General features: G+C 42.7%; 5 protein-coding genes across 14 annotated transcripts; all 5 read right to left on the bottom strand.

Annotated features, from left to right (window-relative positions):
* Window positions 1–11,713: 11,713 nt before the first annotated feature.
* On the bottom strand, window positions 11,714–23,799 carry TAGLN3 (transgelin 3). Of its 2 annotated transcripts, none has more exons than XM_074816823.1 (5): window positions 23,473–23,799; window positions 22,833–23,062; window positions 21,813–21,987; window positions 16,385–16,487; window positions 11,714–12,269 (listed from the first exon to the last, which is right to left on the bottom strand). In XM_074816823.1, the coding sequence occupies exons 2-5, from the start codon at window positions 23,010–23,012 to the stop codon at window positions 12,128–12,130; spliced, it is 600 nt and encodes a 199-aa protein (XP_074672924.1). In that variant the 5' UTR covers window positions 23,013–23,062; window positions 23,473–23,799; the 3' UTR covers window positions 11,714–12,127. The 2 variants fall into 2 exon arrangements, with proteins under 2 accessions (XP_074672924.1, XP_074672925.1); XM_074816824.1 differs by having other exon boundaries at window positions 22,833–23,014; window positions 23,473–23,798.
* An 8,019-nt stretch (window positions 23,800–31,818) lies between these two features.
* ABHD10 (abhydrolase domain containing 10, depalmitoylase) lies at window positions 31,819–41,288 on the bottom strand. The gene is made up of 5 exons (XM_074812043.1): window positions 41,145–41,288; window positions 37,266–37,449; window positions 36,348–36,459; window positions 35,281–35,418; window positions 31,819–34,206 (listed from the first exon to the last, which is right to left on the bottom strand). The coding sequence occupies exons 1-5, from the start codon at window positions 41,254–41,256 to the stop codon at window positions 33,865–33,867; spliced, it is 888 nt and encodes a 295-aa protein (XP_074668144.1). The 5' UTR covers window positions 41,257–41,288; the 3' UTR covers window positions 31,819–33,864.
* Window positions 41,289–43,214: 1,926 nt separating this feature from the next.
* On the bottom strand, window positions 43,215–168,080 carry PHLDB2 (pleckstrin homology like domain family B member 2). Of its 7 annotated transcripts, none has more exons than XM_074811974.1 (20): window positions 168,003–168,080; window positions 103,107–103,216; window positions 98,396–99,744; window positions 89,274–89,657; window positions 86,809–86,952; window positions 85,801–85,938; window positions 75,511–75,639; window positions 71,030–71,185; window positions 70,162–70,272; window positions 69,336–69,425; window positions 65,779–65,916; window positions 64,758–64,931; window positions 63,920–64,060; window positions 63,235–63,334; window positions 55,751–55,958; window positions 52,490–52,580; window positions 51,740–51,886; window positions 49,023–49,242; window positions 45,846–45,931; window positions 43,215–45,135 (listed from the first exon to the last, which is right to left on the bottom strand). In XM_074811974.1, exons 2-20 carry the CDS (start codon window positions 103,153–103,155, stop codon window positions 44,995–44,997), a joined length of 3,996 nt encoding a protein of 1,331 aa, XP_074668075.1. In that variant the 5' UTR covers window positions 103,156–103,216; window positions 168,003–168,080; the 3' UTR covers window positions 43,215–44,994. The 7 variants fall into 7 exon arrangements, with proteins under 7 accessions (XP_074668075.1, XP_074668084.1, XP_074668113.1 ...); XM_074811983.1 differs by lacking the exon at window positions 168,003–168,080 and adding an exon at window positions 167,657–167,675; XM_074812012.1 differs by lacking the exon at window positions 64,758–64,931.
* A 1,339-nt stretch (window positions 168,081–169,419) lies between these two features.
* On the bottom strand, window positions 169,420–192,425 carry PLCXD2 (phosphatidylinositol specific phospholipase C X domain containing 2). The gene is made up of 4 exons (XM_074811958.1): window positions 192,177–192,425; window positions 178,877–179,337; window positions 177,811–178,052; window positions 169,420–175,091 (listed from the first exon to the last, which is right to left on the bottom strand). The coding sequence occupies exons 1-4, from the start codon at window positions 192,322–192,324 to the stop codon at window positions 174,929–174,931; spliced, it is 1,014 nt and encodes a 337-aa protein (XP_074668059.1). The 5' UTR covers window positions 192,325–192,425; the 3' UTR covers window positions 169,420–174,928.
* Window positions 192,426–201,716: 9,291 nt separating this feature from the next.
* CD96 (CD96 molecule) lies at window positions 201,717–233,175 on the bottom strand. 3 transcript variants are annotated; one of them, XM_074811925.1, is made up of 14 exons: window positions 232,537–233,175; window positions 229,165–229,590; window positions 225,502–225,611; window positions 223,785–224,007; window positions 218,785–218,840; window positions 216,436–216,526; window positions 215,889–216,065; window positions 214,621–214,674; window positions 211,767–211,841; window positions 208,955–209,032; window positions 207,018–207,098; window positions 206,295–206,384; window positions 204,065–204,188; window positions 201,717–203,004 (listed from the first exon to the last, which is right to left on the bottom strand). In XM_074811925.1, exons 1-14 carry the CDS (start codon window positions 232,721–232,723, stop codon window positions 202,896–202,898), a joined length of 1,881 nt encoding a protein of 626 aa, XP_074668026.1. In that variant the 5' UTR covers window positions 232,724–233,175; the 3' UTR covers window positions 201,717–202,895. The 3 variants fall into 3 exon arrangements, with proteins under 3 accessions (XP_074668026.1, XP_074668036.1, XP_074668045.1); XM_074811935.1 differs by having other exon boundaries at window positions 208,955–209,029; XM_074811944.1 differs by lacking the exon at window positions 215,889–216,065.
* Window positions 233,176–234,007: the final 832 nt, after the last annotated feature.

The raw sequence follows: 234,007 nt of genomic DNA, 5'->3' as shown, positions 1-234,007 counted from the left end.
ATATTGCTTGTATTTGTTTTTCTTTAATCAAAACTCAGGTAAAGCACATGTCTTAACATGTCTGTGAAAACTAAAGAAGGGTTTAAGTGCTGATTATGATAACATTTGAGAAGGTATTCGTAAAGATTTTCATCAGAGCTGACAGAGATTAACACGGTATGATTACATCTTTTTCCCTTTGAACAATTTCTTCAAATTACAGCCAAGATTACTTCCAACGGAGGAAGAAAAGATTTTGGCTGTCCTTCCCAATAACCCAGCTGAATCTGTAATTTGAATTTGTAATTCAGCTTCGTTTTGAACCTAGAGAAGGTTAAATACTTGTACCTTCGATAAGAATAGATTAATAATAACGGGTTTGGTATTAATAGTCTGCAAAGATCTCCATACACACAGGCAAGTCATTAACATTTTGGATACATCTCTTCCATCACAGGAGACAGAACCAGCACACAATAGCTGTTCCTTTAATTTTCTGGAAGCTGGAATTGTGAGCAAGTTGAAATGAGGCTTTTACTAAAGTATGGAAGTGGGTGGCAATTGACTACTAAATACTAAATTATTGATAATTGTCTACTAACATATGTTTCAGTATCAACTTCGAACCTCTTTCTCCTCCTCCACTGAGTGAATACCATGCTGCTTGTTTTCAAGATCTTTGTCATCTGGAGACGCATCTTCAAATCACGGCACTCATATTTATTTTTCTTCTCCTTGGACTCTTACTTAATTTCTGATTCCTGACAATGCTTGACTATGCACTACAGGCCTCTGACATAACAAAACAGTTTTCAGCAGACAAAATCATCTTGGAAATTACAGGCAATTGAGCTGTCTTCAAAGATCCAGACACGGCACGTAACTGCCATTGACAGAGCTTATCATCTGGAACGAAGCAGCTGACCGCCTTGCACAGCAGCTTCCCCGAGCACTAATAGAGCTATTTTGCCTTGCCTATGCAGACTGAGAACATCTTAGTTATTTGTATCTCCATCAATTTAAATTAAAATAAAAAGGCTAAATGGGCACATTTTTTGGGTACAGCATCCATTTATCAGTCTGCGGCATTTTAAGGACAGACAAGCCCTGCTATTCCATCAGTTAATGGTCTTGCACCATTTGCCTCTTACTGGGGCCACTAGCTAATTTTACTCTCAATTTCTCTCTTGCTTATATGAAACTGGACAGCTATGTGTGGCAGGGAGCAAGACAAGTAGTACTGACAGTGTACATGAATCATACTACTAGATTAAATATGACTTGTTAGGAGAATCACAGTGCTAGGAAACCTGCTGCATTTTAAATAAATAATATATAAAAAAGATAGTTTCTACAATCATGAGGTTGACCCAGTTGAGTTAGCACTGATGATAACACCCTCTATGGAGTCATGACAGCGCTACTCTGTGGACAAACACTTTATCTGGGATTTTAAAACTATTTTTCCACAAGTAAACCCTACCCCATACTCTTTCAAGCAGGTTCAACTCTCCCAGAGTCAGAGCCAATCACCTCACAAAAGAGAAAATGAAGCTAATCAAAACTGTTGGGGAAATCAGTCTGATCAGCAATTTGCCAAGCTGGGGAAGCCACCTGAGATTTGTTTAAGGATCAGTACCTGAGGATCAGGAGGATATCGCAGCAAACAGAAGCTGATAACATGTGTACAAGTATGTGCCTAGTAATGGTAGCTGGTCACATAGTCTACGCTTGCCTACTGTAGCGAAATTTGAGCATCCTTTGTTGTCTGGAAAGCATGGGCTAAGATCCCCACACTATATCATTTGTGTACAGTAATGTCAGAACCTGCCAAGACTCTGTGCTTCCTCCATGTAACAGCAGAGCTGAATGTCTGTGTGCCTCGACCTTCAGACACAGGGAGCTCCCGACACCCACTTCCATGTTGGCCAGTCATCCTCCTACCTTTCGCCTATCCAGACTTCCAGTGGATTTATTTTAACAAGCGAGATGGATTCCTCATGGTGTTTCGTTAAGTCAAAAGGAGGGGAGAGCTAATTTAGGATCATCTGAGATGCTGGCAGAGCCACCCTCCTAAGAGCTTTTACTGCCATGGCCATATAACAATACAGTCAAGACAAAAAATACCTATAGCTCTACGTGGGCAGCCTGGACCACTCCTCACATAGCTTAGGATCTTGTGCAGACTCATGGTGTCTGGGCTCTCACTCTTGAAAGAGACATGCAGGGCTGTCAATATTTCTCCTCCAGAACCATTATCAGGAGACAGCTCTAAGGGCCCTGCTACCCTTACACGCTTACACCAAACCTTTCACATTGCTGGGATCCTGTTCAAGAGACCAGACTTCTGAACTTGTCTCAGCCTGATCCTTTCTCAAACTTTCTCTAGTAACGTTTATTAAGAACAGATTTATACTCCCGTTTCTCTGTTTCTCTTGGAGGGGGGGGTGGGGGCAGGGAGAAGAAAACTGTGTGTACAACATGATTCCTATGGTTTAAATTGCTTATAGAAATTGTATTTTTCAATGAGTCTTCATAATACAGTGAATTTTTAGTGCGGCCCTCCTGAGGATTTTAAAGGACTCCCAGGCACCATGATAAGTCTCAGAAGTGCTTTGCATTTGTAATGAATCCCGAGGGAGGAAACATGATTCATTCTGTAAAACGCCAAGCAAGCGGCAATAGCCACAGCCTTTATCTCAAAGGACAAAGTGTAGTTACAAACACCCAGCTCGTAAGAAATGTTCTATAAAGAGCTATTTTTTGAGTTAATTTTCCTCACTCCAAGGAGCAAAACAGTTTAAAAAAAAAAAAAAAAAATCCTGTTCTTTTGAAGTTCCTGGTTTCCTTTTGATGGATAGATGCTCATCCATCTCAGACTAAAAAGACTTCAGAGGCAAAACTGTCTTTTGTTTCTTCAGATCCTGCCGGACATGAGAACAGCTCATCCTAGTGCAGCAGCTTTGCCTGTGCAGAAGTGAGGTTCTGAAGAAAGCACGTGCGTTTTGCTGTGCATTCAGTCTTATTTTTAGACAGCCAAATAAACAAGTAAATGCCAGTTCTCTTTAAGCAACGTACATTACCGGTCTCCTCTATGAGCAACTTCCCACTAATGTGAATCAAGATCCACCTTCCCTCGTTCCCAGCCAAGATGACAGGACTTTCACCTGCACTTGCTATATATAGGTTTAAATTGGAAATATTAACTGAGAATATACAAAGGTTGACCAAAGGGACAACTAAAATTGGAGACCCTTGGTGACCTGAGATGACAGAAGGAGCGGTATTGATGGCATTAAGTCTGGTTTATGTTTCTATTTGTAGAGGTCATTCATATCCTTCTCCTCCCAAATGAGGGGGATCCTGCTTTTTCTAACAGAGCAGCTGGTTCCCCTCTTAGGAGGAGCTCCTCCACTCTAGTCTTTCTTTTCCTGAGAACATCTTTTATTCTTTCCATCTTTCCCCATATTTCATGAGTTATTTCAAGCCTGCTCACTTGAGAGACAACTTTAAATCCATCTATTTATTTACTTCTAATTCATTTACTTTCTAATTTGCATTTTTTTTCCTAAAGACCCGCCACATGTATAAAACAGGCAAGTCAGTAGCAGGTAGGAAATATTTGCTTTTAGTTTTTCTTTTCTATCAGACTGTATTCCCCCGCCTCCTTTTCAGATTTAAACAAGGAGTCCAGGAATCAAAAAAATACCTTTGTTTTCTCTGCCCATTATGGGGCGTTGCGTGCCTCATCCTCCACTGACGCCAGTCACGACCACTGCAGTTCAGTTCCTTGCAGACTTTGCTGACCGTGCGGTGCTCTGTTGGGGGCTCACATCTCACCACCATGACATTGCAAGTGAACAAAGAAATCCAGCTCTTTTTATCCTCCATTTTCTGATTCTGATACTCTAAAAATATCAAGGCAAGGTTTTGGAGTTTAAGGCACACTAACTCAGCTGGCCTTAATCACACGTGTTATACCTACAGTACAGATTAAACTAACAATATCATTTTAAGAAGATTGTCCTAAACACAAAGCTAAATCGCTCCTTTTATTTCAAAATAACTATGAAAAATGTAACATTTTCTGAAATTCATTGTCTTCAAAACTAAAGGTTCATTCTAGATGAATGCTAAGGTTTGTGACTCATGCCATTATAACTAGTACACAGACTCTTAAAGAAATGTTCAGAACTGAAACTTCCTTCCTCCATACCCTCCGCTTTTGTAAGAGACAGCATTTATACTTAGTTGAAGGGCATGAGCATAGTTGCTCCTTCAGTTAAGTGCTCCCTGGGCCCATTTATCTCCAGCTAATAATCCAATTTGCCTGGAAGTACTTGACTCCAGTGGGAGTACAATTCACAGAGCAACTGCAGAAGGTAGTTCTTAAGGGACTCATCACGTTACACAGAGACAGACATTTTAAATACAGAACATATTCTGCCAAAGTGAGGTTCGCTCATGCAGCCTGCTTTGGTGGCATGGCAGTACTATGGCTTGCTTTTATTTCACAACTCCCACTTAAAAAGCAAGTAGCACAAAAACTATTTAATCATTCATGGATTCATTTTACAGAATAGAGAGACTGCTGAATCTGGCTGTAAACAATAATTTTGCTTTTGATCCTCATCATACACCACATATATAAAAGAGAAAGATGGAGAAGTAATAGGGAAAAAAGAAAACTAACCAATTACTACAAATGCACTACTCTTTTTTTTTTCTACTTACTTTGACTCAACTGGTTACAGGTGGTTTACATCCAGAAAACATAGAAACCTACCACAGCCATCACCTTCACATAATACTTCCCTTTGTATTCTCTCTTGAAAGGTTACAATAATAGCCTGACTTATTAACGCACAACAGAAAAAAATCATCTCTGTTCCAGTCATTGTATTTAGAACCTCATAAACCAGCTCTATTATGGTAATGCTTCTGGGGCAAGGATTCACATAATTAAATGTTTCACAGCAGGAAAAGAAAGTAACTCTTGTTTTTTAAGCAGGGCTAAGTAATCTCTTACAAAACACATGCTATGATTTCAGTGGGTCTCTTTTTGAGCCCCAAGCAGAAATGCTTTTTAATTACAGTTCTAAAGAGTAGGTCTCCAATACAAACGGTAGAGGATGAAACTGAATGCACAGGAGTATGAAAAATAATTCCCAGGACTTAGGAACTGCAGGCCCTTACGTTCCCTAAAACTCACTCCATTGACCTTCATGGTGGCAGTCAGCACATCTTAGCTGTGAGCCTCCCCCAAGGGAGCCAGCTGTCCTCTGACCCCAGCAGCTCCTCCAAGGACCATGTGCACTTGGGAGAAAGATTCCTTCGTACAGCCACACTCCTACACAGTTCACTTTCAGCTGTGGCCACACTGCCCCTGGTTAATAACAGCTCCATCAACAAAACACACTTAATAACAAACGGTCAGGAAGGATTGATAGCTGCTTTGCTACATTCCCAGCAGGTCCTGCCAATGCTGAGATGTTTTAGGGACACTGCCTCAGAGCAAAAGCTCCCACACCAGGAAAGCAAAGTGCACTTCAGCTTATGCACATGAGCCCGAGTTTTGTTTACCTCACTTTATCTTTCCTCAGGCAAGGTCTGAACCTTTCACTGAAGTTCCTTCGTGCAATCTAGCAGCCAAAGTCACCTGGCTACAGCTCAAACTGTTGCTTATCAGTAGCAAAACCTTCTCCAGGTGCTGCTTGTGGGGGGACCTAGCTGTAGCCCATCTTTATAGAATCACAGAATCATTTAGGTTGGAAAAGACCCTTAAGATCATCACATCCAACTGTTCACCATATTCCAAAATACTCTTCTGAGGTAGGGGGAAATCCAAGAAATACTGCTTTGATTTAACACCACTGCTGCAAACTGTGGCACAGTGCTTGATTCATTGGAGCTGTCGTGGCAGATCAGGGGAAAAGGTCTCTTTGGAGGATGTCAGGAGATGATGATCGCTCCTGGCACATGCACAGACTCCTTTGATATCCCACTCGCACCTTCCAAACTGCTACCAGAAATGCAAGGATTTTTCCTCCTTGGATTAAAAGCTTTTTCTATTCACTTGGAAAACCAACGTTGCCATGGTAGCCAAGCACTTTAAAGCCAGACCTGCATTTATGTGACTGTTTTTCTACGAGATGGGGAAGTGGTTTTGTCCCCCTTTTACCAAGATCCAAACCCCCAAAGACCGGGTCAGGTGCTCAGCAGCTCTGGGAGTGTTAAGGCACATCCCTGGAGGGAGGCCCTGCAGCATCTCTAAGAACCTTGTCAAAACAACATCTCGTGGTTTGCGTGTTGGAAGGAGCTGGAAACAGCAGAACTACCCTTCTATCTACATTATGTGTGGGAGCTAATACAAAGAAATTTAGAATGAAGTGTTGACTCATAATGACACTAATGTAAAACCTGCTCCTGGAAACAATCCCTGCTCATTTTTGTCCTTATCTTTTTCTGTGCATTAACAAGAAATGAGCAAAACGGAGCATTTAGCTGATCTTTTGTGCAAACACAAAAGCTTTCATCCACCTCGCATCTTCACTGACAAGATGACAATGCATACACTTTCTTAAAATCCAGTTTGGAAATACCCAGCAATCGTCAGTCCGTCTCAGACACGTTGTGCTGCTTCAAGCCCCCGCAAGCCACGTGCCTGGGGGTGCCTGCTCCTTCCCTCTAGCGCTGTCTCTCCCCTCACCCGGCCAGCCTGGCCCTGCAGGGCCTCAGACCAGAGCAGAGCAGAGACTGCTCCTATATTTCTGGACATTACTTCTTCTGAACCTAGACATAAGCATTAAACCTGCCACGCAGTCTGCAGAGCACCGACTCTCTAGAGCATGGGATTTACTCCTGCACAGTAACAGAGTAACATCTCTACTGAAGTGAGCCATTTAACAGAAATTTCATTAGGGAGAAAGGTCACCTCTCTAATTTCCTCTATAAATCCAATAGGACTACAGACAAATTTATTTCTGCATCTGAGAAATGGCATTATAACTTTACTTGAATGTCATAGCATCATGTACTGTGCTGTCACATGAACACTGCAAGATGAGAGCAGGAAAATTTCCTTCCACCCAAGGCTGTGCTTTTCCCTCTATAGTAATAGTTAATATCTTTTTGTTATCCCCCCGTCTTCCATTTTACCTCATGGCTTTCTATTGCTTGAGCTTAGTCACAGAACTGTTGTGGGTTTATTTTGAAGATTCAGGTGGGAAGAACAACCTCAGCAGAGTTTACAGAGGTAAATCCGTTTGTTAGAGTGGGGACAGGTGGCTGCCTGTGCGTGTTTTCTTAGCCGTCGCTTGTGCCGTCTTCATGCCCATGTCACTTGCCTTTTCTACAGGACACCAAGTCCCCAGAGAGGGAAAACCCATGTTTCCAGTCAAGAGCATACTGTGCACAAAACATGTACTGACAAAATTGTCTGTTCCTGTCTATTTGGGGTTCGCCTTAAATTTAGGGTGCTACAGATTTTTTGCTTTAGTAGCTTATGCATACATTACAAAATCAGCTTTTATGTTTACATTTATAGAAGACAAAATAGCTGGAGGGGGGGGTCTGTGTACACACGCACATCTGCAGCCTTGGTGGCTCCTCACCCACTCCCTGGTTCAGGAACTACCATGGCAGTCACAGAAGGGACATTAGAGTCAATGGCTGAATCTCTTTCATCTAAATGTGCTCGCTTCTCTTCTCAAGATATTTAAAGTTTATTTCTAGTTAGGAGACATTACCATATCATCGATGCTATTAATGCCCAAGCTGTTCAAGCCATCACCATTGAGTATGAGCCCTGCTTTCAACAAGAGAAACAGCAAAGCCAAACAATACAGCCAGAGCTAAACAGAATCGATTACAGATATAGAAATGAAACTCTGATGTCCTCAGTCCTCACCCTTCCTCCCTGGTAGCTCTGGTTTGGCCTAGGCAGTTAGTGAAACAGGTCAGCTTGGTCATAGTGTGCAGTGGCTGGAGTGCAAAGAGCCTGGGCTGGCAGGAGGAAGGGAAGGGTCGGCTGCCAGCAGCACCTTCTCCTCACACCTCTGCTGAGCGCAGAGGATGCTGCTCCGCAAAGGCGTGTTGTGAAGTGATGCTACGGACAGATTTACTGAAGAGAGAAGCCTTCTCACGCCATTCACCCTCATTAGTTTTTATTTAAAGAATGTCATGTTATGTTAGCCTAATAGTCCTCTAGCTCCGGCTTAATTGAACTGGCTGAACTTAATATTGACTTTCTGTTCATTGTATTTTCTTTCTGCTCTCCTCATAAATGGGAATAAACTTGAATTACATGCTCATGTATGTGATTCTTCCTCACTCACACACCTATACAGCATCCTTTCAGGCCATTAGATGCCACCTTAATCTTGAAAAGAAGTTACTATGCAATTGTCCACAATGAGGTCATGGTCAAAAAACCTTCAAGAAGGCAAATAAATGTCATTTACATTTCTACAGGTATGGCAAACTGAAGCACAATGGCAGCAATGTTTAAGGTGTTTCTGGTCCAGCCTGCTCTGATGGGGCTTTCTCTGGTACAACTGTTGGGGTGGGGAGGATATTTAAAGCACTTTCTCACAAGAATATGTTGTTTTGGTTTTAAGCTGTGACAGTTGACCGAGTTACAGCCAGGCTTCAAGAAGGGTTATAGGCAGCATGTAAGCAGGTCTTACCTTAGCTCATGCTTGATGTCAAACTGTGTGAGATGTTGTTCATCACCTGTGGAGGGAACCCTCCCTTAAGCTTTAGAGAGCCCAGTAGCTAGGAGGGGAAACACATGCACACTCCCTCCCAAGTGCTCACTTACACCATACCCTTTGGTACCTGTTCAAAGCTCCCCTAGGTCTCCATTCTAATGTATATCAAGGCTTTTAGTAGTAACAATGCAGAAGGTTGTCATAGAAATTAATTAGGCTTCTGAATTAGGCTTCACTGCATAAGTGGTTTTGATGCAGTAGAAGCAAATTTACAATGGTTTATCATTAATGTAAGAAAAGCAAAAATGTTTCCTGCTAACTTGGTTACTAAAGTAGCCTTGTACTATATTAATTTATTTCTTAGTTTAAGATGTTTGTAAACTTAGTAGAAAGGATGTTTTAACAGGAGAACATTAGTGGGCCAGAGTGTGTTAATATTTAATTAATAATAACATTAATACTTCTATATCCATCATATGGGAATATGGGAGGATAATGCACAGAACAAAGTATACTTTGCAGCATCTACTGCCAGATATTAACAACTAGATTAGTTTGATGGTTTAAAGTAATGAAAGTATGTGGTGTGAGCTTGGGGAGGGGTTACCAAAAATAAGATCCTAAGGAATCAGTCTTTTTTGCTGTTCTTCCCACACTAACCAGGTCCTGTGTCTGGAGCCACAGGGTATAGATTTTCTTTCCTGGAGCACTTAGCTGTTGTTGCTTATATGATTTGTTAAAATTACCATGGGGGTTTTTTGCTATACAAGCACACAATGTTTTCTAGAACTTCAACGAGGCTGTTAGAATGCCAAACCTAATGAAAGCATATTTAATTAAGGAATGTAGCTTTGATGAAAGAACATTTAATTGGGGCATGGTCTTTCTTCTGCTGGGGTGTACCCTACTGCAACAGTCGCAGATGCTGATGGAGAAGGAAGGGCAGGGACCACAGAAAGAAGCTGGGTTCAAGTGCTCTCAGTAACCTCTTTTGCCCCTGTCAGAGGCAGAGCGCTGGGTTAGATGGACCACTGCTCTGAGCGGTAGGTCTGTCTGCTCTTCTGAGTCAGCTGTGCTAATGGCAGGGACCTGAATTTGCCCAGGTCCCCTCTGCTGGCTGTAATGTCAGGGAGAAAATTTGACAGAGAAGGAGGGCAGGTGAGGCTACAGCGTGGCACCTGGGCTACAGATAATCAGCAGCATACCCTGGGAATGCATCTGGCACACGGCACTTATAAATGGTGTTTCCGGACACACAGAATGGCAATTCTGCAACCAAATGGAGAGGGGAGACCCAGGTCACCAAGCTCAGGTCCAGCTCCTGCAGGCTGTGTCCCCCCATGCATGTGGTCAGGGGCAGAGGGGTCAGGCTGTCACCTCTCAGACCTCTTACATGCAAGGCAGCTCCTCCAGCTCCCTTCATCCAGCTCTTTTGCCTGTGTGGCTGTGACTTTCTAGTTTGTACTAGGGGAAGATGGCTGCTGCTCACATTCACAAAGGTGAAATTTCTGGTGCCAGTCATTTGTCTTGCCATCAGCCCAGATTTTCTAAATCAGCTTATTTGGTTTCAGTAAGAAAAACTACTATTCCCTTCACATTACACCTAATGTAATATCTAAGGGGAAGTTATGTGTTATACTTTGCACTGAGCTAATGCCCCACCACAGCTGAAAGGTGAGCTCCTACCCCAGATGCACCATCTGGAGTGGTCATCAGATCCTCTGCTGAGCTAAGACACCTAAATAACAGAAAAATAGCCCTAAACAGATAGTAAACACAAAAAAAGTGCTTGACAAGAGCACAGTGGAGGAGCCAAGATGCCCTGACAGGTATAAGAGGAGGTACAAGTGGGGGCAGGACCTTTTCAGTGGCAGCTGCTATAGATCCCCTCAGCCCCAACCATGTAATGTGACCTTTACATCACTTCTCATGTGCTTGACTGAAGTGGGGAGGTGTGATTCCCATCCTTCTCCTGACAGGGAGGATAGAGCTTCATCTGAACTGGGGAAATCAACTCTTCAGTTTACTCAGTGGTAGAAACTTTTGAAGCCACATCAATCTGTGTGTCACTGGCTCCAGGGCTGCTTAGCGGACAACTAGCTGCCACCACGTGTCACTAGGTTCAAACTCAGACAAAAGTCACCCCTACCTATGTATGAGGCACTCAGACAGCTGTCAGAACACATTACCCTCCATTTGTTACCTGCCCAGATAATGCGTTTTCAGGCCTTCTTGGAAGTCTGTCGTGAATTTAAAAAAAAAAAATCTCATAGAGTTCAATTGTCACGTTTCCTCTCCCACTTGCCTGTGGGGAAGAAGTGATTGGGCTTTGCAAATGAAGCCAGCAGAGATTGTTAACAAAGAAAACCCTGCAGAGGAAATAGTGTGCATCCCCCAAGTGTATGTGCCACACAGCCTGTGCCAACTAGCAAGTCAACCTGCTCTGGTAAACTTCTGTGGCCGAATGACTGTGTCAGCAAGTTCCTCTATTGACCCTCCAACAAACAGTCCCAAAATTAACTACCAGCTGCAGTTACAGCCCATCCCAAATAAATGTAACAGAGTATTTGAATTTGAACTGTGGGCATTTTTCAGGTCAAAAGCAGTCTGGCACTCTTCTTCAATTTCTTCCTTTGTGTTTAAAACTCACCTTGTTTTACATTTTGTTTGAATTCCCAGAGTTTGGAGCCTCACCTGCCCCTGGGTGTACTGAGTCTGGCTGGGGTGGAGTTAACTTTCTTCCCAGCAGCCTGTAGGGTGCTGTGCTTTGGATTGGAGAATAAAGCAGTTGATAACACACCAGTGTGGTGGCTATTGCTAAACAGTGCCTACATGGTGTCAAGGTCTTCTCCCTTTCACAACTGAACATGTAACATAGACTGTAAACAAGGAGTAACTCAGAGAGGGCTCTGGGTTAGAGATGAGATAGATCAACCATTCAAAACATTCAGCTCCTCAGCACTGTACCATGTGGTCATTGCTTTTAATTGCCTTTACCTCCTTTAAATAATGAGTCTAAGAGGTGTCTTTAATTCGTCTTTATTCTTAGGTCAAACAATATCATCACTGAATTGAAGAGGTTACTGGTTGAAATACAAGTGCGGTGTGAGACAAATATGGAAGATAACACTTTGCAAATAAATTAATACAGAATAATTGTCTTTGCATAGTTCAGAAGTGAAAAGTAGGAGGCAGCAGTGCGCACGTGCTGTGAACTGACACACACCACCACGAAAACCCAAGTTCCTAGATGAACTCTTGCAGCTGCAAATAAAACAAACCAAACCAAAAATACCCCAAACCTTAGAGAGCGCTAACTATTAAAAAACAGGCAGAAAGGGAACTAATGAGCTTTTTTTTTTCTTTTTCCTTTTTTTTTTTTTTTTTTTTTAAACAGACCATGCTGCAGAAGGAGTGTTTTCTCTTCAGAGATGCTTTTAGATAATCTGCCTTGGCATCCCATAGCCTGTCATACCCGACTGTGATGCTCCTTTGTTGCTGCCCATCTGAAGGCCTATTACGTTCTGTCCCTGACGAAGCTGCTCTTCTGAAAATCCTCGTCGATTCTGCTGTGCTTTCCTGTCCAAATACAAACAAAAAAGCAACATACACACATACCATTATTCCACATATTCTCAGAGGATCATTGAAAGCAATCTGAAGTTGGCTCCTGCTAACAGACGTGTCCCCTGTAATGCAATATTTCATTTGCACCATCCCATGGGCTGGACAATACTGGCTGGGCTCATTGCTTTCCTGAAGTTAGAAGTAATGCTCCGGTCAAATCTACAACACTTCAGACTTTCACTGTAACTTATTCCAGAACCCCAAGGGACTTCCCCAACAGCTATGACAGGTAAAATATTTATGTGGTGCTGGATATAACACATGTTAAGCCCTATAGCTCTTAACAGCTGTAGTCCATGGGATCTGATCAATGAGACACTTACCTGTGCTGTAATACAAGTTGATATTAGAGCAACAGAACAAATTGGTATAGTTTAACTCAGAGGAGTAAATAAGAGCTGAAAGTACCCAGACAAACAATGGGACAGAGACGTGACTTGCTCATTTCGTGGAGTCGATGATGGCTGTCTGCAGGACAGAACAATTGCTCTGTTGCCATTTCCAGATCTCTCTCCTCTAAGCAATAGACTCTGCTCTTTGCACCTGTGTCTTAACTGTATGACAGTCCTTTATCTCCTGTCAAAACATACTGACCACTTTTGTTTGGTGTCCCGGTCTCAAAAGCCGTTTGGATCAATGAACCTTTGTTGGAGTTTAAAAGGAGCCTCTTTTCCCTGAAAATAGCACTGAGGGCCAAAGTTGCAGTTAAGAAGAAGCACGGAAGTTTGTTCTCTGCTGCCTTGAGAGAAACTGTTCATCTTGGATCACTCTTTCATTTATACAAGGTGGGGAAAACAAGTCATCTACAAGGGAGAAGGATCAGTCTGTTGGTACCAAATGAGCCGTATGAATCAGCAGAGCAGACTGAGGGAGGCTTTCAATCAACCAGACTCTACTCCCACTGAGGTACAATCTTTCTCTCTGCTGTGTCTGTTTGTCCTGGGATCAGGTTACCCTGCAATAGGGCATCGTGTTACAGCTCCCCTTTTCTCCCCACCCCACCACTAGATGAGAATGCTAGATTAGGTGCCTGCTGTGATTGAAAACCATCAACATGATCCTCTCTGTGAGGGTCTGATCCTGTACTGTGCTGAGCACCCTGGCTTGAGTCCAACAAAGCTCTTAAACTCTTTGCTGGGCTCAGGGTGTTCAGGACATTGCAGGAGAAGAAACCATGTCAGCATGAAAGCCCAGCAAAGCAGAAAGGTGAGAAAGATCCACAGGAAACCAGTACTGACCTGTCATTTTTCAGAACGGGTCTCCAGTGTTACTGTAGAGACTAGTAAGAGGTCTTATAGACGCCCATCACAGGCTCTCAGATCCCCCAGCTCTTGCCAGAAAGCATGCCGTTTTGGAGGGAGGCAAAACGCCTCAGAAAGCAACCCCCTCTTACTGCTGCTTAATTTCTTTTCCAGAATACTTACACGGGCATCGAACTACTGCCAGGAATCAGAGGATGTTTTTAGAACTACTCCTATTACCTAATTGAATCTCAGGTTCACTGTGTCTGCCTTTATTTTAATTAAAATCCCAGGAACACATTCTATTATTTTTTTTTCCTCTTTCTTCCTACAATTTTCAGCTGTGTTGTGGAGTATATCCACAGAAAGTTGAAAAGTAAAGTCTGAACAGGAAAAAAAATGAGAACTGCAAAGAAGAAGTGAGAAGGGATACTAAAGGGAAGCCTGGATATGCCAATAAAAGTTGATTACATTTACAGTTTGGATCATATAGTGTTATTTTTACCATCATAAGCACCACATTTAGTATATGATGGTCTTACAGATAACAACATATACTCGCGTTTTGCTTTTAGGTTGGTGGAAATGGCCTTAACTTAGACTGTAGAAAAAAAGGTGAGAGCAAGTCTCACACTACATCAATCTCTGTTTGGCCTGACTGCCATCACCTGGCATCACCCTTACCACAAACTGAGCCCACCAGATCTGTTATTTTTTTATTCCAACTTTGCCCCAGTGCTTGTGGTTGCCAAACAAACAGCCATGGATCCATGAACCTTGCTAGGGCATGCAAGGAAGGAGGAATTGGGTGGTGGGACTGGGTATGAGAGGTACTGGCAACAGAAAGTTAAACGTCTTAGCTCAAGTGTGGGGGTATCTTAATCACTGTAGATCCCTGCATGAATTCTCTTACTCTTATCTTCTCTCAATTTAAGTGAAGGCGATTAAGAGTCAGCCTGAAAGCCCTGACTTATGACTAACACTGGGTGGCAGTGAGAGGGCTTCAGCTGACTGAAGGGGTGGGAAAGCTACTCAGAAAACAGCTCCTCACCTGCAATATGTTATTTCCTTATAGAAATAACACCCGTTTTCCTTAAGGCAGTGGCTATAAAATGGTATTTCAGGGGCTGCAATAGCTATGGATTGGCTATCCAAGCAGTATGGGCAGGACAGACAGCTAGGGAAGAAGAGAGGTGATCACATCTTCATTTATGCCAATGAAATCTGTTCCCACCCACAATTAAGAGTCCAGATGAAAATTAATTTTTCCATGCAGGACTTTGTTTTAGTTACATAAAACAAATAAGACTGTCTGGGTCACAGTGATTTCATGTCTGGTTTATATTAAAACATGTAACTGGATTTGAACCCAATTTTAAATCCAATTATATTCCATAAATACAAATCTATTTGTGCACTGTATTAAGTTAAAGTAATTTCCTATAAAGAATGCATAGTAGTTTGCAGTTACTTAAAATTCAAGTCTCCCTTAGACCTCAGTTAAACCAGCTGAAGGTTTAAGACAAAGAAAGTGAAGTCTGCTTTACTTTTGCTGAGCCTCACCTAGATATCAGAAAATTCAAGGAAACCAAAGACAAGCAGCCAAGTCTCTTTTTGCTAACATGCCTCAGACATTTCAGCGTAAGAGATACTTTTGGATGGCAGAATCTCATGTCAATAATATGCCTGAGGGGCAGGAGGGCTAACTGTGGGAGGATTTCCTTTTCTTCCTGTCACTGCTTCTCAACCTCCCTAGCCAAAACAAATGGAGTTTTTAGAGCAAATAAACAGCTTTGCTAAACCAGAGAATTCTTCACAGATAAGTGGTACTCCCCAAGAAAAAAGATTACTAGGAAATGAAATCATTTTTGGTTTGATGAAAAATGGAAAGAGGCTCAGTAAAGGGGTCACTATCTGGGGGTTTGCATACATCCATGACAGCCTTGCCTTCACTAGACTGTCTGTTATCTGATGTGAGGCAAAAGTACGCTTTTCCTGCCAGCTACTCTTAGGACACAAATATCTGCATGGCTGCTGCCATTTTTGTTCTGTTTTCTTCACAAATGTTATAGAGGATTAGCTGAAGCTGCTAAATAGATGAATGTCATCAAAACTCGTGGCTGAGTTTCCTAAGTATCATTGCTCTCCTTCTAGGGAATAAGAGTCAGGGATAACATCAGTGGACAAGAGAATTGTGTCTCTTCCTCAGTGATCAGAGTGGGCCCCTCACACAGCAGGATGGATATGCTACGAAGGTGCCTGGAGCAGGAGGCTGCACTCCTCCCTGTGTGCACTACCAAAAGCCAGCCATCCAGTGGGGTCCCCACGCACATGCACACACGTCCACACCAACACAGCCTCTATCAGCCTCGTCAAAAGGGGCGCCTCAAGGAGGAAACCAGAGTTGGAGCCACGGGCAATGCTCTCTTGGTCCTGGTACCAGTAGTGCTGTCCCAGCTCCGGGACAGGAGGGACATGTAAGGTGGCGTGGCGGGGCTACATGAGAAAAGGCTGCACTACACAGCTCCCACAGGGCTCCTTCCCAGCAGCCCTGGTGTAACTTTAGGCCAACAAGATGTGGTAAGATGTGGGCCTAGCAGTGATGCTGATAAAGTTGGGAACCAGTGAAAGGTAGAAAATGTTGCTGCCTGGTTGGGTCTTTGCTTCCCTTCTCTAGACTCCAGAGAGAAAATCTCTCCATTACAAGGAAACTTTGGAAAGATTCTTCCCTTCGTTTCCCAATAAATTTTCTTAAAACCTAGAGGCAGATGATATTACCAGCTTCCCAGGGAAGACAGCTCTGAGCAGCTATGCTTTGGACTTTACCTGTGAAACCAGGATGGATCTCCTTTGTAGCAGCCGTCATCCTTGGTGACTGCCAAACTGCCCAGAGCCATTAAGGTTCTCTGCACTGCTGCCATATCCTTCCCTAGAAAGCCAGAGAACGAAATTAATATAAAAAATGCTTGCACCACAAATAGCTTGGGACACTCATAAACAGTCTTATCCGATGTATTAACTAACTCACTCAGCTCTGCTGAAAAAGTGCATTATAAATCCTATTTTACCATTGCTGAAATGGAGGTACTGACATGCAAGAGCTTATTAAAAGCCACCAAAGGGACAGTGTTAAAGTGAAACTTAACAATTCAGACATTTCCAGGTTTCCAGGCCTCTGGCTATTTTAATGTCTTCCCCCATTCTATTTTAAGTCCTTCTAGACAATCCTTTTGGCAAAATTTTCTCCTAAGAAGAGACCACTTCAGTGTACAAAGAATGGTAATATACTCAGTAAAACATGGCTGAAGGAGAACAGTGTGTTAAATAACAGTGCTGTGTCTCAGTTTCTTCACCTGCAAACTGGTAAGACTGATCCCACCACTTAACTCCTGGCAGTTCCAGACTGCCCTGTGTTAACAGAGATCACAGCAGACCTGGAGAGCTCCTGTGCAGCTAACTCCTATCAGTCCTTCCCAATTTAACCACCAAATCACCTTCCAAATCCTCCCTACTGGCTTCCTTTCTCAGGCTGCCAATAATCATAGAATCATATAATGGTTTGGGTTGGAAGGGACCTTAAAGACCATCTAGTTCCAACCCCCCTGCCATGGGCAGGGACACCTTCCACTAGACCAGGTTGCTCAAAGCCCCGTCCAACCTGGCCTTGAACACTGCCAGGGAGGGGGCAGCCACAGCTTCTCTGGGCAACCTGTGCCAGTGCCTCCTGCCAGCCAGTCCACTATTCTTCAGCTTTCTCTCTATGTAACCTCACTTGAATCCTCATTTCAAAAAGTCAGGGCTCATCTCATCTTTAGTCAAGTGAAAGTTACATATCTGGTCATCACCAGTTCTTTAGGTTCACTGCACAAACAACAAGAGAAAAGCTTCTCAGGGGATAATTTAGCCCATCTGTATTGGGAAAGGTGAAATTGCCTATCACTTTCTTAGAGGCACACCTTCCACCTAGCTGAAAATGCACCATGTTTCCAAGAGGGCACCTTCCATCTTTGAAATATAAGGTTCATTTTCAATAGAGGTTTGCATTTATAAGTTGTATCCCCTCCTCTTGTCTCTCTTTCCAAAATGAGGATAATTACTAAATTTTATCTTTTGGTCCACATCTTTTGCTGATTCCACCACTGAATTTTAAAAAACAAACAAACAAACAAATCAAAAACAAGAGAGACGTGGAAATTTTTTTAAAAAATTAAGATTGCTCCTTTTTTCTTGGTTCTTCCCCTGGACTTTGTCACTTGGTGTAAAAGGGCAGGGAGTCAGACAGATTCTAACTCATTACCCAACCCAGACATGTTAACTTTTGAAAAACTTTCTAGCAAAAATGAGTTGCAGCACATATTTCCAATTGTGTGAGGTGGTAAGTTGTTGGAAATCTGCCTTTTGCCTCCCCCTTCTTCTGAAGTCCTTCCGTGTTTCTATGATTCTCCTCTCTCTCTTTCTGTTCCAGTTCTTCCTCTTTCCTAGGATAATTTATCTAGTTATCAGATCTGATTTTGACTGTAAGTTATTCACTTTTATATATATGGGATAATAACTAATTAATAAAAACATGAGATACTAGAGACATGCTGATTATAACAGATTTCAGAAATACCTCCAGTGGACCAATATTAATGAAAATCACTGTGGACCAGCTGGAGTGCAGAGGGAAGTGAGCATTGCACATTCTGTGTTTACGCTATGCATCACCCTAATTACAGGCAGATGCAGTTCAGGGCTTTGGTTCACACAAACCGAAATACGTTAACACACTGTCTGAGGTGAGGAAGAGACCCTAAAGCTGAAAACATCCAGCAGCTTCCAACTGTGGCTGTCGTACAGCCTATTAAAGTTTATAGCAATCCTATCTGCAGGGGACCACTTGCTCAGAAAATCAATTGTCAGCCATCCAGAATCCTCGTTTTAACTGTATTTGTTAACACAAACTGCATCAGACAGGGTCCTTGCTTAAGAGGGCAGCTGCAGAGCTGACATCCCACACGTGCACGCACACAGGCGCACATGGAAGGGCGCGAGGCAGAGGCACTCAGAGCTCCCCGGAGCAGCAGATGTACCATATGCTGTAACAGATGCCACGTACAATGTCCTTGGGTTGCCTCCCATATAACAAGGAGCAGGGTGACTGACTGGGATGAAGCGGGATGTGAAGAAGGATTTAAAAGTGAATGAGCTGAATAATGGCGCCAAGCGCAGAGAAACGAAAAAGAAACAAAAGGCGGGTAGCAAAATATGATGATTGGCCTCGCGAAGCCATCTGGCAGCCCCCCCACGCTCTGCACTCAGCTCTGCTTTATTTGTCAGTGGTGAGTGGGAGACGCTGCAGGGGAAAAACAGACTGAGTGGGAGCCGAGTGCCACGTGACAAAACAAAGCCACGGCCACGGCAGTGCTTTGCAGAGCCTCCTTGCTGCATATGAGCGGTGCTGGGCGTGAGGGAAGACCCCGAATCCGTGTGGTCTTGTGACATTTGCCCTCTTCCAGCAAAGGATACAAGGGGCTCGGTCATGACCATAAGAAGGGCTGTAAAAAATTTTAAATTTCCACTGAGAAAGTCACCTAGCACTGCAGCCATCTGACAGAAGGGATAATGCACATTCTCTGAAGCCAGGCTTGACCCTGGCGTTGCAGAAAATTGCGGTCAGTGCCTTCCCTCAGCTCCTGTACTTGCTCACTCAGAGCCACGTGGGCTGCCTGCCCGGCCCCCAGCCTCAGCATCCCTGAATCATGCTGCAGGGACCCACGCCGACAGCACTTCTTCTGCATCTTCAGTGTCCTCTGCAGCGTGCCCTGAATAGCACAGCTTCGTAGAGGATCTTGGCACTGCCTGTACAAGGAGCAAGGGGCCTCTAGTCACTTCTTATGGTAAGCCTTTCTCTGGGGAAAACCTGGCTGGAAGGCTGCCTTCTCCAGGTCCAGAAAGGGGAAGGTTCAAACCCAAAGATGGAGCACTGCTCTGCATAGTATTCCTCAAATCTGCATAGTATTCCTCAAATGCTGTTTTGTAAAGGCTGAACAAGTACCCAGAGGTACAACCACCTCTTGCCGGTCTGGAAATATACTGGGGAGGCATCTGTAAAAACCAGTGAAGATAATATCTTGGGCATGGATTAGGAAAGGCTGCTCAGTAAGTTCAAGTAAGAAAGGACCAAAAGAGTGGCGATACTTCTCCTGGACCAAGAAGTTGCAGAGATGAAGAAAAAATGCACCAGATGGACTGAGTTTGAAACAGCCAACAGTAGACTGCATCCTAAAACATTTCCATTAATCATTACTAAGAATTTCAAAGCAAAAGCTCTTGGAAAACAATTAGTGCCAGAGAAAAGCTGTTTTTCAGTCACACGTACTTTTCTTTCCCTATAAACATGCATAGACATCTCCTCTCTTTCTAAAGAGGTTATGGCCTGAAGTGTAGGAGTGCTGTAACTATGAAATAGTGAAAAAGAGACTGTTCTTCCTCTCCAGCTAATGCATCCAGGTTCAGACAACTCAGCCCTGAAGCAGCACAGATGCTAGAGGTCAGAGTTATGGTTAGACACAAAAAGCTTGCAGTGACTCACTGCTGGAGAGACATACTGTTTCATCTCAGCACTGAAATGAGCAGCAGGAGGGATGAAAAGGGAGTGGGAAAGTGAGGAGACAGATTAGTTGTGGGAAGTCCTAAAATAACACTGGAGAAAAGTCTTGTATGTCTCCCTCCTAGGTTGCGAGTTGTGTTTTGACTTCCTGTCCTCTGGAAGTTACTAGCTTTTTTCCTTACATCTGTTGAGAAAAGGTGATGAGTGAAAGGAAGAGAAATGAGGAGATCGCCACCATCATTAGGAGCTTTTTGTCTTCAAAGCAAGTCCTTTTCATCATTAAGGATCAATGTACCGTACTTTCATTTGCATGGTATGAAGCCATTATGAGATGCAAAAGACTGCAAAGAACAGCATCTGAAATGACCTATTATCATCCCTTACAAGATAGATGGAGTTTCTCTTTCAACAGCCTGCTAGGCTGAGGGAGGGGGGGAGGGTGTTACTCCAGGGAAGTGAAAATCCCTTCATTTAAGACATTCAAAGGTAGCTTGGATGAACACTGAAGACTGAACTGGAAGAAACAGTCCTGCCCTTGTGCCCAGTGTTAGGATTTCTCAAGCAAATCTGGCACCCTGAGAACATTACAGACCCCAGTCCCTCCAGCTGTCAGTATATCCTTCCCTTCTATCCCATCCACAAAGAGCTCCCTAGTTTTTCATTCCTCGAGCTGTCCTTCAGAGGAGTCATCCCATCCACATGTCCTGACAGTCTATGAATACAGACTCCACTGTTTTTTGCTCCATGTGTGTTCCTACACAAACTATTCTGACCAGCTTTCTCAACGGATTTTTCTCTTTCCACTGTTTCATTCTCATGGCAGATTTTTGACCCTTTCACACTTGCCTGTCACTACCCTACAGCTGTCCTTGCTCTGAGCCCTCACACAAAGAGTTTTGCACCACCTTGTCCAGAGGGATGCAGGACATACAGTGTATTTGCCTACAGCACCAGGAAGGGATGCATCACTGCAGAAGTGGGCAAAACCAGCCGTACGAACGCACAAATGACTCAGCTCTCCAGGAACTACATCACGCAGTTTCCATTTTGAGCATGGGATGGAGATAGCCTTCACCTGGGTTACTGCAAAACCACAGGGGCACTCTGAATTTTTTTGCTGTTGCCATAGTGACCTCTCTTAAAAGACTGTATCCTTAGAGAGAGATGCTCAGCTAACATGGTGTTAGCAATGAGTTTTGCTTCTTGCTAGTCATAAATGAGCCCTCATAAGCTTCACAGAGGCATATATGCTCCTGGGAATGCATTTTATAGCACTAATTTAAGCTTTGCTTATAATTTGAAAACTGCAATAAAATCTCGTCACCAGAAAATAAGGGATTTCCATATTTGCTATTAGAAGCTATTTACTTGGAAATAATTAGCATAAAGAACATTTGTTTTATTATGTCTGTGGATTTCTATCAGAATGATGGGCTTTTGGATAACGCATGAGCTTGGAAAGGCTCCGTTATGCCCTCAGGGTAATATAAATCCCTCAGAGGAGATAATGCAGCACCGGAAGAACATGGTAATGAGGTAAGGCAAACAGAAACAAAAGATAATTACATTAGAGAATATGCCTTAGACAAAATGCACAATTACAACACATCAAAGCAAAGTAAAATGAAGACTGCAAGCTGACTTCTAGCTTATTATTTTTACCTTCCCATAAATCCACTGTCTGGAAAATATCTGTTGTTCTTACTCCGTAGATTTCAGCAGCTTTTAAGAACTGAGAAATTTGTTCCATCTGCTTGAAAGCCATTTTTGATTCAGAGATCTTTGCAATGGGCTCGTTTCCCTTCGGATGTAAACTGTTTATTAACTTGCATAACAGCTGAGAGATAAATACAGAAACAAAATTAGAAAGCAGTCACCAAACTAGAAGGCAATTTCTGCACATGCTGCAAAATGCTTTTGACCTGGCCAGTTTCTGTCAGGGACATAATTTCTTCAGTTAAAAGCAAAGTGAATTGATAGTAATCAAAGTATATTAGAAATGCATTAAAGCTTTCATCAACTGATGGCAATAGCCTCACCATATAAATCCTAATCCACTAGAAACAACAAAGCAATCACTGGTAAAGATTATATAACAACTGACAGAGAAGAAACCACATGCCCGAGCCAAAAAAATAAGCAATGTCAATTGAAATATTGTTACAGTCACTTTGGCAGAGATTCAATGATTAGCGTATTCTTACAGCCCACTGCAAACAGCAGCATCTGCCTGTTTTCAATAAACCAATGGAATACAATGTTTTAGCTACAGAATTATTCCCAAGAAGAAAACAGTTATGACATAATCCAGTCCTTCAGATTTTCGATATCTCTTCACCTCTCCCTGTCAACACTGATTATTTCTTAAAGAGAAAAGTATACATCTGATTTTAAAACAGATCTCGTTTAACTGTATGAGAAAAGGTGCTGAAGGAATGAGTCACACTCATATATAGAATGCATGACTCATAAGAATCATAAGTACTGTACTAATCCCAGTACACTAGTAGAATAATTATCTTCTAAGATTAAGACTCCTGATCAAAAGGAAATAAATCAGAAACAAAGATACATATTTCTGCACTGGCCATAAGCTCTGGCCAATTTAGCTAGACAAAGACAAAAAATAAGGGCACTGGGCATATAAACACATGCAAGTACACAATTAGAGAAAACACTTACGGTTCCATCCATCAACCAGGTCTGAAAATGTTGCCTTCCAGGAGGAGGGTGCTCTATCTGTTCTCCACACTGTACAATAATCCAGTTCACCAGCCTAGACTCTAATTCCGGGTCATATTTCTGTTCAATCTTTTCCTGAACTTCTCGGCTTAAGCCATAGCTTGGTCCTCTGTTAGCCATCTCTGGAACCAAAGCAGAACTTCCTTAGTGGGTAGAGTCCTGATCTGCAGCTTTGAAGTACGCACCGGAAAATTAAAGAATAAAAGAGTGAGCAGCCTGCACTATACGTTAGACAGTTGAACAGATGTTCATCAACACTGAAAGTAACTGTATGGCACCGGTTATAGCTGTTCTGCAGAACAGGGGAGGGATCAACAAGGGAATATCCTCTTCCAAAAGCACAAATCAGCTACAACATTTGTATTTAAAAAGAAGGAAAAAACAGCAGTGTCGTCCCCCCGTCCCCCGTCCCCCCCCCGTCCCCCCCCCCCGCCCAAGCACAAAACCAGAAGAAGAGCAAGATTTAAAACAGAGTAGGTTTTAAAGAGAGGCTTCTGCTATGTTTAGAGAGAATACAATAGAGTTCTCAGATCAGTGTTAAAGCTGCCTACAAATCGAAAAGCACTTTAAAATTGCCTACCTAATACTTGCTAATAGGAAGAAGGTTGTACATGGGAGCTCAAGCAACCCGATTAAAGATGCAGTCAGGCTCTTCCTCAGCAGAGATGCAGGGATGGATATCCAGAGATCAGCAAACCGAAAAGCGTTGGGGAATTTAAGAGACGAAGGCTGCCACAATGCCCTGCTGCTGCTGCAGCATCGTGGTTTGAAGAACAGTGTATTGATTTGATTTTCCTCACATATGAGGAGGGTCAAAGCAGGGGCGTTGCTAAGAGCCATTAAAGAGGCCTGCCTACTCAGTCACAGCCTGGGGATCCTGTTTATCTCGCCCATCTGCAGTCTGTTTTCATGCATGTTTCCTCAGCCTTGCGCTGTTCACCCCACAGGCTCAGTTTTACTCCACCTAGTCTGCATCGATCCAAACTGCACCAAGCATCCCAGTGCCAGATAGTTAGAAATACAAATACAGGGACTTCACCAGACTTCACTCCGTTAAACGAAGGTAACGGAAATTACTACGTCTTGTTTATTTTTAATCACAAAGCAGAAGCAAAACCTTTTTCTCCATTCTGCGTCGCGATGCTAACAGGCTTATGGTGTGAAAAATAATTTCTCCTCCTCCTCGTTCAAGTGCTGATAAAAAGTTTCAACAAGGGCACAATAGGATGAAAAGTCAAGGAAGAGAAGGCAGGTAGTAGAATATTATTATCATCCTATATTTAGGGTATACTAGGCTATCAAATAGGGTAAGAGTGTCCCAAGAAAACAACTTGGACCACCGAAAACAAGGGGAAATCACTGAAAACTAGCAAACCTACTATAAAGCACAAGGATCGTATTTTTTGCTGATATGAGTCAGCATACCTCCAATGACAGCAGGGGAGCTATGCCCATGTACGGTGGTTTAAATGTTGATTATACCACTGCAGTGGTGGGAGGGGAGAGAGTTGAGACAGACTTTTCTTCTGGTCTCATTTGCACAGATCTATCCTTTATTAAATAAAATCATTTTGCTCCTCTCTGAGTTGCACCAGAGTTTGTCAAATATCTTTCACCCATGCTGTATTATCTACCCTGCTATGAAATAGTTCCCTTTGGCAAATGATTCATGCCCAGCTTGATATGAAAGGAAGTTGATAAACCTGAGGTGGATATACAGTCAGCTTTGCCAACAAAAGTCCTCCTGCTGCATTTAAAAAGAAAAAAAGGGGGAAAGGAATATAGCTCCTTATATATCTATCTCATAATGGCTTCTTCATCCATTACTTTCTCATTTTAAGACCATCAATTCTCAGATTTATACTGCTTCAGATGTTGCTGGGCTTGAGCAGACTCACGAGATGAAAAATTTAATAGATGACCCAATTCACTGTTGTCCTCCACGGGCATTTCATTTAGTGCTTTCTCTTCTCTGCACTGGTAGTTTTAGAACTCTATGAAATATGTGATTACATAACTCAGAGCATGCTACGTGACAGGGCCACCACTTGAGCACTTTCCATCCCAGCAAGCATGCTGGTGAAGGCACAGCAAATGCACAGGAATCAAGACTGCAAACCAAGCCTGGAGATCAGAGGAGGAGTAAAGTGCAGCTGCAACAGTAAAAGGCAGTACATTAATGTCGTGTCCCTTCCATTCAAGCAACTGTTAAGGGCCAGGCCTTACTCTCTTTGGCTAGTCCCACAAAGAACAAGAAGCTTTATTTTGCACTTTCAGATCTTTTTGCATTGTTCTGTTTAGAAGGGAGCTACCCAGGTTCCTTGGCTGTTTATGGTCACAGCAGGGCGTCCAGTGCTCACTAGCAATGAGATTTCATGAAAGCCACCTACCTTTGCATCAGCCTCTCCCCCCATTTCCTACCTTGGGGGCAGGGTTAGGTAATTTAACTCTCCTAAACTGCAGAGCAGAGGTCTCCCCCTTCACAGATGTTGGCTATGCAACCTGTTCTCTAGGGACCATTGCATACTGTGAAAGCTGAAAAGCAAGCTTGACCATCAATATCAATTTTTAATAAGGCTTTAAAAACCAGAAAAGATGCAGAGGATTGGAAAAAAGCCAGCTCCCTACCAATATTTCCAAAGCATGAGTAATCAAATCATAAGCCTGCTACTGTGCCATCCAGCCTGGGAAAACAATGGGATGAATTTCTTTTAGAAAGTGATAGTGTTGATGCAATTTATTAAAAGTGCTGTAATACATTAGAGTTGGCTACTGCACAACACATTGATTAGAGAACTAAACTGATTCCGAAGCAACATGACACATTAAAGAGATTAAAGCTGGCTAACTAGTAGGTCCTATAATATGACTGTAATTGAAAAATCATTAATGATCGTGTATATTTTCATTCAGTTTGTACAAGGCTGTGTTCCCAGGCCTGAACTATTTAATATGCTAAAAAGCTCATACTCCTAGGAAGATCCCAGCTCATGCATGCCGTGATGAGCAAACTACAAAGATAAAGAAGATTCCTTGAAAGCAGGCAAAAATATCTCTCATTGCAGTCAAAGTCTAGCCACGAATGAAGTAAATTCAAATAGTCACTCCAGTAACCAGAGGACTGAAAATTAGAGCCTTTACAGTAATCACCTCGGAAGGATTATCCGTTTAGCTCACCAAAAACAGAAGTTAAGAAATGGCAAGCACATGTGGCTACAAAACAAAGAACTGAAGGAACTCGAGTTCCTTCTAATGAACGGAGCCATATTAAAGCCTGACAGCTACAAATGTGATGTAGAAGGGGCAGGTTTTCAGCAGCAAAGGTATTACCACCAGAACACTTCACCTACTGCTTCTGATGGATTTTGTCCTCTTATTTTTCTTGGGAATGCAAGATTGGAACTAATGACTAAAAACACAAATCTCTTCAGTAAGTAGAGATGAAGCTAGAAGACATGAAGTAGGATTTAATGCCTGTAAGTGCCGTGGCTCATCTTATGCTTTCAAATAATGACAATATTACCTTATAAACTTAAAAACTTTGTGAATCTATAAACAAATGCTGCCAACAACAACAAAACTGACATTAATTAGCTCACTAACCCACGTTTAGATCCAGGGTAGCTTGATAGCTTTCAATGTCTTCCAACTGGAACACAGAGGGAGAAATAAAACTTATCCTGCTACAGAGCAACCCTTAACCTTTGTTAGATTCTGTCTGGCAACTCACTCCTTGGAGTCTGGTATTTCAGCCATCCCAAAGCACTGTCTTTCAAAGTACGCTGGGTCAGTTCCCATCAGACAAAGATAGCCAGCAATTAGAATAACTGGGAAGTCCAAGCTCTACTGCCCAGGTCTGCCACTGTGCAATAATAGACCTTTCATAACTGAGTTTAAAAAAAAAAATAAATTTCAGGACATTTTCCAAATCTGTAAAATGCTTTAGAGCACTGCCTTCACAAGGAAACTTCTGAGGCCCTGCATATAAAGCCTATGTCGTGATGTCACATTTTCTAGAGCTGCAGAGAGGATGCTAAGGTTCCATACAAGCCCAGTGCAAGTACAGGGCCTTTTTCAGGGAGCTGCAAGGCCAGCTAAGTGCTCTGCAGACCCTTGGTTTTATTCATGGACTTGCTTTGTCATAAGATACGTGAAGATGTTCTACACAAGAGAACTAGCCAGACAAGGGGAAAAAAGAGGCTATAGGAATATTGCCATCTTTTTAACTGTGCAAACTGGGTGGCAGGTATCAGAGCAGGGAACAACATTAATTTGAAAAATTCTAACTTCCCCTTTAATATGAAATCTAAAATCTAGAGAGCCTCAAAGACAAAAAGTGCTAACTGAAGCATGTATCTTGTCTTTCACTTGCAAAAGGGTTTCTTTGCCAGCTCTGAAGAGGTTAAGCCCCAACCAAGTGCATAGTTTGAACACCTCAAACTTGAGATTAAATGCAAATTAAGTCAGGAATGAAGGACCTTATTATTTGTGGGACAGAACAGAATGCAATGTCACTCCAGTCTGCAAAACAAGGCAGCTCCTAAGGCTGCCACAATCATAAGTGTTTCTGGGATTCATAAGTCATTGACCACCTTGCAGGCAGCTTGCCAGCAGAAACAGTTACCACTTACCACTGGAAAACAACTCCTGTGGGTATAATTGCCAGCATTCCTGATATTCAAGGTGACCTTGGAGGTAAATTGTGCATTTTAAGTCTCAGGATCTTTTAAGTCTTGTGCTGGATTGACAGACTCCTTGAAAGAAAACCAACACATCTCATCATACCGATTTTTTATCTGTCCCCAACATAAACAATACCTTCTGAGAACTACCTTGGTTTGAAAATTACGCATTGCAATACACATTTAGCAGAACAGAAAAGAAGTAACATCTTTATTTCACTGAAACATAGGTCAAAACTGACAGCAAGATTTATAAACAAACAAACAAAACAGATTAAATCTCCTAACTAAATAAATGCTCTTTTTACGATTAGGGATTTAGCTTTGCTGTCAGAGACTTTTTCAAGAGTTGCTGTCCTAAGGACTAGCATATTCTGGCACACTTTCTGCCAGCAAACCACATTCAATACAGAAGCAGAGCAAAGGATTCTCGTAAGGCTCACCAGACCTGTTCCCAGGCAGCCCATGTCCTTCAGGAATTGCTTTTCGAGGACCAAAGTCTGGGCAGGCCATTGACATCACTCCAACCCTTAAGTGTGCTACTGTTCAGCATAGCTTTGGTGCAGATACGAGCACCTGCTTCCACCCCGACTGGCAGCAGTGACCTTCTCGTGTTGCCACGTGGGAGGCAAACGGACAACATGGTGCAGGTCAAAAGGCCCCCAAAGAACATAACCTTTCACGTGCCAGCCTAAAAACATTTTAAATTTGTATTTTAGTCTCAGAACCAGGTGACTGGAAGTCTTAGCAGCTGTCATTTGCTTTTCATGCTGAGTATAAACGCAGAGCTAGCTGAAGCTCCTTGCCAACCACAAAACAAGACACTGTAGCAGGCTGAGAACGTGTCTATTCCTCATCCCCGAGCAGATCACAAGCTACAATTACTGTGTCATATGGAGGATGGCCATTTCTCTTTAATGGAATAGAAGCATTGGACCATATAACATACATATGCAGGACTTGAAAGAGAAATACAAGGTCAAGCCTGCAACTAGACTGCCATAGGTCCTATAATTTAGATTTATGCAGACCATGGCCAGGGATGTAACTAATACTCTTCTGTTCTAGGCAAATATATATTGAAGTGAGATGAGGTCCTACAGTCACAAAGTAAATCTGAGCTACATAAACTGATCTATGAGCAGTAAATCTGTGACAAAAGTAAATCTTTTGTCCATCTCTGTCTCTTCTTCCCAACCGTTACAGTAATCTCTTGCCCTAGTAAACACCTGCCAGGAGAAAAGCAACATGCACAGTGGCATTAAAACCACACACATAGCAAGCTGCCTGCTATTAAACAGAAGAGCCAAGTTCCCTCTGCCTTTCCTGTCCCTGCTGGGTTTGAGAACAAGGGCAGAAGGGCAAGAGCACGCAGTGATTGTTGGCATTTCTGTACGTATTCTTTACACAGTTGTTGAATTTTCACCAAGCTTTAGTAAAATTCTGCATTCTCACACAGCTGACCGAATTTGTACATCAGTCCAAAGCATAGACCACTGATCTTAAGAGACAGATGAAACACATAATCCTCTTCTATTTCCAGGGAAGCCTTTAACATAATGTTTTTAGCCTTATTTTTAAAACAAAAAATAATCTGAAAGGGTAAGGTAGGCCTCCCTATAACAGCACAACTTAAAAATCAAACTAGTTCAAATCTCATTTTTCCCCAGGACACAATTTCCTCCCATTTCCTCCGCCCCAGAGGAGAGGATAGGGACCAAGGAGAAATGACAAGCACAGACCCAATGTAGCGACTCTGACTAGCATGGGTTCAAAAAAATGTTGTAACTCTGTACTGCAGTATGACTAGAGCATTGGAAACATTTGAGCAGCTGCAGACACATAGCTGGATGAAAGTTTCTCTCTAAGCACGTTTTAATTTGCTATGAAAAGTATGGTACCCCATAAATCTCTTAGCCCCACTGAATAACAGCATGTCCAAGAGAGCACATAATCAAAATTAACATACAAATGAAACAGCAGGAGGCAGTTCTTCTAAGGCCTATCCAGCTAGGGGTTTTTTTTGTGAACACTGCTTTGTTTGTGTTTAGTGTTGATGGAAGAGAAAATAAATCAGCTAAACTGAAATTACATGAAACACTTAAAGAGCATGTAACGCCAAAAAAACAAAAAGCTGAAGTGTGTAATACAGAGGCAAGGAACAGAAGAGACAGAACAAGTAGAATACTTGTTAAGATAAAAATACATGTATATAAAACTGTATTAGTACAGCTCAATATACAAAGAATAAGGGCACTTGGTTATTAGGAAACAAGTTGAATAAGCTTTAGAGACACTTTCACCACATACTGGTCTATTGCAAAATTTACTCCCAAACACAGGAAAACACGTCTCACCATTGTCTCCCTTTTTAGAAAGCAGAATTGTTGGTTTCAAAGTTAAGTCTCAAGTAGTTTGATTTTGCAATAGATCTGAAACTAAAATGTTGGTAAGGACTAGGGACAGTTGAGGTCAGCTGGTAATGCTTTTGTTTCTTTTTAAGGAAAACTGTTACCTGCTTCTTCAGCACTATAGGCTAACCGAGCTCCCTGCCTAGCTATAGCAGCTTTTTGGTATTTACTCATGGAACTTGAATGACTGTAACTAACTCCTCAGCCAGAGTTAATGTTATGTTTAACCATTACATATAAGATAAATACCTCAAGGTGCTTATTCAACTAGGGTTGTTTGATCAAAATCAACAACACAAGCAGCTGAGTTGCTCGGTTACTGTCCAGAGCATCCTCGTATTGCGACAGTGGCATCAGCCCAACATGTCCGTACCGCACTGGGTGACAGATGAGCCCAGAAGTCATTTTCAGAGCTGTCAAAAGTGTAAGATACTGAGAACGCTAACAACTTAAGCTAAGAGTGCTACTGAAAATAATTAAGTGTAGATTAAGGTATTCAAAGAAAACCAACCTCCCCAGGCAGCACGAGATAAGAGTTGGTAAATCTGAAAGCAGAAGACACTGACCATTTTGTATGAATCAAGCTTATTGTTGAGGAAACGTATGTTACATATTCACAAAACATACTTTCTATTTGGCAGGAAATTAGAAATCTGTATAAAAAGAAAAAAACAAACCCAGAACATAGGAATTCATTACAAAGGATTTTGAAAATTTGCACCATGCAGAGCTTTCCAAATAATACCTTAGTTTAATACTGTATCTCTAGAGAGGAAGGAAATACTTGTTTTTAAACATGACTGATACTGGAAATAATTCACTATGTAGACATCTACTGGCAAAGATGAAAGAGATGCCACTGGCATTAACTCAGGGGACAAAACGTAGTACCAAATAAAATTGGAATGACACCATAATATGTGAATATTACATTATGCAAGATTGTCAAAACCTCCTGGTAGGTCAAGAGCTAGTCACAGGTAGGATGTAAATCTCCCTGGTTATCATCTATCCCTTCTTTCAGGCATATGAACATGCCAAATTGACAGTAACCAAAACGCTGGTAATTTCCAGCATGAACACAAGGAAAATATCTGTGTGCATAAGGTCTACCTGAAAGCCACCTCTTCGTATTTAAGGAATATAAACTGAATTTAGAAAATGGTAAATGAACAGAAAGAAGGGCACTACCATTCTCTGAATCTCAACATACTACCTAGAATACTGTCTCTGTGAAGGGAGTCTCATCTCTGCCTTTGCATTTGTGCTGTATGTAGCAAATTTTGGGTGTACCTATAATGTAAATGCTACCACTAATCACCATTTAGCAAGCGGAGAAGGAAAACAGAGAGAACTAGAAAACAACTGGCATGCAAAAAAAACCCCTCCCTAGGATTAAGTTTCAGTAATGCTGTGGTTTGAGAACTGATGCTGCAGCTTTGTATCCTCAACAATTATGTCAAGCCTGTTATGCTGCCTTCTCCCACCTAATGTTATTACAGCAGAATAATGGGGAAAAAAAACTCTACAAAAAACCCACCACCAAACAAGAAAAAAAAAACCACCCTGAAAACTACTCACACAGCTGCTCCCCTCAACGTTTGTTTTCAACTATCTTGCTCTAAGGCATAGTAACAAAAAGACCTTACCCATAAAATATCAATTATTTAATAAAGGCTAAGGTGAAGCTTTGAAAGAATACAATGCAATTCTTTCAAGAGAAATATGCAGCTACAGTTTATACAGAAATAATGACTCTTCCCTGTCTGAAGTATTAAGAGTTAAATTGAATGTTTATAGGTATAACTCCCAATTAAAAAAAAAGCTCAAAAATTTTCAGCTACTGAAATAACTTTAATATGTGTGAACAAAAAGTACATCTATCACAATTGAGAACTTTGGGCCTTAATAAAAATTACTTTGGAATGACTGCAGTCCACTTTTTTCAACTTTTTCTTCCATTAACAGACAACGCAATCTAGATGTGACAAAATTGGATTAAAAAAAAGTCATAATAAGCTAAGAGCAGAAAGTGTTGAAGTAACTTAATTTTGATTTGACTATGTCTTTAAAACTCACATAAATCTGTTTTTCAGGTTTTAGCAGATGCAAGTCACACGAATACACGTAAAGACAACAACTGTTTAACAATACATAAACCTGAACACAGGCCAACCTTCAGGAATGGAATGGCCAAGCAATTTGGCTGAATTATCTGAACTAATTGCTCTCAAAAGTAAAAAACACATTCAAAAGGTCTTAAAGCTTAAGGAAGTAGTAAACTGCATATTCTTACAGACAGAAAAAAAAGTCTACTCCAGAAACAGAAATACTTGGAAACAAGAATTCATGGAATGTTGCAATTCCTCAAACAAGTATCCTGAGCTAGGTTAATTGAATTAGGGAACTGGTACACTAGAATTAGAAGGTTTGCATCTAAACGAGAGGCATCTTTTTTACTCTCTTACCAGAATTCAAATTTTTTACATCAGTTTCTTGTTTTTTGAAGCACTGAAGCCTAAATAAGAAGGTACTTCACAGGAACTCATCTGAAATTTAGGGGTTTTTGGTTTATTGTTGGTGTTGGTTGTTTTAGTTGTTTGGGGTTTTTTTCTAAATTAAAAACCATTACCTCAACAAAGCTCTCTACAACATACTTCTACTTACAATGTACTACTACTGACAATACTAACACTGAAAACAGCAAACCCTCTAGAAATTCCTTTCCCCCAGGAGCTTTAGTCTTTTAAGGTAGCAACAGTGATGCCATTTACTACTTAAAATACTAAAGCCAGAAACAACCATATACTTTTGACTGATGCTTTATATTAAGGCCAGCCTGAACTAATTCCAGCCTTTCACCTAAGTAAGTTCCTCTCGAGTTATGAATGGTACCAAATTTCTGGACAAAAATCAGGTAATAGTCACATTTGCAATTAAATCCATTTACTATTAAATTCTAAGGATTTACGTTACAAGAATTATCCAACTATCACGTTTCAGTTACGGGTTTTCAGGCTTGCAATTGTGCACCTCAAATTCCTAACTCTGGGAGACACTATTTCTAATAACCTACAGTTCTCAAGTTGTAAAAAAGAGGCAGTGATGCCCTATGGTCCTGCACCCCCCACTTTAAAGAGGTCATTATAAAATAGTCCCTGTTTCAGTCCAGTTTCAGTTTACACCAAGATTATATATTGCTCCCTTAATAGTAGACCCACAAATTAACTATTACAAAAAGAGAGCCTGGAAAAGAGGACATAAACCCCACTGATCCTCCACTTGCACTTTAAGGCCCTGTGTTCTTAGAAGTTAACTTCTTCCTTATGTAGTACCCCAAGCACACCATCAGGGTGTGCCTTCCACTTTTTAACAGTACTTAAGGACAATACGATAATTTATCTGAAATCTGTTTATTGTGCTTCCTGTTATTCACTATTTCTAATAACAATAACTTTAGTAAACACTTAAGTTGTATTTTGCCTTGCACAGATGGTTCCAGACATAAGATACAAGAATACAATACCAAAAAGGTGTCAAAGACATGGGAAACTGAAGTTTTACCATACAGGCCAACAGCAACAAAAACGAATCAACATTTTGGTACAAAAGCGTAGGAAGCTTGCGAAAAAAGGTTTAAGTGGTGAAGGAGAGGTTCTGAACACAACAGCAGCACTCCTTCACGTTTTGGACTGTCTGTGCAAATGCAGCATTAATAGAATACCTGTTTTTACAAAACAGAGGTAAGGAAACAGCAGGTAAAGCTCAGTTCCTACTGTGATAGTCACAGGCCTGGCATCATCTTGTTAAGGACAGGGTTTCTGCTACTCATGGAAAAGAGTCAGGTGTAGAGTCCATGCACATACGCTACTCTGCAGTTCATGCTAGTGTTGCCAGCTTGTCAATTAAATCATCAACGGTATTCACAAGAAGTTTTGTATCCTCCTTCTCACTCATCCGATGTTGGCCAATTTTGCGGAGGATAACATCCACATCTTTGCTCAAAACACGATCAGCAACTTGCATAGAGATCTGCCAAGGGACGACATCATCCTTCATGCCATGAATGAGTCGTATGGGACATGTTATAGGAATAGGACTATTTAGCACACAGTGATTTTCTGCTTCTCTGATAAAGTCGTATGTCAAGGAGTAATACCCTTCCTCATTATGCTTTGTTGGAAATTTCCATTCACCTTTTTCTTCTATTTCTTTTTGTGCCTATAAAAAAGAGAGCAAAGAATAGACAAGACAGATGTTACGAGTTCTTTAGTGTCTCAACTTATTTCTGTTCTAAATGCAACAAAACTTCCCCAGGCATAAAATTTCATTTTGTTCATTTTTATTAGCAGAGAAGGTATATTCCTGCTCGCCTTCCAGCATCTGCGAAGGCAAACCCCCTACCATGTCACAAAAGCTACTCTGCACGCCTCTCCTGAAAATTAATCTAGTTAGGATTCGCCAATGAAATTAAGTTTCTCAGCCAGAATCTATCAGAAATAAAAAGATGTATAGCCACATGAACAGTAAGTCTCTTTGGCTTCAATCAGTTCACTGAACCTTAAACAAAGAAAATCCTAGGAAAAATGAATTTTCCAGTGATCAGTCTTTTCAAGTCTTTGCCACAATAGCTGCGTCTAAATACTGTATTTCCAGAATCTCACCTTAGTTTTAAGAAGTAATAATGACACTACGACGTGCCTTAGAAAAGAAAAAAACCCACCACGGAAATATTTTAATTATTCTAAAGTATGAGTTATTTAATGCTATATTTATTTGTCACATTATAACACCTGATTTACTTTCCTGAAGACTGGACATCATCATCAAGGAAGCAACTCAGAGACTTCCCACTATCTAAATCTTAATAGTCTTTACAAACACATGATCTGAAGAATTCCCTTTCTGTGTGTCAGACTCATCTCATCCCATGTCATCTCAATTACTTTAGCAGATACTTCTCCATCCTTGAAAGCACAAGGATCCAATTTGAATGCAAATATAAGATATTCAACACTGAAATCTAATGGACTGCTGAACAGCAGGGATCTAACTTCACATCCTATATGCCACAGTAATAATAAAAACACATTCTAGGTGGTGCTCACACTAGCTTCATACTAAAAGCACAGTATTTTGCAGACTTTCAGATTAATGTGAATTTTCAGCTTACCTCCACCACAAACACAGAAAACTTACTGGAAGACTTTCAGGAAAAGTACAGTTTTAACAACAGAATTTCTTAAATGCTTGATAGATTTTTAGATTGCACAAAAGCCAGCCATCAAAATTTACCTCAACGGGAAGCTTCTTAAAACTTGTCACAAGATGGTCTGCTGCTACAGCTACTCCAACTAGAGCAGCTACTTTATCTGGGCGTGCTATTGCAGCGTGAAGCATCAGCCATCCACCCAAGCTGGAGCCCACCAGAATCTGAAAAAGAGAGAAAAGAAGATATTATTTTACAGGAAACAACTAATAATTTTTTTCTTCTTTCACAAAGTATCAGTTTTCATTTTGTTTAACTACTTAAACCTTGGGCATAATCCTGCTGTCCTTACCCAGGCAGAACTGCTGTCACCTCCAGTGGAAATTTTGCCTGAGTAAGCACCACAGGATCTGGTATTTTATTATTCTTTTTGTTTGGCATGGCTGGTTATTGCTGTCTGAGACTGAAACACTGTAAACAAAATGAGAGTGGAAACAATTCAGTATCACACGCGTACTTTATGTTTCCTTCTTAAAATAAATGCACATGGTAAAGGTTCAGCACAGTGAAAGAGGTCAACAAAAGCAATTCATAATTCAAAACTGTTTTAAACACAATACTAGGTATTTCCAGGTTGCAGGAGATTTCAAGTTTCTCACAGTCATTTCTAAAGTAACTGAAGAAGTCAAATGCTGTTTCTGATGATTTTTTTTTAAAGCTATTTTATCATACAGAGTATCTTAATTTGTAAAATTCTTGCAAATTCTTTAATTAATGCATCAGCATGGGTCAGTGACACACTTTTTCATGCAGAGGGCTGCACCACACTGGACAGGTCCCTGTCCCCTATCAGGTGGAACCTCCACCATGAGGCTTCCTCAGACTACCGGGGATGACAGCCCCGCTCTGAGCAGGAGGCTGTAATAAACAACCTCCACAAGGTCCTGCCAACCCACGTTTCCATGACTTTGTCATCTACCTGCTTGCAAAAGAGGTCTTACAAATATGACCTCCCAAATGACTGAGCTTGAAAAAGGGCAGGTGTCAGATGTTAAATAGAAGCTACTATTGACCAGAGCTACTATGGCATATTTCTGATCAATGTTCTACCTTGAGGACAAAAAGCATTCTATATTTAAAAATAAAATACAACCTGTGGTCCATCTGTAAGCTCATCCAGTATAGACAGAACATCTTTCCTCCACTTCCCAATCGTACACTCCTCAAATTTACCATCTGAACTTCCACATCCTGTATAATCAAATCTGAAAAAATAACCATCAGATTGAAAGTCACAGTACTGTCTATAGCAACATAGAAGCTAACTAAACAGTACCGTTTAAACAAATAAAGCAGGGGACAAGATAATGCATTGAATATTTTCTTACTTGGTCCTGTGTATGATCACTAACAACCAGAAATCGCATGAAATGAGGTTTAGACAAAACACATGCAATTAAGTGATACAGGGTTCTCTTATCATTTGATGTAACAATATCCAAATTTACCAGAATACTTCCCAGAAAAAGGATTTCTGAGACAAGAAACCCAAAATACTTCAGTTTAGAAGGTATTTTAAAACGTACAAGCTCTTTTTCAAACGCTATCCCCAAACACGAAGACTTGTGAAACTCAGCATTCACCCTAGTCTATCAAAGGAGAGTACCACCAAGCATGTGCATGTTCTTCTAAAATCAGAGAAGACATTGGGAAACTTAAGATTTCGCAGTTAGAAGCATGCTTAGAGTGGTAACTTAAAAAATTAGAACTCCAGGTCCTTTATTTTTCATTTCTGTGCCTATAGCCTTAATGTAACACATAGCACTGGCTAGAACACAGGAATTTATCAGAGAATTTTCTGAATTACTTTCAGAACACCTTCTCCTGATTTACCTCAGTCTCGCTACAGACAGAAATCCTACCTTTGAAATGGACGACAGACACTTCTTAGCTTGTGTACAGCACAGCATGCATTCCAATCCAAATGCCAAAGTCTACATTTTTTTGAAAACCCCTTCCCCCAACGCATGATACTAGTTTCATTTTCACAAGAACAATACTCTGAATGTACCTGATGAAAGCATGACCTAGAGAGTTGCAGAAATCTTCAAGGGCAGTTGCTTTCTGACCATTCATATTTGAATTCAAGCCTGGAAGGAAAATAACCCCTGGATTCCTGCCTTTTAGTTTATGATAAGCAAGATTTGGTCGATCTGGTCGAGTAAGGAAGCTGACCGATGATTTCAGTCTGCAAACTAATAAAAAGAGTTATTTTGTACAATCATCATGGTAATCTTGGCAGAAATACTAACATTTTTATAAAACTAGGATTCAGGAAATATGGGCATATGATGTGAAAATAAGGTACTTCAGCTCAAGAGAAAAGGAAAAAAGTATCTGCTATATTCTTTCATGACTAACTAGTATTGATCAACCTGAAAGGGAAAACTGATTGTGATTCATTCTCAAATCATTAAATGCCAACCATGTAAGTTCACTCACCATTAGCAAAGTGGCTGACTGAAGCTAAATGCTAAGATTTCCTATACTTCATTTGTCCTCATGTTTTATACCGTCTTGAATATATTTACTCATTTCACGTGAACTGGTAAGATTTTTCACCTGCTTAGTTTAACTTTTAATTTTTCCTTCTTGTTTCTTCCAGCCTGAATTTCAAATATAATTTGGGGACTAAAGTACTCTGTGCAATCATAAGCATACAAACACACGAGGCAACAAATTTTTGATGACAATGAAAACTGAAGGACAAAAGTACATCTGCATCAAAACCCCAGATCCACAAAGATGGAGATGGGGTGAAGGAGACGTACAGTGGGGAAGTTCAAAAGTGGGAATTGGGAAAGAATCTTGTGACTAACTTTTTCAACATGATGAACATAAGCCAACATTAGTATTGTTTAAAACCAAATTAAATAAATAACATCTAGCCTTTTTTCATCATATCAGCAGCTATTTCTGCTTAAGATTATTGCCAGGAACACTGAAAAAAAAGGCTTATTTTACCACTATGCCATCTTAACATCAGCCTTTTTCTCAGATATGAAGCACAGAAGGTAAAAAACAAAATAAAGCTACACGTTCTGTAAATACAGACCAATACATGAAACACATCCCCTAAGAAGAAACAGCGTTGACCACGGCAGAGCTATGATTTTCTTACGCATCTCCAAAAGAGGCACAGATACCCCATTACACGGGTTGGTGTATTCCTGCTGGAGAGGTTATGTTATTCCAGTACTCAGATTGTTCTGTTTATCCAGACTTAAATAGCACTTTGCAAACCTAAATATTTTGCAAATATTTAAAAAATGAAAGATCATTTAGCACAACTTCTGTCAAACTGATCTGCAACATTACACATGAGAAAAAAGTTTTCCTATCAGCATAAAGTTATCTTGTTTTCAGTTCAAGACAACAAACCAGACACATTTGGAAAGCGAACACTAGGTTGGACTCTGTTACTCACATTAACAGCCATCAAAAAAATTGGCTTCAAACAAGGAAAAAAGATTAACAAAGGAAATGCTAACTAATGAATAACTACGATGAATCTCACAGCTGCTACAGTATTTAATCTAAGTTTAGCAGTCAATTGTACCTCTGCTGTGGGTGAGAGCAAGTGACTCATGGAGAGGTGTTATGGAGACTCAATCCACTCTATTATCCCACTGAGCAAGATAATTTGTTAAACTGAAAGCTTGGTCAAGACTTCTAAGACTTTGATACTCTTATTTCTTAGATTAGAAGAAGACCGGTCCTTCAACACTGTGAATCAATAGTGGGGTAAAAAAACTATGCAACCCCAAATACATCAGGGCTTCCTAGTGGTAAATAACTGGATAAATACTGCAAAAACAGGCCATGACAGTATCACACCACTTCACTGTTCTGCAGCTTTGAGTTTGGTTTTTTCACACTATCAGAGAGATTACAGTCAAGGGGTTTAGGGGGGTTTGTTTGTTTGTTTTTAAACTTGCATGTGCATGAGTAAATGTGGCTGCATAACAGATGCAGGAGGCAGCCAGTATTCAGCTCTTTCCTACAATCTAACAGAAATTATACCCTTTGAACTATTGATTAAAACCATTACATCTTTCCTGAAACAATAGGACAGTTCTTCATCCTACTGATGCATCAATTATTATAAAGTGGAATAAATGCCAACAGTAAAGGTGTATTTATTCAGATGCATCCACGCTATGGCTTTTGGTCTCTGTGTGTTTCTATCAGTAAGCCAGTCACTTCTTCACCTATCAGTAACAAAGGAAATATTCCTAATTCTTTTTCTATCAAGTTTATCACTTCTTGGTGTATTTTTCTTCTTGATGACCTTCTCTGAAGTCACTGGTTTTCCATCCTGCAGCACTCTAGAGGTGCCCTCTAACTATTTTGACACTGGGCAGGCTTTAAACTGCAGCTACAAGACACAGCCGCTGCCTAAACTAGTCCACAAACTAATATTCCACATTTAACGAGTTACTGCAGGTGCACCGGCAGCAATCCTAACCTTAATAATACAAAACCCTAAAGCAACCACCCCAGCCAATCCAAAAACACAGCTCACTGGAGTCGTGCTCTCAGACTTCCCTTTAGACAGACAAAACCAACAATAACTGAACAGCTACCCCGTAATTTCTCCTCCTGTTTTCAGCGACAGACCTTGGTAAGAGCAGGGAAGCACTTCTGAAGGGTGCAAGGTGGTACTAGTATTTATAAAAGCAAGCTACTGACAGCAGGAGCTACCTACAGGAAGACCACAGGCCCCTTGCCTGTTGCTACGGAACTCTCTGCATATCAGAACCCCTGTGCAATTTTAGTTGTGTGATGACCAACAGAAACTGTGACTGAGCCCAGCGCTAGCTGTCAAAGCCAAAGAAATCCTCCCAACAACCTTGGGAATGCTCCAGCACTGTGACCTACGCACTGCCAGCAGCAGCAGAGGATTAACACAGCTCTGGTAGATAACGAACTCAACACTGTCCACACCTCTGTTTCCTGCAGTCGTTTGTGCTACAGGAGTAAGAAGGCCACCAGTTCCACCAGCAGGACCTGTTGCTCAGCCCAGTCTCAGAGCACCTAACGGCACACTCAGTAACCAGCTATTCTGAGCACGCTATCACTCTAAACACACAGAAAGAAAGAAAAAACATCAACAAAACCCCACTGTATCCATGTCCTTATGGAGATACAAAACGTGCAACTTACTGGCAAATAAGTTTTACTCTCTTCCTCACCAAGTAACCTCAGATGAGGTTCACTACCTCATCAAGAGACCAGTTATCTGTCAAATTTAAGGCAGTGAATAAACTCAAGTCAGACAAGCACTGAGTCTGGAACAGCAAGATGGGGCACTACGTGTTTGGGCAGAGGATCATCTCACTCAAACGTGGATGCCAGCCAAAGCTTTTCAAGCGCCCGGTGGAGCCTCACGCGTAGGCGCTTCACACCCCAGGAAGCGAAATGGCCGCTCCCTCGTCTTCCCAGCTCCTCGGCAAACGCCAGCAGCAGCTTACAGCGGCCTAAACACGCGTGGGAAAGCGGCTGCTCTGCAGACACGCTCGAGGTTGGGCTGTACCTGCCCTCCCCTCCGCACAGACACAGACCCACCCCCCGCAGGCCCGGCACGGGAGGAAAAGCCTGACAGAAAGCGCGTCCCTGGCAGAGGAGCGGCGGTAACATCCTCACCCCGGGTGGGCGTCCCAGCCCTTCCCGGTGAGTCAGGGCCGAAGGGGCGGGGAGGGTGTCACCTCCTGCTGCCCGCCCCGCGCTCTGCTGAGAGCGAACACCCCCCGGCCGTTACACCCGCCGCGGACACGTATCCTCTCCCCTCCGACGGACGGACACCCCCTTCTCCCCCGGGCTCCCCGCTCGGCGGCGGGAGCAGCGGCGCCGGAGTGCCACCAGAAGTGCCCCGGGGCCCGTCCCTTACCCGGGAGCCCCAGGGCCGCCCTCAGCGGCGACAGCAACACCCCCGTGGCCGAAGCGCGACGGCACCCGCCGCCGCCCCGCACCAGCCCCCACAGGGCGCCCGCCGCCGCCATGGCCCCGCCGCGCGCCGTACACCCCCGGCGGGGCGGGCGCCTCCCCGCGCACGCGCCGAGGCGGGGCGAGGGCCACGCGCATGCGCCGCACGACCGCCCGCCTGCCCGGGCGGGGCGGGGCGGGGCTGGGCCCACGCGGGCGCCAGCGGGCGGCCGGGGAGGGCGGTGGGTGAAGCTGAGGCGGTGGGGTTATTTGTGAGGTAGAAAACAAAGGTTTGTCAATAAAGACAGTTAATGAGCACCCCTCGGCGCGTTCTGGAAAGGGAACTGCGTGAAGGCCTCCTTGAAGGCCTCTCTGTACCAGACAAGGCCGGCAAGACCCGGTCTGGAAAGTCCCATACTTGAGGTTGCCTGTATATATATGGGTATGAAATGTCACGGGTATACATGTTGTAACATACACGTATCAAATGCAATGCACATAGTTGCCTGGCCCTTAGAGCCGGCCAGAAAGGACATTTAAAAACCCATGGCCCCTCCCCTGATCACCTCTCTGTTACCAGAACAACAGGCCTTGTTCAGAGTTGTTTACATTTTATGTGCTTGCTATCTGTGAGAAAGAATGTATTGTTTACCGGGAAACTGTAGGCCGCACAACTGTTTATCATCGCACATTGTAGGCCACACAAATGTTCCTCATCGCACCCAAGGACACATACTAAATATTATTGTCCATACAAATGTTTCTCAGCAAATACAAGGGCAGATTGGACGCATCAGCTAGGTCAGTCTGTTCTTCAAACCATTAACAATAATTAGTAAGAAACTTCTAATCAGGAGCTACTGTCCTTGAAAAAGAGAAACATCCTGCAACATGGAAGCTTGTTAAAACTGTTTAACATACACCAGTTAATTAAGAGAGTGCTTCAGAAACACCTGCCTGAAAAAAGACCCTCACCCTTTGAGCCTGCACAGAAAATTAGAAACCCACTGTAACTTTAAACTGGAGCAAGCATGTTACTAACCAATGAGGGATAGAGACAATAAGTAATTAACCAGTAATCATTATAGTAGATAAGTAATCATGTAGTTTGGAGTGTATAAATACTTTGAAGTTCTTTTGTGTGGAGTGCTTGAATTGTGGATGCTTTCCACCTAGCACCCTGCACAGAATAAGCCATATCACCTCTCTAAACTAATCTTGGAGAGTATTTCAGGCAACATCTTCAGCGGCATCAGGGCTCAGCCTTTTCCTAGCCTGCAGGGCATTTGAACCAACCCATCCCTCCATTCCCATCTCTACTCAGCCTCATTTGTGTGGGCATGGCAGCCAACACAAGGTCTTTAAGCGCTGCACCGTTTTACATACAGGCCATGGCAGCCATCCAGAAAGGACGAAAACAAGGCTAGGGAAAGGCAGTGCCTGCAAAGGTAAGGCTGTTTTCCCAGGCAAGTGCTAGGCCAGCCTGTCAGCAGCTGTCGGTCAAGGGACACAGCGGCTGAGGTTTTTGAGACACAGCCTATGTGGGTTTGCAAGTGCCCGAGATCCTTCAGGGTAAGTGGGTACTTGACTCCCACAGGGGTAAATATGGAGGGCTTACAGACTGATCATAAAAGATAGTGCCTACCACCATGCTTTGCTTGCCTTGTCTTGATGTCCACCACTACAAAACCCACCACACTTTGTGGTGATGATAGCAAACTTAGTCAAAAAAAAAAAAATCATAAAACCACATGGGCTTATACAACGAGCTAATGCTTCCTGCAATTAAAGTCATGCCTAAGTCAAATATAAAATAAGAAAGTTATTATGTACATGCAATAAATAGACTACACTCCTAATTTTACTGCCATCTGAAAGATTATTTTCCATAGCTCTTCTATGGTTAAACACATGGAATAGTTAGATCAAGCATTACTAAGAAATAAAAAATTACTTGTACAACTGTATATGACTATTTAAAAGGTAACTAGAAATGTCTCAAGATAAAGCAGCAAATGAATATTTAAAACAAGTGTATTTTTAAAAATGTTTATTGAAATGCCTTCATTGCATCATGCAGGATACAAAAATCATTATTAGAAAACCTTTATAACCATACTTAGGAGTAAAATCAAGATACAACATCAGGGAAAAATAATAATTATATAAACCAAAGCAATTTATTTCTGATAGTGTTTTAAATCATTAGATTACAAGCTGTGATCTGCGCAGATGATAACAATTATCTTGCAATAACAGTCCCTTCTTTCATGATTCAAGATGAAACTGATGTTTGTCATGCTAGAGCAACCATATCACCTGTGTATACCACAAAAAATTCAACCCCTTCATTACAGATACAGGGTTTAAAAAGTATAACAAAAATATTCTGCCAGCATACTTCTATTCATTCCATCAAAAGCCATTAACTTTTCATCAAGAAAAAAAAAGGCTAATGTGCTTTCTTCTATTACACAAACCACATAGCACATAAGTTTTGATTACTGAAATAGAACCTCTTTAAAGTCATATTATAAGAGACTTTCTTGAAGTTCAATTAAATAATTTATGTTTTTGCAATATTACTCCAGGACTTGGAAGTGATTTTAAAATGGGAGACCCCTGCACCCTCAGTTTTTCTGTTGTTTTAGGTATCCCAGTCTCTGCTGCTTGAAATTTTCAGGGTTTTTTATTCATACACTGCTTAGCGGAAACTCTTAGAACTTGCCTCTCTTTTTATTCTATTTAACAGCATTATTCTGTGCAGATATGTATTTTGAAAAAACTCTCCAGGGCTGAAAATCTGACTTCAAAGAATTTAGATAGGTAGAGGTTTTGGTGCTTGGCTTCAAGGGGACCAAGGTTTGAGAGGTTTCAGTAGACCATTCACTTGGCACAGAGTAAGGTTAGAACCACGCTGGGACCTTACTACATAAAAGAAAATTGTTGTAGGCTCTATACAATCAGCTCATTTTATTCAATAGAGAAGATTAAAAACACCCTCCTTATGAGGAAGTTACTACATGTGTTTCTGTTTCATATCCTTGTGGAAAAATGCATCTTTATAAAGCTATTCTTCTGGATTTTTGTTAAGCTCCATAGATGCAGACTTTAAACATGCAGTTTCTGAACACACAGAATATCCTAACAATTCAATTACATTAAAAGTCATGAAGAGTTTTGGCCCTGTCCCCCCTTAGAGAAAGTTAGGTACAGCTAACAATATGAAAACATTATGAGAAGGGAATCGTGTAACTCTTTGGCTCTGTTGTAATATTTAACTACTAAGGCAAGAACTGTGTGTACCTTAGGGTTGCTTTTTTGTTTATATTTTTATAAAATACTTGACTAAAAGTTTTAAAAAGTCACCTAATCATCTATAAATGTCAAGTGCTGCATATTAAAATATATGCTTGTTACGCCTTTTTGTTCCATTACTAGAATTTTTGCATACTGATGAGAACACACACATTTGTAAACTGTTTAGTATGACTTGATGACGACATTCTCCATATAAGAGAATTTGTAGAAAATTATCATTGAATCAAGATGCTGTAATTAAAATTGCCTGATTATCCATTTTGGAGCACTACAGTTCTCTCAACAGCTTTAGCTCTTTCATTCCTATAAAGATCAACTAAAACAAGTAACCACCCCCCCTTTTCAATGCATTTGTAAGTGCCTCTCATTCTGAGGTTTCGGGTGCACATCATAAGGAGGACATTTCAGAGTATTCACTGGCTTTTCAAGGTTTTACTACATATGGCTAACTTCATATGTTACGTTATTGCAGTATGCCCTATTGCCCCCTCCTGTTACAACATGAAGTGGGTGTAGCCTTCTGCGCCTGTAACAATAACATCCATCCATATCCTCATGGCTTCTGGAGAAGGAGCAACCATATAGTATATCCGGTCGTGTGTCTTAACACTGAAAGTGAGCAACGGGTTGGGACTCTAAAATAAAACAGAAAGAAGGACATCAAAAGAATGAAATCAAAGCCATTTATTGGTACCAGAAGTGAAATTACTTACAGGGAGATTTATGATAGGGTCAAGGAGAAAGATGAAATGCAAAATGCTGTACCGCTGCATCCTACATTGCAGCACTGGAAGCAGAGATGTGTTTAAAGTGTTTGTATCCACCATAAACACTTATATACAACATGTTTCCACTAGACTATTACTCAGTAGTACAGGGCTCCAAACTGTTGTTTCATGCCCAAATAACTAACTCCCCCACTTTGTCCAGTGATTGCAACCACCTCCATGTGCCAAGGATATATTTGGCTTGTTCACAGCTCATTTAAATTACAGATGAGAGGCAGGGGATGCCATGAGCTGCCAGCACCAGTTAAGTCCCTCTCCATAACAGACACCATTAAGCCATCTCTTGATTTGCCAAAGCCAGGACTAAGGAATTCCTCGCAGCAAATCCCAACTGGCAAGTAGACACTTTTATCTCTGCTTTCATCAGTATAAAAAAAAAAACCCAACAGTGCTAATCACTGATCTGGCTTCATCTTCCTTTTCCTCCACTCCATTGTTTTTTTTTTGTTGTTTCTTTTTTCTGAATAACGTCAGCTCTCCCTTCGACTTTACAGCAGCCACCGTACTTTGGGTACTGCAGTATGATACTCAGTTAAGACAACAGTAACAAAGTTTACCTTATATGCGTTCTTTAGATGATCATAATAGACTTCTTCAATAGCTTGAAAATATATTACACCTTTTAATTTAGTTTCATGTTTGTCTAAAATGAAAAAAAGAGAATTGAGAACTGAAATGAACAGTACTTCAAGAAGCAAAAGCTTAATTTGCATCTGCATATATGTTCAGCTGATAAGTAACTGGACCAACACTTCTGCTCGTGAAATCCCACAGAAATCTGCAACCTTTCTTACCAGTTAGTTGGTTTTATGGAGAGATGCATTTCCTAGTTTAATATGTTTTATTTTCCACCTGATTTCCAAGGAAATAAAGCTTTTGCAGTTTCCTCATCTATTTGCAAGTTACTGAAGTGTCTAGACCTTATGGCCAGTATTAGCCAACAGAAGGGCAGATGTCTCCGAGATACATCCAATCTTCCAATTCCACAAAAGCCAGCCAAACTTCACATAGCTTGCAGGCTAAGACCTACAGCTTGCCTTCAAAGGAAAACTGTTATGATAAGCAAATTTGAAATACAGCAAAAGCTTTACATTAGAACATCATTTATGCTTGTACTTACTTAAAAAATGCTTCTTCCCATTTATAATAATCTCCCTCAGTCTCAAGCTAATATTTATTATTTAAATGGGAGGTAGCAGATTGTAGGCAAGTTTCTATGAGCTCTGACACATGCAAAAGTTTACAGGAGATTAAAAGTTCCTGTGCACCAGCTGCATCATCGTAATTGTTTGCACTCTCCTACTCTTGACACCCAAAGTAAAAGCCAAATTAGTTAGAGGCAGTTTGCCCCTGTTGTGAAAGGGAACTCCCCATTTGCTTCAGAGCGCCTGAGGTGAGAACACCTGAATGGATAGTTACTCCAGGGAGGCTGCTAACAAGGAGTAGGTTGTTATCCAGAGGTACTGTGCTTCTGGTACCAATACCCCACTGCAGCAAAGCTGAAATACAGGGTGGGCATCTTCTCACTTAAGTTTTGATATCGACAACAGAGACACAGCTGACAATCTCCCTTTAAAGGCAATGGAAAGAAGCAGACACTTGCAGGGGGTCAATTCTAAACTACTTTAGACATCTTACAATATTGCCTTCTGTCACAGCATTAGCTAGTGAATCATGACAGCAAGGATACAGATGGTGAACTTAACATCCTAACAGTCACAACTATAACGTTTCACAAGAAAAAGGAACAGGGCAGATAAGCATCTACAGTACTCTCCATTTTCCTGCAATGGAAGAGAAATTGTTAAATAATCTCAGAGGGTGACACTGAAGGGCAAACTTCCTTCCACTCCCAGTACTTTTATATTAGGGGAACATAATGCCTTCTGACCCCAAGTTAGTATCACCTTAACACTGAACAGTCATCCAGAACTTCTTTATCAGTCCCTTGAGAGATTCTGCTGTCATTTTGAACACTCACGAAACTCAGCTTACATCCTGTTGGTAGCTGCAGGCAGTTTCAAAAGCTTCATATGATGGCAAAAAGAAATCCCAAAGACCAAACGATTTAGCATTGGGAATCTTCCTGCCAGCCCCCAGGCGATCCGTAGAAGTACTGAGGTGTAAGATTATGACGTTATAGCGCAGTATACTGCCTATGCAGTACAAGCAAACAGTGATCCACTCCCCTTCCAAGCCCCACCCGGGGTCTTGGTTACAAGAGCAGTTCAGGTACCCACAAGCTCCCATCACAACAGTCTTTGTAGCGTTCCCTGTATGCTTCAGGTCAGAAAGTGCAGATGCTTCAGTCGCTGCACTAAATTGTCACTTTACCCTAAAGTCTTTGTTCAATACACTTGCAGAACTGAAACAATATACAAGTATATTCACTTAGCGTTCAGTTACTCTGAATTTAGAGCGTCGATATTTATTTTGGAAGTCTACTACATATTTAAAGATCTAGATGGATCATACAAGCAGCTGCACTATTGTGCAGCTGGTACAGAATTCTCATGAAACGATGTTTGTTGGCTGGAGTCCTTGAGACATTATGAAAAATTTCTTTGGTAATTGAAATTGCATTATGGCAACTGTACTGCACTCAAAACTGAAACTGTTAACCATTAACATAGCTACTAAAAAAAATTTTAAAAATCAGTACCAGATGGGAACACTACTGTATGTTACAGGCCTTGCTAACCAATAAACCAGATGTTAAGAACAAAATAAAAAAAAATTTGTCACGTTCTTCATAGTATTACTGCAAACAAGTAAGAAATATTCAGTGGGTATGTAATTAATGAATATAATGAATTCAAAAGTGTGTTTTGAAGAAGATGGACCGAGCAATGCATAACTCTACCATCAATTTTAAGTTCCTTATGAGTTGCTGGAAAGCAGTAATGTCATAAGAGGAAATGGAACTGTTCGGGTGGGTTTTTGTACTTGATGTTTTCTTCTGCTTCTTAGCAATGACCATCTTATATATGCCCCTGTCTGGCCTGTCCTAACAATAAATATTCAGAACACAAAGTCATTTTTCTGGCTTCCTCTGAAATTCCCAGTCAAACCCTGTGTAGATTTGCATAGCAATCAGAGACATATATGTTCTTGAATTCAAAATTTCTGCGTTTACCCCAATATAACAAATTAACGTAATGCTTATAATGGCTCCAGATATTGTATAACACCACTTAAGTGTACAGAAACCTCTTTAGAGTGTTGCATGTCATTCATTTGAAATTCCTTAGACTCTCAAAATATGGTAAACTCAAAGAGTCTACTCCTGTATATTTAATTTCCTGAAAGACTTTACAGCACATCAAGCAATGATACTGCAGAAGCATTCTATTTAATTTTCATGGTAAGTGTAATAAATTATATTCTTGTATGAAGGGTACAAGAAATCATTCTGTCATTGGGGAAAGTATATAATATTTAAAAATAAATTATGTGGAGCAGTTATTCTGTGTACTAGGAACTGATGATCTTACATTTTTTCCTCTTGCCCATCCACATCTCTCACTTTGTCTGTTATGCTCATTTTTGCCTTACCTGGCATTAGGATTGAACACTACAGGGAAGGGACTGCACAAGTGCTAAGTTACATGTAAAACACCTGACAAAATGGAAACGTAAGTTTTGTTCAGGACTCCCTACATGTTCATAACTCAGCTGAGGTTGATAGGAAAATAGAGGGACAGATGTGCCCCAGTACTGATCCTGCAACTTACCTGCATAATAAGTAAAAGTTCTCTTGTTTCTGTCAAAAACAAACCATCGTTTTTTCCATGTTTTAATTTTTCCTCCCATTTTAATCAGAAAGCCTCGGCAGGTCTTCTCTGTGAGGGAGACATGGTAACAGGTCTCTATGTTGTGACCAGCTGTTTCGATGTGACTTCGTAGGTCAAAGTCTTCCTTTCTAATGGGCAGATAGCGAGTCAAGGGACGGGCCTACAGTAAAGAAAAGAAAATTGTATTATTTTTAACAAAAGTCTTACCTTCTTCACTCTTTCTGCTGCAAGGATGTTACTGCAAACTGTCCATAGATTCTAAGAATGAACGTAAGAGAAATAAAGAGCTTTTGCTGAAGCCCTAATTTTCTTTAAAAGAAAAATCCTTAAAACTTGTAACTTTACAGTGTTGGATAACTTTATAAAAGCCAGATCAGAGCATAGGAGTTTCTTGAAATGTTCAGTTGATAAGCTGGCAAAACAGGGGCCAGAGCACAGAAAGGTTGTTTTAAAATTAAAACATTAATTAAATGTAAAGGTGTGTTGCTGCTTTACATGAAGTGTAAGAACTCAATCTGCATGATGTTAAGCTAACCCTTTATTTCTCTGGGCTAGATACTCACTACACATATCTCACTCATTAATATTTTATTGCTACAGGCATTTTCATGCCAAGTATAATATAAATAATAATATGCTATTACAGGAAAAATTAATAATGAGCGTGAGCTGTAATCACCAGTTAGTTTCACAGAGATTGCTGTGAACAAAATAGAATTATTTTCTTCTGAACAAATTAAATGTGGTATCTAGTTGACAGTCGGCTATAGGGCACAGAGAGCTGAAGTGCACCCCTCTGCGAGAGACGGCAAAGCAGCACAGGAAACAGTGCCTCATTCTTGACTGCACTTCAAGACTCTGCATCAAGTCTGGATAGTATCAGTGGGAAGAACAAGGAGGAGGAGGTAGTGATTTGGGACCTTGCCAGATGCAGGAATATGCTGGTTTTCTGTGCCTGAAGGATCTATGCACACGCCACCCCCCCATTTTAAACACAGAAGGCAAGTCTCCCAAGGCTCCTGTTGCAGTCAAGGCAGATAGAAGCTACATCACAGAGCGATTCAGAACAGAAGCTGAATTTAGATGCTTTGAATGACCCGTCAAAGGAGCATCTCCCTCTCTTTCTCCCCCCTGACTCCAGAGAAGTCACTGACTTGGAGAATCTAATCTGCCCCTGCTCCACACCTAAAGTTAGCCTGTTAAATCCGAGTGTGAGTCACAAATCAGAGGGACCTTCCCTCAGCCCATTCTCAAGAGCCTCTTGGTGCAATGGGAGCTGTGTTGCCCACAAGAACTCTTAGTGCCCTTCTAAAATTATGCAGTCCTGTATGATACAAGCTGGCACCAGCTTTGGCAAGTGCAAAGGTGGAATTCCTTCCCCTAGTTTACGTTTCTAAGTGTCAGGAAGCGCTGAAAAAAACCCCCTAAAAATTGGGTCTCACTCTACAATGGAAAGAAAAAAGTTAACAAAAACATCATAGTTATTTTTGACAGATGTGCTTTGTCTTCCTGCCAATTCAGTCTTCAGCCTCTCTGCCAAGTCTGCCAATAAGCAGTAACTGATAGGGCATTCTATTACAACACATACATGCTACAATCTAGGACAAAGACATGAGCATTGCATCGCTGCTTACGCCATACTTGAGTTGTCATTAAAATTTCTTAGAAAAAAAAAAGGCATTCAAATAAAGTACACATAAAATTTAACATCTGGTAACTAAATTTTATATATAAAAGAAAGAACGGATATATTTAACCAGAAACAACTTAAAGTTCCTCTGCGTTGTCCTATTGTTCTGATTTAGTGTTATCAATTAGAAAGGCAAGTTACATAGGAGTGTTCATTAAAAAATATAATAGTAACTCACGAAACACAGGTAGCACAGATGAAAGCAGAAAGATATTCAAATATGGTACAGAATCTTCTGCGCTCAGATACATATATTAAGATGGAGACATTGTCTTGCTACACTATACTAATGATAAAATGACTGCCTAGTCTATTTGTTGTACCATGTACATCTTATTAACTGAGATGGACTAAATAAATAGGTAAGATCTCTAAGCCTAAACAAAGCTCAAGATACCTCTAAATCCTAAGAAGAAGCAAGAAGATGTTGGAGGTAACACTGTTTTAATCAAACAATGTTTCTCATGTTGTATAGTCCCAGTAACATTAGAAAAAAAATACTACTTCCTCTCTACAGTAGATGTGGAGCTGAAAAGCTTATTCACCTGGGGTTTTCAGTCAAATATTTGGAAGTGACAATTCACATTCCAAGCTATTTTATGTATAAAAAAAAAGAAAAAAAATACCAATGGTTTATAAAATTAACAAACAAATTTCTGTTGTTCAGGCTAAAAAATTCTGCTCTGCCCATACTCAGCAACAAACCTTACAGAATTAATTACTTTAGATTTAAGTCACTGAATAGGTATCTATGCTATTATTTAACTTTAAATGAATACTTGGACATCTAAGGCTCCAAGAGCCCAAACATACTTTTAGTAGCACAGCTGCACCTCAGCAATACGAAATCCATATTCAACTGAAAGCAGTTCTGCTTATCACTGGCAGAAATACACTTAGTCTCTTCTGTACACCGAGGGGAAGTCTGGCACTTAGAAACTTGTCATGTCAATGTCTATCATCTCACCTGTGCTCTTTGTTTCTCACGTATTTTGACTTCCTTTTCAATTAATTTTTGCCTCTGACTAGTTTCTTCTTCCAATCGTTTCTCCAGTTGCTCTCTGCGGCGCTTCTCTTCTTCCAGAGCTCGTTTTTTAGCTTCCATCTCCCGTTCCTAAATACCACAGCATATGCAGAACTTCAATTACACAGAATCATCTATGTTGGAAAAGACCTTGAAGATCATCTAGTCCAACCATTAACCTAACATTGACAGTTCTCAACTACACCATAGCCCTAAGCACTATGTCAACCCGACTCTTAAACACTTCCAGGGATGGGGACTCTACCCCATGAAACTATATACATGAAACTATAGTTGGTAATGTAATTTCTAAGCTAGGACTAAATTCCTTTTTGCCTCTTAAGTAGGCAGAAATATATATGCAGCAAAGTGGACCAAGAGTTGGAATCAGAATTGCAAATATTACCACTCTAGAAATGAAGGTTCTTCTTAAGCAGCTCTCCCAGCAGGCGTAGGAGCAATGCTGACCTAGCTTCTGATAAGATTTTTGCCATCATCTCACCCACTGAGATAGCAGCTATTGCATATGAGCTCAAAGATGTAGTATGAGGGTGAAACGAGATCAAACTGAAGGGGGAGAGGTAATTTTTTTAAGTGTCTATTAGGTGTAAACTATTTAGGGTCCAGTGTTGTATTTAGGAGGATATTATCTAACATGCCCACTCTTAGTTTTACTCATAAAATTATGCTTACCCTGGTCTCAAGCAGCCTAGTCTTTTCAGCATGCGCTTGTTTCAGAAGTCTCTCCATCTCTTCTATTCTTGCAACATTTGAAGTGCTAGCACTGCATCAAAAAAAAAAAATCAGTTATTTAAAAGAATACTTGGTATTTAAAGACATATTTTACATTTCAACATTAGTTTTGAATCTGTTCTGATCCAATTCAGTGCAGTAGGCACTAACAAAAAGTAATGTATAAAGTATATGGTATGCTCTTCACATATACATTCCCCATGCAGAGTTGTAAAAAATGCAGACTTGAGTGCCTAAAAATGCATCTTGTCAGTCCCCTGTGGTCTGTCATCTTCTCCCAGATAACAGAATATGGATGGAGGTGGTTACCACGTCCTAACAGAACACACTACTGATCCTCAGAGCTGGCATTAGTAGCCATCTGAATATACCAGTCTCTGTTTTGTGTCTCACTGAGCTCATCAACAAAAAATGCTCATTAAAAAGAAGATTAAGAGGTATGCATAAAGGCCATTCAGTGACAGAGTGGTGTCAGGAACAATCTACTAGTTAAAGTAACTGGCAAGCCAAAGAAACAAGGGTCATCACAACGAGTACTAGATCCTGGCCCAGCACAACACAACTATCACCTTTGTCTGTCCTTTTTTCTTTTGTTTCTTTTTTCCAATGCAATTTCTTTGTTTCATCTCAATTTAACAGCCATTTCAACTGTGGCATTTCCGTGGCGTGCTCTCTATTTTGTTTTTCATCTTATGCTGTTCAAGAAAAACAGCTGATGTTAAATATTACTGTATTACCATTAATAATGCCATTAGACTAAAGCACAATGCGAGAAAGTAGAATGGATTCAAACGTTTAGGGCAGAGAGCAACTTGACTCCAGATTGTACTGACAACACTATTTGACCACTCAGGTGGACGTGGGTGTCAGATGCAGATTTGCTCATGCTACTTAATAGCATGAAGACTAACTGTGAAGGGACACAGGTAGAATGGAGTTAGTCCAAATGTGTGTCCTGGGCAAGGAAAAGAAAAAAAGTAAGAACGGCATCCTTTGCTTTCTGAGCATGCCTCTGATGCTTATGTCTGTAGACCAGGATTTTTGCCAGACAGTCTTCAGAAGATATTTCTCTGTCTGATACTGGGAATATGTTTCATGAGAAGATACAATACAATACAAAAATACCATACCTCATTTAACCCAAGCTTGCAGAAAAGGTATAATCCATCTGAAATTTATCTGAACTTTATTGAGCTTATTGGCTCTGACAAAAAAAATGAGACCACTGACTTAGATGCCCAAGCCTACTTTGGCCAAAGTATGTTTAGTCGATGAGCAGGAGAATCTGCGCCAAATAACTTCAGTAAAAGCAATGAGGCCATAAATTAAAAGTCATTTCAGCAACCTGGAAGACAGTCAATTGCAGTGGGTTTTCCCACATTAAACTGGTTAACACTTCAGCTTAGTTAAATTCCTTCATCCTTGATTTGCTTATCCTGCTCATAGAAATTAATGCACAGCAGAAGATCACAATCTCTGAAACCTTTGGCCATGAAAAATAAGTTGCTAACAAACCTTGAAACAACTACTGTTTGGCGAGTTGATGAATGACTAAAGCGGTTCTATTTCTTCTGTACTTTGAGCACAGACAGATTTTATTCTTTTCCAGCAAAAAGAGTCTCACCTTATACAAGGTAAAATATAATCTATATATTTTAAATATGTCAGAAAAAAGCATCATAAATTGTTTTCCTTTAAAGTCTGATATGGATAGGAAAGATTCTTAAACACCATGTAAACCAATCTGAATTAATTTTGCTTAAGGGAAGTTTTGTCAAGGAAAATGAACTGCCTATCTTCCAAATTTTATCAACAAAATCAGCACACACTCTTTTCTTCCTTCACCAAAGTTTGCCTTGTGAGAAACTGAAAGATCTGCTGTAATGGGTCCTTTTCTGTCTTTTGGATTGGTTTGGTTGTTGGGCATTTTTGTTTGTTTTGTTGTTTTTTTTTCCTTTCATCATTGGCTGGAAGCTGCAGAAGAACCAGAGGGAGGCAGAAGGGCACACAGCACCAGTGAAATTCAACAGCCATTGGGGCTCCCCATCCTGGGCTGGAGATTTCACTTGAGATGACCCCGAGGTAGCTCAGACACACACCATCTTCCTCCGAAATGGTCAGAGCAGCAAATCAAAGAGAGACAGATTTCATACCACTGCTCTGTTAGATCATTGCAGAGATAGAGTTAATTCCCAGCCTGTCTCCAGGTATCAGAAACTTGCTGATTGTATATCTATCTAAAACAGAAATCCTCAAAACCTGAGTCCCAATATTTTTACTTAAAAAGAACAGCCAGCAGAATGAGTAGCACTGGTATTTTCTGAAACCCTTAACATTGCAGTGATAAAGGCTACAAGAGGAAATCAGTGGGCTGACACCCTGTTACAGGAAACAGATGCTGAATAAAACAACACGCTAGCCAGAAAAGCTGTCCTTGTGTTCATAAGGGATTCTTAATCCCGTGACAACATTGTACTTAATTATCAGCCTCCATTTACGCTTGCGAAACTGCTGGGGCAGGACTGTGAGAAGAAATGAAAGCACTATCATTAAAACCATACTGTCAGAAGAAAATTGTTTGCATGCAATTTTGAGACTCAGCTGGACTGTTCTTTTAACACAGATCATTGATGTTCGTTTTATCCAAGGAGTTGTGTGTGAGCTGACAGCCTCTGAGGATGTGAAAAGCAGCTGAGGGCTCTAAGCCATTCAGTGTCATCTCTTCGTTTTTACTGACCCAGAAAAGGGAGAGGAAGGGGCAAAAAAGACCACTGGAGAAGCCCCAAGTGTTTCAGCATAAGGCTGTAGAAAGTTAACATGCTGGACTTGCAGAACAAGTGTACTTCATCGCCAGCAGATGTCTGTGAGAAATTTCCTATCACAGGAAATTCCTTCCCTGTAGCAACCAGGGAAGGAAGCTCAGCTATTCCCACTCTGAAAAAAGCATCGACAACTTCATACTTTCAGTCCAGTACAGACACTGAATTCTCTGTGGCCTTCGACATTATCACTTAGCCTCTCCATATTTTTATTTTCCATCTTTAAATAAAGCAGTGAGATGATAGCTAAACCTGATTATGAAGGCCTCACATATACTAAACATTATGCCTGTCTAATGATCTTATATTTTCTTAACCAGTTAGCATCATTCACATTACCCTAGCATCAACATGTACATATTCTCTTTTTTTTGTTATTTACCTGGAAATGTTATCTGGCGAGCATGCCGATATGCTTGTCTCCATACTGTCAGAACTGTCTAAGCTTAATGAGTCAAAGGCATGGTCCTTGTAACTGCGATCTGGGTAATGGAAACTATTCAAATACACATTCGATTCAGATGCTGTTCTGCTGTAGAATTCAGGAGACTTCTGCCTTTGGTTTTCACAGATACGCTGATGGTTATACCCTACAGAGTACAGAGAAAACATTTATTTTACACAGAAATTTTGTGACCCGAACATAACGTGTTAGCAGCACAAGCATTCTGAACATCACCTTGGTTTTTAATGCATTGTAACCAAGGCACTACAGTATTATGGTTAATTTCATAAGTTAATCATCACGGAAATAAAACCTTTAAATACCTGTTTTATCTACAATGGACACAAATATATGCAGATTAGTATGGCTGACATTTTAATACATATTCTTGTATGTGTAATATGAAAATTGAACTTGAATGAATGAAATTTTCATTTTAAAATTAGGCCTACTCTGGAAACTAACGCAGCTAAATTCAGGGATCGAGAAGAATTGCCACTGATTACATTAAAAAAAAAAAAAAGTCCTGATATTCAGTGGTCTTGAGTACTTGTTTGGTTGATTTTACTGAATGTGGATTATTTTTTGTCTGTTTGGGGAATTTTGCCTCCTGGTAACAGCAAGATAGGCTTTTAGTTTCAGCTGAAATAACATAGGCTACTTGTCACATCATCATAGTGACTAGTGTAGAGGTACTTTCCTGGAGTTTTGAAACTGCAGTTCACCTGTGTGACTGAAGCAGATCCCTATAGCTCAATGACTGTAAAGAAAAATAAGGTTTATTCAACATTTAAGTTCTTTGCACTGTTATTTTTCCACAAAATCATCCTTTCTGAAAAGTCATCCTTCTTGAACACAAGGAACTTTCTTTGGCTACGTCTCCTTTAAAAAATATCTCTTCAGAATTATTTTTATCTCATGTCTCCATTGCTCTTTGTAAATAATGCAGCAGTATTTACACAGACTTACAGAGAGGTTGTTGAGCTTGGCTGATGAAGAGCATTGTATAACGACAGTTGTCGTTTTAACTGCTGAAGTTATTTTACAGTGCCCTTTTACAGTTGTTTAATCTATGTGATTACAAATACAACTGCACTGCTCATCTTCTCCTTCAATCAATGCAAGAAGTGAGACTTTCTCACAGTTCTGATACTCTCTGCACATTCCTGATCCAAAATCTGAGCTGGTGGCAGAGTTGGAGATTAGGAAGGACTGTTAGACTACATGAAAACCTCTCAGTCATACAGGAAGGCAGCCACTGACATTCCACATATTTAAGATAATCAGATGCAGGGAAAATGCAGACAAAGGTACAAATGCAGCTAAGCCCAGAAAAAATTTTTACTAGACACCATTAAGACACTCATGTTCAGAAAATATGCTTAGAGTGGGAATATTCTCCTGCCTTATTCTTATTCTCTGCCTGCACATACAAGGTTATTGTCTGGTGTTTTCTGCTGTGCTGGAGTAGGGAGAGCCAACAGCTCTACCTTGGAAAGGCTATAATATTCTCCAAAACATATCTGAAAAGCGTGACTGAAGCTGAATAATTAAAGCATATTATTACAGAAATCATGCCCTACAAGCATTTCCAAGGCAGATAGTTTCCTCCTTCCTCCTCACTTCCCTCTGTACCATACAAAGGTTTCTCGCAGACAATTAAAGCTGGTTTCTAAGGAACGAATAGGACTCACCATTTGGAAGAACACAAAATTTCAATAAAAGTTCAATTGCACTGATTAGTAAAAGACACAAAGGGGACACAAATACACCTCGGCAGTCGTAGATAACAGCATCACACAACACAGGTGTTACTGATTTACGTGTGCAGTTTGGGTTTTTTCCCCATTATGCCAAAAGCTGCTGTTACTGTAGGTAAGCAATTACCTTTCATACTTGAACCTTTGGAATGACTAATTGCTCCTGTGAAATGGTTATCAATTATTCATTATGGGAAGAGAGAAAAAAATAAATTACTGAAAGAACTTTATTCAAATGCATGTTCTTCTGTTGAGCATTTTGCAAAACCTTGCCTACTCAGAAATCTTAATTCCGTATCTTATATTTCACTGAAAAATAAACCCATCTAAAAGGCATAGAGTAACATAGAAGTTCTACAGTCTCCTAAAGGAAAGTCAATTTTTAAGTAAAACAATTATCAATTATATTTATGCAGTCATGCAAACCTAAGCAAACACTGCAAAAAGTATACAGTCGTTAGGTCGCAAAATGAGACACATCCGCAGAAACACAGCGTAACGCGATGTTCTCATTTTCTCCTCATGCTGTAAGCAACACGCAGTTCAAAGCTCAGGATCAGCTGCGTACCGACACCAAGAAGCCTCACAACCAACCTGCCTCCGTTGCAGCCCCACTTACACATCGCACAGGCACAATCTGTTGCTTAAGGAATTTTTAACTGCTCAGGTGCGAATTCACAGAACATGCACTTAAAAATATTAGACTTCTCGGAAGGTCCAGTGCTTCACTGAAAGTTTCCCAGAAGCCAAGACTTGTATCAGCCAAGTCTAAGCTGATACAAGAGCTAAAATGTTTCTTGTTGCATTGGCCCATATTCCGTGTAGTGAAACTGTACACTTAACACTTAACAGCCATACTATTGAGCAAAATACTGCAAATATCCATAACGCCATATCATTAAAAAAAATATTCCAAAGGAGTTATTGCAGAATCACAAAAAACAGATATACCACCACAAAATTATGGTGAGGTCAGAACTATAGGTGAAAGCTGTTACTGAAAGTGGCACTGTCAAGTATGTTTAAAAAAACCCCAGTATTTCCTAAAAAAGTTCATAGTATTTTTTTTTTTTTTTAAATTGACATTAACCTGTCAAGATACATTTTTTTGTATGGAAACATGCCAAAGTACGAAGCCCAAGTCTGTCTACCTTGTCATTGTCACCCACAGATCTGCAAAGATTTCTAAATTTTCTGCTCTACTTGTGTGGCTATCAGCAAAGGAGCAAAAAATTAGGCTTGCACAAAGCTGTAGCACTGCAGATATTAGCATTAATCAGAAGTTTTGTTGTGACAGGTTAGTTGACAGGAGGAGAAAAAAAAGCATTTTTGAAGTGCTATCATTATTTTAAAATTATTTAAAAGTTTTCCAAGGTTTAGGGAACTACTTGACAGTGCTGATGCAATCGGTACTTTTGCCAAAACATGCCAATGATAGATATAGCCAGGTAAAGGGATGCTTTCATACCTTTTCTGGCTTTTCCTGAGTTCAGTAAGAAAAAGAGTAAAAAAAGAAAAAAGCAAACTGTTTTGAAAAACCTTATAATTTGTTTGTACACATATACATTGCCCTCAGGATACTGTTTTTCTGTAGAGCTTAGAAAGAATACAACTCGCTGTTACCTAACTTCGCTGTCCCAACAGTGCTGTGTCTGGTCTTACACCTTAACTCCCAGCTAACCATTCCCTGTTCCCTTCTGGAGCCCATCCTGCCATCAGCAGGGCTGCACTGGCCAACCCTCCCTCCTCGCTCCTGCCTGTCCTTGCACTGGTTTCTGGCACCCAGCACCCCATGGGAGCCTCCTGGGGCCAAGTTTTGACCTGGTCAGAGTGAGGTCTCTGGACTGCACTAAATAGCAGCTTCTTCATTCTTTTTTTGCACATGGTTTGCTTACAAAGGCATGTACACGGGAGGTGAATTTATAAACACAGTCCTTCAAAAATACCTTGTGAATGGCTACTAAGAAATAGCTTTTTCCACTAATGATTTTTATCAAAGATCCTTTCCCTTAAACATGTTATAAGTTGCTCTTAGACTATGATTACTGACAGTACGGTAACAACTGTTTCTCTCAAAAACAATTCTTGAACTCATGTGATTGACTAAACACCGTTTTGGTAATCCTGGAATAAAGACTCATACTTAAAAGAATCTGTGAAAATATTTTGTACTGGATCCAGTCTAAATTTTATTCATAGACATTACTTGTTCCTGCACAAAGAAAATGAGGTTGAAATCCATGTTCAAACTCAAGTGGCTGTTCTTAATTTCCTGACTTCCTTTCTAACTTTGAATTTTTCATCTCAGACTTTGACACTTACCTTCTTGGACTGAAATAAGAAAAACTGGATAAAACATATTAGAGAAAACTCATTGTAGACCATTACTAGTCTAGTGCTAATTCTCAGATAATGTCTTTAAACTAGCTGAGCTGCCACCTTCTCCAGGCACCGCTGAATATACTTGTTTTCAGATCTATATGAACATGCCAAAACATCTAGTCTAAAAGTCTGCTCAACGCTTTTAAGCCCTAAGGAACGCAGTAAGCTACTAATCCCACTTCAGGAGTGCATCCTCCTCTTTGTATAGCGGTTTGTGGGACACTGCATGACAGCCAGTGCTCCTGAGTGGATGAAGGGGCATCTACCGCCTGAGATGCTGGTTCTCCACTGAGCTGAGCACACCCAGCTCCAGTGCACTTGGCGTAGCTGTATGCTCAAGGTATGAGTAACCCGAGACCCCCACGTCGTTTGCAATACATCACCTCGAACACAGAAAACTGACAGAGTGAAAAATCTGTCAAGTGGGAAAAGAAATGCAAGGAAAGCAAGCAGGGCTCCGTACACGTGACAAGTCAAGAACACTTTTTATCTATTCATCGCTTATTTTAGGTGAACAACTAATTTTTGGAGCAGGAACAGAAGTGAGCGCTTATTTATCAGTATAAGCAGTATCTATACATTTGCAGAGTAACACTGATTTGGTAGAAAATCTTACTCCTCAAAAATATTCCGAAGAGGCAAACCTGATCTACGTCAAGAATGTTTCTGTAAGAAATACAGTGTATTTATTACATCATAAACATTTAGCAGAGTGATGGAATAAAAGAATGTTGCAAAGGATGTCCACTGACATGACATTTGGCTTGGTTTTCAATGATGTATTTAAGGATGTCTGCTGAAATTCATCTTGCTTACAAAGACTCAAGTCCTGCCATGTAAGATTTCAGAATTTAAACTGACAATAGTATTCCATTTCAGTTGTACTCTGTGGTATGTTTAAATACTACACCATGTTAAAAACATTTCCCAAATCTCACTGTCCCACAGAAATGCACTTTCTTTATTCATGACTTTGAAGAGAACCTTGTTTTTCTCCCGCACACTGAGCATGGGAATGAGGTGCTAGGGGAAATCAGAAATCACACCAAGTTGAACTTAGTCCCTTCCCCGCTCGTACCATGAGCCATTAAGGCTATGCCTGTAAGGCTGAATGAAAGGTCTCTGAAGACTGTTTTGTCTGGCCCTTCTGTATAGCCGGATAGAAATACTCTAGGATCTGACACTAGTCACCTGACTTGGACATCTCTGTCCTTGCTGAATTCTTCAAAGCAGTGCAGAAAAAGCCCTGCAAAAACTTTTGTGGTGTGCTACCAAGACAAAGGAGCTTTCCCCAACCTAGAAACATGGCACTTCAGGGCCAGAGAAAGCAGTTATACCCTTCAAGCTCCTTCAACATCAGTAATTTCAGGGAGCTCCATGTTAAACACAAAGGGAATAAACCCTTCGTTAACTACTAAGGTCAAGCCACAAACAGTCCTTGCATTCCTATATCCTTTGTGCTTTGACTATGTCTCTTTGCAAATCCTGTGACAGTTCGAGTAAAGCACCTGTCAGCAGAACTATTTCCCTTTGGCAAAGCTGATATTTCAGAAAAGGACACCTAGAACTGTCCTCTTTCCCAGTACAAATTAATCCCTTAAGCCTCTCTCCATAATTTAGTATTTCCATTCAAACTGTTGGATCTTTCAAAAAGTAATGGTCAACTAGTATGGCAGGCAGTCTAGCACACGATTCCTTGTGGCATATGACAAGTACCGTGCCAAGTGCCTTAATGAATACACCTCTCTCGTTCTCCCTGCCTCTCTTCTTTGTCAGGCCATAATTCAGTTTTGGTTTGTGAGGTTTCTTTTTTTTCCTCACTCTTAGGACAAGAAATCTGACTCTACTCTTAGAATAGTCTTAGTTGCACGGTGACAAAATATTAAAACGTCAGAATGGATCAATTTTTTTAAAAAACTCTTATCTTTGCCTGTGTTAGGTTTGGTAACACTTCGTAATCATGTTTTAGGTCACACACTAATGCTCTTTTGCAACCATTTTACAGAAATATTTCCAATTTCAAACATTTCATCTCTTGTCAATGTTTAACCAAAACATCCTTACTGATTTTCAAACTGAAACAGCGTGTTTTCTGTACAACAGCACAATGAGGAGTCCGAATGTACTTGCAAGCTATTCCACCCTTGCACACACATTACATCAAAGAAGCTTTTCAAGCTGAGTGTGAAGCTCCTTTTGTATCGCACCTGAAATACTTCGAGATTAAGTTAGTCACAACACGGTAGGTTTGTGGAAGGCCTGCTGCATAACTAAGGCTCGAAAACAACAAATCACAACTAGATCAGCTCTATAAAGTGAATATAGTAAGTCATGATCCTTTCTCAGCAAGCTTGTTCTGTCCCTGTACTGAGTCATGTTGGTGCATATGACTGACCTCAGCCATCCTCTCTGACCTTTAACAGCTGCTAGCTCTGACAAGTCCTATAACAAGAGGATGGATCCTATCTCAGCTCAGGCGTAGTCAGTGCAATTCTACATAAAGACCTCTTGCACTCATATTGATAACAATGATGCAGATACCAGAAAGAAAATAAACTGACAGATGGCACTGAGGAGCAACTCCATTTGAAGATTAGACACTTATGAATAATGCATCTCATTAAAGCAGAAATTGAGTATATTGACTCACGTCGACAAACAACAGACACAGAATCCCATAGCCTACAAGATCACGTTTCAGAGATGTAACTTTCTTTTGGATCCAGAATTGCCGTGTCCCTATTACAAAAATGCAGCTATCTATCCACAATAAAGCACCTCTCTCCTTTCCTATTTTGTAGCCCAGATATTTAAGACCACTTATAAGACCGCAGTTACAGATTCTCAAAGGTATCTCTGTCAGGGGAATTTGTCCAGGCAAAAATACATGCCTGTGAAAAACAATTTTTAAGATCACAACGTGAAAAGAACTATTAAAAAAAGAGGAAGAAAAAAGAAAGCAACATGCAATATATTGCCTCAAAATCACTCACAGAAATTACCTGGTTAACCCAACATGTATTTTTCAATATACTTTTCTTGTTTACTGGATTATATTTGGTGACAACGTACTTCAAAACTACATGTGCACCTATGTCATAATCTTAATGTCTTATTTTGCCAATATCTGAAAATGGTATTTAGAGCTTGCTTTTTTCACCAAGAAGTAAACTTTCATTTTACAGCCCTGTTGATTATAGTAACACCAGTTTCAAGCTTATTTCCTGAGAAATTGAACACTGACTTTACACAGAAATGAATCCTATAAAAAGGTCTTACCTTTGTGCATCCTCCTCGTCTCTGACTCTTTGGTCATGGTTGCCAGGCAGTGAGGAAGTACGCTGCCACAGCTGTTGCTCTGTCCTAATGGTAAATGTCCCTGCAGGAAATTTTGTAAATATGTGCTTAAAACCACATTCCGAGACTTTTTTTTTGTATCAGCAATTAATGGTAAAATAACTTGCTTTATCATGGGTATCAACATCATGTCATATCAATCAGCCATGGTTATTTCAGTTGTGCAGAGTTTCTATTAGGCCAAAATGTTTTCAAAATAGCATTTCACCTTCCTGCTGTTTGTGGCTTTAGCACAACACAAAGAAAGAGTATTTTCACTTCACACGTAACCTTATCTTTACTACTTAGAGGCCTTAGGTAGGAAGGAAGATAACCTTCTGTGTCTCTAGAATCAATTTAAACTAGCCTGAAAATACAATCCTTGAGATAGTAATCATGCGTTTATGATTACTGTACTCCAGCACAGCGTTCTCAGAGGTCAGAATAAAGGCTGGAAGTATGGAAGGCTTCATGTATGTTAATAAACCTGAAGTTCTTTCAGAGTGAGTTTCAGATGTTAATTTGGAGGATCACGTAACGCTTACGGTGCTACCCCAACCTTACCTCTAACATAATACAGGTTGTTATATAGACACCGGAAGGCTACTAATAGCATGCAACTACGTACTTTAGATGCAATGCTGCGTCCAAGCGTAGCGCTATTGAAGTGTGGTGATACAGACGGAGTTGTTTTCTTGCGAGGTAAAGTATCACTCATGTACATGCATTCCCTGTGCTGCTTCTTTCGCTCTTCCAGATTTCTGAAATGCTTCAAATGTAGTTTGTTACAGTTTTGACAAAATGAATTGACTTACTTGCTCAGTTATGCTCTATATGGAGTACAGTGAAGGTGACAGACTAGGAACTTTCCTGGAAAGAACAAAATCTAAAATACAGAGTACCTCCTGCTTCACAGTGCTTTCCAAGACTTCTACAAATATCACATTAAAATCATGATGATTAAGAAAATACATTAAATTCATGTACGCATTTTGTGTACATGTCCCTGACCTATTTTTTTTAAAAAAACCCTCAAATCTAGTGTACAAGGGGAATCCAATTACAGAGAAAAACATTTATTTACAAGTTTTCTAATGAATTGGTGGCTTAAAACCAATACAGCTTTTGAGATGCATTGTTCAAATGTATATGAAAAATTGATTTAGGATTTCAAATATAGCCACTTATACTTTCTTGCTTCAAGTCTTCTGACAGTTACAACGGCTCCTAAATATTAATATTTGCCTCAGGATTCTTTATACAAGGAGAAGTTTTGTTCAGTAACATTCTATAATGCATTACGTTGATTTTTAAATGAGCAGTGCCTTTACGTACAACACTCTGCAAGCACAATCAACTTATGATCTATCATATCACTCTAATAACTTCACACATAAATCAACTTCATGGCCACCATAAGAAAAACAAACAAAATAATCCCAAGTTATCAGCTTTGAATCTATTACCTGTTGTTGCCTGCGGTGTTTCTTAGCTGGCAGAGGTGGAGGTGTATCAGATAAAGGAATAGGATCTACATGAGTAGCCATGACCTCAGGCCAATGGACTGATGGAAGTTGAGCAATAGAGCGAGGAGAAAGAGAGTGAGGAAACACAAATCCAGAACAGAGAGGTGATCTTAGCTTTATAGAAAAAAGAGAAATTACACACAGAGTTTTCTTTTTGGAATTGCTCAAAAGATACGGCACATACAAGCTGCAGTTTTAGCACTGTGTTTGTTGGAGCATTTAGCAGGAAAGGAGGTGTGTTGTATTGCAGCTCTCAAGGCATATTGAACTGCCAGAAGCAGCACAGAAATGCCACATTCTAAACCAGCTGCTGCCTTATTGCAACACAAAGGTAGGTGGCTTTACATTCATAAGGTTATTCCATTCCTTTAAGAGGGGATTTATTCAAAATTTGCTATGGTCATTACAAAGGCAAAAACATCACAAAGAATGACAAAAAGAGAGAGTACGCTAGAAGACACAGACTGGACAGACTCTATGGAATAGTTAAGATAAGTAGAAGCTCCCACATACATTCACCACCCATCTCCCACATACATTCAAGATATACTTCTACCACCACACAGGAAAAAAAAAAAAAGCTACAAAACACAAAATGAACACATGAGCACCACTGACCAAGTAATCATTAAATGTGTCCACAGACCATTTACCAAAGGTGCCATTACATTATAGTGTTTGACAGGCAAAGATTGTCACTTATTGCTGCTTGGGTCATAAGTATTCAGGTTTTTTGGCCTTCAAAGTCCCATCTACATTGTCAAAGACACTTTACAACTGGAGCAGTCCTTCAGCTTTACTATTAAATTGTTATCTGACTCAGTAACTGGCAGATAGCAGTTTGCCTAAGGGTCAATTTGTTACATGTTGAATTACCAAAAAAAAAAAAAAAAAAAAGAAAAGAAAAAGGCAGCCATGAAAGAACAATGCAAACACAAAGGGAAATGTCTCTCAAACAAACCTCTTTATTTTGTGGCTGGCTCGTCAGCACAGCCGTGGAAGGCTCAGTGGCAACTGCTTCAGCATCTGTGGGGGGCTGAGTGGAAGGGGATATATTCGTGCCATACAGCTCACTAATTTCACTTACACTGATATAGCCCTAAAAGGAGGAATGCAGAAGTTAAAAGGAGCAAAAGCCAAAAGACGTGCAAGAGTATTAATGTATCCAGTACGATGAAAGTTAGTTTAGAGTGATACAGCCAAATATTTGTTATCATTGAAATGCTTCATCATAAATAAAATAAAATTATCATCAAGCCTTTCAAATGTTGAATACTTGGATTTTGAAAATTATTCTTCATTTAATTCCAAAAACATTTGTGTAATCAAATGTACATTAAGTGACCAAAAGGCTTTACTGAAACGTAAATACCCTTTAGAAATTACGTGGCTCTTTCCTGGGAAAGCACTTTGGGGGAAAAGGAAGAACAAATCTTATTCACCCGTCTTTTTATTTATTTATTTATTTATGTCCATGTTTAAATAAAATAACTTACCCTGAACTGTTGCTTGCCTAACTATTAAGCTTGTTTGAGTAAACCAAATGACTAATAGAACTAGGAAGAACTTATGTAAGGACAAGCCATTGCTACTTTATGAATTATGCTGACACAACACCTTCCATTTGCATTGTCTGGAAGTCACTTCTAATTTTTCGGTGTTACCAGAAGACTCCAGTAAGATGCTGTTAGTGCTAGCCCCACAGCCATTACTATTTTACTTTTTTTTTTTTTTTACTTTTTTTTTTTTTTTTTAAAAACAATCCTACAGGAGGTGACGGACTGAGGAAAGGCACAGACATCAGAGTGTGCTTCTGGCTGCAGAGATTTATGCGGGTGGATTTGAGATATAATGGCAGAATACAATTATTGCATGTGTTTTGGTGTTAAATAAAACACAGATTCTAATCCACGGTGTACAGGATGCCAGACTGTAAGAAGTCAAATGTCCTAACTTCTTATCCATAGAAAATAAGGCTATGCAAAAGGAAGAATAAATTACTTGAAACAATGTCATAAAAATGAGATAGAAATATGCTTATTTTTTAAATCAAGATGGTAAGCTGCTTTTAAATTGAGGGTGTCAAAGGGGCTATGTTTCTATACTTGTACCAACACACTGACCTGCTGGTACGTATACTTCAGCAATTCAGTAAGAGAAGCCATAGACTGCTATAGCATTTCTTCTTTTTAAAAACACATAAATTTATCAATGATCATAGAAGGCAAGTAAAAAAAAAAAATACCAAGCCTACTATCTATTAGCATAATTTTCAATGTATATTATCAGTTATTTCAAGCAGATACACAATTCTGGAAAACTAAGTATCATACTATGAACACAGCACTCTAGAAATAGGAGGCAAATCTTAATTTGATATTATTTGATGAACTATTAAATGAGGAGACTGAGTAAGAAGCATGAATAAACACAGAACTTGCTTAACCATCTTGTAGTAGCAGTAGTATATCAGTAACCAAAACTTGGCAAGTCTATGAATGCAATATTGTATTCATTTTTATAGAGGATAAAAGCACTTTCACCATTAACAGGAAAAACATTCACTTCAGACTCACAACCCCAATGGGAATTCCCATGGGGTTAAAAAAAAAAGCAAACAACAAATGACTGTGCTGTGCATTACCTCAGGCCCCTGTTACATTAGATTAAATAAATGGTTTTAAGTCAGATTAGGCATCCAGGTCATTTTCTCAGTGCTGAAGTTTTAAACAGCATTGATTTTCCTCACTTATTTAAGTACTGGGATAAGTATCCCGCCTCTTTACACGAGGCTGTTACTCTCTTGCTGTGCATGCAGAGTTAAGCTCCACAATGGGTGGAAGCGAGTTACAAATGTGTGCTTTGGTGAGGAGGAGCTGGGAAATGTTGGACCGCAGACTCGACTGATACGTGAGCAACCGCATGGTGAAATTAAGTCCTGCGTGCAGGCAGTCTGTTTAAGCCTGTGTACCATTTGGTGCCTGATTTTTAAAGGTGCCAGAACAGCCAGAGAAAAATTAAACTGGACTGAGACAAATGTAACATCTGGCAAGGAAAGGCATTTCTTTTATAGGACAGAGCCTATGGGGACACCGAACATGAAACAGATAACCCATGCTGTTCCTTCTCTTATTTGCCTTGGAGTAAGTCCTGACTGACTTCACTGCAGTGAATGGAATGACCCCACTGAATAATCCGTTTCAATAAAAAGTGTCAGGCTCACTTAATGTAGTTGCATTTTGAAGTATCTGTGATTAAACAAACCATTATGTGGATACAAAGATAAAAATCAGAGATAGCACCCGCTCTCTAGTGAGAGAATGAACAGATCCCTCTCAAAATGAAAAAAAATTAAGTTTAGATTTGCCAGATGTCCTGGTGGGAGGTCAGATGTCCAGGTCAGAACACAACCTAGGACACTGAAAGTTTAAGCACCTGCAACATGGTGAGGAAGGGTGCTCAACGCCACTGGCATGTGTTGGAGGCCACCTGGGTTCACCAGGAACTTGGAGGCCAAATAAGCAAGATCACGTTTCCCAGGTGCTGAAAGGACACGTGATTGCTTTAGACTTCAAGAGCCCAACTTCCCACAGTGACATCTACATCATTAGATGTGGCAGACCTTGTTCAGGGCTTCAATACAAGCAGATCTGGCAAGTCCAGTCAGACCTCTTAAGCAGGAGTTAATGAAGCAGCCATAGATATCCTTCAGTGTATTTTAAATGCTAGATTTTCCACTTCTCCATTTATAACTTCACGTTTATCTGCAATTTGCAGATTCACCAAGTCAACAAGGTAAATATGGGGGTTAACGTTAATATATGTAGTGACTGAATCTTTGCAATGGGCTGTGGCTTACCTTATGCTGACCTTGCTCACGGACCTTGAGGCTTAAAGCAGTACCCTCAAAGCTATGAAGTCTTGAAAGCTGCAGTCTCATCATGCATTACCCAAACTCAGTTTTTTTCAGCAAAGAATATTCAACACCTTTACTCTAACTATTCAAAATAGTTAAATAAATAGCTCAATAGGTATCTTAAAACCACAATAGCTTGAAGTCTTCAATGCTTTTTAAAAACATCAAAATGCACATTTGTCTTGCTCTACGGCAGAGCATCAAGGGAGGGAAGGCAATGATAAAAGTCTACAGTGCAAAAATAAGACTGAACTGTATTTGTACTTGAATAGCATTATTCCTGGACCTCATTAGTCTTCACTTCAATGAGATGTAATTGTCTATTTTGAGAAAATTAGAGACACACGCACCCCACACATAAAAATGATCATTTTTCCAGAGCAAGAGATTAAGGCGATACCAGTCACATCTGGGAAAATGTCAAGAGAAGCTATTTTTGCTCACCCATGCATTTGGACTTCCATGAATAGCTTTACAAAGTAATTTCATCACATCTCAAAAAAACCTGTATGAATAGGACTTCACTAAATACTAAAGTGCTTTTGTATGAAGTGTTATTAAAAGTTACTTATGGTAAAGTCAAAAGCAGTGAATCTCTTTACCTCTTTTAGACTATTGGGACTGACAGGAAATCCCTTTCCTCCGGAAAGCGTGGAATATTTCTTTTCCAGATTACAGAGATTCTCTTTTTCCTGTTAAAACCAGACATTTTATGTTAAACACCAACAGCTGTTTAGTGAAAATAAATGCTAGCCATTTTCTTAACTGTGTGAAGAAACACACTCGGATAGAAGGCTAGAAACTGCACAGCAGAGCTTCAACTTCATCCATTTACAGCAGAACTGAACAAAAAAATGGAGGTACAGGCCAAAAAGCTAGTAAAGTATTTTATTTAATAACCACAGCCAAACCAGATAGGTTTTTCTTCAGCATTTTGAAAATGCTGATTCTGCTTAATGAACTAAACATGATTTCTCTCATGATTAAAAGCAAAACATAAAATGGATGCGAAGGGTTCATGTCAGCCGCTTATTAACCAGATGTTAGCTGATGTTAAGTAGCTCATCTTGTGGCCTAGTATGGGTTATTACAAGCCAAAAATCTGAGCTCTCTATGTACAGTTCCAGCAGCCGCACAGGCTTCTAGCTTCAGCACCCAGGTGGGTGCCTCTGAGTCCTCTGGAAAGGGGGCACCTCTAAAACCTTCTTGATTATCAAATGCCACGAGCATTTTCCCTGAGGAAATCTGATGGTTAATTACAAAAGATTTTTTTTTTTTTTAAGTTAATGGATTGAAACGATGTCTATCACATTACCTACTTGCTAGCTTCTGCATAACTGATGCTCTTCTTGTGTTCTACGTTGTTTTATTCTACGAAATGCTCTTTTATTACATGCTAAAAATATCTAAAAAACTATAAATACTTACCCTTTGCAGCATCATTATTAAGTTGTTTTTCTCTTTTACAAAATGATCTTGTTCTCTTTGTGCTTGTTGGACAATGTGATTGGCTTGTTTTTTGAGAGCAGAAATCTTTTCCTAATATAAAAATAATATAATCACAATTTACGTGTTTTATTTTCAAAGCACAAGACAACCTGCAGCAAGGATCCTATTCATGAGAGCTCACTCATTCGTCTGAGTGAAGCAGTAGGAAAAGAAGTTTTTACAAGACAGATCACTGCTCTGAAGGAGTTAATTAAGATGTAGACAATAAAGAGACAATTTATTCAAGAGACAAAAGAACAACTGCACATATTATTTAATAACATAGTGACTAGCATCCATATACTGAACAGAACTGATTCAGAAACGCAACTTCTGATCTCTGAAAAACTGGTATTTAGTTTGTTGAGATAGGATCTTTACAACTGATTTTAAAAACTAAGCTGTTTTCTTAATTTAGTGTTCTATTATTATTTTAACAAAATCATTTAACATCCACATCAATCATGAGCATAAAATAACCGTAGTTTTGTCCAGAGTGTACAAATCTCCTTTCTTGAAGAAGAAAAAACAACACTTTGGTACTTTTTGTAGCAAATTAAAGGGTATAATTTTCATATGCAAACAGACAAACAGGGCATGGAATTTTATTGATTTATTTCCTTTTGGAGAATTGCACGATTTGACCTGTGTGGGATGTTACTGGGCCATCATCTTTGCTCTGCTTCAAAGGCTTTTTCAAAGAGGAGAGTTTTGCACTATTTCCTACAGATGGGCAGGTTGTAGATCCACTTCACCTCCTTTATGCTCAACAACAAAGAACAAATGAATCAAGTGTTGGTGCTTTTACCTTTCTACTGACAATGCTGCGCTGATATTCAGCTACTTCACGCAGGAGCTGTTGTGTTAGATTTTCTTTCTCTTCATCTAACCTGCTTTCATGTTCAAGCTGCTGAAATTCCAGATCTTCAAAGTGTTTGCTTTCTATGTCCAGAAGATCAGCATCCTTAAGCAAAAAAGCAAGAAAAAACTAATCATGCTTTCACTGACACCAGAGTAGAGATACTCACAAGCTCACACAAAAATCAGTCTAAAACGGTATTTATGTATCTCGTACAACATGTTCAGACAGAAGCACAACGCTTTTAATGACCTGCTGTCATAGTAAGAGAGCAAATAGGGCTAATAGTTATTTTGATGTTGCTTTCTCCATCGCTCCTACTGTTTGTTGCCCCCCCGCCTCTGCTGCTGAGAAAGACGAAGCACCTGCATGGCGAGGAAGCTGTTTTGCAGTGTTCAGAGCAAGCTGGAGCTTCCCAAGCCTGCCCTGGCTGGGCAGATCACTCTGCCGTAGCCTGGCTGGGACGCCAGCAAAGCCTGAACCCTTTGGTGAGGTTGTCACGTGCCAAACTGGGAGAGCAACTGCTTACCAAAAGACAGAAATTATCATCCCACTAACACTGGAGCAGTGCACACCGAATTAACTAATTATGGGAATACACATTCAAACAAAGGAGTCTGAACTGCAGTTACAATGTCTTCAGGTCTAGCCCAATTACCAGCACTGTTTTTATTAACAGACATACACCCAGATAAGACAAAAGATACGTGGAGCTGTGTGCCATCATCGCACTGCTGTCACCTCAGCAGCGATGTCCAGCCATGCAAGCTGCTCAGTCAGAGGCTGATCGTGGACCGACGAATTGGAGCTGACAATTGCTCCCTGTGAAAACACACAATTAAGGACTCTAGTCGTTCACCCTAGCCAGCAGGTGTATTACCTCAGAAAAGGTATTAGCCCACTTTTATGCATTCCTCCCAACCAATGCCAGGTTTTGTCCGGAAAAAGAGGTTGAATGCTGCAGAAAAGACCCAAGAAATAAGAACACACCTGCCTTCTGCTTACGGATGATGAGATAAAACTTATAATGCTTTTCAGCACAAGAACTGAATGCTAATCTTTCTCCTGAAACATCTGTGTAGTCATAAAACAAATTCCTACTTACAAGTTCCAGAGCTGTGAAGGAAAGCGTGGCTTTAATAATTGCAGTATTATTAAATGCTAAGGCTCTCTAAAATAGGCATATTGTACATAACTTGTTACGCAAGAAAACCCATATCCTGTAAGCAATTTATCGTTTTAGAGAAATGCAAACTTACTCCTTTTATTATTTCGACCTAAGGCAAAGGCTAGTGACTGAGATAAGCAGACAGGTCTCTATAAAGGCATTCAAAACCAGCTTCCAACATACCAGGGAAAGACACGGGATGCAGAAACTGAAGAATCCAAGTTACTATATGAAATACCAACATCTTCCCATTATTCTCCAAAGATGTGCCTTTCACTCGGAGACAGTGAAGAGATCAAAAGCAAAAGCGTGGGCTAAAACTTACAAGAAAGCAGTTACCTACAATACAGAAGTGCTTCATTCAAACCAGTCAGCCACCTTCAGCATTCAAAACAGAAGGGCTTTGCCTGGTCCATGAAAGTCAACAAATTCAGCCTATTTCTTACCACATTAATTGCTACTGAGGCAGAAAAACAGACTTCAGAGAAGGCAACTGGTAGCCAGCTGAGCTCACAAAACACTATATTCTTTGTGAGATGTGCTACGGAACAAGAATTTCATCACATTCTGTACCACTGTGTCCATCAGGGAAAAAGAAACGTTGCTATATCAAAACCAAGTCCATTTTTGAATTAAAAACCCTCCAAAGGGTAAGCGGCAGTAGGTCAGCTCTCCCAGTGGCTGCAAGCACACTGCAGCGAGATCACCAGCCAGGCAGGCCCCTGGGGACCAAGACCCCGGGCAGCCTGTGGGAGCAGGGCACAGCGGCAGGGGCATGAGAGCTGGCTCTGAGATGTGCCCATGGAGTCCTCGCCATAACCTTCACAAGGATCCTACTCAGCAGTGTTAGATTTGTAGGAGGGTAATAGTTCTTGCTGTAGGTAACGGCTTCCTGAATCAAGTAGCAAGTGTACTCTCTCCCTTTTATTAAAACAATTGACATAAAAATATTTTAACTTATAATCTACTAACAATGTTTCCATATTGGATCTCCAAACCATAAATTTCTCCTGCATCTCTTATTACTTCAGTAATGGCACTGGAAAAAAAGTCAGTGGGAGAGAATCTGGCCCTTACTTCAGGATGTGGAGGGAGCTCCATGGGCCCATTTCATCTGTGAAAGTCAGGAGAATTTTACCTGAAGAGTAAGGCATTTCCTAGCAATGGACAGTGTCTTTTCAGACCTCTGCAGGAATACAGGCATCTATTCTCATTCTCCATTTATGTGTATCTCTATAAACCCAGGCACATGAGAACAAACAAGCTTTGGTGCTTTCATACTAACAGTGAAGGATAAAGCATGCTAACTAACTTCAAATAAGCCATCAGGAAGATCAATGCTTTCCCTCAGTGCCTTGCACAAGCCCTCAGGTTTCACCAGTCTCTGATGAAGTGCCCTTCCTGCCCAACTGGGAGAGTGTATATTCATTACGGACACCGGGAAGCAAACAGAGTGTGCCAGCTCCCCACTGCCAACCCCAACCCCAGACCCACTCTGTCGCCAGCTGCTACAGTGAAACTGGCTGCCCGCTCCTCTGGGGCACAAACTACAAAATTACTGAAGTTACTGAAGTCCCAGAGATGAAGCAAGAGGGAATTCATTACCTTCACACCTTCTGTGTTGGCAGTAAAGCAGCACAACATAACCTGCTGCAGGCTCAGGTATTTAATCCTGTACCGGGTTTATTTTGGGGGACGAAGATATTTTCTCTATTTTCGGTATGATACAGTAATTTCATAACTGTTCTCACACTTGATACCCATTTGAGAGCTACTGTGCACTAATTCAGTGCTTCTGCTTTGACCACAGCAGCCACAGCTAACTTGCACTACAATTAGCCTGAAATAACGTGCAATAGGACTAATTGGACATTTAACTGCATCCCCATATTTAAAAGTTTTGTCCCATTTTTAAACCCAAAACTGTTATTAAGCCAACCTGTAAGGAACAAAAATATCTAAAAAAAATTTAAGATTTCTAGAAGCCTCTTGGTGGTCAATAGTGAAAAAGGATTTACTATCATCCCACAGCAAGAAGACAGCAACTTCTCATGAATTAATATTTTCAAGTATGTGACTGCACAGGAGAGGCTTCCCTTCCTTTTAATACGTATGAGATATTACATAACGCTGCCTTTTTTTAAATTTTATTTTTAAAGGTAACTTACAAAAATCTTTGTCTCAAAATCAGCAAACTTCTCGGTTACTACAGAAGAATTTAACATTGTTATTTCCAAAGATGGACTTTTTAACTTTTTGCTCTTTGAAAAAACAAAACAGAATTCTGCAAATAAATCAAAATCTAAGGAATATTTCCTGTAAAGCAGAAAAGCCCTTTTTGGTCACTGCTATTACAGCCCTTATTCCTGATACAAACACTCAAGTTAGAAAAAAAAAAAAATTAAAAAAAATCAAGTTTGAATTTCAGATGGCCTCTTGAGCTTGCTGTACTGATGCTCTGATAATTACTTCCCCCCCCCGTTAAAGCTAACTCTATGTGCTATAGAACCCACCTCACATTAATGTATACTAAAATCTTTCCACAGAAAATAACTGTACCTTCACAGACAGTATTGTAGCTTTTTCAGGTACAAATAATACAAAATAAAATCAAGTTGCAATTAGACTTTATGCAAAGGTTATTATACTAATGTGCAACTGTTGAAAATACAGGAAAAAATAAAGCTATTTTAATAAGTAGTATAATCTTCAAAATGCATTTTTTCAAAGCACAGTGCAGTCTAACAGCTAAGTTATATACTGAAAAAAAGAAATTATCCATGACTTCACTGAGCCAGCCATTTACAGCACTGCAAAGGAGGAGTTCACAACAGGATCAAACAACAGTAGCAGGAAAGTGCTGCTAAAACGGCTGATCTCGCTGGCCAAAGTCCAATACCTGTCTGCTCCCACAGGTAAAGAGTGATGCTCCATCATCCATCTAAACATCACAACAGCTTCCACACCACCCAGCAGGCCTAAGGTGTAATTACAGGCAAGTAGCCCAAAGCTTTAGAAACGTTCAACACAAAATGATTTTTCATCCGCCTATTTGCACTCTACTCATTTGCTATTGTGCGCGTTATCTATTACAAGCATTCCACAAAAAAAAAACCATAACCCTCGTGACTATTAACAATTGTAAGTTGCAAATATGTTCAGACACTGGATACTTGAAAGAGAATACGTTACACTTAACTCTAAAAAAAAAAAGTAAAAATAATAAAAAAAAGTTAGTGCAATCTTGAAACTTGCTACTGACCCTCTTCAGCTGCTGCTGTAATTGTTCCCTCATGGACTCAGGGCAATTATCAAGCTGCGTCTTCTGCTCGGAGTAAAGCTCCTGAAGCCTCTCTAGTTTTTCCCTCTCAGCATCAAGTTTTAATTTCTCCTGAAGCATGAACCAGAAAATAAACACAATTACCTTCACACCCAAGCAGTTGTTAGTGATTATGACAGTGTGTGGCAAAACCTTAACGAACAGTTGAAGCACATAGGTCAAAGACAGAAACATCTTGTTAGTTGAAATGCAATGGTGGGATGGAGAATGATAAAAACAAAACATTAATCATTTTAGTGCGGTGATTAATTCTCCCCCTCGTCACTGTTTTGTACCCAGGCCTGGATGATGCCGTTAAAGCCACTGCCCAAACACTTCTCTCACCTAATGAAAAAAAAAAATAAATGAGGAAATGGTAGCCATGTTAGTGAGGTAAACTGATGAACTGATGAAAAGAGCAGCTTTCAGAAAGCAAAATGGAGGGAAAATGACTGTTGTCTGGCAGTAAGGGGAAAATGGATCTTTCCAGGAGAATGAATTACATGCCTGTGTGCCTCTGTACAGATAAGTACATTTAGCAAGCAGTGAAAAAACAGAACGACACAGAGTCAGGGAGTCCTGCTGCAGCAGAAACACCAAGTGATTTAGCAAATTTGCTTCAGGATACAGAAACTGGAACCTGTTCTCCACGATCAAAGGGAATGGCTCGACCTCTCTGGTCTCCTCCAACTACTTCAGCTTTCGGCATGCTGCTTCTCAACCTCAAAAGCCTTTAACCATTAAATCTTTGTAATAAAATACGACATGAGCACTGCTCTGAAGACTGGCTGCAGATCACTTAAAGCTACCTTGTAGACTATTATTTATCTATGGACCAAAGCTTGGGAGCCAGTAAATCAGAGTACACAGAATTTTTTCTATGCTTTTTACTTGCATCTACACTGGCCAACAAAGCAGATGCACTTTATTTAACTGAGCAACTAATAACTGGAAAAAACAATACGCCTGATATGCCAGGCATAAATAATCAAATCCCTGAAGCCCAGCTCTCTGCTACCTTCTAGAGTCACATGGGTGTAGTTCCCTTTTCCTACTTCTTGTTCTGTAGTTATGCATCGCCTTTCGGATGGTCTTTAACTCTCCTTAATACTCAAAAATTAACAGTATCAGTCCCAAAATTTCAGCTTCTTCTTTTGGATGCTCCTAGAACAGTTGAATTCTGTCACAGCATCCACTCATTTGTTCTCTTTCCGGTCATAACTATTATTTAATTTTAAAATCAAACGGGGGGCTCAGCAGGTGCTATATGATCAGACACTCTGCAGCGCCCTTATGGCACATGCCACAGAGAAGGAACTTCTTTTAGTATACAGTATTTGCCATTTCAAACTGTGAGATGGTCTTTCCCCAAAACCTCTTTGTTGTTCCTGACAAGGTCCTCAAACCCTCATGCACAATAACAAACATGTATTAGTCGCCTGCTTTCTTCATGGTTTTATCGCTAAATCTGAGTGGGATCAGGGGCTGAGATTTCATTTTCCCAGTATTTAGAAACAACAGGGAGCACTCTCTTAAGCCCAATGTCAACCAAATTCCCAGCTCTGTTATTTCCATTTACACATGCACCTTCTCAGCTCATACAATCAGACGAAGAAAACGCTGAACACAAAACTTTTTCTTTTTAAGTTTGTAAAAATGAGCAACTGGGGCAGCATATTCAATTACCTGGCCTTCCTGTACTAGCCTTTGTCTTACAACAGCAGCAGCAGGGCTCAGAAATACAGAGGATGTAGCACATGCAAGCTGCGCACTGAGGGAAAAGCATGCAACTCTTGAGAGGTCACCTCTAGACCTCTGTCCCCAAGGAACCCCATTTGCTGAATCATCCTTGCTTCCACCATAGAAGGAAATCTATGAATAAATGGGTAGTTCCCCTCCTCACAAAGCTTGCTGTCCATTTAACATTCAACCTACAGTCTGCCACATTGTTTCTCACTTTGCTTTTCTGCCCACCTAGCAATCTAAAGCAGCAAGGACTTCTCTGACCTTAGCTGCACAACCCGGCCTCTGAAGCTATTAATAGCTCTCTAAATGTCTATGTGCTCCAACAAGCATGCTCATTCACTAACGACCAAGTCAAATCTCGAGTATGAGGAGACATCATCAGCAAGTATAAAACTCCCTGAGAACCCTGCCAGAGATAATGTTACTTCCCTCAAGAAACTAGAAATGTATTCCTTTGAGATTGAAAGTGATACTCATCTGGTCTATTTATAGCATAGGAAGTGCTAACATCCCACCAAACTGGCTCCCTTCAAAATGTGGTCTTAACAGGAAATATCACTTTCAGCAATGAGAAGCACTATATGTTTTGCAGCTGTGGAGTTAAGTTCACTGACATCTCTGGCTGTGCATTGGTAAAGTCCGTTTAATTCACAAAAAGTAATTTCATAAATAATTGAATAATCAGAATTTTTTCATACAGTCTCTTCTATAAATGGATCAAGGCAAGTTCTTCTAGAAGGGAAAAGATTAATAACTTCGCAAGCCAAGTGCGAGATGCAGCTGAGGCAGGCCTGCGGCTGACTCCAAAAGCTGTTTGCTCGAGAGCAGCCAGCGGCAGAGCTGTGAGCAGAACCCACGTGCTCCAGCTGCTCATCCTCATTTAACCGCATGAGCCTGTACTTGTTAAACATTTCTCTGCAGACAACCACTTCCCAGACCCAGCATTGACTCTGGAGTTGCAGTAACTGCAATCTGGGCGAATTCTTAACATCCTGTTTCCAGAGAAAAGAAATACAGCCCAGTAAAGCATAACATCTGGTCTTAGTCAACTTGCCCAACAGTCTGCCTCTAGATACAGGTTACATGAATTTGGGGTCAGCCAGGATACAGAGCAAGACTGACTTGGTTGTTGATGATGCTAGGGCACTGCTCGGCTCAGTTTTGGAGGATATCTGAATATTGTGAAGGACAGCAGAAGAAAGAATTGACATGTGACATTGTCCCCCAAGAGCACAGACATAGGATGTCAGCAGAGCACCCATGGTATGAACACAGACCATAAGTGATCAACATGGGTCACAAAAGGAAATAAACCTTTAGATGTGATAGAATTGATTTTAGGGCAAAGAAAGAGGGGAAAAAAAAAAAGAATATATATATCCAACACATGTCTCAGATGATGAGGACACAGACGAGATAAAAGGACAGTATTAAAGGCAATCGTAGCCCCCAGAAGAATGGGAACAACAGAAAGACAGACAGACCAATTGCTTCAGTGTTGTCTCCTGTGGTTAAGGATGCCCTATGCCAGATCAACACTGCTACTTAAAACCCTATCAGGTCCCCACACCCCTTCTGCAGAGAAGTTCTGCTTTTCAATTTGTCATTCATCACATTCTGCTACTGCCGGCAGGCAGGCTAAAATTGTAGAGCAGCATATGTCTGCATGTATATATGCCTTCTGAACCAACCTTCCTGCACAAACTGGTAGACTCTGCAGAAATGAGTCAGAGTAAATGCGAATGAAACAGAGAAAGCTTCTCAAAAATCCAGATAAAAATTGGAAAAAAAACAAAACAAGAAACCTATCATTTTTACCAGGTCACTCTGAAATGGATTGTATGGCTGGGTGAATTGGGCTCGCTCTACAGCCTTCTAACACCCACACCCCCAAAAAAACCCCAACAAAAAACCCCAAGGTATGTGTTATTTTCAGAGAGAAAGAGAAACTGCAAAGAAATCCACAAGCCATAAACAATGGAAAAAAAGAACACTGAATGCCTTCACATCCAACAGACCATTATACTTTAAATGTTCCAGTCTGAAGTACTCCAGGATCTTCCTCAGTCCAACTCACCTGTAAACAATCGTGTTTTAAGGTAGCAACATCTCATTACCCACACCAAGGTTCAGACATGCACGCCCTGTCTCTCAGTATGGAATCACCTGTCTCACAACTCTCACAGGTTTCTGAGAAATAAGGAGAAGCACATGCAGTTCTTTGATCTGAAAAGCTTCTCCATCTCCATGTTTTCAACTCTAGCCAAACTTTATTCTTTTACACTCCAAAACAACATCCCTCCCCTTCTCCAAAATAACCTACTGCAAAAGCTAGAAGTGGCAGAGAAAGAGCAGATTACTGGAACGATTCCTTTCTACTTGGAAGTGGTGTAACGCTACAGAGTTTGTCTGTTCAGTAAAACATTTTGAAGAATAAGTGGAAGAGCAAGAAAATGTGACTTTAACAACTCACTGATGAAACTGGCCTAAGCCTTGCCATGAATTTGTAAGAAAATAGTCTAGTCCCTAACAGAAAGCAGGTTAGGAAATGTAATCCGTTCTTCAGTGGTTACTTGCTGAAAGGGGCAAATGATACATTTGGGAAAAGCGTTAAACCTGAGGTCTACCAACTCTTCCAGCACTCTTGCAAATTGAAAGCATTTCCAATGCTATGGCTGATACAAATCACACTGCATACAACTCTGATTAGAAAAATACTGTTGAAATGAAACAGATCCTCCTGTGCACAAACTGTATGTGCTCCTCTTCTATTTTTTTTTTTCAGCCTATTTGCTGCATTCCTTGATCTCTTTCTGGACAGAAGCATAAAACTTGTCATGATTTAGTTGTTTGTCACTAAATCCTTGTGAGTTTCATGAAAGAAACCATTAGAGGAAAAAAAAGTATGCCAGGCATAAGAAGAGGAGCGTAATATGATAGAAGAAGGTATTTCACAATAGTTCTTTTTACTGTATGAGTGGTAACTAATTTATTATATAATATGACTGTATAGAGTGAGGGCATCTCTATGAGAAATCTCAATTGTTTTGCTTCACATCCATGTATAAAGCTAATGTTAAAAAGGATTTTAAATCAGAGTAAGCAATCCCTTTGCTGTAAGTTAAAAAAAAAAAATCACAACAGTTGCACACATTAACTTGTGCTTAAGACAACTCAAGTTTTTTTGAATTTCTAAGCTCATTCTCCAACCATTGCATTGTGTTGTCCTAGTGAACAGATGAGGAGGCAAAAGAAACCCCCTGATTCTAGAGCACTGTTCCTTCATGAATGTAGAAGAAAAGGAAATAATCATCCAAACCAGAATAAAAAAAATATCAAGTGAGAAAATTAAAACTCTGTACAGTCTTCAACATCTAGACGACAATAAGAGGATTTCCCTTAGTGGTAAAACCCATTCTGCTATCCCTCATGACTGTTTTAAAAGAAAGCTTGTGAATTCAGATTTTTCTCCTTGAGTCTTCATAATCATCTTTTCCTCATTTGTGTTCTCTCTATAGGATATCCTTATGTGGATATATCCAGTGGATGCAAGTATACCTCAAAATACTTAATCCTGTGTCTCGTGTCTTATGGAGGTTAATAATGTTATAGACATGATAACTCATCCATTTAAAACATTTGCTAACATCTTGCTGAACTGGAATATGACCAGGAAAGATTTAGAAGGCTATGCTATGAGGTGTAAATTTGTCAGATTCATCAGGATAGAAAACAACAGCAGGAATTTAGAATCCAGATGAGAAAGGATTGAGGGGAGACCACCAGTATATTTAACTTTGACTGCTCATCAGACAGCTGCTCTTTCCTTGACTCAGTTCTTGCAAGTCTTTGCAGTACTAATTCAGCAAAGAGGCCAAGCTTCAGACATTTTGGCATGTCTGGGATATTCTGTTAATGACTGAAAAATATTTCCACAAAAGCATGCAGACAAAATTAAATGTATTCCAAAAAAAGATGAGTTATCTGCTGCCAGCTGTTCCTGATTTCTCCTCTTGAAGAGGGACCCGAAACCCGTGTTGATAAAGAGTCCCAGAGTACGTATTTCCACCACGACATAAGGCAAAGGTCCTCCAGAAGAAAAGGAGTAACCTCCTTCTCTTAAAGCGCAGCCTAAACTTTTCCATAAATAATTGTTTTCAAACTCTCTGCCAAAACTCCCATTTAGCTATGATTACCTCCCACAGCACTTCTGCTGAATTCATTACTCATTTTCAGTTATTCCTGTTTATTCATGCTTGCTGCTCTATTCTTTCTCTCCCCAGCTACATTGTTCATTTCAACCTCATGCTTTCACTTGGAGACATCAGACATGGCGAATCATTAAGCATCTTTCTCCACATATGCTGGACTGAATGCTTTAAGACTAAGGAAGCACTGTACAAAAAGAAAGTACTTTGCAAATCTGGATAACATCCAACTGGGCAAATACAGTTTTCTCCAGCTTCCTCATAGACAAATGTCAATCCTGAGCTAAGTCTTGTGAGCAAAGGGTCACTGGGAGGAAGTCATAATTGGAAATAGCACCATGGACCTGAGGTGCTGTTCCACTTGAAACAATAGCATCTTTATTGTACACCTACAGTACAGTAACACGAATGACTGCCATGGTAATTACAGGGACCTGGGTCCGGATGGCAGGGAGAAGGGAGACTGGCTCACCTGCTTGCTTGTTGCTGGGTCCTGCCCAGCTTGGCTCTCTCCAGAGTCATTTTGCCAGTATCTGTAGCAAAGCTCTTTCCTGGACAGCTTCAAGCTGTATCTGTCAAACTGTGTTACTAGCGACTTATCACGGCTGTCCCTGCACAGCTGGGACTTACAATTATCAGCTTAAATGCTGCTATTCAAGTATGTAGTTGGTCATCTTTTTCTGTGAATAAAACCACACATGTAGCATGTGGTAGTTAAAAAAAAAAAAAAAAAGAAAGAACGAGATGATTACAAGCTGTGCTCCAGAAGCATGGCCATGGAGGCAAAGCCAGACCTCCCTCCATACACTAGCAGGATTTCCAGCATAGCTGAAAGCACAGGCCATGTCAAACGGCTCTGGAAGCAGCTACCCCAGCCAGGACAACTGAGCCCTGTCAGCACTTGTACCTGGCAGAGATGCACCACAGCCAGAACTACACCGAGCCCTGCAACAGTGCTGAAAGTCTCTGTCAACTTCTTTTCAAGGCAACTGCTCATAGCTCTTATTTCCAAAATCCAAGTAAATCAACACTAATTGCTTCGTTCCTTACAATGTGTGTGGTGGCGTACTCACAAAAGCAAGGCAAACGCTTTCAGCTCCCCACAGGGTGTGTGCTGTGTTATCTTCCCCACCGATTCATCCATTCCTCCTCACCATTAGTCCTGGCACGTGTTCAGGTAGGGCTGAGCACAGGACTCGACTGAGATCAGAATGCAGCGTACCACCTAACATACAAACCCGCTTGCAAAATCGCTTCCTGATTTACAAGCAAGGTGCTGGGACACAGACATTGTACCACAGCAAAGAGCACGCTGGCACAGCCCCAGACTGAACTCAACTCTCCTGCCTTCAAGTATGTTTTCGAGGCAATTCTCTTGCCTCACAGGGCTAGAAACTGTGGTGTTAAAACTGCGCAGAAGTTGGCAAAATTTTGTGTGCTCATCTAAATGAATTGTGCACAGGGCATTAAAAAAGAAATTTAAAAAAAAAAAATCAAAGAATCAGGTAGAAAGTAGTACAGGAGCTTCCACCTACAGTCTATTTCAAGTACATAACATGGCTCAATAACTAGGCTGTAGTTTATGATCTCTCTTTTTAAGAATTTCACAAGTTTTTCAAACAGGTGCATGGGTAAGGATGAAACACAACCAGGCAGGGGTTTCCTGTCAAACAGGTGCTGAGATCAGTGGCAAATTCCAGGAGATGCTCAAGTCACTTCAGAGACAAGTGCCATCATGTACGGCACTAATGCCCCAGCATCGTTTCGTGAGTGAAATTAACTCTTCCTCTCACCTCAGGACGACACCATGAGGTATATTCAGATATCAGTCCCTTACCCTGACAGAAATGTAACCACTGTCTGAGCAATGGGACCCAACAGCTTCTTGCCAGGAAGCACCACCAAAACCAAGACCACTGGTATCATCGGGGTGAAATATTCAGGCAACTAGAAGAAACTGTGACCACTGTGTGGACACTGCGACACTTGTTCTTGCAAGAAGCAACACAAAAAGTACCATCAGCAGGGTGGCAACTACTGGCCAAAACCTGAGCCTTAATTCTGTTGAAGAGGTCATAAGTTTCAAATTATTTCAGCCGAAAGGAGGACCACCTACCACTTCCACCCGAGCACCCTTTTTTTGGGGGGGGGTGTTGTGTTGATCCTGTACTACTACAGAGTGAAGATGTTGCCTGTCTTGCATCAGATCTGCAGGGCTGCAACCTTAAATGTACAGACACACAAATCAAGCTTTAAAAAAATGTTGTTGTTTCAAGTCAGCCAGAACTTTTACTTGTTGACATGACCAGTGCCATCTGTTTTGCTGGCTGACACTACATTCCCCAGAACTCTTCAGCTGTCACTTTATATTTTGCCCGTTCACAGAAGCCTGTCTCCCATTTCTTTTTTAAACTTTCACTTTTATGCAACGCTTTCAGACATCTTTCAAAACAAAACCTGTGAGCTCTTTTAGAGTTTATTTCTACAAAGATAATCTCAGTATTAACTGAGCCATGGCTTCAAGTCTAGAGCACTGCACTCACAGCTGGGTTTTTTGTTTGTTTTTTAAAAAAAGGAACACAAAAGAAAAGACAACTAAAATACTGTAACTGATCTGACTAGTGGCATGCTTCATACTGAAAAAAATGCCATGAGTAAACTTCCCTTTTAAATAACAAAAGTACTTTTTCTAGGCTGCTTTCCATATTTCAGTTCAACTGAAAATTTAAACTAGATCTGGAATTTTAGTTTTCTGACTGCTACACACTCATGTTCCATCATATGATCACAAGGAAATTTGAACAACCTACAGGTTTTAGAATAGTTTCCAACAGTTTCACTGAACTTTGAGGCTACTAGAGAACAAATGTAAAAGGCAAAAGATCTCTTAGAATTTCTATTATACTACATTCTATTATATAATTTATACTACAAACCAAGTATAAAACACGTTCCATGGACAACTTAAAACATGACCACAGGCAACACCGAAAACTGAAGGATCACGGAGGCATACACAAGAACAAGGAAAAGCACAGGCAGGGAAGTCCACGAAAGTTCAAGCTTAAACTAGATGTGTGCTATCACTCCACAGGGCAGAGAGGTGGGAGCACCACTCTTCTCCTCAGACACAGGCCTGACGAGTCCAGCCACAAAACAGCATTGGGGCTCACAACAGGGCAGGCAGAAATTGAAGACAAAAAGCTCAGAATAAAACAATGCAAGCTGTAAGGCATGAACTAAATGGGAACTGTGAAATAGCTAAAAATGTGCAGCTTGTCTAAGCAAAAGTAAATAATGCAGAAGAATTCCAGGTATTTTTGGAAAGCTTAAAAAAAGAGGGGGAAGAGACTAGCTAGAGTATTTCCACAAGTGACAGGTTTAAATTATGAGGTAGAGGATGAAATTTAGAAAGGAAACTTCACTGGCTGAAAGCCCTGGAAAAACTTCCTGACCTTGAGATATTATTGGCCGTGGCACATCCCCTGTGGAGAAGGGACTTGCCTGCCTGGAGAGGCCAGCAGAGCCTGCCAGAGGGAACCAGCACTCCCTGGTTTCAGGGGGACAGCTTCACCTTGCAGGCCCTTCCCATTTCTGTACTCAAAATCTTATTATAGTGCTATCCTATTTAGCAAAGATATGTTTATATATATTTGATGCATATTTGCAAGCAATTAAGTAGCTGACTATAGGAGAACTAACTGATTCCTTGGACTTAATTACAGAGAGAATATTCTACAGTACTAAAATTGTCAGTCAGCAAACAAAATAAACCAACATAATCGCTTTAAAAATTATATACTTGACAGATGTCTTGTATCATTCTACATAATAGATAAAGTCATAGTCTGAAACCGCAGCCTTCTTTCATTCTGTTCCTTTGTTGAAAAAGGATTCTTTTTTCTTTTTTTAAATACAAAATATATAGCATACAATGGAAGGTAGTGCAACAGTTCAATTAATACTGTTCTTTTAAACAACAGATAACCCAAGTCCAAGCCCTATATGGATTTTTTTTTATTAATCAAAAATATCTTCACAGTAGTCAGGTTGTTTTACTTAAGTGTACTATATTTTGCTCGTCAAGCATACCTTGGGAAACAAGATTGTTACAAGGAGATGATGGCAAGACAACTATTTTTTTCTTCCATATGTATCAAGTAAATTTACTTATAGACAGTACTTCATAAAATAACCTCCATCAATATGTTAATCATATAAATGTATTTTGAAGATCAAGGGGAACAGAGCACACAGCTAGCTAAGATAACTCAATTACCTTTGTCTTTTCACCAATAACATTTCTCTCCAGCTCAGCTATTTTTCTGTTTAGATGATCCAATATTTCCTTCTCTTTCAGCAGCTCTGTTGTTTCAGATTTCTGTTCCCCATCCAAAAGGGCACATTCCATATCCAACTAGGAACACAAAACATTTTTCAGAAGCAGTCCAGATTAAGAAGAAACCTCGATATACATTATTTTCTGGGGGAAGGGGAGTGAGTTGATGACTATTCACAGGAGAGAAACACTTTTTAAAAAGGGGGGAGGAAAAAAAAAAGAAGTTTTACTGCCACAAAAGTTAAAAAGAGATCACAAATCTGAGAAAAAGTAAGCCTGCAACATAAAATACTGCAAAATAAAGTCCAAACCAACTTTAGTTTGAAGATTCTTTTTTTCCAAAACTTTTTCTATCTCTTCTCTGTGCTTCCTCCTGTTATGATACTGTATCAACTCTCTGCCCAGGCTCTGTAGGAACCCCTTCTGGAACAGCTGTCTCTTTCCTGTCACTGATAATTGGAGCAAGTACAACCCAAATGCCTGGCCAGCTTAGTCTGCAACTGTGAGATTCCAGAAGTCAAGATGGTGCCAACATACCCCTGCTACCGTAAAGCCAAAGATGTTTGAAAGGAAGTTGTCTCACTTCCTTTCTCTTTAAACGGTCACAGGAGATATCACCATAAAACTCCCAAGTGACACAAGGTATTTAGATCAATTGAGTGACCATTAAACAAGCAAGATTGTTCTAATTCCACTTCAGAGTATAACGGTTACAAGCTGGGAAAGGCTAATCTGAGCATCACATCCATCTCCCAGCTGGGGAAAAATAAGCTTCATAGTAGGAGACTGCCAGGTCCATGATTCTGTGCCTAATCCTGGTGAAAAAACACAGAATATGAAGGCTACATACATCCATGAGTTCCCTGTGTACTTGCTGAACCCATCACACTTACGCTATGTAGACATACCTAACAAGCAAGACATTTAAAACCAAAACATATTTCATACCTCTCTTGAGGATTCATCCATCTGGTCATTTAAATCTTTGATCTTCTGCTCAAGTTCTTCCAAGTTATTTAGTATTACTATGCGCTCCTCCTCCAGTCGACCAAGCTCCTGCCCTCTTTGCTCATCACTTGTGCATTCTGGTATCTGCAGTTGCACATTACAAGAGGCTCGTTAGAAAAAGATATAACACTGCGTTTCCTTCCCCCTTCATACTGTGTTCATTTTAGACAAGTATGGTACTGCTGGTTTTGAACCCATTACATATTTCCTATCTGCTATACTGCTATTTCTATAATTAGAAGGTGTACAAGAGAAACCAACATGATACTTACTTCCAGGCATTAGAAATAAATACTATACTTAACACTAAATACTATTCATTCTACAGGAATTATTAAAACCTAACCTTTAAGAATACTTTACATTCTGTGCTATTTAGGTGGTAAAAATCCAATTTTTCCCTTATAAAAATAACACAGATAGACTAAGATGCTTTTTATTTAAATTTCAGCTGTTCAGATAATAAAAGCCAGGAGGTAGGATAAGACATTTTTGTAACCAGCCGTTAAGATGGGCAGCTTCTGTAAAATAAGCACAAAAGTTGGTTCTGTCTCCCCAGTTAGCACTGATGAAGCAGGACTCTTAACATTGCTCTTTTTATTGCTATTTACTTACTAGATAACCGTGCCAAGAATGAAACAACGTTATTAAGAAAATACCTGTGATCTTCTACCAGCAAAGGCTAGATCAAAGAGTATTGAGTTTCAAACGTATTCTTCGTGTTCATTTGACTCCAGGGGCTTGCGATCCAATTACTCTGGTAAGGCTGCCCGCTCATTGTCCCCAATCAGAATCAGAAGCGGGCTGCAGGCAGGGCTTCGCGTTAACCACTGGACCACACAGCCTTGCTCAAAAGAGGCTCAGCTCAGCTACTGAATGGCTATTCTGAGAGCAGGCATTTTACCCTGAACAAATCTGAGCTCGATATTTTAAAACAATGAGCTGTGTTTCATTAACACAGTTGCTTGTTATTGCTTTTCTCAGGGCTTAGCAGAACACCCTTTACAATGAGCGAATGAATGGGATTCCTTGATTAGCGTTAGTAATCCCAGCAGGAAAGCCTCTTTTTGTCCGGCATCCTGTTCAGATAATGCTGACACAACATCTTCGATTTCAACTTCCTAATAAGGGTTTAAAATAGGATCTCTGACTTGCACAAAGAAAGTAACAAATAGGAAAGAAATGCAAGACCACAGTAACTTGTGAAATGTCCTACTACCTTTCCAACACAGAAGGACCAAGCCACAGTAGCATGTTTCTGTTCAACATAATTTCACACACCCAAAGACTCAGCAGACAGATTTCCAGGGAGATACCCCTTTATAAGATAAAATGTTTGCCTACCACACCTCTCTCTTCTTCTACACACTTCTGTTGACTATAAAGATGTAAGTTAAGCAGAGGTTAAATACAATTCATGTTAGGCATAACTGTGCTGAAGCTCACACAGTGTGCAAATAACAGTAAAAAGGAGAGACACAAAGTACTTTGAAGGTGTGAATTTGTTAAACAGAAACCTGCTTTTATGGCTTTGCTTGGTCTTACTATGCTCCCGAGTCTAACTCTTGAATAAGTTATTTAACACACTGCCTGTTGCCAGGATTTGCTGCACCACTGGTCTGGCACACCAGAGCCTAGGCACTGACCCAGGACAACAAAAGGCCCTGGCCCCAGCCTGGAGGAGGCTGCTGCTGCCCTAGATGAAGGAAATTGTTAGGAATGCTGTTAGCTCGTTTTTTGAAGGACAATTTCTCTCCCAGCAACGAAACAGCAGCGTGAAGTACACAGAAACAGAGCTGCAGCTTACTAAACACAGGAGTTGGGTTGGAGAGGCAGGAGGCTGGCTGCCGCCGCATGCCCCGTGAGAGGCAGCAGCTGATTTGACAAGTGGCTCAGGTCCAACTCTGGGAAAGGAGACAGGACAGTAAATTCGGAACAGGAAACTCCTCTTCACCTCCCGTGCGACTGTTCTGGTTTGCCCACGAGAAAACATCCTCTTCTTACAGAAGACAGGAGCCTCAGGCTGGGAGAAGACAGCAGAGCTTCCCTTCCCTCCTACATCCCAGCACAGTGTTAAGCAGGGTTCCTGAAACCTTCCTTATAAATAATATATAGTGTGATATATATTTTTTTTTTCCCCAAGCAAATCTTCTCCCCCACAAAATCTTAAAACTCTTCCTGAACTACACATCCCTCTGGAAAAAAAAAAATAAAAAAAATCCAGTACCAACAGCTTCCACAGAAAATGAAATAATCATTTGCTGGCTGCTAAACTGCATGAGCTCTGAGATTAATTCCAACACCCAAGCCATCCTAACTGTGGCCCCTGCCAGACAGCCAACTCCTAGAGGAGGATTTTGAGCAGTCAAACCTGGATTGTACTCCTTTCTCCTACAGAGCGTTACCTTTGGTGTGATGCTTAGGTAGGATGATTCAGTGGTATCCTTCAGGAAGCCGGGAGCAGCAAAAGGTGGAGGCTTCGCGCTTTCGCTGAAGTGCTCATCGGCTCTCAACCCTCTAGAGGAGAGGAAAGCAGCAGTGCCACGGCTGTGGGTGCTCAGCTCCGAGAAATCCGAATCGCTTGCAGATGATTTCAAGTGGCTTCTGAACCTTGGTTCCAGATTCATCTGGGAGTCTTCAAACACCGAATCCTCATCGGAGAGCTGAAGTTTTTCCAGTTCTTTGTTAATTTTTTGAACATCAGCAACTGTTGTAGCTGCAGCGGGGTCACTGTCAGATTTGGAGTATTCTGCACACAGATTGAGGATTGTCTCCAGTCGCTGTCGTTCCTAGTTTAAAAAAAGGTAATAGCACTAAGCGTCACATGTGAGCTAAAGTAAAGATGAAGTAAAAAAAAGTTTGCTAGGATTTTTTGTTGTTTTGGTTATTTTTTTTTTCCACAGAGTGAAGGATTAAAGTCCTCCAGTTCCAGAGGATAATAAACAGATATATACAAATAAATTACCATATAAGATGAAGAATCAAAGTTAACATGGAAGAAGAACTTAAAAAATGAAAAGTACATTTCATAGAAACGAATAGCTACTTAAATAAGATGTCCTAACACTTATTTATCTTTCTAATGTAGAAAATTTTAATATTAAAATTCAGGTTGTTGTAACCTTACCCCATTTGTATGTACACATGCCCAGTGAGCTCACTGTATACATCACTTTACACTTACACCATACTCCTACCGAGCTGCAAAATATCACATAGATTCTCCATGAACTCACTCATTCCTGACTTGTTTGGATTTTCTGTTTTGTTAACTTTGATTCCCTTTTTTGGGAGAGAATTAGTCCACATTTTGAAACACACAGTTTTAGGAACATTAACAGAAATTGGGCATCACATCTAAAATACAACAGATGCCAAATGCACAGAAGTGGGGGAAATCTTTATCTACCAGTTAACTCAAATTCACTAGGGATTCATACTAATGTTTCAAACCCGAGAATCTGAGTAGCTGTGCCAGTTTGACCTGACTGCTTCAAGTTGCTACAAGCATTTAATTCCTGAAGGACTTCTAGATCTCTATGATACTTTATAAAAGTATCAGAAAGCTATTTTTTTTTTTTATTTTATTGTATGCATAGCTTCCTGTAACTTCTATTTCAGATGAAATCTTTTTACCTTTCCATTTCTAAGAGGTAATGATTTTATGTAGTTTCATGTTTCTTTTGCTAAAGAAGAAAAATAATATAAATAAAAAATTGCTTACCATAAGCCTATTGAAAATTCTGCTGGAAAAAGAACCACTGTGAGAGTTCCATGCTTGACATTATACCTGCACTAATGATCTCGTTTCTGATTTCTAGAAAATCCCTCTTATTTTTAGTAGTATTTAAAAAGAAAGCCAAAAAACCAAAACCAGCTTCCTTCCCCAGGAACCACTGCAGACATACTAGCTTTCCAAGCTCTACCCAGCATTACATTTGCAAAGAGGATTTGCAAAGCAGCTCTTGCTGACAGTCCCAACACTCCCTATGCCCAACAGCAAGTGATAACAAGGATCAAGCAACGCACTGCCTGCCCTTTCCCTGCTGCAAGCCACTGGAGTTTTATGAAAATTTAACACCAGTTTACAAGCACCCAGCTTTTTATATGGCTACCAACAGACTACCCGGTTGTATGGGCTACACGCTCACATCACTCCGCATCACCCACAGTTAAGAGCTGCATTTCCAAGCTGGAGAGCCCATCTGAACCCATCTGTTTCCAAGCACTACCCCACCTAAAGAGCTCTGCGTGACAGAATTTTTGCCTTCAGGTAGCTTATTCCCAGGTTCCCACTGCAGATTTCCTCCGAAGCCTCCTGTAACAGCACTGGCAGAGATGAGCCGCTGAAATAACGGAGCCCGGGGCAGCTGTGGGTCAGCACTTGCACGGTTCTATTTTCCACGAAATGGGTCCAGCAGATTCTGCAGACATCCTTCAACCCCAAATGATCGACATAATTGTAACTCCCCAAAGCCCTGTTCCCTCCAGGCAACCACTGCCAGACCCTAAGCCTCTTCCCTTACCCCTCCAATGCTGCTATCCTCCCTCTTACTAAGTCTTCTGGCCATGCAACCCAATTCCTAAAGCGCTGTGCAAGTGCTGGCTGGGATCGCCGGTAATTACGCAGCTCTCCCCGTTGTGACGGCACCAGGCCTGGCCCTTTCATACAGTTGTCATAATGGTTACAGATGGGAAACGTGCCACCAGCACATGAAGTTCCATCCTTCCCCGCAACAGCAGGGTGCATCAGGTTACACTGTGTCAAGCCTCCATCCTTTCAATAATAATAGGAAATGGCAAATTTCAAAGCACAGCCGCTGCTCATCCTGGCCTCAGCACCCGGGTAAGGGGTTCTCACTGCAAACCTGCCCTTTGCTGAGCAGTCAGAAAAAAGGAAAAAAGGGATCCTTTCTTCCCCAGCTCTTAGATGATCAAAAAAAAAAAAGCTGAAGAATTGCAGGAAAACCTCTACCAGTCTTCAAACAATTCCTGATGAACTTTCAGACACATTACTGCAATACCGGTATCTCTCACTTCTATTTTGACATGTGCCGAGAGGCTTACGGACAGGAAGCTCTATGGTTATTTTATACGCTCTATTCTCATCATTTCATCTCAGCCAACTCATTCCAGCTCCAGCACACCTGCATTTAACTGTCTCCAGCATAAATTTCTGAGTCAAGCAGCAAGCTAGGAAAGCACCCCTGCAATGAGAAGTGCAAAAGCAGTAGCACATGGAAAATCCAGTCAATAATTTTGCAAGAAATAGCACACAAGTTATTTGTGACACTGAACACAGCAGAGGGGAAAAAAGATAGGTCAGAAGAAGGAAATTGGTTTAAAATTGGCTCTGGCAGGAGGGAGGGGTGTTGAATCAAGCCTTGTAAACCTTTCTGGGTACTTCCCCATAAAATATCCTAACAGACTAAAACCTCTCCGTGTATTTTCTGTGGATCTCTCACCTGCTATGAAAAGGGGTGTACAGGTCTTGTGCACTTTCTGCCTGAGCAGTTTCACCACTCCTGGCTTTACCAAACCTAAACACCACCTATGGACAGCTGCAAATTTAGGTGCTGAAGGAGAAGAGTGGGATAAGGGGATAATAATTCCCCATCTCTTACCGATTAATAATGGCATTAAGAGACATCCTTGGCATATTGTAAAGAAAAATATTCCAAAACAGCAGAGATAATACTTCCCACTTCTTTAACAGCAATCATGTCAGCGATTCCTGGATTTGTTCATCTGCTGCGTGCCACGTATATGAATTTTACAAACGTCTAGAGGTGATGCTCTATCTAGATATCAAGGCAAGACTTGGTTAATCAGCTGTGGCAAGCAAGAAGCTTTATAGATAAGTGCCATTAGCAACTGGATAACCCCAGATTTCATTAAAAATACATATGCAGTCTATCCTTTGTGACCAACACTAATGAGAATTATGGCTCACCCATGTAACCAGGGCTCCCTTTGCCTGAAGAAGAGGCTGTTGCTCTTTTCAGCTACCAAAGAACAGCACTTTTCCACTGCTATTCTTTGAAAACCTCACCAGCAGACAAGCAACCAGCTTCCCAGCAACAGCTTGGAGCAGCAGCTAGTCAAAAACGATGGTGGGGAAAGAGGCAGACAGACCAGGGAAAGAGCAGCAGAAACTCCTCAAACTTACTTCCTCACAAAAACATTCAGCACCCCACGGACAAGAGGCAGGAGAAAGGTTTCTCTTTCCTTCCTGCATTTCTAAGGAGCTGGTGATTTCCTACCTGTCAGATACCAAGAACCTTATTTCAAAGCTAGATTTTAACTGGGTTTGAGAACAGCTCGCCAACTGTTCTTCCCCTTCCCTCCACTTTGCACCAGTTTCTCACTCCAGCCTCATTTACTTTCTCATTTTCAGTCCTTGTTTTGCTATAGTTAGATCTCTGAGGTTCCCACTAGCAGCACAGAATTCAGCAAAAGCGCCCACATCTCACGGCTGACGGGCAGGCAGCCTCTCGCAGCAGAGGCCCCTGTGCGGAGAAGCGCGGCGGAGGGGCTGCACAGCTCGGGGCAGAGGACCGGGTGCAGGGACCAGGCTGGCACGCCTCGTCCTTACCTTCCCAGTACTGGCACCGACAAAATGGACCAGTAAAAGCAGAAGAGATCAGTGGCACAGAGTAGAGCCCACGTCCAGGGAGGAACCCAGCAGACAGCTTTCTGCAGAAATCGCTCCTGTATCTGCAAGCATGTATTTGGCTCCCGATGAAATGCCACCAGCTTCCAAAATAACAGCGTTGTTCAGACCAATGCCCCCTTGCCCCTACAGCACCTATGCAGATGCTCCTTTTCAAATCACGCTGAGGACAGGAGCCTGAAGTGCAGTACTTAAGTTCTGTAAGTGAGAATACGTCTCCTGAAATGGATTTCTTCCCAGCCCATACTATTCATTTGCAGAAAACATATAGCTGCAAAAATTAAATGTATGTAATCCACACTTTGGATTATTAAAGATCCCACAGAAATGTTTTGAAACGCATTTAAAATTGAATGTTCCTAAAACTTTACTGAGTCATCAGAATCAGTTACATTCTGTGGGGTTTTTTACCCTATTATATGGCACCTGTTAGTTTACTAAATTAAACTGATGTTAAGTAGCTATTCTGTAATACTATAGAGATGTCAAATACCACTGGTGGGAAAAATTACCTTGATCTAGCCTTTGTCTACTTGGCTGGGGTTCCTGAGAGAGGTAAGTCACACTTTTATATACAGCTTGAGTACTTTATGTTTAAAGGGTCTATAAAAAGACACGGTGCCAACATAAATTTATAAAACACGTATATGAGGTTTTTCCAAGCTGTATGGGAGATTTACATAAGCTCTATTAACCATAATTTCAAAGCAGTACCACCTTGAAAATTCAAAAATATTTTCATTTCATTTTCCCCTCACATGAGCACATCTTACTAAATTGTAATGCATCAATGGAAACCAGGCACAGGTATATTCTCTACTATTTCCTACTTGCTGAATAAACTCAATGAAAGCCAATGCTCTTCTGGCTGCGAAAAGGCGGACTATGGAATAAGCTCCTTGGATTTTATTACTGTTCGTTTGGGCATCAGTCCTGTAACTGCGATCTCTCCCAGCACAATTCCTGCACCTAGAAAAAACTTCATTAACAAGCCTATGTTTACAGATCTGTACAGGCGGCTGGACTATGGAAGGTACCACACAGATAGTGCACGCGTAATTTTTAAGTACCTACCACCACCTAGAGGTAATACATTGTACTGCCTAAAAACCAGCAGTAGAAAAAACAAGTTCAGTGTTACTCAAATGAGTGGGTATCAAACAAAACAGATGGCCTTAATATCTATCTGACTATATTGCCTGTGCTGTTCCACCCCCAACCTCCCCACAGGCTGAAGAGAAAGACTGCCTTTCATATTCCAGCAGCTAACACAGTCGGGCTTTTATCTCAGATAGGGGAAAAAAAGAGTGAGATTTCCTCTTAAAAAAAAAAAAAAAATCAATAGCTAACTGAATCTCAATGAATATTCTTTGATCACAGTGATATTTTATTTTCCTTGTTCATGGGGCTCCTGGGTTAGCTTCAGCAGTAGCTAACTCTGACTTCTACTTGTCTAAAGCTTGTATAAACACCCCTACGCCAAGATGCAATGTCTGGTCAGCTGGGCTGGAGACGAAGCAGAAGCAGATTGAGACCCACCAGCCTGAAGCCTGCACAGGCTCCAGGATCAACCTCGTACCATCCCACCCATTCCCAGAGCCCACCAGCCCCAGCGATGGCAGCAACAGGAACTCTGGTTCCTCACACTCCTCAAATCACAGAGGAACAGACTGGCAAAACAGAAGTGGCACCAGTCTTCAGCTAGTCTGAGTGAACCCAGCCTTAAAAGGCAAAGCAAAAGAGAGAGAGAGGGGAAATACACCAAATCCTACACAAGTACATACATGTCTTTTCTGTTTGGTGCACAGGAACAAATTAAAACACAGACATTTAAATCATTCTCAAAAAAAATCCTGCAATGCGTATTTTCACTACTTATACCATTTTTTTTTCTCTGTTTATTTCTTTGGGCAATGACAGCAGATCATTTGATTTCATATGAAGGTCGTAGCAGCAGCTCAAAATGCAAACTTCCAGAGGAGTCTCTGTCACTCAAAAAGCAAACTAAGCACAAATAAAACTCATAGAATAATTTATATGGAAAAGAAAAACACGAAAGTAAATAGAAGAGAGCAAGGGCAGATACTAGGTCAGATTACAACATGTACATAGATTTTACTTAAAAAAAATAATAATCCAGAAGTGAATACAACACCTCAAAAACTGCCCTGTGCCAGAAGGATAGCTGGTGCAAACAAAGATGCTCTCCCCTTTGTATCTGGGCTTATGTTTCTAATGAGGTTCTCTGAGTAGTCCTACATTTTTCCTCTGCCTACCTTGCCTTGAAAACACACTATGGAAGAGTCTGACACTTGTGCATAGAGGGACTATCTTTCCCCTCCCATTTACCTACCAGCTACTCAATCTGAACTTTTACTCAGCACTGAAAACCCAAAGCACAGTTTTGTTACAGTTTGGGTGCTTGTTTAGTTGGGTTTTTCCCCCCCGCAAAAGAGAGAGACCTGAGCAGACCTGGATCTCTAACCTTTGGCCATCTCGTGGTACACAGGGTCAGACAAAACTGCTCTTTGGAAGCTCAGGCTGGATATATAAAGATCCTGTTTGGATAGGCCCATGACTAGATCCACATAGAAGGTCAAAAATAAAACAGAACAGGACAGGCTCTAATATTCAAACAGCTGATGTGCAGGTTTTATTTTTTTTTAATACTTCCCTTCTTCTCAGAGATCTAAAAACCTATTTGTGGTTTTTAGACTCTCAAACCATTAGAAGGAGGCACTCTCCTGATATTCAACTCTTCCACCGGGTAGCTCTTACAAGGGGAAAAAAAATATTGAGCAGGATCCTGCACAGAAGATTAACTCAAGCAGGAGGAAGTTCCTTCATGTTCAAATTATATGCACACATAAAACAATCTTTTTTCAAAAACTTTAACATGCATGGAAAAACAGTAGACAAATTATTTTTTTAAAGAATCGGGATGTGAAGGATGTATTGGCCATCAAGAAAAAAAATGGGGGGTCAGGGGAGGGAGGGAAGTAGTTATTACATACAAATATAAAACTAGAACAATTTTTAGCATTACTGAATACTGAAACAACCTATCTTCTATCCCTCACCACAAAGAAAACCTAACTGTTCTCTCTGAAATATAAATATGCTCTGCTACGTTGACTTTTATGACTGATTATCTCAGGTTTTACAGCATGACTGTCTGGAAAACCCTCTGATAAGCAGCAAACACCACTTTGCACACACAAAACACCAGGGCTAAGGAGAAGGGAGGAGATTTCTCAAAGGAGTGGAGGAACAGCAGGGAGAAGGCAGCAAGAACAGAGAGAAGGAACCCCCCAGCATTTCTGCTGATGCTTCCCAGTTCCGCATGGCCCTCCTCACCCTGGGGAGCCTGCTCCTTGCTGCCGAGAAGCCACAGCTTCAAGGGGAACCAGCAGAGGTTTTGGGGGCAAAGGGAGCAAGGTAGGGCAGGGGTGGTCTCCCAGAGGGGAGAGGGGCAGTGCCTGCTGCCTCCTCACGCTCACGACTCGACTCTACAGCCCTGGCTTTAAGCAGGCAAAGATGAGCATTTTCACACCTTACAAACTCACAGCATCTTAGACTACAGTGCTGAGCAGGTTAGGGATGAAAAGGCAGGCTCCTGCCCGCATTAACACATTTGTCACCAACTTGTGCCAAGGACATAGGTGAGACGGGAGGGAGACTATCGGAACAGGTTACAATCCTTCAGCTGAACCTGCTCGCGGGTGTAGCTCAAAATGGGAGCGGTGGCCCTGCGCCCGCATCCCACCGCGCCCGCATCCCACCGCGCCCGCATCCCACCGCGCCCGCATCCCACCTCCCCACGGCTTTTCACCCGGCCTGCCCAAGAAGGTGAACTCCCCTGCAGGCTGTCTGTGTGCAAACTAGACAGGTTTAAAAGTATCCTATCCCCATTTTGCTCAAATCCATAAAGATCTGAATTAAAGCAAATGTAAAGTTAATGTCTCAGATCTAAGACTCAGTAATACAAACTGGCCCATCTAAATGACCTTGGTTTCCACGTGGATGATAAGATCAGTACAATACGAATATACGTTAATAGGGTCAGAGACTCTTGCAGCCACTCTCAGAACTTTTTTCAAAGAAATACGAAGCATCCTCTCAGGGTCAGTTTCAGTAAGAAACTCAATCATCTTTGTGTGTTCTGAAAACTTTTTTTTTTTCCCCTACACAAAAGTTGTTTCAATAACAGACAAGTTCTATTTTACTACCAGGTTTAATCTGAAGCAGTATGCATTGCTTTATGTTCACTAGAGACAAAGAGAGAAACTGTCCCCCTCTGTCACTCTCCATTTTGGGAGGGGGAGAAGCAAGAAGGCCTGTATTTTCATGAAAATACTCAGAAGGAAAAACCACAACCAAGCAGAGCGGGCTCTGACAACGGATGTTGAACCCACACCGATGTCTACCTGACTCCACAGCACACATGGCTGAGCAGCGTATAGTGGAGTCTCTTTTTTTTATTACCCACTTACCACAAAACAGCGCCATCATCTAAACCAAAAAGTGCTGGATCCCTGCAGTGTAATTCATGGGTTTTATGTACGTAGACATTTTAACAGAGCCCACAGGATGACTGAATGCATTTACGTGGGTTTCAACATTTTTTTTAAGATGGCTGAATGGTACTGTCTATCCAAGCTGTTACAGCAGCACACTATTTAAGCATTAGCTTCATGGACTGCGATAATAAAAAAGGCATCTGAAGCAGGCAACATCTGAATTTCAAAACACGGCAGCTTATGCTTTGCTGTACCCTCCTGATGGCTAGACCTGGGATGGACATTTTGCAAATGCTAACTGCTACGAAAAACTCAGAGGACGAGAAAAAATTACCAGCCGTTCCATCTCCTGCTCCCGAAGCCGCTCTTCCCTCTGCCTCCTGTGATAGTCCATGAGGTCTTCTCTTCCTGAAATGGAGCTAATGCTGTTCTTCCGCTCTCGCATGGACGTTTGCAGTGAGTTTGGTGTCTGTCTGTAACTTTCCAGATCTGGATCGTCAAGTTCCACAGAACTGGTGGAAAGGTTTCTTCGGACAGAGAATGACCTGTCAAAATCCACTGGGGAGAAAGAACTACTGGGACTTGTCCCTGAGAGTCCAAGTCTATCGAAATCATCAGAAAGATATGGGGAAGAAGGTGCTAAAAGCATTTTTTTAGCAATTCGAGGGCTTGCAGGAACACTAAGAGTTGAACTGACGTAGGGATTATTCCCAGAGACAGAGTTTGCATGTGATGAAACCCCTGAGCTGCAAGAAGAAAAATTCAGGTAATTATCAGCATCGAAAGCATTCTGAGGTAGATCTTTTTCTCCAAGTTTTTTCCTTTTTGTATTACCCAGAGAGCTTCTGGGGGGCAAACTTAATGGCACCAGCTGGCTTTCTGTTGATTTATAAAGTCTGGGTAGGGAACGACTGTACATTCCCATATGACTTAGAGATCCACCAGAGTATTTCCTAGGCCGTGAACCCAGACTCTCCATCATCACATCCTTGTGCTTAACTGGTTTTATGTGAAGGGCCAGGCTGTCTTCAATATTCATCCTCCTGCCTTGCTTTGGGCTAGAAGGCATGCTGGCCGCCCCTGAATTGCTAGCAGGTGAAAGCATCAGCTCATTCCCCGAGCTTCCATTCCACATAGTCATAAGAGAGCCCGAGATCTTCTTCGTCTCCAGCATTCCTGGGAAGTAGACATTGTCGTACGATTTGTTTTTCTGACTGTACTTTGAGTAGTAAAACTTATCTATGTGTCCAAGGGATTTTTCATTTTCTCTGCCGGCATGAATATCAAAGTCTGTCCTTCCTAAACTGTACCCACTGAGGGATGGAGACGTGCCCGAAACAGAACCCAAATGCTTTACAGACATGCTTTTATCTGGAAGATATGGGCTTTCACAGGGGAACTGCTTGCCTCCTTGAATTTTGGTAATAGAGTGTGTATTTTTAACACTGGAGGAAGAATTAGGTTTAACTGGCATAGGTTGTGAAAGGGTTAAATACGAGCCAGCATAGTCCCCGTTTGTTTTAAATTTGAGACTTGATGAATATTTCTTCGGGTTGAGGTTTTCCATAATATCCTGGAGACCATTTTCAAGGGAATTCGCCACAGAACCCTTTCCCAAACTAGCGTTTTGTAATTCCATCTGGGTTTGTGTGTGGCTGTACTCTGCCATAATCTTACTGGAATCTGTAAGGAAGAGAAAACAAGAAAAGAAACTCTTTAGCAAGTAAGTAGCCTCTTGCATGTGCAAGTCTGCACATTAGCTTGAAAAGAACACTTTTTGTAAGAATTACTGTGCTTGTAATAAATGTGTCTCAGATCGTTAAGCAAAGGAGGGGATGCACAACCTTCCCATCTCTGTTTTTGCAAAAGATAGAGACTGAAAAAAGAAGGGGTAAAGCGACATCACCAAATTTGCACTACAAATCAGCCACACAGTTGGAAGGAGGGCAGACTCTTTCTTTGGTGTCCTATCCATTGCAGGAGCCTGTGGCTCAGCCCTTATAATCCTGAGCCTCCTAAAATGGCCATGAAGTAAGGAAGCATTACTGTCCTGATGGTTTACAGCTGAGGAGCTGAGGTGCTGGAAGTCGATGTGAAGCAGACAGCAGAGTGAAGAACTGAATGCAGGTCTCCCAGGGCTCAGGGTACAGTACACAAGATGCTGCTCTGGACCACCTCTTCTTTTAACCTGTGCAGCTAGTGCATCCAAGCCCCAATACACTAATGAGCTCAACTCAAAGCTCAGTAGGAGTTTGTCACCTTTCTGCTTACTCTGTGGATTGTTGTACAAAGCTTCACGGAAAAGTACAAAACCGAGGCCCATTTTTCAAGGTGTTTCTGCTCAGTGCTCTTAAAATACAAAGCTGTACCTACATCTGCAAAAAGCACTTCAGTTAAAAGACAGCCTTAAGGAAGTACAAGGCTAGGCTCCATGACTCTGTTCAAAAAAACAACAAAAACACATGACCGCTAAAAAAACTGGCTGAGGTTTAAGGTTCCAGGTCCTAACACTTGTTCAGAATTATAATTTATATTCTGGAAGAGGACATCAACCAAAAAAGCCTTTGCTGTGGTGCATGTTATTGTTCAACAATGTGTCAAGCTCCAGCCTACAGTTCTGAGTCTCACTTTGCTGAAAGCAAAGACAGGAATTCAGCTCCTGACAGTGTCAGTCACTGCAGGAGATAAACAGGATCCCCAGCAGGCTTGAACTTAGACCTCAGCTGATGTAGAAATGGCACCATTAACATTTACAGCAGCTCCTTGGATGTGCTAGGCTGTGCTTTGAACTAATAAAGCACACTCCAGTGTCAGCTCCTGCAGTGCCAGTGAGTGTTGCTTCTGAGAATAATGGTCAAATCTGGGATTTACTCTTGGCTCAGTCACATTTTACCTGTGACTTCAGCTATCTCATGAGAAACCTAATCTCAGCTTGTCACTCGGCAGGAAAACCTAACATCCAAACGTGTAAAGTGCCTTTAAAATCCCTGGAGGCAATACTTTAATCCTCTTCCACTTCAGACAATTATACCACCCTAGACACAAAACTTGGATTCCCACCCACTACCAAAGCTGATACGATCCAGTTTCATTGAGGATCACAAGGTTCAGGCATCTAGCAGAAGGTGGCAAAGCATTCTTTAAGCGGGTCCTCATTTCTGGGACTTTCCTGGCTAACAAGGCAAAAAGCTCTGGAATTCATTACTGTCCAGGTCATCATTCAGTAGACCTCTGTTGCACAGGCTTCCTCTACTCACACTGTCTTAAGTCTAAGTGTGTAACAACACATTCTCCTCAATTCTTAAGGAACAAACCCATAAGTTTAAGAACAAAGGTAACCATCACTAATAATGTAATTAAACAGGCAGCAGATAGAAGGAGTCAGCATTACAGGGAGGGGGAAACAAAAACAAACAAAAGAAATCAAGCACCTGCTTGAGCATAGTGGACCTGGCTCAGCATGTATTAATTACAAGCTCTGGTAGTGGCCAAAAACTTTAAGTTGCAGCTTCAAAACCAAGCCTCAGGTTTAATACTACACAGAATTTAATATCTTCATGCTGACTGCGGTTTTATTCGCTGTAATTTTAACACGTTTGTTATGTTACAATTACCTAGGTTGCCTTTGAACAAGTTCACAGAGCTCTCCATCAGACCATCACTGCGGTGAACAGTGAAACTGCAATTTCTTATAATTTGACATTTTACTTTTTTAGCTATTTTCACAACTTCTGATCAACACAATGATGAAGTTCAAACGAACAAAAGAAGGAACGTGACCTGTGTTCAACAGAACTCTTGTCAGGACAAGACAAAATCATCTGGAAAAGATCAAGCATTCATCACATTAGTGGTGTTATAAGGACGAAGAACAAGATGTAAAAGCTATTTAAGAGCACAGATATAAAGCAGAATGTATATGCCTTGTATACTTTGCCTTCCATTGTGGAACGGAACCCAATTTCCATCCTTGTCTCTCTTTCTCCTTCCCTCTTCCAAATCTCCCTTAAAATTGAAAGCTACTCTCATATCAAAATTGTACCGTCCAAATCATAACTCGAACACAGCTGAAGTTCAAATGTCTTTGCATAAATTCCACTGGCTCCTATATAAATAGCTTAGCAGACACATTAACGGGACATTAATAATTGTTTATTACTCCCTTGCAACACCAGTAGAGCACATTTAATCCTACAAAGACTGGATGCTTTTGCCAAAAAACAAGTTAGCACATGGAAATTTTCAGGCCTGTTCACCACAGCGATGAAGGGTTCATTGTACTTGAAATCCAAACAAGTACAGTAAGAAAAGGTCACGATACCTTCGTGTAGCCACTCCGATTCAACTTTTCTCTACTACATTTTATGCCAGTTCTTCTGCGTTTTTGGTTCCAGCACCACAGTGCCCGCAACCATATGGTTAAATCCCAACTGGAGGACAGCACATGTTTAGCTGAACCCTAGCTGCTTCCCACAAACCAGATCTTGTTTGTTTTGTTTATTTTTAGGGTAATGTTTGGGATGAGACTTCATGAATATGCCAGGATGCTTTACACATCCTGGCTGACACTGCCTTCACATGCAGCTATAGGGACTGGGGCCGGGAGCTCTGGCACACGGCGTGCCCCAAACTCATCCTGCATCCAGGTCAGACCCAGCTTTCACTCGGTAACCTTCAGCATGCAGCACAAGGCTCCTCTGTTTAGCAAAGTATTTGCTGCCTGGAGCTATACAGAAGGAAATTCTTCCATTTTTTTTTATTTTCCTTTTTGTCCCCTCATTCCTTTTCTTCCTTTCCCGAGCTGTTCAGCTGGGGTTCACTGATACCTATTCCAGCCAGGCACTAAACTGATGGGGGAGGGTTGGCTGTCTGCAGTGTGTTCAGCTGTGGCCTTATTTTGGGTGGTAAATGGAGTTAGACATGGAATAAGAACAGAGTGCTGATCTTATCCATGTGTCAGGAGAATTAAAGGACCAAAACCGATAACAAGTTCTGAAAGATCTCAGTACATTTACAAACAAACTTCATTTTTATTAATTGATTACCTGATCCAACATTCTGAAAGGACGAGAGGTTACTTCTGTTTGGCATCATATTCGTCTTCTACAGGATGGTTAATACAACACTAATTTGAGTGAACCAGATAAATTTTGACCTGTAAATAAAGTTACAAAAGAAAAAAAAAGTGTGTTAAGAAGTGTATTCTGAGAACATTTTTCAAGTGTATAATATAGACCAAAATTGGCTTTTCTTATGGTAAAATTTCCAGAGACCACTCAAAAAGAAATATGTTAAAAGATATTTGGAAAGGGCACTCCATGTTTAATGTAGAGACTGTGGAAAAAGCTGTCTGCAGTTGTTTTATCAGTTTAAAAGTCCATTTAAATTGATTTGATAATCAGGTATTACCTATGATCCTGACTCTGTGCAGGCAGTTACTAGTCACAGCCCCCGAGTTTTGTCTGTGATTCTGTAGCTTCCCTAATAAATCATTAACAAGGTTGGACTTCTCTGCTGAAGGTTTTATTTTTGAAAGCACATAGCCCAATTTCAGCCCACGCAACACCAGCATCCTGCAATCACAAAGAAACCTATGCAAAAACAGGTATGAGATCCAAAACACAGAAAATGTTTTGGCATGCAATGATTTCTGAGGTTCCAAAGAAACCAGACTAGGAATGTAAAGAGATTCTTTAAAGTCTATATTTAAAAAAATACAAAAAAAATGATATGGCTACAAGAGAGACTTGGCTTAAAAGAAATACCAATATTAAATCCCAGCCACTAAAGACTAAAATTAAATCTAAATCCAAACAGAAGATCTCTAGTGAGTTGCTCTATTAAAAGATTTTTTTTTCTATACACACATCTGTTTTTAAAAAGTCGACAAAAAGGCTTTAAAAAAAAATTGCATCAAGTCACAAAATTAATGGTGACCATCTGTAGGTCCTCTGGGCTTTAACTCTGGACAAGCAAATAGAAACGCGGCAGAAAAAAAACAAGTGAAGAATAGAGACAGATGTCTGGGGCTGTCTAGAGACAGCCACCTATTTAATTAACCGCAGTCATCACTGTCACAACAGTTCAGGTCCCCACTGCACAGACCTTTCATGCCATGCTTTTTCACATTATTCTCCTGGGAGGATAGCCCTGCGAGAAGGGAGCTGGCTGCTAATCCCTGCAGAGGGAGGCTCCTTCACCACGACCTCTGGCTTCTCCATCACCTGCTCCCCGCCCCAAGGTGCTCTCCCATGGGGGGCCAGGGTCTGTCCTCCCCTCTGCTCCCCCAGGAATCCCCCTGCACTGGTCTCGCTTCACAGTGCTTTTTCTTTCTCTGCAGAGGTAATTTCTCACTCTTAAGGGGAGAGTTTCCACCACATGGGGCACCTCTCCCCCCCTACAGCAAGAGGTGAGCTTCAACCCTGACAGCCTCCTCCAAGAACACAGAGTCTACTGCTCTCCAAGGAGCCAGGGTGAGGAAGGAGACCCTTGGAACACCATACCTCCTGGGGAGACTCACCCACCACCTCTGCCCTCTCCAGCACCACTGGACTGAAGCCCTCCAGAGCAGATGGTGGGAAACAGCTTGGTCAGCACATCGCTTTTCAACCCAAGTTTCATGCTCAACAGGTTATTTTGTTGACATGAAACATTTACCGTCCTTTTCACTCCACTGGGTCCTCCACCTGATGGAGAGACTCCTTCCCCAATTCTTTCCAGCTTGACTCGCACCCTCCAAACACGAAACCTGCGTAGCATCCCCAGCACCTTCCTTGCCAGCAGTGAGGCCAGGGGGCTGCCTGCGGACCCCCCGGCAGGGCTGCGGCTGACAGGCAGTTGACCCCAGCAAGAGTTAACAGTGGTTCTCCCTTGTAGAACTGGCTCTCTGCCTCTGGCCTGCCTACAAAACGTGAAGGACTGGGACAGAAATCCCGTTAAAATTGCCGCAACGTTGCTATCTTGGCACATCGTTTCTGTAATCTCTATTAAAAATACTGCACTTCAAGTCCAAAGCTCCCCAGAAAAGAAACAAAAATTAACTTTTTAGGACACGTTCAACTTGACACAGAAAACTTGTGACTCTCACCGTTTCACACTGTTCTATAACAAAAGTGTATCATTGAACAGAAAATTAAAATATGGACAACTCGGAATTAAAAGACAGAAGAAAGGGTTGCTTTAAAAGAAAGAAAAATGTATAACTGCATTTTCTGTGCTGCTTTATGGCTAAAATCATCAGTAAGATCACCAAAAAAACCCATCCTTTCTATCTCATAAGATGATGGCTACCACTTAATCAATGTGACAAACATTAAGGAGAGAAGAGCTGAGAGAGAAGGCTTTCTATGTAATTGAAAATTCAATCTTCAGTTTGGTGAATACCTGAGTTTGCTAATAGCCGAAAGGAAAAATGTCTTTTTTAAGGTTAAATATTTATATGGTTTCAATTCAAGTTTGAGAACTCATTACACATCTCTCTTCTTAGAGGATGAGAGATCAGAGAAGTCGTCACCTAGCAATAATTGGATGGGAGGCGGGGGGGAGAGCTTTCTAAAACTCCCCACAGTGAGCATAAACAAGAAACAATTAATGAATTAATGAGCTAAGCAAATGAACAGCTGAAAATCCTCAGTTTGTCTGCTCTCATGAAATCATATTCTTTCAGATGAGGGTTATGCTGGGCCTCATCCAACAACCAGTGAGGCTGAGTCTCGTTACAGAGCACGTGCCGTGCTCTGCCTTGGCTGGAATGATTTCATCTGGGATTTATAAAGTCATCTGAAGTGAATGTATACAGCATTACCAATCATGTTTCATCTCTACAGTGCCCAGGCCAAATTAAGTTTTGTTTCACTAACGACCAGAAGAAACAGTGATTCACGACTCAAACAGGCGGCGAGTCAAACAAAGGATTCCAGTTTTAAGATACTGTAACTCAGGGTGGCTTTACACTAAAAACTCCTTTCCCTTGGCATAGCAGCCTACAACCGCTGCTCAACCAAGCTGGAGGTACAGCTCCACCCAGCATTTAGTCCACAGATTTAGGGAGACGTTTTCTCAGCACATAGTTTCTCGCCCCTTCCTTCTGTTGGGGCTGATACCCACCTCCCTTTAGCAGAGCCTGCTAAGGCACCCACTTTGCTCTTACATTACCAACCAAGTGGGCTGCAGGGCCTCAGGCATTGCTAAAGTGCTCCTCTGACTGAAAATAAACAGCCCATTTTAAACAAAGCTCTCAAATTTGGTCATCTTTCCTTTAAGGTTTTTCCACTCTTCATTGTTTCTTCATTTTCAGTTTCTTGCAAACCTGCAAGTTTCTTGCGACGGTTCCTGGCAGCTCCCATCCCCTCTCCTGTCTCTGACACTTCCCTTCAAAAACTCCTCCAGCAGTGTACAGCCACCCACAGAAAACATGAAACCCCAAGTGATGGAGGGTGAGGACAAAAACCCGTTGTTGTCACCATCCACACAATATCATTAGTTTAATTTGCTCTGAAACAAGAAGGTTTTCAAATGATTAGGGTCTGTTTCAACTGTTCCAATAAAACACGCACAGTTTTGGAAACAAGAAAGCCTCTTAAATTTTAACATGCTGAACAAAATTTGGTGAATGAGTGCTGATGGCTTCGGTGCCCGGAGATTTAACTTTTCGATGGTATTGCACATCTACATGCATAAATGGACTGCGCCATTACCAAGCCGATTTACCTTTTTCCTGCATAATCTGAAGACAAAGCACTTGCTCCTGACTAAATCAAGCCTGTTACTTTCACCAATTTACTTTGCTTACTTACAAACAAGTCTTGATAGGCTCAAACTGATGGGAAAGTAAAACTCACTGGAATCTATAGTTTACCTCCAAAAACACTTAAGTGTAAATCCAACTTTTCTTAACCCCTTAAAGCCTACTTTCACAGAAAGGCACCTGCATAATTTGGTGGAGATTCTGTACCCATAAACTAGCGAATGGACACACCTTTAAGAGAGAGCACAGCCATCTCTGCCAAAAACTGGGCAACTCAGCAAGGCTGTTATCTAAAGGTCGCCTTGAACATCCTTCTTCATTTCCTCCTCCTCCTCCTCCGCAACACAATATACTAGACTCTAAGCTACAGCTAATTTCCTGCCAGCATAGCCCTGAAATCTGCTCAGTCCCTGGCTTTTCATGATATAGGTCCTGCAATGCATTAATCCCCATAGTGCAAGTGAGCACAAGGTCTGGTTACAGGTATAGGGTGGGTTAGTTCCCAAAGCTCACAGTGTGGCACCTTCACCAACACTAAATAAATTAAAAATCAAGTATCTGTGAATCAGATTTGACCAAGTCACTCCCTCGTAATCCTGCAGGTTTCCGATGTGGAAAAGGGAGGGGCGGAGGAAGTCGCTTTTATGGCTTATCTCTTCCTCTGAGAAATTATCGTGTTGGATATTGGAGAAGGAGCAGAAAAAGGGCAATGCAACAACAACAGAAAACACCCTAAATAACTTTACTCCCCTCATAAACCACATCTATTTTACTGGAATAATTACCCTAACTACTCCAAACCTTGCACCCAAATAGGGCATTTTTAATTATTCTGTCCTATTGTATAAGCATGATTCTCTCCTACTTGATAAGGACTGACGTTGTAGGCATTGTCAAATCAATTGCTCTTTTCAGTAGATGGATGTAATCATTTTAATCAGGTCATGACAACTGACAATTTTAAATGCGCATCAAAAATGAAAATATTAATTACCATGTAAATTCTATAGTTCGGTGACTACAAGTTGAGATTTAAATAACTGACATAAGAGACACCGACTGTTGAGTGTGTCCAAATAAAAATGACAGTGAAAACGTTGAAGCTTTATAACTTTTTGTGCCGTAATAGCTACCTGAAATTGAAACTATCGAAGTACACACTTCAATGAATCTAATCTCATTCCTATGCATTTGGTAGGACAAGAGATTAGACCACCTACTCAAACCACATTATTTTAGTAGACGTCACTGTCTCCTCCTTATTTTGCAGTCACACAAACCACTGTTTCATCTGGACTAGTTCACTGAGATAAGTTGAGGTGAGAAGGAGAGTTAATTCTTTTCTGCCCAAACAAAAGCCACCGACAGGTAGAGGCGTATTAGAAGAGATTTCTGTTAAAACAATTAACTCCCTTCTTCATGTAGAAAAACAGGGCTGGCAGGGGGACAAACCAACCCCAAGTCATACTCCTCTTTTCTATCTTGGTACCTTTCTGGTAGTTAAGCTTAAGAGTCAGTTATCTGACACAGTGACTGATTCATCTCATGCCAGTAACAATGAGCTCCCTGGTATTATTCTGACACTATTTCATTAACTCCTTTCCTACCGAAAATTTGAGTGTGCTCAGAAGATCTGCAAATCGAGACTAAAAAAATTCACACAGATGTGGCAAATAGAAAGCTCTGCTGGTGACTGGTGGACTGTGATTGCTTGTATCTCATTGTGCAGACTTACAAAACCCAAAACAAACAAGATAGCTGGTGTAGAAATAAATGTACATAAATATTCTAGACCAATATAATTCTTACTCCTGAAGCCCAGCAAATACAGACTTTCTCCATCTAAAATTTCAGGAAGAACATTGAGTGAAAAACAATTATAAATCCAAATTCATACTGTACAGGAGCTAAATTCTCACTGTACAAGAGCAGAAAGACCCTAAAGAAAAGTTTCTCCTTTCCCACCCTACCTGACATGATAAACTTGCCTCTAGGATGCCCCTAACAAATTCAATGAGAGCTTGCCATACACAGCAGGCAGGTAAGTCCCAGAAAATCTAAGCAGCTAGAAAAACTAATCAGAACGGCTTCAAAGATCATCTACTCCCTTTTTCTTTTTTTTTTTTTTTCTTCTTTTTGGCCTTCTTGGACGTCCTTACCATTTTTTTCCCCCATCTATTGCATTTTCCCACTCTCTCAGGCAATCTTTGCCCATGATCTGCTTTCCTCTGTGCTGATTTCTTTCACTGCCACTTTGTGCCTGTCACTTCCTTTCGTTAATCAGTTCCCTCCAGTGCCCACTTATTCTGACAGTTTCTGTCTCTCTCATTTCATTCGTCCATTCCTCTTCGTCTCCTTCCAGAGATGCTTGCCCCATATTTCCAAACGTCCCCTCTGGGTCTTTAACGCTGCTTCATTTTCCAGCACTCTCAGGGCAGCGAGCATGCCCCCAGACTAAATGCTTCTCATCACACTTGCTTGGCAAACCACATCATGACAGTGACAGCTCAAGTGGCATCCGCCGTAGCTGTTGTGCTACTAAGCCATGGGTCTGCCTGCACAAATACAGGGCAGCATTTATCTGCAAGTCCCAGCACTGTGTTCCCTCAAGCGAGGAATACAGGTACTATACCTGCAGTTACACCACTTAACATAATTAAGGAAGTTAAGTAAAATGGTTCACTTAAAAACTGATCCCACCTGCATGAGATTTGAGTAAGAAAAAAAACAAGCCTGGTCACATTTATGGAGTTCACACCTATATCACAGTTTCTGGAGGAACTTCTACAGGAGAGAAAACTCCCCTTGGATTTCTGTGGCATCTTGGATGTGCCCCACCCGTCTAAAACAAAACCTAAATGAACAGCATCTGCTCTGAACAACCGAAACAGGGCATCATCTTACAGCTGTTTAGTTAATTCAATGGGAAGCACTGTTTGCTATACTGGCAGTTACTACAGATCAGAATTAACTGTTTGTTTGAACAAATGAAAACAGAGAGAATACACACCACGTGCAGTGAACGCAGCATGAAATCCTTGATAAACAATCACCACCACTTCCCCCCACCCACTTTCATTATTTCAGCTTTTCTCTGGATCTTCAAGTGGAAAGGATAAATAAGATGTTCCCATCCAAATCCCTTCACAGCCCTTCTGATCCAACTCCAGCCTCAAGGTGGACCTGCAGTCTTTACCACACCCATCCTCTCCTTCCTAGCTAAAAACAAAATACCCCAAATTTTTCCTGACAGATTGTGTTCCTTCCCAACAATGGTCAACTGGTCTCTCTGCATACTTTCAAGAAGCTGGTTGCTAACTGTATCTGATAAGCATAAACAGTAACTGATATGGAAAAAATGGAAAAAATGACTACTCTTCCTGTCCTGGTGGCTGCCAAAGAGTTCCATTCCCTCACTAAAAACACGGACACACAAAAGAGTCAATTTAGCATTTGTCAAAATGGAAAGGAAATAAATTTCTGGCGTGGAAAAGGAACCGTGTAAAATGAACAAAAATGGTACTACTGGCTCTGGAAATGATACGGTGTTACTATCTGACTGCCCTAAGAGCATCTCCTTCTCCGTTACCCTCTTAGTTCAGCCTACCCCTCCCCTTGCCAGCAAAGGTAGACGCTCTTCCATCTTCTGACTGCTTCACCTCCTTGCTCTCCTACATCGCTTCCTTCTGTGGTGGGAAAGCAAGACCACCCTCGTCCTCTGCGATTCCATTTGGCACTCCCGTGCCTTAGCCCCGCCGCCCTCTCTTCCTTTCCCCATGTTAACACCTTATCTTTGGGGACCTTATCCGGGAGAATACAGAGAAAGGAAAAATTGAGAAGTTTCACCAAATGTGGGAACTTGCAAAACCGCCTCTCTCGCCCCCCTCTTCCCCCAAAACAGGGGGAATGTGGGGCACAAAGATGAAACATGCACCATGTTCTGACGGGCACCACGTCCAGGAGGCTGCCCCGGGGCGGCCGGCGCGGAGGATCGCGCACACACCGCGCCAGGGTGCGCAGAGAGGACACCTCGCCGAGATGGGCATCGGGGGAAGGGGAACTGCCGACAAAAGCCATGTGTTTAAGATCACACAAGCACTCCGTGGCAGGAGCAGAAAGCCCCCTCTCCCGAGCCTTTATGTAAGCACAGCCAGTCTATTTACACTTCGGCACGGGGGGAAATTCCTGCGGCAGCTCTGGGGCAGGAGGAGAAGGAGCGGGGACCGCTGGCTCCCAGCCCGTCCCTCCCCGAGGAGGCTCCGCTCCCCACGCGGGTCCCGCCACCGAGCCGGCGGCTGCGGGCACCCCGGCTGGTACACCCGGGGGTGCCTGACGAGCTCTGAATCTGCCGGGGGAGACCGAGCCCAAACCCCTTGCTTTCCGCCAGCCGAGCGGCCGCAATGCCGGATCCCCGCTGCTGGACTCGGCGATGCCGGGGCGGCGTCCATCGCCCGCTCAGCCCCGGGAGAAACCCATCTCCGCCGGGCACGGCAGCCTCCGCACAGCCGCGGGAGGCTTTAAAAGCCACCAGCCTAACAAAGACGCGCGGACAAAGAGCCCTGTCCCACGTCTTCCCCTCCACCAGGTAGATTAGTGACGATGGAAACCCGAGCCGAGCCCCGCGGTTCCTCCCTCGGCTCCTCGGCCCACGGACGCGCGGGGACGGCGCCCCCGCCGCCGGCCGGGGCAGAGGCTTTGTTCGCCGGCGGGGACGCGGCAGCGCCCGCCAGCACCGGGGGAAACACCCCGGACAAAGAGGGAGAGGCGACCGGCGCCGAGAGGGACGCGGGGGAGCCCCGTCCCCTTTAGCTGCGGGGTCTCTGCCGAGCCGGGCGGCGGCGAGAGGGGGGGTGGGGGAGGGCGCCGGGGAGCGGGGCGGGGGGGGGTTGGCACAAACTCCCCTAAAAGTCTCCAAGAACCGGGGACAGCTGCGAGCAGCCGAGCCGGCGTCAGCCCGGGCTCTGCGCGCCCGGCAGGGACCCCCCTCCCCATCCCCGCAGGGCTGCGCCGCCGCGCCCCGGGAGCGCGACACCCACCCCGCGGGACGGCGCTTCCCCCGGCCCCGCACTCACCGCCGCCGCCGCCGCCTCCTCCGCCTCCTCCCGCCGCCGCTGCCCCCCGCGCATCCCGCCCGCCCGCCGCCGCCAGCGCCGCCGCCGCCGGGAGCCGCCCCCCGCGCGCCCGCCAGCGCCGCCCCGCGCAGGGGCGCGCCCACCCCCCCGGCGGGGCTGGGGCGCGGGGCACCCCCGCGGGCGGAATGGTTCGCTCCCCCAGGCCGGGGTCGCGGGAGCTGGGCGGCCGAAGGGCAGCGGGAACCGGGGGGGGGGAGCGAGCGAACACGGGGAAACGCGCGCAGAGGTACCCACAGAGCGGGGGGGGGGGCGGCGGGGCCGCCCCGGGGAGCAGCCGGCGGAGGGGCCGCCGCGGGCGCTGCAGCAGCATCAGGGTGATGGGGAGGCGATCTCCTGCCCGCGGGAGCAGCTGAGCAAACAGCGCGGCTCTGGGAGGGCGCCCGCCCGGTTTTCCTGGCCTGGGGCTGGGGGTGCCGTTTACCTGCGCCCGCCTTCCTCCTCTTCCTCGTCGTCCTCCCCGGGGGAGCCGTGTGGAAGGCGGGGGGGAGGCGGGGGGGGGTTGCCCTCCGCCTTTCGCCCTCCCAGCCCCGGAGGGAGCCCGGCTGCCTCCGTGCCCTGATGGGGCGGCTCTAGCGCCCGCCCCAGCCCGGGGGTAACACTCTGCTGCCGCCTGCCAGAAGCCTTCCTGAAATTTAGTCTTACCTGGAAAAAATACGCGTGTGCACGTATGCATGTATACACACAGATATATCTGTATATATCTGTATATATCTGTATATATCTGTATATATTTGTATATCTGTATGTATACACACACAGGGCCCCCCGAAGACCCCCGTCCAGCCCCCGTGCATCAGCGAAGGATGCACACAGGTGGCAGCTGCCACCACCAGCGTTTCCCTGTCCCAAAGCGGGGAGTGGGACGGTGACCCCGGCCAGGCCTTGCTGGCAGGGCTTTCAGACCAAAGCAACCGTCCGAACCAACACTGGCTCAGCCAGGCGTGTCTCGCCTGCCCCGTGTTCGGCGAGGGGCTGGGGGTGCTGATCCGGACCCCGTCAGAGGTCAGGGACAGAGGCAGCGAGGCTAACCGCTGGGTTGCAGCTGTTACCTGGGAAAACAAAAATGACAAAGAGCCTCTGGGGAGGTGTCATCCCACCCCCGGGATCAGAGGGTGCTGGCAGCCCGGGGTGTGTAACGAAGCTTCGCTTTCGGCGCACACGTATGGTGTCAGCTTGGTAAGGAAAACTCCGGCGATGAGAGATGGGAACCAGCCTGCAGGACTGTGCTCAGGGCAGCCAGCCAGAGTAGCCCTACGTAGCGATCTTGTTTCGTGCTGTGTGGCCTCGTCACTCTACTTTTCGCCGCTTGTTTCCCAAAGAGGAAATTCGGGGATCTCGGCGCGTCCCTGCTGCGCAGGGATCCTGTGGGACGAGTCGAAGCTCACGCTCTGCAGGTGGAAACCGCTACCGCCGTCGCCGACTGTGCCCACCCGCCGCGGGGAAACGGGCTGCGTTCGGATCCAGTTCCTGCCCTGCGTATTCCAGGGGATATTTTACTTGGCTAAAACCATTACTTTACCACAATATAAACTTTGTAATTACTCATTAAAATCTGGAATCTGTATAGTAACACCCACAGTACCAGGCAATATTAAAAAAAAAATAGAAATGGCCTTGGCTGTCCTTCTGTCTACTGTAGTTTACATAGAAAAAGACAAACTTTTGAGACTAATTAATAGGCCAGAACCTAGATGAGCTCTTGTTCTGCGATGCTTCCACAAATGTCCAAATGCTTCATGTACTGCTAGTGTTGAACCTGGCTCTTCTGTTTTGTTCACTGAACAAGCAAGATGGAGTACACGCAGTTAAAAAATAAAGGCATTTACATGTAATGAATGCAGAGCTAAGGACATGCTCACAGCTGGAAGAGGCAAGGATGACTTTCAACCCTGCCACAGCCAGAGCCAAAAGCAGTCAGCCTTCCCTTTATCTCACGTGATCTTCCTTTTCCTTTTAAGTGGGAAAACTGTAAGTAATAGTCTGCAAAAAATTCCCTAGGGGAAATGATGCCTAATAGTATGGAAAGGAGTAACTTTGCACTTGTGGTTAAATTGTTGCTCTGAAAGACTTTCGATATGACGGCTGAAATGTTCCTTTAGCTAGTTCCTACACAGTAGGTGAGGCGGCAGCAAAGCTGGGTCAGGCAGAGCATGTGTTTCTCCTCATACATATACGCTGGGAAAATTTTATCCACGTCAGTGTCATCTGTTTCTTAGCAGCAAAGGAGAGAAAAGGGATAAAGCTTATTTCTAAAATAACAAGAGGTACTCAAAAACAGCCATAGCTGAGGCCCTAAAATAACTTGATAAGTTGGAATGTCTAACAGGCAACAGTCTGGCAATTTAAAACAAAAAAATACTCTCTTGGACATTTTACGAGTAGGAAATACTTAAAAATTAGCAAACAAGTGAAACTCCAAAAATGGAAGAGCTGAAAACTCTTGTTGGAACAAAAGCAACAATACTACTATTAAAGAAAGTCAGGAAAAAGGGTATGGAAACTTGCTGAAGAGCTACAAGTTGTAGATGGGTTCAACAGTCCACCTAGCTAGCTTTAACTGCTTTCATGGCAGTTGCACAGCTACATCAACTGTACTGCATATCATAGAGGCTTTTAAAATCCTCCGCCCCTGAGTATGCAAGCATGCCCAATAAAAGTGTAGTTGCCATGGTAATTCATATAAGTAGAAATCAAATGTTGGAATGTTTGCAAAAAGTATGCTTTAATCAGGAGGATTGAAAAGGGTAATAAAATACTTCAGTGCCATGCTTCTGGAACAGGGAGGGACAGATCGCTTCAGAACCGAATTCCCCTCTGAGCAGGCACCCGCAACCACAACCTCCGCGTTACCTGGTCCCTCACCTTTACAGGCTTTATCCACATCAGGTGTGGACATGACTGCATTTCTGTCAAATGAGCCAGAGCCCACAGCTGGGAGTTGGTTCAGGCTTTATGCTATCTGCAGGAGTGGAGACAATACCCAGCCTGACAAAATCAGTTGAGATAAGTTACACCCAGTCTTTTATTTAGCGACAAAACTGGTCTGGTTTCTTCCTTTTCCGGTCTTAATTATTCATTTGGGTTCCTAATCTATAGTTTGTGACCTTTGGTGGGCTGATGCAGTTACTTGTGAAAACCAGATCGAGGAAATGATCCAGGTGAAACCTCTTCGTTCCCTGCACCTCTCCCCCTTCTGAAAAAGGTCCAACGAGAGGTTTGCGTTAGAGTGGTTGATGAGGAGTAACATAGATCTCAGCAGCTGTGCTTGAGAATGAGCCTCTGTTTCTTGAACCGGCGTCACCAATACACCAATGGATTATTCAATTGCACTCTTTCCGAACAAACGTGGCATTCTGAATTACTGTCTCAGTGAAGAAACCCAGCTGTTGCTTGCCATTGCAGAATAAAACTACATATTTGTTTATAGTTTGAAAATAATAACAGAACTTCTGGTGAAACTTCAAAGCAAGTGGTGATTCTGCTGTTGTGAATTCCTCAAAGACATTTTGAGGCAGTGCAGCAGGCTGGATTCTAGGTACTGAAAGAAACTTTTAAAGGCTTGTTGGGAATCTCTGCAAAATAAAGGCAACCTGGAGCATGATTTTTATTAATCAGTACCATTGTCATGGAAAAATCATGCCCAATAATTACACTGGTCATCCAAGTTAAAATCTAAAAATCTGTTAATGCAGCACACAGTAGAGAGGTATACCAAACAAAAAAAACCAAGGTAAGCTGGGGTTCAGCCAGAGGAGTGTTCTTGTGACTTGGCCTGAAACTTTCTTAAATTGTCACACAAGAGCTATCAAGAAGAAACTGCCTGGGGAAAATAAGTTACATGAGTAATCAAATCTCATGCTCCAGGGCACAAGTCAATTGCTGGAAGGGTCAAGAAAGGAATTTCCTCGCTCTCTTCCTTTGCACAGTTGTACACAATTAACTAGGTTGTAATTGCAAGGCAAGAAAGCAGTTAGGTTTTGCATTCCTCTGACTCATCAAGCGCTGGCTGCTTTTGCAGCTGAATTCAGAGCTTAAGGGATGGGTCTGGTACAGTGGGTTTTTGTTGCACTTCCGTGAGGCTTCGCTAGATTTGCAGTGCAGTTGTGAGGTCTGCTCTTCCTTTGATGCTGACTGCCTAGCTCAAAGTATGGCTGCACTGCAGAACTACCATTGAAGCGAGGGCTCAACTAATTTAGGCGGTTAAGTTTTCTGTTGATAAGGAGTTACCTTAAAAATGTCTTTATCAATAAATCGCACAACTCATAATGACTCACTGAAGTAGCAGCAATGTTGTAGCCACAATGGCCTAAAGATATAAACAAGGCAAGATTTGTTGGAAAGGTAACCATTTTTATTAAAGCAACTATACCATTCAGTGCAATAAAAGATCATGCTATTTCTTCTGTAAATAGAACATTTCAGTAATCAAAAGGATTTTTGCTAACACAGGCCAGACATTACTCTGCTTCGTATCACAAGAGCAGTACCCTATTAGCTTGTGTATGGCTATCTGTCTTTGCAGCTGATTAATTGCTTCCCTTTGCTAGAATCAGCATGCTTCTGTGAATGGGGGTGGCTTACGGCTTAATTAGCCAACTCTGATACTGCAGCTAAGCTCACTAGAGTGTTACTGAAGTTCTTCTGTACACGAGTATATTTTTGATATATGATCTGAGAGCAAGCATGTTGAAAACCACAAGCACTAGGTACAGGCAACACGTGGGCCAATGCTCCTCATGGATAGTAAGTCAGTAGGGAAATGGCTGGCAGAAAACATGGTGCAAATGCCATAGCTACACTGGTTTACAATTAATTACAGTCAGAAATTGGGGCAGCAACTCATTTTGTACTCAGCAGCTGGATACAAGAGCGTCTTCATCCTACAGTTGTCACTTCTAGACTTAACTTTTGCAATGAGTTGATTCATGAATTCCTACATGCACCTTAGTTTGGGGCCTTACACTTCGCCTCTGATGCCAAGCCAGGGAAGTTTTCTGTTCTCCTTTGGTCTCTATCTTTATTTATCAAATCTGGATGCAGAAGTCTCATATATTTAACAATGTGGTGGGTCATGTCAGTGAGGTAGTACTTTCTTTAGTAGGAAATTAAAAGCATTTAAGCTACTTGTCCAAGGTTACACAAGACGTCTCAGTAGGAGCAAGGTCTGGCATGTGAGAACCCAAGATACTACTTCAATTTCACAGTTAATCTGTGTGAAGATAGATCTCTCTGTGTTGAAATAAATACTCATTTTGGTTCTTCCTCCTGCAAAAAATATCACCCCTTCAGGTGAAACTCAATTAATTAGTACAGAGTCAAAAGAGGTAAAACAATGCATTTCTACCAAAACTAAGCGTGGTTGCCAAAATGTACTTCATTCTGTTTGGAGTCACTTGTCCTGGAATTGAGGCAGTGGCTTTCATAAAGGAAAAAGCTCTGCCTAACAAATATTAGATAAAATATATCCTCACAATGATTCATGAAGCTGCCTTTGCTGACAAGTTTTTGTATGTGCATTGAGAAGGGTTGTAGAGGTTTTTTCTCAGCAGATGGCCCCCAAATGTGGAATTAAGTCCCATTAGCAGCACAAAGGATGACACAATATCACTACTACTTTCCTGAACAGGGACAGAATAAGATGCAGAGATATATTTTAGCCTCAGCTTTCCGGGATTTTTCTCCAAACAGAGGCAGGATTAAAAGCAACTGAAAAATATAAATTATAACCATTTTGTCCCTATGTAGCCCTTACTTAAAAGTGCCTTACAGGCTTAGACAAAATATACAAAACCTGAAGATAAACATCCTAACATGTACTAATGCCCAAGGCAAAATCAACCTACACCAAAACAGTAATCAAGTGACAACCCACCATGTAACCTCCCCACTGCACTTGCACCCCCTTCAACAAAATCCTAAAAATACAGCAGGGTAGTGGAGAGGCTCACAGAATCGAATACGTTCAGCTCCTGTCTGAATGTGCAGCGGAAGGGGGAAGATGGACAGCACTTCCCTGCAGGTTTTTAACTGATGGGTGCTGTAGGAATCTGGTTCCTAAGCCCAGGACAGCTTATGTACCAGACAGCTTGTTGGTGTGCAAGGCACGATACAGCACGTACCCCTCGCATATGCCCCATGCCAGATTAATCCGTATCCTGGTCTTCCCTTTCCTCCTCACATGTCAGGCCCATTTTGGGTTACCCTGGGGAATAACGGGGACCATGCCCATCCATGCTCCCGGCAGTACTGTTTCCCTGTGCCCACTGTTGGACGTGCCACCTTCCTCATGGGGTCTGTTGGCACACCAGGAACAGGATTGGGCTCCGGCAGGCAGGGCTGGGGGCGAAACCGTGGGAGGGCTCCGCATGACCTCGCCCTCTGCACAGGCTGCAAGCTGCTGGAAGAGCTTTTGGCACCGTGAGTTTAGCCTAAAGAAAGTAAAGCACTTGGGTACTTCAGATTCAAAGCTCCACATCCCTCCACCTGCCCAGCCTACCGTGGCTAGGGTCTGCACTTGAACCTGAAACTTTACAGGGCAGCACCTCAGCTAACAGTACGATGGTAAACTGCAAAGCAAACTCAGATATTTGGGGAATATGAGTAGTCTGGAAATGCTATTTTACAGGAGCCGGACCATGTAAAGCCTGCTGCTCTATGCGCATATCCTTGTCTACGCCGCTCACCTGAGAGCATCTGTCTCCATCCTGCAGCGCTGCTCCCAGCAGCCCGGGGTAGCCTCTTTGCAACGAAGCCCTATACATGCTCTTCAGTCTGGGCCTGCACCGCAGGGGCCACGACACCACGTGCTTCCCATGAAATTCCCACTGACTGATGTAGGATTAGGCCCACAGGAAGCAATAAAATATGCTTGCTGATCCCAGAGTATCACAGGAAATTAACATATGACAATCTTTAACACATTGTTTTAATAAATTATAATTTTGTACTGTAGTTTAAAGACCACTGTGAAATCTGAGCTAGGAAGCTGGGGGTGGTCTTGCTTCTTTTTCATAATGTCTTGTTTGCACGTTGCATTTTTTTTCCTTCCTCTTTGTAGTACTGAAACCTTAAAACAGTCAGGGAGGCATCCCAGCACTCGTGGGCAACAACCTTCATGTTGGTTGCAAGCTCCCCGGACTGTCCTGTAAACTAGAAACCCATTCTAACCAAGAAGAGATATGTACTATCTTAGTGATACACTTTGCTGACAAGACATAAATTAGGTAGCAGTATGAAATGTGGACACAAAAGTAGCCTGTAGGAGCCACACGATTAATGCATAACAAGAGGAAAGGGCGGCCAGCGGATCCTCGTTAGACTTAGGAGCAATTTGTCATTAGCATGCTTTTTTAAACCTCGGAAGTTTAATAGGAGAAAAATATTTATGCCTCAGATCTCCTCTTTAGTTAAGGGAGGTTTCAGGTTCCCCCTCCCCCCTTCATTTCTGGAGAGGCTGCCAATTCTTCCCAGAGCTAAAAGCAACAACTTTCTGTTAAACGTTACTTCATGCTTCTGGTATTAATCTAATAGGAGGCTAGATGGGGAGGAGGGGGAAGCAGCAATGAAAGCTGATTTCCTGCCATGCAGTGGGAAATCCATAGAAAATTCAGATCTAACACTAATTTTAACAGCTGGATGACTGCTTTGGCTTTTACTTGCCATAGGAACATGCAACTGCGTACTTTTTTTTTTTGTTATAAAAAGAAAACAGACATCAAGCAAAAGGCAAAATAAAAAGAAGGCTTGCAATTGTAAATACCCTGATTAAACCATCCTATTCAACTATGCTAGAAATATCAACACATTTTGCAAATTGCCTCTCATTTCTGTTAACATTTCTAATAAGAATGTTCATGGAAACAGAAAATATACAAGGAAATCGTCTTGCTAATCAGCACTTCAACAAATATTTACTTGGGAAGTGCTCCAGCAACCACTTTGAAAAGAGTCTTAGCGGGTTTGAGAATCATGCAATCGGGACATTGAACTCAAACTCCCCGATGGAGGTGAAAATATCGTAGCAAAAAGAGCAGATTGCGAACACTCAATATATAAGTCAGAGATGAGTTCTGTAGCAGTTCATGGCCACGTGTGACATACATGAAGAACTGTTAGCAGCACCTCTCTCAAGTGTCCAGCATGCTGGTGGGTAACTTACAGCCAGCCTCCATTCTCTGGATAAGTTCTTTATTAGGAAGGACTTGACTATTTATTCTCATAATAACTGTTGGGAGGGTGATGGCCACAAGTGTAGTCCTTTATCTTGCCTATTAAAAAATGGTTTTTTCCTCCTTTCATGCTTTTTACTCAGCCTTTGCTCCACCTGTTTCTCACACGCCATATGGCTCAAATCACGACATATTGCAGAAGATTTTTTTACATTGATGCAAAGAAAGCTTAATACAGTACACATGCTGAAATTGAACCCTGTTTTGTAGATAAAGCAGCGCTATAGCTTGTTTGGGCACACTGCGTATACTAGGAAGGATCCTTACCATGGTCTTTCTTGATTATAAAGCTCTACCTGCCCACTGATGCATGCAATCAACAGAACATGGCAGCTGGTTTTTATGTCACTAGCTGCAGCCAGCTGTTAGAATGAAAGTGTTAATAACCATTTTCATCAGTCCCAGGCTTGCATTAAGCAAACTGGAAGACTCAAAGACTCTCGGGGGTAGCGATGGCAGAAAACCCCCAGAAGATAACACCCAATACATGAAGTAGAAGCTACGCTATGTGAGCCAGGAGGCTTCTCGCGGGGCAGATAAACACAGGGCTGGAACATTTGATAGCTTGAAGTACTGATGGGCAGGAGAGACACAAAATAAAAGCTTTGAAAACAAGTGAGAGAATGAGAAAAGTCACTGTGGATATAACATTAGAAAGAAGTTTAAAGAGATGGAGCTTCTTAGGGGTACAGTACTGCTGAAACGGCAAAGACATCTAAAAAGAAAACTGTTTCCAATTTCTTCATTCTATGTTCATAAAAAACAGGACATTATGCAGAGTTTTTAAATCAACAGGACCATTGCCATCGCTCCCTCTGTACTCCAAAAATTCCAGCTGGTATCAGGTTTTCCTTGTAATGGAAACAAGCTGGCAGAACTTCAAAGACTTGATAACAGCTTATACAGAGAAAGGACAGCAATAGTTAGTTATATTTCACTATTAAAAATGTTGTTTTCACCTCTTTCTTTTTAAGAGAAGTCAGATAGAATTTGGAAATACTTAAAACGGTGGCACTTGTATCTGGTTGCAGCTCAGGAAGAGATTGTGAAAATGTAGCTGTACTGGAATTTGTTTGGGAAAGGCTATCTAACAGCTCAACTTTCATCAAATATGCCATGGCCAGGGGCTATGAGCACCATGAAATCACTGAGCTCAGTTGGACAGCTTTTAAACAACTGAAAAACTGAAATGGGAGTTTTGAAAAATAGGGATATTAAGTACCTTATTTATTTCCTTATTTGAAGGCACATAAATCACCCAACCCTGATAAACATTGTCTTAAGAAGGCTCTGAAGAACCTAGGAAACTGAGTGAAAAAATGTTGAGCAAGTGGAAATAAGCCTTTAATTTATAATCTGATATATCAAATTATAAATTTGGCTTTGATGGACAAATCCAGTTCAAACAACTCCCTCTCAGTCTTAATGTTGCATCTTTTCTGATTTTTGACCACAGTAGGATTGTGGGTTCACTTTCAAGACTGTCCTAACTTTCCATGTAGTGCCAAATGGCATCTGTACTATGTTAAAGTGATGTGAGCTGTGCCATTTTGCAGAGATTTAGAATTATGATGGGGCTCACAGTAACCAGAGGCTGAGTATCTATATAAATAAGACATTTTTATTTCTCTGGAAAAAATGTTTCTCTTTCAAAAATACTACAGTCCCTTATTTCTTTTATTCCTCCTCTCCTTCTTCCCTGATCACATGCAACTGAAGAAATGGCCTTTGTTAGCTTTTTCTGGGCTGGCAAGAAGCCCAAAGATCCAGCTGACAAAAACCTCAAGTCAGCAAATCCAATGGGAGGAATGTCCTTTTCAGAGCCCCCGTTTCACAGTCTCCCCATCACAGAGCATCTCAATAGCACCACACAGAAGAGCCTTCCATGGCCCTTCCTTACAACGTGAATCATCCTTACTCTGCTCCTTGTGCTTAAGTAATTAGCTCTCGTTACCCACCTGTTGTTGCCCAGCATTTGCACGCTGAGCTCTGGGGGAGGCTGATGCGACAGCATCTGTCCAAAACAAAGCTTCCATCAGTGGGTTCAAGGAGCAATTGCAAGGCTCAGTGGATCGGCTCCTTTCTCTCCCACCCCTCGTTACGCCTGTAACGGGGCGTCCCATACTCAGAGGGAAGCAGCCTGAGAGGGCTGTGGTAGCCTAGACAATGTACGGTCAGCAAAATGTCCTCGAGTTAAATACGCATGTGCTGTACGTCCCAACCCACTACCGGATCACTGAGTTTGCATCAAAATTTCTAACGTGAAAGAGTCAAGGATTTGACAGAAGCTGCTGGTTCACAGTGGTCGGTTGTCAGAAAAACAGGTGCTGCGAACAAACTGAAGGGTCTACCTCATGCATCAGTTGGATAAGATGAACTCTGAAAATTTTTCCCAAAAAGGAATTAGGTGCTTTTTAAGGAAAAAAAGAACACAGTAAATAAAGACTTCACCAGGAAGAACAGCAATCTGCACTACGGTTTCATGGCATGGAAGTGGTTCATCCTGTAATCTGAGCGCTTCATATAATGTCAAAATAAGCACTTATTTCTCACGCAGCTTTCTTTGCTGAGCCTTTCCTTAGCCAACACAATAAGCAAACACTGTTCTTTCTGTTCTTTCTCCTCCCCTTTCCTCATCAGCCCTTTGGTATTTACCTCCTCTCATTTTGGATTTCCTGTCTGCACCCTAGGGAAAGGATTTTCCTGTGAGAAACAAATGTCACACTGCTGATCTGTTTGGATGCCAGTAGACCAAGTCTATCCTCCATGTGAAGCAAAGCTTTCATCTACCTGCTATCAGAATAGTACTGGCCTCAGTTTATTTTTTTTCCTGACCCATTGTATTTGGAACTAGCTTTAGAGAATTAGCTTTCTGGTCCCTGTCAGAACTGCTATTTCCATGTACTAAATTAAGATGGATGAAACGTTTTGGGTAAATGAAGACCTAAACTGGACTAAATCTCAAAACCAGACACCAAACATTTTGAAAACATACCTGCTTTCTATAGTTTCCTGCATAGCACATATCTTTTTGGTTACTGTATTTGACGTTCTGGTCTGAGAGGGGGAGAAATGCAAGTGAGAACACTCTACCTCTTTTGCGTATGTGCAGAGAGCAGGGCACAGTGACTCTGCCAGAAGTATCCAGATACGGTGATATTAAACATACGCAGCTGTTTCTGAAATTACAGAAGGTGTTTTTTCATGTGGGGGGAAAACTTCTTGGCAATTCACACCTAATTATTCATGGAAATGAAAGCCACCAGCAGAACATGGGAGGAAAAAAAGCTCTGCATCTGAACAGCCACAGTCCCAGGAGATGTGTCTGCTCAGATGGTTGGGACCCAAAACTTGCTTCACCTCAAACACAGATTGGAGCTTTTGTCTTTCTGCAGGGACCAAAGAGACCAGTAAACCTTTAGCCTCTGGGCAGAATCACGGCCAAGGCTGCCAAGGCCCCAGGCATTTTGCTGACAGGCTTTGGAAGTGCTTGGGAAGGACAGAGATGCCACCTCTCTTCTCTCACTCTGCAGAGGCCAGAAGACACAACACAATTGTGCGGTAAAGACAGAAGAGTCATATCTGGAAGATCACTGAGGAACGTGTTTATCACAGAATCACAGAATCAGCTAGGTTGGAAAGGACCTTGAAGATCATCTAGTCCAACCATTAACCTAGCACTGCCAGTTCCCATCTACACCATATCTCTCAGCGCTATATCGACCCGACTCTTAAACACCTCCAGGGATGGGGACTCCACCACCTCCCTGGGCAGCCCGTTCCACTGCCTAATAACCCGTTCTGTAAAGAAATACTTCCTGACATCTAGTCTAAACCTTCCCTGGCGCAACTTGAGGCCATTCCCTCTTGTCCTATCACTTGTTACTTGGTTAAAGAGACTCATCCCCCCCTCTCTGCAACCTCCTTTCAGGTAGTTGTAGAGGGCGATGAGGTCTCCCCTCAGCCTCCTCTTCTCCAGACTAAACACCCCCAGTTCCCTCAGCCGCTCCTCGTACGACATGTGCTCCAGACCCTTCACCAGCTTCGTTGCCCTTCTTTGGACACGCTCGAGTCATTCAATGTCCTTTTTGTAGTGAGGGGCCCAAAACTGAACACAGTCATCGAGGTGCGGCCTCACCAGTGCCGAGTACAGGGGTAAGATCCCTTCCCTGTCCCTGCTGGCCACGCTATTTCTGATACAGGCCAGGATGCCATTGGCCTTCTTGGCCACCTGGGCACACTGCTGGCTCCTGTTCAGCCGGCTGTCAATCAACACCCCCAGGTCCCTCTCTGACTGGCAGCTCTCCAGCCACTCCTCCCCAAGCCTGTAGCGCTGCTGGGGGTTGTTATGGCCCAAGTTCAGAACCCGGCATTTGGCCTTATTGAAACTCCTACAGTTGGCCTCAGCCCATTGCTCCAGCCTGTCCAGGTCTCTCTGCAGAGCCTCCCTACCCTCGAGCAGATCAACACTCCCACCCAACTTGGTGTCGTCTGCAAACTTACTGAGGGTGCACTCGATCCCCTCGTCTAGGTCATCAATAAAGATGTTAAACAGGAGTGGCCCCAAAACCGAGCCCTGGGGGACACCACTCATGACCGGCCTCCAACTGGATTTAACTCCGTTCACCACAACTCTTTGGGCCCGGCCATCCAGCCAGTTCTTTACCCAGCAGTAATATGTTATATGCATGCATGCTCAAGTACAAGGTGAGCATGATATGTTGAGCACACATAATACCAGCAGAGTGCAAAAGTCTGGCTAAAGAACGTGGTAGGATATATTGCTTAATGTGTTTTCATTTAGAGGTCTTCAGGGTGTTTGGTGCTTAGGATGTTGAAAATGCCTTAAATCTCTTTGCTATCTTCTTGTGGTACGTTATGAGATGCTAGATCACCATGATTGCAACAGCCTGACTGTGGCAAACAACAGTCTGTGGCTTTGAATGGGTTGTACTAGATGTCTTCAAGCTGTTATAGAGCATTGGGGAGTGTTTTGTGGCTTGTGGTATATGCAGAATGGGTGATTTGTAGACCTTTTGGGTCTAACCAGCTATTACCCCTGTGCTTGTGAGGCACTGGATTGGATCGCCCTGGTGGCTTATTCCGTGTGCAGTGTGCGGTATCTCACGCTGCTCGCTATTTTGTGAGAAATAAATAATTGCCTTCATTGTATCCTCACTCTGAAAGGTGACTAAAAATGTCTTTATTACATGTGAAAAAAATTTTGCATACAAAAGTCTAGAGGTTGAACTCTGGTGATGCGTTCTGCAAAGCTCAGAAAAGCCAGTACTCTGGCTAGTGCATCGCCAGGGAGCTAGCCGGGGTTCAGAAGAATGCAGCAGAATCACGTACAGCCTCGCTTCAGTTTTACCTTAAGCCCATTTGCTTTGCATTTTCTGTAATGTAAGCGTAAGAAGATTCTACGTCTACACTTAGTGATCATTCATTGGACTAATGAAAGTCAGAGCCAGACAGTGCTTTAACAAAAGTCAGCCTCAGCTGTATGGGAAATTACGTGGAGCCTGCAGACGCTTTAAAACCAGAGGAACTATCTGTGGAAGGCACTGTTTAGATGGTCTTGAACTTTGTCTCAGTTGCAGTCCAAACTCGTAATGTTAGAAATCTCTTAAGGTCATGCTTATAAATAGACTGTCAAAAGTCTTTTTCAAATAAAGACATAAGGGACAACCTTTCTGTCACAGCCAGACAACCCATTCACATGCTAAATCTAGTCAACAAAGCAAACATTGTGCATAAAATCTGGTTTCCTCTAAGCGATGAAATAGGTGAATAACGAAGCAAAGCTCATTCAAGAGAGAGAGCATGTGGGACACTGTAGTAATCAGAAAGATGAGTAAAGGTTAACTGTGATCAAGCTGGCCGAACAATAAAGAGAAAAAGCAGACCTCCAAACCCAAGTGCAAGTCTCACTTTGCCAAATTCAACTCTGTAGCATGTAAATATTCCTCCACGGAAAGTTCCAGTAGAATCTACTTAGGCCAGGTGGGCCTGGTTTGTGTTTTATTCTGACCTGGCCTTTTCCTTCTAATTGATGTTCATTTATATTTTCCACACTGAAATCTGAAGTTGCATTTCCTATAGAAGGCTCACTTGCTTAACTACAGCTAGAGGCAGAGATATCTGTTTCTTTGCCACTGCAATAACGAGGAGATCCGTCAGAGCGTACCACGTTCTGAGATTGTCAGTACTTCTACATCATTTCTCTCTGTCAGATGGACAGATGTTGGAACCTGGTACTGCATTTTTCTGATACAAAGCCTTCTTATTTCAGAGCAACTCCTTAAATGCAAGTTCTCCCATATCAGTGAGAACTTCAGAGTAGATAACACCTTGCTTGGCGTGACTTCTGAAAAGTCAGCTTTTACTCAGTCAAGCAGCAAGTATTTATTTTGCTGGGATGTTGTTGATGCCTTCTCTGTGTGCTGCTCTGATGCCTTTCTGTTTTCTCTTCCACATGAACAATATTCAGCCACCTGCACGTTAACTCAGCCTGTTATCAAACCCTCCACCTACACAACACATTCTTAAACAGCTTTATATGTACCCTCAGTTTTGGGGTGGTGGCTCCTATTGTTTCAGCTATCTATTCCATAGAGCTTAATTGCACTTTGCAGTTGATTAAAATGAAGGGTGGTTGTTACACCCACTACCTTCAGCAAGACTTCATGCAACTGCCAGCATCACAAGATGTGCATTTTTAGTACCCAGGCAAGCCATTGTGTTTATGTCCCTCAGAACTACCCAACAGGACACAAGCCACCGGCAACAAGTTTTCTCGGACACACAAATCTCTTCCCATAAAACTTCTGGAACTGCAGACCACTTTCTGTCTTCCTACAGCAAAGCAGCCCTGTATTTAAATGCAGCAACTCCCTTTTCCTTGAGAAAGGTAGAATCTGAGTACTACAGGAAAACGGCCTGTTCCACTCTTCTGTCCTTTAAATCACTCTCCTCTCCCCAGCTAATTCCCTTTTCCAATTAAATCTGCCAACAGGCTGTTCTCTTTGCTGCAAGAGCTGGATTTTCCCTTACTGTAGATTCATAACTCTACACATTTCAAAATTAACCTGTATTGTCAGCTAGCCTCAATGTGGTATGACACAGCATAGCCAGAATATCTTGGAAAAAAAAATAATTTGCCTTTCAGTCAAAGGTGGCACTTTTGGCAACCAGAAGCAGCTGTTTTTATACTCGGGAGAGCTCTTGATAATGGGGCACTCATGTTCCAAGTTCCTGCTGTGTTCATCTGAGGTCTGGAGTTAAAAAAAATCCCTGCTCCAAGTTAGACAGAGCTATCACTTTAAAATGGGATGTGTCCTGTGTCAGGTCGGTGTCTGATACCACCAAACAAAGGTACACAGAGTAAAACATCCCATTAGCATCCAAAAGCAGACATTAACACAGCTGAGTTAACAAGAAAAAAATATATATGTAAAAAGAATAACATTTCAAACAGTTCTCCTTTCACTCCAGCATGGAATAAACAAATTTCAAACCTCCAGCGGTGCTAAGGAGCAAGCATCGTACTCCAGCGGTAACACAACTGCCACACTGGTAGCAAGGGAGTTCAGGCAGAAACCTTTGGACTGCCACTGCTCATATGGTATTTCCAGACTTTTGGATGGTGCTTCAGATATGAGTCTCCTAGGAACTGACTTGTGCCAACTTGGCACTCCCCAGTTGTTCGGGTTTTTTTACTGCCTTTTCTTCCTGGGCTGAGGCTGACGGGTGATGGAACGAGGACCTTTGCAGAGCTTCACAAAGCGTAGGATGGTACTCCCAGCACAGCAACAAGCTCTCCTCCCTGGGCCACGAGCCCTTGTAGTGCAGCTGATCCCCCACCGTGATCCTGCCCTTTGCAATCATCTCCTTTAGCACAGCTTCCGAATGCTCACGTCTAGACTGGGCCAGTTCCCAGGCCGAGGAACAATCCCCATTTACCTAATGACACCATCCTGGCCTAGAACAGGGATGGCCTTTCTCTGACCCATTTGACACTGGAAATTTATCAGCTTTGGAGCTTTTCCACTTAAAACAGAGAGACTTGTGTGAACGCTGCTTGCCAAGACCTGCTCCATGGAGCACACAAAGGAGCAGAGTGTCATGGAAATAAACGGGCTCTTCCTTGCACAAGCGCAGTGGTATTCTTCAGCCTGGCGGTCCTGCTCTGGCAGGAACTTCACCTGGCACCTATTTTTGTCAGCCAACAGGTTATAACCCGGAGGCAACACACTGTTGAGAGCAGACACAAGCTGTTCACAGGAACAAACAAAACTGAATGCATGGGCAGGCTTTGGAAATCCCATGGAAGTTTCATCTGATGAGTGATGAGCAGATTGCAAAAAAGCTTAAGTACTTCTGGGAAGTACCAGATCCCATAACTGCTCCATCCCAGGAAATTGCCTCATCATTAGGCAAAAGTCATGCTACTTCTTGCTTTTTTCTCTGTGGCTTGATGAGTCTTCCCTTCCTTTCCTGACCAGATCATGACTCCACATCCCCAGGTGAGGTGGAGAGTGTCTCGATGCCAGTTGGTTCACTGGATAAGCCAATTATCCTGCACATGAGGTGTAAATTTGAGCTGCCTCAGGCAGGGAAGCAAGCTCTTACTGAATTGATACCCCTCGCTTCCTGGATGAGAGGTGGGCACTGCCACAACCCACGAGAGAACAGCAAATTCCCTGTGTATAAGGAGGCAATGCAGGTGCCTGAGCCCAAGCTATGAATCTTGATGTCAAATAATCCTGTATTTCAAAGCTGTGAGCATGCACTCAGCCTGGGAGAGCACAGGAATTTTTGACACATTTTTGTTCTTGTCAACAGCCTTTTCTTAGCCGTTTGCTCTCTCCAGTAGGCTGTGAACCCCCTTTTTGGGCACCTGGACCAGGACTGGGAATTGCAGTACAAGCTCTGGGTTTTTTTAAGATTTAAGCGTGTTGCAACTCAGTGTTCCCATGCCTGAGCCAGTGCTGTCTGTAACGGCTTGCACGGTAGTGCAGACCCGCAAAGAATTCGCACGAGTGACTGACAGCTGGGAATTTTCTAACTTTCAAGTGCTCAGTTCTCTTTTAACAAGATTTTAAAAACACACCTTGATAGGTTTCTAAAAGAAAGTTTAAAAAAGTATGGAAATGATAACACATAGAAACTTCAGAACTTAGTACGGACCTCTAATCTCCGGAGTTAATGCTAAAATACGCTTGCAAACCAATGTCACATCTCTGCTTTAAAGCATAAGGTACTAATACTTCTCTCTGAGAAGGTTCAAAGAATTTGTATCACGAGCATGTGCATTTCCCAACCTAAGTTTTGTAGCCTTTGGTGAAATGTCCCATAAAATTAAGCGTGAGGCACGCATCCACTTAGTGATTAGTTCATCCTTGGCTTTTGAAATTCATAACATCCCACACAATTAAACTGAGCCCTTACTGTATATATCTTAAAGGAGCCCTGAATGCATGTATTTGTACCTGCTCTTTCTATAAGAATACAGGGCTCCTCGAGGAATGGCTGACAAAGCATGGATCTTTACTAGGCTTCACAAATTAGCAGTCTAGGGGAGAGTGAGCTTTTGCCATTCAGTCACGCATGAGCTGGCAGAGGAGAGGAGGTAACAAAACCGGCTGTTCTACCTAGCTGGCTTGTCAACACATTGTCCCCATAATTAGCCGTGCCCTCTGCAACCTCTTATTAGGCCAGCTGGCCTAAGAAATATCAGCATCTCCTCAGAGCTGAAAGGTGGAGAGTCCCAGTCAAGAAATGGCACGAGCTCACCTTCACAGCGTCGTGGTAATCCTTGGTGCGAGTGACCCACGCTCCTCCAGTTTAATCGTCACTTTCTGCAAGCTGGGGTCAGGACGCAGGACTTCATTGATGAAGACATACTAAACCTTGTCCGGCTCAGAGCACACACACTGAGGCTGCTGGAAGGCAGAATAACCATACAGATGAGCCAAGTCACACTGATATTGTATGGAGTCTGTTTGGAGGCTTGGCCTCAATTAGCATATAAATGAAGTGATACACGAAGTCGCAGCTTGCCAGAAAACGAGACAGAATAATCTCCCCAATTTGGCAGCTCTCTAGAGCATTTAGTTTGTGAATGAAGAGCCAGGCGCACTTTGAAGCCAAGCTGGGTCCACAGTTTACAGCCAATTGACTCTACATGGTGAAAACAGGTCTTGAGAAGTCACGAAGCAGGCCAGCACTTTTTCTGCTCTTAAACTAAGTTTCTATTATAGGCAAGTGACTTTAAAGATACTCATCACCGTTCCAGTAGACTGATAGCATTTCACCTATTGCATCCACAGGCCCAGATGAGCTGTGGTACGGCCCTCCCACTGCAGGCTTCTGGCCATTAACAGAGTGCTTGATTTTATTCCAAGTAAAGGAGAAGGAACTGAAAGTTCACAGGAAAAATGATACGGAGATGTGACCACGTAGCTGCTGAGCTTAGACACAGGCAGAAATTTTACTTACAGATCTTTATTAGGGTAAAGAATAAGGAGGCAAAAATAGAAAAAAAGACCTTCAGAACTGGTGCAGAAGAGCACAGGGGGAATGAGGAGCTGTATTTATTTGTATAGCCTATGCAAGCCTTTTAAGGTATTTCAGTTAAGACAGAGGGAAGAAGGCTTGTGTTTTTGTGCAAATGCCTTTCACATTCATTAGGGTTTAGTTTTCCTTCTTCAAATATTTTCAATTGTCAGGGGCTCAGCTCAGACGTAAAAGCAAGGAAATCTAAGCACAAAGGCATGCAGATTTTTCCAAGAGCAGTGGAGTCTTGCTCCTATAGCTACATAGTCTACTTTGGGGAGGATCGAATTTCTAGGGGAGAAAGCAAAACAGATTTAAACGTAGGTAAAATGTAAAAGGCAAATCAGTGCTAGGCAAGAATTGTCTTTTTTCTTCAGACACTTTAGGTCTGGTTTGAATACACTGCCTTGAAACAAAATCCATTCTCTATTTACATTAGCAACCACAGACAAGCCTAGCTTGACTATACATGTATTTTGTTTTCCATCCTGGGACAAATGCCTCTCTTCATTAAAGGGTTGGACTTACAAGAAAATCTTACGGGTTTCTCTTAAAATCCTCTCTGCATCCTTCAGCTAGCTTGTAGTTTCTTTCTGCACTGAGTTTGTCCCTTCCCCTCATTTTTAAGCTCCAGTTTAGTGCTTTCCAATGATGCTGTTGCATCTGCAATCTGGAACTGCACAGATGACTCATTCTTTGCAAATGCCCTGGGCCGCCTCCTCAGCTGGGGTGAGGTAGGTGCTGTGCTTCTGCACTCCTGCCCATTTCGCCTTGTAGACATCTGAACACGTGGGTTCCTGAAAAAACCCACAAAGTCACTACCTAGTCCTGGACTTGCTTTAGCAGTCAGGTAGATACAATCCCATCTGCTGTTCACAACTAGGAAAGCTATGATCTGAATAACCACTTTTTCTATGGCATGAAATAGTCAAACAACCTTAATGAAAAGCAGGAGTGACAGTCTGCTTGAGCAAGAGCTGGGAATTTTAACAACTTGGATCAGAGAAATATGTGACGTCCAACTTGATTTGGTACAAAAAAATTAATGTCATGAGACAAGATAACTATAAATACTATAATAAATACAAAATACTATATAAATATAATAAATAAATATAAATATTACATAAATACTCCTTGAAAAGCACTCCCTTGCCCATTTCATTAATATTACCCACCCCTCAGCAACGTGCTTTCCTGGTAAGCCATTTCTGGCACAGCTATTGTGTGAAGGGTGGTTTCTGATCTTACACCCTGGAAAATATCCCATTCAAGTTTCAACAAGGGAGAAGTATTCCATTGAAGAATTAACATTTGTTTAACCCACCCTCAGAAAAAAAAAAAAGAGAAAAGGAGCAAAGTGGTTCATCAAAAATTAGTATAGCAGAATGAAATAATCCCATGACTCAGGGTTGAACCAGAGTAATGATGCAAATCTACTAGTGACTCCTACTTGCATCTGTTCAAATTAAAGGGAAAAACTGCTCTAATCTTGTTAGGTCTTGCATATTCTGACAACACCACCTGAACTGGAACAGCAACATAATTTTCCAGTTGTCTCCACACTTTGCTTTCTTGTGGTCAGAACCTAAGAGTAGCTCCGACAAAAAGAGAGGGCTGCTTCCCCAAATTTTTGCTTTGTAAATACATTTCTTATTCGTGCTTCTAGGCACATAACATCACCTCCAGGATCATGAACCACGACAATGACTTATAGCTTGGAAATTACAGTTTATTATGAAATGAAGACGCTAGCTGTGACCTGAACTCACCCACAAGAGGTCCTGCACAGATTACTTCATTACATCTTGTCTCCGCCTCTCTTCCCCCATCTCAAAAATGCAAAAAGAAAAGCAACATAGCTTAGTAGAGCAAGAATAACGATAATGACATGGAGCTTTTGCCTGGTTTGTATTATCTCAGCACTGCAAGGCCCCGGCTCTGTTCACTGGTGAGTGTTCAGGGAACCAGCTCTGTTTGGCTGAACACTTCTGCATGCTCTGTAGCAAAACGAGACCATACAACCACAAGTATCATTGTATGGGCTTAAGCTACTTGTCTCAAATGAGTTAAGTAATATGCTGCAAAGGAAGTCTGGTCCTGAGCTACTGTAGTACTCTATGGGCTCCACTACTGAGCACATGACTAACGACCTTCACCGCAGGAGACACAGCCTGGGGACATGTGCACCTCCTTGGTGTTACACCACGGGCAGGTGCCACACACATTTCCCTCCTCTGACGCAGTTTCCAACCTCTGGTTCAACCCAATTTTAATTGCTTCTTTTGCTGTCCAAGGGCAGGGAAGCAGAAGCAGCACGCTGGAAGGACTCACACCACCTTCCTGTGGACCACCACGAGGGCAGCCTGTCACTCAGTTGCGTTGGTCATCATCTTCCTCTGCTCCCCTTGATGGCTGCCAGAGCTGCATCCAGCCCTGACACCAGCTCCCGCCTCTGCAACAGCATCCAGTTAGGAAAGTGTATGTGGTGAACAGTTTGCAAGCCTTCACAAAACCCCAGCTATTTTCATTGAGCCTTCCTGTACCTATTGCTTGTAGAAATGAGCATTAAGAAAGGTCAATAACAAGGCTGAGTTCTCATTCAAAAGGAACTAATGTGCAAAACAAAGATCTCCGAGAAGCTAACAACCTTCTCTGAGGTTCAGCATAAACTGCAGAGACCAGCTGCAAAATAGCAGTTGGATTTCAGCTATAAACAGACTGAGTTTTACAGGGGGTTTATATATCTATTTTGGTGAAGTTATTTATTCTACAGGAAAAATGCTATTTGTAAGGCCCCAGGAAGGCAGGGGGATGAGAGGAGAAAAGGAAGTCCTGCTTGTGTTGTTAGAAGAGGCTTCACTTCTAGACTTGGAAAGAGACTCTAAAATAAACATTTCACAAAGCCACAAATTTGGAGCATCTTCAAGAAAATCATGCCTTTTTTTAAAAAAAAAAAAAAAAAAAAAAATAGATCTCACAGTTCTTCCATCAGAATATTTAAAGCTCCTTTCCTGCCTTTAAAAGCACACTGTTGTTTCCTGGCTGGAGGTGAGGAAAAAACCCCACAGAGATACAGAAATTATAGCCAAAGGTAAGTAAGAATAGTATGTGTTTTCATATCTGCGTGAGGTAAATGGAATGAAAACTGAACTGAATACAAAGAGGAGAAGAAAGAGATAGACTGCTCAGGTCAAAGACTCTTTGAAGATTCAGATTCAAAACATTAAGACAGGAAAAATCTACTGAAACTGTAAATTCTGTGCAGCCTTAATATGAACTGTATATTTTAAATGAATTAATTTCACACAGTAGGTTGCTGTGTGAGGGTAAAGTCCACACTGAAACAAGGGTAGCTCTAACTGAAGGAGGCTTCCAAATGAAAAACAAGTGATATCTGCCATCTTTACCTAGTGTTAAACAAAAAATACTAAAACACGCCATTTCTCATGCACTCCTATTTTGTCCCTCAGAGAAGTCCGGCTCCTTCCATAGCTAAAAATGAAAAGCAGACTCTTGGTTTCTATAAAAAAATTTCAAGTGAAAAACAAAAGATTAGGTATTTGTTTTTTATTCTCAGATTTCTCCGAAACATGAATGATGACAAAGTGGTCTGGAAATCTAATCACGAGTATCAGGCACCCAAAGAGCACCAGGACAGGAAACACTTCCAGAAGCTCTCAAGCCTGTAGGACCCAGGGAAATCAGCACAGCTTCACTGAAAGACCTTACTTGTTCTTTCCAAAGATGAGTTTTGGGGCTCCAGGAGCCGTAGGTTCTAAATCTTAAGACTATGCCAGCCTCTGATTTGTCAGTTACTTGGTTTCCTTTCCCACCATGACCTATACCACAGACTTTTTTTTTTTTTTTAAACTTTTAATCAGATTCGGCGACACAGTAGCAGTGAAGTAATAATAATGAAAAAAATAGAGCATCCTTTGCTCAACACATCCTAAGAAGGTGCTGTCACCTCAGTCATTCAAAAAAGCCAGCCACCTATTCACAATGCAAGATGAACATGCCAATAAATGTGCATTCCCTCCCTCTGAAAATTGTTATGAATCACCATGTTATTAACATATAAAGTTGCCCCCAGGTGAAATTATACCAAAATTAAAACTATCAGCATGTCTTAGAGTTTACCCTACAAGATAACAAGGCATTCTGCTCATCTCACTGCAAATATTTACCTTCCTCATATCAGAGTTTTGCGTCATAATTGTAGAATTTCATTTACAGCGTTCATATTTACAATTTTGAGTAACAGACTTTGGCTTCTCAAGATCCAATGGCAGCCAGTGACCAGTACAAGTCCTATCAGCTTTTTGCTTTCAGAAAGGGGCAATCAGCCAAGCAGGGATTCTGCCACAAAGGACTGGCCCCAGACAAATATTAACATTGACAAGGTACCTTTGGTTTGCACGAGCTGACATCCCATGTGGTTTAGGTGAATTTCAAATGTTATCTTTTATCTCAGTACATGAGCTCCTGACAGGTCTGGGAAATTTGGTAGAGTGATAATGTGTGCAATCAGGGACTTACCTGAGGTAAATAACTCCCATTGTCTAGGAACCATTGTAAGGATTGCAATGAGAGAAACATCCAGTATTTTACCTGTCTTGGTTTTTTGTTTCATTTTGTTTTGGTTTTTTTTTGTTTGTTTGTTTGTTTTTTAAAGAATAGCAGAATTTCTATTTGTTTTTAACTAACAGGTTGTCCTTTTAGAGATGAATCCAATATGAGACTTCACTATAACCATTTTAATTTAAAGTCTTCCTTCTCATTGGTTACTACTTCTAATGCTCCATGCCTGCAACTAGACTGTTAAAACAAATTTAATTCATAGCATATTATACATCCATGTATCTCCAAATAAGCAGCTTTTCTTTCTTTTTCTTAAATCAAGGTTTCCACTTAGTGTTAAATTTCAGAAAATACTTTAGCAGGATGTAACCAGTATCAATTAAAACATGGCTTCATTTTCCACAGTCTGCTCTGTACTTTCAATTTGAAATGATGAACCAATAAACATATGTTTTAAGACTAATGTAAACCTTTTAAAAGCTTAATCTGAGGTAATTCATCTGAGAGAACTGGAATCTTCTATGAAAGTTGCAGAAAGTACCCTGAGCAATATTCAGCTCACTTGCCTGAACAGCAATGTAAATATAAGGGTTAGGTATTGATTTTGAAAGAATTATTATGGATCTGCATCAGTCAAGTAGGGAACTTAGACCTTATCATCAGTGTAATGAAAAGGAGTCAGAATAATTTTCTATCACCACACAAAAAGTTTTCTTTTTCCCATTTAGTCTTTGGCAATTAACAAAGTTTATTTTAATTAATCCCAAATGTCTTTGACATCTTGGTAGAAAGCCAAAAGCCTTCTCTTTGAATATCTTGTGCTCAGTGTCACATCTGGAAAAGCTAGTATTTTAAAGTCTTGCTACACTTCACTTATTTTTGATTTGTGATATACAAGAAACAATCTAGGTTTGCAGAAAAAGATTGCCAAAATTCACCATTTAACCAAACTTCTGATACCCAAACAAACAAAAAGCAAAGGCTAGGATTTTCTCTGAATTCAGTCAGAGTAAACAAGTCTTTTAAAAAAGGCTGGGATTTTCTTTGCATTATAAGCATTGGAAGTATTATAATGCCCCCATTGTTATGGTACCCACAGCAACAGTAATGAAATTGAAAGACTGACAATTTCTATGTCAGTGGTGATGTCAATAGAGTTATTCCCAGAAATTAAAAGATGAAGAATTCATTTTTGAATATTCTATTCCATATTTTCCAAAGTGTATCTCTGATTCTGCGTATGCAACACACAGAGCAGCTCAGAAGGCTTTGGTTTTCAGACAGCCTTAAGGACTTTCCCTCTGAAAACCCAGATTCTACATGGTGTCCTTTAAGAGCACACCACTGGGAAGACAACACCAATAGTCGCTTTAGAAAATCATGCCATGCAATTTCAGCCTGTGCCTTCAGCAAGGACTTCGTTGTGGATCACCTGTGATCCACATGCAAGTTTCAGTCACAAGACGGACCTACCACAGGAGGTTACATTACAGGACCAGTCTCCTCGTGCCATCTTTCCTCTTTGATCTTTCACATCAGGGATATATAAGCAAATGGTCACACCAATAAACCTTTGGAGAAGAGACAAGAGAGTACCTGAGAGCTGTGTCATGAGAATCCTTTTTCTGCTTCGTTCACGAGCTGCCAGATACCCATCCAACTGCCCCATGCTATGGGACAGGGGCAGCTCTGGTCCAAGGGGGATTTTAATTCCCTGGGGGAAGCAACAGCATGAGGTGGCCACCTCTGCAGATCGTTCATGGCAGAGGTTGCCTGGGTCAGCAATGGCCTGAACCCTATGTACAAGCCCCATGGAACTGCTGGCTACCATGAGAGTACTCACCCCTAGCGCTGTTACAACAGCTACTGACTGCCTGTCACTTCTAGGATGTAGGGAATGGCCAAGTCCTTCACTGAAGCAATGCTCCTGCTCCAAGCTGCCTGCCTGCGGAAAGGCTTTCCCAGCCTTGCCCCGCTATTTAGGTGGGCCGAGTGCCCTTGGCACTTGGCTGGATGATATAAAACCCCTGCAGACATATAGCCAGAGTCCTGGATTTTCTGGCCAGCTGACATTTGCCTTCAGAAGTGTAGTCATTGACCTTCACAGCATCCAATGTGCACAGGGATTTACCGGGTGTCTCAGCTTCTCCTACCACCCCTCACGTCTGTTCTACTTTCCCATCCTCGCAGACAACTCTTGCATGCCCAGGCCCTTCAAAGTGACAGAGGGGCTGTAGAGGAGCCAGGCACAGGTGTGTGCAGGCATGTGGTGTCTTCTCCCAGCTCCAGGCTATCCCTGCCCTGTAAGCCAGGGTGAGAGTGGGCATTCAGCCACCTCCCTTTCTATTTCCTTCATATACCAAGGTTGCCAATGTTCACTAACATCTACCAGGAATCCAAGTAATATGGTCAGATATGTTGAAAAAAATCAAGAATATCTTCTGGAGGTGCAGAGAAGGAAAGGTGGTGGAGTGAGAAGATTCAGGTTAAGAAAATAAATGTATTAGCAGTGTCAGTGTTTAAAGTGGGCTAAAATAATGAAGTTCAAAAATGAAAACCGATCTTGTATAAGCTAAGAACTGTTCCTATACAAAAATCATCTGTTAGCAGAAATATCCTAAGGAATGTTCCTATTCGTTCAAATCTTAAGTAGGCTGTAGGCTTTATGCAGATGTATCTTAAGTTCTTATAAAATTGAAAAGTCTGCTTTTCTGACTCTTTAATCATGACTAATACACATATTTTTCAACTGATCAGAAGCAGCTGTCCCCAGAGGCTGGGAAGCACTGAGCAGAGGTTCTGCTCACATATGCAAGGGATCTCAACTTTTGATTGGTACCAGAGAAGCCTAAGCTAGACAGCATGAGCAGGCAATACCTTGCAGTACCAGACCAAATTCAGCCTTACTAGAGTCCATTCTCGGACTTTTATTTAGATTTTGCTTTATTAATAAAGAATGATGACAAACTAAGCATCCTCCTCCAGTGTATTTACTCCCTGTGCCAGTCACAGGGCTGTTTAAACTCACAAACCAAATAGTCTCAGAAAACCATCTTCAGAAACCACCTAATAAAGTAAAATAATCACGTACCTATGCCAAATGAGTCAGCAAATACACATAACCCTTTCCAAGCAGAAGTAATGGCCTGCCAAAAAGACATACTCCATTTTACATAAGTTCTACTGCTCCTTACAGACAGGCACATATTATCAAAATTGATGACAGTAGAAAGAGAGACAGTGATGTAATTACTTCTGGATACCAGTGACTCTGTGAGGGATGGAAGATTACTTTTTTACCCAGTGCTAATATTTTCCCCCTCAACCACATCAGATACCCTCATGGAAACACTACTACCACCCCTATATATTCCTTTGCCTTATTTACCACCTGTGGCTGCAGCAGTATTCAGCAGGAGCCTGCAGCACTTTAACCCGTGTGCTCAATGGATCATCAGAATTTCTTTGCAGAATGATCCATTAAGACAAAGCATTGCTTTACAAGATGAAGAATCACGTGCTTAATTGCCTTCCCTGAACAAGCAGAAGTAATTGCGAAGTATCTTGTATTGATGACTCCTCTACACGTAAACCCAAAAGGAGAAATGAGTCTGAGATGAATTCAGTATGGGATTACAGAAAGCAGTCACTCTGCAATCAGAGCTGTTTTTCTTATATTAAAAAAAAGATTACTCAACCAGTGCTGACTGTTTAAGAAGCAAAAAAGAACTTCAAGGAGCAAATGAGCAATACATTCAGCTGAATATTGTTGCACTCCAGTGGGGAAGAGCGAGGTTTTTACTATTAATTGCCTAATCATACAATTTCCCCCTCAAGTATAGTAAACCATTTGCATGGACCATTCAGAGACAGAGTCATTTGCCTACAGCTGAGACACAGCAGCAGATTTATTACGCTCATGTACATCAGACATTTCCAAAACATCATGCATAATTGTACAAATATCCAAAGAGGTCACAGCTAGAGTAAAGTTTAGTTTTATTGCCTGATATTATAAAGCTGTATTTTCCTCCCCAGGTTAGCAGGACCTAAGAGAAAAATGATTCTGATTTCCAAAGGCTATATCCTGCTTAGTTTGTATTTCAAATAATTAACCCTAAATTTTAAAAGCCACACAAACAGAACAAACATCCTAAGAAGCTACACGGTTAAAATTCTTGCAAAGTTTTAAGCCTGTGCCCCTCTGTTGCCTGTTCCACTCAAAGTCTCCTTTGGTAGTCATTAGGTCCATTACTTGCAAGCCAAGAAGGGATGTGCAAGACAGATGTCACTTGTTTCTTTTCTTGAATCCTTGAAAAAAGTTAAGCAGAAAATATTTTGAGTTCTGGCACCAAGAGTGAGAGCTCACAGCTGAGGCTCTAGGGGTAGGTCCATGACATCACCTCAGCTCTCTACAACCAGCCACACATGACCAATGCTGCAGGACTCGAATGGTCTTAATTAGAGTTTCCCAGACCAGTTGCATGCCAGATACTTCACATGTTACCAAAACTCTGCCTAAACTGATGACCATCTCCTCCTGCTTGCACACAAATTGCGGAGCCCAGAGCTGATGGCAGCTGCTGCTGTCACCAGTGGCAATACTGGTGTAAACTGATTTTAGGAACCATGCTTCTAAGTTAAGAACTAGCATCAGCAACGGCCAATTAGGAGATGGTGGAGGGTGGAGGGGGTTCCGGCAGGAAAATAAAGGATTTATGTAGGAAGGTGGTGCTTGCTAATAATACTAGGCATGATTGCTCCCTGGAGTCACTGGTCAGGGGCTTCCTGTGCTTTGTGCACCAGCCAGAAGGCACAAGGACCACAAGAGCAACTGCCAGTGCCAAAAAATGCATTATTTGTGCTAAATTGATGTGGTGGGTTGACCCTGGGTGGACACCAGGTGCCCACCAAAGCCACTCTGTGACTCCCCCTCCTCAACTGGACAGGGGAGAGAAAACACAACGAAAAGCTCCTGGGTCAAGATAAGGACAGGGAGATCACTCACCAATTACTGTCACAGGCAAAACAGACCTGACTTGGGGAAATTGGCTTAACTTATTATCAGAGTAGGATAATGAGAAATAAAAAATAAATCTTAAAAACACCTTCCCCCCATCCCTCCCTTCTGCCTGGGCTTAACTTTACTCCCGATTTCTCTACTTCCTCCCTCTCAGCAGCACAGGAGGACAGGGAATGGGGGTTGTGGTCAATTCATCACCCATTGCCTCTGCTGCTCCTTCCTCCTCAGAGGAGGACTCCTCACACTCTTCCCTGCTCCACTGTGGGGTCCCTCCCACAGGAGACAGTCCTTCACAAACTTCTCTAATGGGAGTCCTTCCCACAGGTTGCAGCTCTTCATGAACTGCTCCAGCGTGGGTCCCTCCCATGGGGTGCAGTCCTTCAGGAACAGGCTGCTCCAGCGTGGGTCCCCCATGGGGTCACAAGTGCTGCCAGGAAACCTGCTCCAGCGTGGGCTCCTCTCTCCATGGGTCCACAGGTCCTGCCAGGAGCCTGCTCCAGCGTGGTGTCTCCACAGGGTCACAGCCTCCTTCAGGCACCCACCTGCTCTGGCATGGGGTCCCTCACAGGCCGCAGGTGGATCTCTGCTCCACCATAAACCTCCATGGGTGCAGGGCACAGCTGCCTCACCACAGGCTGCAGGGGAATCTCTGCTCTGGCACCTGGAGCACCTCCTCCCCCTCCTTCTTCACTGACCTTGGTGTCTGCACAGTTGTTTCACATATTCTCACTCCTCCCTCCAGCTGCAAATGCTGTTGTGCAGTAACTTTTCCCCCCACCTTAAATACGTTATCAAGAGGTGCTACCACCATGGCTGATGGGCTCAGCCTTGGCCAGCGGCGGGTCCATCTAGGAGCCAGCTGGCATTGGCTCTATTGGACATGTGGGAAGCTTCTGTCATCTTCTCACAGAAGCTGCCCCTCTAGCCCCCCTGCTACGAAAACCTGGCCACACAAACCCAATACAGTTGAGCTCATGTAATGGCAACAAAAAGGAAGCCAGAGAAGCAATTGTGAGCGTGGCCTGACTTATGGCAGAGACCACTAGAGAGAAGGGCTGTACAGCAATGCAGTAAGAGAGCTCCCTGCCACGTGAACCCAAAGGCTTTTAAATTCCTGTGGAAAATGATACCCTGTGACAAACCCCTGTGGCTAGTGGCAATTTCATCAAATACAGTAGCATGGGAGCAGAAAAGCAAGCTAAAAATAAAGCACAGCTTCAAAAAAAAATGAAACACATAGTTTAGTTTGTGTGCATTTACCAGACCAGAATATTAATTGCTTGCAAATATTTGGAGATTGCTAAATATTTGTAAAAGAGTTTGTGGCTCCTAAAACATTGATCAGTATTAACAAGATCATGAAATTTAGAATGCCCAAGTGCATTTCCTTTCTTCCACTAATGCTCTCTCCAGTGCATTTCAGTCATGTAGTGGAGACATAGAAATAGCATCATCAGGATTACTAAACCAAGCCCAGAGTAAGAATAGCAAATAATCCAAAAAATATTAAGTAAACTATATATACCCTACAAAAATGACTAATGCTACATACATCTGGAGGAAATTAGAGTTAATTTGGACTAATGAACTAACCAAGCAGGGCCAACTTCATAGTTGCTATTATTTGTGGTGGCCAGCACTAGCAACAGTCAAAAGCTACATCCATATTTGTATGCTACATTTTTTAGCTGTCACTGCAGCTCTACATAATTAATTCTATCACATCCCACATCATCCAGACATATTGCCTAATATGTAAATATAAATTGCTGCATTTCTTCTCGTCTCTCTCCCATCCAAACCACAGATATCTCCTGTATGCAGCATATTATTAAAACTTCGACGAAGGCAAAAGTTAATAACTGGTTTCTCCATAGGAAAACATTTTATGCTACGAAGGGATTTATTATCTGAAGTCGGTCAGGCTGCAAAGTTTGCTGATGAGAAACAACCCCTCTGCCGTATTCAACTGTTTTGACAACTGTTAAATACAAGTGATGACACACTTGAAATACCTAGTCTGAAACAAGATAAGATGAATACTTCATATTAAAAGCTTTCTTGTACTAACGCCTGTTTTTGCATGTATTAGCACCAATAGCAAAACAGCACTTGATACAGATGAAAGTAGAATTGGACTTGTAGCCTTTAATGTGAGTCAGACGTGATTCATAGCTCAAGCTATGTCATTCCTATCTGTACTTGCTTATTTTATAATAAATAATGGCCCTTTGTAAATACTGCCTAACTGGCATGGGATCCACATCCTTGAAGTTACATGCTGACAGTTCAAGCCTAGGACAGGGCATGAATGAAAAAAGCTGTTGCTGCTGAATAGGGGGGTTCACTAAAGGCACCCCAGAACCCCAGCCAAATCCACAGTGGGCCCAACACAGGGATCTCTGCACCTCTCCTGGCGTCCAGCTTGAAGTCACCCCATTTCCTCCACTACCTTTTCTTTTTGAGCAGCAAAGACACTGAACTGGGTCAAGGAGACAGGGTCAGAGGCCTCAACTGATGAGTTAACTCTGCACTCAGTGGTGAGACTCGCCCAGGGTGATGACAGCATTCCAGCATCCTTCCAGAATTTCCTCAAGGATAGAGCAGACTAGGGAAAAGAAGCCCTGAAACTTCTCAGTGCACAGGCTTATGCTTTAAGAGATATTAATACAGCAATAATGTAATAGAAAAGGGTGACATGCAACCAGAATGGAATCTCTCTGTAGGTAGCTTGCCAATAGTCTACACAATAGCTTGAGTGAAGTGAATATTGAGAAGATAAAGATAAGTTTGTTTTCAAAGGCCAGTGGAAAGTCTCTGACAAAGAATAAGAGCAAAGACTATTATTCTTTACTATTCTCATGTATTTGTTATGCAGCATTTTATACACCAGAGGAGAACACCATTCTGTCCCCAGATAAACCAACCACATGTTAGCAGCCTACCAAACTAAAGCTGAGATTTTTTTTTTTTGTACTGTGTAGATTTCTTTAAGTCTAGCTTCCAGGCTTGGCTAGCAAAATGGATTTTTTTCCTGTTAGAGACCATCAATATCTCATGAATACTAGAACATGTCCAAGCCCAAGCCACTGCAAGCAGAGTCAAGTGCTTGCAAGCAGTCACTTACAGCAAACAGAGCTATGAATGTTGCTATTTATGGGATTTGTCTTTAAAGGCAATTGCAGGATATCAGTGCACTAAGATGAAACCACACTGTTAAAATCAAAACATTTCACACAACTGCTTCCAGAGCAGGGCATCAACCCTTCTGACTCTAGAAAGCTACCATAACTGGTCAGATAACCATGGAAATTCAGTCTAGAAAAGCAAATTGAAGAAGTAACAGGAAATTTCAGTTGGTATTTCAGCAGCAATCACCACAAGTTTTCAGCTGTTCTCATTTACACATTCTAGCCTGGCACACACAGTTTAGTGAATAGCTGGCTTCTCTATGAAGCTAACAGCTCAAATGGCAGTACAGACTCAAAGAAGGGTTATCCAACCCCAGAGTGTATTTTCCAGCCTTGTGGTGTGAAAAGTACCAGTGTTAGATCAAGAGGAAAGCACACCAAGTTTTCTATTAATTAACACTAGAAACCTTTTGGGTCTGGGTAGGGAAAGAGGCTCCAAGTCAGTGAATTGCAAACTGAAGCTCACTGGTAGTACTATTTTCTGTACTTCTGTAGACACACCTGTTTCATTTAGACATGGTGTAAAACACTTCTTTGGGCAAAACTGACACCTATTTGTCAGTTCAAAGCATTACCATAAGGCATCCCCCATTCCGTTGTACAGCAGACCGAAGTAGTGGCAGTCTTTCCACAACACTGCTCCTACTCAGATGCAGCAGCATCACAACTGTCCCAAAGCAGACACAGTATCTTGTCAACTGTTGAAAAATGAAACAAAGGTTCCCATCAGCTTCTCTCCTAATATAACCAGCAGGCCCACTCAAAGTAGATGAGGTTACCAGGGGAAAAAAATAATCTGGAAATACAGGTTAATTCACAGGCAGCTGCACTCTGACTTTTGTGCCAACTAACAGATGTTCAAGTAAAGCTAAGATAAGACTGTGCCCATATCCATGGCATAAGTAGTTATGATCTGCACAAAGCCTGGCACTAGCTGAGTGTTCATATCCAAGTGTCTTGTTTTTCCCAAGAATTGATTTCCAATTTGTAGGGAAAGACTAACACGTCATTCATTTGTCCTCCATAGCAGCTGTTGTCCATACTGAAGATCCATATTAAACCCCTCCTGAGAGAATTTTACGCTTCTATTTCATCATACTTAAGTCTCAGCGAGTAAAAGGAAGAGGAATATTTCTGCCCTGCCTCAGACATGCAGAAGCAGCTCATGGTCTTTGTGCCTGTTTTCTTCCTCCTCATGCAAGCCGGAGCAATGAGCCTTTCCGTACAGCTCCCTAATTCAAACACTGGACAAGGGTAATCACATTTCACACTTCATGGTTTAAACTGATCACCATATGGATTAGGAAAGAAATTGTGTCTCACTGCATATGAAACTATCACACAAGTTCATAGGTCTGTTAGTGGTTTCCTTGCTGTAGCCTCAAGAATTGGGTATTTGCCACAGCTGGAGTCATAGATGCTGGACACGCACATCTTCTCCTTTCTGCTTTATTTCGCTACCTCTGTATTTTTGAAACTTGTGCAGAGCAGAAATCAAGACAACAGTTTCATTGCTCTGAGCTGAGCATACTTTGTTGGTATTTAACATGTTGCACTTCCACATACTAATAATGACTTACTTGGAAAGTCCCTTGCTGTGCTAGTTAAAATGCACTGGAAGAGTGGCTTTGATCATCTTCAGAGATATTCTCCTGCATTTAGTCTTTGGGGCAGATGTATCACTTCAGATTAAGATTAAGTCCCCCTTAAGACCTTTAGCCACTTTGGGGGGTTTGGATGGTTTTTCTTTTTTTTTTTTTTTTAAGCACAAATTTTGCATTTTAAAACTATTTTTAGAAAAATGCATATTATTGTTTTAAGAACTTTTACATAGTGTCCCCACAGTGTGTCTGCCCAGGTGGCTGTCCTTGACAGCTCTGGGACACCCACTAGGTAAAACAGCTGGGGACCTTCTCAACAATTCCCACAGTTTTGGTGGGGAACATAACTACTGTTTCCAGGGCCTGAATCCCCATTCAAGAGATGCCGTACCTTCAGCTGTTGCCAGGCTGCAGGAGTAACAGCAAAGCTGTCTGAAACCGAGCAGATGATATGAATAATTATGCCCGGTTTCTCCCCGCCAACCAAAAAGAAAGCAGGATTTGTCAGGAAGGTTCATCAGAGGCACACAGCAGCAGAGCAGAGAAATGGAAGAGGAAAAGGGCTTTTGGCCCATTTCAAACAGCTGCGTATTCTTCAGCGCTTCGTCTAATTGGCGCTCAAGCAACAGAGCTGCCACCCCTTTAGAGAACGGGTCAGAAGGGAGTCACTTGGCTTCATACTCTGCATCTTTGGCCCCTATATCTCCTTTCCTCCCCAGCAATTATTGTTCATGTTATCTCACTTCAGAAACTCCAAAGACTCTCACTCCAGCTTCATCGCCCCTTTTCCCAGCAAACGGGCTCCTTCAGCATTCTTTCCCATGGCTAGAGTTTGTGCTCCCTTTAGGAATGCTGCACATAAATTTCACACAATAGGCACCATCTCCATGACACCGTGCGCTGTCTACACAAGGAAGAACTGCAAGTTTGCCACATAAATCCTACCATGTAATCAATTTTCATGCCAACATTTCTGGGTCACAGCAAGCACTCATGCTCTGGGGAGACTTTCATCAACAAATGACTTCAGATTGCTCTACTCTGAATAATCTGACAATGGATATTGTTTATGCTTGAAGCTCCAGTCAAAACTGGAGCCCCACTGATGCCAGATAAATAGGCAGGTAAACACATCCCCTGCCTGAAAGGACTTGCTGCATAGTTTATGTCAACAAGCAGACAGAGCAAAGAGGAGGAGTCCAAGTTCAGGAACTGGAAGCATAGGGTTGAAGAAAGGCAGAAGAAAGCACTGGCCAACATGTTGCATCACTACAGGTTAAGGGTTCCCCACCCCCCTGCCCCCCTATTTGATAGCAGAAGCCTACGACTGAGCAGGACCTCATGAATTCACACCACAGCCATGACCCCAGGCAGGATCAGCTGCGCCCATGCCATCCCTGACAGACACGATCTACACGGTTTGAACAGAGATTCAGCAAGTTGCCTATCCCAAATACTGTTACTTTCAGCAAAATCACCTTAATGCCTTCCTGGACACCGTGGACCAGAGAACAGATTATTGCTTTTGTCATTGCAAACAATTCATTTATTTGAAAACTTTTATTATTTTTTTTTTTTTTCAGCCTTATCTTTCCTAAATTACACAACCCCATGTCCTTCTCTTCCGTGTGTAGGGCCCTGGTCTTCTTTCTTTCAAGACCCTCCAGCTGGTCTTGCTGAGGAATTACCACTACTATTTCCACATGGAGTAGGATCCCTTTGCGTGTACTGTCACCTCTCTCTGTCTAACCTTGAGGAATAACTGATTTTTTTGCTATAACATATTGTCTCAGTCACTGTCATTTTTGGATCTTTTTCTGCAGAACAGCAACTGACTGATTATTGCTTGTTACAACACAGAAATGCACAATTTGCCTTCCTGCACTACAATCTATTTTCAAATTGTTCCAGTTTCTCTCAGTTATTTTGAATCAGAAACTTGTTGCCTAAAACTCCTGAGCCCCACCCCCTAGCCCAAATTTTCCATTATCAAATATATTTAATCACAAATCACTGTTCTATTGTCCAAGTCATTGGGGAAAATACCAACTGACTTCAGGCTTCTCTAATTCATTCCTTGATTTGGATGATGATCCCCTGACTACTACCTGAAGAGTACTTTTCTGATCCACTGTTTTATTATACTGTATTTCCCTAGACTTACCAGGCAAGACAATACCAACGTTTAATTAGAAGGTTTGATTAATAAAGGACACATTCACACTGGCTTTATCACCTTTTAAAGACTGATGTAAACTACTCTGGTGTTGAAAAGGGACAGTCAAAATGCTTCCCTCAGTGGAGGACTGGCAGAAAACAGGCAGATTAAAACATCTTCAGCAAGCATGGATTTACCAAGCAGAAGAGGGAGAGTGACAAGTGTCCCATGTTCCCTCTCTGAAGATGCTGCCACCTTTTGCCCTCTCTTTCAAAAACTGATCTAATTATCTGTTCCTGAGCATCTCTGAAGCAAATTGGGTTAGCCATTGCTCAGCTATTTTCACCACCCCCTTGAAGAACAGACCCTAAGATGTTCTTACAGAATCATAGAATGGTTTGGGCTGGAAAGGACCTTTGAAGATCGTTCAGTTCCAACCCCCCTGCCATGGGCAGGGACACCTTCCACTAGACCAGGTTGCTCAAAGCCCCGTCCAGCCTGGCCTTGAACACTGCCAGGGAGGGGGCAGCCACAGCTTCTCTGGGCAACCTGTGCCAGTGTCTCACCACCCTCATCATAATAATTCTTCAAGAGGACCAGGGAGGTTTGATTTGCTGCTGCATCGAACAAAAACTCCTTTTTTCCCCAGTTCAAGGGCTTTTGGCTGACAGCAAACCCCAAACTAAGTGCAGACTAAGGACATGCCTGCAGAGCTCATGAGGAGCAAGCCAGCCTCACAAGCAGCCACCGCTTCTTTGCATGCCAGATCCTGCTCCCCTTCACACACACACAGCCAGGCTATGTCTGGTGTCTGTGTTGGATGGAGCAAAACATACTTTTGTTTGCTGCACCCTGTAGAAGGCAGAGTGAAAGAAGAATTGCACCTGTAAGTGTAAAGGCGTAGGGTCCAACTAGTTTCAACAAAACCAGGATCCAAAAAGAACATAAAAAGACTAGGAAAGGAACAGTGCCAAAAATACAATACAGCTTAATTTGAAAAATATCAGCTGATAGTGTCAGTGATCAATATGGTCAATTATTTCCCATTAATTTCAAGGGGAATACAATAGCATGATCAAACCAGAGGCCTGGATCTAAAACAATTATTTGACACACACACACAAAAATTTTCCATCACCTGAGTCTGAGAAACTCGAAATCTGGATTTCCAAAACTGCTAAATTAAAACCTTTTGCAGCAAAATTCTGTTTTACTGCCACAGTTGTACTATTCTCTTCTACAGTCAAGCATACTATTGCAGAAACTATTCCTTGTTGACTCTAATAGCACCATTTCTCGTTAACACTGGTCAGTGGAACTTTCACTTTGAAGACCAAAGTGAGCATGGTCATTTGATTTGAATGAAAAACAATTATCTTTGCCTTCAAAAGGCGTTTAAAGCTGGAAATCAAGAGATGCACCTTGTCATAATGAAAACTTTTAGAACAATCCAGTTTCAAAGAGCTTTAAAAACTGCCAGCTGCAATTCCCAGTGATTTTTTCCTTCACTTACAAACTTTGGTGTTTCACAAATCTTACTGTTCTGCTAAAGCCAAAAATTTAACACCATTACGTATTACTCCATAAAATAATATGACTAGAACATCACTTCCACAGTGTAGGAAACGAACCATAGAGCAGTAACTTGGTCTTTATGAGAATCTTTTAATAGAGCACAACTTTTCCACAGCTAAAACCATCAGCAGCAAAACTGCCATTTACACTATACTGCTGCTTTAGCAGGATTTCCTGCCGCAGCAAAATGTTCCTATTTTGGCCATTATCAGGAATATGCAAGCTCTGCTTGTTAAAGAACAGGCTTTATGCCATTTCATAACTCAGCCACCATAGTGTGGGATACTTTAAGTTCACTCTTGTTGAGCGTTGTCCCAGTACTGTCCATCCCACCCTCACACCAGCTACAGGACACTTTGGAGCAGGGTTCTTCCCTGTAAGCACACAGATGAAACTTAGATCAGACGTAAGGAAGACTGAGTACCAACACCAGGCCCATCATCCAACACCAAGCCTACTCCACACAAACCACCATAAGCTTGCAAGAGTTATTTTTCACCCCTTCCAAAGCGTTGCCCTCTCACACTGAAAAACCTGCAGTCACACATGCCACCTGAGAGCAACCACTGCCAGTCCCCATGGCAAGAAGAAATGAGTGCTCTGAAACCTAGCACTGCAACGGGATGCTTGAGAGTCAAGTTATGCAGGACCTTTAAAATGGAACATCTCCTTATCAGGTCCAGTGAACAACACCATCTAGTACTAGGAAAGCAGTACTAGAAAAAGCGTGCAGAAATGTTGTAATTAGCATCTGCAAAATGCAACCTTGTAAAAGGCACCTTTTCTTTTCCTCCCTCCTTTCCATTTTTTACAGATTCACAGAATTTTTAAGGACAGAGATAGCCTTAAATCTATCCTCTTCCCCAGAATGTGGGCCATAGAATTACTATTAATAGTATTCATTAACTTAACAATGTGTGTCTGCAATTGCAGACAGCAAGCAGCGGAGAGTCCAGCAGTTTGTCTGCAATTTAATAACCGCTTCATACCCTAATGCAACAATCCCCAGGGTGGGAATTTGCACCTCTTGACTTCACATTTGTTGCTAGAGGCACAATTTTCCCCCCCGGTCATGTTGCTGATAGGGCTAAGATTGCTCAGTTGTCTCAGCTCCTGTGTTTGCAGTAGTTTGGGTATGTATTACCTTTGGGTTTACATGGGGGGACAGTGCCCATCACCACTGCCACACTCTACCATCTCCATTCTCCAACAAAAAGGCCCTGCTCAGCACATCACTGTTTGACCATCCCACTACGAATGTTTTTCATAAAAAGAGTAGAGCCTACGCCGAGTACAAAGGTGGAAGTAACAGGCTGCTTCTCTCTCCCTGGACTGGTGGGGTGACAATGTGGTGGTGCCAAGTGCACAGAGCCACCAGCCACAGACTGGTGGCTGGCAGAGATAGCAACAGACTGACTACACACATAGCTGCTTGTTTTAATTGCTTTTTATTGCTTCTCTTTAATATTTTTAATTGCTTTTTACAAAGCCTTATGGCATCTCCACATCTTTTCAAAGACTGCTGTGCTCCTCCTTTACTACAGAGGCATCTCCTAGCTATATTAGAAGCAGTTCCCAAGGCAGTGGGGGCTGATGAAGCCTGAGGGGGGGATAGACATCTCCCAAGGTGGCTCTCCCTGCAGCGAAGGCGTTCACAAGGGCTCCCCTGCCTGGATTCTCTGACGCCTATGAAAGGTTGCAATCACTTCCAAGCTCTCTCTGGGGGACAGCAATGGCTTCTCCACCCTTTCAATGGATTTCATAAACCATGGCAAAATTTAATTATGTTGAATACCTTCCTCCATCATGCTTAACCAAAGTCAGGACAACAGATGCAAAGAATTTTCAGGAAGACACACAGACACAGTAGCAGGTCTGATCAAACAGCTCTGCATCCTTTGAAATCATGTTATTTTTTACTTGCGTTAACACTCTTTTTGCTGCTAATTTAACCTTTTAAATTTCAGTGTTATTTGACTCTTCCATACAGCCTTTCCTATTTCGAGGTACAACGTGAGAATCAGTGCTTGATTCGCATCACTTTGCAATGCCAAAACATGTTCAAAAATAACTGTGTACTAAAACATTTCCTTTTACATGAAGGCTTATAAGCCATTCCTTCCATTTTAAAATTAAACCTAAATTTCAGATCTAAACAGTTCTAAGTCACATTTACAAAAAGCTGATACATGTAAAATATGCAACATTGGCTGCAACTGGCTACAGACTGGTGCCAGTTTAGAATATTTATGCAAGACAAGAATAGGCAGAGGGAAATAGCTCTCAAACCTCAAAGAACATGCCCTTTCCCAGGCCCTGTGTTTTGCTTAACGCTCAGTCCATAATCATTTTCCAATCTGCTGGAAGCCGGTGGCCGGGCTGCTGGGGAGGGGACCTCTGCTGACTCCTCCTAGACCAAGGTATGCCTGTCAGGGATTTCTTATTTCCACTCCTGCTTTGTCTCTCACACCTCATTTCCCCATCAAAAGCATACTTTGAATCTTTTTGTCTCAGTTTTTCCACCCGACCCTGGTATCCTCCTAGTCTGCTACAGCGTAACACCAGTGTCCTCGCTATCCTACCCATGTTTCTGAGGTCAACAAGCATATCAAGCAGACAAAGAGGTGTCCAACAAAGTGATAATTTTAAAGTATGTTCCTTCATGTTACAGGAAGATATTAAGGAGAATCCTATCCACACTCTTCCCTCTTCCCCAGCAACACCTCTAGCAGATGCTTGCATTGCTCCCCTGAGGTTCAGCTCTGGAAAAGTTTAAGAATAGTTCATTCTTAACAAGAATGAAAGGCTGAAAAATTACTAGTTTTCAGTTAAGACCAATAAAAGTCTTTTAGACGCAAATTTCTGGTTTCAGTAAAAGGAACCATTGTCTTAAACATTCTTACTTCACTTTCAAATGTGTCTTAAAATATCAGATACAGTTTGGTTTAAATATACTCTCTAACAAGCCAAATGAAGCATAATACCTTCCAAAAGCAAGATTGATTAGGTTTAGATGTTTCATTTCAAAGGGAGATATTCTGATTTTATCCAGGCTGAAGTCAAATAGAGGAAACTAATCACTCCATTTTTTGTCAAATATTCCCCCCCCCCCCCCCCCCCCCCAAGATCCACAATTTCATAGGAAGTGTTTTAGTTTTGATAAAACTGCATTCTCAGAAAACATTTTCATCAAAACCTTCTCAAGCATGTTGAGCTGTGATGCTGGAGAAACCTTCCACTTGCAAAGGGCCTCATCCACGGCCATCAGCAATGCCTCCTACAGTGGATACCAGTGTTTGCTGGGAGCATCACAATTTTGTCCTTAAGCTGTCTGCATGCTCTTGGCAGACAGCTACTATGTCTGCATCAATACAGCTGCTATCTGATAATCCAAATCCTACATTGTTTCCAAAGGAAAAGCATGCTTCCCTTCTTTCTTCTCATTTCCTGAAAAAAACCTATTCCCTGATTCAAGAACCTAATGCTCATTTGTCCATGGAGTTATTTCAAATTAACCATTCTGCTTGGCATTCATATTCTACTTTACTACAGAATAAGGGGGGTTTTTGTATGTTGGACAAGACTTCATTCCCTAAGGCTACTGCTCATCCTGCAAGCCACCCCTTCCACATGAATGGCTGTTCCTGCCTGTCCTACTCTCAGTTAGGACTATCTGAAGAGCAAGTGTTGGGTCCCAACTCATATTCCCCTCTTGAGTGTCATGCTTTGGCTGGGGCAGCCAACCAGCGTCAGCTGTGGCACGTTGCCTCCGGTTGCCTCAGGGAGATGAAGCCATGCCCATCCTTCCAAGAGGAAGCTGGAAGGGTAGATGAGTTTATAAACAATGACTACCTTGTAATTAGCAGCAGTACAATTACACACACAAAATACTGGTTTTGAGGGGGCTACACAGCTGCTTCATAGGAAGCCTTGTGCCTGATGAGCTTGTGTGCCCAGGTCCAATGCTTATTAATATTTGAAAACAGACAGCAAAGAAGCCTCAGTGTTATAAAGGAGCACTGATAACACATCATTCAAACAACTTTCAACTTTGCACAGACACTTTAAATCATTCACCCATGAAACAACGTGTCAAAGGCAGCTTCTCAGCACAGGTCAGATGCTGAATGGGAGGCACATTCCATCCCATAAACATTTAAGCCACCAGTAATTAACTTATCAGAGGCCATGAGGGCCCTTTGGTCTGCCTGTGCCTCCTCCCAGCAGACAGGCAGTGGGAGTGGGTTTGTCGGTATGCACCAGGCATTTCGGGCATGAATCCCAGCTTTGTCCCAGCGTACCTCGGTACGTGGGCACAGCCAGCCGGCACAGAGAAAGCCTCGCAAACCATCTCCATGAGCTGAGATCGTGGGTGGTGCTCGGAGTCAAAACAGAGGCAGCATGAACAGCGATAACACTGGTTATCAGATTTCTGTAATACTATGGTATCAAAACTCACTAAAAAGCCCACAGGGACTGTGGGAGCCGTTTTGTTTCTGTGGCACCCTTTGCCCAAGCTAGAGGAATAGACTGGCTCCTAGCCAGCTCTTTCCCCCATGAAATGCCACAAGCCCGCTGCATCCCCACCTTTGCACAGTTTCTTGACAGCCTCTGAGTGCATGAGAAGAAACAGCTGATTAAAATTCTATAGTTTATCTTCAGATATAATGCAGAAGAACAACTAGTCAAAATCACTAGTCTTGGGTACCTGGCCATAGGGAGTAAAACAAGCCACCATTTTAAGAGGACCTTGATTATACTCAGCTCTCAGTCCTTCACTCACACCTCCCCCAGTGACCTCAGGACTTCAGTCCAGAGCAGGCTCCTGAACAGATCAAACATTTCAAAGCTATAACCGTCATACAGACAGGTGAAATCAGTCCTCAGCAGTCACCTTCTCCTAATATCACAGCACATCATCATGCAACAGGGGTGTAAAAACAGCACCAGCTGTGATGAAAAGTTGCAGCAAAACTTCCAGGAGGAAGTCCCTAATCCTGGTGTGCAGCCTGAGAGGCCCTCGAGCATAACCTGAGATAGTCCTGACCCACCTGCAACTCCAGCCAAAGTCATTCACTCCTACAAATATTCAGGCACAAACCTGGGCACTGAAAAAAAAAAAAAAAGCCTGAAAAAAATCAGTGGCCAGTAAAGGTATGTTGCCCTTGGACATGCAAATGCATTAGAGTAAGAACACCAGCACTTGGCTTATTTGGAGCGCTTTGCTCTCTGGCTTTCAAAACCATTTACAAAAAGACTGAGAATGTAATTCACATCAAAAATACAGGGGTTTTGCAACACTTCACATGTTCAGAGGTCCGCCGAGACTTTAATCCACACAACACTTATGGGAGCCAATATTCTCCTCCATCCCACCACAAAGTACAAAACCTCACAGGAAGTCTGAAGGCAAGACTCCTTAACTTTAAAATCCTACTCTTCTTTTCATGGAAAATATTTTGAACAGAGAGAGCAAGAAAACCCCAAAGTAACTGTCCGGGAAGAGTTTTGCTTTTTCACATGAAAAATTTTTCAGTAAAATCCTTTTTTTGCAAGACTCTTCTCACAAGAAAGTTTCATCCAGCTCTACTCAAAACGTTTGTACAGTCCAGGGTGTAACATAGAAAGACACGAGGAGACTGTGGCAAGTTTAAAGTGACTTTCTCAAGAACAGAGATGCAAGACAGGGTTGCAGCCACAGTGCAGCTGACCCCCCCCATCTGATTCTATTCATGATGTGGCTACACTGACACGCACCATGTCATCAGCATGCTGGCAAGCTCTTGGGGCTGTCTTGTTTTCAACATCTCCAAAAAGCATTTTAGACAATTCACATTTTCATCACCTGCATAGTAAGCTCATGAAGCAACAGTCTCTCACTGGGACCTACCCTCTCAGCCTTTCCTTCATGATTCACCTGAAGTCCCCTTAATAAAAAAAGTTACACTTTCTCTGGTTTTTTCTTTTTTGTGAGCAGAGAACTGTCTATAAGGATTTTGCAGTTATTCCTGAGGAGCTAAATCTTTGTTAACTAGCGTGAGGATCTAGCTTATATTGTCCCATCAGCAGTGCCCAAGCAAGCAGTAGAAGCTGTTTCATTACCTACATCTTCTTCCCAACACCTGCTCCGGGCCTGGCAGCTCCCTGACAGCCTCTGGCCATACTCTCCCCTTCTCCTGCAAGAATCCCCCAACCTAGCTGTTAGATTTTAAAGAGTGGTTACACAGTTAATGCTTTATGCAACACATGCTTTAATACGTCTACGCTTCTCCATTACTGTCCACTTTATGCTCTTCACCTCGGCCCAAGCATCAAGAAGTTTCATATCTAACAAAGCACTGAGGGGCAATATTTTAGGCACCACTTGTGAATAGGTAAATAAAGCATGCAGCCAGCAGAGGTTTTTTAATCTGATACTGCTCCTTTCCCAAGAGCTACATTTTATAAGGCACACCTCAACTGTATCACTTGACCAATATCAGATCCTAAGTCAATATTTATTCCCTAAAAGCATGCATATTATCTGGCCATATTATGGTTTGTCTCCATGTATGTTTCAGATGGAGAATAGCTGTTCACAGGAAAAGGACTACAAAAAAAGGAAAAATATAGCAAAAAAAGGAAAAAAAGATGACATACAGTCTCATCTCACAAAAAACAGTCAACTCTCATTCTCTGGCCTGCCTGGTTTCATTCCAAGTGGTTGTTTTAGACAACTCTAGCTATCTTGTACCCAAACTGTTCACTGAAATCAAAACAAGATTCATCACTGTTAATGTTGGCACATCCCTCCATTCCCCCTGACCTTCCAATACAGTTGCTGTCAAAGTCACAAAGCTTGATACTGAAGGGCTGCTGCACATTTGCCTTTTTAACTTGAGGGATGTTGGGAAGCTGTAACTCTGCCAGAAAACAGCCTCATTTGTTATTAACACAGCCCATATTTAGCCATGTGTCTCCAAAGTAAAAAGCACATACTTTCATATTAACAAAGCCCCATCTCCTCACAGCTGAGTCCCCAGAGACCGCTGGATCCCATTTTGCATGGCCAAATAAGGTAAAGCAAGAATTTGAAAAATGCAAACCTGGCCTGAAATCGCCCACAGCTTTGAGAAGCTATTTTTGGATTTGTTAACCTTTTGTTAAGCAGAGGATGCTGCAAGCCTTCTTTTTATTACTTTGCCCCGAATACCTAACTGCCAAAAAAGAATTTTGGAACACAAGTGAATTTTCAAGGAGATGAAGTGGTGGAAGACCAAGTCTGAGAGCAGCAGTGGGAAGCGATACTGAAGAGAACAATGTTAAAGCTTCACATGAAATACAAATGATGTGATTTGCCAACAGCTACTGAAAGGACATTCTCCAGATTAGAGGCAAGCACTCTTCTGAAATGCACACAGGAGGGAATCCAGTAGGCTATGTAACATACTGAACATCCTTGAGGATTTTAATTCTAGCCTCTCATTGACTTCACTACCTTCCTTCTGAAGGAGTAGCCAGAGATGTCTGTCTCTGAGACAAACTATTAGGCATTTACATGAGAAAAGATGGGATCAATATTCTGGGATTACATATGAAATATCTTCTTTGCAGAGGTTTCCTAAGGAGGAACTCTGACTTGGTTTTCTTCTGTGCTTTTTTGACCATGAATACATCCTCTAGCACTCTATGCTTCACAGCTTGCCACATCTGAGCAGCATACAACTGTTTCATGGAAACCCAGAGATCAAGATCCTTATTATGTGTGTGCATTGAAGCTACAAACATCTGGGACATGGGAGAAGTGAGCAGCTTCCTACTGTTCCAGATGAAGAACATGTATGCCAGAGTTACCTAGCTTTACATACAAGTGCAAGAAAGCCACCATGGAGACAATGAATACCTGGACCAAATCTTCATCAGTGGGGTGGAAGAAGCATAAATTTCTCAATAAGCAGGAAGTGAGAGTAGAAACTCAAAAAAATTATTTTTGCTACTTGTTCTAATTTGGTGAGGAGTTATGAGAAGTGATTAAGTATTGGGGGCATTGTGTGACTGAGAAGCTTCTCTTGGCTTCCCTGAGAAATTGAAACACGGTCATACCACAAAGTATTTTCTTTTTTTTTTTGATCATAGTATCTTCCATAAGGTGACTCTAATGCTGACTCAGGACCTCAGCTGACTACTAATTTTTGTGGAAGCACCATACCATTTGAGTTCTCAGCATGCTGCTTGCTGGTCTCATGCAGATATGGAGGAAATACCCTGTATCCATGCAGAACAAGCAGAATGTCATTAGGGAAAAGAAGCAGTTATTCACTTCCAAAAACCCATGTTCTGCAGGAGATTAGCAACTGAAACTGTTAATGTGCTAACATCCCTTTAAGGATTGTCATATTAGCAGCACTCAGCCTACTTGCCCAAATTAAAGGTGAAAGAGCAGCTTTAAAGGTTCTCTTTTCCAGGAAATGATTCAAAATAAAATTTCACAAAGTAGAAAACCAACAAGTTTAAAAGTGAGAAAGATGTACCTTTTGCCACATAGCATACAAGACACCAGGGAACATAGGCCAGGTTTATCCGGGGTCACTGGGTTCAGACTCCCAAAACCGCAGGCCTCATCATACTGTTTTGTACCTGAAGCCAAGACCATGGCCTACAGCAAAGAACTGAACAGCTATGTTGTTGCAGCAGTACCATCCAGGTTTCTAGTGATTAAAAGACTCAAGAGAAAACTCTAATCCAAACTCCTGAATGTTGGGTAAGTCAACACAGGAGGAATTCCAAAGTTCTTCCTCTATGGGCAAATTACATTGCATGTCATGTGGGCCTACTTCCATGACTTCTATTGGTCATGCCAACACAAGAGCTTTGGAGAAGGTAGGAACTAATAGATTTTTAAGAAGCATAACAGGTAATTTTTTAATTTATTTTTTTTAAATAGGCAAGACTCTGAAAACAGAGAAAAGGTCTTGATCTGAACACTGCCTGATTTTGGGGTCTTCCTCAGCCAAAACACTTCTCAGTTTGAAGAGTACTGTAATGCTCTCTAGGTGAAAATTGCTGTGATTATTTTAATGAAGCTATGAGTCTAATTTTGAGAGTTGGAGGGCTCAGAGCTAACTTTGCAGCAGATTTCAGCCCTGTTCCATTCAGTGTGGGATTAGAAAACAGAGACATAGAAATCCCCTTCATCAAGTCCTGCGTGATGAGACACCTTTTTCCTTCCAAGCTAATTAATGCTGGTATGAAGCACCAGGTCCCAAGGGTCACATAGACCCTTTCTCTGCTTCTGGGAGTTTAGAGTCTTTGCCCGCTGCAGGAACACAGCATGCCAAATTGGTCAGGACCCCCCTTCTCCTGCCCAAGGCCTGGCTGCTGACCTGCAGAGAGCAGGGCTCCATGGGGAGGCTGGAGCTACACCTCTGCCAGCTGGCTGACAGCCAAGGCAGCTTCTTCTACAAGCCAAAGCAAGGAAATACTACTAAGGCTCTGACTGCAGCTTGAAACTAGAGGTAAAACTATAGAAGCTTCCTCTTTCTTTTCCACAAGGTTTTAAAACGGAGTGAGGTCCTGTAAAAGCTCTTCAAATTATCTGGGCAATATTTGTTCATTTGCCTGTAGTAGAGCTCAGGGGTGGAAATAAGATTGAGGTCATGATTTTGCTTAGGTTTCAACTCACAGTAAACTAAAACCAGGATGCTTCTTGTGAAGAGAAAGCCCTGGAGGTGCTGAAAAGCTTTAGCCAGTCACCTCATATTCAGGAACCATTTGTTTTTTCTAAACTGAGTCAAGCTGAGGAAGACAACCATGTCATAAATAAGGCTTCGTAACATAATTGACAGTTGTTTCCCTATTTAGACTAACTCAGGATTTAAAAAAAAAAAGGCCATGTGGAAATATGGCTTCTATATATAGACTTGGGAAACAGGGAGAGAAAGAGTGGATTGGATTTATCCGGATATCACATCAGGCTCCAGGACAGAACTGGCCAAGGTTTCCAGCAGAACTGGGCTCCACCAAGTGCAACCATGAGCAGCTGTCTGGAAGCAGGCTTGAAGGGGGAGAGTGGGGTGGAAAATGTTTGGGCAAGTGGCAGCAGAAACATCTTGCTAAAGCTGGTCATGTCTGGAACCTCGCCAGATACGTGCCACCAGCAACCTCATGGGATGTCCACAGAAAACTGCCAAGCCCAGTTCTTTGACTTACATTTCTCATGCTACCACATCACATACAACCCTCCCCAGGAAAGCCACATCAAAACACAAGACCAACACAAAAAAATAACAACCAATGCTAATCCTACTTCTGCTAGCTAGAGTAAATGAAATTAAACAGATCTTTGTGTACATTTTCTGTGTTCTTCAGTACAGCGCAGAACAAAGAGGCAACTTTATGCTTAAAATCTTCTCTATAAATCCTCTTTGTCAGGATAAAGGACTGAAGTGAGGACATTTTCAAATGCTGTACTGGAACCAGGGCTACGCACACGCTTAAAGTTCAGGGCATGCTTATATGGCAGGCTTGGGTTGAGATCGACAAATATAACTACTTCTTCCCCATACTCAGGCAGGCTAATGCTCTGTGTGCTTGGCCGGGTCCTGAGTCACAGCATCCAAGTACAGGTCTTAATTTACCCAGTCAAAGCAAATGGATTTGGGATTTGGCTTCACACACTGTCCAGGCTGAACTTCAGCTGGCTTTGCTCAAGGTCCACCTCCGTTCCCTATTGCTCTCCAGGCTCAGCCCTCAGACTCGCTCACAGGGCTTGTGCTCCTCTCTCTTCACATGCTTGGCCTCCTTCATCCTTGTGTTGGGAGTATCCAGGGGGTGCCCCAGGTAAGGTATCTTCCCCACTGCCTGCCTTCTTGTACAGCTCATCACAGCAACACTCTCCAGACACAAGTGTTTGAAAGAAAACTCTCCCTCTGTAGTTTTCTATCCATCCTTCACAAAGAGGCAATGTGGAGAAAGGAATCAATCCAGAGAAAGTAATAACACTAGCCAAGAGGTATGAAGGACAGGAAAGCAAGCAAGCCAGGGAAACAGGGGAGACAAAAGAAAAAAAACAAATCTAAAAGACTGTTGTGTTTAATTTTTGAAAGCATGTTTCTGCAAAAAAGATCTTTAGCTTTGGGCTTGGCATACATAATTGCTAACTCCCTACATTTGTACCCGAAGGGTACTCTGGGTCAGGGGTTCTCACAGCTGGGGAATACAGAGAGCTGGTGGGCCTGAGAGAAGATCACACCATGGTTGTGAGCTTGGCAATTCAAAGCTCTGTGACAAGGGACAACACGGTGAGAAGCTGAGGACTGAAGGGGTTTGATGGTCCAGGATTTTGGGAAACAATGCTGCAGCTTACAGCCCGTGCTCCTTCTGAGCAGCAAATAGGCATGCTTTGGAGTTTGCTGAGCTTCCCAGATGAATTGCAGTTACATACATGCCAGTTTATAGGCAGAGGAAATCCTCTTTTTATGGTTTCCATCTCCCCACTTGTTTCTCCTCCCTAGAAGTTTTCGTCCTCTCAGTTGAGCCAAGCATCAAATGAGTTGCATGTGTAGTTACGCTCCAAGAGGGCAGGGACCCTGAGGAAGCAGAAAGGTGTGGGGAATCTGTGATCATCACTTTTTCTTTTCCTTGTAACTCAGTTGCAGGCTATTTTAACAACACAAATTAACTACTTTCAATTCACAGCAGTTTTAAAATGAAGTTGTTAAAATCAAAGTATTTTCACATTTGATTGCAAAGATTAAAGAAAGTAGTTCTTTGCTGGTCACCTGAATCTGTTTTACAAAGACATCTGAAAGGCATTTTATCAGCTGGTGAGCAGTATTTACTCATGAAACTGTTCTAATTGCTTTGGAATGTGCACCCTGGCTGCTGGAACAGCTTGCTCCTGCTGATACACCAAGCCAAGTAATACTGGCTCATAGGACATGCCACTTCTATACAGCATTCATTCTTCATTCTCAAGGTAAACAGCATAGAAGTTAAAAAAATATAAAGCAAAGACCTCAATAACTTTTACACAGCTGTCATCTACATGTTTACGAGAGCATCAACTCATCAGCAAAATAAATCACTGCCATGACTGAAATACTCACAGATCAGTAATCTAGTACTAAACCTATCTTGCAGCTGGAAATTGCGTGGGTGAAAATTTATTCCTGGTGCCCACTAAATCAGTGAAGTCAGTGTCTAGGATGGAAGAAGTAGCATGTCCTGGCCACAGGCAAGCCCTGCCAATTAGCTTGCAGCCTTGTTCTGAGTAGTTAAGCAGTGGAAGTCTTGCTAGATCAAAGAATTTACTCAGTCTTCCCTTAATCTTCTAAAACTAAAGCAGAACTCTAGTCTGTATTACACATGCCCAGGCTTAGTAACGGCTTACAAAAAAAAATTGGTAATAGCTCTATCTGCCCTTAAGATAAAGCCATCCCAAATACTGGGTCACAATCTGGACAGTGCAGTGCTTTGAACAGTACTTGCTCTGTCTGCCTCTATCACAAAATCCTAGTGTACTCTACCTGACAGAATTAGAAGAGCACAGAAGAGTTACTATAATACATGCTGATGTATAAGACATGGAAAATAAAGGCCAAATCACACTGATCCTCCCAGCACCTATGCAGAAGTGAATCCCTGTAGATCCTCTTGGCACATATGCCAAAACAGCCAAGCCAGTCCCATTGACCTGGGCCAAACTTCATAAACAGACTTGTAAACTTCAAATGCTTTGAGCTGGTTTCATAGGAGGTGGGAGTGTCACACCCCCACATGAAGCCTGAGGTAACAGAGTCCTTGGAAAAAGCAGCTTCAGACAAAACCAGGCCAGACTTAGGGATAAACAGCCCTGGCGACTGCTCAGAGCCCACGGGCCTGGCCGTGACAGTCCTTCAGTACTGAGTCATCCAACACAAGATAAGCACTCTATCCTGTGTGGCAGTAATGTTATCTTCTACAGAAAGCATCGCACATGCATTGAAGCCTGTGCTTTGTGCAAACACAAGGGCTGTGGCTTTGTAAGAGCACGGTGTTTGCTACGATACGAGGGCAGGTAGGATATCCGTCTGGGAGAGGGCAGATCTTGGAGAAGGGTGAGGCAGGGTTGGAGGCTCTCAGCTGAGAGGAGAAAGGGCTCTTCTCATTACTGACTCATCCAACAAGAAATTTTCTTGAGTTTTCTACCTGACATGCCACCCAGGTCTCCTCCACTCCATGAGGGCACTGTTTGCAGTTCTCTCTGCATCTCCTCTCCAGATTCAGGCTGTACAGGCAGTCCTCAGCCTCCTCGACAGCTGCTGCTGCTTTAGCCGCTGCACCTTTCCGCTCCTGCTGTCAGTCACAGCCTGCCTCTCCTGCCACCAAAGCAGCATCTACATGCTCCTCTCCTGTCACCAGGGCAAGTGTAGATGTCTCCCAATTTCCTGCTTTCCCCTACCTTCCCTCAATCATCCCACAGTTAACATTTCCACATTTCCATTTGTTTTTTCCCTACAGTCTTGGGTTTTTTTAAAAAAAAATTAAAAACAAAGGCTGATTTGTTTTCTGATTGGAAAGCCATTTTTGGCCTTAAGGCAGCATGAACTTCTCCCTGTTTTCTCCCACTGTGAAGGGACCTGGAGGAAAGAGCTTTGAGGCTGCAGAAGAGATCTCTCTGCACGACCTTTTTAATCCTTGGCCTCCATTGCTTCAGTCAACACCACAAGTGCCTTCCAGTATGACAATCATCATTTGTTGCTTAGGAATTAAACATTGACTAAACACATCATTCTGCATAGGCCATTGAACTGGAAGAATGTTTAGTGAGCTCAGTGGCTAAAGCTTTATTAACCATCTCTGGTGACCTCCTTGTGCAAGGCAAAGGCAATGCTGGGGCTCAATCTCAAACCCTTTCCACTGTAATCCTTCTGTAATCCACAATACTTTTAAAGCTCTAATACTGCCCCCCCACTCCCCCAAAGGTCTGCCAGCAGGTAGATGCTAACTTATCCATCCCACCATGGTATAAAGTTCATAGTTCCACACTTCATGCCGTTCCTAGTTCTCTCTGAACCAGTTTAGCACCACCCACAGTGCATCTACTGCTCCTTCTGCCACACAGTGAGTTTAAGTGCTGCGCTCCAAGTTAAAATGCAGATTGTTTTCCTTCTTTTAGCATGCCTGCAATGTTTAACAGTGCTCTGAAGCACAGGTCAGCTAAAGGTGTGTTGAAACATAACAGCTAACCGACAGGACAGCAAATGGAGTTTTACAAACACCAGCAAATCCACTCATCCAGGAAGATGATAACAAGAGTCCAGAATACCCCTGGGGGAAGATGTCTCCTCCCCAGGTATCAAAAACAGCATGAAATGTGTAATGGAATAATTATATTCTGAATAGAAGTCTGGAAAGCCTGCTAAGGTACCAGCTTCTTGCTCTCAGGCACTTAAAAACAAGCAGGGAGACAAGTGACACAAGAATTCCTTGCATTTTCTGAATTCTCTTTCGTTTACTTGACACACACAGGAGAGAAAAGCACAGGAAGCAAGAGCCCACGTTTCCCTCAGACTCAATGCTAATATATCCTGCTCCCTTCAGACCAGGAGAGAAAACTTGGAGTGTTAGGTGGTCTTTTGTGGTTGTTATTCAAGAACAAAGAGAACAGCTCTACCACCTCGCTGGAACTGGACTCCATCCCATTTGGCGGCATCTTGCCAATGCTAATAATTTAGTAGGGCTGTTAAGTGCTTTTGAAACTAAAAGGCAGCTTTCAACACTAGTCCTAGACCAATCAGCTCTGGAAAAAAAACTAGTCAGTCTGAACCCCGTCTCAACCTGCAGCCAGAAAGCCATACCTAATCTAATTAAACTCTCTTGGGGGACACAGCTACATGCGCCAGACCTCTGAGTTAGGAAAACAGCAGCAACAGCATTAATGATGAGACTCACTGGGCAGAGCAGATGTGTCCTGACTGGCAGGAATCCAGTAAGACAGAGTCAAGAGAGAGGTCTAAGCATGGGCTTGAGATTCCCAACATGAGAAGCTACCAACCTGCCTCTCTCCTGCCCCACAGAGCACAGGAATCTTCAAGGAGAATAAGGCGTGGTGCCCTGAAATGTTAGAGATGGTATCTCCGAGTGTATGCTTGAGCCTAACATTGCCCCCGGGGGTCCACATTCCCCAGGGAGGTGCGTCACACTCCCACCCGCAGGAAGAGCCAGGTGGGGCAGGACCCCCTGCTCTTGGCAGGAGGCATTCCCGAGTCCCTGCGTGGGAGTTGGGTTCAGCCTGCTTAGCCTAGAGCCCATGTCCGTCTACATATTTGCAGTCCTCGGTACCACAGCAGGAGCATCTCTCAACCTTTAACAAGTGCAGTGCAACGCCTCTGTGATCTGGGCAGGTGTGATGATCACCACTGCGATTTTCAGCGTATTACAAGGTAGTCATATTTTTCTTCTAAACAAACATAACACCACAAGTTATTTCAGTTCATCACTTTCAGAACTTTTCTTAGTTTTGGCAAGGCTTGAAACCCACCAAGGAAATCCCACCTACCAGTTCCACAGGCACAAAGGGTGCATGAAGACCATTAAAGCCATACAGACCCAAGCAAAGCCAGATCCTGGGAACAGGACAAGCACATGTCTCTAACGACGAGAAAGTATGTGGTAAAGACCTGGGACACCACAGTGGTGAGCCTCTGGATCTACGGACTAGTGCCCCTTGGGAGGCAGGGGGACAGCAGTACAAACCTCTCTATTAAGCATTACATTTCAGTGGGCGTAAGGACAGTAAAAAGGAATTTCCTTCTCATCTCTTCTAAAGCACCCTAACCAACCACTCACAGCCAGTGGGGCAGGAAAACAAGGATTTCGAGCTAACTGCCTGCCAGCCATCTATAGAAGCACACGCATTTAGTGGGAGCTCCAGTGTCCTCCAGAGACTTGATTTTCAGCTCATTTCCCTCATTCTCAGCTAAAAGCCTTGCTGTAACAGCTTCTACAGCCTCTTCTGCTCCAAGAGTTGCAGTATAGTAACACAGCAGAGAACAGATTCACTGGCCAATTCTCTTTCACTTCACTTTTGGGTAAACAGAATTTCACTATAATCATGATCTTGAGAAGCCGGTTCCCTGGTGCATGTTATTAACACTGCCTGCATTATCCTTCATCCTTGGAAAGGAAACAAACCTAGCCCCAAGACAGGAGGAAGGAACTAAATGCAGAAGAGAAATTGAGCTACCTAAAAGTCCTTGTTCTTGGCAATAAAACCAAGAACAAAAGATTATAATTACCTAGTTTATTGTTATAAATAAACAATTTTTTAGTAGTGTAGTTTTTAGGAATTCTTTCCAGGAGATGGCAGTCAAATAACCGACTGAGAATGCAATCCCTCCTTGTGCACAAAACCCAGGTGGCATGAAGATGGCACTGCCACATCTCCTTCCTCATCTAGTACTATGAAAACAAATTATTACCTGGTAGGAGTTACTAGGACCCTCCAAATTGCATTAGCTGTTGCTAGTGTAAGCTACCCTTGCAGCAGCCTTGCTCTTCCCTTGTGGATATACCATTTCAGCAAGCCTACACTGAGTTTTAGATTAATTGTGAATCCTAAAGCCTGTAAAGATTTGTCTGGTTTCAAGTGTTACTGTCAACATTGAGCATGGTTGCACAGTGAACATATCCAGCATACTGGGGGGGGGGGGGGGGGGGGGGGAAATCAGTCTTGAGAAATACCAGTTCATCACTCTATAAACATGTCTGCGGTGTGCAACAAAGGCGGCAACATGGTGAGACAGCTTGTGTCATCCATCCTCAGACAATCCTGTTACTGAGGGCAGTTTTCAAGACAGATTTATGGAGGGCCAGAAGAAGGATTATCTTTGTGATACACACTGTTTTGTTTTGGCCATGACCAAAGCACATTTTCCAGCAATAACCACTATCACACAGGATGAGTTCAGATCATGATTCCTCTAAGAAATACAAAATTAGAGGAAAAAAAACTGTTGGCATTTGAGATATTTAGGCTGAAATACTAGCGGATTGTTATTTTTCTCAGGAGAAATGTCTGGCACGTACTTTATTTGCTGCCAGTAGTCTTTCAAAGGATGCCATCAAGTCAAATTCAGCACTTCTGTAAATGTGGAACTGCATTTAGCATATCAGATGAACTTTGTACTGGATGTGCTTCAAAGAGTGAGCTTGGTGTAATAATTTGTTCTGTCTCAAAAAAAAAAAGCCCCAAAAGACCTTTATTTTCCATTCCAAAGGGCAAGTTGCAGCACCATCTCTACTGCATACCTTTCCTCCTACCTTTCCACTGCTCCAGCCTCTGAGGATGCTTTTTGTTTCTCTCACACTTGTGATTTTAGGTTTTGCAATTTCAAGCTGGAAGAAAACCCAGGAATACCGAAAGCCAACCTTTGCTTAGTTGCTATGAGAAAAAAGTGAACACTCAGTAGCAGAAAGTTCAAGAAAAATATTTTTATCATCTTCAATTCTCATTTACACAGAGCTCACCAAACAAACAATGTATGTTTTTCTCCACCCAGTCTGCCAGATGATGACTTTGATGCAGGGAGGAATATGCCCTCGGGCATTTTTTAATTTCCCTTTTCTTAAAGCGTATTTGCAAGAAGCAACACGATAGAAAACAACTTGGCTCTCGATTTCTTCTGTACTTTTCATTCCCAAATTTTCAACTGAAGAGGAATTGGTCTTACAGTTACAAAAACATCTGAAGTGCCAAGGTGCTGTTTGCAGTACTGAGGGGATGTGGCTGGGCCTGCTGCTTGTCTGCCCCCCCTCCCCCCCCCCCCCCACCGAGTAGCAACCCAAACAGTATCTGCCACTAACAGCATCAAGACTTCCTCGTGACTGTAATAGAGATGAAACACCAAAGGCATCTACAACTCTGGTCAAACACAGAAATTACCCTTTCAAATCCAAGCATCATACACCATCTGGGCTTTGCACACACCAGTCAAGCTTTTAGGCCATTTCAGTGAAACCTGAAGTCTGTGCATGAAGAGCAACTCATTTGTTGTTCAGCATCTCCTGAGTCACCAGAACTCTTTCAAAGGTTCATGCAGCAGCTAAGGTGTCTGCCTCAATTATAAAGAGACAGTCTGCACTGACACTGTGTCATGCAGTTTCCACTTTATGCAACTACCAGCTAGCTACCTTGATGCCCTAGTGCCTATGCTACCGCTGGTCGCTTCCTTTCTTCCACCAAGAAACTGCTCACTACAGGTACAGCAGCACAAAATCTCCCCTGTACCAATTCTGCTTCTAAAGTAGATGCCAGGCTAAGCAATGGTATCTTGCAACAGATGAGTTTGGTTTATTTTTAAACTACTGAAAACAAAAAACCCTACAAAGTAGACAAGTATTCACCTCTCTGAAGTACTACCTAATTCACAACCGTACACAATTTCAGCCCATAGGTTATTATGCTGAAAACTTTTTAATTTACAGATTTGGCCACGTAAACAGCTCTGCCACTGGCATGTGTTCTCTCTGGTCGCTGAAAGGCACGGTACCTACTCACTGAGGCTGAATTCTTGTTGAACCTGCAGATACAAACCTACATAGCTACATGTCTGATGGTAGCTTCTCCCTCAAGCAGACCCTGAACCACCCTGCAGTTCTTCCCCCAAGGTATATATACTTCTACTGCAGGTAACAGATACACGAGACAGGACATAAAAACAACCAGCCATTTTCTATTCTGAGCAACCTTTGCTTTTAATTTAAAGCAAATCTCTAAATCGAGGGAAAGTTGATTTTAAGCATGGTTATCTTAACAGTTTATCCATACAGCAAGTTACCTGGTAATGATCCTGGTCACTGTCTTCTCCAGAAGATTCCACTTTGTCTGGACTTGGGCAGTGGCACTGCTACCAGCTGTGCAGAGCAGAAACAAGCAAACTGGATCCCCAAGAAGAGCAGCTGGACTCATTAACCAGCAGTAGTTAAAAAAATCACTTGGTTTCTTTTTCCAGCATTTGCTCACCTGAGAACTTGACAAACTGACTCCCACTTAGTACATTTGAGAGGCTTCTTGGTCAAATGTTTTCCTGGTCTATGCAAATGACTGGTGTGCCACCTAACTGATCAGAAGAATCGGTAACATTACCATTGCTCACCTCCAGAGCCTGCCTGTATTTTGCTCACCTTCCAGCTACACGTGGAATGAGAGCAGTGGGCAGCATACACCAGGTTTCAAACTGGCGTTCCTTCAGACAGCGTGAAAGAGTTTATCCACCACAGCTAAAAATCTGCGTGCAGGTTCAGCAGTATCTCCTAAGGGGCAAATACTAAGCCACGTGCAATTCAGGAAGGAGTCTGTTTGAGTAATCACTGGTTTGTGGCAACAGTGAAACTTGGTATAAAGGGCGTGCATAAATTTGTCGCAGAACATGCATCTAGTTTTTGCAGTCTCATTATGTACTTCATAAAAGGTATCTACTTTGTGCACATACATACACGTACATGCACGTGTGCCCTTGTGCAGCATTGCTGAAAGGCACACAGACTGAAAAAAAAAAATCTATTAAACCCCCTAGGGAAGAAAGATGATGAAATCATGCTCACTCTTGTGCCCAAAGTCCCCTCTAAGGTATACGATTCCTGGCTTGGGGGAACAGCATCTGGAGGGCGGAAAGAAAAAAAGACCTCACACTGCTATTGCAAGCTATTTAACCATCAATGTTTTTTATACACTGGCAGCTTATGCTGTTCACATTAGACTTATGCTGCACAGGTAAAAACTAGTGGCCCACTCCCTGTCTACAGCACATTTCAGACAGACAACTGGAACCATGGGCTAGCTATGTAGGTGAGTCACTGTTAATCTGGTCTGGTTTGTAAACACTTACCTCAAGGTCTGAGACTACAGGTAGGGACAGCAGTCATTAGGCTCTGAACTGCCAGCTCTACCTTTACAATTTAACAAAAATTAAAGTCTACAAACACAGCACCCATCAGCTGCCCATGTCTGAAAACAGGAGGGAATTGGGGTCATCCATTCTCCCCTCCTCCCCACCCCCAGTAGTCCCACATTCTCAAGAAAGGCAAACAAAGTAACCCAAAAGAAGGGTCTCGCTGATCTCACCGGGTTACAAGCATCCAACATTAGACCAGTCTCTGGGAATCATTATCAGTATTTTGTTTCCTGATTGAGTGTTACCATGGAGCTTCATCACCTGTATTACACAGCAGTAGAGGCTGCACAAAAACTGTACTTGTCTTTCAAGATACACGTGGATCCATGCATTAGCATGCTTTTATTCCAGTGAGTTCAGGCAGATGCAACTGTGCGTGTATGCAAGTGCAAGCATATACAGTTTTCTAATCACTTTGCACTACTACTTCCACAGAGAAGTTCTCAGCATATCCTAAAAATAAACATGTTGTCTAGGTCTGAGTCCCCAGGGGATGCAGGTGCAGCAAGACATGTCACCTCAAAAAACAACCTTCAGTGATGCCATACTGCATCAGAAAGGCAACTGAGCTCAACTGATGTTAATTGACTCACAACATAATAATCATCGTGTATCAAAACAATCAGCAGTACAAAGCACACAGTAAAGATGATTAAATCAAGTTGTACTTTTTATTTTCAGGATTAAAAACCCCAATGATATAGGTGCAGAGTAAAGCAGAAAGAAACAGATGTCAGCCCAAGTTTATCTGCAGTTCAGATGAGGCATCCTGGTTTCACAAAACTGAATTGGACAGATGGGCAAAGCACAAACTGCCAAGAGAAAGAAGAAAAACTGCACAAAATACAAATTGAGAATTGGTAACTCCTCTTCACCTGGCTCCCTCTGCCCCCTTCCACAGTATAAATAGCACAAATAAAAAAATCCAAATGCAAAATACATTTGACATTTAGAAAAATCAAAGAACCATCAAAACTATTTTTATATAGGATGTACGTACCAATACTTTTTTCAGAAGAATACACTGCAGTTCAATTTAAGTGAGATATGGAAGTTATCACAGGTCTATCAAAGGGTAAGAGAAGTACTCTTTCAATGAACAACACACAATACATAAATAATCAGGAATAGAAAATATAATTAGATTCAGAAAACAGTGCTAAAGCTGGCATTCCTATTCTAGTCCCTACCATTAAAAGTTAAAGCTTGTTTACTTGGTAAGACTTGTAGAGAAATAAACACACTTATAGAAGTACACATATTTCTTTAACAAGATAGACATATTGAAACAGTGGGACTGATTTTTTTAATACAAAATAGAGACCGATTTAACAACCTAAGCCAAATAGCTAACAGGATTATCATTGAAAGGTATGGCTAAGTACATCACTACACTCTTACCACAGCCCAACATACATGTCCTTAGCATAAAATTTATTTGCTCCTCAGCATATGCTCTGGCTCTTCCAACCATCTGTCGAGTGAAAAACCAATAATTTGGTTTTTCTGGCTGGAATAAGAATGTCAGACACAGGAAAAAAAAAAATCATCTTTTTCACTGCTCAAAGGACTAAATCTTGACCCAATTTCAATTTTGAAGTTTTGGGTCAGTTCTGTTCCTCACATTAGACAATTTCTCTGTTCTTAAACAACCACTGAAAATTTGCCTGAAGTTTTGTCCCAAACAGTGGTCCTCTGACCAAAGAATTTGTTGATTAGGGATGGCTAACAATATGCTTAAGTCTAGATGAAAGTCTCACTAAAACTGCATATGGACTTTGTATTAAATACTGTATATTCAAGTAAACCTCAAGTCACACATTCTCTGTCAGACTTCCATGGGTAACCTAATTTTAAAGAAAGGACATGGCCATTTTGATTTATCTATACAAGTCCTAAACCATTGTCTGCTAGATGATACAGCAATGAACTCTGACACCTGAGACAGGTAAGCAAAGAAAATATTTCCAAAGGCTTAGCCAGATGAGAACACAAGATAAGCACCTTGGCAGATGCCCTACTTCTGGTGTGAGCCAAAATCCCTGCTCAATAGTGCTTCTTCAGCTTTACAGCACAGATGCTTTCTAAAGCCCAGTACCAGCTCAGTACCAACACAGCAGCAAACAGCATGTGTTAGGAGCAAAGATACCATTTTTCCATTATTCCTTTCTTCTCCAAAGTGTCTGTTTGGCAGAATAGGGGCCTTTTTGCAGTCAGCATTTCTGCTCAGAAGACTCCCAGTCTGACATCTCTCACTGACCACAGCACCCCTGAAACCTGCCTTGCCAGCACTGTCTCCAGCAGGACCCTCTCCATCACAGCAAAGCACATGCAAGTTGGTATGCCTTCAGCTCCTGAGATAAAACTGGACAGCAGGAATCTGTCTTTTGTTCTCAAAAAAAAAAAAAATCAATATTACAACACCCAGCTCCACAGCTGTTAAATGTATTAGGCCAGTAGTTCCCAAATAAGGAGCAGAGAGATTGTCAGTCAGCAAAATCTAGCTATAATTCCTCTTTTTTTTCCACTTATAAGCACACAGTAAGATGCTAAAACCTCATATATGCTTCCTAACGGCTTTTTCTCTGCTGCTTCCCACCAGGAATACACACAGAGGTCTCCTGTGCCTCAGGTATGCCCTTGAAGTGCACATGGCAGCGATCAGCGCCAGGGGAACGGGCATACCACCAGCATGCTCGGCATTCAGTGACTGCACGTTAAGAAGAGAAGCAAGAGCCATAAAACAATGTTTAAGTAACCTGAATCTGTAATAACCATAAAAGTAATTATTCAAGAATATGGAATTCAAATACTTTGCCTCAAGCAGCTGCTAGTTTCCTGGCTTTTCCTCTCCCACCACCTACAGAATGGTCAAGTCCCCAGAACAATTCTTCTGGGGGAGTCTTCCACCTAAACTGTTTAAAAGTGAATCCTACTGCTTGGGGAAGATAGAAGCAAGACAATCACTGTATTCAACACATGCAGGTCTACATCAAAAGCAAGGAACCCCCAGTCTTCTCTTGCATTCCTGCCAATCTATTTTCCTCAGGCTCATACGTACACGACCTTGCAGGCTGTTAGCTGCTCCATACTCTACCCAGCTGCAGCCCACTCAGAGCCCAGACTCTCAGCACAAGCTGCAGCCACTGTCACTCCCCTGCCAGACCTGCTCCACTCTGCTGCCTGAAACCTGCCTAAACACTGCCACACCTTCAACGTGGGCACCGGATGCAAAGCTACTGCCCTACTTCCTTGATTCGCCCTTCCTGCCCAGCTCACCTTGTTATTTTTATAATGCCGGAAAGTAGAGTCCACAGTCCAAAGTCCAAGTCTAGATGAGCTCTGTTTTGCAAAGCATGAGGGAATCTAGGTACATTGTGGTGCTGTGCTGTGCCAGAGAGATAAGCCTATTATACGGGTAGTTTTTAGGTACCCTAAAACCAAATGTAAATGTAAGCATCAACATTTCCCAGAGTATCCACAGATGTTGCAGGCAACTGTATCTGCCAATTGCCCAACTCACTATTGAGACTGTCAGGTTCCTCAGAAAGGCGTTAACACCAAGCACTACTCTGAAATGACACACAAGTCTCTTCAGACAGGCCAAGCTTACAGAAGTGGTTTCCTCCCCACACACACTTAATCATTAATCCTAAAGCTATTTTCCATTTCTTCTCCCTGTGCTAACACTCTTAACATCTAGCATGCTTTTGTCCTATTTCAAGAGGCAAGAGCTAACAGCAAATATGTTCAGAGAAACTTCTGAGTTTATCCTTAAAAATATCTAACCAAAGCCCTGAGTTACAACCATCACATCTTTATTCAAATAAATATAACAGAAGGACTAACAGTCATTACTCTTCACGCACAAATATAAATACTGGTTAAGCCCGATAAATCTCTTTTGAGGTAGATATATACAGTACAAAATATATTAAGGGTCGAATGCAAACATCCTACTCACTTCACCTTCTCACCCTGTCCTCCAACGAAACCTTGCAAACATTATTTCTGCCTTATCAGCATTCAAACCAAGCTTTTCTGAGTTCTGAGCTCTAACACAATTTGCAGCTAAAAGACCACTGAAACCAAACACATACATTTAACACTATCATGGAGTTCAGTCAGGCCCATGAGAAAAGTAGGTTGAGACAAAATTCAGCTACGGAAAATCCAAGTATTTTACATAACGGCAAACAAAATAGTGCTGTTCAAAACAGGTTCCAAGTTTCATCAATAAGAAAAAATACCAAAAATAATAAAAACCGCCTGCTGGGGTTTTCAAAGGAGGTTTTAAACTAGAAATTTGAGCTTTAGTTCCCAAAAACTGATTTTCATGACCTGTACCCCACCACTGAAACACAAGAGGAATGGAGAAAGACAGCTTGAGAGACAGGCACCCCCCACCCCCAACTCCCTTAGAAAGAAGATTCAGTTAAAAAAATTCAAGGAACTCTAATGAAAACCATGCAAACAGATAAATCAGATTACACTCTGCTCAGAACTCGGCCAAGGTTCACATGGAAGGTTTGCAAACCTTTAAACTTGTCCTGAGTTCAGAGTTTGTGACAAGCAAACAAAGAGGTTTTGGGTTTTTGTTCTGGGCTGTCAGACCATGATGGCAGACACAGGATACATAACAAAACAAATAATGAATCTGAAGATTTACTTTTCTTTTGACTAAAATATCTGTAAAGATGATATATTCTATTATAAATAGCTTAGAGATTAATACAAATTCATAATCACCAAACAATTTGTGCACCAACAGTTGCTTTAGGAAGATGACTGAGCAGAGAAGTATCTGCTAGTCAGTCACTTTTGCATTATTTTTTTTTTAAACCCAAGATAAATCAGACTGTAGGACTGCTATCAGATAATTAAGTGCTGATAAGTACCAACATGTGACTGCATTGGCTCAAGCACACATGGTCACATTTTGTTGTGAATCAACACAAAAATGAGTATGAATACAGAAAGAAGCAGCACTGATGCCTGCCTAGGCTTGTGTGACTATTGCTTGCTTTGTCACTAGCGGGTGCAGGCTGGACAAATTTCTCCCCCATAGCTGTGGCTTTCTGACTACAAGCACAACTTTTGGGTCCAATTTCAGAATTCATTTTCACATTGCAAAGCAGAGATTAAATATTTGGGTTCTGAGCAGTCCCTGTCAGCTCCAGTTCTTCGAATAGCAAGCAAACTCCCACGTAGACCACCTCCTTTCCAGAGAAAGGCTGTCTGGGTGCGAGACCTTCCCCAAAGACAACTCAAGGCATGGAAAAAACCAAGTGCCCAGCAAGCAAAGGAGAAAGGTTGCACTGTGGTTTCTCAAATGTCTCACAACAGGAATTCAGACTTGTAAGTTATGATCCTCATAATCTGAAGACTGAAATATTCTCCAAATTAATGCCAAAAGAAACACACTTAAACATGGTTGCAATAAATGTATTAAAGTATTAAAGTAAAATAAAGAGGTCCAGAACAACAGTTTGGACTTTGAAGAGGCTGAGCGTGCCAAGCCTTTGCCTGTCAGGCCCAAAGGAGAGCTCAGATATTCACCGCAGTGTAACAGCTTCCCCCTGAACAACAGCAATATTGTTTCTTCAAGTAAGTCGGAGGTAGTGTCTAAAACAGCATAATGAATACAGCAGCAGCCTCCAGCTGAGCCCAGCTACGCCTGAGGAGGCCCAAGAACAATACCGTCTCGGCCGGCCTGGTCACACTGCCGCTAAGGGATCAGCAGCCATCCTTGGTTTGATCCGGCCCTGGTGTTGGGAAACGAGCAGGATGCGCACGCAAGGGCACGGTGAGTCCTGTCACCAGGGAGACGCGCACCATAATCGGGTACATCTGCTCCGGAGGGCAGCCGCTTGTTGGCAGGCAGACACCGCGCGGACCGCAGCAGATGTGTGCGTAACGTGGGCAAACACGCAGCCACAGACAGACACGCAGCAGCACTCAGACAGCCCTTCCCGTTCCACTCAGATCCACGCATCACTGGGAGAGGGGACCCGCCTGTGGGTGATGTTGAATCACCCTTCCACTAGAATTTTTTTTTTTTAAATAACCAGAGATTACAATGGGTTTCACTTAATAAATAAAAGGTTCAGCGTAGTTTGAAGATGTCCACGGAGGAGCACAAGTGGGACGCAGCAATCAGGATGTAGTTGCAGTTTCATCCTCTTCTAAAAGAAGGTCATTTAACGCAATAACTGTAGCAGCAAAGTCATCCAGCTCCACAAAGTCTGATGTAATTATGTTAACACCTCTTACACCTGGTTTCTGTGCTTTCACCCAATTTAAAATCATGGGCAGGTTCCTAAAGAAAGGGAAATAAAGAAAATCAAACATTTTAAAAGAGGCTCTTCCCTATACACACTCTACTTAAATAAAACATGCTGTTTGCCAATTACATTATTATCTCACATTTGTGATCAGGTCCTGACTGCCACCCAAAATGCAACTAGCCTGATGAGGAAAGCGCTTAACATAACATGGTCATTAGCTATCAAATACAAATAGCAGTCAATCATCAATCCAAACTACCACGCGTACAAAGCAACATTTGTGAACTCTGTATTCACCCAGTAGACTGTGCTTCAGCGTTTAATGCTGCACTACAACTTCATCCATTCTGGTATGGTTTGGCCCAAGAACATGTTGAACCAAAAGCTTAATTTCACAGCAGACTCCAGTGTAGCACAAGGCAAGGCTATACCTGGCCCAAGATGTTTCCCTGACCACCTCTGCCTTAGGGTGGGCAGAAAAGAAGTAGTCAGGACCAGCACACTGCATTTCTACCAAACTCCTTCCAGCCTCCAGACCCACCCAAAGCAACAGGATCACAGAAATCAAACCCTCAGCTCTGTAAGGGTGGAGCATCCCACCAAACATCACTGTAACCTGAGAAAGGTGAGGCGTGTCAGGAATTCAGTTAAATGGAGTTTGAAATTCTACAGCGGGGAGAAGTTTCAGTCATTTCTTGGACAGAGTGCAAGTCAGGAGTCTGCCCAAGCTTTTTTTGCACTCTAATATGCAAACCCCAGGGTTTTCAGCACAGTTAGAGACAAATGATTAAATATATTAGAATTATTTAAATTAGTGCCATAATAGATATACAAAATTATGTAAGATGGTAGGCAAGCAAATTAGCTAACAGGATGGGGAAGAAAAAAACAGAAAACCTAAAGAGACCTCACAGCTCTTGTTCCAGGAAAAAAAATCATGAGAAGATAGAACTTGAGTAAAGGCATAATGACTGTCCCTGTCAAGGGACAAACTAGACTTCAGGCAGCCAAGTGTGAATGTTGCACATTTCTCCTTTAGCAAGAGCTCAAGAACACTTAAATAGTCATATTCAGGGAAAAATTTCCATATGAGAAGGTAGATGTCTACACAGAACTGCAAAGACAGATTTACACATACAAATGAGCTAGCAGGTGTAAATGTATACAAGCAACCATGCTTTAGCAAACGGTGGCATCTATTTTAAATTTTCACAGTTTACTTTCAAACAAGTGGTAATGATGGGGCCGCGGGAAAGGGATGCAGTGAAGGCAGGCTTCCAGCCTACCAGTGGTTTATAGTCCAGGCCTTTACAGAGTCACCTGAAACAAAACTGCTTGCCCATTCCATGAAATTAGATGATTCTTCACTAGTTTAAAAATAGAAATTCAGTATGATCTTTCCTTTAATCACGAGATAATAGTACATTTAATATACAGTAGGCAGATACGTTACATCCGTGCTTTGTGTTCGGTATCCCCAACCACACCGATTTACATTTGTGCAACTTGTGACAGTAAACGCCAGTCTTAAAGCACCTGAGCACCATCTAGTGTCCAATGCTGACCGCACAGACGTGAGCAAAGAGCAAGCCAGAACTGAGACCTGAGTATGTTGTGGCAGACATCGTTTAGTTTTAATTATCGTTTGTTATATTAACGTCTATAAACAGGAAGGACACTGAAAATTCCATGATTTATACTTCACCTGGAGTTTCCTTACTTCTATCAACAACTTTTGTGACTGAAAAAGCACAACACTTGCTCTTTTTATAAAGGATTTCTAAAAAAAGTGATCCTGACTTTGGCTTCAAAATATTAATACTGTAATTACTTCTAAAGTGACAAGTAATCCTCCCATAGGGAACATGAACTGGCTGCTGAAGATGTGTGTTTATCTCATTGTTTAATATTAAGCTCAGTTGCTGATCAAATTAGACTAGTTGGTACCATGTATACAAGATGTAATTTAGAATTTAATATTATTATGGCAAGATAAACTGTTAGTGACATCAAAACTGGCAATATTAAACAGTGAGCTAGGAGACCAGATCCCACCAGGACTGTTACAGTTCTAGCAATTTTTAGCAAACAGGCTACTAGGTGATAATGCCATAAAACTAAGTCACATTGATCCTATCCTGGTCACCTTGCTAACACTACCAAAAAAAGTCACTGTCACTCTGCGCTTCTCAAAGCAAAACCCTCTTCTAATGATCTTACTCACAGGCAAATTAATTGTACAACAGTCAGTGGTATAAAAATGTCAAATTGTTAATCTAACTTTTGGTAAAAAACCCCAAGATAAAATACTGCCCCATGTCATACATCTTTGACCATTTCTGAAATTACTGAGACAGATTTGTACAAATGCAAATATGCCCACAAATACACAAATTCCTCTGCAGCACAAGCTTTTTTCCCCCCTAAATTAAGTTCAGCCAATTTGAAATGAATTACTGATTTGAAACAACAGGTCCAGCCCATGTTTTATGAAGTCATATCACATTCACAAAGAGCTCCAATTAGAAAACACATTTATACTAACATATATACCCTGTTATTTCATTATTTTCAGTAAGTATTTTTAATGACTGCAAATATCTCTCACGAGCAATAGTAATGAAACAAAACTGCATACTTTCATCAAGTCTTACTTCTAAGTAAATATTTCATAGTTTCTTGCTTACTCGGTGAGTCTTTCAACATGAAACGTGGTAAGTAAAGAACAAAGAAATCAAGACAAGTCCTTACCTATGAACAAGTGTGTTCTTCAGACCACGAATTAGATGCCGTGCAATAGTATTCACTCGAGGTGTAAGAATTGCTTGAGAAACATGAAAAGTCCCGTAACGACTTCGTTCCTCAAGAGTGGTCTCCAAGAACTGTAACAGTTCGTGCACGTTGGTTGTATTAGCCCATGGTGCTGGCATTTTATACCCTGGCCACAGGAAGGGGTATTCCCGATACAAAGGGTAGTGGTAGAATATAAGAACCTAACAGAACAAAGAAAAAAGGAGAAAAAAACCCAAAAATTCACAACTATGTTATTTATCTTTAAACAGGATATTGCATTGGTTTATGCTTATGCAGTACTGCTGCAGCTAGCATAGCAGTTAAAAGAGGACCAAGCAGAAAGAAGCTGTTCCCGAGTCACAAGTGTCAGTAAATTTGTTGCGCTATTGCCAGCAAAGGAGATGGAGATCATCTTGGTTAGCTACGAGGACAGGATTGCTTCAGGCTCTAAGGGTCATCAGTTTAAAGTGAAAAAGTTTCCAGGAGTATACTGAAATGTCACTCAAAGCATTCAACTTAAGACATTTCAAAGCACTGTCAGAGACCATTACCATCTACCCGAAGCTAAGCATTTTACCTGTCTTGCCATCCTCTGTGTAACTCCTATTAAGTGGCTAAAGCATACCAAGGGCTCTAGATACCTTAGTCATGTTCAAGCTTACATGCTTCACACTGGCCAAAAAGATAACAGTTTATCAAATCCTCATCACCACAGGCCAGCACAAGATGCTCATCCAGAGAAGAAAACCATTTGTAAGGAGCACAAGGCCCTGAGGATATTATTATCCTTATTATTTAAGGAACATTCTCGGGAGCAAGACACAGTCTAAGCACACCATGGATGGAGGCTACACAGCTGCACATAAGTGGAGAGAAACATGCACGCTACATAAAGGAGGCCCTGGTGGGCTTTAAATTGGCCTGTCATCAGTGCCCTTGGGCCAAGACGTCCGAGTGGGAACCACACTCAGCCTCTAAATCCTAACCTTTTGGGTTTGAAAAACATTACACATCCTTTCCGTACCTGGTGTTTCTTCTCCCACATGTACTGTAATGTCACATATTCTACACATTCAGCTGAACAAAGTTTGGATCCAAAGGCTGAGCGGATCCTACTGATCAGGAAGGAGTGATGGCTGTCATCCATGGCATAGAAGTGATTGAAGTCCAAGAAGACTACTTCCTTGGGGTGCTGCTCAAGAAAGCTGTTGATCTCCTTCAGTCCATCCCATACTTTGATGCCAAACAAACCATGTATGAAGTAAATCTCTTGTCCTATTTCCTCGGGTTTGGAAGATACACGAAGATCAAAGTAGCGGATCCCGCCTTCCAACTGCTCTTTGAAAGTCAGATTTTGAGTCACTGACCATTTCTTCATGATCTTTTTAACCAAGGAAATTCTGGCCAAACGTTTGATGGCTGTGGCTTGGTCTGGTCCCACAGGAGATTTCTCATCAACCCAGTAGCTGAAAGAATCATGTGACCCTAGAAACAAAAGCCAAGAATATTTAATTTTAGAAAACTGACTCCCCCAAAACACACATGCCCATGTGCCCTGTAAACTGAAAAAAGTCCTACATGAACAGCAGGGTTGCAGAAGAGTTATACTCAAGCGTGGGTCTTTCAGACTATCCTTTACACTTTAGTTTTCCCTAAATATACAACCAGAGCTATGCTTAATGTTCTCGCTTTGAACTGTGAGCTCCCAAGTTCAATATGCTCTAAAAATCATGACCATAAGACAAACATCAGCGGTAACGGAAACTTTCTTCTAACCTTGCTTCATTTACAAACTATCAGTCTACCTTCAAAGCTTACAAAGTGGTACATCACTGATTTGAGATTCCAGCTTCATTCAAAGAATCTGAGGGTTTATTTTCATTCTACCCGATAAATCCAATTGTGACCTAAGACACCAAAGTTCTTGGAACAGATACCATTCTACACGTGACAGACAGAGGGATCTATACATGCACGTGCCTTAACAGCACATCTCACTTTAGCCCCAAGATGGTAAATGATTAGTTTGAACAGCAGGCAACAACTGCCTGAACTTAGAGGTAGAACAACTGAGTACACCAGCAGTTACTGTGTGGTTCAATACCAAGCTCATGTTCACCAAGTTCATGAATGTGTCTCACCTGGTGGTCAGTGCCTGAGTGACCACAGATATAGTAAGTATAAAATTCACTGAAAAAGGCAACCAACAATCAAAATCATCAGTCCCTGTCAAAATAATGCATGTCCAACATGCAAACTCCTGTAACACAACTTGCACCTTGGCAGACAAACCGCATCTCCAGTATAAAATTTGTGCCTACTAGAAAAAAAACTCCAACTGAAAATTCAGTAGTAATTGGAAACAGAACTGAGAAATAATAAAACTCCTTCAAAGCAACAGCTTCAGAGTCCATGAAAGGTCCCTAGCTGAGCCAAGTCAATAACAGAACAGAGTAATAGGGCAGTGAATCTCAGTTTGCACTGTACCAGGGCAGCACAAAGCAAAGATGGGCAGAAGCTGTTGTAGCACAGACTGAGGCTGACCAGGGATTTCTAATCATTTACACCAGGCACTGGCATTTTGGCCAAGAAGGTGCAAGCGCTCCAGGCATGACTTCCCTGTGAAGCCCCAGCCAGGAAAAACACCACAGGAGCTCCAACAGCCCTGCTTCCCTTTTTTCTTCAGGACAGCAGATGAGAGGTTTCTCACTGAGCCAAACCCCACCTGCTTCCTGCACAGCCGCTCTGCTGAAGTACAGGGAAAACAGCTTCACTCCCTACCAGTCACCACCAGAAGCTCCTTTTCCAGCTGCCTCTGGAGTACAGTGACCCTGCACCATGCTGCCAGCACCTGCATTTTCCCTTCCTGCATGTCCCAGGGTTCTTGTCCCTGCTTCTAGAACTTTGATTTTCTAGAATTTCCTCCTCTATCTCAGCCTGCAACTCTGTTAAGATCCTAATTTGTCATTTCCAATTTTAAGACAACATCTGAGGCATCCACAGCCTCCTTTACCCAAACCTTTTATTTGTGTACCAGTGCTCACTTAAAGACTGATGCATTTCTTGTGATGTAAGATCAGAGCTATAAACAAGATTATGATCTCAATTAGATTATCTTGTCAGGATTTTTTAATCCAGATGCAGGTACAGACTGTGTGCAAATCAAACATCAGTTCACAACAACCTTAAATGCACTCTTTCTCCATGTATGTTCAAAAGTACTGAAAAGGAACTGTGAATGTTAGCTTACAGGCTTTACAAACAAACACTAAAAACTAATTCTGATCAACTCTTCATGAATTCTTCAGTCTTTGTAAAAGCATGCCTCTTATGTGGCTTTCCATTCAGTCTTCTAGAAACAAGTGACAAGTAACAAAACAAGCAGTTTTCAAAAGATGTCAGCTTACGAAACTATTTAGTACCTGTCACAGTAAACTACATCAAAAAGTAGTCATCAGTTTTGGATGATACCTAGATTTTTCTCACCTTCAAATGCATAACCCCAAACAAAATACAGGATCAAACATCTAGCGAAGACATTTCAGAAGCAGCCCTGTAAGGCCTGGCTCATACTGCAAGCAGATGTTTGAGTTTCCTACACCTCCCTGTACAGCAGAATGAGCCTTTCAAGCTTCTACAATATTTGGAAAGGAGACTTCAATCGCAAGGAGCTTGTTTTCTGCCTCTGCATAAGTCACTTTGTACAAAGTAGTCATGGGGGGGTTTGTTTTTCTTTGTGTGGGTGTTTGTTTGGGTTTAAGTTCTCAATTCTATCAATTTCTTCCTCTATTTAGGTCACTGCAGAAAATTGTTTAACATGCTACAATAAGGACATAAGAAACATTTTATTTTCATTTTAACTAAGACTGTGCAGCAGCCTCTAGAGAGCTGTCTACAGAAGTCACTCACACCATTATGTTCCCTCAGACAGTGACACTGATAAATCTGACTTACGAAGGAATGACAATTTTGTCTGGCATCGAATATATTGTCAACTCAAGAGTTGTCTAAGCAAATCCGAGCCAAGAAACAGCTTGTTTTCCTAAGTCTGATCACATACTTTATAGCTACAAAAGCCTTTCCCTTTGCAGACTGCCACATACAAGGCACATTTAAGGATACAAAGAACAAATTTCTCCTTGCACTATCACAAACCAAATTCTATTTATAGTCCTAGAAAGCAACAAGAAGGAAAACAAGTCATGAGCACATTGCAACTTTTTCAACACATACTTTAAGAACTGCTCTCCTTAACAGGGCAGCTGCTATTTGAGAAACTGAACTATATGTGACATGCTTCTATAGTTTGAGAAGATCCTTAAAACTCCTGCCCTGTGACTCTGCTTAAAAGCCTAGGAAATTGAAACTTCTCATTTGCAGTGAAGTCAACATGTATACCTAGATATAACCAAGTAGAACATGAACTGGAACATCTACAAAACAAGCTCTCCTTTTCACAGTTGGTAGAAGACCACCTCCTAAGGAAGTCAGAAGAACTTCATCAATATCTAGATATCTAGAATAGCTAGAAAGACAGAGCAGAAGTTCAATTCAGTGGTCATTTAACAGAAGGCCAGCCACCAGTTGTGAGAAGTATCTAGGCCAAACCTGGACCCAGAACATTTTTACTCTGGTAAGAGAAAAAAGCAAGTGGAAAACCTGAAGCAACAGCACTGGATACTTGTCAGGCTGAGGGGCAAGAGCTAGGTGAGGATCCACGTCATCCACCAGGTCCTTCTTTAATTTAAGATCACTGTGTTACATTACCAGCTCAGTCACTGGCTTTTAATATAGCTTAGCTGTGATGTTAAGCTACATGCTAAGCCGATTGCATCATGATGTCAAAATAATCCCTGCTCTCCTTCACTCTACCCCTAAACTCCATGAAAGGCCTAGCCATTCTGTAGCTATGGCAGGAGCCAGGCTGGTTGCTGATACAGCATTATTTCTTTCTGAAAAAGCATAACCTAAACCAAACCAACTCTGTACAATTTAAAAGGCAAAGGCCAGAGCCTACACCAGAAGCATGAAAGCCCCATTCTGTAGCAGCTCAGTGTTCGACCTGCTAATCATATTCTCAATTCATGTCTAACACAAGGATGTGTGAAGATATTCAGATGCTGTAACACTGTACAGTAACAACACTAGGGCTGGCAGTTCCTGAACAGAGCAAGCATCACACAACTCTCATAGCAACATACACAGAGAAGTCTTTTCCATGCATAAGAAGCCCTTTGCAGCCTGCGTTCCCCACCACCAAAATGGCATGCATCTCCCCAAATTATACTAACCACTTTTCTCAGGAAAAAAAAGCTCAAGAAGTCTTGTCAGCAAGACATTTCAGATGACACCCAACATCTTAAACATAAATAACACCCTACAAAAACCCATTCCTTAAACCTGTTGATTGTGAACAAAGGAATAATGAACCTAGGTAATTAGAACCTCCATCCTGCAGACTGAGAAATCAAAAGGCACAAAAAGCCAGGAAACTTTGTCCTCCTCCTTCAGGCAAACAGAGGCCAGAACCCCAAACTGAACTGCCTCAGGGGCATGCTCCTGCACATGCAGCACACTTCTTGAGTCACTGTACCTGAAAACCGATTAGCATTCAGATTGCAAACTTTACTGAGCTGCTCCAGTGACATGGCATCAGTCTGGGGCTCAGCCCTTCCCAAAACCAAACCAGGCACAGGAAATAAAACAAAAAGAGATGATGATTTGCCAATTGTTTCCAACAAGCTGAAGATATGTAGCATGAAGCAGCAAACATTGAAGTCAAGCATGAAAGAGTCTGCACATTCAAAGAAAAAAAATTAGGGGACTGCTAATCAGCTGGCAGCTCTTACAGAGTAACAGACAATAGCTGCTCTATTTTGGTTTCATTTCTTTCATCTGACAAAGATTGGAAGCTTCAAGGAAAGCAGTCACATGCCATCAAATGCCCAGATATTTAACTATCAAAGGCTACGATATGGTTAGAATAGTATTAAAGAGGTATCTTCCAGACACTAGATTGTTAAAATGATGAATAGTCCTCTTAATTTTATCCCAGTAAGTGCAACCATGGATTAATTTTTATTCATATCTTTAAACCTCTTTTTATTCTCCTTACACTAATTTCCCAAGTTAATTGTATGTTAAACAGATCACTTCTCAATTCAATTTGTATGTTAAATAGATTGTATTTCACTATTCAGGATGATTTTTTTCATTGAAGCCTTTGTGCTAATTGTTAGAAAGCAGACTTTTATCATCACATCTGCAGCAGAGTCTAACTTTCCAGTGTGTCTATTTGTCATGCTACTTAGTCACAGATAGTCAAATTAACCCATGGTGTAGCTCAAACAAATGACACTTATCAACAGAATGTTATTAAGCCTTGAATTTCAACAATTACTAGCTACATCACTTTGTATTATCTTTTGTTTCCACACCAGTACTTTCTGCACATACAGCTGCAGCACAGGGAGAGGAATGAGCATCATCTCACAAACTCCAGTGTCCTTTTGGGAGCTTGTAAATTTACCTTCAAAGGATGTTAAAAATACAACTACATGTCATGCAAAGTGCAGAGATCATCTAACAGAAAATACTCGTGCACTGCCAATTACTTGAAAACAAGACAAGAACTCTTTTTTGATACAAGCACACCTACTGCTGTATTGCTAGTCTCCCTGGTTGCAAAGCTGTGGACTAGTGAGAAGCAGAAGTTAAAGACACTTTCTGAAAAGATCTGGCTACTCAAGAAACAATAAATTAAAGCAGAAAGGCAGGAGAATGCACTGTCAGTAAGTTTAACTAGATCAGAATAATTTGGTTTCATCTTAACATTAGTGGAATATTAGTGGGATGAAAAAATGCAAGAATACCTCCTGTGTTACGTTAAACATTTGTAAGAAGCAAAGTCAACATACTGTACCAACCCCCTAAAAGCATTAAAGGGTTATTTATGGACAAAGAAGCACCCTAGCTGTAGTGATGCCAAACTCCTTTGCTCACTAGACAAAGTACATTCCCCATATATTACAAAACACCACACATGACATAGCATAGCAAGCATTACATAGCCAAGACATCTAGAAGCACAGTAATCAAGTTCCAAAACACAGGATGCAAGTGCTAGCAAGTTCAGGCTGTCCCACGAATGTTCTTCTAAACCAAATGTCCTGTGTGTGCCAGAACTGAGGGGAAAACAGGGATAAACAGAAGTGCCTCTCAAAGTCCAGAAGCCCTGAGGATTCAGGTCATTAACAATCCAGATTTTCTAATCAAAAGATTAACATCTTAAAAGCTCTTCACTAATGAAAAGCAAATCGAACCGTTCATATTAACTTTCCCAGCAAAAAGAAGAGAGGCAGGAATAACAAACATCCTATTGATAATTAATTATTTAGAACTATCAAGACAAGTATTTATATTTTAATAGAATCCTAAAAGAATCCTTTAGGTATTCTTAATGCAGTCTCATTAGGGAGGACAAAGCCTAGTACAGGCCAAATCCTCTTAGGAAGACTTCTTCTCCCTATCAAAGAATTACCCTGATTTCCCCCACTGCCCCTTTCAGGGTGGGAGATGGAGTGGGAGGGAATAAAAGTGGTACAAAGAGAAAGGGAGAAGGGGGCTGCTTAAAACTTGGACACAATTATCACATGGTAGCTTGCTTTTCTTTTTGGCCAGGAGAAATCCATTTGGCACTGGTTGGAGTTACTGTCATTAAAGTTTTTGGTCATTTTGCAGTGACTTCCCATTTAACAGCAACCTCAGCTGTCTGCATTGGGAAAGTGGCAGTACTCCTCTAACATTTCAACACCTGAATGGATCCACCTGCTCTGAAAAGAAAAAAGCTTCGGAGTCCTATATTCCTATTTTATGACCACTACAAAATGTGTTGATGAAGGGCTCATTCTCTTTTGAGAAGGCTCTAGGGAAATTTTTTGTTTTCATTACACAATACCTTTCCCTCTTATTAGACCTTTTCTGGAAGAGCAGGCAAACTAGAACTTCCACACAACACTGAAGGAGAGCAACAACCATTTATATCAACATTATGATAGGTTTGCTCTGAAGCAAAACTAGCATGTTCTGCACTCATTTACCAGGCAGTGAAGTCACTCTCTAGGGCACACAGATTTTAATTAGAAAAAAAAAGGAAGAAAGCTTTTCCTGATGAAAAAACAAAGATCTTCATATGCTGTCTTAAGAAAACTTTGTGGCATTTCCAGAACAAGTCCATTTTAGCTGAACAGATGACAGTGGTCCTTTAAAAAGGAGAAACCCTAAGATCTGAGGCTGGCTTTTCAGTGGAATTCCTGCACAGACCCAGTACAGTTATTTTGCTACCTGCCACACCAGTTCCTCCCATAGGGGCCTATAAAGGGAGTACTTTGTTACTTGGGAATAGTGGAACAACTTCCATTAGATATTTTCATCAGCATAGCAGTGCAGGTAGTTTAATAGCCCCTCTCTAACAAGAGTTGAGATTTGCTGCTGCAATTAAGTAGACAACAAAGGTAATAAAATAACTTGTCCTTTCAGGAAAAGTTCATCCGGAAAATTCTTCATTTACAAATCATATCCAACATCATCATACTTATGCAGATGTTTTCTTCTGATGGTTATTACCTCATTGATTGGTAGATGCCAATTAAATTGTTATGGAAAGAAAGCTTGGTGAATCAGAACATTAACCTTATATATTTTCTCCCTTTGAGCTTTAATCCAACAGATGGCCAGTTTAGCTCATTCAATGATCCTTTTAATTAGGACTCCAAAGGAGTACTGTTTGGATGGAGGATGCAGTCTCAAGCTCACCACTGCTTCTCCCCTCAGGAGCCACATCCACAGCACACACAGCCCATGAACAAAGAAACAAGAAAACCCCAGCATTAGTAAGTTCAGCAGCTCGCCTCAGGGTCATGCAGGCAAAGAGAAAACAAATCAGATCTAATAAGATCCTAACAGCCAGTTCTTAATTGGACAGGGCTGCTGCTTCTTTTAAGAACCATTTCAGTTCTGCTTGGCCAACTGAATGGCAAGCAGCCCACAGGGCTTTTGGTGAACAGTCACCCTGTTGGGTCAGGAGAGCTGGCTGGAGCTGGTGGGTGGGGAGATGCGCAGGAGATGCCCAGGGCCCCACCATCCCAGGTGTTCCCCACCCGTGCCCGACACTTGAGCACAGTAAGTATCCAGCAGTCACACTACAGCACCACGCAGTCACCCACAGCTGCTTGTCATCTCAGGAAACACCCCCCTCCATGCTCTGTATCCCCCCCCCCCCCCCCCCCTAGACTCAACTATGGGCTTGGCTGGTAGGACTGCTCCTCATTAAGACTGCCTACTAGCTGTATTTGTAAAGCTTTGTTTTCCAGGGCCGACCATTTTGTAGGACTTTGATCATTTACATCAAAACCATTAGGCTTCTGCCTCAGGCTTTTGGGGTGATCCTGGTAAAGGGCAGTAACAGTGGCATGTTATAGCACTGAAAGTTTTGCCCACAGTCATACTGACACTACCATGAACAAACTATGGAAAGTTACTCAATTAAAAGTTGGTTAGAAAGTTAATTAAGGGTCCATGTGTCATACGGGGGAATCGAGCAGTTTGACTAGTGCTGCAGTCTGGAGCAGAAGACACAGATTTACTGTTTTAGAGGGCCAGGGACACATCTCTCCTCAGAGATCAGTGAGAAGTCAAGCAAGCAAGTCAACTACTTCAACTCTCCAATATGGTCCAATATTTTAGCCATATTCATGCCAATATGATTTTATCTGTTAAAAAAATGCTTCTGGAACTGAAAAAGCTCTAGCTACCTATAATCCAGCCTCCCACAGGCAACTCCCCACCAACCGTCCAACCTGATGCGGGCAGGAATGGCTCCACATTCCAATTGCTCTGCACTGCTTAGAAATGAGATCCCGGTCGTCCTTCCACACACTTTCCGAGGAAGAGCTGACACACCAGAAGGTGACAGAAAAGGCTCTGTGCACTGCCTGAAGCCATGGCTGGAGAGCTGCCCTATGTCTCCCCAGAGAGGTAGGCTGCCCTGCCCGCATGCTCCACACCAGCGGAGCACCCTGCCTAGCGTGACATTCCGCTCTAGGCATACCAGTATCTGAAAAATTGACTTTTGATGGCAAAAACTACTTTAGTGTTTCTAATCAATCCTTAGATGATTAGACCTACAACACAGAAACATTTATATTTCAGGATTAAAAAAGAAATCTTAACACTCTAGGACAAAAACATTGGTGTAAGCTTTTTTTTAATATTGCATTTCAAAGTGCTGAAGTAAAACATTTTACTTTTTCTGAATTTTCTATTTCTCAGCTCTCTTCTCCCGTGACTCCAATCAAGCTGAATTTAGTTCAGATTCAAATTAATTGTTCCCAAGCTAAGCTTAAGTTCTACTAATAGCTTTGGTGAAACACCTGCTATATGAAAGAAAAGATAATTGCCCATGTTTTCTAAATACAGCCATTCAACCTGTTGTTCTTTCCTGCCTACATCTGCAGCACCATGACACATCAGGTTAACCTTCACATTCCCTCAGGACACCCACATACTCCAGCACCCACCCTGGGGTTAGCCCAATCCCATGAACAGTTGCTTCAAGAAGCTTTTCTGGCAGGAATCACTTCTCAAAAAAATCCCTCTAAACCATCATCGTCAACACTGAAAAGCTTTCCATCCAGTTAGGAGTAGAGGAGGGAAGGCAGGGGACAGAAAAGGCATTTGATTAGTTTACTTACATATTATGAAATGGCACCCCTAACTACTCCGGGTGCTCCTACAAGAAGCAGTGGATCCCCACCCAAATGATCATAGATTTCTTCTAGAAGACAAGGAAAGAAAATCAGCACTGGGGAAGAACTCACAGCTAACCATCCTGACCAGAACGGGGGACCAATCTAGGGATACAATCACTAACTGCAAGTATACCTACGTGTTACATCATGGCTCTTAATTATTCAAAGATGGAATAACTCAGACAGGATGGAGTAAATGCGTTATAACCAAGACCCAAAGGAAAACAGAACTGCCTGCTCTTCTGCTCATCGCTTTCATCCATCACCTTGGAGGCTGGACTAATAAAACACTCAATAAGCAAATGCTGATAGTTGGCAGCGAACATCTGCTCGGTTGCTTTGCTGTCTCAAAACAACACGCATGAGCTTATCACAATCTCAGAAAGCTGATTTTAAGACTTGAGAAAAACTGTTTCGCCTGTCCTAATACAATTCATGTAAAAGGTTGATGAAACTGGGAAGTGGTGTGGTATCTTCAGAAGCAGCGAGATTTCTCAGACTGTAGCACCTAGTTAATCATGATACTGCAAAAACTACTTAGAAAGGCAAGTAGTTAAAATGAAACAGTACAAATTGGACATGCCATGGTGCTATGAATTATTAGTGTGCAAGTACAAGCAAGGAACAGGTTCAGCTTCTCCAGCAAATTCTTTAAATAGCTGATTTACTTCAAAAGCAGATCAGTGAGATCACTGCAGCTTTTTCTTATGTTCCATTTCTCAGGAGGGAAATAAGAAAACTAAGAGATACAGATTAAGAGATGACCAAGGAAAATAGTGTCACAGTTGTACATGATTTCATAAAATTGTTTAAAGTGAATCATCTTGAGATTAAACAAATACTATACCATAAAACACCTGTCAAAGGTCACGTTCACAATCAAAATGTTTAAGAGTTCATTTTTAAACCCACATTCAAAGAGGATTAGTCTGGAGTATAATTAAGGGGAGTTTCACACAAGGTCACAACTTGTTGAAGGTGGTTTGTTTTGTTGACTATATTATAGTCATGTAAGTTGATGACATTTTAGTTACTTGATATTTGGCTACTTCTCTTTGCAAAAGATTCCTTCTCTCATGACATCACACAGGAAACCTCATCTCTTTTCCTTGGACAAGACTATATTGCTTTAGCATTTTGTCTAGAGTTTTTTCAACAGAAACAACAGAAAAGCCCAAACTCTGGAACTAATCGCACCCCAGCTGTGGAGAATGACCCTAAATTTTTTTAAAGTCCCCCTCCGTTTTGAGCACAGAGTTAAATCAGCATGTAAACACCAAACTGGTATACTTCATGAAATACCCACATCTGCTACCAGTTGGTTCTAAGGATTGAGCAAAGAATTACTTTCTCTGCCCTCAGGTAGCATGTTTCGCACCACACTGAATAGCTCAGGGAATCATAGCATAATGTAGGTTAAAAAGGACCCCCAGAGGTCACAGCTACCTTTTTGTGAAGCCAGTGAAAACAAGCAGCTCCAAAACCAGAATTGTTCGCAACAAATAAAGAAGCAGAACTCTATGCAGACATCCTTAGCTTCATGCAAGAGAGTTAAGACTTTCCCACTTACAATATCATACAATAGACTCTAAACAGCTTCTTTTCTGTGTATGCTATCAATTCTTTCACTTTAAATAGCCCCATTATACCAACATTTTGTACTTTTTTTTAAAAAAAAGTAGAATCTTTCATTCTTCAAATGCTGCATTTCTCCAAACTGCAACAAGGCAAAAAAGCCCAAAACTAAACAGTTTCATGGTTTTGAATGCTGACTTTATTTAAAGTTAAAACAAGTTTTAAGGTTTCAACTCCTACAGTTAGCATCTCTGCTCCTACATATGAAGGGTGACTGGGAAGAGGGAGGGGAAAATGACAAAAAAAAATTCAGCACAATAATCATTGGACTAAAATGTTAAAAAAATGAAATTCCCAAAACATCTACTCAAAATGTCTTTTCCCTGCTTGCAAACTGCATGAGGTACATACAGGAAAGGCCTGGGAAAATACACTAACTTTGACCACAAATAAACATACACTGCAAGCATTTTTAAAAAAACATTACTCATTTTAAAGGCACCACAGCGTTACTGAAACTACAACTCATTTCCCTGGTTTCTCTGCTTCAGTACTGGTTGCATGATGTTTGTAAGGGATGGACAGTGGCAATGGTCCTAGCACAATCTGTATCATAACATTCCGCAAAGTCTCACAGCCCTTAAGCTGCTACAGCAAGCAAGTTGATTTATTGCTGTTCACTAAAATAGAGAAGGATTTCTTTGCCAGAAGTTTCAAAATCTGCAGCCACTTGAATTTTATACGAACGCTGACCTTCCTTTCTGTCCCCCTTCCCTGTTCAAACGAACAGGGTTACATAAAATACTTTTGCTACTGTCAGGGTAGGAAAGGATGCTACTTTTGATTAAAACTTGGCATTTTGACTGTTCTACTTCAGGTAATACCGCAGTGAGTACTGTGGTATCCCACAGGAGGTGTGTAGCCCCTACTCTACATGTTTCAAATGTCCTTTAGTTATCTCTGCTGGCACAAAAAAGGAAGTTACTCTGTTTCTAGGGCAGTGTCTCTGCATATCCTCTATATAACATGTATCCAAAGGGTTTTTGACAAGCTAAGGCACTACCACGAAAATCAAGCTTGTACCACTAGCAACCAGAGTCTAACATCCAGTATCTGAATGAGCTGCTACAGTAGCCACCCCTGAAATCTTCCCTATTGACATCTACAAGCAATACTAGATTTTTTTTTTTCCATTTACCAAAGAAAGTCAGCCTATTCCTAAGTAAGTTTAGGGTCATCTGTTGTCTTCCTCATCTGTCAGTTTATCTGTCCGTAAACCAGAAGTGATGAGCTGACCCTTGCCAGTTTCTTAAACTACAAGCAAGAGCCAGGAGTTAGTTGTTTTAAGTTTAGCTGGAAAGAGGAAAAATTTTATAAGCAACTCCAGTGTTTTAGTGTCTTCAGTATAACATCATGCATTGGGATATTTCATAACTGTGCTGTACTCTTTTACCCTCTGACAAGCCACACACAGGTTCTGCTGTAACAGACATTTCATTTGATGAACCTCCAGTTGTTAAGATCAACGTAAACAAACCTTTCTCCCTACCTGCTTTCAGCCTTACCTAACCAACCTGAGAAACCCTGAAGAGGTTTGAGACCCCCAGAGGTCACTGCTACCTTTTTCACAGCCAACGAAAACGAGCGGTCAGCGGGTTAGAGACTCACAGCTGTATTTACAGCAGATTAAGCCCTCCCTCCTCTCCTGCACCGGGCGGGGCTCACGCTGGCCCCTGCTCACACCCCAGAACAGGCTCGGACGCCCCAGGTCGGACTTCGCACGCGTTTGCTACAGTCCGAGCAGACACCCGCTCCCCGGCTCCCACGCCCGGGCCAACACCACCCGTCGGCCGCGCCCGCCGCCAGCACAGGCCCCGCCGGGGGGGCAGGCCCCGGCACCCAAGCGACCCGTCCCCGTCCCGGCCCGCCGCGCCGCCCTACCCGGGATGGCCAGGTTGGAGAGCGGGTAGGAGCGCAGCGCCGCCGGCAGCGAGCCCATCCAGTCCGCGTTGCTCTCCGCCATGGCTCCCGCGGCCCAGCGCCGCCGCCGCCACCGCCGGCCGCCCTCCCTCCCGGCCGGCGGCCTCATCCCCGGTCTGGGGGGCCGGGCCGGGACTGGCTGGGTCGGGGGCTGGGGCCGGGTCTGGGTCAGGGCCGTGATCAGGACCGGGACCGGCTGGGTCAGGGCCGGCAGCGGCCGCCCGGCCCCCCCTTATGTAACAGGTGCGGCCCTGGCGGGCGCGGCGCCGTCACAGCAGAACGGCGGTCGGCCATTGGCTGTTCGCTGATCGCCCCGCCTCTCGTCCCGCCCCCGGACCCGCCCCTCCCGCGGCCCGGCGCGCGTGAGGGGACTGTGGCGGGAAGCGGCTGAAGGAGCCGTCGCCATGGCTCGGCCTCTCTCTGCGCACCCCCTGACCGATGAAAGCGGCACCGTGTGTGTCGGGTCAGGGGAGGGGGACGCGGCCTGGCGCTGGAGAAGCGTCAGCCGAGGGCCTGCGTGTCCTCTGGCCTCCTACGGCCCTCGTCACCTCACCTACAAGCTCCTCCCGCCGCGCTGATGGCACCGGCCACTTGCCCATGGCTGTCAGTGGCCGCGCCAGGAGACCGCTGTGGGCCCGGGTTCTGGCAGCCGCTCGGCAGCACCAGCGGAGCTGCCCCCAACGCAGAGGGCCGATGCCGCGGCCTTAACACATCAAGTGGTCAGTGCGCGGAGGGGCTGGAGCAGTGTCCGCACTGTGCCTGGCCGGCCAACGCCACCGCGGAGGACTGCAGGCTCCCGCCTCGCGCCCCGCCACCTGCTCCTCAGCAGCTCCCTTTCCCCGGCAGCCCACACAGGCGCGTGCACTCCGCCTCACGCTCATCTAGCTGCCACGTAAAGCATTTCCTCCAAAACAATTTCTGAATTTGCTGTGGTATATGAAACAGATCCTCTATGTTTTCTCCATGGTGTTATTACGTATCCTTGAAGGATAATGCTTTGTGAGCAAGTTCTCTTCTTAACTGCTGCTTACAACTATGTGCAAACATATTACTTCCATACTCTTCACACAAGATATAGAGATGTCTAGGTATACAACACCGAAGTCTACTCCTTCGTATCGTAGTGGAAAAAAATAATGCTGCTCTGAAAGATAACTTTTCACTGTCAAATGACTAAAGGCTGAATATTAAATAGTAAGGGTATATATTTCATGAGTCGCCTGTTTTGCCTGTAAGGAAACTTGTTAAATAGAATTCAAAAATAAATACTATTTAAATAAAAAGTATTTATCATTTGACCTATTAAGGTTTGCCCATTAGTCATAGAATGTTTTAATTAATACACGGTAAAACTACTAATTGAACTATAAGTATAAAAATGTATCTGTAAATACATATGTTAAACGTGTATTTTCACCTAATACAACCAGAACCTATCTCCTTCCATAAATTTGCATTTTACTTTTCAAGGAAGGGAACAAACACGTTTTGCTTTTAGAGCTGTGATATTGAACAATCTTAAAAATAGCGCAATTTCAATACCAGGTTTTCACAAAGCATTCGTGACCCAGGACTCCTAGCTCTCAAGGACAAATTTAGATTTGATAGGCATTCAGCTGCCCTGCAGCCCTGCTCCCCGTCCCCGTTAAGACCATCTAGGACGCTTGCCTCTGATGTAGGAGAGAGCAGGCCACACTATGCAAAGCCACAGGCACGGGATCATAAGCATTTTCTCCTGCAATAAAATTTCTATCTTGAACCAAAAGAAGGGTTATTATTTGGGAGCTCCAGCATTTTCTCTTAGTTACACTACATAGTCTGTATTCCTGTAAGTTTATCTTCTTTAAATCGCTATTTCACGTCACTTCAGTCTCTCTTTCTCACGTTCCCACCATCACGGCTGGGGACTGCCCAGCATGTGAACTCCTTATAGATACGGTTGGCAGCCACGGCTGTTTTAGTGTAGCATAGGGGTAGCCATTTCACCAAGGCTGGTACGTTCTCGAGGACATCTCTGTGTCTTTGGGGCAGTATTTCACTGTGGCCAGTGAAACTGTAAACACCAAAGCTGGAGTCTAGAGCCAAAACTATTAGGGCTGAGCGCTGACACGGTACTCTTGGTGACCTTGTGTACTGCTAGGGCCTGAATAATAGGCACCGGAAACAAAGTTGACCTCTAGATGAACCTCACAGCCAAACGTTATCCATTATTAGTATCTGCTAATTAGTAAAATCTGTATTACCATTAGTGTTTATTAATTAGTATCTGATCATTAACAAAATATGTATGCTCACTAGTGAAAGATGCAGCTTAGAATATAATCAGTAGTGAAGATGAAATGTTGAGAGAATGTACCCAACTTCCCTTGTTTAGCCTTGTTCAAGGCTGAGAACCCAAGTGTTTGACCTTGTTAGAAACTCCCTTGGTTTCCCCCCCTGAGCCCTGGCCAGGCTTTGGGTGGAATCCAACAGGAGAGTGAAACCAGATGTTTCCGCTCAAAACAAAGGTGCCAGTTATTCTGGCTTGCTGATTTTTGGTATGTGTGGTGGTTTAGCCCCTGCTGGGGTCTGAGACCATGCGGTTGCTGCCCCTCCCCCACAAAGGGAGTGAAATACAAAGCCCCAAGACTGAAATAAGGAAAGGTTTAATACAACAATGCAATAGCAACACAACAAACAACAGCAATAACAATAACAGTAATAGTGATAGCAGTGAACAGAGCAAAATAGCTACCAAATACAGCAGTTTGAAGCACGATGTACAAGACCACGAGTGCACCGCGCTCCGCGCCAGGAAAATGTGACCTGCCAGGATGTGACATCCAAATGGTATCTGAATAACCCGGCTAGAGCTCCCCGCCACTGCTGGGGAAACTTAACCCTATCCTGGTTAAACCAGGACAGTATGTAAGGCTGGAGCCCCTTGCTGCGACTTTGGAAGCCTCACCTACAGATGGACGCACCGCGTAGGACTTCCCACTCGCTGGGAAAGGCTCTCCAAATCCTCGCTGCAACCGGGGCTCCCCAGTGACTGCGGATCGGGATGTTGGTAATGTATGCAAGTGGTGATGGATCTTTCTTAATCACTGTCCTCCCCATTGTGTGGTAATGATTAGGTGCATTACCTTGCTTATTCTTATTTTCTATAATTAACTGTATATAGTAATAATTAAGTGTACTGTTCTGTATTCTTTTTATTGCTTATTTTCTGTATTACTTGGTTATATCCTTTAATTATTAACAGTAAAATAAGCCTACTCTTTTCACTCTGGTGTCTGAGTTTAATTGACATCCTCGATCAGCAGAACACCTTGGCAGGCCCCATTCTGAATTTCCCATTTTTCAAATGGCATAAAGAAGATGGAGTGTGTACAACAGACATCAGAGTCTGAAGGGGAGCGGGTAGGCTGTGCTCTGGTGTGGGAAAAGGGGTCTAACTGCCACCGCCTCGGGCAGTAGCCTCTACCAGGAGAGTAGGTCTTAGCAGTCCTCTGCCATCAGATCAGCTAGAAAAGAAGGGGGCTAAAGCTGGAGTGGGGAGACTCTCAAACCCACTCCCTTCACAGCCTCTCAAAAGTCTCTGACCCTTTGCCATCACTTTTTATTAGTACTGGAGCACGTGACAGCATCAGGGTACGGCAGCGCTCCCACAGCACAGCGACTTTTCGCAGCTAGTTTCAGCATCCCATGCTATGATGTACAGCATGAGTACAGCCTGGCTCTTGCGGTTCAGATGGGTTTCTAGACCTCCGAGCTGCAAAGGACATTTAGACTGTGCTGGACGCCAACAGCTCAAAACCAGGATGATGGGAGAAGGAGGAGGTGCATCCATTCAGCACTGCAGGGTGAGACTTCAGCTGTGAGCATCAGATGTGATGCACAGATACTTGCTGGCAGTAACCGCTGGCAGACCTTTCTTATGGTCCAAAAATCCTTCCTGTGCTTTTTCTAGAAAAGAAGAGCACAAGTTGCCAGTTTCCTTCCCCAAAACCTCAATGTCTTTCCATCTCCACAGAACTCTGTAATTTTGTTCTGTAATCAGTACCAAGCCCTGCAACAATGAACATTAATTGCGATGGCCAGAGGGAACAAATATGCATTAATAATATCATTTTATTTTCCACAGACTAAAGCCTCAAATTATCTAGGGTCTTGTCACTTGAGACAGTTCAAATGCTCCACTGCAAGCATGTGTTTAAGTGGCTGCAAAAATGCAGCCTAAGCAGGCAGCAAAAACATCATACTATGGACATTTTAAACAATTCTATATCAAGGTCAGTAGGTTGTTGTATTTTTCCGCGTTGCTGGAGTATTCACGTATGAATCACGTCCAGCAGTGAGGATGCCCTGCGTAAAACTTTACTATCCATCTTTCCCAACGGATTATATAGCCGTATTTATGCCTTATGTGGATTTACTGAAAGAGCTCAGCTATTCCCTTGTGCCTTGGTGCCGAGTACAAGCCAATATCAGGGGCAGCCCAGTCAATCTAGCAGTTCAAATGCCATTCCCAGACCCCTAACCCTCCTATTTTCAAATGCATAGTAAAAAGATTAGCTGTGCAGATCAGGCTGATGCTATTTAAGCAGTAAGAGGCACATGGTTTACGCTGTTAGCCACTTCAAACACACAAATGTGTTTTATTTTAATTTTAGCACGTGGCTCTTGGGCTGCCATATACAGAATATAAAGCCAGAACAATGAACTTTTTAAAGTGCTTTAAAGCAACTGAAAACAAGTTGATAACATCAAGTGCTGCAGGGAGCTTAGCCTCCTTCTCCTTACCACTTGAATACCCTGATAACACACATCCCATTATTCAACAGGGCACACTGCTACTGTTAAAAAGCTTTCAGTTAATGTTTTCAAAATCTTCCATTTCAGTCCAAAATCTACTGTGCCATGTAAATTCCAAATCCTTACACGCAATTTATCAGCAGACAATAGATCAAATAAGTTATTGAAACGGTTTCTGTGCCATCCACATATTTTAAAGGTCACTTTGCTACTGATGAGAAGAAAACTGCAGGATTCACTCTCACAGAGAGAAGCTAATTGCTCAACATTTCATGTAAGTATACTCAGACTCTTCCAAGCTGTTCATTACCATTTTTACCCTCACTGTAATGGAATTATTTAACATTTAAAACCATCAGACGCCCTCAATCACAAAGCTCTGCAGACATCACTGCGTTTAAAACACTGCTTCTTCAAGTGCAGCAGACCAAATAGCGGTGTTCATTTCCCGTTTTATATCAAGTCAGAAAAACACCATGACTATCACAGCACTTTGCATTTCCTAGGACTACTGCAAATACTTAGCTGTCTATCATACAGAATATACCCTCTGTAATACTGACTTCCCCCCCTTTCCTGCCCACCACTCACAGCCTGGGTGTCAGTTCATATCAATATATTACCTGCTTCTCTCTCTCGCCTTTGTTTGCTCATTTCTTTAAGCCAAGCCCTAGCATCTGAGAGTCATCTGTTTGACAATAGCGAGGTTTTCAATACTTCATTTACACCACATGAGGGTGTTTCAAGCTGTGTAGGATGCCAGAGTTAATTTGGAAGTCCTCCTGTTTGGAAATGAACCAAGGGGCAAACAGATACATTTTTTTTCCCACTGATTAAAAATCTTATTGGGGCAACCTGGTACAGGAGACTTTGAAAGGACAGAGATGAAACATCATATGCTAGAAAACAGATGGAAGAGGAGTCTTAAGGACATAATCCGATGTTCTCTGAAATCAAATAATCTTTTCTGGGGACTTCCCCGAGCTTTGTCTTGTCTTTAAGGAATCATTTTAAATATAATATGATTTCATACTATTTCCATTAAAATCTCCTTAGACAGGATTAAGTAACCATTATCCCCCTGCCGAGCTTTTTAGAAGCTTTCCATTGGCTTATTGCTCAAAGTTAATTGCGGAGTCAGGAAGAATTACCTACTAACATAAATGGTAAATAAAATAAAATTTCTCCTTCATATACTGCTTCTTCTGGAGTTTAAGTGTACGCAGATCTTTAATGTTTGCCACCTCTGATAAGTGATGGCTTTAAATCCAGCAAAGACTACGTGGGGTAACGAATACCCTGCTCTGGTTAGCAGGTATAATTTCTGTACTCAGCTTTTTAAAACAACACACACATTAAAGTGAAGCCAGAGCACTTCACAAGGCTTTCAATGCACCTGCAAGGAGGAAAACATCTCCCTAAAAGAGAAAACTCTGTGGGTCCATGTTAAGATGGGCTGTTTCCCCAGGAAATCCCAGACAGCAAAGCCTATTACCAGCAACTGTTAACTAATGAGTCGGGCCCTGGGATCACCAGGCAGCCTGCGCTCTCCCACGGCCACGCTACCACCTGCGTTGCAATGGCTGGAGCACACTGTGCAAACTATAGGGGTGCTTCTTAAATAAACAAGTCAAGCTTAATTAATTTACAGCACCAAAAGGTACCTTGTAAGAAAAGCCACTGCAGTGCTGTTTAAAAAAGCCGTGTGATTCTGCAGAGCGAGGCAGAAGGTAATTCAGGGTGATGAAGGCTTGGTGGGATGGCTGTCAGGCGTGCCAGGACCAGGGCATCCTCTAAGCTTGCAGCTGTCCCCTCCGCTGTCAGAGAGGTGGAAAGCAGGCGGAGGACGCCCGCCTGCCCCACGCACCCCACGGGTTGGGGGCTGGCAGCCTTTCCCCCTGCCCCGGTTAGCGGCAGGAATACAAACTGCGGAGTGCTGGGAAATGTCACTCACTCCGCTCGAGTCCCCGGGCCCTGCTACTGACTTCACAAGGCACATTAGTAACTGAAAACAAATACTGAAAACAAATTTCTTGCTTCTTATCCTTTCCCCACCTGCTCCCGCAACATTTGCTGTCTCCCCAGAAGCAGATGAAAACCACTTGTACGTAAAACCACCTCGCTGCTAAGCTTTCCAGTGTGTTCCTTTTACAGCTACGTAACGCACACGTCAAAGCTCACATACAGCACACCCAGCTAATTTCACACTGTTACATCTGGGTTATACACCAGCTCAGGTTCTGACTCGGGTCTGCTTTACAGGTTTCATTGTGTCATGGGTTTGCATTTGGCCACGTAACATTCAAGACTCATATAAAAAAAATCTTTTCTATACCCACACAGCAAGCTTTGAACACTTTTATAGAAGAGCTTTTATCTGACAGTCCTGTAAGCCATTGTCAAGCATCTGGTAATTTGAGGTGGGCTGAATTATTCCAGGCTTGACAAAACCCAAGTCCAAGCTGAATGATTTGAGCCTACATCCTGGGGCAGCCGATGCCAAAAATAAACACTGGAGAGGTTTGGGGTTTTTTTGTTTTCACTTTACATTAAAGCAGGGGTCAATTTTGAACGTAATCACAATTCCTGATGTAACTGTATGTTACGTGCTTACCCTGGTGAGGAGCAGGGGAAGTCAAACAGAAACATAACCTCCCCTACGCTCAATTTAGCTGCGGGAAAGTGTAAAAAATGGGGGCGGGCAGGTACAGGGGGGGAATTTTCTCTCCCTCCTTCTCCACCCAGGCCCCGTACTGCCGGCTGAGCCTTCCCCTGCCCCTCTGGAGATGGCGGAGGGGGGGGGCGGGGGGAGGCGCCGGCACGGGCCCCGCTGGCGGCCGCCCGCGGTGCTGCGGCGCCACCTGCTGGGCGGCGGCGGGAGCGCGGCGGAGGTGCCCGCCGGGATTTCGCCGGGGGGGGTGTGTGGGGGGGGTGAAGACCCCCCGTGGGACCTTGGACGTGCCCCTCAGCCCGGCGAGAGGCGCCTGGAGATCTTTACGTTGCTGGTCGAGATTTGTGGAAGCAGCCAGCGTCCCCCGGGGGAGGGGTGTATGTGGGGATGGATGGATGGATGGATGGATGGATGGGTGGATGGATGGATGGATGGGTGGGTGGGTGGATGGGTGGGTGGATGGATGGATAGGTGTGTGAGTGGGTGGATGGATGGATGGATGGATGGGTGGATGGATGGATGGATGGATGGATGGATGGATGGATGGATGGGTGGCTGGGTGAGTGGATGGATGGATGGATGGATGGATGGATGGATGGATGGATGGATGGATGGATGGATGGATGGGTGGATGGGTGGGTGGATGGATGGATGGATGGATGGATAGGTGTGTGGGTGGATGGATGGATGGATGGATGGATGGATGGATGGGTGGATGGATGGATGGGTGGCTGGGTGAGTGGATGGATGGATGGATGGATGGATGGATGGATGGATGGGTGGATGGATGGATGGATGGATGGATGGATAGGTGTGTGGGTGGATGGATGGATGGATGGATGGATGGATGGATGGGTGGATGGATGGATGGGTGGCTGGGTGAGTGGATGGATGGATGGATGGATGGATGGATGGATGGATGGATGGATGGGTGGCTGGGTGAGTGGATGGATGGATGGATGGATGGATGGATGGATGGATGGATGGATGGATGGATGGATGGGTGGCTGGGTGAGTGGATGGATGGATGGATGGATGGATGGATGGATGGATGGATGGGTGGATGGATGGATGGGTGGATGGATGGATGGATGGATGGATGGGTGAGTGGATGGATGGATGGATGGATGGATGGATGGATGGATGGATGGATGGGTGGATGGGTGGATGGATGGATGGATGGGTGGATGGATGGGTGGATGGATGGATGGGTGGATGGATGGATAGGTGTGTGGGTGGGTGGATGGATGGATGGATGGATGGATGGATGGATGGATGGATGGATGGATGGGTGGATGGATGGATGGGTGGCTGGGTGAGTGGATGGATGGATGGATGGATGGATGGATGGATGGATGGATGGATGGATGGATGGATGGGTGGATGGATGGATGGATGGATGGATGGATGGATGGATGGATGAGTGGGGGGGTGGGTGGATGGGTGGGTGGGTGGATGGGGGGGTGGGTGAGTCAGGGGTCAGGACAAAGCTCCCTGTAGCTCTCCCTGCAGTCCGGCTCCATTAGCATGTAGCGGTGGAGATCGTGCCGTGCCTGAGCACTGCTCAAGGGACCCTGCAAAACCGCAGTGTCAGATCACTCAGCTGAAGCACCCTTGGGGACTAAAAGACCCAAGATAATAAAATAACACCTCTTTGACAGCTATACTACAGACAGTCATCCTCATCTAACAACAAGGAAGAAGTCCTGGCTCTCCACATCCCTCAGAATATGGCTATCCAGCTTTTTTTTTTTTCTGATTTTTTTAATAACAAAGAGCTGCCTTCTTTCACAGTGACTGATAGTATGACACAAGTTAAACTACTTTGCTTCTACAAACCCATACAGACAAGAAACGCTCAGATTAATATTGAACCTTCCATGCATGCAAAGTGTATAGTTTTGGAGGAAGGAAAGTTTTTTCTGTTCAGCACGGATGGATGTTAGTGATCACCCCTTAGTGATGGATTTAGAACTGCTTGTACTATAAGGTAAATAATACAACAAAATATTTCAGAAAGGTCAGACAGATCATTCTTTCCAGTAAGTCATTCATTCATCTAAAGACCCGAGAAATACAGTGCTCTGAACCCTGACACTCATTGACCGGTGTTTAGCAGTAAATAAAGCAAATCCCATTCCTAAATCAGAATACCAATTTTAAGCTTGACGTGATTGAATTTTAGTTGATTTGCATTAATTACAGGAATACCATTGTGGTAACAATACGTTTTCAAACAAGCTTGGAGGGACAGTTTCTTGGCTGACTGAAGGTAATGGAAGACCACACTGCTGCCAAAACCAGTGCTCCTGCTGCAGTGCTCGTGCCCTGCATTAGTGATCATGCAGCTGCTGACCTGGCTGTGAACTGTGCAGCCGGCTGAGCTGATCCCACCCTCAGCTCGGGCATTTGTTTCAGAGGCACAGCACTTCCAAAAGGACTGGCATTGTCCATTATCTTTAGGGTCCTAATTCACTTCAGTCCTTAAGTCTCTGGCCCGCAGGTGACTAGTACACGAACCCAAAATCGACTCTTTCTTGTGATTTCACCAACAGCAACTGGGTCTTCTTCGTGAACGCTTCCACCAGGCCCCCACTGTGCCCTTTCATTTCACCAACCCCGCGATCCTGTGCTGCAACCCCGTGATGAGAGATGCAGATTATTTTCTTTCCGTGTAAGGTGCTGATTATTTTTTGTTTGGTTTCACTGTTAATAGGAAATTATATATCAGGTCATATTAGTCAATATTTGTATAGTAAAAATAATAATTGTAAGACCAGCTCATGTAGGTATCAAAAAGCTTGTGTTAAGCCAACGTTTCCCTTGTAATCGTGGTGTACATATGGCAGAGCTGTCTCTATACAGTTAGTAAAACAAAAGGCTTCAACTGCTCTTCAGGCAGGCTGGCGGAGTGATGTGTTAATCTGCTCCCATTAACAAGACAGCAAATTCCCAGTTGATCACCCAATTCAAATTAAGCAAATGTAATCTCACAGTGACACTCACAATGGTGTTAACGTAATGCATACATAGAGATAGACGGATGAAGTAAGTGTCCTCAGGAGTGCTCAGCTTCCAACATTAATGTCATTTAAGGCTCTCTGAATTTTAATATGGGTCATTAACACCAAACTCCTGTAATCACTGTTTTAAAGACAGAGCCTTTTAACCGTGTCAGTCTTCTGCCTGCTACACAAGGGGTGTAGGCCATGTTACAGGTTTTCCAGTTCGTGGCAGGATGGGGGAGTCCCATCAGACTCCACCATGGAGGTGTACTTTATCGGAGGTGGCGGTGGCTTGAAAGATGGAGGTCTGTTCATACTGAAACAGAAGAGAAAAACCACGCTATCACACAAAAGACGAATAAAAGACTGTTGTAAAACATTCACAGGAGGAGGTAGATGGACTCTAAGTCATTACAAGAGCACCTGACATTTGCTCTTACATACTGTGACTTCCCTGTTTCTGTTCTATAGCTTCAGCACACATCCTGGTATTCATTTGGCTTTCACAGCTCCCACCTCACAATTTTATTCATGCTTTAAAAGAACAGATCATGGTCCTGGTGAACCATTCAAAACCCTTGCAGAGATCTTTTGCTCACACTGCTCTCTGAAGATATATTTAAAGTCTAATAACTTTTTTTTTTTGTCAATTTATAGGCCAAGATAAAGAAAGGTCCTGTCCCAAATCTGTGAAAAAAATCAATCCCATTTTTACCTTCGATATATAGGATTTTCAGTCATGTTTCAAAAGGGTTTTCTATAACCACAAATGATTCATTATCACCATAATTTTTCAAACATTTTAGTAATGTTAGTAAGATTAAAAATAATTGGCTCTTAGATACTGCTCTCATGAATAGATCTCCAAGTGCTTTATTAGAGAATTAAACTTTGGTAATAATTACAAATTCAGTGCTTCTTTGACTGGGATTAAGTTTCAGGTAGCCTACTTTCACATATATTATTCACAACTCAAATAGAGTTGCCCTAGAAGTACAATTTCATTAAAACATGTCCTCAAGTAACCATGCAAAATGAGAGAGCAAAAGCAGCTGTCAGGGAGGCTAATAGAAGTGGGGGGCTCTGGGGAAAAAAATTGACTTGTATTCTTCCCTCACACCCTGAAGCTGCACCACAGCTCTTTTTTTAAAGTTTATTTTATAGATAACCCGTGGAACAGATGAAAGGATGGAGAACACTGCACATTTCATACTGCTGTATGAAAAGAATGGCATTAGCGATCCGTGCACTTAAAGGCCTCATGCACTATGTGTAGTGTCAAATGAAAACGTGTAAATCCAAACAGCCAGGTTAGAGTTTATGCTGTCCTCTGTGCCACCCCTCCCGCCCCTGTGGTTCCCCTCCCTAATACTTACATCTCTTTCTGGTACTGACACCATTTCCTGATGCCTAAAGCTATTAGCAAGCTGCAGAAGAGGAGCAGGACGGCTACCACTGTTGGCCAGGGGAAGCGACTGGCTTTCGTGTTCCTCACGCCACCTGGAAAGGACACACGATACAGACCTCAGCCCAACGGCCTCAGAGAGAAGGGAAATTTGGGCTTGCTGCCTGTGGCTGGCTGCTTGCCCCAGGCACAGTACTGGTGACAACGTGGCCCCAGACCAACACCGCACTGCCAGGTTCCCAGGCTGAGGATCCCAAACTCTGAGCACTGCAGCTCTAATTTATGGACGTAACCCCTTTTTGTTCTGACAGGGTTTGTGGGCTGATTTCAGCCACCCATCGGTTCACATGACAAGATTATTCACACACAGCCCGGCAAGCGTTTCATGCGAAAACCATTGGTTTTCTCTGTTCCTCTGTGAGCTTCTCCGAGAAGAGGAAGCATGTCACGGTGCAGCTGGGCACAGCTGCCCACCCCAGTCCTCCTTCCCACCAGCTTGTTTTTTGTGCCGCTGACACCAAACCCTGCTGCAACGTTTGGCCAAGGACACTGATGCCTTTTGGGGTGGGTTCTCGTTGGCGGCGCAGCATCCCCGCCTCGCCCTGGCTGCCTCTCCTCACCATGGTGCTGGGATCCCCCCACTGCCCCCTTCTGCACAGCCACCCTTGGGGGTGCTGACACCTGAAAGAGGTGCCCTCAGGGTCCTGGCTATGGGGGGGAAGGAGAGGAGGGGCACGGTGCTCCTCCAGCCGCCGCAGTGGGTGCAGCAGTGGGCTGGGTGCCAGAGAGAGCTGGAGCACAACAGTCACTGGGCGATACCACCTCAGTGTCACCTCCCGTTGTGCTGGCATCATGACCATTTGCCAGGCTGGTCATACTGGTATGTCACACAGCCAGGGTCTGAGCCACAGGGGCAGCCAGTGCTGTGGCCAGGCACCAAGTCCACCACTCTGCATGAGACGTGAGTGGCTCCTGGGGCACAGGAGTGTGTGACCAGTCAAATTTTGCTGCTGGAAGAAAACACGCACTGGGGCATTGCTTGCCGATGCAAGGAGAAGGTAGGAATGCCACAAGCCTGTGACAACCCACGCTTTTCATCACTTTTTCCTTTTTTCAAATTCCCTGGTCAAATGTACACAATGCTCCAGGTTTTGTGCTTCTCCGCTTTTCTTGCTGTGCTGGGTTTGTAGGTAGCAGGGAGGGAGCTACAGCCGTGGCCTCCTGTGAGAAAATTCTTGAAGCTCCCCCAGCTCCAAGTTGGAGCCACCTCTGGCCAAGGCTGAGCCAGTTAGTGATGGTGGCTGCACCTCTGTGATAACATATTTAAGAAGGGAAACCTGAGAGGGGGTTGGGACTTGTGAGGAGGCATTATGAGAAGGATATCTATGAGAACACTGAGGTCAGTGGAAGAAAGGACAAGGAAGGGGGGGAGGTACGCTGAAGCAGAGAGCCCCCCTGTATCCTATGGTGAGACATCAGGGCCACCCCCCCGCCACGCATGGGTGTCACTGGAGGAGCAGAGGTTCGCCTATGGCCTATGGAGGACCCCCGAGACTTTATGGGAAGAAGAAGCCGCTGCTGTTGTAGTTCAGCACAGGGAGGACTGCAACACGTGGAGGTGACCCACACCGGAGCATCTGGAGAAGAATGCATCCTGTGGGGAGGACTCACGACAGAGAAAGTTTGTGGAGGACTGTCTCCTGTGAGAGGGACGCCACATGGAGCAGGGGGAAGAATGCAGAAGAGTGCTTCCCCCCCACCTTGGAGGAAGAAGCGGTAGGACTGACTGCACCCCCCATCCTCTGCCCCTGTGCTGCTGGGGGAGAGAAGGTAGAGATATGGGAACAAAACTGAGCTCAGGAAGAAGGGAGGGGTGGGGGGAGGTGTTTTTAAGATATGGTAACACTTCCCACTGTCCCATTCTGTCTGTTAAGTGTCGTTGTCATTAGTATTTTGAATTATAGTGATCTTTTTCTTCCCCTAACAAGCCTGTCTTTTGCCTGTGACCATAATGGGTGAGACACCCCTCCCTATCCTCAACTCCATTCCTGAGCATTTTGATTAATTTTTCTCCTTCCCAGCACTGGGGGGGAAGGGGTGAATGAATGGCTGCATGGTGCTCAGCTGCTCTCTGGGCTCAAACCACAACACTTACTGCAAGGGCACGCTGAAAGGAGAGGATTTGTAGGATAATATCTCACCAGTACTATTGAGCAAACTGTTGGTAGTAAAGAAATCTTTTCCTCTGGTAACTGAAATTGGCTGGTCTGTGATGCTGAAGGACAGGTTACCTAAAAAGATATGGGCAGAGAACATATGTAGTAACTTTTTATTTTTTCAAAAATGAAGGTTTTGTTTTGAAGCCACTGTTATTCACCCTGCTGAAGACTGGAAATAAAATTCCAGAATCAGGGTGTCAAAATTCACTTGTCCAGATGCCTACATTTTTGGCCTACAACCTGGTGTTAGACAAAAAAATTGTGCTTTTATCAAATTGAAGAATATTAGGAGGAAGAAGGAGTATTAGAAAACACCTATTAAGATGTTTCAGCAAGCCAGCATTGAGCTGCACAGCAGTCTGGGAGGATGATAAGCTTTTTACCTCTTTGATGATAACGGAAAAGCTAAAGATATTAAGTGGCTTAACAGGAACACAAAGAATCTGCCTCTGCTGTGACTGAGTGAAACCTCAGTCTCCTCTGTCAAGTACTGTGTCTGGACCACAAAAATCATCTTTCATCTGTTTGTAGACAGATATTTTGCCTTTTGTAATACAGCTAAGCTATCTGTGTTTAAGATCAGTGCTGCCTAAGGATACATTCCTGTTTTTTCTAGCCCTCTCCATGTTCATGTCTTCCGAAATAACAGCTAAAATATGCAACTAGACAATGGCACAGTGTTTCCAGAACTGCCACAACACTTACGATGTGCCAGAGTTGTATTCTCAGAGGAGCGTGTGGCATTCCTGAAGCTTTGTGGGGATTCAGTGATGGAATCGTTCAGATCTGTACAAAGAGAAATAATATCCATCAATTAATTGTCTTACAAGCCTGTACATGACTGCTTCATTAGGCTCAACTGTGGCTATTTTATACCCTTCACTTTTCTCTGATGCAAACAACAAATGAAATAACAGCGATACCTGAAAGTCTCTACTATAACTGCTGATTTATAAATCCAACAAAAAAAATCCACTGTTTAAATGATGTAAATGAGTAAACAGACACAGCCAGCTATATCTCTTTCATATGAGATGCTGGTTCTGATTGAAACTGAGTACTCAGGTATATATATATATATGTATGTGTGTATGTATTAAAAAGCCCTACCAAAATCAGTCTGATTTTAGGGCACTTCAAAAATTTACTGAGAGTTTTGGACATTAATTCAGTTCAGTTCTTCTTCTCTCCTTGTTATTATTAGGTGTTTAATTTTATGGGGGTACGCATGGTAGATATGGTGGTTTTAATAGTTATGTATAAAATAGGAAATGCACTTAGAAATCCCATAGCACTGTGCTCTATACAGCATGCTGATGAACACTACTTATTATTATTTACATAATGGCTTGTGTTAGACCCTCTGAGGATTGAACTGATAATTGTAATCCCTGTTGTACGAGCCCGGTGGCCCTGGGAGGGCACAGGAACACAGGTTGGTATGCCTCAGCAGGCGCACCAGTGCCCACATGTTCAGAAATTGCCCTCAATTACAGCTGCCAGACTGAGGCCCCTTCAAGGCCATGCCTCAGCTGGTGGTCAGGTGGGTACGCCAGTAGGGAAGCTGATGAGTGGTGTGGCGTCCAGTACATCCTGCAAATAGTAGTGTAATCCAGCACGCTTTTAGCAAAAATTGCAACCAGCAAGCTGTGCAAGAGCAGGATCGTGAAGCATTAGAAGTTGTCACAAGGTTTTGGTCTAAATGCGTGGTTGTGGGTTATACGCAGGTAAATAAGCACAGGAGTGCTGCCAAAAATATATTCAGAAAATGGAAAACGGCTGCTACATTTATACTGCATCCAAAAGACGACTGCCATACAAATGCAAAAGCGCATTGACAGGTCCTGCCTCTTCTGAAAGCACAAAGACAAACCAAGACGTTAAAACAGAGAGTCACTTCTGGTTTTCTGCTGCTGACCAGAGATTTTGTAAAGGGAAATATCTGTGAAAAAATGTCCACCCTTGATTTATTGATCTTTAATAAGGCTGCCTTTCAGTGTTCTATTAGCCAGCCTCTATTGGCCCACATTATCTCATTATTTCATTGCTGCTGTGTGATTTTATTTAGCCTCTCCAGTAATTTATTTCATTTATAAACTACCCTCAGTACTCACTACATTTGCCTAGCAACTCTCTCAGTTTTAATATTGTTAAATTAAATACATCTAATAAAACCAGGATACTCAAACATTTTTCCATTCCTCTTTTGCCACTGCAAATCCTTGATGGCTTGGAAGACTCAAGCCTTTTTCTTCTAACTCAGTGCAACTCAACAGGGGAATTGCTTCTCTGAAGTGCTGTAAAGCTGGTACACATTACACCACCCAACTTTTGGTCTCTGCTCAGACACAACTTTTCCATGTTTAGTAACAATTTTTGCATGGTGATTTGATGACTATCAACTAGCAGCTGAGAATAAGCACTGCAGAGCTAATGTTTGTGGCAAAGGCATCACAAACTGAGGACCACGCAGAGCCAAGTACCTGCTGCTGCACATTTGCAAGACACTCCAGATCACTGTAGATTTGCAACCCAACATTTGCTAAGTTGGTGCCACATTCGCACTTCGCAGCACCCATAATTGGCTTCGTAACTCCCCTGTTACAGTCCTACAAAGCAAAAGAGATGCAACTTCTACTCACGTGCTGTGGTCAAACTCTCACTGAATGCTGTGGCGCTGGTATAGCTTTTTGTCTCTGCAGTAGAAATCAGCTCTCCTGCTGAAAAACACACAAGCTTGTAAAAATTGCTGTAGAAGACCATATCACTTGTTTTTACTTTTTCCCTCTTTCTCCCCTGAGGTCAAACAGTTGTAACCTACTACTTGAGATGCTGGCTTCCCTCAGACAAGCGCCTCACAGCTCTGTGTCTGGTTTGAACGTCTGTCACAAGCTAGAAACTCAAGAGGAGTTTGGTGAGATGGATGAATAAACTTTGACAAAACATATGGGGCATTTAAGCACATATTTTTGGATTTCAGTTGAATTTCAGCTGAAACTTAACAGTTCCAAGTGCACTGACTTGTTTCGTCCTGAAGCCAGTAGAGTGATGAACAAATGTACGTAGATTAGAATTTAGGCAGGGTTTCACCAGCTCCAATGAGACAAAACTGTTTTCCCAACTAGCAAAGAGAAGTTTTGAAGAAGTTGGTGTACAAGAGTCACAACTGCGATGCCTGGTGCCAAATGCCAACTTATTCAACATTTTCCTTTAGTCTTTTTTTGAAGTGTTAAGTATTCTAAAGCTTAACTAGCTATTTATCTGATATTCAAACACAGACAGATGGTGGTTAGTAAGTAGACCTCTATTTTCCCCAAGAGGACTATTTCACATTTACTAAAAAGAGTCCATCTTTCCTACCACCTGTCTCTTTTTTGGAAAAAGTATCGTTAAGCCGTCTGAACAAACCTGAGAAGGTGAAATGCAGCTGTAACCCAGCACTCAAAGCCTGAGCATCTCTGAGCTCAGAGATGGAGTTTTTGTGGAAGCTAAGCAAAGACCAGGCTGCAGTTTTAACAGCCTTGTTTTTGTCTCCCCTCCTCCTTCTCCTGCCTATATTTGTGCACTCTTCCCTCGTATCAATTCCCATCTGGCTCTTGGATTTTCATTAAAAACTTGCAAAATAACAGGAACTGAACTAAACCAAACCCCTTTTTACAATGGCAGACTTGGACTTGGTGTCCTGACTTGGCTGCAGCCCAAAGGGTCTGCTCAAGGAGCTGATGGTGGCACCAGTGTGAGAACCAGCAGTGAACCTGAGAGGAAAAGCAGTAACCCAAGGTCTGCACACCATGACTGCCACACATCAGGAGTGTTGGTTAAAATGAAGTTTTTTCCTGGGCTATTTACAGAAGAGAAATGTCTCAGCTCCAGCTTATGCTATGACTTTCACCTCGGACCTCTTCAACCAGTGAAGATGTGTAATCCAGTGAGGAGAATCCTCTCTGTTCACATTGTTTATTTATAGCCTCTGTCTTGAAATTGTTTGTTGAGACAGAAGGGCTTTCAGTCCACTTGGACAAGCGCTTTGCTGCCCCGCTGTCAGCCAGGCTGGGCAAGTGTCTGTGCTTTGGGGAAGGGGAAGGCAGCATGAAAAGCAGCAAACTTTAATTTCAGTGCAGCTGCAAACTGTGTTCCTGCCCTGGCATAATTTGATCTAGTCTCTTCATGCCCCAGGGCTTTCCATTGAGTGATCCAGCTCCCAAACAGCACTCTGCTGGGACAGGAGGAAGCCTTGTGTTCATCATCTTCTTCCAGTGTTACCCCACACACTGCCCGTCGCATTACTCGCACATCTCTGGGTAAATATTGCTGCAGCCTAGCATAGGTTGCTTTAAGTGAAGGCTGCAGGGTTGAATTACACAGCTTGAGGAGGATGTTCAATGCTCAACAGGCTTATGAAAGTTAGTCTGTTGCAATCAATTTTTTTTTGGTTTGAGAGAACAAGGCTGCCACAAATACCAAGAGCCAAATCCACTCTTGCTGGCTGCTGCCTCAGCAGAGGATGATTTCTGAGCCAAAGCTTTAGTGCTGCTATGGAGGGGAAAATGGTGTTTCACAACGACTTGCCACGTTGCCTCTTCCTCGTGCTGCCTGCCCTGCTGTCTCACACGTACTGTTTTGCCTCCAAAATGGGAGCGTGTGCCATGCCTGTGTTTATTCAGGCTGCGTGGCAGCAGGCACACACCTTGCTGCTGCTGAGGACAGCCCCAACGCCTTCTAACTGCTGCTTAAAACCAGCCTGTCCTACAGGGATCAAGAGCTGGGCTTCAAAATGGGAAGAGACTTTAAAGAAAAAAGTGTTTGCACACACGCCGTGCTGCAAGAAAATGCACTCTGCTGGGACTGGCAGGCATCAACCCTTTATTTTGGGATCAGAAGGCAGGGGGTTCACCTGCTCTCTATTCAGGCTGCTGCCGTGCTGTTGAGTGCGTGCCAGCTGCTGGTGCACGTACCCCTCCCCGGGGAAGCGAGGTTAAACCCTTCCAAACAAGTTACCTTGCCCTCCACTGGCCTCGGTGTCACCAGCCCGGAGAAGTAATCACTGAGTTGAGTCATCTGCTGTAAATATTTTCTTTATTGGTGCTTTGTCTTTGTACTCCTGTGCTCCAATGTTTGGGTTGCACTTTTTCTAGTTCTAATGTCATTCTATTTGTGTATGATATTTAATTAAAGAGATACAAAGAATAAGTATTGTAAAAATATATACTTGATGTCTGTTCGCTTGCTGAAATTAATGCATCTATCCTGAACGGAGAATTAAAAAGATAAAAACAAGACAGCATTTTCTCATATATTTTTGAACTGTGGACTTAGTGTATAATGCACTAGGAAAAGGGCTTCAGTGGACATTAAATTGCTTGCTACAAAAATTGCAAGATGCTTATTGTGCTTATGTATCTTTCTCCTACATTCTTGAAGCAATAGATAAAGCATCTTGGCTGAATTGATTACCTTGTGTCGTGGAAACAGGAGCCAAGCTTGCTTGACTTGTGAAATCCAGAGAGGCCAAAGATGTTGACTGGTGCTCTAAAGACAAACAGATTATACAGCATCACATTTAGTCGATAGTGTCTTTTAACAATAATATTAATGAATGATAAAACAACCTGGATCAAAGAGCTTGCAGCAGCTCTTGGGTAAATGCCGACTCTGCAGCACTGTCTGAGTTAGGGTTAAATGTTCAAAACACATCCCACAAATTCAAGGGGCATTCAGAGACAGCTGACGTTATTAATGCTGACCCTTTCATGTAGGCTAGCTCTGTGCGTTATTTATTTGTTTTCATACACAGGGTTCAGTTTAACTGCTGTGGAGTGGGGTTATGCACTTGATGGTGGTCCCCTGCCTAGCCAGGGCCTCACCAGAAATGGTCCTGACAACATGCAGCAGCCGTATAAACCCAGGAGACCTCCTGCTTTTGCAGGTTTTCCTCTCAATTGCTGAAGGTAGTTCTATATGGCTATCCATACGCATGCTCTGGTAAAGCAGTGTTATTTGTCTTATATCATTAATGACTGAGAATGATGCGCTACTATTTGGTCAAGGAAAAGTGGTAGGTTTAACTTTTCTATCACATGCACCTTTCTGTCATAACAGGACAAACTTATTCATAGTTGTGTAGGGGTTTTTATTCCATTTTGTAAAAAGGCATAAGGATAATATGTGATATTCAACATGCCATTTTACATGCTGTCCCAACGTGACAGTCTGAGCAGGATTTGTGTCAGATCTCTTCTTAGGTAACTTCATAGCTCACAGATTCCCACTGAGCAGCACACAGGTACCGTCAGTACTAGAGCACACTGACCTTTCCCTGGCACGCCTCTGGCTCTGTGTATATGACATTTAAGCAGTGGTCAAGCAGAGATCCTACATATTGACTGAAAAGAAAGAAAGCTTCCCCCCCCCTCGCCCTTACTTGAAGTAGTTATGACAGCTGATGGAAGTGCTGAATTTCCAAGGTCTACAACAAATCAAAGCAAACACTTTTACTCAGGGTGAGAAAGGTGTTTATTCTGCTTTACAAAAGCGGGTGATTCAAAGGTTAAGAGTGAGAGAACGCGTCACGCTTAATTTCCAAATAATCCTTCAATGCACAACTCAACCAAATGGTCCAGCGAGAAACATGAAGCACCTGAGGTAACTGTGCTGTGAAACCCCTAAGGAAACAAAGGTTTAGGGGAAAAAGGTTTTGGAGCTCCTGGCACCTCAGCTCAAAAAGCAGAAATGAGTTACATGGTTTTAACCCCTATAAACAGATGCACCTAATTAGCATGCATGTTGAAATAACATATATGACCTGGTGGTGGCACCTGCATAGCTCCATCCATGAGGCACTTCAGAGACTGCAACTCTGACAGGAAATTTCAGGGACGCTTTGCACTGAAAAGTTCTCATTGAATCCTCAAAGAAGAGGAGCAGGAGATATACCTTGTAATTAAAGGACTGTTAACCAGCCAGCCAAGGACAACAGAGAAACCAACCCGCCTAAGCGGTATTTACATCCTGAGTGAGAGATTTTTTTCATTTTTCCCAGGAGGTGAGGCAAAGTATCACCTGAGTTGGTTAGAAGGAAGGATTAAATCTCCTGAAAGGGCTCCATGAAGGAGGTGATCTATGAAAGCTCACACACCCCATTAGAAAAACATATCTGGGAAGGCAGCCAGAAAATAACTTTATCTGGTCAGGCATCTTGGGAGGATATTGGGCAGAGAGCGACTCTCTGCAGATAAGATCTTAGCATAAGTAGGTAACCATCAGCTCTCCAGTTGCTTTCCTTTGCAAGCATTGGTACCTCCTTTGATTGTTTTGAGTGTTGCTCTTCCATTTGCTTTTCATCTTAACTTCGCCTGCGCTAACAGGGATTTCACAGTAGCTGGCTACATAAAAGGACTCCTTACCAAAGATGCAGCAGGTCTGAAAAACAGGGTTAGTGGGGCACCTCGAGGCGTGCCCAGCTCCCAGTAGGTTTCTGAAGAGTGTGGAAAGTGAGGCAGGGTGGTGATCTGACGCAAGCTGCAAGGGCTGTTTTGAATGATCACCTTTCAGAGGCCAGTGGAGGAAAAGTCTCTCTCCCAGGGACCCCCAGTACCTGGGATGGCTTTCTGGTGCCCAGCAGGATATTGGCTGAACCCCCAGGGCCTGCCACACAACCTGCACTCTCAGAAGCAAGTTTACATAGGAAACCACGCTTCTTTCCACGACGTTTGTCTAGAGCATTTCTCTGACACACTCACATAACCCCCTGCTGAAACACAGCTGCCTCCTGTGCAGAGCAGAGCAAGCCACTCCAGGAGAGGTGTCTCCAAAGGGCTTCAGCTGAGGTGTGGAGGGAATGATTTATCTGTCTGCAATAAGCTGATAATAAGACAAACTTGCAGGGGCAGAGCGCAGATTTACCAAATTTACACAAATTAAGAAACATCCCATCAGTTCTTTAATTAGGCAAAAGTGTTGAGGATCTTGGCTGTGTGCTTAAGCAGAAGGTAGAACCATTAGAAGGGCTGTTATTTTTAATTATCAGTTCAGTGCTGAAAGAGCTATATGCAAATGCCAGCTGAAGCATCAGAAATAACATTAAGTACCCCTCAAGGCTGGAGTTTAATTATGCTTGGGCTTAATTATGATAGATTACATCACCAAAATATCTATTTATTGTATTTTCTCTGAAGTCATAACTGCAGAAAGGGGTACTGCATTACCCATCCAGGAACAAGTTTGCAAAACCATTTCTCCAACAGCTTTAGGAATTTATAGATGCACCTCTAACATAACCCAAGTTATTTAATTCTCTAATTTATCCTACCTTCTGAAGCCATGGTGGTAAAAGCTTTGGATGAGGATTCATTAGACTTATTGTCTGTAAAGGAAAAAAAAGACGAAAAGAGTTCTTGAAAGTAGGCTTTTGTTAAAAGGGCTGAAAATTTAGTTTGGGGTTTGTGTCATACTGTGCATTAGTATGGCACCTTCACAGAACATAGCTGGGAATTAGTTTAATTCTTTCCTTTCTGTCACATCTAAATACATTAACATTTTTATACAGAGTGGATCTATCTTAGTGTTAGCATAGCCTGCAGGCAAAAACGTAGACTGCTTTAATTGACAGCTCTCCGATTTGAATATATTTCTGCAAAACTGCAAATTGGGTAGAATGAGTCATTTTGGAGAAAAATGGTCATTTATCTCCCTTCCCTCTGAAGCTGTATTTCCGAAGGAGTAAGTTCTGGCTTTTGAGGTAGTCTTTCTTGTGGAAAAACATACCAATAAGCATATCCACAGCCACAGGTGAACACAGCTGAGCTGCAAGTAGTCACCATGGTACATGACGTACCCTTGGAGGCTGCCAAGGACCGGCAGTGCAGTCATATTATCTGTGCATATGTAGTAAAAAAGAAAGGTGCAACCATGCATTTGCACCCGAAGAGGAGTCATGCACAAGAGGGTGCTAAAGCAAATCAGTCTGCCCTTCTTGCCCGCCACCCTGCATCCTCGGAAATGCCATAAACCTCTGCACCGTATCCTGCTTTCACCAGCTACTTGAGACAGTATTTCTCCACACTTTTCACTAACTGTGTAGCTAATTCTTATAGCAGAGGTTATAGGGGAGTTTCTCCATTGTCCAAAACGTTCAAGTGTTTTAGGGGCCTTTTGCAGGTTTCACTGAAGATGCATGACATATCCCTGACTCTGAGGGTTTGATTTACCAGAGAGCTGCATTGCACACATGCAGACTTTCTGCCAGGAGTGCTCAGTGAGAAACGCATGATTATAATAACTCACTGGTGCCATGTGGCTAAGCTAGTGTATTTTTGGATATGGGAAGTGCAGCAAGATACTGCCTAAACAAACAGCAAGTATCTTATGTTTGTGCAGGAGTTTCTTAGCTCATTTAGAGGCTTGAGCAAAGACTTGAGCTAAAAAACCTGCTGGAAAGTTCAAGCTGTGTGATGACCTTGCACAATAAAGCTTCCATACTCTTGTCATTTCTTCAGTATTTTAAATAACAGAGAATACATGTGTTTGGTGTTCTTAACATTTTACATTTCAGATGTGTCTTATCTATGAAAAACCTACCAAAGGAAACAAATATTTCTTCTGATGAAATATTCCATGTTTCATTCCCGAGGAAGGAAAACAGGCATGCACATGAGAACGTCTTATGTGTCTGGTGGGTCCCTTGCAACACCAACGTTGATCTCAACTGATAGAAACCTTCACTGTCTTGCAAGTCTTCTTGTTCAATAGAAATTTCTTGGGGAAAGAAAAAAAAGAAAAGCTGCAAGGCCCTCTCGTTACACTCCAAAATATAAATCAGAGCTGTGCCAAATATTGGTACTGAAAAGCAGGCTCATAGGGCTGCAGGTTTCTTTGCTGAGACACTATCAAAGATTTGGCAAGAACAGTGCGGTTATGATGAGCCATCATTCCCATCACTGGCCATTGCAGGGGGCTATGGTCATGACTGTTCACCAGCTGTTCCCTTTCAGAGGGCCTGATACTCTCCCCTTCACCCAGACGGACACCTACAGGCTCCCCATGGCAGGAGTGGATGAGCAACCATCGCCTTTCTTGGGAACCACTTCTACCACTGCACCTTTGTCCTGCTGACAGGTTGCCTTACCTCCAGGCTGCTCCGTCACGCTTGCTCTGTCCATGTACCACAGGAGGCTTGGCTTGGGAAACGCCTTCCTCACGACGCAGCTCACGTTGGGCTATGGGGCAGTAAAAGCCAGTCATTAGCCTTTGTCATTTCTCACCCGGCTGCCAGCTTCCAAAATCCCTTATGGACAGAGTTATTCACTCCCCATCCCGCTCGGGGAGGAAGCACTCACTTCCTCCCTCTTTATTGTGTTTCTTTCCCTCCTGCCATTTTTCTGGTTGCAGACACTGTTGAATGAGAGCCCAGGGACACCCCCGTTGTCCTAGTCCAGGTGGGGGGTGATGGGGCTCCAACATCCTCCAGTCCTGTACTGTGGCTGGAGAGATGTAGGGTGACCCCCCCACCCTCCCACCCCCAGTGACAAACACCCACATGGAGAAACACTGGAATCAGTAACGGACACGGTGTGTGGGGACAGAATGAGATGCCTCCTGATTGCCATGTAAATCTTTCTTTCATTAGGCAGATAGACAAATCCCACGAAAAAGACTGCCTGGCACAATGATATGTTGAATATACAGAATTAGATAGCTTTGTAGAGGGCATGATATGCAGGAGGTTTCCGGAAGTCACGAGGAATTGCATGCTTTAGATGCAGTCATCCTGGCTGTATGCCAATTGCTCCAAAAATCTGTGTGTGTACTCAATTTAATTTCTCATCAACCAATAGATGGGAAGGACCTCAAAATCAAGACTGGATGAAGGGTTGGGCACTAGCGGGGTGGGAGGTCTCATCCTCATGCTGCCTGGGTGTTCCCACTTACATTTACTTACCAGCTTACGGCACTAAGAGAAATTGCCTTGTCCATTTAAACAAAGAAAAAAAAAAAAAGCGTGTGCTACTCATGCAGCACAAAGTCCTCTCGCTCCCCCTTTCAAAGTGGTTCACACATTTAGTTGAAAGCAAGCTTGATGCATTGCAGCCAGCAGAAGTCAATCATTCAGTATGAAGACTGAAACTACCCAGCTGAAATGCTTTCCTTGCTGCGGTAAATAACCTCTGAACTTGTAGTGTAATTGCTTTCCCCTCTTTTCTCTTCGTTATTCTGTTATTTTTCAGACACTTTTAGCTCATAATATTTTTATAAATGCTTCCTATGAAGAAATACAAATCTGACGTCCAAAGTAGATTTACGCCCTGCAAGAAAGGGCGGAAAAGGGAAGGAAAGAAGTTTGTTTGGAGGTGAAGAGTGGACAGAGGCTCTTGGAAAGGTTTCTATTGCTCAGTCTCATAACAGCAGCATTCCTTGCTCTGCTGAACAGGACAGTGTAGACAAAAGCCTGCAATGCCCAACACCACACCTGGAAATAGGTCACCAGGAAAATTACACTTATTTTGCAGAACCAACTGACTCATAGCTTGTCTGAAGCCGGTGGATATGATTAATACAAGGTTCTCCCTGCCCACAAGGAAAACTTTCTTAATTTGGGATGCTCACAGATCAAAAGCTTCAACCTGGATGGATGCAACAGGAAGCAAAGTGTCAGAGTGGCTTGCTAGTCAGTTGTATGGGCCACAAATATGTTTTATGCCAAGTAGGGCCAGCGCAGTACAGCAGACCTTTAGGTTTTGCCATTACTGAACATGTGATAAAACAGAGGTCCCAAAACACTTGTATAATTACTCGGCTCTAAATAGGGGCCCTCAGACTTAGATTCAGTCTCTCCATTGGCATCTGATTGCTCCAGCTGAGTTTTGCTTACAGCATGAGATGTTATGCCTGACACAATCATCACCTTTCCATTGACACACGAGGCCACCTCAGTGCCCCAAGCACCGCTCCCACCACACCCGCTCCTCCCTGTCCCCAGTGGGGCTGTGTGGCAGGCAGGGGCTGCCACTGCCTGGCCCCTTGGAGCTGCGTCCTGAGTAGCCAGTGACCTTCTTCAGAGAGGTATTGTAAGCAGTGTGGAGAGGGCAGCTTGAGGCTGCTGGGTGGTAGTCAGCAGATGGGGAGGGAAAGGGAACGTTGCAGCCCCCTACAACATCATCAGCTCCTCACAGTCTCTCAGTCCTGTCCTGGAGTCTTCCCTAGGGCTAACACAAAACCAGATTTTGCCCACACCATGAAGAAGTCCTTAGGTAGCTCCAGTTTGTGGTCACTGAAGCAGCTCATTTCTGTGGGGATGGGAATCGCTCAGAAGAAAGGGCATGAATGCCTGACATTAGCTCATTGACTTGCTTGTCGCCCTGTAAGCTCAGTCAGTTTGAAGGTCCTGTCTATGTCTGATTCAGCTTAGCTTGCCTGGCCCTGCTGGGGTGGCATGGTGGCAGTCACAGGCATTACTCTTCACTCCAAAATTGCTCACCTTCAGCAAGGTGGCAGCTGAGCCCTCCTGCAGCCTAACAGAGATCTCAGGGTAGGCTGGAAAGCAAACAGAAACATATTAGTGAAATGGATACCAAAGGTCACGGTAACAGCTTCTAATAAGGCTTAACAGCCCTGTTTCATAAAAAAGTGGAAATGAAACCCTACATCCACTTGTGATGATGTGCCCCCCCCTCCCCAACGTTTATTTCCCGTAACCCTGCTCAAGTGCTAACCACCAGTGGTGGTCATAATGGATGCGTCTGGTCATGATGGCTGCATCCGCCTCAAAGTGGATTTGGGAGAGACAAATAGCAACACAATAAACAAGGGCTAATTTCAGCAATGCGCCCACCTAACCACAGGGCTGGTCAACATCTGACTCAAGCCAAACTTGGAGGACACTAACATCTATGGTCAGTATGCAAATATGACTATGAGTCGACTATCTTACTCCATAAATAGTGGACAGCCCAGGGCCTGCTGAGGTCTCCTGCATGGCAGTGGGCTGCATGCCAGGATCTCCCATTGAGTAGGGATACCTCTCAAGGTTACTCCTTGAAGGTGAAAGAATCCTTATGACGTCAGCTACTCAGTAAGTGAATTAGTAATAAGGCTGCTGAAACTTTGAAATCTTAGCTAAGTGATATAAAGGATTCATTGCTTATATATAATCCTTTAGACATAAATTATTGACCAAGTCTGGGACTAAGACTGGATCCAGCCGCACCTAAAATCCCCTCTGAGAAGGAGTTTAGAACACAAAGGGGTCCTTTCTGAGCCTCATGACTCAATGGGAGGGCTTCCCTGACAGTTTTGTCTGACACTGTCCTCTATGCAGTAAATACTCAAGTGTACCTTGCCATTGAATCTTGTTAACCACTGTTGCGTTTACCATTGAACTTTATTAACTCACTGTCTTATATCAATAAAATATATTGTTGCTTCTCTCTTGCGAGTGAAGCGCATAACTCTATCCATGACACCACCCACACGCCTAGCAAGATAAAAGCTTGCACAGCTCCAATTTGAGGTCAAGGAAGTGGTTTACAAGCATACATCAACAGCTACTACCACAAGATCCATGATGTATCACTGCCTATCTAAACTACTCTTGAGCGACTTTGCTGGAGATATGAGCTGAAACCATCCTGCAGTCACGGCTCTGGCAGCAGAGCCACCCTTCCTGGGCCTGCTGAAATAAAACACTCCCCAGTTGTTGATTCCTCTGGGTGTTTGCTAATCAAAGTCATCTGCAAAGGCTTTAGCCATCCCCAAAAACATTGATTGATTTTGGGTACCAGCTATCCACATGCTGTCACCTGGGCAGACGTGTGACAGTGTCATACCACAGACGCTTCCTGCCTTGCCAGGAAGCCCAGAGCTCACCTTCACATCAGAGCAGTGGGTCTCCGATGACCACATCCACAAGAAATGGAAAAAGTGGTTTCTTTTGTTTTCACAACATTTTGATTCTAGGCGCAGCTGACTGTATAGACAAAATCTGTCAGGTGCCATAAGCATCTCTAAATTGGCATTTCTAAATTAGCCATTGGGATCACTGGTTTGCAGTAATATTAGCTGACTTGTTAAGTAAGGACTGTTGAAACTGTGCTAATATATAACAAATCTCGAAAGCCTTGGATAAATTATGCTTCTGGCCCTTTCTGGGCCTTAAAACTGGACTGGAAACAAGTGCAGTCCCTGGATTCCTTAGGAAATCTGTAATTCTTTCTCTTTCTACCCTAAACCTCACTTTAATCTCTACCATTTTCTTTTTTTTCGAACCCTGTTAATGACATAGGATCACCTCAGTTCATTACATTCCCCTCTGAGGTGAACTGATCATGTTTCTCTGTTTTATGTAGTGAATCCACCAAGCATTCTCCCACCTTCTTTTCTTTAATTTCTATTTTTCTGTCTGGTGTTACTGATGGATTATGTCTGGGAGTGACCTATATTTAATTATCATGGCCTTATGGTTTTCTGGACTTAGTGTACTTTTTGGGTGGAATTTCTTCCCCCCCCCCCCCCTTCTGTTTGGACTTTTCTTTTTTTGGTGGATTCTTCCTATCAGGAAATGAATGTCTCAAGATTTCATCCTTGTTTCTGCCTTGCCAAAACTGTACAGATGGTAATGAAGCTGGCAGAAGACAACCATACTTTTTCAGATGTAAGAAAAAGTCTGGTAAACTGGATCTTCTAATCTCAACTAAAAATTGGTTGGGAGACTAAACAACATCTAGTCTAGTTCCTGCTCTTCCTTTTTATGAGAATGGGTATGCTTTTCCACGTCTCTATTGGATGCTGTCCTCTGTTTTCTCAGAAGACATTTGCTGGGTAACTGTTCTGGCAGGCAGCTCTCAAGCATAGCTCTGAATGATCTAATAGATCTTTTCCATTTAACATCTCAGCCCCTGTTAACAGTTTGACATTCATTTGTCTTGCTAGGATATTTACCAATGTTTTGAGTCTAGCAGAAATTCAATATTTAGTATAGTAGTTTCTGCCGCTGAGTTTTTCCTCTTACAAAAAGGAGAAATCGATATTTGGCAAAGTTAGACGAGAAAAGGCTATACATTTTCTCAGAAACTTGTATCTAAAAGAACTCTATTCTAGAAAAAAAATATTTTAAAGCATTTCAGTCCAAAAGTACCCTCTTAAAAAAAACCTCTTTTGACTGAATGTCTGCTTTTACTCAACCTGTCAAGACTCTCAACTTCATTGAGAGACTTGTTCATGCCTTCCCCGTCCCTCCCCATCTGCTGCCCAGCTCTCAGTCACACTCAGGCCACCTCAAGCATCTGTGGGGAAGCACCACTGCAGCCCGTTAGACTTGGGCTGTCTCCCTGTCTTTTAGCCCTGAAGTGTTTGTCAGAGGGATCCTGCACAAGGAACTTTCCCCAGTCGACTGTACCCTCCTCTCCTGCTCCCACCCATTACAGCACAGTGGTGCACTAGCTGCCTGCTCTCCCTGCCCTTCTTTCATGCCACCTGACTTGTGGGGTTCAATTGCACGAGTGTTTGGGTGACAGGGGGATGCTGGCTTGCTGACATGGGAAAACCTCCCAGGTGTCCGTTTGCCTTGGTTCTCTAGCTACATCCTTTCTAATGGCCAGAACGACAGATATAGCCAGTATAATGTGCTGTTGACACTGTATACGGTTTAGATCCTGCCCTGGCCATTTGAGGCTGGGTCTACCTTCTAGGACATAAATGTTCATTTCTTCATTCCCTGGCCATCTTTGGCACAAGGAACAAGAGAGGGGCTGTCGTCTGAAGTGGCTGTCTGTCTGTCCCCACATGTCAACTGGAGATTGCTGGATTATTCTGGCCACTGTCTCTGCCTGTTCTCTGCCCGCCTCTGCCCTGCCAGTGCATGGGCGTGCGGGCTGGCAGAGGGGACATCTGGACCATCTGCTATTGGACTCCCCTCCCGCTGCAGCACGAGAGAGGTAAATGGAGAAAAGCTGGTATGATGCAATCATAAACAGTGTGACTTCAGCGAATGGTAACAGAAAAGAGTGAGACAACATGCAAAATAGTTATTTTATCTGCAAAATATCAGATGTGAAAGGGCTAAAAGCATAAAAATGCACTTCCTCCAGGATCTGGATTCTATTGGCCTGAGGTCTGTGAGGCCTTCCTCAGCACCCACCACAAACCAGCTCTCAGGGAGCCCCTCCACCTAATCCTGCCCTTGAGACACCTGCGAAAGAGGCTGACGGCACAACACCCCAGTCCAAAGCCAGCCAGAACTTACTGGGAGCATCACAGGCTGTTCACCACCAAGGGCCTCTCTTCCCTGTTATACTAATATGCTGATGCAGGTGCATGCACAGACAACCACACGCGACACAGTAATTCAGAGAATAAACCAAATAAAGCAACCTCTTAGGCTAACGGGTACATAAACCCAGGCAAGAGCATCAGCAGGGATGGAGGGGAGGGACAGGTCAAGTATGTCAGTATACTTGAATGATTACCCAGGTAACACTGTAACTATCTGACAAATGTTGATTTTTAAAAGTAAGACCCATGTCTGAATCATGCAAACGCAAGAGGAAATTTCAGATCATTAACTTCTATTTTTATTTCTCTTGCATCAATGGCCAACAACCCACAGACACAGGTTTTGCTTTTTTTTTTTTTTTTTCTGCTCCCTGTTGAATCTTTCTTTGCATTCACAGCATCAGCCTCGCATGGCTGTGCTGTCCTCGGGCAAGCAGCTACAGTCAAGGGACTGTTGAGAGACCTGCTGTTTAACACCCATTCATTTTAGGAGCATTGGAAATATGTTTTCCAGACCCACTGCTCTATAAGCAGAAAATACAGCCCGGTTTTCTGTGGGCAGCATTTTTCTGATTTGGTTGTATCTCACCGATAGTCGAGTAGTTCCTAAGTCACTAGAAAGGGAACAGAGCAAGTAACTAAAGATGATGAAGGCTTCCAGCATGAAATGCCAGCCCACACATTTGCAGCACACAGGCCTTTCCACTCCTGACCAGTTTGAGATGCCCAGGCAGGATCTAATTTTAAGAACCAGAGCCTTTGGCAGCAGTTGAACATCACATGCCTTCGAGGACATGACTTTGCAACAATGGTAGTTCCAAACCTCTTTAGCTGCTTACTAAAATTTGCCCATGATTTCCTAAACACAGACAGCATGGTCATTTTGTAACTGGGGCATGGAGATCTTGATGACCAAGATGCTTACCTGTAACCCGCAAAGTGCCAACGTAAGCTTACGCATCAGGGCAATGCGCCTGCCAGTGATGTAGATATATGTGCAATGGATCTCTTATTTTTGATGCCAGAAATTGAAAGAATGGCCTCAAATTCTTCCTAAGGACATTTTTACTCATTGAAGATGAAAAAAATAGAATGTAAATATGTATATATGTATATATAAAAACCCCCCAGTGTATTTTAAAAGCCTTCAGAACTAGAGTATTACCTTTCCAAGTGCAAGTAAGCTGGCAGTTGGCATAAGTCCCTTACCGAATACTCTCACGGTGGTGCTGCTCTTCTGGACTCTCTCTGGGTGGTACACCACATGGCAGGAAAACACCCTGCCATCATCCGTGATTTTGGTGGGGAAAATCTTTAGAGTGTTATTCAAACCCAGGCGGACTCTTTGCCCATACAGCACACTGCTGTTCCTGTATACTGCAGGACAGGAGGGGTCCTTGGTCACAAGTTCCTCTTCCCTGCCATTTCCCCCCTGTGAAAAGAGCATCCCACACAATATGTGAAGACCAGACCATCCCCCCCAAATATATTTGTAGACCAGTTCTATTCCCACTATGAAAACTTTCCCTCGCACTCCTAGAATTGTGTAGTAGTAAGTGGACATTTTTTTCCAAATACATTCTCTCCCAGAACTTCAAAACCAACAGCAGTCATCATCTTGCCAGTAAACTATGGAGTAAATAGCTGTGTCTTGTGAGTCCTGATCTCTGTAGCCTGCAGAGAGGGCAACAGAGCTGCTTTCTTACTGCAGCAGTCTTTAAGTTATGCTGAATGTTCCATACATATTAAATACAAACAAAATTCCAGGAAAATCCTTGCTCTTTTAGACTTTAAACAGTGAGAACCTGATAATAATAGCTAAAAGTAATCTCCTCTTAATGCCTGTGTGCCAAGCACCCTTAGATATAGGTGCAGCCGGCACATCCTGGACATCTGTGCCTCGGTACATATTTGCAAGCTATACTCTGAATGACACATGGCAACCCATATATATATCATTGTGCTGACCTTTGGGTTTCCTTTTCCCCTTCCTCTGCTACTTTGTAGAGTGAGCTAGCAGCACTAAAAAGTACTAAAGACAAGGATGTTCCTTACAAAAATTCTAAGAATTTTAATATCAAGAATGCACTGCAAAGGAGAGATCTAAATAGATAATGAGCTGGGACAAAAGACTAAAAAACTAAAATATTTGAAAATCACCTTCAAGATAACCCTCAACAATTACAGCTCCTCAGTGACGATAGGTAGAAATTAAAATGCAAACCTCAAGGACACTGCTGGCTGATGCTTATCTCTACATACTGAAATTAATGCTAAATGGTTACATTAAAACATGCACACAAATATTTATCTAGAAAGTGAGATTCAGGACAAAAATATAATGAGCTTTATATCTCACAGCAAATTGCTTAAAAATAGTTTCTATGTGATTAGCTAGATAACTGGGTTTGTGTGTCTTTGGTATGCATCTGTGACACAGAGGTTAACAAAACCAAAAACATTACAGGCAGCCCCCCCCCCCCCCCCCCCCTTTTTTTTTCAATTCTCTTTCAAAGTGGCCTGATATCTCACTACCCTACGCAGTAACCATGTATTTTTCAGAGATACTAGAGCTTCACTACAGCAGAACTCCCCGAGAAATCCAACAGAAGGAATATTTTAGTTCTGTTACATTTGCTAAGCTCTTTGCCACTTCCCACGGACCTGCTCTACATGTACTTCTGAAAATTAAAAGCAATTAAGATGGAATTTTCCCTCTTTGTTTCTTTAATAGTTATTGTTTGTGGTGTCTATGTTGCAAAACCATGTTTGTACCTTTTCCCTTTATTATCACAGTCCAACACGACTGATACATTTAGTTTAGCACATTCTGCAGGACACAGTAAAGTTTAACATTTCTCTTTCAATCTGCGAAAATACTCTGTAGTTCCTTCTGAAATTTATACCTGAGATGAAAAATACTTACCACTAGCCATTTCAAAGGATAATTGGACAAATTTTCTGAGGTCGTGTCCTCAAGGCATGGAATTTCTAAAGTCTGGTTTAACTGCACTTTCTTCACGTAATGCTGCTCCTCTTTTATCATTGCAACAACAACAACAACAAAAAAAAAAGCCCGAGAAGGAAAATCAGACACGTGATGTTCATTGTGCTTTAAAAACCAATGCTGACTAGCCCTCTGTTCAAGGAACAGGCACATTTTTGATTAGAAGGGAACTGTAATTTTCCACCATTACCCATTTGCTAAGTGAAAGACCTGCGTCTGATTCTAGATGCATTTTCATGACTCTAATTCACAGCTTTACCTGAATTTTTGCAAAATTCATAAAAACTGTTACTTAACTGCAAGATCAAGATGTCTCCTTTTGGACCTGAGAATAATTTGAGACCTCAATTCTTGTCTTACAATTTTTTTTCTGAGGCAATAAACCTTCACATCAATTTTGTGCACCTGTATTTCTTTTTCTCTGAAGATATCCACAGAATTTCTTTTCACTAAGCAAGGTGTTCAGCCATGTCAGGTAGGTTAAGATTAACCCCGTTTTTCAATGTGAATGCTCCTTTTGTTATTCTCTAACCTGCCCACTACCAGAAGCAGAGATCTTGTCACTCTTTCCTTTGTCATAAATTTAAAAAAGTATTTCAGCATCTCCTTTCCTGCCCTACCCATTCCCAGTCCAGGGCTCCCGTCCACCTGTGGAAGAGCAGAGTGACGCACTGAACAGATCACAGCTGTAGGCCAAACATCGAGTCTGTGTGCGTGTGTGCATTTAAGCAGCGGTGATGGCCACGAGATGCTGCAAATGTCCTGGTGAGCACTGATGTCTCTGACCCTCAGCCAGGCGGCGGGCAGTACCCCCCTGCAGCCCGCCGTGTGGCCACCCTCCCTGCTGCTGCTGTGCTGCACAGACCTGCCTTCCCTCTTTGCTGTAGGCAGGCACGAGCCCACACTGAGGGCAAACTCTTCAACTTTGCTCCCCGCGTAGCTCCAGCTTGCGTGTTGAGACAGAATGAATATATATTTTATTTATTTTCTATCTTGAGGGGAGGGAGAATATCTAGCAGTCCTGGACTGTTATGTTACTCAGCAGTGGGGACTTTCTGGTGGTTATAACTTCCTTTATGTCTGGCACCCAAACATGGAGTGACAGAGCCTGCACGCAGCCTCTGCCACAGGGACGCAAAGAACGGCAGCGCCCAGCATGGTGTCCAGTAGACCCGGTGGCAGAAGCAGTTTATCTCCACTCTCCGCTGGAGCAGAGCAGCTGAGGAGCCAGCTATCATGGCGGGACACAGAGTGCACAACCTCTAAAGGGGCTGTATAGTGCAGAAGGGATAAAGAAAGGGCAAAGGAAGCAAATCTATAGCTTCCCTAGGAAGAAAACTACACAGGAGATTTTGCTGGGACAAGCTACCATGCAAAAGTGCCGTGCAGAGGTACAAAGATGAGTAGTCGGCCCCAGGAGCTCATTCTGTGGACAACCTCTGCCTGTTGTCACAGTCACATATCCCAGCTGCTTATTTTCCCTCCGTCTTTGATTCCCATCTCCACTAACATCCTGTTGGCTAAGGCCCTCCACGTTTGTCAGTCCTATGTAGGCCTGCTGCTCTGTGGGCTTTTTGCAGTATCTACAAGTTGAATCCATCTGGATTCGCTTCACTTTGATGTAGTTGAGAGCTGTACTTCGTTAATGACTATCACCCTTCTCCATCCCACTCATAGGCTGGATTAAGGTCTTTCGCCTTCTTTTGAGTGGAAGTGGTTCATTGCAAAAGATCTGGTTACCTTAAAATACAAATCTGCAAGAGGGATATTGCAAACTGAATTTTTTAGTTCTCTCTAGCAAAGCAGTTATCAGCAGCACAGCTTGCTACATCATGCAGCTGTTGAAAAAAGTCACAATGATGCCAATGTGAATGAGAGTTGCCCACGTTTAACATGTAGACAGCAGTAGTGGCATCGAACATGCCAGTATCAACCAAGGGCACCGGCAAGAGAAAAGGAGCAATGCCTGATTAGCACTATTACTGTATTAAGGAAGAGACAGAGAAAAATCCCATGAAGAACAGAAGCATGGGAGGGTTTCATGCAGTTACCATCACTGTACCTCCCTGCTCTCTCCGCTTGTTCCAACCCCTCTGCCCTGTGAAGCACAGGGAAATTCCCAAAGGGGAGCCTCCCGCAGCACACCCCTGTACAGCAGGTAAAGTGGCAGCTTCGTCCTTGGCACGATTATCCAGCGTGCTCTGTTAAACACACCCATCCTCTATGGGTTGCTCAGAGATGCTGGCTCTGATTTTGCCTTTGTAAGTTTGCCAGGGCAGGAAGGTGCTGCAGGGTTGCCCCTGAGGTGTGCCTCCGGGATAGCAGCACCAAACTGCTTGGAGCCACTGCGGTGCAGGGGCCATTAGGGAGGCAGGACACAGCTTGGGTTAAACGTCCCTGTGCATGAGGCTTGCACAGGACCTCCTCCTGCTGCAGGACCAGTGCGATCCAGCATGGAGACCGACGTCCCTCCTGCCACCAGTCTGGCCTCACAGTGCAGGCCAAAGAGGCAGTGGCAGTGCTGCTGCCTTCCGCTACCCCTAACATCACCTGCACCCACCCTGCTCCTAACCCTCGAACACATGCTGCATCTACAGCCCTGGGCACAAGCAGAGCGAGCATGTTGGCCTTGTCGTTCTGAACTGAAACTGTGCCAAGTTTGTTGCATTTACTTTAATCCTTCTTGGCTTGTTAACAGAAACCTAGGTCGGGAAGGGGTTTCTGGGGTCATCAAATCCAGTCCCCCATGTGCACAACAAGCTTGCCCAACATCCCTGCACAGCTCCATCTTCACGGCAGTTTGGACTTTTGCCCTCACTGCTGGCATCAAACAGCTGTTCCCAAAGTTGCTGCACTAATGGTTGCCACTGTTGTTTAATTTGTAGTCAAATCCATTCATGTCCTATTTAAACCCATTTGTTCCTTTGCCAAGATAATTTAAATATCCTCCCTGGAGTTCACACTCTCCCCTTAGGCTTACTTACTAAGAGCAGTCATGCTGCTTTCCAGCTTCCTCTTGGCTTGCAGAAGCAGCCAAGTCTCCGTTCCTGTGATTGTCTTAAGCAATCCCCCACTTTGGTCCCGCCTGTTTTTGACCATAGGGACACACATCCCTCTATTGAGCTGACACCCAGCACACCCTGCAGATGCCAGCCTTTAGCTTCAACCAGACAAGGGTGTTTTCTCTTTCTGGTGTCACACGCCCATAGCAGCAGAACATCACGGTTTGGAGATCTAGCAACCTTGGTCCCACCATATCCTGAGCCCCTCGTTTAGTCCTCTCCACCACATGTTTCTCCAGAACGAAAATGTGGAAACTGCCCATCTCACCACCTTTTTAGCCTTGCCATCTAACTTTGTATTCCTCCAAACCAATAAGGTTTCCTAGTCATGAGCTGGACAACAACAGCTAAAGAGCGCCTGTAAATAGGAAACTGTGTAGACAGCGGCATTCAGTGGCACCATTGCAAATCCCAAACAAGCCACCATCACTGACCAACAAGTGTTCATCTATTCTGATATTTGTCTCCCTCCACCCCATCCCTGTTACGAAAAAGCAACATCTCAGCCATAATCACTTACCTTCTGCCTTGACAATAAGTTGAATTTCTGCAGCCTTTGTCCCATAAGGGTAAGTAGTAAAACTGCACTCGTACCACCCGCTAAGGGAGACAGTAACATTTTTCAGATGCAGAGCCCACTGATTGCATTCAGACGTGGCATTTGGATCGGGGGAACACAAAGCCTCTGTAACATTCCAGTCGCAGCACTTCCACATGCTGAAGGACACTGAAAAGTTGTAAGAAGCCTCAGGAAAGGCGAAGTAGTGGGTGCCATAATCGGGGTGATGAACAGCTATTCTGGTAAGATGGTTGTCATCGTTCTTGGACCACTGTGTCTGTATTATGTAGGTGGTGTGTGCTTTTGGGAAGCTGCACACCAGGGTCACGTCAGCACCTGGCAAAGCATGGACCACATCTGTTTGTGTAACGACATCTCCAGGCTGGCCTTAAAAACAAATGGGACTGTTTTCAGTGCAAGTAATGTTTAAACGAAGCTTTCTTCTAAGCCATCTTTGACATGATTTGGTGTCTTAGCCACAGACAACTACAACTGTAACAACAGGCCTTCCATTTAGGAGCTTGACAGCAGATCTCCACCAATACAGACTGTGGAGAGAGAAGTGGGAGAACAAACGCACACTTGTGTGGAAGAGGGCCGGGAGCTCCCATCGTACTCGTGGTAGAGAAATGGGAGCTCTGAGGGCCTCTGTGAAAATTGAAATCTTTCAAGTGATATAAATAAAGCAGAAGCTGGGCCCAGTTATTCCCCAGCTCTTTTTGCAAGAAAAAATGACTTATCCCTGCTGGCTGCCCTGCACTGTTCCCTCTGCCCATTGCCACGGCCTTCGCTGCTTCAACAGAGAAAACTGCTCTTTTACCTCCACGTTATTAAACAGCTCCTGCATGGCCTAAACAAGTGTTCATTTCAGTGTCAGAGCGAGTTGCCTCAGTATGTATGGTTTCTTCCTCAATTAATTTCATAAAGCATGTTGGCAGTCCTTAGTGTGCTGTATAAAGGAGTAATGGATTGGTGAAATGAAGGGGCTTTCAACGGGAGGCTGTACTGCTTGGGTTTGCTGCTGCTGTAGAAAAACTGATTTCTGTCCCTTTCTCTCTCCTGTGAACAAGAGGCTCGCAGTCCCCAAACCCCTGTATGCAGAGTGCTGACAAACTCAGGGAGATGAAGAATTTATGGATGGGGCAGTCATAGTGAGACAAGTAATCAGTCACACCCACAGGGCTATGCACAAAAAGGCCCTTTATCAAAAGGGCATGCAAGTCCCCAGAAAAAATGAGTTTGTGCAGATGTTCTTAGGTACACACAGCCCCCCCCCGCCATCTCCTTTGTATGCTATCCTCCCTGTGTGTCAAATTTGCTTCGGGAACTTGCCCCGCAGTGCCACCAGCCATACCACTGACTGCCCATGCCAGCACGTGCGCACTGCTCACCTTCTTTACTTGAAAAAAGCAGGTACCAAGTTATTTGCTTTGACGTCTGCTCTGCCATGTGGCACAGGGATCCAGAGCACCTGAGCCAGGGGATGCCCTGCCAGGGGCCAGGCAGCCTTGACAGTGCCTGGAGGGGGGCCGACATGCCCCCTTCGCTCTGCCAGCTCAGCTGGGAGCAAGACAGGGACCGGCGCACCCGGTGCCCTGGTTTGACAGGGAAGGAAGACAAGGGCAGAGTCCCACATCCCTGCAGATCTGGCTGAGATTCGGTACCTAACCACTGAAGTTGACATGAACACATGGAGACTTGGTGCATGGAGAACAAAGCAACTAAATGGCCGTGGCCAAGATTAGTCTCCATTTTTCATTGCTGTGCGTGCTCTTTAATTGACTTCCAAGAGATGGGATGATGTAAGAGGGTAAATAAAAATAAGCCTGAATGACAAGTGCTGTCAAAAAAATGACTGAAAACTATTTTTGTCAGTCCAAGGAGCTTATTATAGCAAATGCTCACTGATTTCACTGCAAGATTTGCATCAGTAAAAGTTAAGGAAAAAGCAATTAGCAATCTTGCAATCGGACTAACAGGCAAGGGACACCTAGCAACTTTTCATATTCATACTGATGACGTATTAGGTCAGAGGACCAAGTAAAGAATGCCTACTGAGAATTGAATATTTTATATTAAGATGAAAAACTTACATATACAGAAACAATATTTTAATTTGTGTTGTTTGTTAGTAGTCTAGCACTTTTAGGTTCATGCAAAACTGTTCTAAACCTTTTGTTAACATCGGAATAAAATTAGTCTCATGCCAACTTTATTTTTCCAAATCAAATACTATTAGCCCATAGTTGTGCTCTATTTGAAATTTAATGGAGTAACTCCCAGGCCTTTATATGTCTGATCTCCACAAAGGGCAGGATGGTCTCCACTTTCACCTTTGAGTAACTTCAGTAAGGATTTTATCCTCAGGGGAAAAAATCCAACAGTCCTAGGGAAAGACTAGATAGTGTTGCTTTCCTGCATGTATATGTCTTGAGGCTTCTAGTTCTTTGCATTTGAGAACTTTTATTTTTCTATGAATACACATTACAAATATTTTCCTTTCTTTTAAAATCCAGTTTGCCTCAGTGATGTAGAAAATAGGAACAGCTTATGCCAGATTTTGAGATGCATCTTACCATGCCGGTCAAATACATGAGCATTTTCCTTTCTTAACTGGAAAAAGGCATATCCTACAAAATTCTTCTTTCTAGCTGGTAATAAGTACTTCTGCATTCAGCACGGTCAGCCTGTTAGGGGGTGGGGAGTGGAGGGGGCTGTGAGTATCAGGCTTTTACTTGGTTTTCCTCGGATTGTTTTTGGTTTAAGCTCCCTCTGATAGGGGTGCAGTTCTCCTTACTCAACATTCCTGAAAGTTTTACTCCCAATGACAAACTTGTTTCTCAAGCCTTTAATGCAGCACATAGGGCTGGGTGGGAAAGAGGAAGGGAAGAAGCTATTTAAGGGGTTCAGCTGTACAGTTTAACCTTGCCTTTAAGTGTTTCAGCACTTCCTCTCTCTGCATACACAGGTATGTGTGTGTGAGAGAGAGATAGACATTTTTTGTTTGCTCTTTGAAAGAAGTTTTCCTTTCTGCCCGTTGGAGAGGAGCACATGTTGCCCTAAATACAGGTGAGATCATCTCAGTGATTATTCTGGTGAAAACAGGTTAGGCATTTTGAATAAACTAATCTGCTACTCAGCACAAGCCATTTACTCCTTACTAGCTGCACATTATAACTAGGGTTATTAGAAAGTTGTCAGGAAACAGAAAATTGTTACCAGTAGCTACAGCTTGCCCTAGTGAGACACTCTAAGCCCAGCCTGCACATGCCACCCTGCCCCTTGCCACCCGCCATCATAAGCTGAGTCAAGGTGTCCTGCTGACACGCTTACCTGCAATCCTGGGCACTGAGAGCAAACAAAAGAGGGAGAAGAGACACCTTTTTTCCATCTTCACTTGATGAAGTTTTGGTAAACATGTAGTTCTCTTGGCCTGCTCCCGGCAGTGTCTCGGAAAAGGAAGTTGAGATGGTCTGCCCTGTGCAGACAGGCAGATGTGCAGCACAGTCACGCTCATCATTTTAGCGTGACTTCAAAGAAATGCTTCATTAAATGCGAAAGCCTCAGTTTCCTGCCGGAGTGATGACATTAGTACATCTTGTGAAACCTTTATGTTGAAAATACTACCTATACTGTGAGCCTATGTTGAAGACCTTTTTTTTTTTTTTACTTTGTCTTTCCAGGTGAACTCAGAGGAAGCAGTTTATTGGTTTACACTGTCTCAAACACTTGTCAGATCTCTAAGGTTGTACGTAGAGTACAAAAAAGCTGACTTTTTTTTTCCTGCTTCATTTCCTTCACTACATTTCTACTCACTAATGTAGTGAGATTTAATCCTCACTATCTTTTAAAAAAAGAGCAAAGTAACAAACCCAATCCCCCTAAATTAAAACAGAGTGAATTGAGAGGTTTCCAGATTTACCTTTTTATTTTTTCCTGAAAAGAAGATCATTAATTATTTTCTGCAGGATGAAGAACTACAACATCACACGTGACAACATCACTTGGTGTGGTTAACCCCCGTACCTCGCTCCGTTCAGCCGGTAGCTTTGGTAATGGCAGTACCCGCAGACAGAAGCGCGTTGTTCCTGCCAGGCCCATGACCTGTCTTTATTGCAGGTCACCTGTAAATCCTTCTGAACTGTCCTCGAAGCACACTGCATTTCCATAAACTAGGCAACCACCTGTCAGCAAAGCATCTCACCGCAGGCAAGTCATGCAAATTGGACCTGCTGTTGGAGGCTTTTCAGAAAGAAACTGATTTGAGTTCTTGCTTATCACACTTGTTTCCCCAAAACCTAAAGAGCTGGACAGGACACCTCATGTCCCCAGTGTGGACGTAAGTTATCTGCTGGCTCTTTCTGAGGTGGAATGGGTGTTTGAAGCACAGCTGGGCAGGAGGCTGGTTGCCCCTGTGTAAGGAACTAAAAGAATTAATGCCTCAAACATTCATCAACACAGAAAACCTCAAGGGCAAGTTGTGGCCTTTGTGATTAGTCTAAGGAATGCTGCCCAAGGAAGTGTGGAGTGTATGGAAGGATGCACATCCCACACTCCCTTGCAGCTGCATTGCCAGATTCCTTGGATAATTCTCAGAGGGGAAAATTTTAGCCTTGTAGCCCACACAAATGTTTCTCATCAAGCACAAGGACCGCTGATCAGTGGCTCCATTGTGTAAGCCCACTACTCTGTGGCTCTACTGTGTAAGCCTGACACCACGCAGACCTTGCTAAACTGATAGGAGGTGACCACCAATTCAACTGGATGAAGGGGTTGGTACACCCCATTCTCCCTCAACGCATGC

This window comes from Strix aluco, chromosome 2 (assembly GCF_031877795.1).
Source record: "Strix aluco isolate bStrAlu1 chromosome 2, bStrAlu1.hap1, whole genome shotgun sequence".
Taxonomy (NCBI): Eukaryota; Metazoa; Chordata; class Aves; order Strigiformes; family Strigidae; genus Strix; species Strix aluco.
This window is presented reverse-complemented; position numbering and strand designations above follow the sequence as displayed.

Bases quoted from the DNA above. Each gene is read 5' to 3' on its own strand.
- CD96 (XM_074811925.1), bottom strand. From the start codon at position 232,723: ATGATGAGCGTGACTGTGCTGCACATCTGCCTGTCTGCACAGGGCAGA. The intron at 229,591-232,536 runs GTAAGCGTGTCA...TTTGTTTTTAAG, and splicing joins CTCAGTGCCCAGGATTGCAG to GCCAGCCTGGAGATGTCGTT. The intron at 216,527-218,784 runs GTGAGCAATTTT...ACTGCCCCATAG, and splicing joins CAGCTGCCACCTTGCTGAAG to CCCAACGTGAGCTGCGTCGT.
- PLCXD2 (XM_074811958.1), bottom strand. From the start codon at position 192,324: ATGAGGCCGCCGGCCGGGAGGGAGGGCGGCCGGCGGTGGCGGCGGCGG. The intron at 178,053-178,876 runs GTACGGAAAGGA...TTGTTCTGTTAG, and splicing joins TGTGGGAGAAGAAACACCAG to GTTCTTATATTCTACCACTA. The intron at 175,092-177,810 runs GTAAGGACTTGT...CCCTTTCTTTAG, and splicing joins AAGAACACACTTGTTCATAG to GAACCTGCCCATGATTTTAA.
- PHLDB2 (XM_074811974.1), bottom strand. From the start codon at position 103,155: ATGATGCCAAACAGAAGTAACCTCTCGTCCTTTCAGAATGTTGGATCA. The intron at 65,917-69,335 runs GTAAAGAGATTC...TCCTCCTTTTAG, and splicing joins GTCCCAATAGTCTAAAAGAG to GGCTATATCAGTGTAAGTGA. The intron at 45,932-49,022 runs GTAAGTTGCAGG...TTTTCATTTTAG, and splicing joins AACTTTTACTTATTATGCAG to ACAAACATGAAACTAAATTA.
- TAGLN3 (XM_074816823.1), bottom strand. From the start codon at position 23,012: ATGGCTAACAGAGGACCAAGCTATGGCTTAAGCCGAGAAGTTCAGGAA. The intron at 16,488-21,812 runs GTAAAAATAATA...CTGGCTTTCTAG, and splicing joins GACAGTGGATTTATGGGAAG to GGAAGGATATGGCAGCAGTG. The intron at 12,270-16,384 runs GTAAAGTCCAAA...GTATTTGGACAG, and splicing joins GATCCATCCTGGTTTCACAG to GAAAGCACAGCAGAATCGAC.
- ABHD10 (XM_074812043.1), bottom strand. From the start codon at position 41,256: ATGGCGGCGGCGGGCGCCCTGTGGGGGCTGGTGCGGGGCGGCGGCGGG. The intron at 37,450-41,144 runs GTAAGGGACGGG...TCTTTTTATTAG, and splicing joins GGCGGCCCTGGGGCTCCCGG to TTTGCAGACTGAAATCATCG. The intron at 36,460-37,265 runs GTACATTCAGAG...TTATTTTTTCAG, and splicing joins CTAGGTCATGCTTTCATCAG to ATTTGATTATACAGGATGTG.